General features: G+C 43.5%; 2 protein-coding genes and 2 long non-coding RNA genes across 17 annotated transcripts; 2 read left to right on the top strand and 2 right to left on the bottom strand.

Moving 5' to 3' along the window:
• Positions 1 to 26,103: 26,103 nt before the first annotated feature.
• LOC128326257 (uncharacterized) lies at positions 26,104 to 30,519 on the bottom strand. The gene is made up of 3 exons (XR_008307910.1): positions 30,344 to 30,519; positions 28,912 to 28,971; positions 26,104 to 26,922 (listed from the first exon to the last, which is right to left on the bottom strand). It is a non-coding gene; the product is annotated as an uncharacterized LOC128326257 (long non-coding RNA).
• Positions 30,520 to 77,575: 47,056 nt separating this feature from the next.
• On the top strand, positions 77,576 to 98,710 carry PARP11 (poly(ADP-ribose) polymerase family member 11). Of its 10 annotated transcripts, XM_053252758.1 has the most exons (10): positions 77,576 to 77,681; positions 80,043 to 80,260; positions 81,948 to 82,128; positions 84,956 to 85,081; positions 87,571 to 87,691; positions 89,056 to 89,131; positions 90,082 to 90,154; positions 90,241 to 90,371; positions 92,618 to 92,769; positions 95,546 to 98,710. In XM_053252758.1, exons 2-10 carry the CDS (start codon positions 80,256 to 80,258, stop codon positions 95,857 to 95,859), a joined length of 1,179 nt encoding a protein of 392 aa, XP_053108733.1. In that variant the 5' UTR covers positions 77,576 to 77,681; positions 80,043 to 80,255; the 3' UTR covers positions 95,860 to 98,710. The 10 variants fall into 10 exon arrangements, with proteins under 10 accessions (XP_053108733.1, XP_053108732.1, XP_053108731.1 ...); XM_053252757.1 differs by lacking the exon at positions 80,043 to 80,260 and having other exon boundaries at positions 77,644 to 77,681; XM_053252756.1 differs by lacking the exons at positions 77,576 to 77,681; positions 80,043 to 80,260 and having other exon boundaries at positions 81,902 to 82,128.
• A 17,593-nt stretch (positions 98,711 to 116,303) lies between these two features.
• LOC128325788 (uncharacterized) lies at positions 116,304 to 131,284 on the bottom strand. Its single transcript, XR_008307629.1, has 4 exons — positions 131,137 to 131,284; positions 126,411 to 126,481; positions 121,108 to 121,172; positions 116,304 to 116,586 (listed from the first exon to the last, which is right to left on the bottom strand). It is a non-coding gene; the product is annotated as an uncharacterized LOC128325788 (long non-coding RNA).
• CRACR2A (calcium release activated channel regulator 2A) lies at positions 122,853 to 250,737 on the top strand. Of its 5 annotated transcripts, none has more exons than XM_053251561.1 (19): positions 131,318 to 131,431; positions 132,945 to 133,001; positions 147,348 to 147,593; positions 151,700 to 151,811; positions 153,531 to 153,705; positions 161,974 to 162,120; positions 178,126 to 178,216; positions 188,230 to 188,325; positions 192,935 to 193,122; positions 194,888 to 194,959; positions 195,461 to 195,506; positions 204,794 to 204,882; positions 211,624 to 211,951; positions 221,443 to 221,575; positions 225,627 to 225,708; positions 227,981 to 228,095; positions 238,130 to 238,231; positions 248,581 to 248,657; positions 248,866 to 250,737. In XM_053251561.1, the coding sequence occupies exons 3-19, from the start codon at positions 147,378 to 147,380 to the stop codon at positions 248,954 to 248,956; spliced, it is 2,160 nt and encodes a 719-aa protein (XP_053107536.1). In that variant the 5' UTR covers positions 131,318 to 131,431; positions 132,945 to 133,001; positions 147,348 to 147,377; the 3' UTR covers positions 248,957 to 250,737. The 5 variants fall into 5 exon arrangements, with proteins under 5 accessions (XP_053107539.1, XP_053107537.1, XP_053107535.1 ...); XM_053251563.1 differs by lacking the exon at positions 132,945 to 133,001 and adding an exon at positions 144,458 to 144,532 and having other exon boundaries at positions 131,377 to 131,431; XM_053251564.1 differs by lacking the exons at positions 131,318 to 131,431; positions 132,945 to 133,001 and adding an exon at positions 122,853 to 122,885.
• Positions 250,738 to 252,290: the final 1,553 nt, after the last annotated feature.

Here is a 252,290-nt window from a genome sequence, read left to right as displayed (position 1 = left end):
TCGCAGTAGAAGTCACAAACAGTCCCTTCTCCCATGGAAAGAGTTCCTGCCTCTAGCCCCACGGCTTGGGCAGCAAACCTTTGGATTGCTCGTGAGCAGATCTTGCTTGTAGGCAAAAGACTGCTTGTAGGCAAGAGACTGCCACTTCTCTGTCCAGTAAGCTATTCTTTATAGTTGTATCTTCCTTTGATCTCCCATCATCTTTTCTGGGTCCCAAAAGGTGACAACTTGCTGTTACCTTCTGGATAATGTCTTTTTAATTATTCAGGCAGTCCAGGGAGATCTTAATCCCATCTTCTGTTAGCTGCTATCTTGAGGAGGGGACATTGCCCAAGGCAAATCTGCCTCTCTGAGCTGCAAATGGGCATCTTCTCTTGTCCCCAGATTTGGGCCTGGTCCCAGAAGGTGTTAGTAAAAGGACTAAATCTACAGGTGTTCTCCTAGGGTGGAATTTCTATAGACAGCAACTGAGTAATCCCCTTTGGGCATAGCAGAGCAATCATTGACAAAGATTAACATAGACTTATTGCAACAGGAAAGGGGAGATCAGCCCCTGGCCTCTTCCACAGACATTATCTGATAGTGAGTTACATTTTAGCATATTGATTAGCTCAGGCCTAGCCCTTGTGTTTCTGTGAGCGCCCATTTCACAATACAATGGTGGATTGCCTCCTCCTTCACAGAGCAGTACATGAGGCAGGCAAGAGACCTGGGTGTCAGTTCACCTTGAGTTCAGGCATTTAATTGAACTCTTATAAAATGGAGTTAGACACAGGCCTGAATTCCATATAATTCTGGGTTGGTATCTCTGGGTCTAAAGTTGGGGGGGGCATCCCCAATGGGGGGGCATCTCCAACAACAACAGCTCTCTGAGGTAAGCCTGGGTGAGAGAGAGGTGACTTGTCCAATACCACCCGGTATAAGCTTCATACCTGTGAGGATTTGAACCCCGAGGCCTACCCAACGCAAGGCCACCCTCTCCCTTACACCCCGCTGGCCCATATGAGCTACCAAAGTGGTGATTAGAAGCCACTCACAACAAAAAGGAGCAGAAATTAAAGTTATAGGGGATGCGGGGGGGGGGGGAGATTCTGAGGCATGACATATCATTTGCAGAAAACTATTCCTAGAATGTGGGGATGACCACGGAGCTATTGAAGGAGGTGAACATTTCCCAGAGAGGGAAGAGCAGTCCCGATGGATCACATCCAGGAGGCTGCCTCCTGTTTCCAAGAGTGGCCAGCCAGATGCCTCCAGGAAGCCCACAAGCCAGGCATGGAGGCCACAGCCTTCCTGTGGGGCTTGTCCTCAGCACCTGATATTGAGGGCTATAGCACTGCCTCTCTGAGTGTACGGATTCCATTGAGCTGTCAAAGAGCCATTTATGGACCAATGAATGAGTGTAATCTCTTCTCACAGCTACTTAAAGCAGGGGTACTAGTTGGTCTGAATGAGAGGTTGAGAACAAGAGCAGTTTGTATGTCAACACATCCCACGAAAAAGGCAGAGGTAAGGCATGGAAAGCAATATAGTAACAAAAACTGGCTTGGGTGGATAAATGGGAGAGGGCACATCATGAGCCAAGTTCTTTGAAACCAAATATTACTGCCCACTTCTGTGAGAAGAGGAGAAGGAGGAATGTGGAGGGAAAGGGTCACACAGGCTTTTCTATAGAGTGCTTTGCCAACAGGAGATCATCTCCTACAATGGGCCCTGAGAGGGAAAAGGACAGCTGCTGTCTACTGGGAGGAGGGGTGGGTGGGATCCAAGGGCATTTCCCATCACATTTTGACATATTTCAGCATGGTAGAGATTCAGAGACAGTGTGTCATCTTGGTTAATGCAATGAGAAATTTAAAAGCCCAGCAGGAACTATAGTGAACATTGATAGGGATTGCAAGGGAAATGGGACAATAATGAACTGCTTGTCAGTAATGATTTTGGGCAGAATCCTGCAACGTGCATAGGGAGACCAGGACACTGAACCACCCCTGCGGCTTCTGTATCTATTCCACACTTTTAAGCATCTGGTACCCACTCTTCTTCAAACTACCAGTGCACAAAGTTACCTCCAGCAGATACAAGAGTGGAATCCTACTGAGGGCTGAAGAAAGAGAAGATCCAGATGCTCAAATGTGATGCTCTGTAACCCAAAGAGTCTTGTCCACTGGACAAGAGTCCAGCTGTGGCCCAGCATGCCTGGAGGCACAACAACATACCAGATGCGTGTTGGGGTGGGGGAGAGTTATACTGGTGCTCTGTGAGCTGATCTGCACCCTGCTTTCAGTGCACAGAGAGGCGCCCTTTCCTCCAGGCAGAAGTTTAGTCCTCCACACCAAGCGCGTGCCGGGGGGAGGCACAACATGTCTCACTGGGGACTGGGATGGCCATACCCGGGACTGAGTGCCCAATGTTGAGGTTAGTTGTGGCCAGCCCACAACCTGCTTACAGCCTGCCTGCTGATCTCCTGTCATGCACAGCTGGGCCAGGCTAAGGAACAAGTGGGCCTGCCTGTGGCCAGACCGCAGCCACCTGCCTCCACGGTGCCAGCGGCTAAGGCAGTGGGCCCAGGCTGAGCCTGGCTGGGCTTGGAGCAAGTGAGCCACCTCCCTGTGCCTGCACATTGCAGCTCGTGAGCATTGTGAGCACACGAGCACACAGGATACAGGCTTTTGCAGAGGCAAGACGTACAATATACCTGCCAATATTTTACAGCTAAAAATGGGGATACTGACATAACATTCCACATCTCACACAAAGGATGGATATCTTAGCACCTCTCTTTCTCCATTATATATTGCTGAAGACTCTTCTCTGCTGTATTCATTTGAAATCGACTGTCATGCTCTGGCTTCTGGAGCAACATGTGTTAGTAAACTGAAGCCACTGGCCTAGAAGGCTTTAAGTGTTGGAAGTGAAGGACTATACGCTGTCTCTTGTCTCAGTGACAGTGGAGGACAGACTAGTGAGTCAGAGGGCTAGAGGGTCAAGACACTGGTCATCTCTTCTATACTGCTCTGACACTATCCCTTTGGAATGTAGATTGCTACTCTCAGGGACACTTCCTTCCTTCCTGCCTTGTCACTTCCTCTTCCCTCCTCTTCCCTTCTTTCTACCTTGCAACATACAAGCTCCTCTCCCCTGCACCATGTGTGCAGAGATGCAGAAACCATCTGCATCCAGCTAGCTAGCTAGATTAGAGATCCTAACTCATCACTTTCCTATCTAGAATGGAGTTCTCTAATAAATATAATTTATATTGATTTGAAACTATGAACTGGCTCCAAGTTACTTTACTCTTAGCATACACGCATGCCTAACTAAATTCCACTGTGTTGTGCCTCTGGGCACTCTGCTGTAATGAACAGGGTTTCTCCTACCAGAGAGAATTCCCAACATTAAGGGTGATTAGACAAGTTCATGGAGGACAAGTTTATCAGTGCTGACTAGTCTCTCTTGATAGCATAACAATAGCACTTACATACCGCTCTATAGCCGAAGCTCTCCAAGTGGTTTACAATGATTTTAGCATATTGCCCCCAACATTCTGGGTACTCATTTTACCGAGCTCGGAAGGATGGAAGGCTGAGTCAACCTTGAGCCCCTGGTCAGGATCGAACTTGTAACCTTCTGGTTACAGGGCGGCAGTTTTACCACTGCGCCACCAGGGGCTCTTGGTGGCTATGGGCTTCTTGAATACCAGCTGCTGATGAGCTATGGTGGGGAAATGGTATTGTTGACTATTTCATGGGCCAAAAGTCCCCAGTTTCTAGACATTTATGGTAGTAGCCTATTAGTCATTAGAGTATGTTGCTCTGCAGGGGACCACTGTCCACTTGTTCCCTTCACATTTGTGGGCCACACCGCAAATTGTCACTTGGAGGACAAATGTAGCACAGCAATGTGGTACCTGTACAATCTTTAAAAGATATCATAATATCGCTATCTTCTTCATAGCCCAAGGCCACATTCGGCAGGAGGGTGCAGCAGAGAGTGGTGCTCACATTATCTGCAAGTGGCTGGTTATGAAACCAATCTTAGGACTGACACTACTTTTGTACATCCCAGCAATGACTGCCTTTCCCTGTCATCTCAGGAGAAAGAGACATTTTGCTTACCTGCAAACTCAAATTATTGGAGGTGACTTGGGAGGCAGCTGCCTGAGCCACACAGTTCTATTCTGAGATCTGGGAGGTGAGAAATGTCCAGCTCCCAGGGATGTCCATCCGTCATGTTCTTCATTTTGTTTTTCCCTTTTTTGTCTCCCAGAAATGAAATCTGTCAGATAAGTTTAAGAGTTGAAGGGCTTTGAGGGTTGGTTGAGGAAGCTAGGTAGTCCTTTCCCTTGGTATCCTAGCAATTTGACCTGCTTCTGATCAGGAGGAAGTGCTATCCCAGATGTAATGACTATCTTTCCCTGACATCGCAGAATATGTGGGAGGGAAAGCTGTAAGTGAGCACAATATGCAATATTGTAGGATGTGTTTACAGCTTATAGATTAACAGGTGTATTATATTACAATTTCCATGTTTTTTAGTGCATGGATGAATTTGTAAGCACCTTGATTGAAAATCGTGGGGTTTTTGATCCTAGAATCTCCTTGGGTTAAAAAAAAAAAGGAAATTCACTGAATTATTTGAACCATTGCAGTGGGGCTGCAAGCAAAATTTAACCTTACTGCAGATCCTAATGATTAGTGGATGTACTGTGCTTCAAGATGTTGAAGTCAGTTCATATGTATTCTCAGTAATCTTGACATCAGACCTGCAAGATTGTCAAAGTGCCTAGTATCCCTGTTTTAATTATTTCCTTCCAGCTTTGTCCAGTGGATCAAGAAGTATATGAAGCATACAATGCAGCCCATTCTTTTCATCCTCAAATGGCTCTGGACTAGTGGAGGGTGGGGTGGGCTAAAGCTGAAAGGGTGGCTTTCAGCAACAACTGGAATATAGTCTGCTGTTATTGTAGAATGGAAATCAAGTGAATTTTTAGAAGAAAACACAAAACTAAAGTTGATCTGAACAGGTTATCCTTGTTTTCACCACCAGCAGAGTAAAGATAAAACTGCCTCTATTCAGAGATTTAACTTCTAGAGGTCCAAGCCAGTGAGTCAAAAATGGAAGAACTCTAGTCTAGGGTTTCTTAACCTTGGGCCCTCAGATGTTGTTGGACTACAACTCCCATCATCCTCAGCCATAAGGGCCATGCCTGGGGTGATGGGAGTTGTAGTCCAACAACATCTGTGGGCCCAAACCCTGTTCTAGTCCATGCATGTGCATGTACTAACTGTGCAGCTTTATATTTTAAAAAAGGCAAAATAGCAACAAGGGAGAGAGAGAGAGAGAGAGAGAGAGAGAGAGAGAGAGAGAGAGAGAGATGGGGCAGCATCCAGACTAGGTTAGTCATGATTAAGTGCCATTGAAATTAATGGGACTTAAATTAATAATGACTAACTTGTCTCATTGATTTCAATGGTGCTTCATAATAACTACCTACTCTGGACATCCTCCCTGGTAAAAAGGGAGCGGTGGCTCATTGACAGCAGGACCTGGGAGTGGGAGGACTTCCCCCTCCCACATCTGGAACTATGAGCACGCCCTCTCCTTCTCCCGGGGTCACTGCCAGAAATGGTGGCAGGCCTGGGGGAAACCTTTTAACCCAGGAGGGATCGCCCAGACAATCGCCTGCCGAGGTTAAGCGAACCTTGCCTAAAGAAATGGCTGCAAATGCCTATTGAAATCCATTGCTTCTGGCTGACATCATCCAGAGTAATTTTTTTTGTACATCAAATAGGGAGGGTCAATTCTTGCCAATCCTGTCTTCATTCTGCAGCCCTCTGTTCTTCCTGAAAATATGTCCCAGAGGACCCTACCATCTCAAGGAACATATTTTGGGGAAGTACCAATAGCTGTAACACCTTAAGTGTTTGACTAACAAGCAGAAGGATGCCGGTTCGATACCCCCGCTGGTATCGCGGGCAGCAGCGATATAGGAAGATGCTGAAAGGCATCGTCTCATACTGTGTGGAAGGAGGCAATGGTAAACCCGTCCTATATTCTACCAAAAGAAAGCCACAGGGCTCTGTGGGCGCCAGGAGCCGAAATCGACTTGACGGCAGACTTTACCTTTACAGATAGCTGTAGGGGGTGATGAATCCAGAGGAAAGAATTGTGGTATACAAGGATAAGACAGTGGAGTTAAATGAGGACTGTTAATGGTATAATGAGTCAGATATTATTTACAGAGAGGCAAGTGCAGTCTGCCTTCAGTACTCTTGCTGCTGGCTGTTTCCTCTACTCCAGGGCTGGACTAAAAATAACTAAAGCACCATTCAAATGCTGGCCTGGATCAATGAATGGATTAACCACAAACATCACACTTAGTTTCAGCAAGAAGGCTGGCCTAAATGCCTTCAAATCAGACCCTGTAACGGGAAGTAAGGGCTCAAATCAAATGGATAGCCTAACCCTCACACCTTTTTCCTCCTTTCTACAATGGCCCTTATTTGTGCTCTGCACCAACACACCAATCAGAATGGGGTACTAGTGAAGTGGGAATCATGCCCAATCTTAAATGCTCATAGGGTCAAGTCATACATCCATTGAGAATATGATTGCTACAACATTGGAAGACTTTCTTTTTAGCTGAGGAGACAGTGGTTTGGCAACGTTTGTGAAGTTCTACAGATTTTGAAAATGCTGCTATAATGTTTAGGAGGAAATTTGCAGCAAAACAGTTTGTTTCAGGTGAGCCAAATTAATTGCTCTATGCCCCCGCCCCCATACCACTTGTGAAAAAATAATTAAAAATTCACATTAGAGTTTTGGTTGCTTAAAACTACACAATCATCCCTTAGAATATATGGGGTTATTGCAAAGCTTTGATCTAGCTGGGATCACAGGGAGGTATCAATTTTAGGATCCAGCATCTCCATGTGGATGGTACATACAGCCTCTATAGCAGGGGTTGACAACATGCAGCTCTCCAGATGTTGCTGAACTACAACTCCCATCACCCCCAGCCACTATTTATTACAGCTGAGGATGGTGGGAGTAGCAGTTCAGCAACATTTGGAGAGCTATACATTGCCTACCCCTGCTCTACGGTTTGTACCATTGGGGCAGCTTTCAATAGGGCAACTGAGGTTTCAAATGTTATGGCATCATGTGCACAGCACCCACCACCCCCACCATGGACACACTGGTTCATACAATGAGATCACATCCGGTGTGATCATGAGCTCACTGGCAGCCCCAAAAGTCCATCAGTGGTCCCCTACAGAATATTATGTGGGCATTCTTGGCCCTTATGGTGAAGATAGATGTAACCGAAAAAGAGAATTCACAATGAATTCTCAGTTAGCTTCAAGAGGAGTCTGGCTTCCTCTGGGCTTTGTAGCTAAAATGACCAACATGCATCTCAGGGAATTAAATCCTGACTTAGCCAGCAGTCGGTCCCCTGTCCCCTTGGCTTTAGCTGGGTCAACTTAAATTATAAGTGCCGAATGAAGTTCACGCATATAACTTTTCATTTTTAGTCTACTTTCCAGTAGGCTTATGAGATCACCCAGCATTCTGTATGTGTCTCCGTGTGTGTCCGTCTGTCCATCCGTTTGTCTCCCTCACACATACACACTATCAACTTCTCAACGCCTGGACCAATATGAACCAAATTGGGTACAGTTGTAGGGACACGTAGGGACACCTCAACGGCATAGTTTATGATGATGCCATCCACTCCATCCAATCCAAGATGGTGGACGCATGAACATCTGAGGCGCAAGCAGGCTAATTTATGGACTGTCTAACCAACTTAAACCAAAGTAGGCACAGTTGCAGTGGGTGACACACAGGGACACCTCAATGGCATACATACATACATATATATTTTTATTTATGGTCCATGACCAAAACACAGCACGCAACAGTTGAATACAAATAAAATTGTTAAACAATATAGTGTCATATTAAACAGGAAAATTAATTTGCTCATGTCTTATTTTACAAGCCGCTACACAAAATCTTGCCATTCTCCCAGTAATCTCCACATGACAATCGGTTAAGAAATAAGCCACATAAAAATCATCTGAATAGACTTCAATGGCATAGTTCGTGATGATGTCATCCACACCAATTCAAGATGGCAGATGCATAAACTTTTGAGGAGCAAGTGGGCTAACTTTTGAACTGCTTAACCGATTTGAACCAAATTTGCAGCAGCTGTAGGGACACCTCAATGGCGTAGTTTGTGATGATGTCATCTACCTCAATCCAAAATGGTGGACACATGAACATTTGAGGTGCAAGTGGGCTAACTTGTGAACTGTCTAATTGATTTGAACCAAATTAGGTACAGTTGTAGTGAGTGGCACATAGGGATACCTCAGTGGTGTAGTTTGTAATGATGTCATCCACCCTGATTCAAGATGGTGGAACCATAGACTTTTGAGGCGCAAGTGAGTTAACTTGTGAACTGCTTAACCGATTTGAACCAAATTTGCCACAGCTGAATGGACCATAGGGATGCCCCAGTGGTATAGTTCATGATGATGTCACCTACCCTGCTCCAAGATGGTGGATGCATAAACATTTGAGCCACAAGTGCACTAACTTGAGGACTGTCTAACCGATTTGAACTAAATTCATGCAGTTTGTAATGATGACATCCATCCCAATCCAAGCTGGTGGGCACATGAACATTTGAGGCACAAGAGATCTAACTTGTGAACCTTGATTTGCACCAAATTTAATTCAAATGTAGAGACAGTGAAAGGAAAATAGGCATATTAGTTCTTACTAGAACAACTTGTATTCATTTTAAAAATGGAGACATTTTAAATGTGCAAAACTGTTCTGGGGCCTGGGAGAGGGTTTTGATGAAGTAATTGAGGGTCAACCAATCAGCACTGTACACAGTTGGCTGATTCAAACTTGCTGAACCAAATTTTATCAAAGGTCAGCCTTGGAGAAGAATTGGTATGTTTGGACCGAACACAGTGAAGGTGTTTTCAGATTGCTTCTCTAATCAATTTGAATTACATCTGTTTGGTTCCTTAAAGCAGAATCCATGGCACACCCATCCCCACCCCTTCCATGAGAGACTTTTTTTTTTAAAGCCTGTAATTCTAAAATAAAGAGAGCATCATAGGTTGAAAATAGCTTGGCCCGTGAAGGAGGGAGACAGAATATTTCTTACAGACCTGAAAACACTCTGTGTTTGGGCCTCAATCAGGCTGATTACTTCTAAGAGCTTTCTCCACTCCTCCAGGTCTATGTCTGAATCTGTAGCAACAGTGTTTCATTTATTAGTTTGAGTAAAATGACCCCTTCATTTGCAGAAACCTTGAAAAGTCTTTGCCTGATTACTTTTTTTGCTCTAGGTTAGTTGAAGTAAATGCAATAGGAGCAACTACTGAGCTGAAAAACCACAAGGAAGGCATCTAAAAGTGTCCTTCAATTTCCACAATAAAGTAGCTTTGTAGGAAAGAGTATAAATCACAGAGGTCAGGCTGAATGAACTGAGGCCTTTAGTTTAGCTCATAGGTTTGCCATCCCATTTGTAAGTTTGTTGGTTTGTAAAGTGATGATGCCATAGAACACTGAGGCACTGGAATGCAATTTGGTACACATGTTCAGAACATAATTCTGTGTAGCAGATTTGACCTCTGCACCCATGTTCACAGTGGTTCAGAAAGATCTAAAATATACTACAAGGCCATGAGGCTATTCACACGATGGGAGAAAATTGCGCTAGCGGAGGCTAGCCTGATTTTCTCCCATCGTGAGAACCACTGAGCTCGGCTGCGAGCCCGGTGGTTCTTAAGCGGGTCACCTGCTTAAGTAGCCCTGCCCTTAAGCCGGTTTTGCGGAGCAAGTGCTCCGCAAACCCAGTTTTTCTAATCGTGTGTTGTCGTGCCGCGGAAACTCACGAGTAGACCCACGACTGCGAGGCTCAAAAGCAGCCTCCCGGCTTGGGGGTCTCTCCAGCATGCCCTGCGCACTTGCGCAGGGCATGCTGGAATTTCCAAGGGCCGCACAGCCCCCGATCTCACCAGCCCCTGCCGACTCTGTAACAGAGCCGGCAGTCGTGTGGGCGGCCGGTTCGGCTGCCCTGAGCAGACTGACTTCTCATGTGCTAAGCCCGCTCTCCCCGCTAACCCTCCCGAGGCGGGTCTCCTCGATCGTGAGACCCACCTCAATATCTCCCTTGAAGAGGAAGGTAATGAAATGGAAGTTGCTGAGCATGATCAAAATACAACTGTAAACTTCAGGTTCAGATGACAGCAGCTGAACTTCTCATACACATTCATTTTCAAGGAGCACGGAGGGAAGCCAAGTAAAATTTGAAGCCTCATTTGAGGCTTCTTTAATAGTGCCCCATTCTTCCATCATCCGAGCACCTGCACTGGCACCCTGAGTGTGGAGAATCTGCTGATGCTCCTTGCAAATACACATAGCCTCTGTGATTCTTAAGAATGCCTCAGAACCGTAGGACACTTCTCTCATAATACCCAATGGGAGAAACATCCTACAGTGATCACACACTTTTAAAGAGCCAAAGAGGTTCTGCACGTTTGCAAGGAGCATTGATGGAGCACACACACTCACAGAGCCAGTCCGTGTGCCCCACTGATGAAAGAGCAGCACACTGCACATCATCTAAGTCACTATGTTTTACTAGTAATTGGCTGAGCAAAGTGAGGCCTTTGGTGGTTTAACTTGCCTTGTTGGCACTCTCTGTCACTGTGTGTGTTTGTGACATGACAGCTTCCTTGAATATTGAGACATCAGAATAAAATTTGGTATACAGATTTAGGACACCATTCTGTTCTTCAAGACTAAGTGCCATTTCACCTCTCCATCTATTTTGAAACTGAGGAAGAAAATGTGAAATATATTGCAATACAATAACTACCCTGAAGATTGAAATTGTAGAATTACAGTTATTGCATATATCTGAAAACATAATTAGGAACATAGGAAGCTGCCTTATACTGAGTCAGACCCTTGGTCCATCTAGCTCAGTATTGTCTACACAGACTGGCAGCGGGCCAGCAGCTTCTCCAAACTTAAAGGCAGGAGTCACTCTCAGCCCTATCTGGAAATGCCAGGGAGGGAAGTTGAACCTTCTGCACACATGCATGCAGGTGCTCTTCCCTGCGCAGCCCCATCCCCTAAGAGGAATGTCTAACAGTGCTCACACATGTAGTCTCCCATCCAAATGCAATTCAGGGCAGACCCTGCTTAGCAAAGTGGACAATTCATGCTTTCTACCACAAGGCCATCTCTCTTCTCAGAGACCAGCTCTCCTCCCATGCATTTCAAGTTTGAACCTCAGCTTGATTCTCACCTATTTTAAAGGAGTCCGGAGAGATGTTAAACACTCTGTAATGTGATATCCCCCTTAAGCACTGAAAGACAGCAATGCAAATATGTATATATGCTTACAACATATTATTCTTTTCAAGTCAGAACTTCGGTTCAAGCTCTGAACCCTTTTCAGTGAGGCTGAGAATGCAAAAATCTTGCCTTGTATTGTGCATTTCTGACAGTGAAACATCATCACAAAAATGAATATCCCATTATTAGCTAGCTAGGAAGCAAGTAGGGGTAGATGGGTTGTGTGCTTTGGGATTTACCAAGCAACATATTGACTGCAGCTGTCTAGGTATATTATAATTGTCAAGGCAGGCTGGGCTCAAGTGCTGAATTGGGCAGACAAGAATCAGAGTGAGGAACCAAGTCTAAGGTATTGTGGTAGGGGGTCAGCCAGGCCCCTATTGGTTTCGACTGGATTCTGTTTGCATAGTGGGGGAGCTATGCCCACTCTCCACCACTGTGCACAAAAGATGGAGTGAAGGCTATGTGAAAACTTATCTGCTCCAAACTCAAATTTATGTGAGGCTTCCCTCAACAAAAGAGGGTGGGTGGGTTAGCCTGAACTGGCCTTATGCTCATACAGGCTTCTATTGGAGTGCCCACATTATTGTGCCACTGAGCTAAGAATTTGAATTGGTTGGGAATGGCTTTATATATCTAGAAATCCGTCCATGTGGTGAGAAGTCTCTGAGAGTCTCTTATAGATAAAGTTGTTCTCTTGAGTTGGTGTCGACTCCTGGTGGCCATAGAGCCCTGTGGTTTTCTTTGGTAGAATACAGGAGGGGTTTACCATTGCCATCTCCTGCGCAGTGAGAGAGGATGCCTTTCAGCATCTTCTTATATCGCTGCTGCTCGATATAGGTGTTTCTCATATTCTGGGAAACATACCAGCGGGGATTTGAACCAGCAACCTCTTGCTTGCTAGGCAAGTCATTTCTCCCCTGTGCCATTAGATGGCCTATTATAGATACTAGGTTTTTAAAATAGTGTACAGATACAAACATGGAAAAGGGGACTGTTACTTTTTCATAGCTCCTCCTACCCCTTCCTCATGTCAACCAGAAGCAGAATAAATGATGCAAAATGGTGAAAATAGCAGAATAAATGATGCAATATGAGCAACTTTATTCAAAATCACTTGATTTGCATAATTTATAAATGCCATGGAATCCAACTTCTTTTGGCACAGAATTTGGATTGCCTGGGTGCAGATTTTTTCTTCTTCTTCAAATCATGGAGTAAACATGCTCCTGTTTATGACAAATCATTTTACTGCTTCTTTCTTGAGTGGTTAAATTATGCAACTATGTCCCCCCCCCCCCGCCCTTGCTTTAGCCAACTGAGTCTAAGGAGAAAAGATCACCTTTTGTCGTATTCCTTTGATAGTGACTCTCTATTAGCCCATCTTAATCCAGCCAAATGTATTTATATGAAATAATGGAATGGATTTTGAAAATCCCCCCACAGTTCCCCTCTTTCCCCCCTCTATTATAACTTACCGTCTAGCCAAGTTCATTTCCTTTTCTGTCTGAGTTCAGCTCTGAAATGTATTATCTCACTTATTAAAAGCCAATTGGACTGCGCTTTTCTTTCTTTCCACCCTCTCAGAAGAAGGGGGCGGGCAGGCAGGGGATGCTCATATTAAGTGAACGGGGCACCCCAGTGCTTGGATTCTTTGTGAATGAGCTCATATCCTTTGCCTCTCTCTTTTTCTCTGTATATGAGAAACTCCTTCTGTATCAGGCCACAGGCTATGTGCGCACACACACACACACACACACACACACACACGGTGCTGGCTATGCCTAAGTATCCACTGTGAGTGCAAAACAACAAACTGGAATGGCACATGATCAGCTACTGAAGAGAAATCCCAGTGACCTGGTCAGAAGAAAGGAAGGAACGGAGGAAGTGGTTGATGATGGCATATGCCTCTTTGCATTCCTTTCAAGGAACCGTTGCAAGAATCATGCTATTGTATGTCAACACAGAATTATGATCCACCAGGCAGAGAGATGCCAACATATGAAAACAATAAGAAGAAAATAAACGTGACAGGAAGCCAGTAGAGGAAAAGGTTGAGCCCAGAAACATGGGAGCACTGCATTTGCGTGCATTGGTGCTAAATTCACATACATTTGCACATCACTCAATGAATGTGTGAATGCCCTCCTTCGAAAAACATTGTGATTGAAGGGACATGAGATGGTCTGAATACTTAAACCAGGTCCACACATGTGTAGATAACAATCTATGCTTGCTTATTAGAGATGTGCAAACCAGTTCGACATCGAGCCAGCTCGACGTCAAACTGGCGAGCCCAACAGGGTTCAGGCTGAACTGGCTCAGAGTTTACTGGAATCTTGTAAGGATTCCTTTTTACCAGTAAAGGAGGGGGGGCTTAAATGAAAAGACTTGGGGTTGGAGGAAAGTAAAATTTTACCTCAAATTTGCTGCCAGTGGCGGAAGTGGTGGCCGCAGTGGTCATGGGGTGGTCGGGGTGGCGGTGGGGGCTCCTCCCACCCCTGCCAGAGCAGGCAGGCAGGCCTGTTTTGGGCCCATCTGGGGCCTCTGTGAGTGTGTGGAGGTAAAAAAATGGCCTCCGCCCACACAGAGGCAATTTTTATAATCTCTGTACACATGCAGAGGCCCAAAATGAGCTCGAAATGGGCCTGCTCACTCTAGTAGGGGTGGGGGAATACCACCACCACCACACCAGCCCATCCCCATGACCACTGCAGCTTCCAGCAAATTTGAGGTAAAAATTTACTTTCCTCCTACCCCAACTCTTTTTATTTAACCTCCCTGGTTGCTCTTTCCCCTGTACTGGTAAAGGGAAATCCTTACCAGATTCCCCTTTACCAGTATGGCCCCGAACCCCCACAAACCAGGTGTGAATTCAAGCTGAACCAAGCCCTATTTGGGTGTGCACAAAACCAGACTGGACTTGGTTCGGCTCATGTCCGGTTTGACTCAAACCAAACCAGGTTTTCTGGTTTTGTGTACTTCCCTATTGCTTTTTGTATACAAGGGATGAGTTCCTACATGCATATTCATTACTAACAGATAACATCAAGTGACGACTAGCATGTTGGAATGAGTCAGGCATAGATATATGCAGATATAACACCACAACTAGAACATTCATATTGCTTCACATCAGCTCAAACACAATGCATTTTAAGTGCAATCAGTTCCTGTATTCTGCTTCCAGTTATCAAGGTGTGGTTTACACATGCAGAATAATGAGGTGATGGAATGCATTGTACCATTTCAGAGCTGATCACAGAAGAGCAATGTCTTGGCAGAGCTCAAGAGCCCTACTGTGGAAGCAACCCAGGTGTGGGGGATGGTGTTTTTGAATGTTCCCCTCTATTAAAAAATTCTCTGCAAACAGAAAATAAGCACAAATGTCAAAGGGCTTTGCTTGAACTGTTCTCCTTGATGTGCTAGTGTTTTTTTTTCTTTTTTCTTTTTACATGTCGAACTTCCCTCACTTGTCGTCTGAAGTGGTACGTTGTGTTCTGTCATTCCCATTTCATACTGTCGCATGTGCACACCCAGTCCAAGTGTTCACTATTAAGAGATAGAGTTGTCTTGTGATGTACATGAATACATCACAAGACTTGATGACTGGCAGCTGAACTTTTGAACTCATGTCACTGAAAAACATAGGATCGGGTCTCACGATCAGTGAGACCCAGTTTTTTCGAGTGCACAGGGAGAGCGGGCTAAGCCCTGGGCGGGCAGCCGGAGCCGGCGGGGACTGGGGAGCTCGGGGGCGGTGCGCAGGGCATACTGGGAAGACCCCAGGAGCCGGGAGGCAGCTTTTCACCTTCCCTCCAGGGGTCTACTCACGAGTAGCTGCGGCGCGGAGCCACCCCGCGGCTACTCACAATCAGATAGCCCAGGTTTGCGGAGTGCTCGTTCCGCAAACCCGGGCTAAGGGATGGGGTACTTGAGCGGGTTACCCGCTCTAGAACCACTGGGCTCACAGCCGAGCCCGGTGGTTCTCACGATCAGCAAAAATCGGGCTAGGCTCTCCTAGCCCGATTTTTGCTGATCGTGAGAATAGCCCCATAGGCTATTCACACACTTGTGCAAGACCCGGCTAAGGGAGCCCAGCCCAGTTTTGCACATTTATTTATTATTATTTGATTTGATTTATTCAATAAATGCATCTGAACCACCGGGATTGGGCTGATCCTGGTGGCTCCATGGTGGCAAATCTGCCTAAATAGCCACCCTTCAAAATGAAGTTAAGGGAGTGCTCCTTTGACCTCATTTTTTTTGCTTGTGTGGTAGCTGTGGCTGCCAGACTGCAGGGAGCCTGGGGAGGGGAGGGGTGATCCTCACAATACACCATGCACTCACATGGTGCATCATAGTATTTCTGGGGGCCGGGATGACACATCCTGGCCCCCAGCCCTCCCCGCTGCCTGGGCACGTGGGTAATCGTCTGGGTGCATGGGGAGTGCACCCAGCAAGGCTGCTGTGATTGGTATTATCTCAAACAAAATTAAAGTTCTGTATTTGATGGGGTTCTGTGAGAGAGGCAATGTTTGGAGACGACAGCCTTTTCACTAGTCTTTTATGTAACCAATAAATAAAGATGCTTCCTCAGTAAGTTCAAATGACTAGGAGATTCTTGCTTAAATGAGCATTGGTGGGCTCTGATGGCTGGTGGCTACTAGCTATTGAGACAAACCATTCTTGGAGTTGGGATTTAACCAGAAGAAAAGAAAATGCTAAACACACTTACAGAAAGTCCTCAGATTTATAGTAGAGTTGGTTCTTGACAACTGGTTTAAGTCAAAATGTCTTAACATGGAACCTCTTTTCCCATTGGAAACAATGTTATAAATGGGGATTTGGTTCCCGATCCAAGCAGGGGCGTTGGGAGCTCACTGGTGGCCAGGGGACAAGGTCCTACTGGCGGCTCCCCTGTTCTTGTGGATTGTGCATGTTAGCATGCACGCCCAAACCACTCCTCCTGCATCAGCATCAGATACAGGGAGCGTGGCCAGCAGAAGCATAGCTTGGGGAGAGGGGCCCTTCTCCCCGGAGGCTCCTCAGAGTGCGGGAGATAATGAATAAAATAGGGAGAGGTGGAGCTGGGGGGCCTTCAGGAGTTGGGGGCCTGAGTTCTTTGAACCCATTCGCTCAATTATAGCTACACCCCTGGCAGCCAGTACTGGGACAGGACCACTCAGCCCCGCTGAGGAATCGTCTCCCCAGTCAGTGGTTCTGCATTGCTGGCAGGGAGCTCCTTTCTCTGCCCCACCTGGACCCTCCCCTGATCCTCCTCAGTGTTTCATTGAAACACCTGCTGGGAAGGAGAGGGGCACACCTTGTGTTCCCAGCCAGCAAGCACTTTGTTCGCTAGCTGGCTGTGGGAGGGGTCAAAGGAGTGTCCTGGTGAGGGGAGAGGGTGGCCCCCCTGACCCTGGCAGCTGAGGGATGCTCATCCCGCCCCCCCCCCCCCGCTCCACTGTCCCTATGCCCCTGGATCCAAGGCCGGGTACCCCACCCCCAACTGCTGCCATCAAAGCTGGTGATGTGTCAGACGCAGGTGAGCAGACATGCAGCAGAGAAGATTGTAGTGGAGACTCAGAAGTTGCTCCTCCTTGCTACCCATTCCCTTTTCAGTCCCTTCCTGGCTCTTTCTCACTTTTCTTTGGATGGAAGGGAGGCAACTGCCTCCATCTCCGCCTCCTGGGCAATAGTTAGACAGGGAAGGCAGGAGGGCCAGCAGGAAGTGGCCAGTAGGCTGGGAATGGACCAGGCTGTCTCCCTCTCGCCATCACAACACAACAGCTGGACCTGGAGGAAGAGGAATAGAAGCAGCAGCAATGGCAGCGGGAGGAGCCTCTTGGATGGGCAAGTCAGCCAATTCCCCCACAACCGCAGATGCTACCAGGTCTGCCAGTCGGGATGACAAGGTGAGCCTGAGCTGCTGCCACTGTCATCTCCTCCTACTCTAGTCCACGCGGAGGCTCCCCTTCCGTGGAAAGTGTTGTAAAGTTGGAACCAAGTGGCAAGTTGCAAATTTCTTAACATTCTTCATCTTAACATAGAATGTCTTAAATCAAACACTGCCTGTACACAGTAGTAAATCCCCAATGGGAACTGTGAGACCAACTATTAGAACCACTACTGCTAATGGGAAGAGAGCTGGTCTTGTGGTAGCAAGCATGACTTGTCCCCATAGCTAAGCAGGGTCTGCCCTGGTTGCATCTGAATGGGAGACTTGATGTCTGAGCACTGCAAGATATTCCCCTCAGGGGATGAAGCCCTTCTGGGAAGACCAGAATGTTTCAAGTTCCCTCCCTGGCTTCTCCAAGATAGGGCTGAGAGAGATTTCTGCCTGCAACCTTGGAGAAGCCGCTGCCAGTCTGTGAAGAAAATACTGGGCGAGATGGACTAATGGTCTGACTAAGTATATGGCAGCTTCCTATGTTCCTAATAATTAGTATTTTCATAGCATTTTCAAAGTGCTTCAAATTCATCCATCCATCCATTCATTCATACTATTTCTATACCGCCTGATATAAGCAGTGCACAAAGTCCAGGCGGTGTACATTTATTATCTTATGATCCTTACAAAACTCCTGTAAGACAAAGTGAATATTATCCCATATTGCAACTGGGGAAATGAGGCTGAGGGGGTGTGGCTTACCTAAGGCCACCTGGTGAGTTCATAGCAGATGCAGGATTATTGCTTATACAGTTGATGAAACAACAATAGGCTTGTGATACTGTAAGTCGGTTTTTAACTGATGGAGCCTCAACTCCAGGGGGTCACACCAGTGATACCATCATCCTTTTCTTCTTAAATTTATTTTTCAGGAGAAAGACAGGGAGTGAATGGAGATGGTGAGTAGATGAAAAGGAGGAAGAGCTCACTTACCTTTGACAGTTGTTGCAGCTTTCAATATTCCTTCTTTTGTACAAATACTAAGGCCCAATGATTTTGTCCTCTACATTTGGTCACCCTAGCTCTCAAGGAAAAGGAGGAAGATAGAAAGATATGCTGAAAAACAAAGTGGGTTCCATGCTCTAGGGTGGGACCTGACAAGGTTGAAAACAACTGGTTTGAACCATTTGGGGAGAAATACCCTTTTAATTACCGGTCCACCCCTTTGGCTTGACTGTGATATACAGTGTACAAATAGCTTACAGTGTGTGTCTAAGATTATAAGTAGAACCTCTTTCTCCACACACACACCCTCCCAAATAACTGTAGAGCACCTAATCGTTCTTCCTTGTGACTTGCTGGTTTGTAATCAGTTATTATACTTGTCATTCTTGCTTTGAAATAGCAGCTGGCACAGGAAGTCTCTACTTCACTGGGATGTAGCCAATCAGCAATCCTCAGCTGTCCCTTGTTGGTCTGCTTAATAATGTATGTACAGTATTTTGCTACTTTATGGATTCCTGCACAAGGGGCTTTCTTTGAATCAAAATGTCTTCCTTGCCAATTCAGCTATTATGGTGCATCTGGGTGAAAGCAACTAAGTGAAAAATCCTTAAAATGCCATCCTTTCATGGAGGGAGTGTTTATTTTTGTTTATAGCTGCAGATTGACACCCCCCCACACACGCTTTTTGCAATGTTTTCTGTTGAAATGGTTCCCTTCATAGAAAGGCTGCTGTCAGATCAAGTGTTTAACTGGCAAAATGATATGAAATGTGGGGGACAGGAGGAGCATCTGTCAAGATTCTGTTCCATTTTAGTAAAATAGGGGCACCTTTGAGGCTCCTGCATATAACCAGGGAGAAAAGTCTAATAGGGACATACTAAAATGAATGGCAACAAATGCCTATTGAAATGCACTGGTTCCTTCCAAAGATGCACTGAAATGGAAAAGAATAAATGAATGAATGAAACACAGGAGCCCTATTCACATATATTCAACACATGTACAAACTGTGTACAGTGTACATGAGTACAGATTATGTGTACATTATGTTTAATACATGTACAGACATACATTTCCTATCTGTACCCTGCATCCCCCCCCGGCAAGTCCTGCTTTGCTGCCTCATTGTGGTGGTGGGGTGTGTGTGTTCCTGCGGGGGGGGAGGGGTGAGCAAAGTACGCAGGGAGGTATACTCCCAGTCGAGTCACCCAAAGCGTGAAGGTCATCCCAGTTCCCAGCTAAAGCAAGCAGGCACCTATATAGGGCAGCAGCAATACAGGAAGATGCTGGAGGCAGACCATCACTTCAATGACAACGACAAAGGCATAATTTCATACTGAGCAGGAGAAGGCAATGGTAAAACACTCCTGTATTTTACCAAGAAAACCAAATGGATAGACAAAATAGAATGATTGTCGATGTAGTGCTGGATGATGGGCCCCTCAGGTTGGATGGTACTCAACATGCTACTGAGGAAGAGCTGAGGATCTCTCAGAGTACCTATGGTGTTTATGACATGGTTAGACTAAAGATTTTTGAACGCCTAGCAGCTGATGTTGACGTGCAGGAAAAGAAAATCAGAAGCTACAAAGAAAGAATTACATGGGAACGTGGAACACAAGAAGCATGAATATGGGAAAGCTTGACACAGTGAAAGATGAAATGAATCGACTACAGGTTGACATCTTGGGCATCAGTGAATTAAAATGGTCTGGAATGAGACACTTTCAGTTAGAAAATCATACCATTTACTACTCAGGACATGAAAACCAAAGAAGGAATGGTGTTGCTTTCATAGTCAGGAAAGATATAGCAATAACAGTACTTGGGTACAATGTGGTCAGTGACTAATGTCAATTAGATTTCATGGACAACCCTTTAACATGACAGTTCAAGTCTATGCCCCAACAACTGGTGCAGAAGAAGAGGACGTTGATGAGTTTTATGCTCAAGTTCAGTCTGAAATTATTATTATTATTATTACTATTAATTCATCAGAACGTGCAAGCAAGATGACAGAACGTGCAAGCAAGATGTGATGCTGCTGGTTGGAGACTGGAATGTCAAAGTTGGAAAAGGTAAGGAGGAAAACACAGTTGTCCTATATGGCCTAGGAAACAGAAATGAAGCAGGAGAACAAGTTATTAGTTTCTGCCAAGCCAGTGATCTCTTCATTGCTAATGCATTCTTCTGACATGGACATCACCAGATGGACTACACAGAAACCAAATTGATTACATTATTGGTGCAATGAGGTGGAAGAGCTCAGTTATAACAGCAAAGACATGCCTGGGGGCCAATTGTGGAACCGATCACGAACTGCTCATGTGCAAGTTCCAAGTCAAGCTAAAGCTGAAAAACAAAGTTATCCAGCTCTCACGATGTGATCTTGAGAATGTACCTACCATTTTCAAGGAGAACATCAGGAACCTCTTTGAAGTTCTCAACCTCATTGATAGGAAACCAGAGAAACTGTGGAATCAAATCAAAGAAGTTGTTAAGGACAAATGTGAAAAGAGACTGCCAAAGACCAAGAAACAGAAGAAAGTAAAATGGATGTCAGAACAGATGGTGGGAATTGCCAAGAAGGGGAGAGAAGCCAAAGTAAAAAAGATAGGTCTCAGGAAGAAACTTAATAGGGAATTTCAGAAAACTGTTAGAAGAGATGAGGAGCAATACTACAGTGACATCTGTAAAGACCTTGAGGATGGAAATAGACATGGAAAAACAAAGCAAGTTTTTCAAAAGATCTCTGAACTCAGAGAGAGGTTCCAACCTCGAATTAGTATGTTAAGGGATGCCAAAGGACAGACAGTAACTGATTCTAAGACCAAACAGAGATGGAAGGAGTATACTGAAAATCTGTACAACAGGGGTGTCAACATCCAAGATACTCTAGAAGATATTCCCTATTTGCAAGAACCTCTAGTATGGGAAGATGAAGTTAGAGCAGCACTCTGGTCGTTACCAAGTCGGAAGGCTACAGGAATTGATGGAATAGCTACAGAAATATGGCAAACACTAGAAGGAGAATCAGTCAAGGCTCTAACCAAACTATGCCAGTGAATTTGAAGAACACAGTGGCCAACAGATTGGAAGTTGTACACACCCATACCAAAGAAAGGAGACTTAAAAGATTGCACATACCGTCACATAATATCCTTAATTTTGCATGCCTGCAAAATAATGCTCAGGATCATCCAAAGCAGATTAGAGCCCTACATGGAAAGGGAAATGCCAGATGTTCAACGGCTGAGGAACAAGAGACATCATTGCTGATGCAAGCTGGATAACTGAGAAAGTCAAGGAATACCAGAAAGAATTCAATATGTGCTTTATTGACTACAGAAAAGCCTTCAGTTGCATTGACCATGTCAAGTTGTTGAATATCCTTAGGAAAATGGGAATCCCAGAATATCTCATTGTTCTCATGAGAAACCTATACACAGGACAGGAAGCCACAGTCCAGATGGAATATGGTGAAATAGACTGGTTCCAGATCGGCAAATTGTTCCAGACAAGGCTGTATACTTTCACCTTCTTTATTCAATTTATATGCTGAACATACACTGAGAGAAGCTGGATTGGAAGAAGATGAACGTGGTTTTAAAGTTGGAGGAAGAAACATCAATAACCTGTGCTGTGCGAATGACACCACTCTGATAGCTGAGAATGCAGATGATCTGCAAGCTCTAGTAATGAAGGTCAAGGAGCACAGTGAAAAAATGAGACTACAACTAAAGAAGACTAAACTAATGACAATGGGTACAGCAACCAGCCTCAGATTTGACAATGAAGACATTGAAGTGGTGCCTTTTAGGATCTGTACAGCAGGGATGTCAATATACCTTCTGCCTTTTAGGACTGTTAACAGTAAAGGATCCAGCAGTCACAAATACGCTGCAGACTAGCACTTGGTAAGGTTGCAATGAAGTCCTTGGAAAGGATATGTAGATGCCATTATGTGTCTACAGCTACAAAGATTAAAATTGTTCAGACAGTGGTTTTCCCCATGACTCTTGACGCGAAAGTTGGACTTTGAAGAAACAAGAAAGAAAAAGCATTGACGCTTTTGACAAGGACAGCTAGGAAAACAAACAAATGGATCATAGAACAAATCAATCTAGAATTTTCACTCGAGGCACAAATGACCAGGCTCAAACTATCATACATTGGACACATTATGTGAAGATCCAGCTCCCTTGAGAAGTCCATAATGCTGGGGAAATTTGAAGGAAAGAGAAGACGAGGACGACCAGCAGCAAGGTGGATGGACTCGATTATGACAGCAATGAATGCACCACTGCAAGATCTTAAAGGCCAAGTTGAAGACAGATCATCCTGGAGAGAATCTATCTATGTGGTCGCTAAGCATCGACACCGACTTGACGGCACTTAATCAATCAATCAGTCACCCTGCATTTGAGGGGACTTGTACCTGGGTTCACTTTAAAAATGAACATATGTACAGTCACTCACACACAAAAATGTACACATGTACGGGTATTTGTTATATACAACATAATGTCCAAATAGGACTAGGGTGATTGACTGATCACAAACTGGGAGTTAGGACCATCTTCAAGTGGTGAAACAAATAACAGCCCCAGAATAAAAAGCATAGGTTGATATCCAAACTAACACTTTGTGTTCTGAACATCATCTTGTGCACTCAGCTAGGGAAGGGCAATTTCTGCTGATCTTCCCTTCCCTCTGTAGTGTTTTTGGTTAATCCATTCAATGATCCAGGCCAGCTTTTGAACGGTGCTTTAGTTACTTTTATTACAGTCGTGGAGTAGAGGCAGAGCAAATAAACAGCCAGCAGCAAGAGCAGTGAAGGCAGACTGCACTTGCCTCTCTGTAAATAAATCTGACTCATTAAACCATTAATATTTCTGGTTTAACTCCACTGTGTACACTCCTTGTATACCGCAATTCTTTCCTCTGGATTCAACACCCCCTACAGCTATCTGTACCTCCCCAAAATATGTCCCTTAAGATGGTAGGGTTCTCAGGGGCATATTTTCAGGAAGCACAGAGGACTGCAGAATGAAGGGAGGACTGGTAAAAATTTACACTCGCTATTTGGTGTACAAAAAATCACAGCCAGAAGCAATGGATTTCAATAGGCATTTGCTGCCATTTGTTTTAGTATGTCCCACTGATAACCTATTCTGGTTATATTGTGGTTAACCAGAGCGGTTGGACCAGGATTGCCCTGAAATTCTGCATTCTCACAATCATTATCACTGGATAATTCTTCCCTAGGTAGTCTCTTCCCTGGATGAAAGTGGTTACAGTGCTGGAGGGATTGTTTTCATGAAGCTGATTTGTTGAAATTCCAACTTTGGACACTTAACTCATTTCAGTGGTGAAGTTGCTCTGACACATGCTTCCTACCTCATTCTAGCGAACTTGGTGCTTTAGAACCAGATGTTTCCTTTAGGTCAATGGCAGTCACTGGGGGAAGTAGGAGGGGGTACTAACAGCAAAATGTCTTACAAAGCGTTTGGCTATTAATGAAAGCCTAATCACAGGAGTTTGTTATGCCGAATCTTATCTGAAATGTGTTCCAAAAAGCAAAAGCATTGTGTTCTATGTTTAATATTCATGTTCCAACCCATCCCATCAATATCTTTATTTGCAACGTGGGTTGCATATATTCATACTAGTCAACAATGCATCTGTTTCCTATGGGCACCTCTCCAGTTCTCTAATTGGTAGGACATTCCAAAGGCATCCACTACAGAATCTATTTTTTTCCTGAGGACAGAGCACTGGGAACCACCTATGACCATATTGTGATATTTGTTGTACAAATATAAGGCTGAAGAAGAGAGAAGCAGGCAACCATTCAGCTAGAAAGTGCTCATCTTTAAGTAGTTTTCTCAAGAGCAAACAGCATAGTACCTCCCCAAAAGGCTGCTGGGAAACCCAGATTTGGGTCTTCTTTGACAGCTACATTTCAGTTCCCAAAACTCCTTTCTCTTCAGTCCCTATCCAGTTGATTGTACTATGGCTAGTAGCCACCAGCCATCAATCACTAAGCAAACACCTTCAGCTAGCTCTAGAAATATCAACCACAGGAATATGGTCCTCACTTGACACTACACAATGACATTTCCACTACATATCTATTTTAGCTTTTCATATTTGAGATTTTAATCTGTTTCTGTAGTGGGAGATACATAAAGGCTCTCCAATTTAAGTCCATAAGAACATAAGAAGATCCCTGCTGGATCAGGCCCAAGGCCCATCTAGTCCAGCATCCTGTTTCGCACAGTGGCCCACCAGATGCCGCTGGAAGCCGCAGACAGGAGTTGAGGGCGTGCCCTCTCTCCTGCCATTACTCCCCTGCAACTGGTACTCAGAAGCATCCTGTCTTTGAGGCTGGAGGTGGCCCACAGTCCTCTGACTGGTAGCCAGTCCGAAATACAGTTTCATTAAGAACTATAGCTGCTCTATCAAGGTGCAAAAATACTCATTATGATAATATGATCACAGATCAAGAGATTCTATTCTCACTCCAGAAAGACTTCAGCTCAACTTTATATTTCCCTTTTGGGCAATATCACAGGATATGGCTACATGCTCTCTACTTCTTTGAGCAGCAGGGCGCCCCAGGGGCGCCCCACTGCCAGGTTTCCTTCAGATGAAGGAGCACTGGAGAGAGGATGTATTTGTAATATTTTATTATTTACAGACATACAAACCGAAGATAGTGGAGGCAAACATGCACTCTTCCAAAGCAGAAGACCCCACTTCCAGAGAGCAACTTGGGTAGCACCCTGCCTCAGGGTTGTCCACTAATACCAACTCCCCCTCCCTCCCCGTCTCCCTCTTGCCTGGTTCACACATAATGGGAAACTGGAGGTCCCTTCACCTCTGATTCCCAAACCTGAGCATGCGAACTGGGCAATTGCAGGTTGTTGTTGTTTTTTAAATGGTCTTGTGGTTTCCCTCCCCAAACTGTGTTATGCCATCTTCAGTATGCTCTGTTTCCTTTGCTCTGCCTCCGGTTTTCCTTTGCCAGTGTTACATGCGAACACTGGCACACAGTTTCACTGCTCTAAAACCGGAGTTAAGGGAGGAAGCTCCTCCCTCGCTCCGGCTCCTATTGACTGTGCAGGCTATCCTTCAGGAAAGAATGAAGCACACACAGCCAACTCCCCTGCCTCTCTGCAGTCTCACTGGCTGCAGAAAGCCTCTGGAGCATTATGTCTGGGAAGTGGGTGTAGGTGGGGCCCCAGAACCTTAGGTCCATTGGACCCGTGATTTGGAGTTGCATGTAAGCCACCAATCTCCTCTCTCCCTCCTTCCCTCTTTCTTGCATCCATTCTTACATCTGCCACCTCACCTCAGCTGGAGACATATTGGCTAATGTTCAGTGCAGTGGGATGGGGTGGGAAACTATCCCACTTCCTTTCAAGTGGACTTAAAACCATCTGACTTCCTTCCAACTGATGTAATTGAGCCTGGCTAAATTTGAAATGAAACAATCCCACTTCTCTCTCACTTGGAGCACTAGGATCACGTCCTCCAATCTGATAGCACCTCATTCAAACACACAGAGATCCCCCCACCTATTAGGAAAGCATCTCCTAGCCACTAGCTCCCAGGGATGAAACATCTATAGGCCTTTCTGGGCTATAAAACAAAAATCCCCCTAATAATGGAATGGTAACACCACTTCCTTCCCAAACAGTGTGTGGTTCCTAGATCAGTTCCAAAGGATCTACAACTCTTCCTGGGAAAGAGGATAGGCAATCAGGTTAATGAGAAATCAGAAGCATAGAAAGTGATCATTTCTCAGCTATTCATTTCCTCATCACCAATACAAACTTTCCACTGTAGACAAAAAAATATCTCCATTTGTGATTTCCATTCACTCAATTTTACCTACATTAAAATACAAGGTTTTGACTCCTGGCACCAGTGCTCATTGCCACATGTGAGGATTTCCATAACTTAAGCAGCACCTCCTCACACTGGGAGAAGTTATACAAATATCCAATTCCAAAAGTCCTCCACTCCAAAACCACATTTCCCTTAATGAGCGGTGCTGCTTTTTCTTGTGGGGTTGTGTAGAATTCCATGTCTGTAGCGATTCCTGATGCTTGGCACATTTCCATGAAGACCCAATGGAAGTTCCATTCCTATTGTCCTTCAGCAGCATGCTGAGGAAGGGGTCCTTCATTCTTCCTCTTGCTACTCCTGACTTGCTTCCCTGCCAATATAGTCCATGCCTTGGTCCAAATTGCAAATATAAGTTTAGCCACAAATCTTCATCCAGAGATACATTCTGTCAGAGCAGCAGGGCTGATTCAGTCAAGCCAGCTTCTGGAAATTCCCACTTTGGTCCATTATCCCAGTCACTTATACTGGGCAGGATGTAAAATGGAGGTAGATAGATAGATTTCCTAGTCTGTTTTGTTTTACTCACTTCTGGATTACTCTCACTGCTGAAACCTGTATCTGGGATACTCCAGTTCTAGGGGACTCCTCCTTCTCCTCCTCCCCTCCTTCTACTCCTCCTTTCAGTGATGAGTTATGGTGTAACAAGACCAAAAAGATTTTTTTAAAAACGTTGTATGGGCTTCCAGTAAGCTTTCTTGAGACCTCTGTATTGAGGCAGAAGGAAGGGGTAGAAATGTTCTTAATAAACAAATGACTGAAAAATGTTGGCCACCTCTTTTTTTTTTTTAACCCACAATTCCTCTTAGTACAATGCCACATGATAATTGTTGTAAACAATTGTTGAGAATTGTCTGTTGTAAACTGCCCAGAGACGTAAGTTTTGGGCAGTATAAAAATGTTTTAATAAGTAAATAATAAAAATAAATAATATAGTGCCATTCATTGGGGCACTGCCACAGTAACCCCACCTCTCCTTTCAAGCACATTTTGCCCTTTTCATTGCTGCCTCCTGAAAATTTCTAAAATCCGAAAGAAGGGGGCATTTCAGTTCAATCCTGTTATACATATCTTAGTCTTGTTGTGCATTCCTGTTTTGTAGCTTTAAGATGATAATGGCTGGCATACTGCACAATAGGACAGCAGCCTAGTAACATTGTGTTCGTCAGCTGAATTACACAAGAGTAGATCCATTATTTCCAATGGTATTACTCCTGCATAATACAGTTTAACCAAATTGCACAACCAAATGTTACTAGGCAAGCACTTTTTATTTATTTAGCATATTTGTATACCACCCAAAACCTGCATCTCTGGGCTGTTTACAATAAAACACAGATTAAAAATAAAATTAAAACCATTTTAAACAATGATGAACTGTATTCTATGTATGTCAGCCAATGTTTTTTGTGTACATGTTTAAGATTTTAAATGCCATTATGTTGTCTGGTTTATGTTTTTTAAAAAAAATTTTTACAGTTGCCTTTAATGCTGGGTTGTGTATCATGTTCAAAATGTTGCAAGCATAGCAAATTGGAGTGCATTATTAAGAAATTCCATAAGTACCTTTTGAGGTTTGCCTCCCTTGATTGTTGGCTAGTCATATGGCACAACAGTGCCCTTAGTTGTGAACCATTTCTCTGTAAAAGTGAATATGCTTCAGCTAAGGTAAAAACACTAAGGCTGTGCACAAAGACAAATTTGATTTGGAAGCCACTTTGGACAGTCAGAGGGGGATCAATTTGATTCGTTGCTTAAGCTGAACATTGTGCTTTGATTCAGTTGATGTGAAGTTTGCCCATAAACTATAATGGAGAATCACTGAAATGCCTATAATTTCTTTTTAGAGTGTGAGTCCTTGGGGATAGGGGACCATCTTATTTATGTATTATTTATTTTCCTGTGTAAACCACTTTGAGAACTTTCGTTGAAGAGCAGTATATAAATATTTGTCGTCATTGTCATAGTATTTTACTAAAATGCCTATAATTGAATGTCTTGGCATAATGGGATGAAAATTGCAGGAGTGTTCACTCCTTGTGAGGGAATAGTTGTATTCTATCCAGTAACTTTTATGTTTTGTTATTTAGTAGTTTGAGGTTGCCAGAACCTAAGGGGTATACTCGTGGGTCAAATGGGCCGTAAGCCAGAATTTGGCTTTTAAAAAGCCAAATCTGGCCACTGGGGATCCTGTAGAGAGTGTGGGGGGTAGAGTCAGAAAGGGAAAGGGGAAGGAAAGGAGGAGGAGGAGATGGAGTTTTGTTTCTGAATAAACTCTTTGGTTTTTCATTTGTTTATTTATTTATTTATTTTAGATTACTTTGTGTTCATGAGGGAAGCAGCTATAAAATAGGAATGTCTGCCAAATCACAGAAAAATTGGAGTTTTGTGCGGGGATGCTTGATGCTTGAGATTTCTCCCCATATAAAAAAGATTAACCTCCAGTCCTCTCACTCAAAATTGCCAGATCAGATTTGAATTGTGAAGTAAGCCAATTTGCTTCGATTCATACCCAAACTGAAGCAAATTTATTTGAATTAGCCTGCTTAGATTAAGATCTGATTCAACATCCTAAGCATCACACAGCCCTGGGAAGTGGACATTGTGCTTGACAGAGGGGCTGTTGTTGAAAATGGCAATCACTCATTGAGTGCAACCCTGACCCTTCCCATTATGCAATATTCAGAAACACTTACCTGTATTACAGTGTTAGTATGTGGAACATTTCCTCAGCTCTGTCAGCATCAGGCCATACTCTGAGTGGAAAATGCAGAATATGATGTGATCACAGCAATACGAGTTCTTAAACATTACAGGATGGGGAGGGTAGGGTTGGACAATACCATATTGGCAGCCCAATATTGATTGTATTACCTAGTTCTTCCTGAACTAGTTCCACCTGAACAAACATTGAAAGGGTTGGGTGTGGTCTTCCATGCCTCTGGCACCAGAAAAGCTCACGGCTCTCACGCTGCCCAAAAAACAGAGAGGAGCGCTTCTGCCATCCTAAAATTATTCTGATCAAGAGGAGGCCACTACATACCAGTGACCCACAAACTGTTTGAAGCCAAGCCACTGGCGCAACTCCTCTATGGTGCTCAACTGGGCCCCTTCTCCAACTTAGCCCCATTGGAGCATGTACAGTCCAAATTACTAGTTCTCCAAGTACCACGGTATGTCTTTAATGCTAGCCTACATCTAGAGGCAGGTCTGGTGAAAGTGGAGGCCGGAGTTTTGTTGACCATACTCAACTACTGGTTAAGATTATCCCTCACCCACTGGGTCTAGCCCCCCAACACAACACTTCCAGTCTACCTGGAAAATGACACTTCTGGCAAAAATGTCATCCCTGGGACTCTCCCCTCCCCTCATACTCTCCATGGGCTATGAACAGGTAGAAAAACTCATCAAACAAAGCATAATGGATATAGAGCTCCAAACTGATTTAGGCAAGATCCTGAACTTCCTCATCAATTAAAGACTAAGATACATTGCATCTCCCACTGCATGCAGCCTCATGCAGCTGGAAGACCCCAGACGCAGAATGGCCTTCACCCTAGCCTGCTGTGGTGCCCTCCCTTCAGCTGTGCTTGAAGGCAGATACAGGAAGACCCCCTTCTCAGAATGCCTGTGCCCCGCAATTCTGGGCCAGTTGAAGTAACAGAGCATGCCCTTCTCCATTGCCTATTCTACAGAGACACTCGTATCAACCTCGTCCTTCTGCTGTTAATCAAGTCCCCAGGTCACTCATGTCAATTTTACATCTCTCTCTCTTGTTCTCTAACTCCAACCTTGTTATCACACATAATGTTGCCAAGTTTTGTGTGGCAGCATGTAAAATTTGTAGGAGCCTAACAGGAAGCAAAATCTTAGCAGGCCTGACACAGTGCATGTTTAGTTTTAGCATTTTAAGGCTTTTAAAAATGGTGTTTTTTAGTTTTAGCATTTTATATAGCATTTTATAGTTAAACAGCATTTTATAGTTTTACAGCTTTACAGACTGATTTTAAGATTAAAGATGTCAAATTTTTAAGACTGTAGCCACTTAAAGCTTTTATATAGCCACACCTGTTTTACCCTTTTTACACTAATTTTACCCATTTTAACCGCAGTTTTAAGGTAGCTCACCATTGTCTAACAGTAGCTGTATAACAGTGTAAAGTTTTTAGCCTCTGTACTTAGAGTTCCAGGCATGGCCTGTTTTAATGCCATTTAATGCTGCACTAATGTAATCCACTTTATACTGGTCAAAGACCATAATAAAGATTGATTGATTGATTGATTGATTGATTGATTGAAAATTTTTTAATTAAGGGTACAGCAGTGTGTCTGTTTGCCTCTTGCTCCCTGGGTAGACAATGGCAGAGACCATTTAAACCCATATGCATGCATAGGGACATTGTCCATAATTTCTATTTTTTAAAGAAGACAACAGGCTGTTGATTTTTTCTTTGGCAAGAACAAAGCGCAGGCTTTGCATTTTAGAGAAAGAAAGAAAGAAAGAAAGAAAGAAAGAAAGAAAGAAAGAAAGAAAGAAAGAAAAACTTCTGGCAATGGGGAAACATGCCTAGACATTTTTCATGAATGGGGCAGAGCTGCTTAACTGTGACTGGCCTGTTTCCTTTTCTTCCCTATTCACTTCACTCAAGTCCCACCTTCCTGCATTCGAAAGAATCTGGTTTCTTGGCAGCAAGACAAATATCTGTTTGATGTCAGCCCCCTTTTATTTGCTTAAAAGCATCCTTTTTTCAGGCCACTAAATTGAAAATGACCACCGCATCACAAAACTAGCCAATTTCCACCACTCTTTGCGGTGATGGCCTGCTTTTCACATTGGAGAGATATCATTAATTTTCTAATGAATAATGAGATCAGAGAGCTTGCACACAACTATTATGTGTAGGAAAATGCTTATGCAAATTGGCAGAGCTGCAGTAGCTTCCCAGGGGAACGTTAAAGCTTATCATATCATTAAATCTTATAACAATTCATTTTTAAGTAGTGCAAATGGGAAGAAAAGAACAGGTTCCCCATTTATTTGTCATCATATATTTATAATATGAAAGAGAAAAGGCAGTGGGATTATATACTGGAAAATGCAACAAGAAATTCTTTAGCTATTGCAAAGTTATATAGGGATGTAGAAATCCGTTTCAGCTCACCCTGAAAATTAATTGGGCTTTTCAAGTGTTCCAGGTTGAATGCTTAAAAAACCGCGAGGGACTTTTAAAGCATTTGATACGAACACTCAAAAAGCCCAATTATTTGTTAGTCACCACGACTAACAGCCATCAATACTGCCTCTGTTGCCACCCAAGGCATCCATCCCTGCTGGACCACTGTGGTGGAGTCCATCTTATCTTCATCCCATCCTCAGCCACAATCTCCTCACCCCGATTCGAGGAGGAGGAGGAGGAAGAGGGATAGTGAGGGAAGGAGCAGAGCTGCTGAGAAGAGGTAGCTCCTTCAAGGAATACTGTGCACTCAGTGGTGATGAATCTCAATCTGTGGGCCATATCAGCAGCCACTGGTGTGCTCTTCTCTCCTCCACCTGAAATCCTGGAATTAGGGTTCTTGCCTCAAGTAGTTCCGCCTTACCTGCAAATGTGGCCAGGGTTGCAAACAGTGTGAACCAATTTAAAGCAAACTTTTAATTTGCGGGGGTGGAGTACGGCGGTGGGAGATGAGAAGCAGAACTACGGGTCCATTCCGCGGGTCCACATTACGTGCAAATGCGACTAGGGTTGCAAACCGTGTGAACCAATTTAAAGCAAACTTTTAGAGCTGCTGTCACTCAGCCATTTTTTCAGTGGGTTTTCCTCAAACTTGGCCAGATGAGACCCCCCTCTTGAGCTTGCTTTTTCTGTATGAAATTATATACTGCTAGAACAAATAATGCTCATTTTATAATGAATATAATTTTAGATTGCATAATGATGGGAAAGGCACTCAATAACTACAGAGCCAGCTTTAGAACAGGGAAAACAGAATCTCAGTATGCAGCTAAGAGACTGCTGCCCTTATAGCATTATGAGCTTTAGTGTTCCTACAAGGTACTGGAGCCACCTAATGGTGCAGTGGAGAAGTAACTTGCCTAGGGAGCAAGAGGTTGCTGGTTTGAATCCCCACCGGTATGTTTCCCAGACTATGGGAAACACCTATACAGTGAAGATGCTGAAAGGTATCATCTCATACTGTGCCGCAATGGTAAACCCCTCCTGTATTCTACCAAAGAAAACCACATGGCTCTGTGGTCACCAGGAGCTGACACCGACTCGACGGCACAACTTTACTTTACAATGTGCTGAGCAGAGGTGCACCTAGGTAATTTTGGAGCCTGGACCTAAGGCCTTTGGAAGCTCCCCCTCCCCTGAAAATTAAGCATCATCATGCTCAGCCAGGTGGCCACACCATCCGAGACAGACTAAAGAGGATTTGGGGGCTCCAAGGGGATGTGGAGGCCCTGGACTTCAGCCCCAAAGTCCAGGGGTAAGAGCGCCTCTGGTGCTGAGGAAGAGGATTGAGGATGAAAGTCTAAGAGAAAGTGTGGATACATAGACGCTAAGTTGTAAGCAGGCACAATACATGTGAGTGTAGAATATGTGCCTTAATTTATGATTTCCATGCTTTGTGGTGCATGAATGGAAATGAATTTTCCCAAATGCTCCTCTTAAACTAAAGCGGGGGGAGGGGGTTCAGTACTGTCCATAGTTAGAAGAGAGAATTTTGGCAGGTGTCACTTGTCATGCAGGGGGGAAACATGGCAGTGAAGCATCACCCCAGAGTATCCCGTAGTGACAAACAGAGTCAGATAGAAGGACTTTCAGAAATGAAAGAAATAGCGTTTATTTTGAACAAGGCACAATGCAAAAACCAGACTGGAGTCAAGGCAGTTGCCACAGAGAGAAAGGAGGTAGGGGAGGCCGGGTGCCCACAGCCACAACATGGCTGCAGAAATGAAAGTGGAAAGTCTGGCTGAGAAGGTAGCAGAGAAGGGAGGGAGTGGGAGAGAAGGGAGGAAGAGTATTTTATACCTTTCTTAAAGGCTGCTGACTGAAGAGCAACACCAGAGTTTGGCCGAAAGGTGTGGGTTTTCTGCTGCAAAGGTGGTCACCAACATCAAGGCAGGGGGGCTGCCCAGGTGAGTGCCTCAGTGTGCAATGGCAAAGCAGCTGCCTGCAGTGCACAGCACAGTGCTTGCCAAGAGCTGCTGAAAGGCAGCACTGGGCTGCTTAGCCTGCTACAAGCCCCTGTTTGGAATGGCCCAGCCTCATTGACTCTGCTCAGGGAGCTGGGGATTCCTCTGGCAGTTTCATGCAAAGCATTGAGCGGGCAAGCCCACCTCTCGCTTTACTCTAGGCCACTGATTCAGCTCAGTCCCCCATCTAACTGAGCAAAGAGGCACCTTATAAAAGTGGTTCTTCCCTTTATTGAGCAGGGGGAGAGCAACTGGCCCTATCCATCCCCAGCCCAGCATCCCACTAGTGGCTGTTGCAGGCATCTATCTTATGATCTATGTATATATTTCTCCTGGGTGTGCCAGGGAAAATGCGTCCCGGCAGCCCAGCTGATTGGCTGGGCTGCGGAGGCGCCTGATTGGCTGGCGCACCCAGGAGAAAGGACAAGTGGCAGGCCCATCCTGGCTGCGATGGGTGGTGCGAGGGGCGAGGAGGACCGGGCGAGGAGGCGGCAGTGGTGGCGGGCCCCGATACTGCGGGTGGGGGGGAGAGGTGGCCTGCTGCAAAGACTGGCACTCGGCCCGCTGGCGGCGGCCGCACTCGGCCCCGCTGGAGACGGGGGGGGGGAGAGGTAGCCAGCCCCAAAGAGCGCACAGATGCTCTGTGCGGGGTCGGCTTGTTCTTTTTTAGATTGTGAGCCTTTGGGGGACAGAAATCCATCTTTACTTATTTTTATTTCTCTGTGTAAACTGCTTTGGGAACTTTTGTTGAAAAGTGGTATTTAAATATTCATTCTCGTCCTTGTGCTTCCCTGGTAATTCAGCTTGCCATTTCTGTGATTTTGCCCAGGGGAGAGGAGGACGTAGCTTCTGGCCTCACAGGAGCCTCAGAGAGGAGCAGGGGTTGAGCCAAGCACAGGCACAAGCACTTGGCCAGGCTGAATTCCTGGGTAGTGGAGGGCAGACCTTGCCGGCAACACAATTCCATGCCTGAAAACCACAACAGCACATGGGTCTCAAATCCAGTGGCTGACACGATGCACAAGTTCAGTACAGAGCTCTGTGCATCATGTCAGGGCTGCAGCTGTCGCATAAGGCAGTTCCTGTGCTGCAGAGAATAGGCAGTCATGCAAGCAGCATTGCCAACATTTCTCCCATTTGTGAGAATGGGAGAAATTGTGGCTCCATACAGCTATGCATCCTGTTAGCCAATTACTATAGGTTTTTCGTCCATCCGTTTCCCAGATAAAGCACAGGGACTAGATAAAGGGAGTTGGGGAGTTTGCTGAAGAGAATTTGCGGGGGTGAGGGGTGGGAGCCGAAGGTATTCCTATTCAGATGAGGTGCCAGAACAAAAAGATGCTCGATCTAACTAAATGGCTCTGGAGTGGCTCTGACATGGCAATTTTTAAAAAAAGTCTTTAGGTTATGATGCACAATTCTGGTAACTGCAGTTCAGAAAGAGTATTATAGAATGGAAACAGTATTGAAAATGGAAACCAGCATTATCACCAGACTGGAGAATCTCCCTATGAGTAAACTTCACCATGAGTATGATGAAGTGAACAGTAGTCTATGAAAGCTTTTGTTACAATACATTTCTAGGTTTTCAGACCCACAAGATTGTGTGTTGTTTTTCCTCCTTATGAGGAGAGGCTAAATTGTCTGGTGCTTTTTGGTTTAGAGAATAGATATGGGGAAGGTTTATAAAATTATGCAGAAGGGGGAAAACGGATAGAGAGACATTGTTCATCTCTCATAATACTAGGAGTTATTTATTTATTTGTTTGTTTGTTTGTTTGTTTTATTTTTATACTGCCCTTCCGAAATGGCTCAGGTTAAAAATTCTGGAATTCACTGACGCAAGATGTGGTAATGGTCATCAATCATTTGACTGATTTTTTAAAAGGGTTAGACACATCCATTGGGGATACAGCTATCAATGGCTATTAGACAACCAAAACAAAGACAGCTGAACAGAAATTCCACATTCAGAGTTATTACTCCTCTGAAGACCAGATTTTTCTCTGCCAACTGGGCAAAGAGGCATCTTTCAGATTATCTTATATTTAGCAAGAGAACAGCAACTGTCCCTGTTCAACCCCAGAAGAACATCTCTCTAGTGGCTTCTCTGGGGTCTACCTTCTGTTTATTATTAGACTGTGAGCCCTTTGGGGACAGGGAACCATCTTCTCCTTATTCTATGTAAACTGCTTCTATTTAAACTGCTTCTTTTTCTATCTAAACTGAAAAATTGAGAACTTTTCAACTGAAATGTAGGATAATGATAATAATAATAATAATAGAACAGCCTATATTCTGTGATGCTGTCTATAATAATAACAACAACAATATTGATAATAAAATTCAGCCATCCCAGGTCCTTGGGAAGGACTCAATGTCTATATAAAACAAACCAGTCAATAATACCTGTCTGACTGTGTAAACAAGAAATATATTAATTAATTAATTAATTAATTAATTCTGGGGATAAGCAAATTGTGGTGATGTCTTCATCTCCTGCTTGTGTGCTTCTCAGAGACATCTGGTTGATTCTTGCTAGAAGCAGAATTCTGAACTAGGTGGCCTTTGGCCTGATCCTTCAGGAGCAGTGACATAGTTAGAATGCTGGTGGCTTCTGTCCAAACTGCCACTGGAGGCCTCTAGCACCCCCTGCATCTGACGTCAGAAGCACCTGCTCCATTTTTTTTTAGAGTTTTTAGCCAGTGCTGCACTCCCAGCCTGGCTGGAAACATCTCTCCCTGCCTTTGCAGGCAGGGAGAAGTCATCCTGGCCACGCTGGGAGCACAGCACTTCCCAGATTTTTACTTCCAAATGGGGCACGTGGCCCCATTTGCTGGCTTTGCCACATCCTCATGGCACCATCCATGGCCCTGGGGCATGGCAACCCAGGTTCTTTGAACCTGTTCGCAGCACCATGGATGCTATGCCCCTGTGCAGGGCTCTCTCATGACCTCATGTGTTTTGGAGCTAGTGCTGGTGTTATCACCTTCACTCTTCTTAAACGTCTTCATCACTTTTAGTTTGTTAATATATATTGTTTGTAGCCGTAAGTGAATCCTATGTTGCTTGCAGTAATGGAAGGGTATTCAGGCTAAAGCTACCATCCAGAAATAGGACCCAAACAAATGTTTGCAGGGGCTCAGAATCTGAGGGATGAGTTAGATCTCCCTGTGCTGGATGGGGTTACACTCCCCTGGAAGGAGCAGATACGCAGCTTGGGGGTACTCCTGGATCCAGGCCTCACACTGGTATCTCAAGTGGAGGCCATAGCCAGGAGTGCTTTTTATCAGCTTAGGCTGATTCGACAGCTGCGTCCATTCCTAGAGGAGGATGACCTCAGAACAGTGGTGCACCAGCTGGTAACCTCCGGGCTTGACTACTCTAATGCGCTCTACGTGGGGCTACCTTTGTACGTAGTTCAGAAACTCCATTTAGTTCAAAATGCGGCAGCAAGGCTGGTCTCCGGGGCAACCTGGAGAGACCATTTTATGCCTGCTTTGAAACAGCTGCACTGGCTGCCGATATGTTTCCGAGCAAAATACAAAGTTCTGGTTATTACCTTTAAAGCCCTGAACAGCTTAGGTCCAGGTTACCTTAGAGAGTGCCTTCTTCGGTCTGATCCCCACCGCACACTAAGATCGTCTGAGGAGGTCCGGCTCCAGTTGCCACCAGCTCGTCTGGTGGCGACACAAAGGCGGGCCTTCTCTGTAGCCGCTCCTGGACTGTGGAATGCGCTCCCTGCAGACATCCGTAATTTGAATTCTTTATTGGAATTTAGGAGAGCCCCAAAGACCTACCTGTTTGGCCTGGCCTTCCAGTCCTCTTAAATTGTTTTAAAGGGTCTTTGATGTTTGTGAACCACCCTGAGCTATTTTGTAAGGGCGGTCTAAAAATCAATCAAACAAACAAACAAACAAATAAATAAATGGATTTTCATACATCAACATTATACTAAATGTGTTTAGAAGTCTACCGTGGGCCCTAGCTTTGGTAGCTGGTCTCAATGGTTTCTTGCCTTCTCTGGGACAGTCTAGTTCTAAACCACACTATATGCCTTAGCAAAGAGTCACGAGTTAGCTCTGAGTGTTGTAAAGAGCTAAAATAAGTCACATCGCTAACATTCCATCTAGATAGCATTAAAAAGCAGCTGATATTCACATGAAGGCTAACTCTAATTACTGGGAGATGACAAGGAAGGAACCGGTTTAGCTTTTCTTATGCATGATCACTTAAAAGAATGACATCAGCTTCAGCAGATTTTCAGCAAATGGACCTAAAGCTTGAGGGCATTGTTAATTGAGAAAGAGTGCCTGGACTCTTGAGAACTATTGACAAAGACACATACGAAAATGACATCATGGAATTTATTTTTGCTGTACTTATAATCACCTTTATTTTTCCAAGAAATAACCCAAGGCTGTTCACAACAGTTAAAATAATTACAAGATCCCAAGTTTGCTTGTTTTCAAAAATGTCAGTGGTAACTATATTCTGCCAATTATGGCACAAAAGCTCAGTGAAAAAGGTCCAAACTAGGCTCAGCGATACCTCTATCATCTTTACTTTCACCCGGGCAAGTTTCACCTACAGTTCAGTCGACATTGCTCTCACCAAAAGGGCTTCCAAATCCGAATTCAGAATCCCAAACACCCAGACCTTCCGAGTCCCCTAGTGGTTCTTACCTTGCTACTTTCACTAGAGAGGTCCAGGCCATGCCAATAATTTAACCAAAACCATCTATTGGCGGGAGAGGTTCTTCTGATTGTACCCAAAGATGGATACCTTTCTTTTGGGCAAAACAGGTTTTTAAAAATCAATGATTTCTGAACTATGCTAGATAAATCGGATGTTTTCTTATACTGAGCACAAGAGTATTACCTATTCTGACTGGCAGCAGTTCTCCAATGTCAGGCAGAAGCTTTTTCCTCTCACTCTATTACTCTGACTTGTTTCTTTTCTGGAAGACCCGCAGCTTTATGCAGGTAATGCAAGGGTTAAACCTTAAATGGGTAATCTGATGTAAGAGAACATGCCCCCCCGCCACTTCCTTTCCCTTTGCATCACTCCCTCCATATTGCCATTTCCCAAACTTCTTTTTGAGATGACTCTAGCTGAAGGCATTTGGCAGCCCCCAAAGAAGTGGGTTTTCCAGTGTACAACTATTGGTTCTGAATTTCAGAAGAATCCGTGTGGAAATGCCACACAGTCATGCATCCCGATAACCGCTACTCTTCATGCGGCATTATAACTTTTCCCTAGGCGATTAGACCAGGGGTTCTCAACCTTGCCCCCCCACCCCATGCCACCAGACCACAACTCCCAGCATCCCCAGCCAGAATGGCAGCCAATGATTGAGGCTGGGGGATGACTGGAGCTGCAGTCCAACAACACTGAGAAGCCAAGGCTGTGAAGCCCAGCTCCCCTGCATTAGATAGCAGCTTAGTCACCCGGATCTTAACTTGCTACTGCTAGGGTTGAAGGTGACTGAATCCCGAGTTCCCCAGAGAAGGAGCAGAAGTTACTTTGCTGCTGATTTCTAAATGAGCCAGCCAGGATTCTGACCCTGATTCTGAGTTTCTTGCTCTCTTTCTCTCATTTTAACTGTCTTTCTGAAATACTAGACTATATTCCAAGCAGTGACACAGTTTACTCTGCATATCCTTTAATTATTTTCAGAGTATCTGGGAAAAGTCAAATTCTCCATTTAAACTTGTGTAATAGTGATGCTACAATGCATAGTAGAGAATTAGACAGGCACTTCTGTTTAGTTTTCCAAGTTCACCTCCACATAGTATTTGGTTATTTCATGAGCCCCAGCGTACTGAAATTTGTAGTTTTCCAGCATTTTTTGGTCTGGCTACTGCCACTGCTAAATAGTTTTTGAAATATTAAAAGAGTAACGAGCTTGACTTGTATTTTTGAGCTGATATTATGGTAAAGTTATCTGAAAGATGGGTGTCAGATGTTTAGACAGGGGGCGCAATTTCAGTGCTTGCCCTGGGCGCTATTTTCCCTAGATACACCTCTGCCCACACCCAAGCAGCAGACTTAGAAGCACCCACTATGCAGTGGATTTATACATTTATTCACTCCCTCAATGGAACTTCTGCTACATATTTCAAACGGCCCATTTTGCTGTAGTCGGTAGGAATTGGGAGAATTTGGCACCACACTTCTTATTTCCATGAGTGTTGGTAGGCACTTGGGGTCTGGGACTCTGCAACATGGTGTGTGTGTGTGTGTGTGTGTGTGTGTCTGTCTGTCTGTCTGTCTGTCTGTCTGTGTCTGCCTGGATGCAGATGGAGCAAAATGTTGGTTGAGCTGAGCACACAACAAAGCAGCTATCCACAAAGAAGACTTGGATGTCATTCAGTCAGGACTGGAGGCCATTTTATTTATTTGTTTGTTTGTTTGTTTGTTTGTTTTTACATTTCTATACCGCCTTTCGTTAAAAGAAAACCCCAAGGCGGTTTACAAAAATTAAAACATACAATAAAAGCAGTAAAAACATCAAGCAATAAAAACATCAAGCTAAAAACATATAAACAAGCATAAAAACATGACAACAGATAACAGATAAAAACACAGAGAAGCAGCAGTAAAAACGATCATGTAAAAGCCTGGGTAAAAAGCCAAGTCTTTAAAAGCTTTCTAAAAGCCGTGATGGAGTCTGAGGAATGAATGGCCACCAGGAGAGCATTCCAGAGTCTAGGGGCAGCAGCAGAGAAGGCCCTGTCCCGAGTGCACGAAAGCCGGGCCTCCCTCATTGTCGGCACCTGGAGCAGGGCCCCCTCAGATGTCCTTGTCAAGCGGGCAGCAACCCTTGGGAGCAGGCGGTCCCTCAAATACCCCGGGCCCAAACCGTTAAGGGCTTTAAAGGTCAAAACCAGCACCTTGAATTGGACCCGGAAACGAACCAGCAGCCAGTGCAGCTCTTTCAAAATGGGGGTGATATGTTCCCAACGGGCAGCTCCAGATAACACCCTCGCTGCCGCATTTTGCACTAGCTGCAGTTTCTGGATATTCTTCAAGGGCAGCCCCACGTAGAGCGCGTTACAGTAATCCAGCCACGACGTGACTAAGGCGTGGGTAACCGTGGCCAGATCTGCCTTCTCGAGAAAGGGACGCAGCTGGCGCACCAGCCGAAACCATGCAAAGGCACCCCTGGCCACCGCCTCCACCTGAGCCTCCAAAAGCAGAGCCGGGTCCAGTAGTACCCCCAAGCTGCGTACTTGCTCCTTCAAGGGGAGTGCAACCCCATCCATAACCGTTAAAATCTCCTCATCCCGATTGGCTCTCCTACTGACCAACAGTACCTCCGTCTTATCCGGATTCAATTTCAGTTTGTTAGCCCACATCCACCCCATCACGGCCTCCAGCCCCCGATTCAGGACATCCACTGCCTCCCTAGGATCAGATGACAAGGAGAGATAGAGCTGAGTGTCATCCGCATATTGCTGACAACTCAGTCCAAATCCCCGGATGACCTCTCCCAGCGGCTTCATGTAGATGTTAAACAGCATGGGGGACAAGACCGATCCCTGCGGGACCCCACAGGCCAACGGCCATGGGGCCGAGCAGTAGTCCCCCAGCACCACCTTCTGGACCCTTCTCTCAAGAAAGGACCGGAACCACTGCAACGCAGTGCCTCCGATCCCCATACTCGAGAGGCGGCCCAGAAGGATACCATGGTCGATGGTATCGAACGCCGCCGAGAGGTCCAGCAGAACCAACAGGGACGCACTCCCCCTGTCTAGTTCCCGGCGTAGGTCATCCACTAGAGCAGTGTTTCTCAAACTTTTTGGAGTCAAGGACCGCTAAATTCTTCGTGCAGAGTTTCAAGGACCGCTACATTCTTCATGCGCAGTTTCCCGGACCAGCAGTTAGTAAAGGGGTTTCAAGTCTGTCTATCTATCTCTCTATCAGACTTCTATACTGCCCCAAACATGCATCTCTGGGCAGTTTAGAATGAAAATAATATAAGCATTAAAATAATTAAATTTGGAATCTTTTGCAAACATGGAATATTAGGGGTTCTTAACCTTGGGTCTCTCAGTTAAACTCCCATAACCCCCAACAACAATGGCATTTGGCCATTATGGCTGGGGATTATGGGAGTAGAAGTCCACCAATGTCTGGGTACCCAAGGTTGAGAACCCCTGAATCTAAAAGCCTGGGTGAACAAATTTGTCTCCAGTATGTCTTCAGTATGTGCGGGGTGGGGGTGGAGGTGCTTCTGATTACTCAGTGGAGAGGGTATGTTGGGCCATTAGAAAAATTCAAAAGCTACATGGGGCCAATGAAAACAACATACAAGCAAGCCCCACTGATGCAAGAGGGAAACAGCGTTCCCTCTCAAGGCGCCTTGACCACAACAGGCAGCTGGGTTTCAATCAACCAACCTTTGGCTGCAAATAATGAGCATGCAAGAACCAGCAGCCCTTCAAGTGGCGCCCACTGCCATACTTTTTCCTCCATGCCCCCGCACCGCATACAGTTTGAAGCTGTAAAGATAGGGAATAAGATAGCTGTAGGAAGATCTCAGCAGCACATGGAGGCAAGGCACAAGAAGGGTCCCATGCCTCCGTGATACTCTTCCTCTTCCGTGCCATGTGCAAAATTGAGGAAGTGAGTGCCTTGATTTCAGTTTGGGGGGGGGTTGACTCCCAGTCAGGGACCGGCACTCAAGCCTTCGGGGACCGGCAGCGGTCCAGGGACCGGTGGTTGAGAAACACTGCACTAGAGCAACCAAGGCAATCTCAGTCCCATACCTGGGGCGGAAGCCAGATTGAAAAGGGTCCAGATAATCCGTATCATCCAAGACCCTCTGCAGCTGGGACGCCACCACACGCTCCATCACCTTGCCCAAGAAGGGAAGGTTAGACACAGATCTATAACTGTCCAGGTTGGAGGGATCAAGGGAGGGCTTTTTTAATAGAGGTCTTACCACCGCCTCCTTAAGGCACGATGGCATCCTGCCCTCCCTTAACGAAGCATTAACGATCACCTCCAGCCATCTGCCTGTCCCCTCCCTGGCAGCTTTTATTAGCCATGAAGGGCAAGGGTCAAGAGCGCACGAAGTCGCCCGCACACTGCCCAGGATCTTGTCCACATCCTCAGGCCGCACCAACTGAAAAGAATCCAAAACAACGGGACCAGATGGTACCAGAGGCACGTCTGCCGGAACTGCCAAAACTCTGGAGTCCAGGTCAGCACGGATGCAAGCGACTTTATCTGCAAAGCGACAGGCAAACCGATCACAAAGAGCCGTAGATGACTCCTCCCCCATTGTCCGGGGGGATGTGTGGAGCAATGTTTTCACCACACGAAACAGCTCTGTTTGCCTGCACTGAGCAGACGCAATGGAGGCGAAGAAAAAATGTATCTTCGCCGCTCCCACCGCCACGGCGTATTCCCTAAAATGGGTTCTAGCCCGTGTTCGATCAGATTCGTGACGACTCTTCCTCCAGCGTCGCTCCAGCCGTCGTCCGAGTTGCTTCATCGCCCTAAGCTCCGAGGAAAACCAAGGAGCAGAACGGGCTCCACCAAGCCGGAGAGGGCGCTTGGGGGCAACCGTGTCAACAGCCCGGGCCATCTCTCCATTCCAGAGATCAACCAAGGCCTCAACAGGGTCACCAGCTCTGGACACTGGAAACTCCCCGAGGGCCGTCTGAAATTCAAGCGGATCCATAAGCCTCCGGGGGCAGACCATCTTAATCGGCCCACCACCCCTGCAGAGGGCAGACGGAGCAGTCAAACTAAACCCCACCAGGTGATGATCTGTCTATGACAAGGGAGTGGTCTCAAATTCCCCCACCTCCAGATCATTTATTTCCCGGTCGGCAAAAACCAGATCCAGAGTGTGTCCCGCCACGTGGGTAGGGCCCGATACCAATTGAGACAGGCCCATGGTTGCCATGGAGGGCATGAAATCCTGAGCCGCACCCACTAGGGGGGCCTCAGCGTGGACATTGAAATCCCCCCAAACAATAAGCCTGGGGGAACCCAAGGCCACCTCCGAGACCACTCCCGCCAGCTCAGGTAGGGAGACTGAAGTGCAGCGGGGTGGTCGGTACACCAGCAGAATCCCCAGCCTATCTCGGAGGCCCACCCTCAAGGACAAACACTTGAAATTCTGAGATTGCCTGACCGGGCACCTGGAAACGGGGAGAGTCTCACGAAAGATGACCGCAACGCCTCCTCCCCGACCCTCGAGGCAGGGCTGCTGCACGATCTGGAAACCTGGAGGACAAAGCTGAGAAAGACCGACCCCACCCAGCTCTTCCAACCAGGTCTCCGTCACACATACCAGGTCAGCACGCTCATCCACAATCAGATCGTGGATGAGAGATGTTTTTGCGTTAACTGACCTGGCATTCAGCAGCAGCACCCTAATCCTCGAGGGAGTGTTCTCAGAGCTCCCTGGGGTCAGAGGGTTGGGAGAGGGGCCGGAAAAAGGAACAGGCCTCAATTGCCTAGACCGATTTCCCCTGTAACAGCCTGCCCAGCTCCCACCGCCATACCTCCCTCTGCCCGCTACCCGTGATATTGCCGCCCCCACTCCAGACCCACTTTTTCGCTCTCCCAGACACATCTCCCCAGACTAACCCACCACGGCCACTTGGCTTAATAAAAACCAGAACCAGGCTTATGTAAACTCCTGCTAGCTTCTCGATTAAGGGAAGACGGATCTTCAGGCAGAGGAGAGAGATCTTCTGGGCCCCCAGGCAGCTTGCCCCACGGCTGAGAGCCACAAGGACGAGAGCCCTTGGGCTAGCCTGCCCTATATAATAGCAGAAGCCCCAGCTCAGCAGCAGCCCTGAGATGTAACACACCTGGAGAAGAGGTGGGGCAGAGGCAAAAGACAGTCAGTGCCCCACCCAAGCTGCTCCCCTCTTCCTTCTTCATTTTTGGATTCAGCCAAGACTTGGATTCAATTCTCCATGCAGCAACTTTACTCACTGTGTGATTTTGGATGAGCAACCATTCTCTCAACCTAGCCTGCTTCACAGGGTTGTTCCATAAAATGGAATAGCCCATGCACACTATCTTGAACTTCTTAATGGAAGTCAGTTTGAATTCTGCAAGCTACGGAAATATCAATGTTGGCTGGAAACTATTCATTTGACTTCAACGTCCCCACCCCCACCCCCACCCCATTCCATTTACTGGGAGCACAATAGCAAACCAATTAGCACTTTAATAAGCAATTGCAAGCCTGTCAGATATTTGAGTGGGAGAAAATATAGTAGGGTACAAAAGTCATGCCTTTCAAAAAAGAAATCTGATTCTTGCAGATAAATACCCTAAACATGTGTTATCATTTTTAAGTGACGTTGAAATACTCCCCCAAATATGGAAAGATCCACACAATCCTACTGGTCAGTGGAATGAGTCTATCTAGTAACAACTTTGCTTATTCCTTGGACTTGCATTAATCCAGGTCCTGCACTCTACTTTGAAACACTGTCACTTATCAAAGAAGTCTGTTCTAAAGAAGAGAGGGAACTCTGTAAAGCCTTGCTATCCTAGAATGATACCATTGTATTAGGCTCTGAGCAGTCTCTGGAATATTTTTCAAGAAATAACACACACATGAAATAAAAGGTTGGAGAAGCCATTCATTGATGGAAGGTCTCTTCATGTGCAGTCAGTCATATTAAAATCAGCGTTGAGCAGTTCTAGTAATCAACCTTGCATATTTCAGATATGGCATTCTAACCATGTCACTTCTGGCACCACAATGCCCCCTGCTGGAACAGTGTTTCAGAGAGAAGGTCACAGCCAACGGAAGCCTCAAGGAGCTAGTGACTAGTCATTTGCAAAAGCTCTCTCACCCACCTGCTGTGAGCCAGCCAGAATCTAGAACAATGCAGCATAGCGTTGCAGCCCAAACGGAAGCTTTTTTGTGGCTTTGTGAGTAAATGTCTGCTAGGCACTGAACGGCTTCTGTAATTATTGTCTTTCTCCTTGAGACCAATGGCAATAAGGATGACATGACTTTCTTCTCTTCTAATAGCTCTACATATTTCACCAGGACAGGATGATTCTCTTTATCTAAATAGGCTAGGGGGTTAGTTTCAGACGTGTTTCTTATCATTAGAAGTTCACACGAGTAGGAAGAGCATTGCACACTTCAGATGCTCTATAAATGTAACATATTAATGTGAGAACTTGGCCAATGATGGGAACAAAATGAAGAAGTTTACACCCCTCCAATGTGTGTGTTGTTTTTTTTAACAACCCTATTGCACCAACCGTTAGGCCCATTCACACATTATGTTCAATACTTGTACGACTGTACAGTGTACAGAGGCACAGATCTGTACATGTAACCCCCACGTAGGATGTAGGTTTGGGCTGGTGGGTGTGGTCATGGAGTAGCTAACTCTGCTGTTAGTAGACCCACAGATAATGAGTGTCTGTCTGTCTGTCTTATGCATGAGACAGAAGTTGAACCAGCCTTCATGCCATGCTTAGGTGAGCAGATGTGTATCTACTTATAAGTGCAGCGGAGGATTTATTTTGTTTTGCTGTTATTACGTGTATTATTATTTAATTACAGGACATTTCAATTTAGAGATGTGTACACAACCGGATTGCCCGGTTTGGCTCGAATCTGGAATGGATTCAAGCTACCCTGGGCAGCTTGGGCTCAATTGAGTCCTGCCCAGTTCTGCCATTGAGCTGGCTCGAGGGACTTGATGGATATACTTGTGAAGGGGAATCCGACAAGGATTCCCTTTTGCAAATAAAGGGCTGTGGTGGGGAGGGGGCAAGGGAAACAGTCTCAGGTTGACCTTTACCTTGAAAAATCAATCAGCTGCATGGGAGGGTGGAAAGAGCCGCTGCCCACCGTGGGGATGGTGGCAGCAGGGACTCCTTCCACCCTCCTGCCAGCCTTCCAAATGACAGACCGGGCCGGCTGCAGCCAATTTCAGTCCTCCGAACAGCGGATTGATTTTTCAAGGTAAAGTGCAGCCCAAGACCTTTTCTCTCTCCCCCTGCCCACAGCCCTTTACTTGTAAAGGGGAATCTCTGCCAGATTCTTCTTTACAAGTATACTGTCAAGCCGGGTCATGAAGTGGGGTCTTGGCTCAACTCGCCCTCGGACCGCCCACACGGCTCAGCTCGAGTGCAAACCGGCTCGATTTCAAGCCGGTTCACACATCCCTATAGTAGTTCCTGAGTTTGTCTTGTGGACCTTCTTGGAAAGCTGCAAGCAAAGTGCTTGGAAAAACAGAAGAGCTGGATCAAGTCTGCTGATTGAGAAGGCAGGAGCTGAAGTTGGACAGATCCTTTTTTCTCCTTCCAGAGCTGTTTGGATCAATTAAAAATTGGACTTTTTAAAGACAAGGATGTGTGCGTGTGTGGGAAAAATGTGTGAGACCCCTGCTAACTGGGCAAAGAGGCACCTTTTAAATGTGGTGATTCTCTTTATTTAGCAGGGGGAGAGTAACTGGCCCTATCCACCCCCAGCACAGTATTTTCAATGACTGTTGCTGGTCTCTGTCTTATGTTTCTTTTTAGATTGTGAGCCCTTTGGGGACAGGGAGCTGTCTTATTTATTTATTATTTCTCTGTGTAAACCACTTTGGAAACTTTTGTTGAAAAGCAGTATATAAATATTTGTGGTTGTCGTTGTTATGTTAAATTAAATGTTTCTGTTATTGCATATTGCATCAATATATTTCTATAACTTGTTTTAATGCTCTTGCAACTTCAGTAGCTGTTTGGGCCCTTCAGAACTGTGTTAGTCATTCACATGTTATGTTGAAAGCAGGTAGAGAAGTACGCTTCCTATCTGTATGATGCATTTGAAGAGTCTGCATCCAGGTTCACTTTAAAAATCAGCACAGGTACAGACATACACACAAGCGCATGTACAAGTGTACAGATATCTGTACACTCATACAACAGAATGACTGAATTTGGCTTTTATTTCATTGGTATGCTAGGAAGGTGGGTCAATTGCCTTTGACCCAAAGGCAATTGACCCAATATGGTGAGGGCATATCTATGCCATAGACTTCATAGGAACATAGGAAACTGCCATATACTGAGTCAGACCATTGGTCTATCGAGCTCAGTATTGTCTTCACAGACTGGCAGCGGCTTCTCCAAGGTTGCAGGCAGGAATCTCTCTCAGCCTATCTTGGAGAAGCCAGGGAGGGAACTTGGAACCTTCTGCTCTTCCCAGAGCAGCTTCATCTCCTGAGGGGAATATCTTGCAATGCTCACACATCAAGTCTCCCATTCATATGCAACCAGGGAAGACCCTGCTTAGCTAAGGGGACAAGTCATGCTTGCTACCACAAGACCAGCTCTCCTCTCAGTTGGTTTCTGGTTTGATAACCACTCCTCTCCTCAGCAACCTTGCCAGGCTGCAGTTCACACAATCCTTTGTGGTAAGTCATAACAGTTAAAGACAGAACCAATATATGTTTGTAATGTCAATATGCCCTTTATATATTGCTTCTTTATGAACAAAATAATTCAATTTACTTCTTTTAGTCTCAGGGCAGATGCACAATGTCTAGAACAATGGACCTCTTCCCTCTAATAATGGAAGCTTCCATCAATAATATGTGTGTTAAAGAACAGATACAATTCTGTGCCAAACTAATCCAAATTCTGCACCAAGAAAATCTGACTTCCATAACTTGTATATATTATAAAAATTGAACACTATTTTTCACATTTGTCACAATTCTTTCTGCATGTTGTCTTATTTTGCCTTATATATTCTTCTTCTGGTAGTCGTGAGGAGGAGCATGGTCATTCTCCAGAATACTGAATCCCTGCCTGTGCGCTATGAGAACTTTCATTTGAGATTTTGGCTTGTTTCAAGTCGATCTTTGCTATCATGAAGGCTAGAAACTGGTGTTTCTTAGTTTTTTAAAAAGTTGAGATTCTCAAGAAACTACATTCTGTGCCACAAACAGCCCTGGGGGACATGAAGAAATCAGGATACTCTATAAGAACACAGATTAGTATACATATCAAAATAGTAGACATAGAGGCTGTTCTCATGCGCAGCCTAACCCAGGCTAGGGAAGCCCACTCTGGGTTAGGCTGTGCGTGAGAACTGCCGGGATCGGATTTGATCCTGGTGGCACAGCACCGCCTAGCTCCACTTTGTAGCCTGGCTGTTAGCCAAGGTTAAGGAAGTGAGTGCTACCTTAACCCAGGCTACGGGATCGTGTGTTCGCTGGGGCCATGTTTAGTCCCAGTGGACACAGAGACAGGTGCCTAGAGCACTTGTCTCCTGGGGGAATCCCCCAATGCGTCGTGCGTTGCATGTGGTGCATTGTGGGATCTCTGGAAGCTGGGATAATCCTGGTCTCAAGCTCTGTGCTGCAGGCACACAGTGCAGATAGTCTGGGAGCACGTTCTGAGCTCCCAGCAACATGGAATCAATCGTCTGGGGGGAGGCTGAGTTTAGCAAGCCTCCCCCCCACCCCCACCTCCCTGGTTGTGTTAAAGACTTCTAAGAGACTGCCAGAATATACTACTAATAATGGACTACTAGACTGCCAAACAGAATGAGGCCTTTGATATAACTAACTCATTCTGTATTCTATTTGCTTGTGACATGATACTTCTTTTGAACATTTTGATAATGGAATGAAATTTGGTACAGACATTCAGGGCACAACTCCACATTTCAAACCTAGATCCCTTGCTTGTTTTCAAAGAGGGATGAAAAATATAAAATTCAGTCTATGTTTATCTTTCCCATGAATATGAGGCATCACTGTGAAAGTTGGTGCACAATTCAGGACAATTTCTGCATTGAAAGTATTAATCCCATAACTGTTTTTATGAGGTCAGGAAACATCTTAAAAAGAATACAATGATGTCATTCACACAAGCAAAACCTGTCTTCTACCCAGGTTTGGGAGCTGTGTGTGCCCCAAACTTTTGGTTGTGTGGAAGCAAGGTGAGAGGAGAACCTGGGTAGAAGTGACTGTGTGGAAGCAAGGTAGGAGAAAAAGTTACCCAGGTTTTCCTCCAACTTTGCTTCCACAGATTCACTTCCACACAAACATCAATCAGACATCATGTTTCAAGTGAACATATATTCAGGTGCTTCATGCTGAATCAGATCATTAGTTTATTAGGACAGCATTGTTTACACAGTACCTCTCCAAGGTTTCATACAGGGGTCATTCCTAGTCCTACCTTGAATGGACAAGGATTAAATGGTGACTTTTGGCATGGGAAGAAGGTATTCTACTTCTGAGCTCTTCCCAAACCACTTACAATAGAAAAGAGAGAACAAACACTGCCAAGAGCAAAAACATTGCTGGAGAGAAAAGGTGGGGGGTGGTGGAGTGGGGAGGCAGGTAGAGGCTTAACGTTTCATCAACAATGGAGAGTCCAGCTTCTGCTGCTGCTGCTTGCTGCTGCTGCTGCTGGAACCATGCTCCAGATTGCCTCACACACCATGTAAACAGCCAGCAGTGGTGGCATGCAGTGGTGGCATACACCCCAGCAGCAGAGGCCAATGGTGGTGGTGGGGATGGAATGCCTGGGATGGTGAGGTGGGGTGGGACGGAGTCAGCAAGGAGCAGGACTAAGGAGGGGAATTAAAGCATCGAGGTGGTGGCCGCAGAAATGAGGTGGGATGGCAGCAGCAGGCAAGTGAGGCAACATGCATGATGGGGGACAGGGTGGAGTGTCTGCATTCACTGCTCTGTGGCAAGCTCACCACCTGAGGTCATCTGGCCTCGTGGGGAAGCCACCCTTGGCCCCAGCATTCTGCACCACAGGGAGGATCTCTCCACAAAGGTGGCGTTTGTCTCTTCAGGCAAACACCATTGTTGTGGAGAGCGGAGGCAGGGTTTCAGAGCATATCAGTGTGGGAGCAGGGTTTCCAAGTGCATTCCAAGTGCAATTTCCGAGTACAGCGTCCCCTTTCATCATCCCTGAACAGGGTTAAAGAACTCAAAATGCTCCATGCTGTCTTCCATTCTTCCAGCGACAATTTTCTGTTTTGGGATGACTCTAGATTCTCACTGTAGCCTATTTTAAGTAGGGCTGGAATCACTTTCCTCTGGAATTCTGGTGCTTTTGAGAGTTCGAACAGGTTTAGAAACCCCTGTCATTTTCCTGGGTAGACTTACAGAAGTTTTTTTTAATTTGATTTTGTGCCGGGGTGGGTGGGGCTTATCAAAGGTGACAATGGGAGTGGTGGTGTTTTCTTTCTTTCTGTTAACAATGAAAAACAGAACTTTCTTCCCTTTGTGAGAAGCAACTGCACTGAAGCAGTACTTGTCTCCTGTCCACTGTCATTTTTCCTTTTTAGAATGCACTGGGAATAATGCAACATCACTGTTAAATAAAATAAAAAGCCCTACTGCCCTCACCTTTGGTAAGTATCCCCCCCTCCAGCCCATCATCAAATTTGAAACAACTTTCATGGTCCTCCCACAAACGTATCGAATCTTTCTCCCACATTTTCACCTTCCATCAAAGGCATTGAAAATGGGGACAGCAGTTTGATCCCCCCCCCTTAAGTGTACAAATTAATAACCTAAATATGTGCAAGCAGACAGGTAGGTAAATACCATTTTTGGTGCATTGGCAGCCTTTGCAAACTAATTTGCAAGGCTCGTTGCAATGTCGGTGGTACTTGTGCTTCCCCTTGCGTTTAAATAGAACTAGTCTATTTATATGCCAATGTAAAAGTTTCCTCTCTTCAGCTGGGAATATGCAACCCAGTCCAAACTTTGAGAAAAGTACTTGTTTTATTTTTGGATGAGCGTACTAACCGTGAATGAGAGGGAGTTTTTCCCAGCTGAGAAGATTCTGTAAATGTTTTTAGACATTTGGAATTAGATCAAATGTCAAATCCAAAGCTGTACAAAACATGATGGTTTTGAAAGACCAAAAATACAGTAACATGGAGACAACTTAGCTAGAGACCTAATTAAACAGGTCTGTGTTAGGGCACTCAATGGAAGTTGTGCATCAATGGTTTTCAAATGGTATTCCTTGCATTCCCTGGAAGCGTAGAGATTCTTCAGTGAGAGCAGCAGCAATGGCAGACAAGCTTCCCCAAAAGACAGCTTTCTCAACTGTACTGATCTTTCCTTGCACAGCTGAAGAGAGAGTGCAGTATGTTTTAGGTACGCTCTCAGTACATATGAGACCCAACAGGCCTGGCCACAGCTGCCCTCTGTGAACTGAGTGTGCCCTCTAAAACATGGCCTGAAATCCTTTGCCACGCTGAGAGCTTCTGTGTCAGACAAGTTGATCTGAAAATCATTCCTCCAAGGTTGAACGTTTGAAAGTCACTCCTCTAAAAGCATAATGTTCTATAGTCGGTGTGAAGAAACGTTGGCTCAGTTCATTAGCCGGACAAAAACTTTACTAGTCAGATAAGTCCTCAAGCTATGGTGGTACACTTATTATTGGGAAGAAGTGGGGTGCTGCCTCCAGCTCTGAACCCCCCTTTCTTTCCCCAGAAGAAGCACCCATCAACAGGACATAAAAACAGATGCCTGGGCTGCCGGGGTGCAGACCGCAGTGCCACCTACTCCACTCACCAACCACGCCGCCAGGATGTGACCCACTGTGCCACTGAACTGCAGCCTCACTCCGGTGTGGCACATGGGCATGTGGCCACTCAAAGGGGAGCTCCTGAGAGAGCTCCTCGTGGTCGCTCTCAATGCAGAGCACCGCCTTGCTTGGCTGGCCACACTGCGCTATTCAGCAGAGAGCAAGGCAAGGAAGGCAGGGAGGGCTGACCATCCATCAGGGTTGCGGATTGAAAGGCCCAGGCTCAGCTCCCGCTGTAGGCACTCCAGGAGGGCTGGGTTTCACTCACCAATTGGCACCATTTTTCACTCATCTCAGATGAGTACATGAATGGATTTCTGCAGCCCTGTCTATAGAGCTTCAGAACCTGAGAACTAGCTTGATAGATCATCAAGCTATATAGTTCAACAGTGGCCAACCAAGACTGTCATAAAAAGGTTAAAGAGGGAATAATCTGCTGGAGGTGTGGTGGTGGTGGAGGTAATTTATTTTGCATTGGAGCTGACCTAAGATCATGCTATTTTGGCCACAGGTTTTAGATCACATTTCAGAAATGACAGGATATGCCTTCTGACTATTTATCATTTGTCATGACCCAGGCCTCCAAAATGGCCACTGCCACTGCAGAGAGGCCTGTAATGGGTGGGAAATGGCCTGAAATGGGCAAAAATGACTGGGGGGGGGGCGGCAGGGGGAGAGGGACATCGGGAGACACCCCCCCCCGGAGCCCAACAATGGCATTGTCTGTCACCCCCACACACACACCGCAAGCCAGGCATGAACTGGTTCGGACTAGAGCTGGACTGGGCCCGACTCTAGTGTGCACAGAAACTGACTGGACCCAGTTTGGTTCAAGTCCGGTTCTACTCAAACTGAACTAGGCTTTCTGGTTTTGTGCACACTCCTAGAAGATGTATGTGAAGTTCACTGCTTATATATAGTGTTCTTGAACACTAAAGTTCAAGATATTGTGAGATCATATGTGTCAAGATTGTTAAGGTGTTGGTTTTACATATTCAGCTGCAACCACCAAGCACTGAGAAACCAAGAGTTACATTCATATCATCTTGGTTGCCCTCTTCTGCACCATTTCCAGTTCTACAATGTCCTTTTGATGTGGTGACCAGAATTGTATGCAGTACTCCAGGTGTGACCGCACCATAGTTTTGTATAAGGGCATTATAATATTAGCAGTTTTATTTTCAACCCCCTTCCTAGTGATCCCTAGCATCAAACTGGTTTTTTTAACAGCTGCCGCACATTGAGTCGACAAATTCAATGAGCTGTCCACCATGACCCCAAGATCCCAATCCTGGTCAGTCACCAACAGCTCAGATCCCATCAAGGTATACTTGAAGTTGGGGATTTTCATCCCAATGTGCATAACTTTACACTTGCTAGCATCGAATCACATTTGCCATTTTGTCGCCCACTCCCCCAGTTTGAAGAGATCCTTTTGGAGCTCCTCAAAATCTGTTTTGGATTTCACTACCCGAAAGAGTTTGATATCATCTGCAAATTCGGCCACCTCGCTGCTTACCCCTACTTCTAGATCATTTATGAATAAATTAAAAAGCACCAGTCCCAGAACAGATCCCTGGGAAAACTCTCCATTTATACCTACCCTCTGTTTCCTGTCCTTTAACCAGTTAGCAATCCACACATGTACTTGTCCCCTTATCCTATGACTGCTAAGTTTCCTCAGGAGTCTTTGATGAGGAACTTTGTTGAAAGCTTTTTGGAAGTCCAGCTATACTTTGTCAGCTGGATCACCTTTATCCACACACTTGTTGACACTCTCAAAGAACTTAATGAGGTTTTGAAAGTCATTTGCCTGAATGGAAGTATTTTGCTGCTGTTGAGTGGCTAATCTAGAAAATGCCCTACCCAGCTTTTCCTCCTACCTTGATTCCATGCAATCACTTCTCCCTCCTCTTACCTATTTGTTTGTTCCCACATAACTGTATATTGGGATCATGCACAGCTCTCAAATGTGGGTAGGACACTTGTCCTACCTGTCCTACCCAGTTTTCGGTGAATGACCTCATTATTTCTGAAGAAAGATTAATGATTATGCATTTGCTATCTCAAATAAATAAATGATACATTCCCCTCTTGTTCATTCCTGATATTTAATATTCAGAGACATACAACTGCTGAAGATCTACCTAATAATTGCTGATAGACTGCTCCTCCATAAGGAACTTACAGATTCATTCTCTAAATGATGTTCTATGTGCGTAATTAACCTTCTGTTAGTACTAACACTCACATTTCCCTGTTGTACCATATGCTAAAGAAATTCAGCAGTTGCTGCCAGCTTTATCAACTCTGAGAGTCACAGAAGGAGATTTGTTAGCATAAATAAGGGTTTTTACACAGGTATGAATGTAAAACTTGATTTCTCAACACTTGGTGGTTTGTAGCTGAATATGCGAACAGATTTCACTGAAAAGCAATGAGTCCTATGCTGAACCAGCGCACTGTATAACTATATGCAATGCAACAATATAATCCATTGATCTTCCACTGGAAGACTAGGGCTCACAAGTGGGTTGTGTACTATGGTTGCTATAAAGGAGTGTGTGTGTGTGTGTGTGTGTGTGTGTGTGTGTGTGTGTGTGTGTGTTAGAACCTGCTTGTTAAATGTTTTCCTTTCCCAGGGCATGTAGTTGACACGAAGATAAAGGGGCAGCGTGAAAAACAAACGTACATTTTTTCCCTTCCTGAGAGTTGTGTATTGTAAAACAGACTTCAGGAATTGAGATTCTTCATGAAAACTCTTGGTTATCTTAGCAGCTGCTCTACCAACTGCATTCTTGCAGCCAGTATCTCTGTGCTGGAGTTCCTCCTTGGAAAGGGGGAGGGGGGGAAAAATCATGCAAGCTACAGGTTTATACAGGGCACACCAATTTTTTCTGTGATAAGCACAACTTTTTTAAAGTCGTTGGAGTCCTATGTGTGCAATAGACTAGCATACATCCACGGGCGGCTCTTTCTTGAGGCAAGGTGAGGCAATTGCCTCAGGTGGCAGTTTTACTGGGGCATCAGCAGGGTAGCAAGATGCCTCCTGCCATCGCTACTGGAACAGATCTTGCAAACTGTGCAAGGAGCACCCCTCCTCACAATGCTTGCAAAGCTTGCAAGAAACTCAAGGAAAGAAGAGGCTGCTCCCTGCCTCCCTGCCCCTGAACTACTTTCAAAGCTTGCAAGGGTTAATTGTGAAAAGGGGCTGGCCCTCATCAGCCCCCTTTCAGCCCCCTGTGTCCCACCCAACAACCGTATCCAGCTCTTTCATGTGGTTGGAGGAAAAGACCATCTACCCAGCAAGAGCCTCATACACAATTACTTTGCCGGCCTCCTTGCTTTTCTCTCACACGTGATCGCAAAATGGGAGAGTGCACAGCTCCCAACCTGGGTTGGCTGCTTGTCCTACCCAGTTAATGAGCACATGAACTAGCCTAATGTCCCTGTCTCTGGTGGCACTGGATTGGCTTTGTAGGGGTGGGGAGGGTGCAACCAAAGACTAATCTTTCTTCCCAGTTCCTCCCCCACCTCAGCAAAACGCACTAGTAAATAATCCCCCCATGCATTTATTTCATTAAATTGTTTGTAGAACATTTCTTTCAAAATGACACAGTTTGTGAGACAAGACCTGATTTATTTTATTTTATTTGTCTCCTCTTCTCCATCTCCATAGTATTTCATTCCACTCTAGAAACACTTCAAATAATGTTGTTTCTGTGCTATAGAAAAGCCTGACTCTTCCTTTTACCAGTCCTTGGAGTACTAGAGTGCCCTCTTCCCTGAGCTTGAGAACTTGACCTCTGATGATCTTTTTGACAGTCACAGAGAGACAGAGAACTCTTCTCATTCTTCCTTGCTCACTGTAAGCATTTTTCCCGGATGCCCTGTCCGCACTGATTTTCAGAAGCAAGATGCTAGATAAATACATGACAGTCATACTAATGTTTGTATTTATAGAATTATAGAGTTTTAGGGTGGGAATGAACCTTGAGGTCTTCTAATCTAACCCCTGATCAGGGCAGAGAGCTCTCCATTTCTCTACATGATTTTCTTGAAATATCCCATGTTTCCTTCTCATGGGATTGTTTGTTATTGTCCCTTCAGTATCTTCCTTTTCAGAATATACCATTTCTCTTGGACTCTGTTCTTCTTTAGAATATCTAGCCATGGGATCCTACCAAAGTTTTCCCCCAGAACTCATTAAAATCAGTTTTCCTGAAATCCAGGGTACACATCAAACTTCTTTGAGTTTCCCCTCCCCTTGATAACATGCATTCCAAGATGATGTGATCACTTTCCCCCAGAGCTCCCCCTTTCACTCCCTCAACTGATTTCCCCCTGTTGGTATGGACTAAGTCCACGATAACCAACCTTCTGGTTCCTTCTTTCCTTTTCTGAGAAATGAAGTTGCCAGCAAGGCACCTCAAGAATTTACTAGCGCTTCCACTCTTAGCAGAGTTAGACTGTCAGTTGATGTTGGAATAGTTGAGTTTCTTCCCACCAGGTTTCTGCTATACTGTATCTATCAGATCACATTTGCTTTCCCATATTAGAAAGAACCTGGAATCCTGTCTGTTTCCTATACTTTTGTATTCATGTATACACAAGAGGAAACTTTTAGGGGTGTGCACAAACCAAAAAATGCAGTTTGGTTTGAATATAAATCTATTTGAACTGAACCACGTTGCTCCTAACTGATGCAGTTGAACCAACCAGCCACTCTGGTCTGTTTGATTGAACCACTTCAGGAGGTTCGGGCAGCCATTACTTGTAAAGAGGATTCTGGTGAGGATTCCCCTTTACAATTACAGGGGGTGGGGCCCTTCAAAGGCTAAGAGGCGGCCTGGCGGGTGCGGTGAAAGAGGGGGAATTGTGCCCTGAATGTCTACCAAATTTCATTCCATTATCAAAATGTTCAAAAGAAGTATCATGTTGTATGCAAATAGAATACAGAATGAGTTAGTTAACGGCTTCATTCTGTTGGGCAGTGTAGTAGTCTATTACTCCAATATTGGTAGTATATGTTGGCAGTCTCTTAGAGGTCATTCATACAACCGAGTGGGTGAGGCAAGGGGTGGGCAGGGAGGAAGGCTTGTTAAACTCACCTCCCCCACCCCAGATGACCCCCAGACTATCTGCACTGCTTGCCTCAAGGCCAGCTCGAGGCCGGCTTGTCCCATCCTCTGGAGATCCCACAATGCACCACATGATACGCATGATGCATTGGGGAATTCCCCCAGGAGATGGGTACTCTAGGCACCCATCTCTGAGTCCACTGGGGCTAAATATCGCCTCAGCAAACAAATCATCTCACAGCCCAGGTTAAGGTAGCTCTCACTCCCTTAACCTCAGCTAACAGCCAGGCTACAAAGTGGAACTAGGCAGTGCTGCTCCACCAGGATCGAACCTGATCCCAGCAGTTCTCATGCACAGCCTAACCCAGGCTGGGCTTCCCTAGCTTGGGTTAGGCTGCGCATGAGAACGGCCTCTATGTCTACTATCTTGATGTGTATACTAATCTGTGTTTTTATACGGTACCTTGATTATTTTTACTTCACTTGCTCCATGTCTCCCAGGGCTGTGTGTGGCACAGAATGTAGTTTCTTGAGAATCTCAGCTTTTTCAAAAACAAAGAAATCCCCGTTTCTAGCCTTCACGATAGCAAAGATCTACTTGAAACAAGCCAAAATCTCAAAATGAAAGTTCTCATAGTGCACAGGCAGGGATTCAGTATCCTGGAGAACGACATGCTCCTCCTCCTGACTATCAGAAGAAGAATATATTAGGTAAAGTAATATAACACGCAGAAAGAACTGTGACAAGTGTGAACAAGTTGTTCTAGTAAGAACTAATCAGCCTATTTTCCTTTCACTGTCTTTACAACCGGAGTAACTAAATTTGGTTCAAATCCTCCATCTTGGATTGGGGTAGATGACATTATCACAAGCTATGCCATTGAGGTGTCCCTATGTGTCCCAACAGCTGGAGCAAATTTGGTTCAAATCGGTTAAGCGTTTCACAAGTTAGCCCACTTGCGCTTCCAAAGTTTATCCACCATCTTGTTTATCTACCAAAGTTTATCCACCATCTTGAATCAGGGTGGATGACATCATCACAGACTACGCCATTGAGGTGTCCCTGTGTGTTACTCACTGCAACTGTATCCAATATAGTTCAAATGGGTGAGACAGTCCACAAATTTTCCCTTGTGCGCCTCAGATGTTCACGTGGCCACCATCTTGAATTGGAGTGGTCCATCATCATGCACCATGCCATTTGTGCATCCCTATGTGTCCCTACAGCTGTAGCAAATTTGGTTCAAACTGGTTAAGCGGTTCACAAGTTAGCACTTGCACCTCAAAAATTTACGCATCTGCCAACTTGGATTGGGGTGGATGACATCATCACAAACTATGCTGTTGAGGTGTCTCTATGTGTCCCCACAACTGTATCCAATTTGGTTCATATTGGTCTTGGCATTGAGAAGTTGATAGGTGGGAACGCATGGACACACACACAGAATGCTGGGTGCTCTCATAAGCCTATTGGAAAGTAGGCTAAAAATAGTGCTCAATTTTTATGAGGACTTTCCTTTCTACTCACCTTGCACATTTGTCAATACACAGATATCACAAACATAATTTAGAGGGGAATTGTCATGGGAATAGTCTGCCCTGAAGTTTCCTACCACCCAGGGATACAGAGAACTCAGAGCACAAAAACAATATGTAGTTCTCAGAGTGTTGCAGCAACTCCTATTTCCTTGTCAGTTTACTTAGAGAGCCCATCCCATCACTTCAAACAGTAAACTGTTTAAGAACTTGGATTGGGAGTGTTTATTGAAACGCCATATGTTTTTGAGCATTGCATCAAAGATAGGTCCAGACTTAAACACTGGAGACAGTGAGGGTATATTCAACTTTTTACTTGATAGTCACCAACTTTCCATGTTCCTCATATGTTCCTCAAACAACCCAGGAGATATTCCTTACTACTGAAGAGGCAAGTTGTGTTTTCTGCTTTCTTGTTTCCTGATGCATCATATAGTGAAGCTTGTATTTCCTATGGTGAATATTCTGAAATCATCGGCTTCTTTCTAAACTGGAACCTACTTGCTTCGTGGTTTGTCACTTACTATGGAACTGGGTTTCTCAGAACTTCGACAAAATAAGCCTCCTAAGGCAGGACAATATTGATGAATGTTCTTAGTGGATGCAGGGGTGGGAAGGGGCAGAAAGTAGATTAAAGAAAATGGAGCATGTCTTTCTAGGAAGATTAATTCCATCATTCCTCTGGAGGATTAAAAAGATGGAAATAAAACAATAATTTGCAATGGGGTCAATCTGCCGCTTCTCACCATACATTCCTACCTAGGTTATATCTTCACTACAAATTTCACTGGGTTTGTATTGATGCATAATTGTCATGGCTTTCCCTAAAGAATTTTGGAAACAGAAGTAGGGTGAATGTCATGAGAATTCTTGGACAGCAATTCTGAGCCTTTCCAAAGGCTTGGTTTGTTGTACAGCTAATATGCCCTTACACATCCCAATCTAGTTTGTGGGAAGCAAACTCTACTGATTTCATTGAGACTGAGTCATTTGTTACCTTCAACCCCCAACAAGCTCTTGAATCTGCATGCAATGATTTCTAATTGGAGCTAAAATCACATTCTTTCTATCTATCTATCTATCTATCTATCTATCTATCTATCTATCTATCTATCACCCAGAATTTACAGAACAAAACTTTTTTTTCTTCATTTGTCAGAATTCCAGAAATGTTGCCCTGCAATATGCTAAAATGTCGAAGTATTTTCTTCCTTTTCGGCTGGATTATCCCTTTGAAACTGTGAACAAACCCTGCCTGACAACACAAAGGAATTTTCCCATGGATCAACTAAAGCTGACTCACATGAAAGGCTCGCCCATCGTGGTCATGCCCTCTGAGCAAATGCCACAGGCATGAGGAGCCCTGCTTTCACTCAAACAGCAATGCTGGAATTCCAGCAACCCAGCCTAAAAAGCCAACTGCTATTGGAGGAGGTGGAGCTGCTTACCTATGACCTAGCCAATCTGCTCCTCTATTTACTCATGTTGCTAACTTCCCAAAAGCAGTGGGGTTTTTTTCTTCAGAGCTGTCACCTCACATCAGGACAAGTTTCCTGTTCAGGCCCAGGAACACAAATGCCGCTCACTATTTGTCCAAGCAGGTAAAGCATACAAAACATAGTCACCCTCAACCATCAGAGGGGAAAAGAAAATAACCTGATCATTTCAAAAAATTAAAACATTTCCCCAGAGGAAAGTACACACCTATCTGAGAAGAATATTTCCTTTCCTGCCATTGTCTGATGGCAGATTATGAACCCATGTGCCCACTGACTCATCTTGTACTTTTGGGGTGCTTCTTCTTTTTGTTATCTGAGAATAGCATCCTTGCTTACAGAACTGTTAACAGGGTTGTGTGTTTTCCATGTGAAAACAAATACAATTCTGAGGATATTCAGATTTGCTGTGAAGAAAAACCAAATTCGGCAACCTGTACAAGTTGTTATTCTAAACAGTGGCTGACATGATATGGAAAATTACACAAAGTAATCCCATTGAAATCACACACGTGTCCTTTCAATTTCAATGGGAGAAGTCTGAGTAATTTTCTTCATCCTGTAGACCACCAAACATTGCAGAGTAAATTATGCAAAATAAGATAAGATATTGCATAATTTATTCTGCAATTTTTACTATTTAGAATAATTGTATTCTGCTTTTGTTAGCCCTGGGGATGTGCAAAGATCAATGGATGGCACTTGAGTTCCTTCCCTGACCACTGCAAATCTTATTCTGTCATTCCACAATACTCTGAGATTCCACTGGGCATTGCACACTGTGCTCTTCAACCAGGCCAGTAGCATAGGGAGGCCAGTGGCAGCCGCGGTTCAGCCCACCACCAGCAGTCTGCCTAGCCACACCCCCTGCATCTGACATCAGATGTCAGCGTCTGACTTCAGATGCAGGGGGCGTGGCTGGAGCATGAGGCGTGGCCCCTGAGTGTGGCAGCTCGATTCTTTGAACCCGTTCTAAGAACCTGGTGGCTCTGCCCCTGAACCAGGCATATATTTGCAGCTATCAGGACCAGGAGTTTGCTTTTTTAAATTGTGAAAGCTAAGGCAAATTTTGTTTCCCATTCAGCATTTTCTCTGTTCTCTCTTTTCTCTGAATTACAGTAGACAGACAGCCTTGACCCAGACAGGCAGTCTTGCTATTAGGAACTGTGAGAACAAAGTTGCAGAAGTGATTTCTTCTTCAGGCGCCATTTTTAGAAGTGATTATTTTTAATTAAGGTGTTATGACAACAAAACAAGCTGTGATATATAATTCAGAATATGAAATAAGCTCCTTACAATTTCTTACAATATAAATCTACTTACTTTAGTAACTCTTCTTTTGTATGCATTACTGATGTTATAAAAGTATATATAAAAATATAAAAATAGAAAATAAAAACAGGCTGCAATCTTGTACCATCAAAGATTTCTTAAATCCTATTGAAATCAGTGAGATTTATGCAGCCTAACTTCCCAGTACAGGATCCTGACTGTCGACAAAGTTTGTGAGGAGGAGTTACTGCCAATAGAAATATGACACTTACTTTAAAAACAAACAAAAACATCAGCCGTAATCATGCCTTGTAATACCAGTTGTAATACCCTGATCCAGTGACACATGCATACAGCAAGTGCACAGAAGTGCTATTTCTGATTATCTGGGATCCAGAGGAGCAAGAACCGGGATCTACCATCCGCATTTCCTCACCCTAAACAGCTGATAGCATTACTGCGAATTATCTATTTGTGGTTGCAAAAGCACAGCTTTGGCTGCTGCTGGGCCAAGCAGGAGCCCATATGCATGTACAGCTCCTCACCCAGCTGGTAATACCTGACAAAATAAAAGTAAAAGCCTAGGCATTTCCCCCAATATTTTTCCAATGATGGAAAAATATTAGACTGTGGTCTTTCTGGTCCATGACTAGAAGGAAAATCAATGCAGGAAGCTTGAAGCCTGCTCTGACCATCTTGTGGTCACATTACAATCACATCCAGGTATCATTACTGGCATTACTGGTTTCTTGGGTTGAGGCAGTGGCCAGGAGTGCTTTTTACCATCTTTGGCTGATATGTCAGCTACGTCCATTTCTGGAGTTAAATGACCTTAAAACAGTGGTACATTTGCGGGTAACCTCCAGGCTTGACTATTGTAATACACTCTACTTGGGGCTGCCTTTGTACGTTGTCCAGAAACTACAATTGGTACAGAATACGGCAGCCAGATTGGTCTCTGGGACAACCCTAAGGGACCATATAACACTGATTTGTAATGAACCACACTGGTTGTCCATATGTTTCTGGGCAAAATGCAAAGTGCTGGTCATTACCTATAAAATCCTTAATGGCTTGGGTCCAGGGTATTTAAGAGAGCTTTGTTATGAACCCTGCCACCTACTACAATTTTCTGGAAAGGTCCGGTTATGGTTGCTGCTGACTCGTTTGGTGGCAACTCGGGACAGGGCTTTCTCTGTAACTGACCCAGGGCTTTGAAATATGCTCCCTGTTGAAAGAAGAGCATCTCCTCCTCTGTTTGTTTTCCGGAGGACCTCAAGGCGCACCTGTTCTCACAGGCTTTTAACTGGAATTAATTTTAATAATTTGTTTTAATAACTTGTTTTATGAGATTGTTTTTATTGGGTCTTGTGGAGAGCTAATCTGTTTTTACTTTTTATCTTGTTTTGAATTCTGTTCACCGCCTAGAGATGTACATATCAGGCAGTATAAAATCATGATAAATAAATAAATAAATTATAGAAATAGTCTGCACAATCCTTGGAATTTTAAGAGCTTTTCCAATTAAAAATGAAACACAGCCTGGAGATTTCTATATCAGGTGGTATAGAAATACAATGAATGAATGAATGAATGAATGAATGAATGAATGAATGAAGTCCCTTGGTGTGTGATACCTAATCTTTCTTCCATCCAGTGATGGCAGCATAGTGGCACATCCCTGTGTAAGGCTAGGAAAGTACCCTTGCTGCAAGGTAAAGGCAGATGTAAAAGAAAAGAATTCACAGCATGCCCTTCAGCAATGGGGTGAGCCTAGCTTTGCAAGTGAAATAAAATATGTGCATACAAGCACATCCAATAGTGGCCCAGCTATCTTTCTTGACCCTCCCTCCAAACTTCAGGTTAACCATCTACCTCTTAATTGTGTGTTTTTTAAAAATTCTGTACAAATGTTTGTTCACTGCTTTAATAATTTTTAAAAAGGGAAGCTTTAAATAAATGCAAAGCTGATCTAGGATTGCAAGGGATGTTTCTTGTTAACATAGTGGGCCAATCAGTGCTGTTCAGAGCCGGCAGACTTACAGAACTCTTTTGTACAGAGTTCAGCTGGAGGAAGAGGAACAGCTATATTTGAACTGAATGCATGAGAGCACATCCAGATTGCTCCCATCTATCTATTTATGTTACATCTGTCATCTGTCTTGGTATGCATGATGCGTATGCTCAGGTTTGCTCTGTTTATTGATGTTATTTATTATTATTATTTATTTATTTAACATATTTTTATACCGCCCAAAACTTACGTCTCTGGGCAGTTTACAACAGAATAAAAACAAAAATAAAAGGTTAGTTAAAAACAAAAAACCAAAACAAAACAAAATTTAAAACACAACAATTTAAAAACAATTTTTAAAACGATATTCTAAAAACATTAAAATAATTAAAACAATATCAGTTAAAAGCCTGGTTGAACAGATGTGTCTTTAAAGACTTTTTTAAAATTGTTAGAGATGGGGAGGCTCTTATTTGTCTAGGGAGCGCATTCCAAAGCCTCGGGGCAGCAACAGAGAAGGCCCGTCCCTGAGTAGCCACCAGACGAGCTGGTGGCAAAAGCAGACGGCCCTCTCCTGATGATCTCAATGGGCGGTGGGGTTCATAACGAAGAAGACATTCTCTTAAATACCCAGGGCCTAAGCTGTTTAGGGCTTTATAGGTTATGACCAGCACCTTGTATTTTGCCCAGAAACATATCGGCAGCCAGTGTAACTCCTTCAATACGGGAGTAATATGGTCTCTCCGAGATGACCCAGAGATGAGCCTGGCTGCTGCATTCTGGACCAACTGTAGTTTCCGGACTACGTACAAGGGCAGCCCCACATAAAGCACATTGCAGTAATCCAGTCTGGAGGTTACCAGCAGATGTACCACTGTTTTGAGGTTGTCTATCTCAAGAAACGGGTGCAGCTGGTGAATCAGCTGAAGCTGATAGAAGGCACTTCTGGCCACTGCCTCAACCTGGGACACCAGAGAGAGACTTGGATCCAGAAGCACCCCTAGACTGCGTACCTGTTCCTTCCAGGGAAGTGTGACCCCATCCAGAACAGGCAGATCAAAATCGTCTCTCGAGTTTCGACCCTGCACAATGAGTACCTCCGTCTTATCTGGATTCAGTCTCAGTTTGTTATCCCTTATCCAGCCCATTACCGCCTCCAGACAGGCATTTAGGGAGGTTATGCCCTCTCCCGATAATGCCAACATGGAGAAATAGAGTTGGGTGTCATCAGCATACTGATAGCACCCTGCACCAAATCTCCTGATGATCTCTCCCAGCGGTTTCATGTAGATGTTAAACAACATTGGAGACAATACGGAGCCCTGAGGGACACCATACAAAAGTTCAGATTTTGAAGAACAACAGTCTCCAAGGGACACCATCTGGAACCTGCCTGAGAGGTAGGAGTGGAACCACTGCAGAGCAGTGCCTCCCACCCCTAACCCCCTCAGATGCTCCAGAAGGATACTATGGTCGATAGTATCGAAAGCCGCCGAGAGGTCCAAAAGGACCATCAGAGTCACACTTCCTCTGTCCATTCCCAGTTGGAGATCATCCATCAGGCCGACCAAGGCAGTCTCCACCCCATAGCCAGTCCGGAAGCCAGTTTGAAATGGGTCTAGATAATCCGTTTCCTCCAAGACTGTCTGGAGCTGGGAGGCCACCACCCTCTCAATTACCTTGCCCAGCCACGGAAGGTTGGAGACAGGCCTGTAGTTACTCAGCTCTGAGGAATCCAAAGTAGGCTTCTTCAGAAGTGGCCTAATAATTGCCTCCTTAAGACTAGGAGGCATCCTACCTTCCCTCAGAGAAGCATTTATAATCTCTACCAGGCCTTCTACAACAACCCGCCTGCCAGATAATATAAGCCATGTCGGGCAAGGCTTCTTGAAATCCTATAGGATCCAATAACCTTCTCGGGCGGACCATCCTAATAAGTCCCTCGCCTCTGCAAAGGTGGGGTGTGACTGTGAGTCCAACCTTAATCAGATGGTGGTCCATCCATGACAATGGGGAAATCACAGGATTCCCCACTCACAGAATACCACCCTGATCAGAGTGAAAGACCAAATCAAGCATGTGACCTGCAATGTGCATCGGTTCCGAGACCACTTGAGATAGGCCCATAATCGTCATGGCGGCTATGAACTCCTGAGCCGCCCCGGACAATTTGGTCCCGAAATGAACATTTCCCCCAGCACCACAAGCCTAGGAGACCCCAACAGCAAACCTGAGACCAAGTCCGTCAGCTCAGTTAGGGACTCCGTTGAGCAGTGGGGCGATCGATACACCAACAGAAGTCCCAGTCTATCCCTGGTCCCCAAACTTAAGTACACACATTCAATATGGTCAGACACTCTAACAGGGATCCTGGTAAGGGAGATATTATTCTTATAGACCACAGCCACTCCACCTCCCCGCCCGCGGTCCCACACCTGCTCCTCAACAGAGTACCCTGGAGGGAGAAGCTGGGACCACACTGGGCCCTCAGCTTCCCCCAACCAGGTCTCTGTAATACATACCAGGTCGGCACCTTCATCCAGAATCAGTCTCAGAAATCAGTCTCAGAAATCATGGATGGTTTCTGATTTGTTCCGGACCGACCTGGTATTACAGAGGAGCAAGGTAAGGTTCCAAGGGTGGTCGGCGCTGCTCCCCAACTGGAAGGGGAAACAGCTATTAGATTTCTATGTCCCCTTCCCCTGTAACGTTCCCCTATGTCCCCTTCCCCTGTAATGTAGTTGCTCAGGAGAGATTAGGGATGTGCAAACAGGTTTGACCCTGAACCAGTTCGATGTTGAACTGGTTTGGTTCAAAAGATCAGAGTAGAACTGACCCATCCCCCCGTTCATTCTGACCTTGGACCGAACTCCCCCCCCCACCCCCAGTTCAGGGGGTTCACAATTTTTTTAAAGTGAAGTTTTTTTTAAACTTTCTCCCCTTCGGAGGAGTTCCTTGGAGTGGGGTGGGGGTCAACGGAGGTTCCCCCTTCCCCCGCCAGCCTCTGTAATCACCCCCTCCGGCCCTCTTGGCCGGTTTTTCGGCCCATTCGGGCCTCTGTAATTTGGTGCGGTGGCTGCCACGCATGCGCAACTGGCCTCTGCAAGGCCTGGCATGGCCCATGTAAGAATGAAACAAAAAGGAAACAACAAAGCAAAAGTGGTAGACAATTGCTACGGGCGTTGATCTCGGCCAGTATTAGATAGATAGAAGATAGATAGATAGATAGATAGATAGATAGATAGATAGATAGATAGATAGACAGACAGACAGACAGACACACACACATGATTGCTGTAGCCAAGGAGTCCTCAGCCTCAGAAATTAAAATTAAATGCATAGGAAATGTTTGGCAGAGGCAGGGCATGCATGGGCGGAGTGAGTTGTGTCAGTTGTCACTACTGATGTTGTAAATAGTTTCTGGTAGTTCCCATAACAGTCCTGCAACCTTACTCTCTGCTAGGGATGTGCACTGAACCAGTTTGGAGGTCCTTTATGGGCCTCTGAATGGGTTTGAAAGACCAGTGGTTTGGCCAGTTCGAAGGTGGAGGGGATCTCTTTAAGGATGGGGGAGGGTGCTCTTACCCCTCCCGTCACATTTTCCCCACTGGATCTGCCTTTTAAAATAGTTTGGTGGGGCGGTGGCATACCTCCTTGCTGCCCTGGTGCCTCCTCAGACCGGAAATGACCAGAAGTTGCCACTGCGTGTGCGCACTTCCCAGGTTTGGGAGCTGTGCATGCTCCCAATTTTTAGTTGTGTGCGCACAAACAGCTAGGTAGGAGCTAGCTTGATTCCACACACACTTCTCCCTCCTCCTACAGAGTTGTTTGCTCTCACACAACTGAATATTGGGAGCACTCACAGCTCCCAATCCTGGGTAGGACATAGTTATTGATTGTGTGAATGACCTCTACATGCTACAACAAGGGTGCTTATGATGTGTGTGTGTGTGGGTGGGGGTGGTGTGTGTGATCCTACAGCACAGCCCCAGGGGGTTCTGATCTGAGCAGGAACCACAGCATAAGTCTGCAGGGCATGCACACTACTACTTTTACTACTATTACCTTTGCTACTACTATGCTCCTGTCTCAGATTACCTCACCATAGCTGCTATTTCCCCTGGAGCGGGGGGAAGTGTCTCTTGGTGGGACTGAACTTCACAGTAAACAGTACTGAGATAGATAGGCAAGTGGTCTGACTCAGTATAATGCAGTTTCACAGATCCATACGGAGCAGTCATTATACCTGATTGTTAAGAAACATTCTCAACAATACATCAAGATGCTTTCAGCCTACTTTCCTTAAGGAAAGTAAACTTATGAGATCACCTGGCATTTAGAAAGCCCTTTCTCACAATCGGTCAGAAAGGACTCGAGGGAGCGAGGGGAGGAAGCCTAGAACAGCTTAGCTCCCCCACAGACGATCCCTGGTCCAGGTCTGGCCACGGAGATCATGTGCCCAGATGTGCAGCTACCTCCTCTAGCAGAGCCGAGGGTCGGGGGCTGAGATGTGTTGCCTCACCTCTCAGAACTCCCATAATGCATTGTGGAGGTGTGCTCACATTATGGAGGTTTCCCTGGAAATGGGCAAGAGACCTGGCTGCAAGCAGCCATAGCTGACAGATGATCTAAAAAATGGGGCTAAAGGAGCACTCACTCCCTTAACCCCATTTAAGAGGCGGGCCTGTTTGGCCCCCTGCAAACTTTGCAATGCCTGGACCAATATGAACCAAATTTGGTAGTTGTAGGGACACATAGGGACACCTCAACGGCATAGTTTGTGATGGCAATTCAAGATGGCGGATGTGTAAATGTTTGAGACGCAAGTGAATCTTGTGAACCACTTAACTGATTTGAACCAAATTTGCTACAGCTGTAGGGACACATGGGGATGCCTCAGTGACATAGTTTGTGATGATGTCATCCACCCCAGTTCAAGATGGTGGATGAGTGAACATTTGAGGTGCAGATTGGCTAACATGTGGACCATCTAACCAATCTGAACCAAATTTTGTACAGTTGTAGTGAGTGACATGTAGGGACACCTCAACTGTGTAGTTTGTGATGATGCCATCCACCCTAATTCAAGATGGCAGATGTGTGAATGCTTAAGGATGAAGTAGGCTAACTTGTGAGAATGGTAATTATCAATTAAGATTACAGTGAAAGGAAAGTAGGCAGATTAATTCTTACCAGAACCTTTCTCCCCCATTTCCTATTATTTTGATGTTACAATATTCATTGGCTAGCGCTGTGTGTGGTGTGATACCTGCTAGGCTGCAGCAAGAATTAATTTAATAATTAATAATAATCATGCATGTGAGCTCAAAGTACCTACAACTCACATATTGTTGTTACTATTAAACATAATTTTTCAAGTAAAGTTCTTCAAAAGAAGTGTACTACGAACTTTAGTTTAGGGAAAACCTTTTAAAAGGTGCCTCAGTTCTTAGCAGTTTGGGAAATACTGAACTACAATATTCACTGTATTTTTAACTTCTATTTTCCATCCATTCACACTAGGGCTGTGCAGGGACCGAGGGGTTGGTGATTTGGTTGGAATCTGAACCGAACTGAAAGCGAACCACAGGTCTGCGAGCTGGTTTGGTCAAATTGGCCAGCGTTCTGGTCTGTTGAGTTGAACTGGTTCTACCTAGTTTGATCTGGTTCAAGGGCTATGCTTGTAAAGGAGAATCTGGTGAGGATTCCCCTTTACAAGCAAAGGGGTGGGGGAATCCTTTCAAAGTCTTCTAAGGGTGGCCGGGGGTGGTGGTCAGAGAGAGGTCACTGTACTCGCTTTGGTGGCGGTGGCTCCTCTAAACCCTGCCAGCACCCCCCCAGCAGCATGGACCGGTGGTGGCCCAGTTCTGGCCTCCGCGGATGCACAGAGGCTGGAACCAGGCTGTCACAAGAATGCGCTGCTGTGTGGGAGGGCTTGTGGGGTTTAGAGGAGCCCCAGCTGCCCTTAGAAGACTTTTAAAGGATTCCCCCATGCCTTTGCTTTCCCTTTACATGCATAACCCTCATATTAGGCCAAACCAGGTCAAACCAGTCCGTATCAGACTGGGCCCAGTCCGGTTCAAACTCTGACTGGCCGCATTTCTTAAGGTCAGTCTGAATTTGAACCAGTCGAACTGGACCGGTTTGACTTGAATACAGTCCAATTCAAACCCGTTTTGCACACCCCTAATTCACACCTAAAAGCAGTGCATGAATGACATACAGGTGCTTTTATTTTTTTAAAAACAGCCTAAGAGAGGATCATGAAAATATCATTTTTCATGAAAATAATTCTTACGTCGGGTCAGACTGCACTGGGGGGGAAATTAGTGTTGAAATACAAACAAGTAAATATCTGTACGTAGTCCATATTTTATAAATATTTTTAAGCTTCTCTCTGAAGTCTCAGAAAAATGGCTTTATCTGAAGGTCAGAGTCAAAATCCTCATGGAACAGAATTTGAGCAGAGCCCTGCTAGACCAGACCAAAAGAATGAAGTACAGCATCCTGCTTCCCTCAGTGGCTAACCAGATGCCTTTGGGAAGTGGAGAGCCTAAAAGGGTTCTGCAGGGAGAGCAGGCTAGACCCGCTCTCCCCGCAGACGAGCAGGGAGCCCTCCCTGGGTAGCTGGATCAGCTGCTCACACGGTTACTGGCTCTCTCATGGAGCCAGTTGGGGCGGTGGGGTTTGAGGGCCCCCTGGCCCCCAGAAGTCCCAGCATGCCCCGCCTGAGTGTGTGGGGAATTCTGGGGAGTCCCCCAACACCAGGAGGCTTTTGTAGCCTCCTGGTTGGGGGGTACTTGTGAGTCACTGCGGTGCAGAGCCATGCTGCAATGACACATGAGCAGGGAAATGGTGTTAATGGAGCGCACGTGCACCTGATAAAGTGGACAACTATAGGGTCGGGGCATTTAAGCAGGCCTGCTGCCGGGAGCTGCATGACTCCTGTTGCGGCACACGACCAGCCAAAACCAGGCTGGGCTCCCTTAGCCCAATTTCAGCTGGTCATGAGAATAGCCTCAATGACTGCAAAAATTACCTTGTTTATAAGAATTACCTTGGCAGTGGTAACTGCCCACAATTATGTTGGCCAGGAACTGGTGGCTGGCAGAACTGTAATCACCACAGTGTCATGTGAAGCCACCAATAGTTTCTAGGGCATCGTACATCTATATACTAAAGACTCAGATGCCCTGGGAAATAGTACATTGCCTAGGATCCTTGGTATCTGGGACAGTGCCATTGCTGGGCCTTGGTTTTACTCTGAGTTGAAGATGAACCCTTGGTGGCATGACCTTTACCTCATAAATTCAGCTGAACATTATGATCTGCATAAGTGCATACTACAAGCCCAGTATCTACAAACTTTGGCAACATCACTAATTTTATTTCCAACAGTGTCTCTGGCAGGAAGAGAATTGAGTTAGGAACGTTTCCCTGCTGTGCTAGCTTTATAGTTTCAGGGGATATGTTTGCATGTGGAGCATTCAAAGATGGTGCCCTATAGACCCACCTGTAGCCTGAAGTGGTATAGTCCATTGTTCCACCTCAGGGTTGTACCGGCTCATTGGACTGCATGTGTAGATCTTGCCTGCCTCTGCTCTAGAGAGCAATCTTCCTCTCCTTGATTTCCTTTTGCTCCATAAGACAAATCTACTATTAGTAGACAAATCAACTAATTTGTTTTCATCGATCCAATTATTTACAGATGTGTAAATAATTTTTCTTCTTTGAGAAAGTGAAATGATGATGCACCGCACCATCACTAAGGGCCGCAGTGTTTAGTCAATTAAACAATTAGATTAACTGATTTAAATATTTTAATTGAGCTGAGAAGTGTTTCCAAATAATTAGGCAACAGATCAAAAACAGTATTTTAAATACAAAAATGCATTAAATGTGGCAGGCACCATCTTATAAGAGGCAGTCCTTATTCTCTCACATACATGAGGAAACGCTTCTTATAAGATGGTGCTTACATCTAAAAGTAAAGATTTTCTTCTGCAGAATATTGTTTTATTCAAATGTACATTTAATTGATCAACCGATTAACTGACAGAGTCAGGTTCAGATAAAAATCTGTGTAGGGTTCTGCAGTGCATCTGTAGGGGCGATTCTGATGAACACCTCTCACAGGCTATTAGAGGTCATGCCGAGATTGCGTCAGTGCATCCTTCAGTGGCATCAAGGCAGGCACATTCTTTTCACAGACCCAACATGGTCAGGGTTCAACTGAACTGGCCCTAAGACTCTTTTCAGTAGGCGGGCGATACCCTTCCTTGTACCTCTTTAGCTGGAGAGAATAGACGTTCCCCCTCTAGACTGTCTGAGTCTAAATAACTCAGATACTCTGAGGAGTTCTCTCTAGGATGTTGCCATCATCAAGAGATGGACGTGTGAGTCAGCCAAATATGCCTTCAACTGAGCTGGATCCAAGTCACGTTAGCCTGTTATTCGTGTTAGTGATCAAAGGACAACCAACTCTATTTTGCAAAATGTTTTTGAGGGCTTTGTAACCTTGCTTCTTTCTGTGTCTTGCCAAAGAAGATACATTGCAGGCAAACCCTCCAGCCTGTTTGTCTTACTTCCGAGGAGCTGGACTGTTCCTTTGCTTGACCCAGGGTATCCCACTATCCCAAATTTGAGATTTGTTTTTGAGAAGGGTAGGCGTCTTTTCCTCCCATGAAAGATGTTGGAGATTTGGAATTTTCTTTGACCCTCACCCAATCGAATTACAAATATATAGAATGCATTTCACTGGATCCAGAGAACTGTTAGTCTCAGCAAGTTCCTATTATTCATTAGCCAAATGGCAGCCTGACTTGGCCTTTCTGCCTCTGACCTTGGCAATCAAGCACAGATGAAAGTAAGCCGCTTATTTTGGAGGCAGACTTGAAAGCACAATAACTATCTCTTATCAAAGGTTGGGACAGCAGTCGCAGCACAGAATAGAGCGACAAGGACATGGTGGAAGAGAATGACTAACAGCTACATCCTGTCCCACATAGGTACAGTGCTGACATGTGCCATTGACAAACAGTTAACAAAGAGCAAGCAGCTGATGGGGAACTGCACAAGTGGCTCCTAAGAAGAAGGCAGGGGGATCGTGACTCGGTACAGTCACTGTGTACTGTACAAGCTCTGCCCAGGTTAAACAGCAGCTGTGCTGGGTGGATTAGTAATTAATTAATTAAGTAAGTAAGTAAGTAATTATTACATTTCTATACCACCCCATCCAAGGGCTCTGGGCGGTGCACAAGAAGTAAAATACAAGAACAAACACAATTTAAAACAAACAGGTTACAACAATATAAAAAGAAACTTAATACAGTTCAGAGCCATTTAAAATCAATTAAAAATACCTAAAAGCAATTCAAAAACCTTGGAAGGCCAGGCCCAACAAGTAAGTCTTTAAGGTTCTCTTGAAAGCCAACAACGAGCCCAAAAGATTGCACTAGGAATATTCAGACATGCCTGTCATTGGAGAAATGTGAGAACACAAGAATGGCCTTGCTGAATCAGACCAAGCTCTGGTCCAGCATTCTCTTTCAAGTAGTGGTCAGCTAGATGCTTCTGGAAACTCACAAGCAGGGTATGGAGGTCGCTATCTTCCACTGTTAGTTGTCATAGGTATTGACAGGTACGCTCCCTCTGATCCTGGAAGTTCTGTTTTTCTATCATGGTGGCACCTTCAAGTCTGAAACATTGATTGTAGCATAAGCTTCTATAGTCGTCCACTTTATCAGGTGCACGTCAAACTGTTATTCTCAGTTGGCAGAGATATAGATAGACACAGAGAGAAAAAGATGCATAAATGCCAACAGTGGGGCCTTGCATTTCATGGCCATTTGGCTCCCCTATTTGCATTTGTTTGTTTTCTTTATACCCATGTATATACCTGCCAAATGAGGATAATATTTTATGAAGTGGTGGCTTGTAATATACAAAAGCTCATGTTACAATACATTTGTTAAGAGTCTTGTTGCACCTTAAAGACAATGTTTTTGCGGCCACAGACACCTGCAACAGGGAGCCTACCACTTGCTTACCTTCAGCCTGAGGCCCAATTCATCTCTTCCTCTTCTGGTGAGCTTTTAAAAGGCAAAGGGGCATTCATTCTTTCTCAGAAAATGATCTTATTGGGGAAACTAGTGTTCTCAGCAACTCATGCCTCAGGGTTCACATTCTCCAAGGCCAATTCTTTCGACTTCTGCAGAGATTTAGAATAGGAAGAGGCTTTCCCCCTTACATGCTCAAGTGGAGAAAAACATTTATTGTCTTGATCTGCATAAGTCAATAAAACACCATGGACAAGTATATAGAAATATAATCAAATAAAAATCATGTTGTAGCATCATAAAATATGCAGAACAAATAACAACAAATATTCAGCATTTGTGTTTATTTTATTATTTATTTTTATTAATCAGTCAATCACCTATATGTTCGTGTGAAGTTGTCTGAGTATCTCTGCAAAGGAAGCAACCCTGTTCATGATGTTCAGGCCTGCCCCCAGCCCCAACACACACTATCAGCAACAACTACTGGAAAGATGCTGTGCTGTGCTGAACAGAGGCAATTGCTCTCCCCCTGTTAAATGTAAGACCTCCATCATTTCACAAGGTGGCTTTTTGCCCAGTTAATATTAAAAACATTAGCCACCTTTCCAAAGATCAAGGTGACATACATATATACAAACCTAACTCCGGAAGATTTGGGCTCATCCCTTTGCACGGCTCTTTGCTGCCCATGTCTGCCATTTAACAGCATTAAGGCCATATGCAGCCCGCAGCTTCTGCCATTTAATGTTGGTGGGATTTTTGGTTGGTTGGAGTCAGGACTTTTTTAAAGACAGGAAGGATGTTTCCGTATATTTCTCAGGGATCCATCCCATCCGTAGGGAACCCCTGCAGCCCTGACATTTTCCCCATTTTAGTGTCCACAAGCAGAACCAAAACTTTACAAATATTGTGAGTTGTTCTGTTGGATCTTAGGTAATTTAATTAATTTCCTTGTTAAACGTGTATGGCCCATTTTGCAAATCTTGCTTTGCAGAAAGGCACCTTTACTAAAGAACAAACTGGTGCCCACTCTGCTTTATTTGGACACCATTGCCCTCTAATGGCTGTAACCAATATTGACCCTCAAGACACACCTGTTTTCTCAGGCTTTTAAGTGAAAATAGTTGCTTAATTGCTTTTATCCTATGAGATTGTTTTAACTTTTTATTCTACGAAATTGTTTTAATTTTTCTTAGTGAATTATATATTTTGTGTGTGTTTTAAATTGTGTACACCAGCTAGAGATGCACATATCAGGCACAGGTGCGGAGCCAGCCGAGCGGTGGCCTTGGTCTAGCCCCGCCTGGCGGCCCCTCTGAAGGCATCCCATGCGTGTGATGTCACACGCATGGGATGTAGCTCCCGCCCGGGCTACCGGGAGCCTCGAGAAAGCGCTTGCCTATCCTTTTCAGGCAGTCTTTGCTGCCTGAACGTATCTATTCCCCTTTCTCTCCCTCCAGCATGACGCACAAAGTGGGCATGGCCTCTCTGGAGGGAGAGAAAGGGGAATAGATGCTTTCAGGCAGCAAACATTGCCTGAAAAGGATAGGCAAAAACGCTCGCTTGGGGTCTTCTGGAGCCCGAGCCACGCCCCCCCCCCCGGGACTTCGGCAGCTCCTACCATTGCTGGCCCAGGTTCTTTGAACCCGTTTGCACAATGGTGGCTCCGCTCCTGATCAGGTGGTATATAAATATGATAGATAGATAGATAGATAGATAGATAGATAGATAGATAGATAGATAGAGTTTAAGACATGTTCTAATTACAAAAAACAGTGGTTTTTTAATGGTCTCAGAGCCCTTCCAAATGATAAAATAACCTGGATGTTATTCTGTTCCGCTCTGATCCAGCATCAGTAGAGCTATATCCTAGCCCCATGTAAATGACAGGAGATAGCTTTGCTGTGAAGAAAAAGCAAATTAACCTTGCTAAGTAGGCAAGAAGTGCCTTTTAAAAATGATAGCTCTCTTGTACTTAGTAGAGGGAAAGAAACTGTCCCTATTCAGTCCAGCACAGTATTGTCTAGAGGCTGTTGCTGCAGCTGTGTGTGTGTGTGTGTGTGTGTGTGTGTGTGTGTGATATTGAGAGTGAGATTCCTTTTGGGACAGGGAACCATTTTCTCATACCTTTGTGCTATGAAAACCACTTTGAGTTTACGTTCAAGTCTTGCCTCTGCCAATCAACTCACAAGCTGGCATTTAGACAAGCTACTCTTTTTCAGCTTCTTCTGACCTCCCACCTGTAATGCAGTAGACAATAATACTGGCTTACCTTGTAGGATTGATATGTGATTTACTTAGGGCCCGACCAGATATGGTGTGGTATGAGAGTTCTGTGATTATCATCTCCCATAGGTTTGGTTTTGCTAATGAGCAGCCCCATGGGCTCTTTGAAGATTGGGGACATGGTGCTTTGGGAGAGTGTGTTTAACCCTGTCCTCCCAATACCCTTTCCCTGATGTAAATCAGCCCCAACCCCAAAGCTGCTATCCATGGGGGTGGGGGAAAGGAACTGTATATCTCTCACACAGCTTTTTAGGGGGATTGCCGTTTACATGGAGAAAGGGCATGGAAGCTCCATGTCCCAGATCTTCAAAGCAGCCCCATGAGGCTCCTCTAAGGGTGAGTCATTTTTACACTCTAAAAAGCAGACTTTTAAAGCTGCAAAGTAAAGCATGCCTCCAGTTTTAATTTTTTTGGGGGGAGAAGGGTGCCACAGATTGAGGTATCAGAGGGGGAAGCCTTTTTGCACTCTGACAGAGAAGTTAGCTTATATTGCTTGCATGTAGTGACTGCAATCAGTCCTGAGAAGTGTGTACCAAAAACATGTCCAACTCCTCCCACAAAGCCTGTATTCTACTCAAACAGACCAACAACAACAAATATTTATATACTGCTTTTCAACAAAAGTTTCCAAAGCGATTTACATAGAGAAATAATAAATAAATAAAATGGATCCCTGTCCCCAAAAGGCTCACAATCTAAAAAGAAACGTAAGATAGACACTAGCAACAGTCACTGGAGGTACTGTGCTGTGTGAATAGGGCCAGTTACTAAATAAATAAATGTATTTATCCCCCTGCTAAATAAAGAGAATCACCACGTTAAAAAGGTACCCCTTTGCCCAGTTAGCAGGTGACTGATGAAGAAGACCATTTTCTTTGTCTGGGGCTGTGTGTGTGTGTGTGTGTGTGTGTGTGTGTGAGAGAGAGAGAGAGGGAGAGAGAGAGTTTGTGTGTGTGTGTGTGTCGGGGAGAGATTTCCCTTTAATCTGTCTCAGCAATAGACTGCTTCTCACTTTCCTTTCTGTCACATGAGCATCCTGCAGAAGTGAATCAGAGCCTGAAGCTGAAAGAGAGAAAATTGTGGGTGGGGGAATCAAGGACTCTCTTTTCTAGAGGGCACCAGGGGATGGGGGACATTTTGCAGGGCACAGAAGGGGCAAAGTGCATTTCTGAGAGTGGGAGGGATGAACTTTGTCCCACATATTCGATTTCTGAAAGAAAAACAAGTGCACTTCACAGCAGTGCTCCCATCCAAAATACCAATGGAAGTGAGCCCAGGGGGAACTGGCTCTTTATATATCTAGAGATAGAAATGCTGTCTGTGATCAAGAAAATCACTCAGGCTACCACAGGGCCCCAGCAATGGGGGTGGTGCATTAGGGGCACTTGCACTCTCCTGCCTTCTTCTTTGGTTAGTACTGCCATACTTTCAACTAGAAAAATGAGGACATCCTTCTCTAGCCTCTGGAGTGCTGGGAACCCAGACCCATCCATTGTTTTAAGCACAAAGGCACCCTGCTCCCCCCTGCCCCTCCCACCTGTCCAGTAGACCTGGCTTCTGAAGCTAATGAGGTCAGGTCTACCCAGGGCTCCTGCGTTCAGCAGGTAGACGTGGCGGTCCCCCCGCCCCCGATGCTGGGAAAGCCCTGGCCACTGGTGCAAAGGCAGCAGGTCTACCTGCCAGCTTCCTTTCTTGGACTGGTAGGCCTGGCCACCAGTGTTCCTCAGGGAGTCCCAGATGATGACTACAACTCCCATAATCCCCAAGCAAAAGCCATTGCAGCTGGGGATTCTGGGAGTTGTAGTCAACAACATTTGGGAATCCATTAGAGGGCACACTGCTGGCCATGTCTTGAAGGGGGCCAGGTCTGTCAGGCAGCTCGCACACGGAGGTGGACAAATAACAGACCCAAAGGCATTCCTCTTTTTCATGAAAACGAGGACATGTCTAAGGTACATGAGGACATGGTACCCCTATTTCTGGTGCTAACTATGCTCTTTTCTCTCAGGATGGTGGCAAAGAGCATGAGCTGGGATGTCCCTGGTTCAAATCCGACCTTCACTCTAAGCTCACTAGGTGAGCTTCTCCACCCTCTAAGGGAATCTCAGGCTAGGCAAACCCAGAGGAAGCCAGAGACTCAGAGTGACCAGAGACTCAGAGTGAGACCATGAAATATAAGGAACAGTGGTAGGATAAATGCCAACTGAAGAGGTGGGTTCTAGCTGATGAAAGTTTATATCACTCACAATAAACCCCGTTAGTTATTGTGGAGGCATAAGTCTGTTGCTTTTATTGCAACACAGCTACCCCTCTGAAATTGGCAAAGATGAAATGTAAACCTAAGATAGTTTACCCAAAAAGGACAGCAATACATCCGAGCATTCTTGAAGCATCACTACAGTAGAATATAGATTTTAATATCTCTTGTTTACACAGTCAGACAGGTGTTATTGACTGGTTTGTTTTATCCAGACATCGAGTCCTTCCCAAGGACCTGGGATGGCTGAATTTTATTGTCAATTGTTATAGATATTGTCGCAGAATATAGGCTGTTCCCAGTAAAGCTGCTTTTTGTAATTGGCTGATGGTGATTTCTGTGGCCCCTATGGTGTTGAGGTGCTCTTCAAGGTCTTTTGGGACTGCACCCAGGGTGCCAATTACCACTGGGATTATTTTGGTCTTTTTCTGCCACAGCCTTTCAATTTCAATTTGTAGATCTTTGTATTTTGTGATTTTTTTCTATTTCTTTTTCTTCTATTCTGCTATCCCCTGGTATTGCTATGTCGATTATTTTAACTTGTTGTTCTTTCTTCTCGACTACAGTTATATCTGGTGTATTGTGTGGCAGATGTTTGTCTGTTTGTAGTCGGAAGTCCCATAATATTTTTACATCTTCATTTTCTTCAACCTTTTCAATTTTATGGTCCCACCAATTTTTGGCTACAGGTAGCTTGTATTTTTTGCAGATGTTCCAGTGTATCATCCCTGCTACCTTGTCATGCCTTTGTTTGTAGGCAGTCTGTGCGATCTTTTTACAACAGCTGATTAGGTGGTCCACTGTTTCATCTGCTTCTTTACAAAGGCGGCACTTGCTGTTTGTTGTGGATTTTTAGACTTTTGCTCTTATTGCATTTGTTCTTAGTGCCTGTTCTTGCGCAGCCAGTATTAAACCTTCTGTTTCTTTCTTCAAGTTACCATTCTTAAGCCATTGCCAGGTCTTGGTGATGTCTGATTTTCCACTTATATTGTGCAAATATTGACCATGCAGGGGCTTCTTTTTCCATTTTTCTGCTCGGTTCTTGACTTGTTCTTTCTTGTAGGCCTGCTTTCTTTCATTGGTGTTGAATAGTTTCGCGTTCTTGACCATTTGAAGTGCATCTTCTTCACTGTCCTTGATATATTCTTCAAGGCCTCTTTTCTCCTCCTCTACTGTTTGATGGACTTGCAGCATTCCTCTTCCACCTGAGCTGCGAGGGAGGTATAGCCTATCGACATCACTGCGGGGGTGCAGAGCATGATTGATGGTCATGATTTTCCTGGTCTTACGATCCAGCGTCTCTAGCTCTGCCTGGGTCCAGTCTATTATTCCTGCAGTGTATCTGATAACAGGTATAGCCCAGGTGTTTATGGCTTGTATGGTGTTCCCGCCATTGAGTTTGGACTTGAGGATTTTTCTAACTCTCCTGATGTATTCACTTCCAATTTTTCTTTTAACTTCAGTGTGTGCAATGTTATCAGCCTGGAGAATGCCCAAGTATTTGTAATGTTCTTTCTCTTCCAGGTTCTTGATCTTGCTTCCATTGGGCAGTTCTGTTCCTTCTGTTTTTCTTATTTTTCCTCTGTTCATTATTAATGCAGCACACTTGTCTAGTCCAAACTCCATTGCTATATCGCTACTGAATATACGGACAGTGTTTAGCAGTGATTCAATTTCTGACTGGGACTTTCCATACAACTTCAGATTGTCCATGTACAGCAGATGGTTGATTTTACTGGATGTTTTAGATGTTTGGTATCCAAGGCCTGTTTTGTTTAGTATTTGTGAAAGTGGGGTCATGGCGATTACAAACAACAGAGGGGATAGTGAGTCCCCTTGGAAAATGCCTCTTCTAATGCTAACCTGGCCAAGTGTCTCACCATTGATTGTTAACTGTGTACTCCACATGCTCATTGCTTTTTTAATAAATATCTGAATGTTTTTGCTGACACCAGTTGTTTCTAAACATTTTAGTATCCATGTGTGAGGCAATGAATCAAAGGCTTTCTTGTTGTCAATCCATGCAATACTGAGATTTGTTTTTCTTCTCTTGCAGTTTTCTAAAATCATTTTGTCAATCAGCAGCTGGTCTTTTGTGCCTCTGGTGTTCGGGCAATTTCCTTTCTGTTCAACTGGAAGCTGTTCGTTAGTTAATAAGTGTTGCATCACTTCATCTGCTATTATTCCAGTTAATAATTTGAACATGGTTGGCAGGCAGGTGATCGGTCTATAATTACTTGGAACTGCACCTTTTGCTGGCTCTTTCATTATGAGGTAAGTTTTCCCAGTTGTTAGCCATTGTTCAACATCACCGCCTTGCAAAATGTGATTGAACTGTTTTGATAGTTGTTTATGAAGGCTTGTTAGGTGTTTAAGCCAAAAGCCATGCAGTTCATTGTCGCCTGGAGCAGTCCAATTTTTAATTTTCTTTGCTCTTTCACTTATTAATTCTGGTGTTATTATTAGATCTTGCATTTGTTGGTTACATTTTTTGGTTTGTTGATTACATTTTTTGACCTCTTTCATCCAGCCTGCTTTTTTATTATAATCTATTGGATTGTCCCATAATTTCCCCCAGAATTGCACTGTTTCTTCTTTATTTGGTGTTTCTACGTTTCTTGCAGTTTCTCCTTCTATACTTTGGTAGAAACGTCTCTGATTCGACTGGAATTGGAGATTCTGCCTGTGTTGTGTAATTCTGGCTTCATATCTGCTAATCTTCTTTGACACTGCTGTTATTTGCTGTTTTATTATTTCCAGGACTTCTCTAATTTTCCTTGAATCTAGGTGGTATTTTTGGATCAGATACTGTTTGGTGTTATTATTATTATTATTATTATTATTACTACTACATTTATATCCCGCTCTTCCTCCAAGGAGCCCAGAGCGGTGTACTACATACTTGAGTTTCTCCTCACAACAACCCTGTGAAGTAGGTTAGGCTGAGAGAAAAGTGACTGGCCCAGAGTCACCCAGCAAGTATCATGGCTGAATGGGGATTTGAACTCAGGTCTCCCTGGTCCTAGTCTAGCACTCTAACCACTACACCACACTGGCTCTTGACATTTTAAAATGTCAAGGAGTTTTTTGAAATTCTTTGAAGTCAGCAGAAAAGTGAATATGATCAAGTTAAAATTTCTTTAACCAGAGCATTCAAAAACCGAGCCCCCCCCCGAGTCTTTCCATACTTACTTGGTTAAAATTCCTGCCTTACGCATATACATATGCACACCTGGGTTATCTTCATGAATGTGTGGCAAAGCAGCGATTGAATTAACCCTCCATCTAACCCCTTGTTCTGTTAGAGACATGGCAGGTTGGGAGCAAAGCTGTTTGTTATTAAAAGGGTTTCTTGTTAGAAAACTGTATTTGGTTTGTGCCCTGAATCTTTCTTGTAAGCCAGGCCAACCTTACAGTATTTGGCAATGAAGGAAAATGATTTAGTTTTACTTTTACCCAGCTCCACTGGTCTAGTTCATTGTGTAGGAAAAGCCCAGCTGAGTGCTGACTTTGGGTTAAAGAGAGTTCTGAGGAGACAATTTATCTGGATATACTTCATCTGTAACCTGGATGTATTTTGTATGAAGGGGTTTTTTGGGGTTTTTTTGGTCCTTTGCTGAAATGATCCAGAACAGCCCCAGAAAGAAGCAGAGAATAACCTACTGCAGAATTTTTCATAGTATTTAACTACCCTAGTTGTTATAAAAAGGGTGACTGTAATGCCCTAAATGTTCCTAAGTAAATAAAAACATTGGGCTACACTGCAGGGCTGTGGTAAGGGACATCCCTCCCACGCCCAACTTACAATATGGAAATAATTACTATGGACTGTATTTGTTTACTTAAACATGTTTAGACTCTAATGTATCCATCTATCCAACCACATTTTTCAAACAAGGTTAATACATAGTTAATACATGGATGTACAACTTCTTTCTTTCTTTCTCGCTTTTTTGCGGAGGGAGAGGACAGGAAGACACTGCTACATCATCAACATCACTCTCAAGTCCTGGATTTCTCCATTATTTCGTATGGGCAGCTGTCACCTGCACACCGCAGGCAAGGAAAAAGTGGCGCCAAAAGGAGCCAGAAAGCCCCATCTTCAAGCAGTGTCGTTGTCTTCTAGTAGTTTGAAGTCTATGGTACGTACGTACGTCAAGAGAGCGGAGCTTCTAGCTCTGCGGCCTCGACAGGTCTAAGGTGGTGGGCGGGGCCTGAGCGTGCGGGCGGGGCGACCAACGGCCCCCTCCCCTCCCCGGAGGGGCGGCTGGCGGAAGAGACAGGATGTGGGGAGCGGCTCTTTCGGGAGCCTCGGCCGCTGAAGATGCGGTGAGGGGGCGGAAAGAAGGTGTAAGGGAAGTGGGGCTCTCTCTTGCGGCTGTGGGTGGAGCCTCGCCAGGGGAGGGGGCAGCTGTAATTGGCTGTGTCCGGTCACCCCCCCCCCCCCCGTCAAGCACTGGATCTAGCAGCCTGGTACCGGGAGAGGCTCGAACTGGGGCGGCCCCAATGTCTGGCCCGGAAGACTTTTTCATCCCCACCAAGTCAGATCGGGGGTGGGGTGGGGATGGGCGTTCGTTCGGTTTTGGTTAAAAAAACAATGTCTCCATCCCTGCTTTTGGACTGAAACTGAAACTGCTCTGTAAGCGATGTGAAGGCAGTAAACTCTGGGTCTGATTCATCATTCTGTCCTTGCATGGATTTCCCGAAACAGGAGAAAGGAAACGCTACTTTTTGAGGGAAAGGCACTCTGCATGTACTCAGAGACACTTCAGTTCTTCCATGTGTTGAAACTGCTCTCTGTCAGATGGTCCCATGCCCACTTAGATGGAAACACACCATCTTTAAATTGGTTTATTTGCAAAGCAATTTTCTATCCCCACCCTATCAGCAGGAAAATACTGCACAGACTCACAATCCACCCCATTCTTATACTTTTATTTTAAAAATGCTTCCATTTCCCCCAGGGGCGTAGCAAGGTTGGAGTGGGCTCAGTGACAAGATTTTAAAATGGGCTCCGCCTCACTGAAGCTCAGGTCATCCCAAATTATTTTTTAAAAGGTTTTGTAAATTGTGGATGATGCGTCATTGAATGGTGCTAGAGAAAGACATGCTGTTCTGGTAGCTCCAGGTCTTAACACTCACATCAATTTTGGAGAATGAATACCACGGAAGGAAGCCCAGGCAGATGCGTGGCTGGGGGAGTCAATCATGTGACTTGCCTCTGGGCCCCCCCAATGCAGTGGGCCCCCAGACAACTGTCTCCCCTTGCCCTATTATAGTTACGCCCCTGATTTCCCCTTGTCTTGTCATATAGCCAACAGTGCATGTTCAGAGCTCTGTTTTCCTGTACTGAAAGGGACAGAAATCCTCAGAACCAACTGGGCAGACGTAGACCTTAGACTGAGGGGTCTCAGTGTATGAGTGAGATGGTGGTCTCTGTCTAGAAGAAGGGTTTTGATTTATGAGGCATTGGGTTACATTTTGGGGTACACCAGGCCTGTTCAAAAAGATGAGCTCCACTATGATCTGTAATGAGGCTAGACTGCTGGTGCTTAGTATCAAAAAGGTTGCAGAGAAGCTTTTAAATTGACCTCCGAGGAAAAGCTGATTGAAGCTTGGAAGCATCCCATTCCGGACAACTCATCCCTACAAGATGATCATGTAAATGTTATCGGTCATATAAATGGGGATAAGCTATAACTTAGCAGTGTCTGTACAGATGGATATGATGGTTGTTAGTGAAAAGTGAACATTCCTAGAATATCTTTGAGAAGGTTATATGCTAATAGTAGAAGCCAAGATGGAGCTATGGTACTAAAGGAAAACTCAGATATAGTAGATGTATTAGGTAGTGGAATGGAGAAGGTCGATAGGCTATAGAAATCTTCCTATAAAAAGGAAGGCCATATTGGGATTATGTTGCTCTGTGTGTGTCAGAGAGGGCATAAGAGTGCAATAACCTACAAAATTTAAGAGCAATAAATTCTTCCAGTTTATTGGAAGAGTTGATTCCTTCTATAATTCTTCTGATGTTGATGAACACCAGATCTGAAATAGTAGTTTAGAACTGAAGACATATTATTGTTCCCCACTCCCCACAATCACAACTCTCTGAGGGTGGTCTTGAGAAATCAGGGAGGCATTCAGAGGAAGAAGTGTTGTAATAACACTTCTTCCTTTGAATGCCTCCCTGATTTCATCATTGAAATCAGTGTTAGCAGTCCCAACTAACACAGTTTTCATCATTGAAATCAGTGTTAGCAGTCCAACTAACAATATGAAGTTGTTGACTAACAACACAAGTTAAAGTGTTATTACAACACTTCAAGTTGTGTTGTTAGTTAACAACTTCATATTGTTAGTTGGACTGCTAACACTGATTTCAATGATGTCTTGTCATGACTAGCTTTCAATTAAAACAACCCATTAAGGAGAAGGAGCAGGAATTTAACATGGAATGGCCATTTTTGGAGACACGTTCTTTCGAATGTGTAGTTCTTCCATAAGAGCTGAGACTATAACTGTGGAGTTTGGTGCAATTTTGATATGGTGGCCACTGTTCCCTCTAAGGCATGCACATGTGCGCTCACTCGCAAGTTTTTGGATGTCTGCTCAGTTCATTTTAGATCCCACTCAGGTTGAACCAGGAAGGCCCCATTCTGAATGCATGTGTGCAGACACTGCCTTGATACTGCCACCCAGAAAAAAACTTATTCCACACAGAGAAGAAAAAAATTGGAGGCACCACTGATGGTGGCACAATGTCACTTGTTTTCAATGGCATATCAGGGGTTTGCTTGAAGTCTTGAGGCATTTATATCTGCCTTTTAAAGTCTGATGCAGGTCATGAAGCCTGTATAATAGCATTGTCTTTGAAACATTGTAAATATTTCATTTTTAACATTTCAAGCTACTGAATGTTTTTTATAATTAGAATTTCACTCATATAATTGTTCTGATTTATTTCAGGAAATGTTTCATGGAGCAGATGAATTCTCTCAAAATGTGTCAAATCACCTGGAAGAAATGGATACATCTGATAACCAGTGGGGATGGTTTTACTTGGCTGAATGTGGCAAGTGGCATATGTTTGAGGTAGCCATTTAGCTGTATAGACATCCCATCCTGTTCAATATTCCATTATCTCATTCTTGTAATCTGTGATAATTAGCATTCCCATATAACAAAAGATGGGCTTTTTCTTTTTAATTGCATAACATTTTTGTTAAATGTTGTAATTTTTATTCAGTGTAATAGCACAGGTTTTAATACAATTCTGGTTGTACTTAGTCAAGTTAGTCATGATCAAGTGCTGTTGGGATTAATGGGATATAAGTTAGTCACATCTAACTTGTCTCACTGTTTTGAATGGTGCTTTGCCATCACTAACTTCCTTTGGATACAAGCCAATATACATTAAGTAGAAAAAAACCCAATAATAAATTTCTGAAAAGCAATGGCAAGCATAAATCTCAGTGCCATGTTTTGTTTCACAAAATTGATTAATGTTTGCCAACTTTTAGGAAACAACTTATGTAATTTCTGCATCCCAGGGCTGCTGCAGAGTCAGAAGGCAGCCCCGATGCTGTTAAGAATGGGTGGTTGTGCTAGCAGTGCTTCAGCAATTCCCCCCATTGGGGGAAACTGTGGAACTGCTGCTAGTGCAACCCTGGGGTTCTGTTAGCATCATGCTAGCTGTTATTTCATTTAATTTAGATAGTTTTGCTATTTGCCATAGGTTTTTTATCCATTCTTTAAAAGTACTGTGCCAGTTCTTTCAAATAACGAATTTTGTAGCTGTAAATGTATATTGGTGAAGAAAGGACAGTGTTGGGGGAGGGGTGGTGGTAGATGGTTTTGTTTTGTTTTTAATTTTTTGATTCTGAACATTTTCCAGAGCTCTGAATTGATTTGTATCTTATTTTGCACATTAGATTTATATTTTGTAAAAGAAAACTTACAAGGTGCTCTATGTTAATATTACCTGCAATAACTCAAAACTTGTTTTCCAATAGCCAAGAGTAGTTGGACCAAAATATTTGGCTGGGGATTTTTTTTTTAACGCATTTAATCCTCACCTAAACAAAAAGTGTACTTTGCTAATCTGGTGTTGGTGCTGAATGTACCCCAAATAAGCAACAGAAACAATAACATGGATAAGTTGCCTTGAGCATAACACCAGCTGCAAAGGAAAAAAACCCAAGCCCTTCATTACGTTTCTTCCTTTGGCAGTTAGAGATGAAACAGCAAAAATGAAGGGGTCAATAATGATGGATTTTTTGCACATACAAAATGAAAATAAAAATTTGTGTTAATTTCAATTTTACATTTATGCAATTATGGTAAAAATGACTCCCAACACAGACTATACACTGTAATTGACCAAAAATCTTTTACCTGGGGAAAGGGGGCATGAAACACCAGGAAACAATTGACCTTATTATGGCTGCGGAATACTTGGAGTATGGAGTAGTAGGGTATTGAAATCAAGGGTTTAATCATGTTCTCTATTCCTCTCAGTCAATTTGGTTGCACCACTCAGGAAGGGCTAGTATGGTTTAAATGTTATGTTCCAACAAATTCAAAGCTGTACTCAGAAATTGTTATTGGAATGCTTGTAAATAATTTGAGACTAGATAATTCAATAGCATACACTTCTCTCACCCTGTTTACATTTTAAGGAAAAAAATTGAAGACATTGAAAAATTTTAACATACTGATCCTAGCACACCCAAATATACATGATTCCTAGAGGTTGTCACTTGAAAAAAGTTGATTTCAGCTTTGAAACTGTGCACTTTGACTGTATTGTATGCTACTAATTAATTCTATAAACTAATACATTTTTAGAAATGGAAACATTTCCAGAACATTTTCTATAGTGGAAAATGTTCTGCCCTTCATGACTGAGAAAGGATTATGGTATCTCATAAACTTGCTCCTTTTCAAAGATCTTGTGTAGAACCAAGCAGCGAAACCAGGAGGTTTATCAAGTTTCTAGTGGGCCACCTTAAATGGGTGGTGGGCTGCATTCAGCTTGGCCAGCCACAGTGGATTGTGAAGGTACATAGTGGTTCCAGAGAAATATCTGAAACAGCATAAACTGAGTCTGGAAACTTAAATTGCAGCCTTTGAGCATGGCCTTCAGAAGTAAGGGGTAGGTCTTCAGGGTCCTTTGCAGCACCCCTCTCCCCCACTGGCTCTTGTTTTCATGTGGTTCAATATATACTAATTTCCCCTTTTCGTTTATGTGCCTTGGCCTGCCTTTGTATTTTCTCCTTTCCATATCAGTTGAACACACATACACTCAGAGGTTGCTTTATATGGTAGTACATATGATAGTGGTGTGTCAGCTAAGAAACAAAAACTCATCTCTGCCATTATGAACTCACTTGGTATGAACTCAGCGGCAGCCCCACATCTGCGATATGGAGATAACGTTACTGGCCTGCCTTACCTAGTTGTACAGAGTATTGAAATAGGGAGTGTGAAGTGTTATGAATGCTTTAGAGTACTGTTGAAATGCTAAGTGTTATTGTTATTAGGTCCTTGGCATGCTAATATGCTTTCTGCTTGTTTTGAAGACTGATTCTAACACTCAGTGTTCGATTAGCAGTGAAGACATTGAAAGGAGCTTCAAAATGAATCCACAGGGCTCAATTTCTTTCACAACTGCAAAATTTAACTACGTGTTAGATTTTTCAGGTGAGTAATTTTCTGTGTCCATGTTTACAGGTATGGGTGGTGGGCCCATATCTATAATAGATTTCACTTTTATGTAGGAGGTCTATACAGGGCAAGCCAGTTGTAAGATATTGGCAACAACCATCTCTTGCAGACTAGCATAAACCTTTTAGGAAAGTCACCTTTATGCTACAAATACTCACTCCATATTTATAGAGATCGTTAACAAGCTTCAGATTTCTCCTTTAGATGCAATACACTATTTTTATTCTGCTTTCCTTTAACTGAGAAATGTGTGCCACATGAGAGGGGGACATGCAAATATCTGCTTCCCACCCCCAAAGTCAAGTAAGGAGGGCTGCAGGGTTCTGATGAAAAAGGGTCTGAGGATATAAGCCTGGAGAGAGAACCTGGAGAGAATTGGAAAGGTGTAATTACAGTAGGAGTTAGGGGCTTATATACGGGAATATTTGGTAGGGAATTTATTCTCCTCAATAGTCAAAGATGTGGTCTGAAAACACATGGTGCACAGGGATGTTCACGAACAGTTTGTGCACCCCCTGGGGAGGTGCGGGGGCTGCCTTTAAAGAACAGGTAAGGCACTCCTTACCTGTTTGCCCCCTCCCTGCCGCTTTTCCCCTGCCAGTGCTTGAGTTTGAAAGAGATGCGCAGGACTGCAGCATTCCTTTCTGCAGTCCTGATCAGCGTCTGAACACACATGGTTGGGTGCACACCGATGCTGATTGGGGCTGCAGGAAGGAACACTGCAGCCCTGCGCATCTCTTTCAAACTCGGCCGCTGGCAGGGATGGGGCGGACAGGTAAGGAGCATCTTACCTGTTCTTTAAAGGCCCTCCGCCACCAATCGAACTGGTTCAAACACTGGCATTCAAATAGGTTTGGCACTCCAGGAAGAGAGTACTGGATCTGTTAGTGCACATCCCTAATGGTGCAGTGGCCATGTTGAAATTAATCAAGTTTGGGTCTGGTCAGTGCTTGGGTGGGATAACACATGGGAAAGCTATGTATGCTGCCTAGTTCCTGGAAGAAATATGTAAAAGTAAATACATTTATGTATGCAAGAAATGGACATGTTAGGAATGGGGGAACAAAAGATTGCAAATCGGTGATGAGAGTAAGTAGTAACAAAATTAGATGAAAGTTTTTTTTTAAATGTGAGCTTCCCGAAGCCTCTTGATAAGACATTCAAACAGATCAGTACAACTTACCTTAGATGAATTGGGTTTGGTTGTGCACGGATAGAATACTTTTGTGTACTAGTAACTAAAATAAATTGTCTATGGAAAAAACTCTGAAAAACTGTATTCTTGACTTAGTAGTGCTTGCTCATTTTCTAAACCTTGCTAACTTTGGTTTTGTATGCAGAGATGAAACAAACTAATTTAACCACTAGAAAACAGCGTCCCATAAAGCGAGCTTCATTTTCTATCAGTGCCTTCAGGTAGGAATTGCTTGAGTTTCCTTGTGATTCACTGGAATTTTCTGTACATTTATTACTGTAGAGCTTTTTGTGCTGCTGATGATCCTTCCCACCCCCCGCCCAGCCCCACAGCAAGCTAAACTAAATGTGATTTTAAATCACATCATTGGCCCTGGAATGCTTGCTTTCTGTTTCTGTAAATAGTATGTGCAGGGGAGTGGGGGCTGTCCAGATCAGGATAATGGTGACAGGTGTAGGGGTAAAGCCAGCTTATCCCTTGCTGCAGTCCTGATACGGAAGTGATTAAAGCTGCATCTAGTTTAATACAAAAGATAATCTGGTGAACCTATATTTCCAATTTAGTGTGAGAAAGTCATGTACCAGATGTAATTGGCAAGCACTCTGGAAGTAGTACTGTTGATATGGCACCAGCCCTTTAAACATAGCTCTTCAGTTATATAATAAAGTTGTTTTAAAATATTTATAGAGTGAAAACAAGTATAAAGAACCCTTACATTCATTAGCCTCAATAGGAATGTCCCCTTACCTAAGCTCTCTTCAGATGTTTGTGAGCATTGCTGTGCTCATGATAACAGCTCCCAAAGTGGAGAGGAAGTCCCACCCAGGAGCTGAAACTCGCTCCCTCGAGCAGAGCTCTCACTGTTACATTGTTGTTTCTGTGAAGGAGGAAGTACTGTAATCTTGATGGCCGGCACTTCCATGAGCAGCATGAAGATATTGGCCATCACAGTTATGGTGCTTCCCCCTTCACACAAACTGCAGCATAACTGTGAGTGCCTGTTTTGAGGGGGTGAGTGACAGTTCCTGGGCAGGACGTTTTCCTTGCTTTGGAATTTCTGCCCGCAGTGGCACTCACAAACATTTGAAAGAGGGCTCTAGTCTTTCTTTTATCTGGGTGGGAGTGGATGCGGAAATAGATTGTGTGCTTACTTCTTCTCTTGTGTTTAAAGTTATATCTGTGAAAATCAGTCTATCCCCATGCCTTCACACTGGGAGAACGTAAATTCAGAAGAACCATACCAGGTAAAACTTTAGTACAATCTTTTGAATACATTGGAAGCAAAGGACTAACAGATCTCAGTGAAGCTCTACCAACATCTCTCTTTCAGCTTATTCCTTTGCAGAAGCAAACCAATGAATATAATGAAGTCGCTAGCTATTTTGGAAAAACGATGGAGATCAGTCGAATAAAAAGAATTCAGAGAATTCAGAACCTAGACTTGTGGGAATTTTTTTGCAGGTGAGACTGTTTCCGAAGCTGTTTTTGTGCTAAATTCTTTAAATGGAATCTTCCTTTTAAAGGCATATTATGCCACTGTTTACATGTACTATAGCTGATTTTCAAGTTTAAATTATCTGTTCAGTGTCTCTGCTCATTCTTAATCAAACCCACCTTTGTCTGCCACGCAGTACTACCTTTTGCTTTCTCAACCTTTTGGGGGGTGGGGGCGGCAAATAGTCCACTGGGGCTGTAACTATACATGACCATGTCACTGTCAACCCATGCTTCCTCCAAAGCTCCTGCCTGGCCACCTGGAAACATTCACAAGCAACTGGGCAAGTGCTTGTTTATAAGCCTGTACCTGTGTTGCTTGCCAACACTTTTGTTGTTGTTGTTACACTGTATTTGGCCTTAAAAGTAAGCTTTTTCACAAGTGATTTGCCATAATTTTCCAATTATAATTCATCCTTATTTATTGTACCCAGGGCTAGTTTTTAAAAGAAAATTGAGGGAAATCATTGTTTCCATTTGCTATACATACCACGAAACTTGGACTTGCTGCCACTGACATTGTCCATTGCCTGGACAAAGAGAGCTACTGCTAGTTAATACAAATTCTATAATTTGCCTTGTCAGGAAGCAGGAAGCAGTTTTCTTGCTGGCAGAGTTTGGAACTGCTTGGTCTTATGTTCTGCAGTACAGATTGCAGTCTACAGTTAATGCAGATGTGGCCACAAAAGACAGGGAGGTGGGCAGCTCACTAATCGGAATGATTGTCCAATAATTCAGAGCCTGATTTGAGCATATTGGTTTGGGAGGAAGAGGTGGGAAGGCATAAGGGGATTGTTCCAATGAAAAGCAAGTTGTTCCAATGAGGCTATGGGGCAAAGAAAGAAGTGTCTCTTGGAAGCAAGTATTACGTATTAAAATGCCCCTCCCTTTCCTAAAATGTATGTCTCCATGTGTTATGGGGAGAGGAAGCATTTTATAATTGGAAAATTACAATAATTTGCTTCCTTGATATATTTGGATGTTTGCAACTAGCAGATCTATTAAGCAGAGATCTGCGCTATTTGTATAATGATTTCTCTGACTAGGATCCCACAGATATACATTGAGGTGGGCCATTTGTTAACCTGTAAGGGTCACACTGAAACAATTTTGCAGATATGTACAAAATATTAACTAGTAGTAGATTGATTATGGCCATTATGTGCTGAACTATAGGTTTGGCTTCTACATTTCTGGGCTTGGGGTTTCCATTCTATTGAAGTATAAAGGCAAATTGAGACATGCAGCAAGTGCTTGAATGGACGGTACACTTCAGATTGCAGAGGAATGGGATATTAATTTTGAAATATTCTGCTGTGTTAAAACAAACAAATTTCCTGTAAGTAGGAAATTAATATATCCCAGCCTAACCCTTTCCCTCCATTTAAATATGTGATCTCCCACCTGCAATTTGAAGTGGCGCTGCTACCTTAGGATTCTACCATCTCATTTCCACCTTGGAGCTAATACTGACATTACATTTACCTCAGGATTTCTGGTGGTTTCACATCATGGCATATCTTGTGCATGTGTGCTGTGTCTCCTTCCCACCTTGGGAATCCACATCATGGATTTCTTGATTATCTGGAGTGTTCAGGTTCTCACATGACATTATGATCACATGGGACACTTTTCAGATGGATGCCCTTAGTCCATCTGAGCAGTTTCTGCAGCTGAAGAGTTCTTGATTTTGCAGAGACAACCTAGGCATTCGCCAGAGCAGTGTGTGCAAGAACACCATTTTGGAAAAGGGCAGAGACTAAGGAAATGCATCATAGGATATCTTAAAAGAGAAAGAGGGGAACGTATCATGATGGTGTATTGTTAAGAATGAAGTAAACACATGACAACTATTTGCCTCAATTATCATGTCTGCTCATATATCAACATCTGCATTAGCTCTCATTGTACTATTGGCAAGATGGCAACAGTCACAGGTGTTATAGGTTTGGTGGGCTTATACTTGAGCAGGGGTGCTCAAACCTGGGTCTCCAGATGTTGGACTACAAGTCCCATCCATTGTAGGTGCAGATAATGGAAGTTTCAGTCCCAACAACATCTGGAGATCCAAGTTTGAGAACCTCTGTAGTAGAGGGTAAGGAAATGTACTTTCTGAGAGGCTCTTTAGGATGATGACTCTCTGACTTTTTTTTCTGTGTGGTTATTCGGCTGCTTCATTGTCATTGAAATTATTTGTACTGTATTTTTGACAGGAAAAAGGCTCAGTTAAAGAAGAAAAGAGGTGTTTCCTTCATTAATGAACACATGTTGTTTCATGGTACCAGCAGTGAATTTGTAGAAGCCATCTGCATTCATAACTTTGACTGGAGAATCAATGGCATGCATGCTGCCGCCTATGGAAAAGGTAAGGGGCTGAATAAGTTTATATGGCTTATATATGGATTGTATCTTGATGTTATTAACCAAGTGAACATTTTGTACTTTGAAGTCACTCCTGTTTTCACACTTAAAAACATAGGAACATAGGAAGCTGCGATATACTGAGTCAGTCCATTGGTCCATCTAGCTCAGTATTGTCTACCCAGACTGGCAACGGCTTCTCCAAAGTTGCAGGCAGGAATCTCTCTCAGCCCTATCTTGGAGAAGCCAGGGAGGGAACCTGAAACCTTCTGCTCTTTCCAGAGCAGCTCCATCCCCCGAGGGGAATATCTTACAGTACTCACACTTCTGGTCTCCCATTCATATGCAATAAGGGCAGGCCCTGCTTAGCTAAGGGGACAAGTCATTCTTGCTACCACAAGACCAGCTAAAGGGATTGTTAACATTGTCCTTGTGGGTTTCCTTGTCACTTCCTTTACTTTTCTCTTGCCAGCTGTCAGGAGCAAGCTGACAGGACCCTGTCCTAGAGCCGTAAACCATAGTGAGTTCTAGAAATGAGGCCTAAGGCAGATTACAAATTGGAATCCCCAAGCACCTTTCCTGGTTCATGATGAATGATGTTCTAGGAATTCCAGGCAAATCAAGTAAAGATGGGAACTCCAGTCAGTCTGGTGGACATAGTTCTGGCTCTTCAGACCAAGGGAAACAGATGAGGAGGTGGGTCAAACAGGCAGGGTTTCAGAGAGCAAGCAGGGATAGACACACACCCCTTACACTGTCTGTTTGGACTCTCTGATGCCAAGCCAGGAAGCTTGCTATATAGTCCCAGCAGTTAACAAGGCTACCACTGATTGACCAGCACTAGGTAGGGATGTGCACGAACTGGTTTGGAGGCCCTTTTACGGGCCTCCAAACCGGTACAAATGTCTGGGGGTTTGGCCAGTTTGAAAGTTGGGGGTATCTTTAAGGATGGGGGAGGGTGCCTTGCTGCCATATTACTGCTGGCGCTGTCTTTTAAAACGATCCGGCGGGGCGGCAGTGTACCTCCTTGCCGCCTCAGTGCCTCCTCGGGCCAGAAGTGTGTGCACATGTTGTGTGCGCGTGCATGTTGTGCGCACACACACACCAGGCTGGCCAGTTCCTGTCCCTAGGAGGCACCAGGGCGGCAAGGAAGTACACTGCCGCCCCACCGGACCATTTTAAAAGACAGCACCGGCGGGGGAAACGCAGCGGGAGGGGTAAGAACACCATCCCCTGTCCTTAAAGATACCCCCCTCCCACCTTTGTACCGGCAGGTGCCAGTTCCGTGCACACCACTACGTACCAGGTAGGAATGTGATGCTAGAACAAGCAGGACTGGAAATGGCCAGCTCAGAATTTGATTGTGACACTTAACGTGGAATTGGAACAAATTCCCCTCTGTGACAAATTTGTGGAAAATAGATTTGTCGGTAGCTTGCATCCTATGATAGCTGAATGCAGCCTCCATATTTGTAAACTTTATACCTTTGATTACTAAGTGCTTGGGGCAAGCAACAAGGGATGGCTGTCTCCACTGTGCTTTCCTTGTGAGGGTCTCATTGGCCCCTGCTGGAGACCAGTGCTGGACTAGATGGACCCTTGATTTGATTCAACGTAGGCAGTTCTTAAGCAGTTAAAACAAAATGAAGAGAGCAGATGTTGCTGACCTAAGTGGCAGAAGACTGTGGATTCGTGAATCTTTAGTAAAACACAGAAGCCCCTTTTTAAACCATGTGTGCATTGGGAGTGGAGGCTGGAATCCCCTGATGGCTCTCAATAACACTATAGCATCCTGGAGGACAGTGAGAAGCTTGCCTTTTCTTGGCAACAGCTGACAGTTCACCCTAAAGTCCATCCCACAGTTTGAAAACCTGTGTGTTAGCAGATGGCTGCATTCATTCCATGGAGATTCCTCTAGTGATTTGCCTCCAGCTACTGCTTAGAGGGAAGTTTTTAGCTGCTCAGAGGATAAATGCAGCAGTTAACGTCTTGGTAGAGCAACTGAGACAATCTGATGCAGGACTTCAGTCAGTCTTTACACAGAAACTCCCGTGCAGTCATGTGACTTCCCTATTCACTTAAAACCGAGGACCTCTCCAGGAGTTCACCTGCATTGAGGAGAGAGCCTTTCTTACATATTGGGAATCCTGTGCACATCAGAGCACACATCTATATGCACACTTTCATGCATCCCTTTCAACCATATAATAAATTGTACTGCCATTTCCACCTATTTAATATTTGCCCCAGCTGTGGTGTGAATTAGGCATAGTGTTGCCTGTTTTGTGTATGGCTTGAATGTATGACAACGGAATGCAGTCACGTAACTCCTTTCTCTTGTCCACATACAATTAAGATTGCCTCTAGAGCTCAGCAGAGGAGCAAATTGCACAAAAACGCTGGTGATTCTTGGAAGCCACTGGGCATTAGCATTTCTCTGCTTGGAGCTAGATATGATGAAGGAATCAAAATGGCAACCTAGTATTGAGTTTCCTCTCCTCTCCCTTGGACTACATGTTAATGGAAACGTGTGACACAATGTCATTGTAAATTTTCCTGCACAGGCCTCTATGACAGTCACTGATGTGGGTGGGGAAACACATGACATAATGCTGTTCTATCGTGCATTAATACACAGGAGAGGTGTTGATTTCCATTAATTGTGGGAGAGAAGGTACTTTTTGCAGCAGCCCATGTTCTTCATCATGTCTTGTTTCACCCTTAGTAGATAGGATGAATGCATTTCTTGACTGTGCTCAAACATCTCTCTCTTTTTATAGGGACATATTTTGCTAGGGATGCCTCGTACTCCAGCCGCTTCTGCAGGGATGACTTGAAACATGGCAGCACATTTCAGATTCATGGCGTCAATCTGCAACTTCATGTGTTCAGGAAGCATAAAGTGATGTTTCTTGCTCGTGTATTGACTGGAGACTATATTAATGGGGACTCGAAATACATGAGGCCACCTTCGAAAGACGGGAGCTTCGTAAATTTGTATGACAGCTGTGTGGACAACACTTGGAATCCAAAGATTTTTGTCATCTTTGATGCTAACCAGATCTATCCAGAATATTTAATAGAGTTCAGCTGAGACTTGTGGGTGGCTGAGCCGAGTTGTGTGTTGAAATATTTTCTCTTTTACAGAAGGACCATTGGCTTTTTTTTTAATGGGTAAACATATCTGTTGAGGTCAGCTGTAGCATAATTGAGGTATCCAGCAGAGTCTGGCAACTGCAATAGGATTATAACCTCTCGCCCTAATATATCACTTGTGAGTGATAAGAACATCAACACTTATTAGCAGCTATGGTTAGCAACAGGGTAAATATTTAACCTTTGAACTATCTACCGACCTGCATGACGGATAACCCATAGTTCTTGTTTTTCTATACCCTGATGAAATTGTACCTTTTATGGAAGAACAGATACTATGATAATATCAGGAGAAATGCAAATAAATATAAGTAACTTTGAGTCTCAGGCTTGAACTAGATGCTATGGCAGATGTGCCACTGAAAACAGCAGCCTTGTGTCTTCCTCTCCTCTCCAATAATATCTAAGGAGACTCCGTTTTGAATATAATGTCATGTTTGCAGGTTTCCCACCCCCTATGTAGCAGCCAATGAAGCGAAGTAAGGGCAGGAAAACTTCAAGTGTATGTTTATCCTTAGGCATTAATGGGGAGAGTGAAGGAAACATGCAGCTGGGTCTGTAGTAGCATCTAGTTCCAGTCTCACTGAAGGGAGTGGGATTCAGTGACACTGTTAACTGCTAATGGATACGAATATGTGACCACAAAGGCAGGTTAGTGTGAACAGGGCTGTACATCCAGTGAGTTTGCAGACATCTCTGATTGTGGCTGGACTTTCCCCTCCTCATATTTATCCACAGTCATATGGAGGAAATAGGTCATGTGAACTACCCTTGTCGTACTGAATCCAGTGAGATTAGGCGCATACTACTTTTCCTTTGTTTGTACCCATACAGTATAAACAGAGATCTTTTATGCACACAAACAGAATTCTGCGATTCTATGCAGGGGCTTCCTTGTCCTCTTCTGTGTGTCAAAGAATGCTCAACATGCATGTAGATTTACCCGTCATGTACATGGAACATTCCTTGATGTATAAAAGACAGGGCATTAGAACCACGTGCATTAGAACTTTGTGCATTGGAACCACATGGGGGAACCAAAGCTGCTGAACTGGGGCCAGTTTTCTTCTAGTGGAAAGAGAATTAGATCAATTCTGGAATGTGTTGGAACATCTTGTCCATCAGCTTGTTCTGATTTCCATAGTAATTTTTAGTTAGAATTTAAATGAAGTGGGAAAAGCAAAACAGTATTTGAATCTGTGTATTCAAATGTCACCATACAACATGGCAAATATCAAAATGCACATCTTGTTAATGAATTTTGGAGTGTGGTCCCACTTTGTTGCAAAATGCAAATTATTACAGTAGCTATCACGTGCTTTGTAAAGTGTGTGGCCATTTGGAGAGCACAATACTTCAATTTAGCTGGTTTCAAAGTAGGGAAATAATTGGAATTAGTTTGCTGTAATTTGGATGTCAGAATGCTAGCTGAATGTGATCACCTATGTTAAGTGTGGCTGTCAGTCGGTAACTCATTTCCCTGGCTAAAAAGAGATCTATAAATGGAATGAGAAGGAGGTTGAGTGTGTGGGGCTGATTTCTTTCTAGGGGAGAAGTTCCATTTCTGGAACTTTCCATTTCTGGCTGTGTGTTTTTAGCCTGGGCTTGTCTGGGTTTGTTTCTGGCTATGAGGTTTCAATTTCTGTTTTGCCTAGAGAGAGTGTGTGTGTGTGCAGCTAGCTGCAGGTGAGTCACAGCTTGTGGGAGAGGCCACATTCCTGTTGAGCCTCTTTGTCTTGGTTTGAAACCAGTTCTTTCAAGAAAAGGAGCAGGCCAGAAGAACCTTGCAACCCAGAGCTTTGTGAACAGGAGTTGCTCACAGTTAGCAAAGTAGTTATGCTTTGGAGTTTAGTAGGAGATTGTGCAGGGGAGCTTGGAAGCATTCCCTCTTGATCCCAAAGGAGTCCAGTAGCCCAGTGCAAAAAGAAGGTTAAATCCTACACTTTTTAATTTCTTCAGAGAGAGAGAGAGAGAGAGAGAGAGTTTAAAACTGTTTAATTAGCTGACAGTTTCAGCTAAAATTATCTGACTGATGGGCAGAAATCGTCATGAGTGTGTGCTCAGCACAAGGAGCTCTTGGCTTTCAAATAACAAGTTTGTTCCCTCAAAGCCAAGGTAGCTGGCCTAGAGAAGCTGAGAGAGGCAGAGAGATATGTGGACAAGACCTTCAGGGATGTGATTAGATATAGGCATCCAACTCCCAGGCTGACAGCAACTCTGTTGTCACAGAAAATGAGGGTCTCTAAACTGAGGTTCTCAGAAATTGAGGGTGAAGAACTGAGTTGAATAGAGGAGACAAGAGATGATATTCTAAAAAGTGTTGGAAAATTCACCATTGCCAGACGGCATCCACCCAAGAGTTCTTTAAAAAATACAGATGTGGAATTGCTGGTCTCCTAGCAAAAATATCTAACTTGTTCCTACAAATTCGGCTCTGTACCAGAGGCCTGGAAAGTAGCCAATGTAATGCCAATTTTCAAAAAGGGATTTGAGGGAATCCAGGAAATTACAGGCCATTTAGCTTAATGTCTGTGCCGGGTAAACTGTTGGAATGCATACTTAAGAATAAAATGGTTAAACATATAGAAGAATGGGCCTTGCTGAAGGAGAACCAGCATGGCTTCTGCAAAGGTAAGTCTTGACTCACTAACCTCTTGGAAGTTCTTTGAGAATGTCAGCAGGTATGTGGGTAAAGCTGATCCAGTTGACATAGTATACTTGGTCTTTCAAAATGCTTTTGACAAAGTTATCCTTTGAACTCTTGAATAAACTTGTGATGGGCTACTCCAGTGATGGGGTAAGGGGACAGGTTCATTTGTGGATTGGTAACTGGTTGGAGGACAGGAAACAGGGTAGGAATAAATGGAAGGCTTCACAATGGAGGAAATAAAAAGTGGGTCTCCCAGGGATCTACACTGGTACCAATGATTTTTCATTTATTTATAAATGATCTTGAAATTGGGTAAGCACCGAAGTGGCCAGATTTGCAGATGACACCAAACTCTATTTAGGGTAGTGAAATAGGAAACAGATTGTAAGGCACTCCAAAAGGATCTCTCAAAACTGGGTGAGTGGGCAACAGTTTAGTGTAGGTAAATATAAAGTGGTGCACCCTGGGGAAACAAACCCCAACTTCAAATATATACACTGATAGAGACTGAGCTGTCAGTGACTGACCAGGAAAGAGATCTTGAAGTTGTGGACAGCTTGTTGAAAGTGTCGACTTGCTTGATATTAGTAAGGGGGTTGAAAATAAAAACTGCTAATATTATAATGCCTTTATACAAATATATGGTGTGCCGTATTTGGAGTACTATGTACAGCTCTGGTCAAAATATATTTAAAAGGACATTATAGAACTGGAAAAGGTGCAGAAGAGGACAGCCAAGATGATCAGGGGCCTAGAGCACCTTCCTTATTGAGGCAGTGCTTTATCTTGGGCTTTTTAGTTTAGAATAGAACCCAACAACTGAGAGAAGACACAGAGATAAAATTATGCATGGTTGGTGAAAATGGTTAGGGAAGAGTTCTCACTTTCTCACAACACTAGAATCAATGGTAATCGCATGAAATTGAGTGCCAGGAAATTTAGGACTTACTAAAGGAAATACTTTTTCACACAACACAAGTGCATAATTAATCTATGTAATTCTTTGTCTTGGGATGTGGTGATGACCACCAGCTTGGATGACTTTAAAAGGGGCGTAGCAAGGTTGGAGTGGGCCCAGAGACAAGATTTAAAAATGGGCCCCTCGCTGATATATACACACAAATACATTTCAAAATATAAAGTGCACTCATACTCACATCCCCATTATGTAAATGGTGAATATCTAGTTCACATTGAATCTAGTTCACAGGGGCAGATCCAGCAGGAAATTACAGGGGGTGCAACAAGAATTCCCCCCATATAAATATTGGGGCTTGGATTTTCTTTCTCTTGCAAATGTACTATGCCAGGGGGTGTCAAACTGAAATTTGGTGGTGGGCCAGATTAGATTCTGATGCACCTCTGGTGAGCCACACATAGCCTTGCACCCACCTCACACCACTGATCTTCCTCCTCTCTGCTCTTTCTTTCATTCCTCCCCCCCCCCTTAAATTAGTTGAAGTCACTACTTTTTACACTAAAATATACCCAGGGAAAGATTGGTTTTTGGAGGGAGACCACCAGCCCACCAGCCAGCTTCCTTGGCTCTAAGATGCCAGGTTAACCAATAGGGCTGGGAGAAAAGTTAACCTTTTTTTTACTGTCTGCTACTGCTGATCTCCAAGAGACTCAATATTAATTCATAGGGGGTGCAACACGGATGGGTGGGGAGTCATGTGATGTGCCTCTGAGGGGCCCCTTGAGGCAGTGGGGCCCTGAGACAACTGTCTCCCCTTGCCTAATGGTAGTTACGCCCCTGGGTCTATCAATGGCTACTAGTCTTGATAGCTATAGGCCACCTCCAATCTCAGGGGCAGGATACTTCTGAATACCTGTTGCAGGGGAGCAACAGGAGAGAGGGTGGGCTTCATCTCTTGCCTCTGGGCTTTGTAGAAGCATCTGGTGGGCCACTGTGGGAAATGAGGCTGAACTAGATAAGGCCTTGTGCCTGATCCAGCAGGGCTAGTCTTATGTATATCCCAACACAATTTTAGGTGATTCCAGGCAATTTGAACAAATTTTAATCAAGTTGTGGAAACCTGACAGTTTCATTAACAATGGATTGTAAACTGCCCTGAGATTTTATATAGGATGGTATATAAATGTAATAAATAAATAAGGAAATAATATTTTTTATTTCAAAATGGAAAGTGTGTAATTCAGGCCTGATTGCTATGTGGTGCTACTTTATTATTTCAATTGATCATTTGTGAAAGGGTTAGATTGTATGACAGAATATAGTTCTGGGCCGTGACCACTGTCCGGAAAATAGAGTAACTCTTGAGGACACACCTCTTGACCAAACTTTATTTTATGGCCACAGCCAACCATATAGGTCTGTAAGAGATTTAATCTTATTTGTAATGTGTACAAACAGAAGACAATAGGTTAGAGGTCGCGAAGGAGAACTAACTACAAGCTGAAACATTCCAGGATAATGTCTGCTGAGATAAAGCTAGCTGTTTTCAGTACTTTTGATACAACACTGCATGAAGGAAGGAAGGAAATTTTGATTTGAAAACTCAAGATGCAGAGAGGTGTTTTCCCCCCACAACCCTTCAAAGCAGTTGACCATTCTGTTATACAAGTTCATCCTATGTTCAGTGAAATCACCGTGTATGTATCTGTTGGATGCTGCAACCCTAAATGCAACTTAGAACTATTAATCTCTACAATCATTTGCTATAGTTTTAGCGAATTGTAGTAAGTTTTTTTTCCAAGCAAATGAAAACCCATGACAGTCCAGATCAAAATGCTTTATATCGTTTCATGATTATTTTTGTACATGAGTTATTTCTCTTTTCAAAGAAGAAAATTAGCATGTAGGTCTCTATTATTTTATTTTTTATTTCATTTATATACTGCCCATTCAAAAATGACTTAGGATGGTTTACAATTTTAAAAAACAATTTTAAAATATTAGCATCAAATAAAACCATTTAAAATTTTTTAAAAAAATCATTGAATATTAAAACTACTTAAATATTATTAGAAACCAAGCTGAAAAGGTGGGTCTTTATGGCTCTCTTGAAGGCCTCCAGGGATTTTATACACATGGTGAGTGCATTCCACAATCTAGGGGCGATCCCAAATTGCCATCAGATGAATGGTGGCACCCAAAGACAGACCTCTTCTGATGATCTTAATGAACAATGGGTATCCTGCAGAAAAAGGCACTCTCTTGGGTAACCCAGTCCTATGCCATTCAGGGCTTTAAAGGCAATAAGCAGCACTTCATATTTTGCCCAGAAACATACCAACAGCCAGTGCAACTCTTTAAGAACAAGCATGCTATGGGGCCAATCAACATCATAGCAATAGCAATAGCAATAGCACTTACATTTATATACCACTCTATAGCCGAAGCTCTCTAAGCGGTTTACAATGATTTAGCATATTGCCCCCAACATTCTGGGTACTCATTTTACCGACCTTGGAAGGATGGAAGGCTGAATCAACCTTGAGCCCCTGGTCAGGATTGAACTTGTAACCTTCTGGTTACAGGGCGGCAGTTTTACCACTGCGCCACCAGGGGTTGGAGGACACCAAGCCACAGTTAAATGTACCCAAGGTTGATGTTGCTAAATGTCTGAACGCAGGATTTCTTTCCAAACACATATCTGCAAGTGCCTTGAAACCTCAATTTGAACCTTTGGCTTCAAGTCAGTTAGGTTGCAGAAACTGTGGGCCCTACTGCATAATTAGAATTCAGCGCCTACTGTAACCTGGAGTTTGTGCTGAAGCAGCTCCCACAACCACAGAGAGGAATGCATAGAGCAGCTCCTAAATGTATCATCTCTATGCAGCCTGCATCTCTCATTGGATGTTCCTTGGAGCAAACACTCCACCTTCTGCCTATCAACTCATCACCTCACGCCTCCTTTCTCCGCCTGGCAACAGGCATGCTGTGTTCCTAGATATTCCCCATTTAAAAGAGCCAGAAATGGGGGAGATCTTAAGAACTGTGCCTCCTCTTGCTTCCTTGCCACTGTATATTAAAAAAAACAACCTTGTAGGATTACCTCATAGAGGTATTCCCACAATAATTAACACACTTGTCTACATATTAGGTATGTGTTGAATGAAATCTGCTCCCATGCAAAGCAGCACTACTGCTCTTTCCCATGGGGCACCTAAGAGCTATGAACCCCCACCCACCCCAAATAAAATAATCTAAAAACATCATACTGGAGACATAACACAAAAGGTCAAAGGCAAATACCCCAATCAGAGCAATCAAGGCTGTCATGTGTTTGCACCAAGGGGTGGTTGGGCAGGGTACAGACATGGTTTCTAGTTTCATAGTGGGTGGGTGGGGGGCATTTTCAGCCTTTGAGTGGAGCTATGTGATGGTTGGGAGGAAAGGGTTAATTTGTCTTTTCCCTGCTGAAGATGGCTGCTGGATGATGAAAAAATATGTTAATAAGAGTATGATATACATGTGGCCCCCTCAGATTGTAGCCAATGGTTCCTGGCTGAGAGACACACTGACACCACACTCATAGTCTGGCAATGCAAGCAGCACTCCTGGAATTGAGCCTGGGAGAACTAGGAAGAGGGAGGGACCTCTCTAGCTAGTGGGCAGATGTAACTGAACCATAGTTACATGACTGGTCATGATGCAATTCCCAGCGTCAGCGGTTAACCTCAGGTACTCCTACCCCTGGTTTGGCCTTAGGTCCAAACTGGGCCATGGTCTTTCTGGGCTACCCTGAAGACCAAACTGGCTGCTGCATTTTGGACTAACTGAAGTTTTCAGACTACACACAAAGGCAGCCTTCCATAGAGTGCATTCCAGTAGTCCAGCCTGGAGGTTACCAACTGATGCACCACTGTTTTGAGGTCATTCTCTTCAAGGAATGGGCTCCATTTATAAAGAGCTCAAAGCACAACCTTGCTAAGGAAAATGTATGTGGCTGCACATGCAGCACAATAATGTGCAGCTGAGGCTCTGTTCATCATACATGTGTGTTCATTAATATATGATTAGCATATGTAAATGAGCCACAGGTAGAACCTTTCATATTTATTTATTTATTTTTACATTTGTATCCCACTTTCTCTCCAAAGGGCCCAGAGCAGTGTACATGGTTATTTTTATCCTTACAATCCTGTGAAGTAGGTTAGGCTGAGAGTTAAGTGACTGGCCCAGAGTCACCCAGCTAGTATCATGGCTGAATGGGGATTTGAACTCGGGTCTCCCCGGTCCTAGTCCAACACTCTAACCACTACACTGGCTCATGGCCAAATGACTGCACACTGGCCTAATCCTTTTAATGGAACCACACACTCAGGTGTGAGCCATTACAGACGCGCCTCTCCCATCCAGTTACATCCTGTCCAGTTAGATCATCTCAGATGGCCCTTCTGTTGGTCTCTGATTTCCGAGATGTCCGGGGCTTTGGGACCCATGAAAGGGCCTTTTCGGTTGCTGCCCCACTCCTTTGGAACTCTCTCACCCAACAGATCCGGCTATCCCCTTCTTTACCGATCTTCAAATCGCTATTGAAGACGTTTCTTTTTCACCAGGCTTTTGCCCTGTAGTTCATTTTTCTGTTCTTTGGGAGCTACTTTAGTATTTAAAATAATTTCAAATTATTAATGTAATGTAATTTTTAATGTTGCCTGTTTGTTTGTTGTTGTGCATCGCACGGAGTCTTCGGAGTGGGCGGTATATTAAATGTCTCTAATAAATTACTGTATTTACTTGAATCCAATATTAGTTTCCCTCCACATTTTTTGATGTTAGAAATGGGGGGGGGGCTTAAATTCAGAGTGCTGCTCCTTTTGGGTAAATACAGGTATAAACTGTATTTAACCTTTTTTTTTAAGGGGGTCAAATTCAGGGTTATCTTCTAATTGGGTAAATAAGGTAATGTGAATCTAGTAATATCCACCATGCTTTCAAAAACTGTCTAAGATAGTGGCCATCCCCACAACCTGTGTCTGAAAATTCACTTAAATCTCAGTCTCCTATTATAACCCTTTCCTCAGCTTTCTGTTTCTCAGTCCATTGCCTACTCGACCCTCCTTCGGTCAGCTACTACTTAAGCCCCTTCTCCCACACCAAGCCATCGAGTTTTCCTGCCACTTCATATGCCTTTACACCAGGGCCTGCACAACTCAAATGACCTGGCGGGCTGAAACCAACCATGACTTGGTTCATGGGGGCAGAGGTCAATTCCTAGGGTGCTGATTATTAGAGTAACACTTAATATCAATCAATCAATCAATCAACCGAATTAAAGTGAAATGAATTAAAAATGAATTTAATCAATATTTAACTTTTGATGTTCTGGCAGGCCAAGATTGATTAAATTAATATGAAATAAGTTGAATTAAAATTCATTCTACTAATATGAATATTATACAATCTGTACAAAATACATAATAAAATGCATTGTTCTTCCTTTCCACCTTTGCCAAATCATCACATATAACATGGGACACTTTTAAGGGGGGGGGGAATGAGAAGCTCTTCTCATAATTTTGGAAAAGAAGGGAGAAGGGGAAAGAAAGATGGAAAGGATGTAGCAGGAGGCTTGGCTTGAGAGAGAGAGAGAGAGAGAGAGAGAGAGAGAGAGAGAGAGAGAGAGAGAGAATGGAGCAGTCTTAGAGAGAGAGGGAGGGAGGGAGGGGGATGGAGAGAGAGAGAATGGAGCAGTCAGAGAGAGAGAGAGAGAGAGAGAGAGAATGGAGCAGTCTTAGAGAGAGAGAGAGAGAGAGAATGGAGCAGTCTTGGAGAGAGAGAGAATGGAGCAGTCTTGGAGAGAGAGAGAATGCAGCAGTCTTGGAGAGAGAGAGAGAGAGAGAGAGAGAGAGAGAAAGAGAGAGAGAGGAGCAGTCTTGGGGAGAGAGAGAGAATGGAGCAGTCTTGGGGGGGGAGAGAGAGAGAGAGAGAGGAGCAGTCTTGGAGAGAGAGAGAGAGAGAGAGAGAGAGAGAGAATGCCTCAGTCTTGGAGAGAGAGAGAGAGAGAGAATGGAGCAGTCTTGGCGAGAGAGAGAGAGAATGGAGCAGTCTTGGGGAGAGAGAGAGAGAGAGAGAGAGAGAGAGGAGCAGTCTTGGGGAGAGAGAGAATGGAGCAGTATTGGAGAGAGAAAGAGAGAGAGAGAGAGAGGGAGGAGCAGTCTTGGTGAGAGAGAGAGAGAGAGAGAATGGAGCAGTCTTGTGTGTGTGTGTGAGAGAGAATGGAGAAGTCTTGGTGGGTGAGAGAGAGAAAGAGAATGGAGCAGTCTTGGTGAGTGAGAGAGAGAAAGAATGGAGCAGTTTTGACGAAAGAAAGAGAGAGAGAGAATGGAGCAGTTGTGTGTGTGAGTGAGAGAGAGAATGGAGCAGTCTTGGTGGGTGAGAGAGAGAAAGAGAATGGAGTAGTCGTGTGTGCATGTGTGTGTGTGTGTGTGTGTGTGTGAGAGAGAGAGAGAGAGAGAGAGAGAGAGAGAGAGAGAGAGAGAGAGAGAGAGAGAGAGAGAGAATGGAGCAGTTTTGACGAAAGAAAGAGAGAGAGAGAATGGAGCAGTTGTGTGTGTGAGTGAGAGAGAGAATGGAGCAGTCTTGGTGGGTGAGAGAGAGAAAGAGAATGGAGTAGTCATGTGTGCATGTGTGTGTGTGTGTGTGTGAGAGAGAGAGAGAGAGAGAGAGAGAGAGAGAGAGAGAGAGAGAATGGAGCAGTCTTGGTGAGTGAGAGAGAGAGAGATAGAGAATGGAGCAGTTGAGAGAGAGAGAGAGAGAGAGAGAGAATGAGAATGGAGCAGTCTTGGTGGGTGAGAGAGAGAGAGAGAGAATGAATGGAGCAATCTTGGTGTGAGAGAGTCCGTTCCCCGTTGTTCCGGAGGTCCCCGTTCTCCTCCCGCCACTAACAGCTTTCCCTCCCCATCCCTCGGCAACACTTTCTCTCCCCACTGGGCTCCCTCTGTCCCTGCCATTTTTGCCTGCCCACGCCACTGGACTCCTTCATTGGGCCACTGTCCACTGCTGCCTCCTACCTCATCGCCACCCCCCCCCAATTCCAGTCACCACGCAGCTGAGGAGATGCCCCTGGGGCTATTTCCCCTTTCTCTCCCTGCTGCTTAACCTCCCCCCCCCCAATTCCAGCCACCGTGTGACTGAGGAGATGGCTGTGGGGGTGCAGGTGTCCTTCCCTACCCTCACCCACGGCGGCGGCGGAGGCACACGGTGACAGAATTCAGAGCGACACTCGGGCCTGCTATTTGGCCCGGCATCGCTTTCCAACTGCGAGGCATGCCTGCGCAGTTAAGAGACTTAACTGCGTAGGCGTGCCTCGCAGTTGGGAAGCAACGCCGGGCCAAATGGCAGGCCCGAGTGTCACTCTGATTTCTGCCACTGTGCGCCGCTGCTGCCGTGGGGGAGGGTAAGGAAGAACACTTGCACTCCCGCAGCCATCTCCTCGGCCGCACAGCGGCCGGAATTTGGGGGGGGGTTTAAGCAGCAGGGGGAGGAAGGGGAAATAGCCCCGGGGGCCAGGAAAAAAGGCCTCACAGGCTGCATGCGGCCCGCAGGCTGTATGTTGTGCAGGCCTGCTTTACACCAACAGCACACACCCATTCCATTTGTAGGCTTCGTGTTATATTTATTATGCCCAGAGACATAAGTTTTGGGTGGTATAAAAATATGTTAAAATAAATAAATAAATAAATATTTGACAGCAGCTGAACAGCGTATCATTACGGTTGCCATATTCTGGCTCTCTAAATCTGGGCACTCTATTTTGCATATTATGTAAATTGGTTTGCAAATTATTTGCAAATTATTCAAATTAGCGGGTGCACTTTCCAGTTGACTTATATTTGCTCTGCCAACAATAATTGGGGAAGATATCTTTGCCTGACCATTTTCCTTGACATATTAACAGCAGCAATGGGGGTGGGGGGGAAGCACAACCTTTTAGTTAAGGCTACAGTTCTGTACACAATTACTTGAAAGAAGATCTGATTGAAACCAACAGTCCTTACTTCTAAGTAGGCATGCATAGAATGTAAAGCCAAAGTCCCTAAACATTACAATACACAGTCTGGTAGGCTGGCAGTGATTTACATAAAAAGCAAGCTATCCTCTCAACTGCCTGATAAAGATCCCCTGATGATAAAAAAACAAAGGCAATATTCCTCAGGGGATTACTGTACTTGTGAGACTCTCCCAGCTAGCCTCCTGCCTTAATCCAAGTCCAACGGTTCAGCCAAATAACTCACTTCTACAAGGGCTAGAGTTTAGCTTTTTAAATTAAAAATAAAATGAAAGCTGGAATCTGATCTGGAATCTAGCAATCTGGGTGACATGCTTAAAATCTCGGTAAAAGGTAAATTGTGCCATTGAGTTGGTTTTGACTCCTGGCGACCACAGAGCCCAGTGATTTTTCTTTGGTAGAATAGAGGAAGGGTTTACCATTGCTGCCTCTTGCGCAGTATGAGAGGATGCCTTTCAGCATCTTCCTATATCTCTGCTGCCTGATATAGGTGTTTCCCATAGTTTGGGAATACCCCGTTGGTATGTTTCCCATAGTCTGGGAAACATACCAATGGAGATCCAAACCGGCAACCTCTGGCTTGATAATCAAATCATTTCCCCACTGCACCATTAGTACTACCCATAAAATCTGGGGAGATGGCAACAGTAGTGATTGATTTTGATTGATTAAGTGCCGTCAAGTCGGTGTCGATGCTTAGCAACCACATAGATAGATTCTCTCCAGCATGATCTGCCTTCAACTTGGCCTTTAAGGTCTCTCAGTGGTGCATTCATTGCTGTCGTAATCGAGTCCATCCACCTTGCTGCTGGTCGTCCTCGTCTTCTCTTTCCTTCAACTTTTCCCAGCATTATGGACTTCTCAGGGGATCTGGGTTTTCGCATAATGTGTCTGAGGTATGATAGTTTAAGCTTGGTCATTTGTGCCTCCATGGAAATTCTGGATTAATTTGTTCTGTGATCCATTTGTTTGTTTTTCTGGCTGTCCATGGTATCCTCAAAATCACCAAAGTACAAAAGCGTCAAAACTCTTTCTTTCTTGCTTCTTCATAGTCCAGCTTTTGCATCCATTGAATGTCACGGGGAAAACCAGTGCTGAATGATTCTAATCTTTGTAGGTGTAGACACGTCACAGCATCTAAATATGCTTTCCAAGGCCTTCATTGCAACCCTACCAAGTGCTAGTCTGCAGTGTATTTTTGACTGCTGGATCCTTTACTGTTGATGGTTGATCCTCAAAGGCAAAAGTTACCCACAACTTCAGTGTCTTCATTACCAATTCTGAGGCTGATAGCTGTACCCGTTGTCATTGGTTTAGTCTTCTTTACATTTAGTCGTAGTTCCATTTTTTTCACTCCTTGACTTTCATTGCTAGAGCTTGCAGATCATCAACATTCTCAGCTATCAGAGTGGTTCATCAGCGTTGTGCAGGTTATTGATTTTTCTTTCTCCAACTTTAAAACCATGCTCATCTTCTTCTAATCGAGCTTCTTTCAGTGTATGTTCAGCATAAAAATTGAATAAAGAAGGAGAAAATATACAGCCTTGTCTTACTCCCATGCCGATCTGGAACCATATTCTGTCTGGACTGTGGCTTCCTGTCCTGTGTATAGGTTTCTCATGAGAACAATGAGATGTTCTGGGATGCCATTTTCCTAAGGGTATTCCACAACTTGACATGGTTGATGCAATCGAAGGCTTTTCTGAAGTCAATAAAGCACATATTGACTTCTTTCTGGTATGCGTTGGCTTTCTCAATTATCCAGCATGCATTGGCCTTGATGTCTCTTGTTCCTTGGTTTCTTCTGAAACCAGCTTGAACATCCGGCATTTCCCTTTCCATGAGCAATGCTAGTATCACTATTATGTGTATGACTTTTTCTCAGCAGTTAAAATATTTATCAACATAACATGCCCGCACAGCAACAGCCAAGTCCTGCAGAGACTCACAAGTGACCAATAACATCTGAGTTGTAGCTTATGATGACTGTAAGTGTTACAAACTGTAGAGTGAACAGAACACAAAAATTAGCCACAGGTGCATTTTCATGGTAAAATGACCAGTGCCAGTAGCAAATTTCTGGGGATTATATCCTAAGTGCTCATAGCACTAATGGAAGAAGTTTCACTCACACGAGGGGGAGTGGAAATTCTTTGGGGGGGGGCTGCAATAGGAAAAGGGGAATTGCCCTCCCTCTTGTGCAAGTGAAACGTCTGTTTGTGCTATGAGTGCTTAGGATGCAACTCAATGCATTTTAAGAGACTTTGAGGCTATTATCATGATGGGGGAAAACCGGCCTAAGGGAGCCCAGCCTGCCTATGAGCCCAGTGGTTCCATGGTGGCTAGCTCGCTTAAAACCCGTTCCCCGTAAATGAGGTTAACGGAGCAAGCACTCCATTAACTCTGTTTCCTTGATTGTATGTCAGCCATGGCTGACACACTCAGAGTGGGGGGGGGGAGGGGAGGGCGGACCACAGGAAGGCACCACACACTCACATGGTACCTTCCTGGTGTGCTGGGGGGGGGTGCATGGCAGCACTCCCATTCTCCTGTTCTCCCAACCCCCGATCCCCCGAGGGAGCTGTGGCTGGGCGCGGGAGTGGCTGCCCATCAAGGAGCCACTGCTCATGTGCGAGGAGAGTGGGCCCGCTCTCCCCGCATAACCCCATGAAGCTCCACACACTGATCATGTGTAGAGCCTCTTTCTTTCCACAGCCCCAAAACTGATTTTGGTAACAAGTGCAACGGAACAAGAGACAATAAAACTTAATGTTTCTAGGGCCCTATTGAAACACACATTTGCTTTTTTGCAATTTTTACACTATTGTTGACAAAGAAAAACAATATTTTATTTCAGTCAAGATGGCTTTTCCATATACAACAGAAACAAATTGATACCATCCTAAACAGTCATATAAAGGTTACATCATACAAAGGCATTTGGCAACCCACTGAACCATTAAAAAAAAGACAGCCATGCTGTAGAGCTGTCAAGGTTTACTTAGAACATTTTATTCTGAAATAGTTCTATTCCATTTTCTAGCCAAGACTGGTTCCCAAAGCAGTTTACAATTAAAATCTATACAACAGACAATATAATTAAGGTTGCTGTGTGTAGGGGGTGGGAGTCTCTTATGGACTCTGTCAATTGATGATACAGTCCAGGTCCTGGCTCTTGGTTCCAGTGGGAGGGGGCATAAAGAGCTTCAGATGGACTTGGGGACTGGTTTGAGGGTAAAGATGCGCCAAAGCAACCCTTTTATTGATTTTCTGTCTTCTGACTGATTCTGTTGATCTACCATTAGATGGCACTCTCTCACTGGCAAAGTTTGTTGGCACAAAGTATTACAAAGTGGGATCGTATTTTGAGATGGTGCATCTCTCTAAACTTCTTTTAAAAATCCCATCCGTGGAACATAACAATATTTCATACAAATATTTAAAATGATGAACTCACTGAGATTTTTACCTTTTAAAAATTTTCAAACAAAATTGCAACTTTGTTGATATTCATGATGAAGTTATTTATGATGATGATATTCATGATAGCTGTTATTACTAGGGATGTACATGAAACTAATTTTGCATTTTGTTTCAAGCTCGAAACAAAACTCAGATGGCCGAAACATTTCACCGAAACAGCAGTTGAACCAGTTGTTTCAATGGAACAAAACTCAAAATCTTTCCAGTGTTTCGGCCTTAGGGAACAATGGAGAAACTCAAAATAGTCGACTGTTCCCCATGGATAGCTCCCAGGGGCACCAAAGTGGGTTGTGTGGTAGGGTATGATGGGTGATACCTACCCTATGGATTCTATGAGGGTTTGGGAGAAGTTAAAATTTGTTTAAAATTGCCCGCTTGCCCATTTCGTTAGTTAGTTGGGAGGATAGATAGCACCCTAGCATTGCAACAATAGTCACAGCAGCACCCTTAACAGTAAACCATTTTGACCGAGTACACCTTGCAATGCAGATTGCAGAGCAGACCAGAGCAGAGAGTGAAGCAAAGGTTAGTCTGAAAGTCAGAAAAGGAGTTCATCACAACAATCACCGAAATCTCTCTCACTTACACACACAGTTGCCACTGTCCATTGCTCGCCACACTATCTCACAAACAAAGCAAACCACAACTCAAGGCAGGCAGGCACCCAAGTTCTGCCTTTGTCAATCTGAGATCCAGCAAAACCAGATAGTTATAGCAGCAAAAGCACAGCATATTATATTTGGTGCCGAATACCACAAAATCAGACCTTCCTTCCTCGTCTGCTCCTGACGTATCCTCTTCAAGAGAGGCACACTGTAAGAACTCTCTCTGCCTCCCAGTCCCTTTGAATACTTTTTGAGGCTACCTTCCCCTAGCCAATGGGGGCACAGTTGCCCATTACAACACTTGATTTTTATTATAACAGGCCAACCAAAAAGCAAGGAGATTGCAAGCCAGTGTAAGAAAACCAATCAGCAAGGGGAAAATAGGCATTCAAAACTGCGCTTGGAACATCACAACATTCTGAATTGAAATTGGGTTTTGTTCTGAGCTTCGAACAGGCCCTTTATTTAAAAAGTGTTTTCTTTTGAGCTCGAAACACTCAAAATGGCGTGTTTCGGGTCAAAGCATTTCAACATCAAAATGTTTTGCAAATCCTGTTTTTGTTTTACCAGTTACCTCAATGAAATATACATGGTTGTGGGTTGTGCTGATAATTTGATTGGATTTTTTTTAGATATCTTAATAAATACCTTGGCTTGCATACTTTGCAAATATCCATGCACATGAGAGGCATGGATGCTGCTTCTAAAGGCAAGGTTGCTTTGTGTCTATTAAGCATTGAAAAAAATGCAGTTCCAACACTTTTCTCATCATTCCCAATGAGAGCTGCATCGGAACTGCATTTTTGCAGTGCTTAGGAGGCACGCAGCAGCAGCAGCAGCCCTGCCTTCAGAAGCAATGCAGTTGTGCTTTACAGTGGCTCAGAAGCAGCTCCTATGTCTCTCATATGCACGGATAGCTGCACAGTATGTAAGCTGTTGTTTTAGGCGTTACTTTAGTGTCCATTGATTTCATCAAGTTACAAAAATGTTTGGGGCACCTCAGACAGCAATGCTCAGCTTAATCTGTCTGCCTTCTCCAAGCCAATATTCTATCACAGATGTAATATGTTTACAGATTGGCTTAGTTCTCAGTTTGGTTCTCCTTTGAGTTCTCTGGGGCTAACTAAACAGGCTGCCATCTGGGACTCAGTTGATGTGGGACACAACCTGCTTTTTACTACAGACTCTGTGATCATCAGGATTAGTCCTTGCCCCAGTTGTATTTCTCAGTGCATGTCTTCTGTACAGGTGAAGAGGTGTCATTCATTTATATGAGGAAAAGTGATACAGTGGTGCTTCAGAACAGTCTTAGTTATGGAAAAACTGCCCATCATTCCTGACACTGGGTTTCCTGGTCCCCACCACCAAAAACCTCAAAGGAGAGAGCTACGGGGAGAGGCAATATGTGTCTGACATTCTTCCCCATGCTAAAAAAACCCAGACCAACCAGGACCCAGGACCAGCTGAGAAGAAGGAAGAAAGGAGGTAATAAAGAGCATTGCCACTTTTCCTGCCTAGGACACAGCTGCTGGTTTGGAACAGGGGAAACATTTTTTTCTCTTCAGGGTCCCTGGCTGGTAGACCAGTCCTTCAAGGTGGACTGACCTGCTAAGTTTGGAGTGGAAGGCTGGTCTACCCACTGATCCCAATTGGTAGACCAAAAAGCATCTATCTATCTATCTATCTATCTATCTATCTATCTATCTATCTATCTATCTATCTATCTATCTAACATGTTTGTATACTGCCCCAAATGCAAGTCTCTGGGGCTGTTTTGAGGCCCATTTTTCCCAGTTGAATCACTCAAATCGATTTGAGTGATTTGAGGTTGATTAGTCGGTTTTTGATGAATCCATTTGAATATTTGCAATCTGATTCAAGCTCAAATTGAATCCCAAAAATTTATTCATGCACATTCCTACAGAATAGTAGGCCCTGTCTCCTGTTGAAACAAGATGGATTGTGAGTGTTGTACCTCCTTTGTGATGCTCTTGAGCTGCTCTTGTCCTCTGACCTGGATACTATTGTCTGGTATGCTCCAACATGCCAGCAGTCCTATGTTATGCTTTCAAGTGAGTCAGCACCTGGCCATAACTGTGAAAACTCCTCTGTGGACAGAGAGCCCAGTGCAAAGCTAAAGTCTCATCACGGCCCCTTTGGTTGCCCTCCCCTAACATCTGTGTGATACCATCTCTTCTGTTCTTTCAAGTCCTTTCTCAAACCCCATCTTTTCTGTGAATCCTTTGGCATTACCCTTTAGTCCTCATCCATTATTAAAACTAAACCCATATATGTACAACTTCATTTGCTTACATCATCGTTACCCTTGCCTCCACCTTTGCTGTTTAAAAGTAGATTATAAACTCCTCTTTTTTGTTAATGAAACTCTGCAAGCAGCATGCATATTAATGATGTTATAATATATTAAGTTGAGGTCATTAGTTATGGAATGAAACTTTTTTAATGCCGATCCATTGAGTGATCTCAGAGCCCTAAAGCTGGAAACAAAGACTACGAGTGCTGCTTATGTGGTAAAAATAAAACAAAAATGGCCAAATTGCATATTTGTTTATTCAGTTCAATTTAATTTCTTCCCTTGTATGTTTCCTATTCTGAATGTTCAGTGTAGCCAAATGCATCCAGATATCAAAATGAAGTGGATTAAGATATATTAATACTGTGTGTAACCTTATGCTAAAAATACTTAGCTTTTTCCAGCCAGCTGAAGCATTGAGCTGTATTTATATCTGCCTCTCAAACTAGATAAGATCTACCGCTTTCTTATGCGAGTTTTTTAAAATGGAAAAAGTAAAACCACATTTGTTAAAGGTTATGTTAAGCTGTTATACAGAGAAAAGGAATTTACTGAGGTGGTTCTCACAACCTCATGCCGCTGCTGGGGAGGTCTGCAGGGAAGGCAGGTGTTTACCTGCCTACCCCAGCTGATGATCGGAGGCGTCTTTGCCTTCCCCAAGCCAAGTGCCCACATGAGCATGTGGTGAAGTGATGCATGATGGGAGTGGGAGGGCTTCCTCTTTCTGCATCCCAGAGTGCCCTGTGTCACAAACTGCTGCCCTGCTGCTTTCATTAGAGCAGCCACCACACGCGGCACAGCTACACTTTCCCCCTGGCTCGCTGCCAGAAATCTTTTGGAAGTCTTTTTACCCAGGGACAATCATTCACGCAATCGCCTACGAAGGTAAAACGAACCACAGTTCATTTTACCTCGATAAAATGCTGGGTAAAAAAAGTTGTGGTACCCTCTTCTGGAGCAGCTGGGAGCACTTTGCTCCCAGCGCTCCAGATGACATGAGCTGCCTGGGGTAACGCATTAGCTAGTATAATTTCCTCATTAGCTAGTATAATTTCTAGTATAGAAATCAGCTCACCTAATTTTATTGCAAGTCAAGAAATGTACAGAAGAAACGTGGGTGTAATTACTGCAAATGGAGGGTTGCCTATTGGAGCCAGCAAAGTAAAAGTTCTCTTGCACCACAGACATCGCACTGAAATGTGACTGTGGTTGCTTCATCTACACTGGAAATCTGATTCTTTTTCCTGTGTCACTCAGGCGTGTTTTGCTAAATCATCTTCTCAGTGACTATTAAAAAAACAAAAACAAAAAAAAAAAACCCTCGAAGGCATGAACTGTATCTAGAAGATAGATAAATTCTTGTTACTAAGATCACACCAAATTGCATTACGTAATATATATTTCTCCGCAAAAAAAGGAGATATAATTATAATTATAATTAAGTTACCCATAATTCTTCCAACAGTAGGTGTAACCCAACAAAAGTTAGATTCTCTAGGTCATGCATAAAGATACTTTTTCTAGAACCTTATAAGCTGTCACTTCTTAGTGGGCTTTGCTGTCTGGGTCTTCATTCTCCCTCAGCTTTAGCCACCTTCAGCTACCTTCAAACCCATTGGAGATTTAAATATTAAGTAAATTGTACTCTGGTGATACAGAAAAGGCACACTAAGCTCTTATAGACAACTTGTGAACTGAAATGTGGAGTGCTGGTACAATCCAACCAACTTGTTCCAGTGCTTGTAGAACTGGAAGCGGAGGTGGCACAGATGATCAGAAAGTGAGGTAGGAAGGGGTTTGTTCTCCTCCTACCTTACTTTTAACCTGGGTAGCAGATCTGGGCTACCTAGGGATGGAGCTTCTGTCTCGGGAGGGCTCCCACTACTGCAGACGACCAGAGCTACCTGGGTAGAAGATGATTAACTCAGGTAGCTCTGGTGAGAACAACCTTAACGTGTAGCATTTGCAGTGATGCTTGCAGAAGGACCTTTTGCTGTTGCAGTGCTCAACATAGGAAGTTGCCATATATATTGAGTCAGACGATAGGTCCATCTAGCTCAGTATTGTCTACACAGACTGGCAGCGGTTTCTCCAGGGATACAGGCAGGAATCTCTCAGCCCTATCTTGGAGATGCCAAGGAGGAAACTTGGAACCTTCTGCTCTTCCCATAGCGGTTCCGTCCCGAGGGGAATATCTTACAGTGCTCACAGATCAAGTCTCCCATTCATATGCAACCAGGGTAGACCCTGCTTAGCCAGGGGGACAAGTCATGCTTGCTACCACAAAACCAGCTCTCCTCAAAGTTATACTACCATTAGTGGAAGAGGAACTACCAAAATTGCTTATAGTAGTAATAAACATCTTGGTTTATTAACACATACAAAAAACCATAGACATGTAGTCAAGGAAATAACCTGGCTTGCTCCCATTGATATCATAAAGATATGTAGTATCAGAAAGTAGAAGTCCTCTTTAAAAAGCAGAAGTCCTCTTTGCCTCGCTGGCAACATGGAATCCAGGGAGCATAGCTTCTTCTAACTCAAACTGAAGATCTTGAACACAAGACTTGGTTGTATATTTTGCAGACCTTGATTGCAAAGATTGATGCAGTGGCATAATCTGTTTTGGAATCTAGGGCAGGAACGAAACTAAGGTCAACCAATGGCAGCAACATGCACTTTTGACATTTAAACATGAAGTAACATTCATAATTTATAATTTATTTTGTGAACTGCCTAGAGCAGTGGTTCCCAAACTGGGAGCCTCCAGATGTTGCTGAACTACAACTCCCATCAGCCCCAGCTACATTTTATGGGTGGGAGCTGTAGTTCAGCAAAATATGGAGGCTCCCAGTTCGGGAATCACTGGCCTAGAGCCTCTGGAGTCAGATAGGATATAAAATAAATAAATAAATAAATAAGAATAATTTAACCTTTTACATTCCTAACTCTCTGTAATGCATCCTTCTGATCGTAAGTGCAAATAGTCCTTGGGGAATGCCAGTTTCCCAAGGATTACTGACATTGCAATAGTCTTGGGAAAATTGCATTTGCCAGGGGGCTACTTTTTCTATGCCAGGTGCTGGAGGTGGAAAGAGGAGATATCTCCCTTCTTTCCAGCCACACAACAGAGGGAAGCACCAGCAGACAGTTAAGTGAGGAGGGACGGAAGTGGAAGAGGTTGGAAGATTATTGGTGGATGGCAGGGTATGGGGCCTGGGAGGGGTAGAGATTGGTTTGGAAATAAATCAAGCTATTTCCTAGCAGAGGTGTGTGGTGGTGGTGGTGGGGGGGGGGAGTTCGGCTTATTCTAAGTGAGTCTGATTCAAACCAAGAGGAGTTTGCCCACCCATCATTACAAAATTCCCCTTCTATTCCTGCCCTCCATGACACTGTCTGAAAAATAAAATGGCACCAAAGGACACATACGTTGGCTCCCCCTGTAACAGACAAACAGCTCAACAGGGTAAAATTATTTTTGATGTCACTACTTCATATTATAGGCGAAGGATTGCTTGAGTGTTCTACAACATGGAATGATGCTCTGTATATAGAAAACTAGATGTCACTGTTCCAGACTAGCCTATGTGTAGGATTTTTTTTTTAATGGTAAAATTTTCAGTCTTGCAATCCTGAGCCTGTGGGTTTATGTGATATAGTCAAGGAATAGTTTTACAGTGTGATAAGTCATTAGTCTGGAGCAATAGTTTTCAAACTTTTTACCTTCAAGGCACCCTTTCCATATGGACTTGTCTGTTGATGAACCCCTATGCCCTGCAGGGGATTCTTGGACATATAACTGGCCCTATCCACCCCCAGCACAGTACCTCCAGTGACTGTTGCTGGTGTCTATCTTATGTTTTTTCCCCCAATTGTGAGCCCTTTGGAATAGGGATTCATCTTATTTATTTATTATTTCTCTGTGTATACCACCCTGAGCCATTTTTGGAAGGGCGGTATAGAAATTGAATTAATAATAATAATAATAATAATAATAATAATAAATATAATAAATATTCCACAGTTCATTTAAGTTCACACAAGGCACAGGTGAGGCCTGCAGCATCTCTCCATCATTGTATGCGAACTAATGTTTGGAGTGTACTCCAAATTCCCTGCAGCTGCACAGTTAATGAGGGAAGCTCAGTAGCAAAGTGAAAACAGTCTTTCGGGGAAGTGTGTCCTCCCTTAATTGATTTTCTCATTGAAGAACTCCTGATAAGCTTCTAAGAAACTCCAGAGTTCTCTAGAATAACACTGGAATAACATAGGTCTCTAAAGCATCTTAGCAATGAAGTCCTTTTCAAATCAATAGGATTTACAGCGGAACCCTAAGTATGTTGACAAAGTTGGAAGTTAGTCCCACAAATTTAGTGGGACTTTCCCCCTCATAAATGTGCATAGGATTGCTGTCTTAATTATTTAACTATGCACTTTAGTCTTATTAATTCCAATGCAATTTAGTTGCAGATTCCACCATTACTTTGATATCCACATGGTTCAGAACCATGCCCTCCATTGTAATAGTAACAACATCTCTTATACAATGTGATTCGGAGGATGCTCCAAATTGGGAGATGCAAAGGAGACTTATTCTTGTTTGTTTATAATTAAAGAAACCAGAGCAAGTCTCCAGCATGGCAGTAAGATAGCAATGTTTATTGTGAGGGATTATGCAATCCAAAACATGACCTTTTCATTGCATTCCCTTGGCCTGCTGGTGCTGTCTTTTAATAAGCAATTTAAAGTACATCAGCCTGGTATGAAAATAGCAAGAAGAAAATAGGAAAACTGCTCTCCTGTAGAACTATAGTCTGTCAGTAGTTCTCAAGATTAATATCCTGTCACAGATTCTGAATAACCTGAGAAATGTTATTCCTAAACTTAATGTGCCAGAATTAGTCCTCTTGTAACGAGGAGAGCTGGTCTTGTGGTAGCAAGCATGACTTGTCCCCCTGGCTAAGCAGGTCTGCCCTGGTAATGGGAAACCACATGTGAGCACTGTAAGATATTCCCCTCAGGGGATGGAGCCACTCTGGGAAGAGCAGGTTTCAAGTTCCCTCTCTGCCTTCTCCAAGATAGGGCTGAGAGAGATTCCTGCCTGCAACCTTGGAGAAGCCACTGCCGGTCTGTGTAGACAATACTGAGCTATATAGACCAATGGTCTGACTCAGTATATGGCAGTAGACTGTCCTAACGACAGTCTGTAGTTCTATGGGATTTTAGGCTAGGAGATCTTCACAGTAATTTCTAGCTCACTTTCATGTTCCACACAGTCTTGCCCAAGATGTTTCTTCCACTTCAGAAGCAGAATATCTAATTTTGCTGGTCAATGACCAAACAGGACTGTGGCATACAGCCAATGAAGTGTAGATAACAGTTTATAAACTGGCATCTCCATACAATTCCTGCTGGCTCTGCGCCCTTTGGCAGTCCCACAGGTGGCTGTGTGGAGACCACCATCCTACGAACCTTGTTGCCTTTAATTACAGTTCTGTTAGAGCTTGTTGTGGTTTTGCCCATTATGTCTTCTATATCCTTGCACTTTGCTCTTTTTTCTGCTCCCTATATCTATTTGCTACCTGTCCCCTTTAACGGCTCCAAATGAACTACTAAGTCTCTGTCTCTGTCTCTGTCTCTGTCTCTCTCCAAGACAAGCATTGAACTGTACTTGGGGATGAAAGCAGGTGATGGGCTGTCCATTCAAAGTTCTGTGTCCCTTGTGCAATTCTCAGGTTATAGCAGAAGGATCTGCTCTATAGGAAGATATGTATACATAAAATAGGTGGTGGTTTTTTAAATCATAGAGAGCGGTGCCAATGGAAGTTTAACTATAAGGGCCAAACTAGGTGGGATGTTGGAGATCTGTCTTTTTATGCTTATTTTAAAAACAGCTGGCAGGGTGAAGAGACTGAATTGGGACTGCAGTGCTGGGGAGGGAGCTTAATTCTCTCTCCTCCCATGCTATTTTCTCAATGTAAATTACACACACCCAAAAGTCGTGTTAGAGAAAATCTATAGCCATTGGCTTTTTCTTAATGGGGCAAATGGTACGTGGAGGCAGAGCCATTTGCATCAGAAAAATGACATGGGAATGGAGCTCCCAGCGCCACTGTCCCAATCCAATCCTCCTCATGAAGCTGCTTTTCAAAGACACATTAGGCTGGACACCGACATTATGATCATGTCAAATGTCTTTAAGTCTTGCCAGAGCTTTGCATCTTTTGTCTGTGGATATTTTTGGACAAGATTAAGCCACTTGGAACTTGCACGGAAGGAACTAGAACACAGGACTATAAAAGCTCTGGTCTTCCTGAAGGGCAGATCACAGGGTGCGGGGACATGTTCTAAATGAGGCCCTACTCGGAACAGAGTAGGCCATTTTCACAGTACTTGCTTTGTTGGACTTCTGTAGATGTGTTTGTGGGCAAATAAAAGACTGACGTTTATAATGTTGAGTGATTTACAGTGGCCAAATCCATTCTGGCCATGCTGTGTGATAAGGGCCAAGAGGCAGTTTTTCTTTAGAGTATAAGGGACACGGTGCACTTTATGTGGCAGGCAGACTGGGCACATAACTGAGGGCCAAATTAGACACAGTGGGGCAGCATGTGTCTTTTAAGCATGTCTGTCTCATTCACCCATGAAGTGGAGGTGTGGAGGACCTATTCTTCATATGAAAAGGAGCATGTAGAAAAGGCCTGCTCAACTTAGGCCCCCCAGATATTTTTGAGCTACAACTCCCATAATCCCCAGTTACAGTGGCCAATAGCCAGGGATTGTGGGAACTGTAGGCCAACATCTGCAGGAGAGCCAAAGTTGAGCAGCCCTGAAGGGAGTAAACCTGCCCCCGCCTTGTTACATTGCTGTACTCTGTTACTTTTGTTAATTGTTCTTTTTCTTCTTCCCCACCTTGACACACTTCTGCTTCCAGAGCATAGCTTGGAGAAAGCTGCTTACAGCTGTCCAGCCCAGCACAATGATGTAAGGCAAGGGAGTAGGTAGCTTTTGCGCCACTTGGGGAGGGGAGGTAGCTAACATTGAACAAGGATGGGGTGGGAGACAAATGTCCCTGGGTCCCCAAGAAAAGTGCCCCCCGCCGCCTGGACAACAGCTCTCTCTACAATCTCCCTCTCTCAACTGCCCAACTTACCAGCTCATCTTGACTTCAAAAAAAGATGAGCCCTCTCAGGAGATATGCATGTCCATAGTAGGTATCTGTTCAAAATAAATATACAGGAGAACCCCGTTATTTTCAGGGGTTCCGTTCGGGGGGGGGGGCTTGGATAGCGACTCTGCAAAAAATGGGGCATTAGGTTTATGAGAATCAGGGGGCTAGGTTCCCGGACTTTTCAAAATGGCCACAAATCAACCAAAAATCATGGCTTTTGTCCCCGTTCCCACCCAAATCACCCCCCAAAAGTGCCCTACCATGCTGCCCAGGGGGAAGAAAATCAGCCAAAAATTGGTCAAAAATTGTCATTTTTGCCCCATTTCTTCAACTAAATGAGACATAAAATGGCTCCCAAACACAAAATGGCAGCTGGAAATGACCTCTGAGGTCATTTCCGGCCCACTCTGACCCATGGGTTTAACCTGTCCTCCCATCCCCCCCCCCGTATGGTCAGGTGCTAATTACCCAGCTGCGGATAGGCAAAAGTGCTAGTGTTGGACCCGCAATTAACAATGTTCTCCTGTACTTCTGAACCAGAGGAACGCTCATAAGCAAGTGTGTGGTGTGTGTGTGTGAACATAAGAACAGCCCTGCTGGATCAGGCTCACGGCCCATCTAGTCCAGCATCCTGTTTAACACAGTGGCCCACCAGATGCCTCTGGGGAGCCCACAGGCAAGAGGTGAGGCATGCCCTTTTTCCTGCTGTTGCTCCCCTGCAAATGGCATTGAGAGGCATCATGTGGGGAGTGTGTGATATTTTCACAGAAAGGGCATGCAGAGAATGTTTTTTTTTTAACCATGCCCTTATACTTCTGCAACAAAGACATGGGGTGTGTGGGGGGGGGAGAAGAAAAAGCGGGGGTGAGGGCTCCATCTTTACTTTTGTCCCAGGGCCCACTCCAACCTTGCTACACCCCCCTGGCTCCACTCTTCTGCACACTTCATGGAAAACGTATTCCTCCCCCTCCCCAAGCCACACACATACTGTACACTCCCACTTTGAGTTTGAATGGGGAAGACATATGGGCACTTGCACAATGAATTTCTCCCTAAAATGTCCTGGTTTTTTGATGAGTACACCTGAATTATACATGTATTTCCAAACACATATGTTTGCCTGGCTCAGGCACTGCATTTAGGTGACTTATACCAAATTGAAAAGGGGGGGTGGGGGAGCTGAGGAGTATGCCTAAAACAACATAATGTATGAAGTAACCCTTTGACTGTGCATCCTGTCGAAAGCTGTCATGGCCTAACCATTCTTTCTTCACAAAATAGCAGCATATAAAATGAAACTACTCTGTGACAAAACCACATACGTGCATTGACAAAACCTAATGGGAGGAGGAAGAAGAGGTAGAAGAACGGGTTAGACTTGCTCCCGTCCCGCCCACAGCCTCCTCTGTACCTGTCCAAGCCACATGTTGGCTCAGCAATGTTTGGGAAGTGCTCCGTCCTCCTCTGGTCCACCCTTTCTTCCTCTTCAGTGCCTGTGTGTGCACACAGCTAGCCTGACAGAACCTGCTTAACACTTGCAGCCAGACACCGCTGTGTGTGCTTCTGCAGGAGAAGTATCTGCAGACACGTGCTTTCTCTCCCAGGGAAACGAGAGGGGTAAGTTGGGGCAGGGGTGGGTGGGGAGAGTACAAGCAGCTGGGCAAAATCAGACAGGCAGGGTAACAGATATTCAGAGGCGAAAGCTCTCTGAAGGAACAAACTGCCAAGTAGCCATTGAACATTTTTGTTAGAAGGCTGAGGTATGACTGTCTGTTTCCACTTCCTCTGAGTGTTGAAATGTAGCTGCTTAACCTCTTTCCGGTATAGAACAGTTAGTGAGAGGCACTTTTTTTTTTAAAAAAAGGGGTGAACTAAGCAAGTTTTAAAAGGATATTATTTCAGCCCAGCCCAGTAACAATGGCAACTCAATTGATACAGCATCTAATCCCAGGCAAGGGGTGCCTAACAGAAGGTGGCAAAAATATTGGGGGAGGTTGTTACTCACAGCTCAGTTTAAAGACCATCTAGCAGGGGTTCTCAGACTTCAACTCCCATCATCCCCAGCCACAGCCATTGTGGCTGGGGATGATGGGAGTTGTAGCCCAGCAACACCAGGGGACCCAAGTTTGAGAACCCTTGCTAGATAGAAGAAGCTCAATTGCAAAATGGCAATGTGTGTTAACTGCATTTGTTGGGGTTACTGATCTTTTTTCTTAATTATTATAAACATGTTCTGACTCTTGGCCACTCAAATACATTAATACACTGATTTGTGTCTTTGATATGTGTAGCTAGAACACATTATTGATTGATTGATTGATTGATTGATTAGGTGCCATCAAGTCGGTGTAAACTCTTAGCGGCCACATAGATAGGTTCTCTCCAGGATAATCTGTCTTCAACTTGGCCTTTAAGGTCTCTCAGTCAGTGGTGCATTCATTGTTGTCGTAATTGAGTCTATCCACCTTGCTGCTGGTCGTCCTCTTCTTCTTTTCCCTTCAACTTTTGTTTGTTTCCCTGGCTGTCCATGGTATCTTCAAAAGTCTTCTCCAGCACCAAAGGCCCACTTAATTGTCTATTAACTATAGGTATTCAAGCTGCAATCCTATGCACACCTCTTCTGAGTAAATATGCATAGGAGCCACAAAATCTTATGACGCCTTAAAGATTTATAGTAGCATAAGCCGATATGCTCCAGCTGTCTCTGTCTGCCAGCAGGAGCAATGCTAGAATATCCAGTTATTATAGGAGAGTGAGGATTTTGCTACACCTTAAATATTTACTGTGGTAATGCAATTAATGTTTTCAGTTTATTTACCTGATTAATGAAGCTTGCTTGACATCTTCATGGGTCAGGTACTGTTGTTTTGGATTAGGCCAAATGTTGCACACCACTTTCCAGCCTCAGAGACAAGATGCTTCTAAATACCAGTTGCAGGGGAGAGGGCACCACTTTATTCTTGCCCGTGGGCTTCCCAGACGCATCTGGTGGGCCACTGTGTGAAACAGGATGCTGGACTAGATAGGCCTTGGGCCTGATCCAGCAGGGCTGTTCTTATGTTCAGGCTAGTTTTCTCTTTCTGTACAAGACCATATTGCAGGAAAGGTTAGGGTGGGAAGAGAGGTCAGTAACAGGCCAGCTGAAATCTTCAGGGGAAGGTGTGGTGTTTTTAGTCAATCCATTCCTTGATCCAGTCCAGCTTTTGAATGGGGCTTTAATTACTGGTATACAAGTCCTGGAGCTAACAAAAAGCCAGCAGGAAGAGCACTGCAAAGCAGTCTACACTTGTCCCTCTGTTCATATTTTCTGTTTCATTAAACTATTAATATTCCTGATTCCACACCAATGCCTTGTCCTTGCATACCACAACTCTTTCCCTTGGATTCTACAGGGAGTATACCTTCCTCAGCACATATGGTCTCACCCATCCCAGTTCTTGGCTAATGAGTTGGCCTGGCTCCTGAGATGCTAAAGTCTCCTACCTACTTGGCTGGCTGCAACAGTTTGTGCTGCTTGTTTTGTTATGTGGTAGAGGACTGAGTGAATGAGGCATCTTTACATAACAGAAGCTTTAAAAATAATTAATCCAAGCTATAGGACCATAATATACGGTTATTGTCTGACACTTTGTTGTGCATTTCTAGTCTGGTGGGTGGGGGAATGAAAAGGGGGGCGGGAAAGCTCTGGGATGAAGCACTTGCTACCGCTTGAAGTCACTGTTCCTATTTGGTTCTCTGTCTCTTGATTTCTCCCAGTTTTGCATCTTGGATTGATTTTGGAGTACAGTAATAACTTCCCTCTACAGTAATAACTTCCCTGGCTATCTAAATGATAACTGTTCTATGGAATTGATTGACTGATTGATTAAGTGCCATCAAGTCGGTGTCGACTCTTAGCGACCACATAGATAGATTCTCTCCAGGGTGATCTGTCTTCAACTTGGCCTTTAAGGCCTCTCAGTGGTGCATTCATTGCTGTCGTAATCGAGTCCATCCACCTTGCTGCTGGGCGTCCTCTTTTTCTCTTCCCTTCAACTGTTCCCAGCATTATGGACTTCTCAGGGGATCTGGGTTTTCGCATAATGTGTCCGAAGTATGATAGTTTGAGCCTGGTCATTTGTGCCTTAAGTGAAAATTCTGGATTGATTTGTTCTATAATCCATTTGTTTGTTTTTCTGGCTGTCCATGGGATCCTCAAAAGTCTTCTCCAGCACCAAAGCAGTAGTGTAGGGAGGCTGGCTGTGGCCCATGTGCAGCTGCCGCCATGGCCCCCTAGCCCTGTGTCTGATGTCAGATTCAGGGGCCTGGCTAGCCACACCCCCACATCTGATATCAGAAGTGGGGGATGTGGTCTCCCTCCCAAATGGGGCTGCATGGCAGCATGTTGGGCAGCATGGGCTGGAGTAACTCTCCCTGTCTTAAAGGCAGGGAGAGCCATTCCGGCCGAGCTGCCAATGCATCGTGGGCCGATCTCTCTCCTAAATGGGGCCATGTGACCCTGTTTGGGAGGGAGATCGATCAGCCCCGCTGCCTTGGCAGTGAAACCAGGAGCGGCTCTCCCTGCCTTCAAGGCAGGAAGAGTCACTCTGACCATGCTGCCAACGCAGCGTGCGCTGATTTCGGCTCCAAACGGGGCTGCACAGCCCTGTTTGAGACTGAAATCACGCTCCCCCGAATCTGACATCAGACGCAGGGGAATGTGTGGGGCCACACTCACGGCCCCTGATTGGTGGCAGCCCAGGTTCTTTGAACCCGTTCGCCCTATGGTGGCCCAGTCCCTGCACCAAAGTCCAAAAGCGTCAATACATTTTCTATTTTGCTTCTTCAAAGTCCAGCTTTTGCATCCATAGAGTGACACGGGGAAAACCACTGTCCAAATGATTCTAATCTTTGTATGTATTGACACGTCACAGCACTAAATATCCTTTCCATGGCCTTCATTGCAACCTTACCAAGTGCTAGTCTGCGGCATATTTTTTGACTGCTGGGTCCTTTACTGTTATCCTAAAAGGCAGAAGCTATCCACCTCTTCAGTGTCTTCCTTATCAATTCTGAGGCTGGTTGCTGTACCCATTGTCATTAGTTTGGTCACAATTCACTGTCTCTTGTTTTCTCCCAGTTTTATGTCTTTGGTTAATTTTGGAGATGGGTTTTAATACCACATTTTAGGGGGTGCACATCTACAATACTAACTTCCCTGGCTATCTAAATGATAAATGCTATTTGGAATTAGTTGTAGCTATTCTATAGCAAGTACAACCAGATCTGTTGTGAAATCACTTTACCTGTTTCAGAAGCCAGGGTAGGCCAAGCCACTGTAGAGTAAATAAAAAGCAGTAGGTGGAGACAAGCCAGGCTTGATGTTGAGTGTGATCAAGGGGAAAGAGAAGCAAATAGTTTTAGAACACAGGAAGCTGCCATATACTGTTAGACCATTAGAGGTCGATCTAGCTCAGTATTGTCTATACAGACTGACAGAAGCTTCTCCAAGGTTGCAGGCAGGAGTCTCTCTCAGCCCTATTTGGAGATGCTAGGGAGGGAACTTGAAACCTCCTGCATGCTAGTATGCAGATGCTATTCTCAGAGCAAACATATCCTAAGGGGAATGTCTTACAGTGCTCACACAGTAGTCTCCCATTCAAATGCCAACCAGAGCAGACACTGCTTAGCAAAGGGGACAATTCATGCTTGATACCACAAGATCAGCTCTCCTCCTACACACTTTTGGGAGGTATGAGTTCTGACAGGAAAATGGCAGAGGAAGGGTTACCTCCCAATTCAGACCGGTACTCCAACTGCTGCTTTTTATATAGAGAGAGAGAATGTTGCTAGCTTAAACACATCTCGCAATGATGTGATTAGCATAACATGTAGTTATAAATGGTCTAAATTATTAGCTAAAGTGGGACAATTCCTTCCTGTAAATAAGCTAGCCATTCCGAAGGACTGCAGTGCTGAGACCAAATGGTCAAATTTGATAATTTGAGCCAGCGTGGTGTAGTGGTTAGAGTGCTGGACTAGGACCGGGGAGACCTGAGTTCAAATCCCCATTCAGCCATGAAACTAGCTGGGTGACTCTGGGCCAGTCACTTCTTTCTCAGCCTAACCTACTTCACAGGGTTGTTGTGAGGAGAAACTTAAGTATGTAGTACACCGCTCTAGGCTCCTTGGAAGAAGAGCGGGCTATCTGGCTGCTAGCTGAAATAGATTATGCCCATGTTAGTCTTTGGTCCATGAGACTTCATTGCTTTTGCTGCAGTCTACTAGCATGCCTTTGGAATACATAAGACAGAGTTGCCCCAAGGAACATAGTGGTTGGGTTGCCACGTTTGTAGCTGGTTCCTGTAACTATGTCTTTAATGAAAACAAATCAACAGACTTCAGTAGGTGATAATGCTTATCTCTGTGCTGTGAAAAAGTTTACCTATTGATTTCTGCAAAACAAGCTACTGAGGCTGCAGGGCAAGAGGCTGCAGGGTGATGTCAGGGATTGGCTAAGTCAGGTGCCATTCTGAGGGCCCATGACAGACTCCCAAGGGCCCATGTAGAAAAGCCAGGAGAAGACACCACTGCCACATAACATGCTGCTGCCTTCTCCCACCTGCCTCCCCATCCATAAATGGGAAAATCCCTGCCTCTGGGAAAGGCTGGATTTATCCGCAAGTAATTTATTCCAGTTTAATTGTAAAATTCCATGGGAGATATAAGGACATGTCCAGATGGCATTAAAGGATCTCATGCAAACTCACAGTGCCATCTGCTGACAATTCATGGAAAATCTGTCTGTCATTCTTGAAAACAGATGGGGTTTTCACAAATTGCCAGCAGGTGATGCTGTGAATTTGCATGGCATCCGCTAACATTCTTTGGACACTTTCTCATCTCCCTTATATTCTTATATCTCCCATTCTTTGGAATCATTCTTATATTTCCCACTGAAGCAACAAAGGGACAGGTGCATTGCCATGTTAAAGATGAATGGGGTGGCCAGTACCCACAAAGTGCTCTGTACTGCTTTCACCCAGGTAAGCCTTCCCCAAACTACATAGGAAGCTGCCATATACTGAGTCAGACCATAGGTCCATCTCGCTCAGTATTGTCTACACAGACTGGCAGTGGCTTCTCCAAGGTTGCAGGCAGGAATCTCTCTCAGCCCTATCTTGGAGAAGCCAGGGAAGGAACTTTGAGCCTAGATGCTCTTCCCAGAGTGGCTCCATCCCCTAAGGGGAATATCTTATAGAGCTCACACTTCTAGTCTCCCTTTTGTATGCAACCAGGGCGGATCCTGCTTAGCTTAAGGGGACAAGTCATGCTTGCTACCACAAGACCAGCTCTCTTCCCTAGATAGGGAGCAGGGAACTAGTAGTAGTCTGGAGCACTTTGGAGAAGCTAAAAAAAAAAAAAAAGCAGGGGGAGGGTTTTCTTTCCCCATCACAGCATAACTCGAACTATTGGTTATTGGAGCCAGCGTGGTGTAGTAGTTAGAGTGCTGGACTAAGACTGGGGAGACCTGAGTTCAAATCCCCATTCAGCCATGAGACTAGCTGGGTGACTCTGGGACAGTCACCTCTCTCTCAGCCTAACCTACTTCACAGGGTTGTTGTGAGGAGAAACTCAAGTATGTAGTTTCTCTGGGCTCCTTGGAGGAAGAGCGGGATATAAATGTAATAATAATAATAATAATAATAATAATAAATATGGGGGCTTACGTGGGTGACAGGGAATCAACAATGGCCCAGGGTACTTTGTGGCAGCTGCCATTTTTTGGAAACAACAATGCAGTGCACCCAATCTGTCGCTGTGTGACCCAAACTTCTGTGGAGGCTTACGTAAATGCAGCCACCATGAAGCTGATTGGACTGCCCTCAGGGTGCTGGGGTCCCAGCACTCCATCGAGGGGCCCAGCACAGGGCTTTGCCCTAGGCCCTGTACAACCTGTTCTTCACCCAGCCCAGAGCACACTCTCAAATCCGTGTTGGGCCACAGAGGTGCCGAGCAGTCCTATATGAACTGCCTGCCTGTCCTACAGCATCCTCCAGAATCCTCTGTGCTACGCAGGAATTCCATGGCAGATGTGTGAGGATTCCTCAGCAGGCTATGTAACTCCGAAGGCTGAAGGGGAAAAAATATATAGCATACTCAGTTTAAAAGAAGCTTAATAGCACGTTGCAGTGCTCAAAAAACTTGGTGTGCATTACCTCAGCATTCTTTCCTGAGTGTTCCTCAGAAATTGTAAGCACTTTGTAAGTAAAATGTGAAAACCTACTGGATCGGAATGGCAACACCCATGTTTCAGAGAGCAGAGGTGGAGTTGAGGCTATGAGACAATAGTACCTCACCTAAGGCCCACTATTTATTTCATGGAAGAAGTGTAACTTGAGAGAGAGACTTCCTGGTTCACAGCTCAGTCTCTTATCATTCTGCTACACAAAAGAGTAACTGTTTACTTGTGGGGAGAGACTGTCATATAGCTGACTGTCATTTTTGGCACTTCAGGGCTGCAATCCTAGATGCAGCTACCTAAAGAGTATTAAGCCTCATTGAACACAGTGGGACTTATTGACTTTTGCTGCACATAGTAGGGTGACCAGATGCTAAGAAGGATTATCTGAAATCTTTTGCTTTGCTAATGGTACAAGTCAGGGATGTCTCTTGTCCCCTTTAATGGCATTTTGTAATGAGCCTCTGGCAATTGTCATCCATCCAAAAGAAAAAGAAAGAGTTAAGATTGTGTCCAGAATATATAAATGTTTTGTGTGCAAATTAGATGTTCTAAACTTAACTGAGACTCAGAAGTCAATGGGACTTGGCTACCTCTATGAAATTAATGTATTATGTCTAGTTGAATGAGGGTCAAGTAATTGAGAACAGTTTTGTGCAATAATGGCATTTTTGAATGATAAGCTTCAAATTAATGCATGAACTTATGCAATATTTCCCCCTTTAAAATTAAGCTTAAAATCTAATTTAAAAACCAAGACTTAACAAATTCACATTGTTTGATTTTCCAACCTCTAACAATTGAGCTTTCTATCTTTAAAGAATGTGGTTAATCTTCTGAGTTTACTCAGAAATATATGGTTAACTTTGTCAACAGAACAATGTCCCACAATTTGTTTAACTATTTAACTATTTTAATGTGTTTAACTATTTGCTCATAGCATAACTAGATGCCTGTAATAGTTGTGTAGAAGGGGAAATTGCAGGGGCACTTTTCTCACCCTTGCATAATAAACAGTACCTCCTGGAATCTCCCCTTCTCCCCAACTATTAAATGTGGAAGCGCTTCGTCCAGCATTGCATTTGATCACCCTGCTTATAGTCACTTTCTGTTTTCTCCAATAATTTTAGTAGATAAATCTAGCTACTACAGTAATAAGAGAGAGAGAGAGATTTTTAAACTGGGTCCCCAGGACCTCTGGGATTCTTTGGAAGTTTCTTAAGGATTCTTCAATGTAGTAATGGCAGACAAGCTTCTCTCAAGACAGTTCAGCCACCTCTACTGATCTTCCCTAGCAGTGCTTGGCTGCAGGAGAGTGAGAAGCATTTTAGAGTGCATTTTCAGTTTGGACCTGATGACATCCAGCTTGCATCCCACATTAAATGAGAGTGCATCCAGAATGAGCACCACAATCCTTGGCAGTGCTCAGGAACTGGGCCTTCTTGAAGGGAGAGAGAATGAGGAGCAGTTGCCCTAGGCGCCATGCTGTGGGTGGGGGTGGGGCACTGCCAAACAGTGACAGAGAATCTTCTTGTTCTGGCTGGGCTGAACTGATATCGATTAAACAGAGCGGGGGCTCCACAAACTGTTCTTACGCAGGGGCCCTGCAAAAGCCCTGCCAGGAATTAGGGGTGTGCACAAAACTGGCTGGCTTGGTTTGGTTCGTGTCTGATTTGGACTGGGCCGATTTGGTCTGGCATCCCCTCAACCCCCCCCCCCCCGGTTCATCGGTCCAGGGGGAGGTTTGTGATTTTAAATAATTATTTTTTATTTTTTATTTTTGTACTTACTCCCTCTGGGGGGCTTCTCCAAGGCTGGGGGGGTCCTCTGGAGGTTCCCCCTCCCCCTGCCAACCTCCGTTATGTTGTGAATCACCCTGTTTAGGCGGTCTTCAGCCCATTCCAGGCCTAACCCTTGTCGCGGTGGCCATTTTGGAGGCCACAGTGCATGTCATTGTGACGGGGGTGAGGGCCGGAACAGGCCAAAGACTGCCCAAACAGGGTGATTTACAACATAACGGAGGATGGCGGGGGGGGAGGAACCTCCAGAGACCCCCCCATGGCCTTAAAGAAGCCCCTCCAGGGGGTAAGTACAATTTTTTTAAAAAAAGGTCACGACCCCCCTCCGAAATGACCATTGTACCGAACAGATACAATGCTGAATCTGTTCGACATCGAGCCTGTTTGCACATCCCTACCAGGAATTTCTTGACTAACAGATGCTGAAAGTTTTCCTGAGGGAAAGCAGACTGAGAACAGTCATGTAAAACACTGTTGCTTTTACAAACCCTTTTGTGTCTTTGATTAAGGACATCTGAAATCAGGGTTCTTATCATCCCATCATCAGCCATACAGACACATCCATGGTCTAAGCTTTGACCTGATGCAACCTTTTGAAGAAAGAACTATGTTCCTTACGGAAATTTAGCAAACAATGTAGAAGCGTGTATTGATTTCTTAGGTCTGACATTTAGCAGCACATTCCTATTGAGCACCTTCCAAAATAAAGCTCTTAGGGGCATCGTTTAATACACTTGAGCAATGAGTACAATGCAACTTGAGCTCTATTGCTAGCATCATATTATAGTCCTTTAGACAGTGCAAAGAAGGGCACTTATTTATTTCCATCTCTTAAAGGCATCAGTGCCATAGCAACAAGGAGGACCACTGTCGCATTACAGAATCTTTCACCCGAGGGCTGACTGTTCAAATGTGGGATCAGCGATGCCTGATTGTATCAGTACCATGTCTGAAGGGTCAGGCAGGGTGTTTGTGTTTGTTGTGCTGACGTAATACTGTGGTTCAAAGTTTAACAAAGCACAGGTAGCTGGATTCCTGTTGCCTGGTTAAAGTAGACACAGGACACGGAAACATTAACATTCTTCGCTCTGTATAAATTATGCCCATTGAGAAAAATTGCATAATTTATCTTATTTTGCACAATTCATTTCTAAATGGTTACTATTTTGCATAACATCTGCTAGTGATGCAGATGGGCCAGGAGCATCACAGAAACTCGTAGAACTCTTATTTGGTCCTCCTGCTTGCTTTTTATATTTCTGCAGGCATGGCTCACAGTGCAGGGGATGGATATGTATTCCAAGCATATATAGCCATGAAGGCTAGAAACTTACCTTTTTGAAAAAATGGAAGTGTTGATTCTTGGAAGGCCAAATCCTGTTCCAGCTACATTCTCTGAACTTTCTGACCTTATGCAGAATCACAGCACACAGGCAGTCCTGCTATATAAAGCTCCACAGTAATTATTATGGAATTTTCAACTTGTAACAACTAGGCCCCACTTTGTGGGGTGGAGGGTATATGTGGCAACTGCCCCAGTCCTCACACATGGAGGTGGCCACATCGACACTGACAACAACACAATGTTTTGGTATTTGAAATATTCAGCTCCCTTTCCTTTCAGAGCAGTAACCCTGGCCAGTTAAAACGTAAATGAGTAATTTCAGTACTTAAGGCTTGCCCCGTGCTGTTTTAATTGGGCAGGATAATAAGAATCTGCTAGTATTCTCCTGTTGTTTGAGCTGCACATTGAATTTGCAAATAGCCCATTAACTTCTTTCCTTCTACTTTCCCCACAGCCACAGGCAGACCAATATCTTAGTGCATAGCCTAGGTGCCTCTTACCCAGTTAACAGGTAAAACATCAGATTAAATAAGCAGCAATCTACCCAAACCGCAAGATTCTTAAGATTAATCTGATGGTGATTAATCTTAAGAATCTTGGGGGTTGAAGCAGCCCTGTGCAAGCGGTCCTGCTTTTCTCTGTTTTTGTCTTTAATACATGATAAATATTTGAATATGGCTTTCATAACAATTTTAGTGCACTATTTAATGCACTGAAAGTTGACCTCGGTCCCCACACAGCAGGTCATGGTTGGTTCCCGCCCACTCGGACATTTGAGTTGTGCACCCCTGCCTAAGAACAAGAGCTTCAGCACAAGTGACCGAAAGCATAAACAAGACGCATGATTAAGTGCCATCAAGTTGGTGTTGACTCTTAGCGACCACATAGATAGAGTCTCTCCAGGATGATCTGTCTTCAACTTGGCCTTTAAGGTCTCTAAGTGGTGCATGCATTGCTGTCGTAATCAAGTCCATCCACCTTGCTGCTGGTCATCCTCTTCTCCTCTTTCCTTCAACTTTCCCCAGCATTATGGACTTCTCAAGGGAGCTGGGTCTTCTCATAATGTGTCCAAAGTATGATAGTTGATAACTATCAAACTAGTATGATAAGCAAGATAGAAACAGCTAAATTTTTATAACTGTTTATATATTTATAACAAAAGCCAAGTGATCACCAGCTGGGCAGAATGTGAACAATACTGTGGACTCTGAGCCTTCCTGGAAAGGTCATGCCCAAGCATGAATACGACCAGCTTAAAAGCAGTCTCTTGTGCCTGCTGAAGGGAGAAGCCAACAGCAGTCCAATCCTTAGGTTGGGTGGAGACTAACCCTATACAATTACCACTGAATAAGACTTGATATAGTTAAAACGTGTCTGGCAACAACACATGAGTGATCAGATGCTGGCAAAATCCAGACGTGATGCTTCATCTTTCAATTAAAGCACAATACTGGGAACATTCATCCACACTTCTCCCATTCCATCGGCTATTTTGAAATGAATTACTGGACTTTCCAGTTTAACATGGAGAGTATCTCAATGATCATTTTGTATTAGTTTTATTGATATTTATAGTTATATTTTTATTGATCCAGTTTTATTATTTCTTGCATAGTTGGACAGTGTTTTCAAACCATACAGTTTTATTACTATGGTATCAAAATATTCATTTATAATATTTGGATTCTTTTTTGATGCTCATGAAGTAGGACCTCAGATGTTGATCAGAGTGCACAGGAGGGAGCATATAGAAGGCAGTGTCCAGGCCATGGGCCATTTAGAGATTTAAAGATACATGCCAGCACCTTGAACAATATGCGAGTTATATGCTTTCCTTGGCCAACCCTAGTCAACATTCTGACAGTAGCATTTTGGACCAGTTGAAGTTTCCAGCCATTTTTCAAGTTTGACATTAAACATGATAAAACAGCCCCGTCTGGAAGTTAGCAAAGCATCTTTCTTTTTCCAACTGACAAAAGGATGGCATTGGCACAGGGAGCAGTGAGAAGGCATGAGGAGAGGTGTCTTCAGCCCCTGGCTCTCTCAGAGTCTTAAAAAGAATCTGATAATGTCTTTGGACATCTAACAGCTACTTCACACTTGAGATGGCAATTCTGTTTCCAGTGGTTACGCTAATCTTACACTGATGTTCCCAACAGTAAACACATAGGCCAGGTTCATACATAATGCCAAACCAGAGTTAAATGGGGCAGAGGTTGGAACTGCAGTATGTTCAAACATGAGAAACCATGGTTTCAGGCCGAAAGCAAACTCTAGTTTGCCTCCCCAAACTCCAATTTAAACCTCCAGTTTGCACACAGGTGGTCGCCAAGGTGTTACATCCAACTCCAGATGCTGGCCTAACTGCAGTGCTGTGCCGATTTCCAAGCTGCAACAATAGAGGAAGCAGCACAGGCCCTCCAGAGGATGTGGCCACTCCATGTCTTTGGTGCTTTTCGCTGGTTGCCTCTCGGAGAACTAGCCCTGCCCCTCCTGTCGGCTATGGAGTTGCCAGGCATCAGGGATGCTGTGATACCCCATTGCAGTCTTGTCAACCTCAATCCCCTGCTCTGCTTCCCCCCAGCTAGCAAGCAGGAGGAGATGAGCTGACGGGACGGGCACTAAGTTCTTTGCTCCCCAATAAGGAAGCGACAGTGCTGTATGCACACAAGCACAAACACTCCAGGTAGCAACATAAGCAGGGCACCGCGACACAGCACCAGGAGGGGAACATAGGGCAGGGGGGTTACCCAGGGCCAGCTCCAAAAGGCAGCATCAGGCAAGGATTCTTGAGCAGCCAAGTTCTTTTTTTAACAGAAAGATCGTGCAAGAGTGGCTCTTCCCCTTCTCCATGGGGGCTATCAGTCCCTAGGCTTACTCATGATGAAAGCCATCTAGGAGGAAAAAGAAGAGGGTGCTCTGAAGTACTCCCGTGGACCGCTCTCTCATGAGAGTAGCAGACCTTGGGGACTTGACATGGAGCCTGGATGCTCTATGCAGGAAAGCCATGGGGATGGGTACTTGGGCAACTGCTGTCACAGTCTTGGCGACTGTCTCCAAGTTGCTGTGTGCCCTGCCAGGCTGTGTGCCTACATCAAGATGGCCATCCTTGCCTACAGCCCTAAATAGTGACCCTGCTATCCTGAGGCCACTGGCAGCCAGATCTCCTCTCTCTTGCTAATTCCTGAGCTGGGAGATCTGCGTACAGTGCAGCATTGCACTGTGCTGGACCCGGGGATTTTGAATGGGTGTAAAGGAACATCAAGAAGCCTTATGTTCCCACCATCCACACACGTGTACACACTCTGACACATGGGATACACACTGTCTCATGGGATAGCCAGTATGAGCAGGGCATCATCTCTCGGTATGGAGAAAGTGGTTTGCGGGGGACACTCCTGTCCAGGTTTCAGAGGCTGCCACAAACAGGGATTGTGAAGCTGCCAAGTCCTATTTTTTTCCACATAAATTTGGGAAAGGGGATCCTGGGAGGGATGTTCACTCCATAGGCTTACTCATGAGCAGGGCTGGGCAGTAGGATCAGCATTGCTCCAGTAAAAGGAGTAATTCCTCCTATGTGATGAGGATGGATGCTGACCCAGGGTGGACTGCGCTTACTCAAGAGAGTGCCAAGCTATGGGGACAACCCCACACAACTCATAAGGGCCCGTCTGCCCATGTGGACATATGCACCCTTGCTCATACCCCTGAAGGGCATCTGGAAACTGGGACTCCCCTCTCCTGCAAATCCACATGCCCACAGATCTGCATATGGTGCTATGATGGATCGAACTGGGGATTTTGAATGGGCTTAAAGGTCTGTCTCTGAACCCGGTGTCTCCCCCATCAGTGCAGCTACTTTGTGTGTGTGGGGGTGTTCTCATGGCCGGGTGTAAAGGGTGGACCCATGGATACTTGATCATCAATGTTTTATTTTTCACACTGAAAGGTTGGGGAAGTGGCCCCCAGCCCTTTCCCTTTGGGGGTTTGTGCACTCTAGGCTTATTCATGAGCAGGGCTGGTCACTGGGGTTAGTAGTGCTCCAATATGTGGGAAGTGCACAACTGCCAAGAAGATAGGACCACCTGACCAGGGCCACACTGCTCAATAATGAGAGTAAAAGGACATGGGGACACCCCCTTTCAGCTCATGAGAAGACCCATCAGAGGGGAGGAGAGAGAATTGCCAAGCAATTCTCTTGATTGTTTGGCATCATGATGCCTGATGGCAAAACATCCCCTACTCTCATTATTATTATTGTTGTTGTTGTTATTATTGATTTGATTTCTATACCACCCTTCCAAAAATGGCTCAGGGTGGTTTACACAGAAAAAAATAATCATTAATCATTAATCATTCCCTCACAGGAGTGACAGGCCACTGGGGCTCTATATTGAGCATAGTTGCTATGAGGAGGGAAGCCATGGGAAGGGGTACCCCATAGACAGCCCATGTGGACATGTGTACCCTTGTCCCAAAATGGAGACCCTGCTGTCCCAGGGTCACTTAAAATGCCCCCCACCAATTCCACACGGCGGCAGATTTGCATATGATGCAATGGAGCACCGGGACCTTGAATTCTGAATGGATGTAAAGGTCCGTCCCAATGTCTCCCCACTTCCTCCACTCACGTGACCAGGACATGGCACATGGAGCATATAAATGTCCTATAGGTGCGTGAAAATCTCCACAGGGAATGAGAGCGGGGAGGCTTAGGGCAATATGTTCTATATTTTACCATGGAGAGTTGGGGGCCCCACCCAAGCGGGACCCCCTTGGGTGTGTGGGTGAGTGGGTGGGCTGGTTCAACTTGAAAGCTTGCAGTCCCTGGGCAGGGCAGTGCCCTTTCAAGGCCATAGCCTTCCCTAGAAGACTTACCCTCTCATGAGAGGGCAAACCCACTTGGCAGCAAGCAGGATTTTGGCTGGGTCTGCATGGACTGCTTTGCCGGGGTTACCCCTCATAACATCTTCCTTGGTTATAGTGGGACAGACCCCCCACCCAGCATCCTTTGCCCTCCCTCATCTACATATCCCCTCCTAGGACATCCCCATGTTCCCTCCTCTCCCTTCCCTTAGTAACGGCGGAATACCAATGCTCCCCCCCGTAGCCCCTCCCCTGGAATTCATGCCTGTGTGGCAATATAAAGTTGCGGGTCTCCTTGGGGAGTGGTGGTGCCATTGCTTGCAGAATAAGCGCTGCCATGGCATGGCATGGCATGGCATGGCATGGCAAGGCATTGCAGGGCATTTAAATGGATTTAAATGAGCTTTCCATGCCAAGGTTGGGCAGAGCACTCCAAAAATGCACAGTCTCACTCGGCACACCCCCTTTGAGATTGTGGCCAATCACCACTGCCCTGCTGATGTAGTAAAGGGGCTCTCCTCTCCTGGAATTGGAGTTTGGTTGGCCATGGTTTGATGGACATCTGCAGCATGATTCGGAGTTTCAAACGGAAACGGTGGGTTTGCTTACCTCTAGTTTGGCGTTATGTATGAACCGGGCCAAAGTGTGTGACAAGAATGTGTGAGTTCCTAAACATGCAGTGGATACGTGTCAGGAAGCCACAGCCAATAATGACTCTCCTGTGCCCCTAAATGTTTGGAGATACTCATGCCAGTTCACAACTCACATGATTGCTGTACTAGCTCTCACCAACATAGAGATTCAGTGAATTTGAATTTCAGTGAGTTGACAGAAACATCAGTGAGTTGTCAGAACCCACCCTAAGCAATTATTTGCTGTTGCAGCAAGTTTAGGGACCAGGCTCCTAAAGTTTATTCTATTGCCTTGCGTGACTTACATATCTGTATTGACAGTTTTGCATAAACAGGATTAGACATGAATTGGGTCACAGAAAAAAGCAAATATAATTAAAAGGGAGGACCTTCTATTTTCTTAGGCCTGACAGATGGCCCAACCAGTGGAAGGAAATGGATGAAAAATGTTGTCGGATGTTTTTGCATTTTTACGCTATGGTTATCTTTCCTGAAATCTTTGGTGAAGATAGGACTTTAACCCCCTGTATTGAAAGAAAAATAAGAGCAGCAAAAAAACCCAAATGAAATGAATTTTCATTTCATCCTGAATAATTCCCCCCCGCAAACCCATTACATTACATGTGATTTTGTTACGTGCAGACAAGAAATGATCTGCTTTATGAAGCTGCTTAATAAGATAGCGCCAAATAGCCAATTGACCCTATATCTGGGTCTCCCTCGCAGTGTCTTGTGAGTGTGGTGTGTGTGTGTTTGCTTTATTCTTACTCATGCAATTTTTTGTCATTGTTATCATTTATCATTTTAATAGTTATGAACAGCTCAGTAAGATGAAAAGTGAATCCACACATTTTATTTATTTATTTATTTATTTATTTATTTATTTATTTTACATTTATATCCCACTCTTCCTCCAAGGAGTTCAGAGTAGTGTACATGGTTATTTTCATCCTCACAACAACCTTGTGAGATAGGTTAGGTTGAGACATACATGACTGGCCCAGAGTTGCCCAGTGAGTTTCATGGTTGAATAGGGATTCAAACTTGGGTCTTCTCGGTCCTAGACGAACACTCTAACCACTATTCCTCTCTCAGGTTTCACAAACATTAAGAGTTTGTGAAACCTGTATCTTCTAGTTCTTGTTATTATTGTTGTTATTTTCTATAGAAACTATTATAGTAGTTTCTATATTGTTTCATTTAATTAATCTCTAAGGACTTATTGACATGTCCGTGTACTCTGTGTATTTTATTGTGATTCGAATATTTTAGTGTTTTACTTTTGGAAGCCATCTTGCAAGAACATGGTTCTAAAAGGCAGAGTGTAAATGCATTTTTAAATAATAAATAAATAAATAAATAGGACATTCATACAACCGAAAACTGGGTAGGACAAGTGTCCTACCCAGGTTTGGGAGCTCTGTGTGCTAGGGATGTGCACAAACCAGTTTGGAGGCCCTTTTGTGGACCTCCAAATTGGTTTGAAAATCTAGCAGTTTGAAGTGGGGGATAGCTTTAAGGACCGGGGAGGGTGCTCTTACCACTACCCCCTGCCATGTTTCCTCTGCCAGGGCTGTGCTTTAAAATGGTCCCACGGTGCGGCAGCATAACTCCTTGCCGCCCCAGTGCATGGCAGACCAGAAGTACCCGGAAGTGCCTGGTGTGCATGCATGCGGGCAATGTGCACATGCACACCAGGCATTTCTGGCCACTTCTGGTCCTCCACGCACTGGGGCAGCAAAGAGGTATGCTGCTGCCCGCAGGACCATTTTAAAGTGCAACACTGGCAGGGGAAATGTGGTGGGGGAAAAGCACCCTCCCCGGTCCTTAAAGGTATCACCCCCACCTTCAGACCAGCAGTTGCCAGTTCCATGCACATCCCTAGTGTGTGCTCCCAATTTTCAGTTGTGTGGGAGAAAACTAGGTAAGAGGAGGGAGAAGTGATTGTGTTCTACAGCACTGTCCTACCCAGCATTTGACCAAGGTAGGAAGAAAAGCTGTCCTACCCAGCTTTTCTTCCTACCTTGAATCCACACAATCTCTTCTCCCTTTCCTACCTAGTTGTTTGCTCCCACACAACCAAAACTTGGGAGCGCGCACAGCTCCCAAACCTTGGTAGGCTACCCAGTTTTCGGTGTGTGAACAGCCTTATAATAATATCATTAATAGCAATACATTACTTCATTTATTTACACTTGATTTCTATATGTTGCTTTATTTCTTTGCATTTCACAAACTACTTTTGTGAGTTCCATTTATTTCACCATTAGGAGGTGCAACCAGTTCTGTTGCACCCAACAGAAACAAAAAGGGAGAGGGAATCTTTTTTTTTTTTAGGCCCAATGCATTTCAGAAAGATCTTGTTCTGGTAGCAGCAGTAGAGTGGCAATGTTCCATTTTACAATATTTTTGAACAAGCTCTGAAAGTGCCTTTGAAAAAGGAATATTAAAAAATGTGTTAGGCCTATTAAAGGTACCTGTGAAGCAGCTGAGGATTTCCTCTCCCCCACCTTTTTGTTTGTTTGTTTGTTTGTTTATTCAGTGTACTGCCACTGTAAACTATGTATATATTTTGATTACTCAGCACTTCATGTGCAAGCACATCTGGCTTCCACATTCATATACATCAGGCTTTCCCAACTGAGGCCCTCCAGATCTTGCCGAACTACAATTCCCATCACCCCCAACTACAGCTTATTGTGGCAGGGATGATGGGAATTGTAGTTCAGCAACATCTGGAGGGCTGCAGGTTGGGGAAGCCTGATATACATTATTTGATGCCTCTGTACTGGATGATTATATACAGTACTTGATCATTGGCAGTTGAATGTGTGAACTAACCCCACTGAAAAACATTGCCTCTGAGGTGGTGAAAGTTCTGTCTGTTGTATTACGTGCACAGTTATCCATTCATATATGCAATGTATCACTTAATACAGCAGTCATCAGGTGATTCATATAGATGTGAACTGCAGATGCATCAGTGTGCACTACCCCTTTGCAGATCACCATCACAATGTGCATGCTAGACTAGCTAGTTAATTTTCCTGCATGAACTGGAAGTGAGCTATTTTAGGTGTGGTGGTTACCCAGTCTTTTGCTGGTCTGAACAGGAACTAAACTGGAACTAGTTCTGTCACAGCTGAACCCACCCCTGAACAGAACTAGAAAATGCAATTCCCTAGTTTTAAGGACATACTTAAAAGAGGAACTGGACTTGGCTTGACAGAGACTGGGAACGTGTCTCAGATACAAGCAGCAAAACCAAGGCCCAAGTGGATGAAGAGGACAGGAGCAAAGCCAGCTTTGAATGAAGTTATATGGAATGGAAAGATCAAGACATGCAGAATAAGGGGAGGAGAGAGTAGAGATGGACAAATGGTCTGATTCAGTATAAGAGCTTCATGAGTTCATTAGATTGCCAAGAGCTGAAATGTGGAGAAAGGTAAAGAGCTGGGAGTCTGACACTGCATAAACTCCAATGGTCCCTGTTTACCAGGAGTTCAGGGCAGGGTTTTCTAAAACCCATCCTGGATTAAATGCTTTCCCATTCTGCCTTTTGGGCAGACTTTGGAGATATATTTTAAATTGTGTTAGCCTGCTCATGAGCACTACATTGCTTGAGATTTCAGCCCCATTCCTAGGGTCTCTAGAGGTCAAATTTCTGAGTGAGAAGTACATGTGTCTTCCCTGCAGTGCATAGATGGCCAGCTGACTGCCTGTGGGCCACAGTTGGCCTCACCCTTATTTTTCCAGCCCTGCCACACCTCCCCATCTCACACGGGAAGGCACAGAGATGCTTCTTACCTGACTAATGCTCCTCTCATTTCCCCAGAAGTGTGGCTACACCATAAGAAGTGACACCACACATCACACTCAAAATCCAGCACAGAAAGGAGTGGCTGGGGATAGGAAATAGTGAGTCACTGTCTCTTACATTGCAAGCCCCCAGGGACGTGGCTAAGTACTTAAAAGATCTGGGCCCTGGACGCACAGTCCCCCTTTTGATAATTAAACTCAATCATATCCCCAAGAACAACCGCATCTTTTAAAAAGGTATCTAATGTAATAATAAGCACTTACTAGCTGACCCTGCACAGAGCATCTGTGTGGACATGCACTGAACCTGTGGCATCCCCCGCCCACAACTCTCTCACTCGCCCTCGCCACCCACACAACTCTCTTGCTGTACCCCACAACACTCTGGGCCCCCTGCAACTCTCTTGCTCACTCTCGCCTCCACGACTCTCTCGCTCGCTCTCCCCCCACAACGCTCTCTCTCTCGCGTTCTCCTCCCCCTGCAACTCTCTCGCTCGTGCTCTCCACCTCCCGCAACTGTCTCACTCACTCGCGCTCTCCCCCCGCGGGTGGCTTGTGCTCTCCCCCCGTGGCTGGCTCATGCTCTCCCCCCACGGCTGGCTCACTCACGCTCTCCCCCCGCGGCTTGCTCACTCATGCTCTCCTCTCACGGCTTTCCGGACTATGCACAAAGGCAGCTCCACATAGAGCGCATTGCAGTAATCCAGTCTGGAGGTTACCAACATATGTACCACTGTTTTGAGGTCGTTCATCACAAGAAATGGATGCAGCTGGTGTATCAGCCGAAGCTGATAAAAAGCCCCTCTGGCCACCACCTCAATCTGAGAAACCAGGGAGAGGTGTGGATCCAGAAGTACTCCCAGACTGCGAACATGTTCATTTTGGGGAAGTGTGACCCCATCTAGAACAATCAGATCATAATAGTCTCTGGAGTTCTGACCCCACACAATAAGTACCTCCGTCTTATCTGGGTTCAGTCTCAGCTTATTCTCCCTCATCCAGCCCATTATTGCTTCCAGACAGGCATTTAGGGAGGTTATGCCATCTCCTGATGATGTTGACATGGAGAAATAGATCTGGATGTCATCAGCATACTGATAGCACCCTGCACCAAATCTCCTAATGATCACTCCCAGCGGTTTCATGTAGATGTTAAAGACGTTAATTTAGAAAAAGAACCAAGAGCCAGTGCCATCTACTGGCAAGCAGTGAAAATGCAAAAGCAACATTCAAGCAAGACACAGAGAGAGAGAGAGAGCGAGTGCAAGAGATGGTATGTTTGGTGAGAGAATGGGGGGCTGGCAAGAATGTGGGGTTGGCAAAGAAGGGGGTAATGCCATATCTGCCTCAAATGAGGTGCCTCCTCTGGTGTTGCTTGGAGGGTGGGAGAGAGAGTGAGAGAGTGCGCTCCATCTCTTAGGTCACTTTGGGAACTGTCATTGTAGAATGTTAGGGGAGTATGTGACTAATTAAGTTCATAAAATATATAACGGAATACTTATCTCTCTGGCCTGACACTTGCTATTAGCACCACAAACTAAAAAGCTCCTTTGCAAACTCTCTTCACCTCCAAGATTCACCCACGCCTGTCACCAGCTGCCCTTCCACTGAGATCTGGAATGATGGGTTGAAGGGCGCCCCCTCACAGCTCCACTCCTTTGAAGGATTGATATGACAGTGCCCAGATAAGAGTGATGTGAGTGACTGAATGAGGCCGTGAGGGGGCGTTTGTCTGACCAGTCAGTTTGTACCTCTGCATTATTTCCAATACAATGAGGAGATGACCTGAGAGCTGTTTGTAATAAATTCAGTTGGACATCACAGAATTAACACAGACACCCAAGAATAACTTCTGATAGAGTGTGCTCTTTCTTTTGTAACTAGTCCATAATGTTCTAATACAGCCTTGCTATGTGTAGAGAAATCTGCTCCAGAGCCTGATGGCTAGTGGTGGGGATGGCTTCATCTTGTGAATCCTGTGGAGTTCAAATGTGCGTCAGGGTTCTGAAATAAAGAATGATAGTGCTCTATATAGCTTTGGTCTTCTGGAATATTGGGGAGGGAAGCATGGGAGAAATGAACAGAGATAAGGCTGTTGCAGAAAGTGCTGCATTTCTTTTGTTGATTCAGGAACCATTTCCCCATTCAATTAAGATTTGCAAGTGGTTTTCATTTGCAAACAAGGTCACTAGAACTCTATACTGACAAATGACTTTTGATATCAGGATATGAAACTACAGAACTGACCTGAAATAAGTTTACAATCTTGTCAATCATATAGAAGCTAGTGTATCTAACTTGCATATATACATTCCCATTCCTTTCTGTTTTCCAATGAAAAGAAATGTTCATGTCTACAGGCAGAAAAAGATCTTGACAAATGTGCTTCGAGGAAAGCAACAATATTGCAGTACAAGTCAGGAATGCAGCCCTCAATCTTGTAGGCTATTAATGGACAATCTTTTCCTTAATCTAATTGAATTACACACCCAGTGACATGCTTCAGTGGATGACTGGCGCACTTCTCCTTGGAGCGAGATCTTTGGAGGATTAGGCCTTTAATTAGGAATCAAAGTCTTGAGTTTGTGTGGGCTAGAAATTTAAGTACATGTAAACAACAAGGTATGTTTTCCATCTTTCTGCCCTCAAGGAACCCTTTCTATATGGACTTGTCTGACAAGGGATCCTGTGTGTCTGCTACAACTGCCCTGGGGCATCTTTTAGGGTATGTGCTCAACGTAAGAGAGAACTGGTCAGGCCTATGGGCCTCATTATTGCCCTGCATTAATACAAATACGATGAATATTTATATACCACTTTGCAACAAAAGTTCCCAAAGCGGTTTACATAGATATAAAAAATAAACAAACACATAAATAAATAAAATGGCTCCCTGTCTCCAAAGGGCTCACAATCTAAAAAACATTCTAAAAAACATTGGAGTACTGTCCGATGCTCTCTATCAGACAGCTCCATGGCTGAAACAAGGATGATTAGCTACATTTTAAAATCATATACAGGTGGCCTTGATTCAGTTAACTCAACAACACATAGCAAACTGTCATTTTGATCTCTTGTATTATTATAATGTTTGTATAGGTACATTGGCCTCTGTATGAATTAAGATAAATAGCACCAGATGTGAAGTGGCTAGGGAATTAATGCACCCACTAATTTAATTTTCTGTTGGTTTTGCAAAGCCAGGTGACTTTCGCCTGCTGCAAAGCAATTATTTACGAAAGATGGGGTTGAGTTTGCACACACAATTTTGGTTTAAAGGGCAGAAACATTCAGCTAGTAAGGAAGAATGTTTTCCTACTTGCTATGCTGAAAGGTAAATATGTATATATTATTAAAAAGGTGGTGCAAATATTCTGTCCCACTCTCCCAGCATTCTGTTGCTTTAGAGCTGTTGCTTTAACTTTGGCCCTCCTGCAGATGTTGGCCTACAACTCCCATAATCCCTGGTTATTGGCCACTGTGGCCACGTAGGGGTATGCACAAAAGTGGTATGCCTGGTTCAGTTCAAGTCTGAACCGGACTCAAATCAGACTGGGCATGTTCAGTTTTGTGCACACCCAAACACCCCCGAACAACTCCTGGCCACGCAGAAGCCCATTGTGCGTGTGTGGTGGTGGCCTCCAAAATGGCCACCACAACTACACAGAGGCCTGAAATGAGGCAAAAACCGCCCAAACCAGGCTGTAATGGCACTGGGAGAGGCCAGCGGGGGAGGGTGAACATCTGGAGACCCCTGCAGCCGCAGCTGTGGCAGCACCCCCGGAGTCAGTAAATTTCAGTTTTTAAAAAATTATATATATATTTAAGGTAGAACTGCTGAACTGGCTGGGGGTGTTCGGCTTGAGATCATGCTGAAAAGGGGCAGGTTTGGGTCAAGGCCAGCTTGATGTTAAACCCTCAAACTGGGCATGTTCAACGTCGAGCTGGTTTGAATTGGAACTTGTTTGCACACCCCTGTGGCTGGGGACTATGGGAGCTGTAGTCCAAAAACAGCTGGAGGGCCAAAGTTGAGTAGCCCTACCTTAGAGAGACCAAGGAGTAGAATCCAAGATGGAACTATGCAGATAAGAGCAGGTTTGACATTTGATAGGGATTTCCTAGGCCAAGGAGCCACCACAGTAATGGTGCTCGAGTACATCCTTTACTTTCTGCAGTATAAGTGAAGGCTTTGTCTTCACTTTATTTATTTATATCTATGTAAACTACTTTGGGAACCCTTGTTGGAAAGCAGTATATAAATATTTGTCGTATTGGTATTTGTTTTATCCCTGCTTTCCCTCTCATCTCACGATAGCCCTTTAAGTCCTTTAAATTGGCATCTCCTCCATGGTGCAGCTGTCTGCTGAGGTTTTCTCCTCTGTGCTTTCCCACTGCTGAGTTTGGTGAGCAAAAAGTGTGGATGCTCTGCACCAAAGTTGCTTCCCCTCCAGCTCATCCCTGCACTTCTCTCACAGCCCCACCCCTTTTACAAGGACCAGAGTTGTGAGTGGTGTCGATGCTGCTGCCTTTTGCCTCCAGACACTGCCGTTCCCCCATCACATTTGGCCCAGCCCCTGCTAACTGAGCAAAGAGGCACCTCTTTAAAGTGCTGGTTCTCTTTATTTATCAGGGGGAGAGTAACTGGCCCTATCCACCCCCTGCACAGCATCCCTCCAGTGGCTGTTGCAGGAATCTATCTTATGATTCTTTTTTAGATTGTGGCATTTTGGAGACAGGGAGCCATTTCATTTCATTTCATTTCATTTATTTCTATGCAAACCACTTCGGGAACTTTTTGTTGAAAAGCAGTATATAAATATTCATCATATTTGTATTCGTTTACATATTGTTGGACTGGCTGGTGCAAAGGAGTGTGTGTGTGTGTGTGTGTGCGCGCGTGTGCAAGTCGATGCTCTGTTATGTTAGGTTATCCAGCGTAGTGTAGTGGTTAGAGTGCTGGACTAGGACCGGGGCAGACCTGAGTTTAAATCCCCATTCAGCCATGAGACTTGCTGGGTGACTCTGGGCCAGTCACTTCTCTCTCAGCCTAACCTACTTCACAGGGTTGTTGTGAGGAGAAACCTAAGTATGTAGTACACCGCTCTGGGCTCCTTGGAGGAAGAGTGGGATATAAAATGTAATAATAATAATAAAATATTGTTTTATTTGGTATGTAAGCTTCTTTCAACACTTCATTGATGCAGCAGGATTTGAATATAATACATAGAATAAATATTGTTTTCTCACCTTTGGGGCACCACTTTCTCTTACCTTGTTGCGATGTCCTGCATGAAAGAGTGGTTTTATTTTTGAGATTCTTTCTAGCTATAATTTCTCCTTCCCACCTCCCCTTTCCCATTAATTGCCCTGCTTGCTGCACGAATCATCCACTCTATTAGAGGAAGAGATCATGGTAGCCATTTTAAAAAAAATCTACCTTCTTCAGTGCTTCATTGGCTAATTAAAGAGGTGGTTGCTAAGAGATGATGGAGAGCATCATTGAGAGGGGCTCTTATGTGCGCTTTTCTTTTGATATTCAGGTTTTGGGCCAGAATTTGAAACTAAATGGGATGGCAGCTTTCCAAAGTGCTTCTGTGATCAGAGCTGTGAAGATGGACAAACGGAAAAGGGGCTTTGCTCCACCTGGACCACAAGGAGGTTCAGAAAGGAGTAAGGCAGCAGACAAAGACGAGGAAGCACAATTGGACCTGTTGGCAAAAGCACATGAGTTCTTTCAGATCTGCGATGTAGAAGGCAAAGGGTACATCGCTCGCCACGATATGCAGGTAAAATGGCATTTATGGTGCTCACTGTGGTTGTCTATAAAGAGTACTGCATCCTTAAAAAGATTAATTGAGAAAATTAACATTCTTGAAATGTTTTAAAAATCCACGGCTCTGTGATATGCAGGAATGTGCAAAATCTCCCTGGGAAATTTTTCCGGTCATATGGGAACAGAACTCTTTTGCTTTTCTTAAAATCCCAGATTTTGAGCCTTGAAATTTGCCCCAAAAGTTCACTTTGAGGTGAAAATGCATGATTGGCACCCCTAGTCCCCACTCTTATCCAATTTGCCCACTGCATAGAAAGTTTTCTCTGTCCTAGTCTAAACTCCCAGTGTCAACAGAACATCCAGTGCTAATGAGATACAGAGGATGACACAAATGTCACAGTTTGTCTTAACAACCTGCATTAATATTTTTCTCTGGCTATCGCATAGGGATGTGCAGATTACTCCCCTAATAAATGCTGAGAGTCTTATCAGACCTCTCTTTTGCTTCTCTTCACATTTCACAGATGTTGAAATGCTTCCAAATTTGTCTGGAAATTTGCTATAGGTGAAATTTGGTGGCAACTTTAATAACTAACTAATTAATGTAACATAATCTCTAATAGCACAGTTGAGTGCATTTTTACTCAGAAATAAGTGCCACTATGTTCAATGCAAGTTCTCCAGGGTGTTTAGGATTCTAGTTTAATACAATGAATGTTCAGTGCAACATGTGGGTGCATGGAGTCTATGTTATGTGAGATAATAGGATATTGCTCCTCCTATGGCATGGATACTTTCCCTTACACTTTGCATGCTTTTTGGTGAGTGACTTTTAAAGCAATCTAACTCTTCTTTAAAGGTGTTTTACATCTTAGAAATCTAAATAAATGCACAGTCATTCACTTCTGTTTACCTGGCTGATCAAATGACTCCATATCAAAAATAATCTTATGTCTATTTCTACCTCTTTGGTAAACCAGGCTGTTGTGCAAATTTTTTGTGTTAAGGGGAGGATCACTTATGTAGTCAATAGCAAACCAATGCTCCTTTCAGAGAAATAAATAGTTCGTCCTGTGGTCAGGAACTGCGTCAAACTGGCTAGATTAATCCCAACATACACTTGAACCAGTAATCTGTTTTGCATCTTCCTCACAATATTCAGATTATGCATATAAAGTTATGCCTAGTGTACTAGTCCATTTATTCTACTATAAGAGCTACAAACTTGCTCTCCCCTCCATTTATTAAATGTGGATTGGCTATTGGTGAATGAGCCAGATCAGACATTTGATCTGCCAATGAACTCCTGTGCATGGCTTCAAAAGCTAGTGTGTAACAACAACATTAAGCACTTGTATCATGCTTTCAAGTGTTCAAGGCACTAGGGATGTACCCGAATAGTTTCAGTGTGTCATTACAGAGGTGCCAAAATGATTCGAGCGGCTGCAGCCGAATCATTTCAGTGGGGGGTGAGCGTTAGTTTTAAAAGGAGGCACACAGGTTTCATCTGCTCCTCTGCTGGCCCACTGTGTATTGCATGCCCAGATGGGCACCGGTTGCCCAGGGTGTCTGCAGTGCTGACGGTTCTAAGGAGCCATGTGGTGTGGCTGTGGTGCTGCTCCCAGCAGCCTGTGCACTGTGTCGGCACACACATGGCCGCCGCAGAGGAGCAGGTAAGACCTGCATGCCTCCTTTTAAAGCTACCACGCTCTGCCTCTCGCCTCCCGGCAGCTTCACAAAACACTTTGTGCACATCCCTACAAAGCACTTCACACATACCTTCATGTAATACTTACAGTCACCTTGTAAGGCAAGTATTATTATCCCCATTTTGCAGCTGAGGCTGAAAGAGAGTAGCTTCCCTAAGGCCACCTAGTGAGATTTGTATTAGTGAGTAGAGATCAGATTTGAACTGCAGAGTTCCTGATTTGTAGCTCAGTTGCTTAGTCACTATGCTACTGATGTCACATGTGAGCTGGGCATCTGGATGTATTAATATACATCTAATGTGCCCAGTACTTTTGACCCCTTTTGAAAAATGGCAAGATTATAGGAATCTGCCCAATTATGCATTAATTTTTATGACCAGCTTGCAAGTCATGTGAGATGCCACAGGATGAAGAGAATTCTTCCCAGCACCTTTGCTCTAGCCAGTCCAACTAGATGAAAATGTGCATGGGTCAAATGCGATGGGGAAATGGCAGTGTCTGGCAGCAAGAAGCAATGGCATCAACAGCACACACAGCTCTGGCTCTTGTAAAAGGGATGGAGCTGTGAAGGAAATGTGGGGTGAGCTGGAGGGGAAGCACCTTGGTGCAGATGGTCAGTGCTTTGTGCTTACTAAGCCCAGCCGACAGGAAGCACGAGGACCACGGCAGACAGCTATACACTGGGGGAAATACCAATTTAAAGGACTAACCTCTAGAGACAGCATGTCATGCCTGACAGATCCTTTTTTCCTATTTCAGTGATGTGGGGGTGGACATATTTACCTGTTAACTTGAGTCTCGAGGGTCCCTGGGGTATAATTACTGGGCTAGGGTTGTGCTGAGGATATAATACAATGCTAGTGTTGGGAATCTGTAACTAGGGGTGTGAATGGAACCGGCAGCGGTGATTCAGTTCAAATACAAATCAAATTTGAACCAAACCACTCGGTTCACGAACTGGCTTGTTAGAACTGGTGGCAGTTCGGTTTGTGCTGTTGAATTGGGTCAACCCAGTTCGACCCCGTTCAAGTGCTTTACTTGTAAAGGGCAATCTGGTAAGGATTCCCCTTTGCAAGCAAAGTGGGGTGGGGATTCCCTACCTAAAAATGTTTGGGGGGTGGGTGAGAGGGCACCTTACCCGCTGTGGCTGGTAATGATTTAGAATACTGGAGAACAGGACAGCCATCTAGGAACATAGGAAACTGCCATATACTGAGTCAGACCATTGGTCTATCTAGCTCAGTATTGTCTTCACAGACTGGCAGCGGCTTCTCCAAGGTTGCAGGCAGGAATCTCTCTCGGCCCTATCTTGGAGAAGCCAGGGAGGGAACTTGAAACCTTCTGCTCTTCCCTGAGGGGAATATCTTGCAGTGCTCACACTTCTAGTCTCCCATTCAGATGCAACCAGGGCAGACCCTGCTTAGCTATGGGGACAAGTCATGCTTGCTGCCATAAGACCAGCTCTCCTCTCCTAAATAATGTAGAAAGAATGTCTGAAGAATGTAGATTGCCTGCTTTTATTTTTTTACACTCTTGATCTAAAACTGTTTCTTCTAGATATACACAGTTGCCATAATAAAAAGACGTTTGAACACAATTATGTGTTGGATTCTTCATCCATAAATAAAACGGTCTTGTTTTGAGAGCTACCCTCTTCTTCCTTGGGCTTCATGTTACAGATAGGGGTGTGCAGAACTGGTTTGAATCAGAATCGGGCCACCAGCTGACCTGCAGTGCAGGGAGGGGAGTGCTGGTGGGGCCAAGAGGGGCCACCGCTGCAGAGCTGCCCCGGCCACTGCTGGGGAGCCGCTACAGCCACAGTGGGTAAGGTGCCCTCTCACCTGCCGCCCCCCCCTTTTAGGTAGGGAATCCCACCCTTTTCTTATAAAGGGGAATTCTTACCAGATTGCTCTTTATAAACAAAGCACTTGAACCGGGCCCAACCGGTTTGATGCAAACTGGGCCCACTTTGGTTCAAACCCCAACCAGCCCCCTGTTTTTGAGGGCTGGGCTGGTTTGAGCTTGAACTTGTCAAACTGGGTCGTCGAACCCGGTTTGATTCGCATGGGTTCACCCCTGTCTGTAACATGCAGCCCAAAGTATAAAGCTAAGAAGAGGGTAGCTCCCCAAACGAGTGCACTACAAATATTATAGTTAGAGGGGGAAGAGACAGATTTATTTATGGATGAATAATCCAACGCATGTTGTGCCCAGATGTCTTTTTATTATGGCAACTGTGTTTATCTAGAAGAAATGGTTTTAGATCAAGAGTGTAAAAAAGAAAAGAAAAGGAGGCAATCTACATTCTTCAGATGGCTGCCTTGCTCTCCAGTTTCCTAAATCATTATTATATTTCACTGTTCATCCATACAGAACATTTGTATAATTGAGGAATGATTTGCCATTTCAGAGACTTCATGGTGAATTACCCCTTAGCCCAGAAGAGCTGGAGAAAGTATTTGATACTCTGGATGCAGATGGCAATGGTTCACTTACTCCAGAAGAGTTCACAACAGGATTCAGTGAGTTCTGAAAATCAACTGGTGCTCCAGAAGCCTTTCTACTAGCTGTGGTGGTCCCTATCCCATGGGCCAATTCACACATGCATGTATATTCCTCGACTTTTTACCATTTGATCACTCAACCCAACAAAACAACACCAAGATAATAAATTTAATTTGTTGGTCACCCCATAACTAATTGCTCTCTGGGTGACTCACAAAGTAAAATAATAAAATAACAATTGAATAAAACATACAATTGAAACAGACAATAACAATAAATAATTTTATTTGAACACGTAATAACCAAATGTTTCAACTGGCAGTTGAACAGCATTATGTTTGAATGAGAATGGGTGATGTGGAATTGATTTCTGTGATGGCTATTTCACAATGGGCCAGTCTGAACTAGTCTACTGGCCCCGCCCACCCCATCAAGGTCCGGATCTTTTCCCCACTTCACCATTCCACTTTGCATAACCATATGGGGGTTGTTAGTACAGACTTTCTCTCACCATGCTATTTAAATATGTGTATTTAAAACTGCTTGTGAGGTTCAAATGGCCTGTCCCACCTGTACCCCCCGCAATATGTATGTGAAGTGGAAAGGCACACCAGGAGGGGGAGCAGGATATGTATGCTCACACTTTCATCATGTGATGGGTGGGGCCAGCTGATATCACTCAAATAGACCCCAAACCATTGTTTGATGTTGCAGTCACCCAGTGAAGAAGTGTGTCTATCAGCCCTCATCTTCTGATCTGGTTCTGCAACAAAACGGGTAAAGAAAGTCATTATATCATAGATGACAAATCCCAGAAGGGTTGCCATTATTTTATTGTCTTGTGGCACCTTAAAGGCTAATAGATTTAATATGGTATAAGCTTTTGTAGACAATAGTCCACATCATCAGATGCATGAATTATTCCTTTGCAATGCTTCTAGGACTCTTTCTGCATGAAAAAAGAGGCTTATAAGGAAGTAAAAACAACAAAAATAGCAAACAGAAGCAATGGATAACAAAATCTTATACACTTAAAACAGAGAAGGGGAAATTTAAACAAAACCAGCATTGTAGCAACAGAAAACTATCACAAGACCTATTAAAAGCGACTAAAAGCCTCAGAGAACAGAAAGGCCTTATCTAAGTGATAAAAATGTTATTACTTCTCATATCTGTTGGGGAAGGCTGTTTTACAGATGGGATGCCACCACCGAAAAGGCTTTCTCCCAACCAGCTTGGATGGCTTTAAAAGGCACTTAGACAAGTTCATGAAAGACAAGTCTATCAATGGCTACTACTTTTGATGGCTATAGGATACCTCCAGGTTCTAATATGTATGTTTCAAAATTCTTTTTCCATTTATCTTCAGAGATATCCAAGTAATTTTCCATTCCTTTTATTAGATTAATACTAGGTATTACAGAGTCTCTTTCTCCCATTATAACAACTTTTATACACACACACACACACACACACACACACACACACACTCCGCCAGTAAAGAATCTAGTTTTATGAATTGTGCAGCTCATTTTCCAGGCTGTTGCAAATAGATATTTTTGTCCCAATTCTGGGCTTCCTGGAGGCATCTGTCTAGCCACTATGAGAAACAGGATACTGGACTAGATGGACCTTTGGTCTGATCCAGCAGGGCCTTCCTTATATTTAATTCCATGCAATTTTCTTAAGTGACAAATATTTTATTAGGTGGGGGGCAAACTGTTTTTAATTCACAGGCCAGTTTTTGTTTGGGCGGAAGTTATCAGTTCCCAAGATACAAGAGTGTGAAACCATAAATGTATATCAGTCCAAATGGAAAGGAAGCAACATGGAAGCCAATGAGGATGAGGAGGAAGACGATCAGTTCTCAAATTTTATGGAGAGGCTTGGAGCTAACAAGATCTTAGAAGAGTAAGTAGTACAGCCTTTTATTGGCTTTGGCTGATACACCAACTGCAACCTTACTTGGACAGAGATAGCTTGGCCACAGTTACTCATGCTCTGGTAACCTCTCGTTTACATTCCTGCAATGCACGTGGGGCTACCTTTGAAAATGGTCTTGAAATTGCAACTGGTACAAAATAGGGGCAGTGTAATATTACCACCCCTATTTTTGATCATATTACTCCAGTTCTTGGAGCACTGGCTCCCAGTCCATTTCTGGACCCAATTCAAAGTGCTGATTTTAACATTTAAAGCCCTTGGGACTGGGTTACCTGAGAGAGTGCCTTGCCCCATATGTCCTGACTTGGACCTTAAGATCTTTTTCAGAGGCTCTGCTCTGAGTGCTCTTGCCAACGATGTGAGGTGGGTGGCTACTAGAGAGAGGGCCTTTTTGGAGGGTGCACCCTGTTTATGGAATAACTTCCCCAGTGAGGTTTGCCTGGCTTTATCACTTTGTTCTTTTAGACACCAGGTAAAGACCTTTTTGTTCACTCAGGCCTTTTAAATTTTGATTTTTAAATTTGACTTTTAAAACTGACTTTTAAAAAAAGTGTTTAAATTGTTTTGTATTGTATTTTGTTTTTTTTCCTGGTGTGTGGTGATTTCAGGTGATTTTACTTGATGTTTTAATGCTGTGTTGTGAGCCACCCAGAGAACAATTTGTTATGGGGCAGCTAACAAGTAAAGTTTAATTAATTAATTAATTAATTAATTAATTAATTGTTATGATTACCACTACTAGCAAAATACAAAGACATGCAGGAGAATCACATGGTGGAGCTTTTGCTAGGCTGTGCCATTTCAGTCAACAGGTGTGATATCATATTTGAATGTTCCATGTTCCACCATAGATATGTTGAACAAATATGCCCATTTGGGAAATGCTAAAGGATTTTTTTTTAAAATTACCCCAGATCATAAAAGGCCATAATTTAGGCTTGCCACTTTGCAATCCAGACAACAGGCACAGGCCTTTAAATCTCCCAGTGTGGTTGGAGACAAGGCAGTGTGGTTCCTCTTATCTGCTGAATTCCATTCTTGGTCCTTTATTTGTTAGTCGCCCCATAACAAATTGTTTGCCTCGTTCTCTCAGCTTCTGTTCTGTTCAGCACACCTGGAACAGCTTGCTGTTCTATAGTAGGAGGGGGAATAGTAGGAGAGGAGTAGCAGCTGTTTGACACCTGCTGCAACATCAGCTTTAAAAGTAGCAACCCTATCATAAATGCTTTGTACAAAGATGACACTATATAGATGATGTTGGTGATAATAATAAATGGAACTCCTAACATCTTTTTCTTAAAAGCAGTTGCGAGGAGAGACTGATTTGGATTGTGACTGTATTGCTGGGGAAAGGTGGTTTAACTTTTGTGTCTCCTTGGACTTTTACATGCAGCAGGCTTTACCGCGAGTTTTCTAGAGGGCTTTACTGTGAACTCGAAGTTGTCTGAAATAACTGACATAAATAGTGTATTTTTTTTAAACCCTGGATATAAATCGGGCTATACTCTAACGTGCTGTAAAAAAAACCCAACTTGTATGTGAACTGCTCCCTGATAACTCACAGGGACTTCAGGGTAAATCTGGCTGATATGTGAATGCACCCCCCTCCATTCTGGAGGAGATATGAGTTAAAAGGCTTTAAAAGCCCCATGTGAAGAACTTCCTTGTGCCATTTCCCTGACTTGAATTCTCCCCAACTTTGATAATTAATCACGGAGGGGGGGAAAGACTGGTATCCATATTGTATATATCATTTTCTCTCTCTGCACCTAAAAATGGCTTCATTGAGGAAAATGAACAAACAAGAAAAACAATTTTACATTTTACATTTATATCCTGTTCTTCTTCCAAGGAGCCCAGAGTACTACATACTTGAGTTTCTCTTTCACAACAACCTGGTGAAGTAGGTTAGGCTGAGAGAGAAGCGACTGGCCCAGAGTCACCCAGCTAGTTTTATGGCTGAATGGGGATTTGAACTCGGGTCTTCCCAGTCCTAGTCCAGCACTCTGACTGCTACACCATGCTGGCTCTTTGCACCTCTCTCTCTTATAAAACACATGGCAAAAAATGGTTATTAAAATGTAGAAACTCTACGTTTTGTATGTACTGACCTGGACTCTCTCAAAAGGAATCCATTCCTTATCCTTGTCCGAGGTACCACCAAATACAAAGGGTATCCTTGTGGTAGACTCTCACACCTAGTTTCTTAAACATTGCTTTACTCTAAGATCACTTCCCCCTCTTTCCAAATCAGGCATATGTAGAGGTCTTTCACAGGACTTTGCTGGGGAGGGAGGGTGTGCTGCGGGGAAGGCAGAAGCTCGCCTGCCTTTCCCAGCAGACGGCTGGCTGCCATCCTCCCCTCTGCCGCGCCCACATGAGCAGAGGCACAGTGAAGGGTAACGCTGGGAGTAGGAGGACTTCCCCCTCCTGCATCCCAGGGTGCCTTGGTGCACGAGTGCAGCAGCTGCTCTCATTAGAGCAGCTGCCACACTCGGTGGGGCCACTCTTCTCTCTGCTCCCCGGCTCGCTGCTGGAAATGGTGACAGGCTGAGAGGAAGCCGTTTAACCTGGCTGCATTCACCCAAATGATTGCTGGCCGAGATTAAGCGAACCACAGGTTGACTTAACCTCGGCTAAATGCCAGGTTAAAAAGTGGGGCTTGGTGTGGGGGCAGCACTGGGAGTGACCTTGCTCCTGGCACTTCATATGTGCTGCCTAACCCAGGCTGGGCTGCCCTAGCCTGGGTGAGGCTGCATGTGTGGATACCTTTGTAGATGTGCTTTAGCTTACCTGCTGTGGACTGGGCTGGTTTACCTGAAAGTACCTCATCACTGATCTATGTGTAATGGCTACACAACTGACTCAGGGTTTTAATACCTGCACAAACTGGATTAAATCACGGTCAAATTCCATTAAATTGGTACTGCAAGGGGCCAGTTTTATGATGTGTGAAAGTACCTCAGGATTAACAGTATACAGCCATGAATATGGCGGATCTGTTTAACATGCAGCCCCAGGCCTATGTGCAGTCAATGTTACCCAGGCCTTATTTTAGGAACTTTAAAATGTAGCATTTTTCTCCTGTTCTATGCACAGACTGAAAGGAATGAGAGTCTGTCAGTCTGAATTTGAAAAAATTGGACTGGGTCCAAAACTGGCATTAATGGAGCATGCTTCTTATGGAACCAATTTTGATAGCATGAATTATAAATTGTTTCTGTGCTATCTCACTGTAATGGTCTTCAGCTGCAGCTTCTGTAGAAATGGGCCCTGTCAAACACTTCCCTTGGCTGTCCCTCCAGTTGTTTCTCTGGGACTAGCTAAGGATTTTCATAAAGTTTTAAACGATGCAAGCCTTCTAGTATGGGTCTAATAACTTAGATTGGGAACTAAGGGACTTAAAAACATTGGAATTAGAGCCTAAAGTGCAATTAACAATTATACAATCTGAGATAATAAGGGCAATAAAGAAAGAGCCAAACTTTACAAGTTTCTAAGATGATCATGGGTAGGATATGTGATCGGCAGTGGAATATTCATAGAGGCACCTTCTAAAGTAGTGATTTACTTCTATTCTGCAGGGGAAGAACAACTGTCCCCATTCAACCCCAGCACGGTGTCCCTACAGTTGCTGTTCCGGTGTTGTCTTTGTGTTTCAAATTTGGTGTTTGAGCCCTTTGAGTACAGAGCACTCGGGATGTGCACAGGTCGGGTCAGCGCCTCCTCTGGAAAGCATCAAACTGGCTTGGGTGTTCAAATTGCTTTGGTGGGGCAGAGAGCAGTTCCCTTTAAAAGCAGGTAAACAGATCCTTCCTTCCTCATCCGCCACCCCATTACTTTTCTGGCGGTGGTGCCCACTGCCCAAAATGCCATGCATCGTGGCAGTGCTGTTCCCTGCAGCCTCTGCATGGTGTCAGCAGGCATGTGAGGAGGCTGCAGCTGCAGCCGCGCACAGCCTTTTGTTGGGAATTCTCTCTGGCAGGAGAAACCCTTTTTCATTAAAGCAGAGTGCACAGAGGCACAACACAGCGGAATTTAGTTAGGCATGTGTGTATGCTGAGAGTAAAGTAACTTGGAGCCAGTTCATAGTTTCAAATCAATATAAATGGTATTTATTAGAGAACTCCATTCTGGATAGGAAAGTGAGGAGTTAGGATCTCTAATCTATCTATCTAGCTGGATGCAGATGGATTCTGCATCTCGGCACCCATGGTGCAGGGGAGAGGAGCTTGCATGTTGCAAGGTAGAAGGAAGGGAAGAGGAAGGAAGGAGGAAGTGCAAAGCAGGAAGGAAGGAAGTGTCCCCGAGAGTAGAAATCTACATTCCAAAGGGATAGTGTCAGAGCAGTAGAGAAGGGATGACCAGTGTCTTGACCCTAGCCCTCTGACTCACTAGTCTATCCTCCTATGTCATTGAGACAAGAGACAGCGCAAAGTCCTTCACTTCCAACACCCTGCAGCCTCTGCACGGTGTCAGCAGGCACGTGAGGAGGCTGCAGCTGCAGCTGCACACAGCCTTTTGGACAGTGGGTGCCACCACTGGAAAAGCGGCGGGGCTCAAGATGAGCAATTAAGGAGCTGCTTACCTGTTTGTTAAGGGAACTGCTCCCCACCCTGATGGCAGTGGAGTGTCAGGGCGATGGATGAGTAGGTAAGGAGCTGCTTGCCTGCTTTTTAAGGGAACTGCTCCTCACCCCACTGGCGGCTCTACGAGCACTTTTTGTCCAGCTTTTCCTTCAAGGATGGAGTACATGGTCTTTCTTATCATTTTATCTGCCCAACAAACTTGTCTAGTAGGTCAGTCAGAGAGAGAATGGTGAATCCAAGGTCTCCCCATGAGCTTCATGGTAGAGTGAGAGTCGAACCCAGCTCTCCTCTGTCTAACTCCAACACTTAACATGCTGTGCTGGATAAACCAGAAATTCCTTGCAGCTAGTTAATATATTCTAGGATCAAAAACCCTTTGGTTTAAGAGAAGTAAAGTGCATGTAACTTATGGTAAGTTCCAATTACAAATGGTAAGTTATGGCACCCTAACCTTTGCCTCATGTAAACATTAAATGCATTCCACATATTGTGTTCCTGTTCAAGTTAGTTCCCGTAATAATATCATTTATAATGAGTGTTTAGATATTGAAAGGACTACAGATTATCATTAAGAATATTTATATACTGCTTTTCAAGAGCAATTTGCAGAGCAAAAGGAATGAGAAAATAGTTGCCTATCCCCAAAGGGCTTGCAATGTTAAAAAATCACATGGAGGACACAGCAAACAGCCACTGAGAGGAACATTATGCTGGGTTGAATAGGAACATTTGCTCTCCTGCTAAAAACAAGAGAGATATCACTTTAAAATGTGCCTCTGTGCCCAGTTAGCAGGAGTTTATATAAGAAATAAAAGTATCTATTTATAAGATACTATTATAAAAATATATTCTTGCAGTAACCTTCACATCAATCCTGTGAGATCGACCATTTTAAATCTGCATTTTAAAGTATTTTCATAATTTTTCAAATTGTTTAAGTGTACTAGGCATATGGAGTAGTGGGGGTGTGCATGGAACCAGTTTCTATGGTTCAGTCCGAATTCAGGTCGAATTTGAACTGGACCACGGATCCATGACCCAGTTCAGTCAAACCGACTGGGCAGTCTATTCCATATGGCCGAAATGTGTCGAACTGGTTTGGTGGTTTGATGGCCTAGTAAAGGGGAATCTGGTGAGGAAGCAAAGGGGAAGTCTTCACAAAAGGCTTCTAAAGAGGGGAGGGGCAGGTGAGACATACCTAAAAGTAGATGATAAGGCCCTCTCCTTACCGCCCCGGTCCACTGTGGAGTGGCGGTGCTCTCTCCTTTCAGCAGCTTACGTGTGGCTCTATGGCTCCACAGCTCCAGCAATGGCCTGGCCTCCACGCATGCACGGAGGCCAGGTCATTGCTGGAGCCATGTATGGGCTGATGAAGGGAGGGAGCATCACTGCTCTGCATTGGGCCAGGGACAGTGAGAACCTTATCATCTACTTTTAGGTGCATCTCGCTGCCCCACTGCCCTTTAGAAGCCGTTTGTGAAGGCTTCCTCTTTGCTTGTAAAGGGGAATCCGGTGAGGATTCCCCTTTACAAGCCTGCCGAATCACCAAAGCAGGATGTCATGAACTGGGCTCAGTTCAGTCCGATTGTGGACTGGTGGCCTTCTTGAAGGCTGGTTCAGTTCACAATCAGACCAGTTGAACTGACCTATTTTGTGGCAAACTGGTTCAGCCCAAAACGGTCTGTGCATACCCCTACAGAGATGTCCATTTTTGTTATCCTCATATTTCTGCACCGGAGAAGGGATAACTAAGGAAGATAGAGATGGACATATCAAGTGGTATAAAAATATGATAGATAGATAGATAGATAGATAGATAGATAGATAGATAGATAGATAAGGAAGTGACTTTTAGGATATCCTTGGAGTGTAGTCTACTGTTGTTATCATGACTGCAAAATTAAGTTAAGACAGCAGTGATCTCAAAACATATGAAGACACATCACTCAAAGAAGTGAACCAAGCCTGAGATTAAGACTGCTCATAATACAGAATCATAGAATTTTAGACTTTAAATATGTGGTTTTAATGGTTTAAATGAGTTTTATGTTAATATTTTAAATAGTTTTTTCTCTGACTGTGCACCACCCAGAGCTATTTGTGGGTGGAAGGTATATAAATGAAATAAATAAAAATAAAAATATAGAGAGATCATACACGCAGATAAATCACCTTAAATGGCACAGTGGAAAAATGCTTGACTAAGCAGCAGTCGGTTGCCAGTTCGAATCCCTGCTGGTAGTATATCAGACAGCAGCGATAAAGGAAGATGCTGAAAGGCATTATCTCATACTGTGCAGGAGGAGGCAATGGTAAACCTCTCCTGTATTCTACCAAAAGAAAACCACAGGGCTCTGTGGGCGCCAGAAGTCGAAATCGACTTGACAGCACACTTTACCTTTAAGGAAGCATGTGTGCATTTTACAGAAAGAAAACAGAGGTTTTTTTTCCAGTCACAGTTACATGAACATGTCCGCGCATGCACACACACACACAACAGCAGCAGCATTGCACATATAAAGGAACAGCACTATACAACTACACACTCCAGTATATCTCACTGACTCACTCACAAAAACAGCAGCACCTCATAAACACACACACACAGGTACAATAGCTCCTCTTCTCTCACCAACTGTCTTTCACAGCTACCGCCTGCTCACTGTGGCAATGGCCATTTTTCTTTTGGGAAGCCAGCTGCCTCTAGGAAGTATAAATATGACAATGAGCATGAGCTGAATTACCTGCCACTAGTTTAATGAGTGATCATTAGCCTTGCATTTTTGACGAAATCTAAAAAAGCAAAAACAGAAACTGAAGATATGTTTTATGTGAGCCCCGCTGCATTTCAGTGCAGCGCAGTCCTGCATTTCAATGTAGAAGTTTTGAACTGATATCACAGCCATTCTTCATCACAGTTTATGAAATTTGGCCAGATTATAGCACTCATGATATAGATTCTCCAGTCAGTCCAAATTTCTTACTCACAAGACAAATTACCTTGATTTTATAATTAATATAACTCCACCAGACATTATAATGGTGGGACACTAAAAAAGCCCCACACCTTTATACATTTGTTTATATTGAATAACGGATCCATCCAACCATGTACAAAAGCACTTACATCTATCTATCTATCCATCTATCTATCTATCCTGTATACCACCCCAAACTTGTGTTACTGGGAGGCTTACTACCCAGAGACTTGCGTTTTGGGCGGTATTCAAGCGACTTGCATTTTGGGTGGGATGTTTACATCAAATCAATCAATCAATCAATCAATCAATCAATCAATGAATAATGAAATGAAATGAAATGAAAACCTTAAAACAGTTTAAAACACAGTAAAATTAAAAAGCTTGGGTGAAAAGAGAAGTCTTTAGGGATTTTTAAAAAGTTCTCAGAGACAGGGAGACTCTTATCTCAACAGGGAGCGCATTCCAGCCTCGAGGCAGCAACAGAGAAGGCCCGTCCCTGTGTGGCCACCATATAACAGACCTCATGTCTCCATTTGTGATATGCTTCTTGCTTTGGCAAGACATACGGCTGCCATAACATTTGCTACAGTTTTGCTACGATTGCAGCTTGAAAACCTTAGCACGTAACAAGTATATTCTTTTCTTTTCTTCTTTTTCCCCCTCAGTGAGAGTGATGTAAAGAAACTCTGGTCGCAGCTGAGGAAAGACGAGCCTCATTTACTTTCCAATTTTGAAGAGTTCCTGGCAAGAGTTTTCTCTCAGCTCCAAGAAGCCGATAATGAGAAGAATGAATTGGAGTGTGCCCTGAGAAAGTTAGTGCTTATTTTATAGGCACCTTCCTACTAGCAGCTTTTCAGATGAATCATATGCTCTTTGCTTTCACTTAAAAGCATAAAGGTTCTGTTAGTCAAGTAGTTTTCATGGAAACCAGATTGACAACGGGTTCAGTTAATGGGTATTTTAAGGTAAAAATTAACAATTTAAGAATTGGAATCCTCTTATGCAGAAGTAAGTCCCATTCTGTTCCCATTATGCTTACTAGATTTATCACATTTATATTTATTTCTTTATGAAGTCACTAGTAATTTTAAGCCCGTTAAAATAACGGGCGCTAGTACCTGTTGTTGTTGTTCCCTTTATTCCTTTCCTCTCTCGTTCGCCCTCCTTTCCTTTTATTTTGTTTTTTTTCCTGTCTTTCCTTTGTCTTCCTTTTCTCTCTCTCTTCCTCTGTTTCCTTGTCTTCCTTTCTTCTCTCCCCCTCTCCCTCTCTTCCTTTCTTTCTTCCACCTCTTCTAACTCCCATCTTTCTGTTTTCTTCGTCTTTTCCTCTTTTCTTTCTTTAATGGGCTTGTTCTTTGGGGCTGGCTGCTCCTCCCTCCCTCCCTCCCCCCCTTTTTTTTGGGTCCTTCTCCCTCATTTTTTCTCCTTTATTTTCTTCTTCCTTCCTTCCTTCCTTCCTTCTCTCTTTCCTACTTTCCTTCCCTCCCTCCTTGTTTCTATTGTCCTTTTCCTTCCCTCCTCTCTCTTTTCTCTCCTTCCTTCTTTCCTTCTTTTTATCTTTCTATTGTCCTATCTCCCTCCCTCACTCCTTCCCCTATCTCTCTCTCTCTCTTTCTCTCTTTCTCTATCTTTCTTTCTCTGCCGCTGGCTCCGCTGCCCTCCCGCCCACCCTCCCTCCCAAGTTCCGAGTCCTTCGTCCGGGCCAAATTGGCCCACGCCGCCGCCACCGCTGCCCGCCCGCCCTCCCTCCCAACTGCCGAGCCCTCCTTACCCCGGCCATGTCCGTCGGGTTAAAAACTCCTTAATTTCCGAGAGAGAGAGGAGCTCGCAAGCAGAGCTCCTCTCTTTGCAAAGACTCTGCCCGTACTGGCGGTTTGGGCATAAAGGACGCCCTTTACACCCAAACCGCCAGTACGGGCAGAGCCGTTGCAAAGAGAGGAGCTCTGCTTGCGAGCTCCTCTCTCTCTTGGAAATTAAGGAGTTTTTAACCCAACGGACATGGCCGGGGTAAGGAGGGCTCGGCAGTTGGGAGGGAGGGAGGGAGGGCGGGCGGCCAACGGCAGTGCTTGGGGTGAAATGGCCGCCCGTGGGTTCCGTGCAAGGAGGACTGGGGATTGGCCCGAAATGGCTGCGGGTGGGGCCGGGACAGTGATGGGAGGCGGGCGGGCAGACAGCGATGAGGACCGGGGATAAGTGTGAAATGGTCGTTGGTGGGGCCGGAACGGTGGTGGAGGGCGGGCGGGCGATGGCAGGAGGTCGAGTGTTTGGTGGCTTTGGGACACTGGCGTTGGCGGTCCTGTCTCCCTTGGGCTGTTCTGGGCCTGCGCTTCGCGCAGGCCCAGAACAGCCCAGAGAGACAGGGACGCAGATCCCCAACGTTCCAAGGCCACGGCCACTCACTTAGCCTTTTATTATATAGGATAACCAAGATTGGTATCTGACTTTTTAAAAAAACCTCTTCATTGGTTGTACTCCAGTATTAGAAACATTACTTGTTAGAGCAATAGCAGAGAACAGACAGAATGAAAATAACATAAACTACCATCTTCTCGAAGACTCTAGAGGCCAGCCCCCCACCTCTCCAGCTTTATAGGTCATCAGTGAGCCAACTCATTTGGAAACCACTCCTCCCTTTAGCAAATGCAGTGGACTCAATGGTAGCCTTCACCTCTGCTCACTTGTGATTAAGGCCACTGTAAGGATGCATGTATGTGCACCTGTGCTTCCTCCAGAATCCCCTTGTGCTTTTGCTCCTGTTCTGAGATGTGTGCTGTCACTGCACATGACCCATTGGAGAAGCTGATCCTTGCGGCTTAATCTGGAAACATAGTTTTAGGTCAGTGGTGTAGCTACTTATTGAGATTGTTCACACATACAGCAAAGACTGGGCTTAGGCAGCCAAGCTCAATCTTTGCTGTCCGTGTGAACCACTGGGAGCAGCGCGGCTCCTGGCAGTGGCATGGTGGGAAAGCCTATAGAGAGTCCCAGCTGCTAGCTAGGGTTAAGGGTACGAGCACACTCTTGCCCCTGGCTAACTAATCATGGGTCGGTGCCACATGGCTCACCCAGCCTACATCAGGAGGCTCCTCATAATGCACCATGCACTCACGTGGTACATTATGGGAGTTCTGGGGGCCTCCTGGCCCCCAAACCTCTGTGCTTCCGGGAGCGGCCTGCAGTCATCTGAGTGGGCGATCCGCCACCCAGCAATGGCAGAGAGATCATCTTTGGGGAGGTAAGCATTTTGAGGCTTCCTCCTCTTGCCCCCTTTGAGCCCTTTCTCCTGAACATGAGAAAGGGGTCTTTCCTTGTTTGTAGTTCTAGGTGACTAGAACATTTGTAGGTGATGAGAACATTTATTTACTGGCTTTTAATGGCTAGTGCCAGTAGCTACTGGACTCTCGGCTTGCTTTGATGAGGGCTTCTTCTTACCCACAAGGCCTTCTTTAGAAGGACTCCTTCTGGAAAAATGTTAGAGTAAGCAAACTCCTTTCTTGCCACATGACTTAGGTTTTCCTTTAGGAAAGTTCTTCCAGGAATTGTCTTTGTTCTCGTTCTCCTGAATGGAAGTTGAGTAGCTCCCACACGTCTCCTTAAGTGGTGCAGCGGGGAAATGCTTGACTAACAAACAGAAGGTTGCCGGTTCAAATCCCCACTCTATATCAGGCAGCAGCGATATAGGAAGATGCTGAAAGGGATCCTCTCATACTGAAGGCAATGGTAAACCCCTCCTGGCTCTGTCGGCGCCTGGAGTCAACATCGGCTTGATGGCACACTTTACCTTTTAGCTCCCACACAGCTGAAAGAATGCTTAAATAACATGACCACGCGGGCGCAGACTGATCACATGAGACTTTCCAAAGGAATCAGCAGTGTGTGTGTGTGTGTGTGTGTGTGTGTGTGAGGTGCATGGGAAAGATCCAAACAATCAGACCCTGCCAACTTGTTTGCCTCAGTTAAATTCTCTTCCAGCTGTGCAGGACTGCTTAAAGAAATCTATTTATTTTTTACATTATATATCCCGCTCTTCCTCCAAGGAGCCCAAAGCGGTGTACTACATTCTTAAATTTATCCTCACAACAACTCTGTGAAGTAGGTTAGGCTGTGAGAGAAGTGACTGGCCCAGAGTCACCCAGCTAGTATCATGGCTGAATGGGATTTGAACTCGAGTCTCCCTGGTCCTAGTCCAGCACTTTAACCACTACACCACGCTGGCTCTCTATGCAACTACCCCATGACTGGGAGAAAATCTAAAGGGCATTTCATGTTTACTTCAGAGGAAAGCAAGAATATCTACGGTTCATACACATAAATAAAGCATAAAGAGTACCAGAAGAGAGTTAGTGGGGCCTATGGATGATCTCACTTAACCTTCCTATGCCATCTGTGCTGGCATAAAAATCATGTGGACCTGACCTACATGCTGAATCATTCTAAATGTTAAATATGGTCCCAAATGAATGAATGGCTATGGGCTCTTTTACTACCTCATGCTATATCAGAGTTTTGGCTCCACAATGGCCATGGAGGGCTGATATTCCCCATTTTGCATGTCCTTATTTGTGGCATTTAAATTGCCCTCTTTATATGCTCTAACTCTGCATTAATAGAGGCTTTTGTCACTGAATATTAATCTAAAAATGTTCTTGTTGTATAGAATATGTTTTAGCCAATGAAACCATATCTTTTGTTGTTCTCCTATGACTTATTTATACTTTGCCCCCAGTTTAAAGTGGAATACATTTGTCCCACTTTTACAAAGTACCTATATATTATATTGGCACAGCTATGCCAGTATCATTAAGATGGAGAATAGTTTCAACATTCCACAATTATAAGTTCTGAATATTTTATTGCTTATAAAATCAAAACCATTTGTCCAGTCGGCCTGGTCATCAGCACCCATTCACTAGGTGACAGGAGACACCTCCTCTGCAAATTTGGTGAAGATCCATTGAAAAATGGTCTAGATTGAGCAGTTTTAAAGTTTTTCTCTTTTGAACAGGGGTTTGAAAAGTTGGCGACGTTCTTTCAGACTGAGGAAGTGGTATTTAAATGATTTTGTAGTCAATTTGCATGCATAAGAACATAAAAACAGCCTTGCTGGATCAGGCCCAAGGCTCATCTCGTCCAGCATCCTGTTTCACACAGTGGCCCACCAGATGCCGCTGGAAGCCACAGACAGGAGTTGAGGGCATGCCCTCCCTCCTGCTGTTACTCCCCTGCAACTGGTTTCAAATAGCCTTTAGACTATATGCCAGAAAAGTGCCTTTTGTATATCCCTCTGAGACCCAATCGATGGTTATTTCACACCTGATCCTCAAAGTTGAGTTTTAAGAGGCTGAAAAATGCATCTTTGTTGCTAAAAGAGTCTGTGCAGTAGGAAGTTTGAAGCTGCGGTGCCCATTGCATTGCCCACAACCAGTATGGCAGCCAGCTCTTTCCCTGTCTGAGCCTTGGGAGCACAGTCCTTCAGTTTTCTTCCCTGCCTTCTTCTTTTCTTCTAACACTGAAGCTATACATATTAATAATGCTCCTTTGCCTTAGGAAAAGCAGTTGCTCCATGGTTGTTAGTTCTTCAAAACCATGTGTGTTTTGTCCTGACTGCCAGCCCAAACCAGCAGGGCTCTGTGCAGCTAGGTGTAAGCGGGAAGAGAGGGGAAGGAGACATGCACCATTTAGCTAGGCTGCGAAGGACTCCTCTAGGCTGCAGTGTGTGTGTGTGTGTGTGTGTGTGTGGCTGCAGTGTGTGGGGGGATGGCTGAAGTGTGTTTGTGTGTGGGGATGACTGTGTTACCATCAGATGGCTGTGTGACAGTGTGTGTGATTGACGGCTCTCCAAAACTATGTGTGTTTCATCTTGACCTCCAGCCCAAACCAGCATGCTATTCTGTGTAGCCACATGTAAGTGGGAGGTGGGGGAAGGAGACACAGTCTGTTTAGCTAGACTGCAAAGGGCTCCTCTGGGCTCTTCTAGGCTGCTCTGTGTGTATGTGTTTGTGAATGGCTGCAGTGCCTTTGTGTGTGTGAATGGCGGCGGTGTGTTTGTTTGTCTGCAGTGTGGGTGTGGCTGCAGTGTGTCCGTGTGTGTGTGTTTGGCTGTTAAATAAGCTGTTAACCAACAGATGGCTGTGTGACAGTGTGTGTGGCTGTGTGTTGTGAACGGCTGCTGTGTGTGTGTGTTGTGTGTGTGTGTGTGAATGGTTACGGTGTGTATGTGAATGTGTGTGTGTGGCTGTGTGTGTGTATAGCAGCTGTGTGTGTGTGTGTGTGTGTGTGTGTGTGTGTGTGTGAAGGAATTACTGCAGTGTGTATGAGTGTGTGTGGCTGCAGTGTGTATAGGGGATGGCTGGGGTGTGTTTGTGTGTGTGGATTGCTGTGTGACCATCGGGTGGCTGTGTGACAGTGTGTGTAACTGTCAGTTCTCCAAAACCACATGTGTTTCATCTTGACCTCCAGGCAAAACTGGCATGTTGTTCTGTGCAGCCGGGTGTAAGTGGGAGGTGGGGGAAGGAGACACAGTCTGTTTAGCTAGGCTGCAAAAGGCTCCTCAGAGCTCTTCTAGGCTGCAGTGTGTGTGTGTGTGTGTGTGTGTGTGAATGGCTGTGTGGTGTGAATGGCTGCAGTGTTTGTATGCAGTGTGTGTTTGTGTCTGCAGTGTGTGTGTATGGTGTGTATGGCTGCAGTTTGTGTGTGTGTGAATTGTTGCGGGGTGTGTGTGTGAATGGCTGCAGGGTGTGTGTGAATGGCTGTGGTGTATATGTGTGTGAATGGCTGCAGTGTGTGTATGCGGTGTGTGTGTGTATGACTATAGTGTATGTGTGTGGCTGCAGTGTGTGTTTGTGTCTGTCTGCAGTGTGTGTATGGTATGTATGGCTGCAATGTGTGCGTGTGTATGTGTGTGAATGGCTCCTTGGGAAAGACCACACTTTGCCTTGGTCTTTCAGTTGGACTTTGGGCTGGGGAGGGATGCATTCAGGCAAACATGTAACAGCTGCAGTTTCCCTACTCACTTCCTAGAGATGCCCCTGAAGAATGTCTGCCTAATGCATCTCTGATCAAGGCAAATTGTGGGTACATGGAGCCTCATTTCCAAAGCTATCATCATATATCAGACTGTACAAAGTCTTTACAGCTTATATGGCACAGAAGTTAAGATGGACACTTTAACTTGCAATTTCCATTCTTTTTGGAGCATGAGTGAAAATGTAAAGCAACTTAAACTCTCCTCTTAAACCTAAGGTTTTTGGATTACTGAAGTGTGAATGTCAACCAAGTTCTCACAGTGTGTACTCTGTCTCTGTGAGTTTTACTGTCTCTTTGGGGTATCATTTTTAAACAAATAAGCTTGAATGAAGTTAGCACTTGCACAAAGTCTCCACAGAATGAGGCGTAAATGCCAGGGGTTGGGTGTTAGGATTGTGCGTTTTGTATTTTTTCTGTTTCGATTTGTACCAAATCCAAATCAACCCCATTTTGTATTTTGTCCAAAATTAAGCCTTCCGAATCACCCCAGTTTTGTTTTGTATCCGAATTAATCTGAATCTGAATTAATTCAGATTAAAAAATGGGTCATGTGGTCAAAAGAGTGGTTGGGGGTTATAGTGCCCAATGAGTGGAAGCTACCACAAAAATTTCAAAGGAATTGGGCAAACTGCTGATTTTTGGTTAATTTTTGAAGTTTGCGCGTCTTTCAGATTTTCTCCATAGGGTATGATGTTGGTTTCAGGAAAAGTATAGCTTCACACGGGGTGGGGGGAAAGGGTGGCCCAGAGTGGAGTGTGGTTGGTGGTAGTGCCTAGTTGGTGCAAGGAAGCTACCACATTTTTTTCAGAGGAATTTGGCAAAGGCTTGTTTTTTAAAGAATTAATGAAGTTACGCGTCTTTCAGATTTTCCTTGTAGGGTATAATGGAGGTTTCTGCAGTCCCATAACTCCACTTGAGGGGCACTGGGGTGGCCCAGAGCAAGTGGTGGTGTAGTGCACATAGGGTGCCACCCACCCACCCATATGGGTTGCCAACCCATGAAGTACAGGGTTTTCTAGAGGTGTTCTGAGAGTAGATTCTCTGGTAGCATATGAGAGTGGATTCATGGTTTTTCATTAAAAATCTCATTTGCTACCAGAGAATCTAAACTCAACACCTCAGAAACAACAAAGCCCAGTACCCCAATGGGTTAGCAATCCAGGGGGTTGGTTGGCACCCTCTGTGCACTACACCACCACTCGCTTCGGGCCATCCCAGTGGCCCCCCCCACGTGGAGTTATGGGGCTGCTGAAACCTCCATTATTCCCTATGGGGGGAAATCTTAAAGATGCGTAAACCTCAAAAATTCCTAAGAAATCACCCCTTTGCCCTATTTGTAATCTGGGTGCACCACTCTTGGGGCACTGCCACCCAACCCACTGTTTTGCCCCTGAAGCCCCACATAAACAAGTTGAAAGAGTGAAGAGAATGACCAGTGAGCCAGCGTGGTGTAGTGGTTAGAGTGCTGGACTAGGACCGGGGAGACCCGAGTTCAAATCCCCATTCAGCCATGATACTAGCTGGGTGACTCTGGGCCATTCACTTCTCTCAGCCTAACCTACTTCATAGGGTTTTTGTGAGGAGAAACCTAAGTATGTAGTACACCGTTCTGGGCTCCTTGGAGGAAGAGCGGGATATAAAATGTAAAAAAATAAAATAAAACTGCCTTGGTACTATGGAACAGCTTCAAATGTTCATCTAACTGAACTGGAGTGAGCCGTAGCCCAAACAAATCAGCCTACTGTTCAGAATTGTTGAGATTTATCATCACTGCATTTAAGAAAGTACAAAACCATAGATCATGGTTACAAGAAAGAAAGAAGCAACTAAGATTCCTGGGGACGTCAACTGATTGACAGGTGTGTTCCCCACCCCCCTCCTTTTGTCTCCTGTAGTCCCATGTGGATGACCTGTCCCTGCAATGGCAAAAGTTGTGAACCACTGGCTTAGATGTCATGTCCCACCAAATTACATTGTGGTCTAAATTATATTAGACTGCTCAACTTGGGCATCAAAACTTAGGCACCACTATAACTCATAAAAATCAGAAGAAAAACAAAATAGCTCTTCAAAAGAGCCCTGAACAAGTCAAGAGATTCTTTCTAAACCTCTGGAAAGAAAAACCTGTGTAATTTCAGAACTTTCCTAACCAGCTTCTCGAAAAGCTTCTCCACACAATTTATACCATGGCTTTTAGCAAGAGCTTTGGAATTGTATTGAGCTCCCAAAGATATTTGGGTATTTCTGTCTCAAAATGCTGTCTTCCAAATCCCTTTGCAATGTCAGTTTGCATTTCAATCACACTGAATACAACATTTAACTAAACTATTCATGCTCAACAGTTTTTGCATATCTTATCTTCTGCTAATCACTCAGTGCCTCAGCTGGAGTGGAGAGTCAGAGAAGTCACTTTCATTTGCAATGCTTTTCCGAAGAACAAAGCATTCTGTCCGAAACACGGTCATTTCGATTTGGAAACAAAAATCTCTGTTTTTTAATTCTTGATTTTGTTTTGGTTACAAAACCTCCGAAATTGCCATTTTCGGGCACAAATTGCCATTTTTGGGCACAAAACGTTTTGTACCCGAATCGAAATGCACAAGCCTATTGGGTGTACACATGTGCGTAAGATGGCATCTTGAGATTCATCGGTGAGATCCAAACCTTGAATAATGTTTGTACTTTTCTTCACCAATACCTAGAAATTGAGGTCATTCACACAATCACAGAATGTGTTCTACCCAGGTTTGGGAGCTGTGTGTGCTCCCAATTTTTAGTTGCATGAAAGCAAGATAAGATGAAAACCTGGGCTGAAGAGTTTGTGTGGAAGCAAGGTAGGAGGAAAAGCTACCCAGGTTTATCTCCTACCTTGCTTCCACACAATCACTTCTACTCAGTTTTTCGTCTTACCTTGCTTCCACACAACTGAAAATTGGGAACACACACAGCTTTCAAACCTGAGTAGAACACAGTTTTTGATTGTGTGAATGACCTCATTCTTTTTCATTACTGTCACTTTGTTCAGTGTTTTATTGACATGTGCATGCAGCCTTTCATATTATTGCATTACACCAAAAAAATCTTGATGTCATCATGTATATGATATATGATTACATTGTTCGCTTTTTTCAGTGTATTATCCATGTGCATGATGGTCATGTGGGCAGGGAGGGACACACATGAACTGAAGCTGCTGAAAGCTGCATCGAACTCCAAATGCACAGTGTTCTGTATAAAACTGGAGAAAAAACTCAGAACAATACTGAATTTAAAATGCATTGGTTCTACTTCAGAAACAAGGCCAGTTAATTTGGAACTCCAAATTCCACAGAGACTTATGGACGAGGAAAATGTACTAAGCATTCCTAATCTCTGTTGTATGTGGATGTTGTCTGTATGAGGATATTTCTTGATAACACTTAACAGACTGGCCAAACGGAAGGCAATGCCTTTTCCATACTCCATTGACAGGCATTTCTGGTGGACGATGACCACATTCACACGTAACGGGGGACCGGAATCACAGAGACCTGTGGTTTCTTTACCAATACGTCCAAATGCATGCAACTCCAGTCCCATCTGTTGCGCGACTTGAGGTTGTGCGCAGGAGACTCCAGTTTGAACCCTTGGTTTATAGTGAGTTTCACTGCTAAAAACGAAGGGTTCACAGAGCTACGATTCCATCTGAATGCTGCACTGGAGGATTCATTTGGCCAGAGTGGATTTGAGGGAGGAAGCTCCTCCTTCTCTCCCTCCCCAATTGGCTGTCCTTCAAGCAAGAAGGAAGCTCACACAGCCAGTTCCTCCTCCTCTATGCAGTCTCGCTGACTGCAAAGTGGATGCTCTCCCTGTCGTCCAAATGCGGATGGGAGAGCGGGTGGGGTGGGGAGTGGAACTGTGAGTTCATTGGTTCATTCACACAGTTTGCATGATGCGCAAATGCAGCCTCAATCTCCCATTATATAAGCTGGCTGTGTGTTACATATATATAAATTTAAAATATTTTGAAAGCAGGAGAGCCAAGTGAGAGCTGGTCTATATATTCAATATATCATGGGGGATGCCACCAAACATTCTATTCCCATGGCAGGGCCTCCCTCTCTCCTCCATAATGGTTAGTAGCATCCTCTCTAATAAAAGCCTTGGTGTCCGTCCGTGGATGGACACCAAGGTGTGCGTTCATGCCTCCCTGGGCTGTTCTGGTCATGCACGAAGCGCATGCCCAGAACAGAGCAAGGGAGACACGACCGCCAGCACCTGGCGGCCATCTTGGGCGGCCAGAAGCGGCCGCCCTGAAGAAGCCGGAAAAGCGGCGGAGCAGGGAGACCGGGGGGACGGAGCGGAGGCCGGTGGCGGCACGTAGGCCTATGGTGAAGGGCCCAGCCGCAGAGGCTGGCTGCGGCCCGGCTGGAGACGGCCCGGCCAGAGACTGAGTCGTGGGGGGGCGGGGACAGAGGTGGTGGCAGGCCCGGCCCGGCCGCGGAGGCCACAGGCGGTGGCGGCTGGCCCAGAAAGGCAAGGCCGCCGGTGGCGGGGGGCCCTTGCCCGGCTGGGGAGACTGGCCGCGGCATGGAGGCTGGAGGCGGCGGGAGGGGGATTGGCAGTGGCAGAGGCCTGGCGGCCGCAACCAACACCACCAACCTACCACCCTCCCTCCCAACTGCTGAGTCCACCTTACCCTGGCCCGTGTCAGTTGGGCGAAGATAGTCCTTAATTTCAGAGGCAGAGAGGAGCTTGCAAATAGAACTCCTCTCTGTGCAAAGGCTCTGCCGGAACGGCCTCCGCTCTGCCCCCGGTCCCGGCCTCAGAAAGGTTAAAACAAAACAAAACAAAAAAGGTGTGAGACAAAGCTAGCGCCCGTTATCATAACAGGCTTAAAAATACTAGTATTCCATATTTCCTTATCATTGGTTGCTTATCATTGCCAATCCTTATCATTGGTTGCTGCTGATGGGAGTAGGGAAACTCACAATGTGATTATGCCACATTATTTGCTGAGCACTCCTAAACATTATGGGGAAAACTCCATGGTAATTTAGTTTTTAGTGGCATCCTGATGGTACATGTCATGTGTAGTGAAGCTGTTGCGAGTTACCAGATTGCAGCCGAGATAATCCTCCTGTGTCTTTAGCAGTCTCACATCCATTAAATTATTTACCTTGATCAGTTTCTTCCTTAGCCACATTGCCTGCACCTCCTTGTATGGGCTGAATGAGTCCTGATTGCACCTCCCCACAGGTAATGAAAGAGACGCAGGGGTGGGGGATGAAGCCTCTTTCATGGCTGCTTGGCAAAAAAGAGAGAGAGGGAGAGAGGAGGATTTTCCAGTTTGTATTATTCAGGTGCGGAGCCAACCGAGCGGTGGCCTGGGTCTAGCCCCGCCCGGCGGCCCCTCTGATGATGCTCCGTACACGTGATGTCATGTGCACGGGGTGTGCCTGTGTCACAAGAGAATCCCCTCCCTGCCCACGAGTGAGCACTTGCCCATCCTTCAGGTAGTGTTTGCTGCCTGGAAGCATCTATTCCTCTTTCTCACCCTCCAGAGAGGGAGAGAAAGGGAGAATAGATGCTTTCAGGAAGCAAATGCTGCCTGAAATGACATGGGAGTGCTCGCTCAGGGTCTTCAGAGCTCAAGGTCACGCACAAAGGGGGCGTGGCCTCGAGCTCCGAAGAGCCCAAGCGAGCGCTGAAAGCATTTATTCTCCTTGAGAGAAAGAGGAATAGATGCATTCAGGGAGCAAATGTTGCCTGAAAAGGATGGGCAAGAGCTGGCTCGGGGCTCTTAGTAGCCCGGGCATGGGCGAGGGGTGTTTGTTCGGGGCTCTTCTGGAGCCTGAGCCATGCCCCCCTGGGGGCTTCAGTGGCCCCTACCATTGTTGGCCTGGGTTCTTTGGACCCATTTGCACAACGGTGGCTATGCCCCTGGTATTATAGCAACTCTAGTTGCATTGCACTCTAACACAAATTTAATGATAAAAAGAACATGAGTCTGACTCTGAACATAAATGCTCCCAAGCATTATAGGACACACACACCACCAATTAAAGATAAAAACTAGTCATAGGAACATAGGAAGCTACCTTATACCAAGTCAGACCATTGGTCCATCTAGCTTAGTAGTCCTTTTGCTTAGCTTTCTTGTTCCAAAATTACTCTTATTACATATGCCTTCTAAAGGAGCTTAAAATGACCTGAACTTTTCTTCCATCGCTAATTTGTGTGTTGTTAAAAAAGCCATGGTTTTCTTGATTTTATTTATAATTATTTGTTATTTCTAAGAAAAAGTATTAATTGACATATTATTTCTTGTTTACACAGTCAGACAGGTGTTATTGACTGGTTTGTTTTATCCAGACATAGAGTCCTTCCCAAGGACCTGGGATGGCTGAATTTTATTGTCAATTGTTATAGATATCGCCGCAGAATATAGGCTGTTCCCAGTAAAGCTGCTTTTTGTAATTGGCTGATGGTGATTTCTGTGGCCCCTATGGTGTTGAAGTGCTCTTCAAGGTCTTTTGGAACTGCACCCAGGGCGCCAATTACCACTGGGATTATTTTGGTCTTCTTCTGCCACAGCCTTTCAATTTCAATTTGTAGATCTTTGTATTTGGTGATTTTTTCTATTTCTTTTTCTTCTATTCTGCTATCCCCTGGTATTGCTATGTCGATTATTTTAACTTGTTTTTTTCCCCTCGACTACAGTTATATCTGGTGTATTGTGTGGCAGATGTTTGTCTGTTTGTAGTCAGAAGTCCCATAATATTTTTACATCTTCATTTTCTTCAACTTTTTCAATTTTATGGTCCCACCAATGTTTGGCTACAGGTAGCTTGTATTTTTTGCAGATGTTCCAGTGTATCATCCCTGCTACTTTGTCATGCCTTTGTTTGTAGTCAGTCTGTGCGATCTTTTTACAACAGCTGATTAGGTGGTCCACGGTTTCATCTGCTTCTTTACAAAGGCGGCACTTGCTGTTTGTGGTGGATTTTTAGACTTTTGCTCTTATTGCATTTGTTCTTAGTGCCTGTTCTTGTGCAGCCAGTATTAAACCCTCTGTTTCTTTCTTCAAGTTGCCATTCTTAAGCCATTGCCAGGTCTTGGTGATGTTTGATTTTCCACTTATATTGTGCAAATATTGACCATGCAGGGACTTATTTTTCCATTTTTCTGCTCGTTTCTTGACTTGTTCTTTCTTGTAGGCCTGCTTTCTTTCATTGGTGTTGAATAGTTTCGCATTATTGACCATTTGAAGTGCATCTTCTTCACTGTCCTTGATATATTCTTCAAGGCCTCTTTTCTCCTCCTCTACTGTTTGATGGACTTGCAGCATTCCTCTTCCACCTGAGCTGCGAGGGAGGTATAGCCTATCGACATCACTACGGGGGTGCAGAGCATGATTGATGGTGATGATTTTCCTGGTCTTACGATCTAGCGTCTCTAGCTCTGCTTAGGTCCAGTCTATTATTCCTGCAGTGTATCTGATAACAGGTATAGCCCAGGTGTTTATGGCTTGTATGGTGTTCACGCCATTGAGTTTGGACTTGAGGATTTTTCTAACTCTCCTGATGTAGTCAGTTCCAATTTTTCTTTTAACTTCAGTGTGTGCAATTTTATCAGCCTGGAGAATGACCAAGTATTTGTAAGGTTCTTTCTCTTTCAGGTTCTTGATCTTGCTTCCATTGGGCAGTTCTGTTCCTTCTGTTTTTGTTATTTTCCCTCTGTTCATTATTAATGCAGCACACTTGTCTAGTCCAAACTCCATTGCTATATCGCTACTGAATATACGGACAGTGTTTAGCAGTGATTCGATTTCTGACTGGGACTTTCCATACTACTACTACTACTACTACTACTACTACTACTACTACTATTATTATTATTACATTATTATCATTATTAATACATTATTATTATTATTATTATTATTATTATTATTAATTTGAATAGCACCTTCATTGCACTCGTACTTTTACAGAGGAGTAATATGAGGAGGACCCTGGCCCAAGGAGCTTAAAATGTAATATTTCAACTGCATGGGAGTCAAAGACAAGAAAGGGAACAGAGGGAGGGAGGAAAGAGAGGGGCAATGGTAATAGAGGGAAGATATGCACGATAACTGGTCTTGTGGGTAGCAAGCATGATTTGTCTCCTTTGCTAACTATGATAAGCCCTGGTTTGCATTTGAATGGGAGACTACAGGTGAGCACTGGAAGATATTCCCCTTATGGTATGGGGCCACTCTGGGAAGAGCATCTGAGGTTCCAAGTTCCCTCCCTTGCATCTCCAAGATAGGGCTGAAAGAGACTCCTTCCTGTAACCTTGGAGTTACAGGACCTTGGAGTTGCAGATTGTATAGATAATACAGAGCTAGATGGACCAATGGCCTTACTTGGTATATGGCAGCTTCCTATGTTTCTGTGTAAATGCTGCTGCTCATAGTTTGGCTTAGTTTCAGCAAAACAATTAAATCCAGTAAAGCAGTTAAATGTCAGCCGATGCATTTAACAAAATACTTCAAAAAATGAGATATAAGACATAATTGTGTAGCCTCATTTGCAGTCAACAGTTTGTGCTCTTGCAGGCACAAGACATGAAATTCAGTGCTCCCTTTCTATTCTGGCTCAATCAAAGCACAGAACACCCAGTTAATGCAATATTCAAGTTGTTTCTTTGAGCCCACAAAAGCAAGGAAATTCAGTTATGGTTCTCATGGCAACCTCCCCATGCACAGGGTTGTGTGCGTATACACTGCTAAGAGTCTTATGTTGTATGGTTAACCTAACCCTGGTCAGTCTGACATGCTGTTGAACAAATCAGCACCACAGACAAGGACTTTGCATCATATGTTTCATCTTAGAACTGACTGCTATTATGTGGTTTTACAAACTTTCATCCATCCAGAAAAGCCCTGAATTGCTATAAAGAATATAGTTTAGTACAGACAGTTGTCTGTACACCAACATCATAGGGTATTTGTGGACAAGAAACAAATGGGGCTAGCTAGTCCAACTATACAGCCGTACAAAGTACAAAGATGATCTTTTCTCTAGGCTTTTGTATAAAGAAGTTTCTTTCATGGGCACTGCTGGCTTACAGATTCGTGTCCTCATCCAGCTAAGGGCCATATCTGCAGAGAAGCAAGCTTTCACACAGATATCCCTATCTGGATGGCGATTTGCATGCACAAACAGGTGCTGTGCACAGGATTCCCCAGTCTAATTCAACATGCAGGTTGTGTGCATGCATTTCACCAACAAGCTCTTTGTTCAGAGGAACAGGTCTAGATTTAGTTCTTCCCTTTCTCCACCAAGCATCTAATGGCAGAGTTCTGAATTTTTAAAAAGGGGTATGTACAGTTGCAGCTGCTCTGCATGTGCTCTGTTGGACTGGAAACTTGGCAGGCTTAAAAGCAAAAAGATTAATACTCAAAATATTTTTTAAAAGTGTCAGATCAAGCTCCCCAAATGCATATTTTTGTGTTCTCCCTTCCTCAGGCTTTAGGCCTAAGGAAGCCATTAGCAATACATTATAAATAATTGTAACATATTTTGCACATTTTAAAATGCCAACCCTGCAATCTTATTATCATTATTGCAATTGCTGCTATTGTCCCATGAGATACAAGTTTGAATTGTATGTTTAATAATAACCTTCCTTCTCAGACATTGTTTCCTCTCTCACATCTACTCTAAAAGGCAGGAATATGGATCTGGCTCCTCGTATTTGGGTCTTTGTCTTTCTTTATGCTGCATCAAGTATTCCATTTGATGTACTTTTCTTTTTCTGACTAGGAAAATCGCTGCCTATGATGAAGAAATCCAGCACCTCTATGAGGAAATGGAACAGCAGATCAAAAACGAGAAAGAAAAATTCCTCTTGAAGGTGAGTATTTCATTTGTATAGATAATGGGAATGCAATTGCAACTATTATCACAGATTTCTTCAGAGTTTCTCCTGTGCACAACAATACTACTACTAACACTTGCACCACTTTAGAATGTGAATTGAGGATCAAAGCAAGGACATTAACTATAACATCTTCCAGTCCACACACTCTGCAGTTTTGGCTGGTGCTGGTAGGTGAATACAGAACATCATTATGATAAGAAGTGAATTTGGGCTATTTTTAGTGTGGTCCTTAAGCAAGCACTCAGTCTAATCCTCATAAGAACTGATCTACCTTACAGGGTTATTGGAAGCATTACTGAGATAATACGTTACATGTGCTACATAAATGCTAAGTACTGCCATTATTTTTTGTTTGAGAGCCAGCATAGCGTAGTGGTTAGAGTGTTGGACTAGGACCGGGAAGACCCAAGTTCGAATCCCCATTCAATCATGAAACGCACTGGGTGACTCTGGGCCAGCCATGTATCTCTCAGCCTAACCTACCTAACAGGGATGTTGTGAGGATAAAAATAAGCATGTATACCATTCTGAGCTCCTTGGAGGAAGAGCGGGATATAAATGTAAATAAAATAAATAAATAAAAATAACAGATTGTACTGCATTCAGGTGTTGGGAGGCAGCTAGTGAAGAAAACTGATGTTTTCATGACTCCTATAACAATCCTGTCCTAGGGAATCTGATGTAATGCAGCAGCTAGAAAACCCTGAAAAAAATCCTGCAGTCATACAAATGTGGAATAGAAATGTTTCAGAAATAATCCTATGTAGATGGTGTTCTTGATAGGAGTAATAAAAGTAATGATGTGACACCTCAGTTGAAACAGGAACAGCTTCTTTATTGTTTTAACTCTGCTTGAGCAGCAGAAGGTCTCCAGAATAAAAGAGCACGCACACACACACCGCTTGCTTAACACTCCTACTCCTTATAAGGCCTTTGGCCCCTCCACTTTGTAGGATCACATTTCATTACATGTTCCTTCTTTTGTGTTTCAAACTACCCAACCCAATAAGCAAGAAAAAACAATGAAAACAAAAATCGCTATTAAACAGTTCCTAACTAGAGGTGATGAGTTAGAATCTGTTAGAATGAGGTGCTGTTAGAATCACCTCTAACAGCACCTGGAGAGTATTCTGCCCCTCGGTTGGGTGCTGTTTCTAGCTATGCACTGCTCAGTCTCTGTAACGTCCAGGCTTCGAGGTCACTTAACCACTAGAGGTTTTCCACTCCCCAAGTGACGATGAGGAACAAGCTTCAGCAGGTGGTGGTTGGATTTAGCCATTATGTGAGAATGCCGCTTCAGTCTGTTAGTTGGTCCAATGGCACTCCCGGTTCACCCGATGACATTGCTTCACATGTCTCAACTTCCTCTATAAGTTGGACTAATTCAGGATCAGCAATTTTGAGTGGCTTGCCTTGCTTGTACTCAGCGAGATATTATAACACATCATTCTGAAGAGATGTTTCTGGCATCAGATTGGCCAGGTCCAGCTCTTAGCAGTAAGCAGATGATGCACCGCATCGGGGCACAGTCTGCAGGAGGGCATTGAGCCAATGAGTCGGGGCATCGCTTCCCAACTGCGAGGCGCACCTGTGCAGTGAAGTCTTTTAAATGCGCAGGCACGCCTCGCAGTTGGGAAGCAATGCCGGGCCAAGCAGCATGCCATGACATTGCTCTGATATCTTCTGCCACCGGGGCCATCCCCTCAGCCGTGCGGCGGCTCGAATTGGCGGGAGGCGGCGAGAAGAAAATGGCCCCAGACGCAGTGATGATGGAAGAGGGAGGAGGAGAAGGAAGCGGCCGGCGGCAGACAGCAGTACTATTTATCAAAAATGGTGTTTTTGCAAGTTTGGATGTCAGGAAAAGAAAAATCCTCTGCATATGTGCTCAGGACTAAGTCAGGTCATGTGTATTCGCACATTCAGTGGGGTTTATTCGTACATTCAGTGGGGCTCACTCCCAGGTAAGTAAGCACACAATTATGACCACTCTCATTTAAATTAGTGGCCTTCAATACTTTGAGACTGAAACAAAATTTAGGGTGCAATCCTATGCTCAATTTATGCCAGCTCAAACCTGGATTTAGTGCAAGTCCCCTGGGCTAGTGTTGTGTTGTTGCAGCACAATACACTTCCACCTGAGTGCTCTCTTCCTGCAAGACAGCTGTCTTGAGACACGCCCCACCCCCAATCCAAAAGTTAACGATTTCTGATTATCAATGTGGTTATAAATTAAAACCAAGAAGACGTCAATCCAGTGTGAGCCAGCTATGAAAAAGACAAATTCCATGCTAGGAATAATTAGGAAAGGAATAAAAAATAAAACTGCTAATATAATCATGCCATTATACAAATCTGTGGTGTTGCCATATTTAAAATACTGTGTACAATTCTGACTGGCATGTATCTAAAAGGGAGAGGTGCAGAAGAGGGCAACCAAAATGATCAGAGGGCTGGAACACCTTCCTTATGAGGAAAAGCTACAGCTTTTGGTAACTATGGGGAACATGACTAACTGGTTTATATAATTATGCATGATGTGCAGAAAGTGGATACAGAGATGTTTTTCTCCCTCTGTCATGACATCAGAAGCAGAGGTCAACCAATAAAACAGATTTATTTATTTATTTATTTATTCATTCGATTTCTTTCTTTCTTTCAAAAAATATCTTTTTATTATTTTCAACAAGATAACAGAAATGGGAAAGAGACATAGGGAAAAAAGAAAGATAAAAGTAACTTTACCATTAGCAGTTCTTAGACATCTCATAATTACATACATCAATCAGGAGTTCAGCAGCCCTCTGTTCTCCACCTTCCAAATGCCCCCCCAAACCACACCCACAAAACCACCCTTGCCAAGAACTGTAAAAAGAACAAACAAACAAAACAAAACACTGAAATACCACTTTAGTTAGCCATGTATTCTAGAAAGAAAAACCACATCTTGGATGAAGGTGTTAACCCCGGGCTAAATTGTAAATTATGAAAGACTCCCTATTAGAAATAAATGTTTCATCTGAAGTATTCCATAAGTAAGCAGTAACCTTAGCCATAGAGGCATATTCCCATAATTTTAATAACCACTCATCTACCGTCGAGATTATTTGTTGTCTCCATTTAGCAGCATGTAAGATCCTGGCTGAAGTAATAATATACAAAGACAGCTCCAAATACTTAGTAGGAATATATGATTTAGTCATGTTTAACCAAAAAAACAAAAACAAAAACCAACCTCTGGAGAGTAAGGGAAATTTATGTTTAATTTTTTTGTGCATCTAACAGTGAATGTTTTTCGAGAATTGTTGCGCTTTGCTACATGTCCACTACATGTCCACCAATGTCACCGCATGGCTCTTACACGTCCAACAATCTCCAGAGTAATTACTATCCATCTTTGCAATCATCATGGGAGTAATATACCATCTAAAATACATTTTGTACCAATTTCCCCTTAAAATGCTATTTGCTGTAAATTTAATGTTCACCTTCCATTGGTATTCCCATTGTTGCATGTCAATTGTTCTGTTTAAATTTTGCATCCACTTGATCATACAGTCTTTTACCTGTTCTGTTTCTGAATCATATTTCTTGCTTTAGAATGGTCCAATGAGCCCTCATGGTTTCAGTATCTACAAATTAGTACTATAGTGCAGAAAGAAATACAGACAAGGTGGCAAACTTAGAGACCTAGCAGTCTCTAAGTTTGCCACCTTGTCTGTATTTCTTTCTGCACTATAGTATTAATTTGTAGATATTGAAACCATGAGGGCTCATTGGACCATTCTAAAGCAAGAGTCTGGATGGATTTCATTTTCGTTTTTCCTGTAGTTAAACTTTGCAGATTGTATGCCTTCTCTCTTCAGTGGCCAAAATTTCTATAGTTTTCTTCTCCATGAAAAAAAAATATGTTTATGATAGATGCCAACCAAAGGTGATAGCTCCAGACTTATCCTGTTCTTATATTTGTCCCAAACATGTAATAAACTACTTCTAATTGTATGGGATTTTATGTCATGATCTTTCCTTTTTATATTAGTCCATAAATACTCATGTAACCCTTCTGGAAGGTCAAACTCTTCCATAGCCATCATTAAACCATATGGTTTTCTGATCCAGTCCAAAATCCATGTCAAGCAACTGGTGTGATGGTATAATTTCAAATTAGGAACAGCCAATCCTCCCCAGTCTTTTACATCTTGCATGACCCTGAACTTAATTCTTGGTTTTTTATTGGCCCAGATAAAAGAATTTATATCCTCTGCCATGTGTTCAATGTCTTATCCTCAATTTTAATAAGAAACATTGGAAATAAAAAACTCATCTTTGGTAAAATATTCATTTTGACTGATGCTATCCTTCCCAGCCAAGAAAGATTTAATTTCTTCCACCTGGTTAGATCTGCCATAATAAGGCTCCCCGATGGTAGATTATTCTTGAACAGTTCTTTGTTATTCACTGTTAAATTAATCCCCAAATATTTAATTAGTTTTTCTGTCAGTTGAAATCCAGTCTTATTTTTCAAATAGAATAGTAAGATAGATCCATGTAAGGATCTGTGTTTTGTTTTTATTAATCTTACATCTTGAAACCATGCTATAATGATTTATATGCTCCATTACTGAGTCCAGAGAGTGCTTTGGTTGAGTAATTGCAAGAACTACATCATCTGCATACAATTTTATTTTATGTTCTTGATCCACCATTCTAATTCCAGAAACCTTTTGTTCCTGCCATGTCTTCATTGCCAATGGTTCAAGAGCTAGGATAAACAACAATGGTGAAAGGGGACACCCTTGTCTAGTGCCCTTTGTAATCCATTTACTATTATCTTTGCTGATTGTTCCTGATAAATGCTTTGAATCCATGAAAGGAAATTAGGACCATGGTTCATTTCTTCTAATAGTTTGAACAAGAAGGACCAGTCAAGATTGCAAAAAGCTTTCTCTGTGCCCAATAAAATCACTGCTGCTTTACTCTTATTCTTTGAAATATCATCTATTGCATTCAATATATATCTCAGATTGTCTTTCATGTATCTCTTTAGTACGTATCCTGTCTGAAACAGATGTATTATATCAATTAAAAACCATTTTAGCCTTCCTGCCAAAATTGCTGCAAAAAGTTTGTAATCCACATTCAGCTGAGAAATTGGTCTGTATGATTCTGTTCTAGTTGGATCCTTCCCTTCCTTATGAATAAGAGAAATGAATGCTTCTTGCCAAGAAGAAGGCAGTGTGTGACAATGCAATATTTCATTCATCACTTGGGTCAATGGGCTGATTAATATTTCTTGAAAAGATTTCTAATAAACTGCTGAAAATCCATCCGGTCCTGGTGCATTGGGTATTACCTCTTTTGTTTCTTCCTCTGAAATTGGTTTATTCATCAGCACTTTCTGTCAATTGGTGAACTCTGATTTGTAAATCCTCTAAATACTGTGAAACCTTTTCAAGATCCAGCGTTCCTTTCTGTATAATCTGGTATAGTATTCCGTAAATTGGTCTATCATTTTATCAGTATTTGAGACAAATTCCTCCACATTCCATACTGAAGTGATGGTTCTCTTCTCCTGTTCTTTTCTCAATTGGTATGCCAATAATTTGTCAGGCTTTCTCAAAATATTTTTGGATTGCAAAAGTTATGTTCCTCAATGTCTCTTTTGTCTCTGTGAGATCCATTTGTTTAGGGAGCTCCTTTATGCTTTGCCATATATTGGGGATTCACCTTATGAGCCATTTCTAATCTGTTCAACTCATTCAGCAAGGACTCCTTCTGTTGCTGCTGAACTTTCTTCCGCCTCAAAGCCATTGAAATGAGCAATGCTCTCATGAAGGATTTACTGGATTTCCATACTGAGAATAATGAAACATCAGGTGTCATATATCTCTGGAAGAAGCTCTTTAGTTTGTATTGACATTTAAGCTTAACCTCTTCCTGCAGTAACAGAAGATTATTCAGTCTCCATCTTGGACCTGTAGGTTCCCTATTAAACCTAATGATCAATGGATTATGGTCTGCATACGTTAATGGTGCAACCTCCACTTTGATCAGTCTCGATAATGCAGATTTTGAAGTCATACATATCAATCCTCAAACATGATGTCATTGGGGAAAAAAGGTATAGCCCTTCTCCAAGGGATGTTTATATTGCTATACATCTTCTAAAGACAGGAGTGTCATATAGTCAAGCACATTTCTTGGCAATTTGCCAGAACTCTTCTTGTGTTTTATCAAGAACTGGCGAGAAGACTGCATTCCAATCCCCCATCACTAAAAGTTCTCCTTCAGCTATCTCAAGCAGTGACTTAAAAAATTGCTCATAAAATCCAGTTTTATTGTCATTTGGGGCATAAATCATGAATGAAGCAATCATAATATTTTGTTTTTGTTGAGTTTGGAACTTCAGTATAATACATCTGCCAGCTTTATCTTGAGTCTGTTCCTTCAAGATCCATGACAAATTCTTGGTATAAATTGCCACACCATTTCCCCCCCTTATTCCCAGTGGCTACATACTTTTGGCCAATAAATTTACAGTCCAGTAAATTGGCATTACTTGTCTTAATGTGAGTTTCTTGAAGGCAAATGATGTCTGCCTTCTCTTTTTTTCAGTTTCAAAAAGATTTTTTTCTTTTTAAACTGGCTATTCAAGCCATTAACATTTAAATTAAATATTTTTAATTCACCCATCATTCTAAGTAATTAATATTATCTTGACCTGATCAATTATTTGTCTTTCTTTCTAAAAAGCCGATGCTTGATCCCATTTCAAGTGTTCAGATTGGTCCCCCTCTGGGATTTTAACTGGCACAGTCAAAGTATTTTTCACATTCAGAAAAACCAGTAGACACTTTGCATCTTGAGTCGTGTATATCTATGCCTTCCCTTGATCCATAAAACCTTCCAGTCAAAAAAGTACTTCCCACCTATATTTAATCCCTCGTTCCTGTAGAACGACAGTCAAAATTTTTAATTCTCGATATTGTTTTAAAATATTGGCAGAATTTCAATCTGTTTGCCTTCAAGTTTCAGCAGGTAGTCTCTTTGCATGTGAAAGATTGCTTCTTTGATCCTTTTATTTGCAAATTTTATCATTATCTCTCTTGGAAAATTCTTTTCTTGAGCGTATCTAGAATTCACCCTATAGATCTCTTGGATATCAAGGGAGTCTTCTGGACCAAGATCCAAAAATTGCAAAAGGAGAGCTTCAATCTCCTTTTCCAAATTCTTCTTTCCCACTTCTTCACCCACAACAAGGAGTTTCAAATTACAGGAACAAAACTGAAATTCTAAAATCTGAACTTGATTATCAAGTCTTTTACATTCAAATTCTCACACGGTCTTCTCGATTATCAATTCCTGCTGGGTCTCTGCCATCATATCTAAATGCTGATTGTGATTGACTATTTTCTTTTCTACCACATCAAATCTGGATTTTACTTCTGACTGAAAGGAGTATAGTTTCTCCTCAATTCACTGAGTAGTCGTCTCAATCTTCTCAGTTGCACTATGTAATTCTGTGGCAAAGATTTATTGTAATTGGGAAAGGGAAATCATATCCTGATGAACTTGTAAGCCTTCTTGTTGATTTTGACCTTCGACACCTTCAGTCATCTCCTTTCCCTGTCTTTTTCTTACCTATTTTCCTGGTATATGAAATAGGTACACTTCTGCTCAAATCTTTTATCAGTAAAAGAGAAAATACCCAAAAAAACTCAATGGTAAAAGCTAATTTCACTGGAAATTTACAGAAACAATATTAAAAAAAAAAAGACCCCTAAATTATATTAAATTGCCACTATTCCAATATCAGTAACAGCCAAGTTAATCAAATGCTAATACTAGGAAAGTATAAAAAGAAGAAATATTTATACAGGAATTCTACATTAAATTCCCTAATTTAATATTTTTTCCTAATTTCCCAAATTTAAAACACCAGGTTTCGCAGAAGCTTTGATGCAGTTGGATAAGAATTCTCAGAGTTCTCAGAAATTTCCAGCCACTCATTACAAAAATACTCCAGCCATGTATATACAAAAACCGCATTAAAAAACCAAAAACCAAGCAAAAAAGTTCCGGATGTGAAAAATTGACACTACACCATTCAGTCAGGCTAAGTAAAGAAGAAGATTCCTACACCTTCTAGCAAAACTGTTTATTAAAATAGCTCCAGTGGTTAACAAGCTCAAACGTTCAAAGCCAAAAACTTCATTTAGTAATTTATAATCCACCGCAACCTTCAACTCAACAAGTCAATGTCAAGCTCTGTCAAGCTTTTCTAGGTGCATTCCACTTTTATAATCCATAGATTTGCCTGTTTGTAATCCACTCATCAAATCTCCAAGTTTAAAAAAATCTGGGTATAATCACTCCACAATGTGCAGCAAACATGAGGGAAAAGGAAAAAATAAAGGAAAAAATAAATTATGCCCACCAAGACTTGATTTATTGCAAGTTAATTAGTTGAACGTTCTCTTTCCCAGAGTTGCAACCAAGTATGCAATTTAGCCAGTCAGTAAAACCGTAAATCACGTAAATAGCCTCTCAAGAGTAACTTGCAACAGACTCTGGTAGTCTAAAGTCTTTGTTTAGTTCAATTTGACAATCTATGTTTAGTTCATTCAGGGAATGTTCAAAAACAAAACTTTCATAGACAGGACGTTTGTTTCCTTTTTTAAAAGAAAGTAAAAATTAAAATGGGGTGAGTCCAAAATGAAAAGAAAAAGAAAAGGGTTTGAACCTTTAACTCTTAAACTTAAACTTATATCTATCTAACCTTAAACTCTATGTTCTAGTTAAGTCCCGACTGATGAAAAAAAGGAGGAATTGATGACATGAGTTACAAGTGAAGTTAAATAGCAATCTAAGTTTAAAGAGTTCTTAACTTACAGTGGCAGCCTCTGTAAACACTTCCACAGCTCAAGATCGCCGATGGTAGCTTGGAGCATATGCCTCCTCCGGGTTCACTCTGAGGGTTACCGGAATCTTCAAAGAGATCCCAAGTACCTCAAAGCAGCTCCCGGCAATTAAGTATCTCAGCACTCTTCTTCTGTGACCTAGACTTGCTGTCTTAAGGTCAAAAATAAAGCCATGGGAGGAAAAGCAGCAGAAGCTACTTTACTTTCAAGGTGCCATTTGCATTCTCCTCATTCGATTTCTATACCGCCCTTCCAAAAATGGCTCAGGGCGGTTTACACAGAGAAAAAAATAAATAAACTGGCAGGAGATTTAGGATGGGCAAAAGGAAGCACTTCTTTGCACAACACATGACTGATCTATGGAATTTCCTGCTGCAGGATGTAGCAGTGGCCACTAGCTTGGAAGGCTTTATCCATGGCTACTATTCTTGATGGATCTATGCTGTCTTCAGGTTCAGAGTTAATATGTCACCTAATGGTGCAGCGGGGAAATGGCTTGACTACCAAGCCAGAGGTTGCCGGTTTCAATCCCCGCTGGTATGTTTCCCAGACTATGGAAAACATCTATATTGGGCAGCAGCAATATAGATGCTGAAAGGCATCATCTCATAATGTGTGGGAGGAGGCAATGGTAAACCGCTCCTGTATTCTACTAAAGAAAACCACAGGGCTCTGTGGTCGCCAGGAGTCGACACCAATTCAATGGCACACTTTACCTTTAAATACCAGTTGCCTGGGAACAACAGTGGGTGAGGAATATGCCTTCATCTTCTGCTTGTGGGGATCCCAGAGACATCTGGTTGGCCACTGTGGGAAATATGATGCTCAACTGAATAGGCCTTAGCCTAATCTAGCAGGGCTCTTCTGACAAGTTACCTTGCTTAGTTGAATTCACATATGTACTAGTGCACTTTTGTGGGGCATTTTGTCTTCATCTGAAAAAGAATATTGCTTCATTCTCATTCTTGTCTTCTGTTCTGATAACCTGACTAGGCTTCTTAATATATCCTTTTGCTCTTCATTCATATATCCTCTTGCTCTTCATGGTTATCTCTTCTTATTTTGCAGGACACTGAGAGGTTTCAATCCCGAAGTCAGGAACTGGAGAATAAACTTACATCAAAAGAGCAGGAACTGGAACAACTTGCTCAAAAACAGAAAAGTGTACGTGAGCACCATGATGTGGAGACAGCAGTGATTTCTTGAAAACTTGACATTGAACGGGAGGTGTCACTTCATTTGTATTAGGGCATGGTCTGGTGTTATGTCATTTTAGCATCCTTTTAAAGGAACTTTTGAGGCCTTTGCTCAGCAGCTCTTCAATCCCAAATCAAAAAGATGTACCTGATGGCAGATATCCTGGAAGGAACTTAATTCATTTGAGAAAACCACATTTGTTTCATTACTCATTCATTATGGTTAAATGGCCCTGCAGGGGACCTTTATACTATAGAGGTCCCTTATGGGGGTGTGGGGCTTTTGTTGCCCATTCAGCAGGCATTTTCCTGGATGTTTACATTCCACATAGACTCTAATTGTTAATGGGACTGTACTGGAGTGCTGGCTAACACTCAAACCGGGCTTTTGGGCTAATGTGGGGAATCAGTGTAACTAAAGGGAACAGTTCATTACAGAATAAATTTGTGCAAATTGTTGGTCTAGAAAATGAGGAGACAGAAATGTGGTACAATCAGATTTATTTAGGGATTATAGGAAAATAAAAAGTACAGGTAAATAAGAAGATTGATGAGGCAAGGTGAAGAGACAATAAAATCTTAACTAACAGTATTAACTAATTTTTGACATAGACACATTTAAGCTTAAGGTCCAAAGCTTAAGGCTTTGCTTGAGAAAGGACCAAGATGTAGGCTTAAAGAGGAAAGAGAAGGGAGCAAGGAGATTTAAAGGCATAGGAAGTTAATATTATCGATCCCAATCTGGTGGCATGTTGGATACACTTGAAGGTTGGGGTGCATAGATAGACTTCTTCACAGGGAAAAGGCAGCAGAAAAGCAAGAAGAAGAAAGAGTGAAGAACAGAGTGCTACAATCAGCAGGGCAAAGATCCATGTGGAGTCTGATTCCAATTCTGGTCCCAATTCTGATCCTGAGGACATGTGGCTAGGCCAGGGGTTTTTATTCTCAGAAACATATCCTGAATCAAGCACGCTGTCTGCAGGAGCTGAAACCTGCTGTAACAAACAAGTTCATGTTTGCATGCAGCAATCAAGTGGGTGTGATCTCCAAGGAACAAAAGCTGGAATGGCTGGTGGTGAGGTGTGTTTTTGCTACTGTATGGGTGAACTCAAAAGCCTTATCAGAGACCAGGGCATCTCTTCCTGAGAGAGAGAGGTTTCTTTTTCTATTAAGGATCCTGCCTTTGGGTCTGGGCCAGCTTATTAATGTGGTGATAGGAGGCTGGGGGTGTGCCATGCTAATCTGAGTGGTTGAGAAAGCGATTAGCAAAGCTAATCCCGTTGAGAATGGGGCTAGCTATCTCACTTGTGAAAGTCTCTTTGACCCAAGTCTGCTTGCCAGCTTCCTCTCTTTTCTGCAAGAGAGGCAATGGGGGTCTCCCTGCAGTCATTTGCTAACCTGACCTTGGGCAGTGCTGCCCCATGTTTGCTTGTGACAAGCAACCAAACTGCATATTTGCCAGATGTGGGCATGATCCCAAGTTCATGATCCTGTGAGCTAAAGTAGCTAAGATGGAGGTTGCAAGCCTGCAACTCCAGATCACATAGAAGGGTGCTGTCTGCAGCCCCAAGACAAGCTGTTTCTGTAGCATATGGTGCAGCAGCTTCACTCCATTAGAGCTTATGGGAAGAGGAAAACAAATGAATGAGTAACAAAACAAATGTGCCTTTCTGAAATGAATAACTAAATGAAGTTCGTAATAACAAAAACGAATGGAATGATTAAATGGAAAAACCCGTCCACACCCCTAATTAGTGGTGGTCTCTTCTAGGGGTGTGCAATTCGGATTTTTGGGTGATTCGGCTCGGACCCGAGCCGAATCACCCCCGTTCTGTTTTGTGCCCGAATCTGGGTCACCTGAATCACCCTTGATTCGGTTCGGATTCGGATTTAATCCGAATCCGAATCTGAATCGATTCGTGGGGGTAAAAAGGGGCCCAGGGGCAAAATTTTGGGGTGGGGTGGTAGTGCCCAATGGGTAGAGTCTACCACCCCAATTTCAGGGGGATTGGGCAAAGTCCTGATTTTTTGTGAATTTTTAAAGTTTTAGTGACTTTGGGGCAGTTCGGGGGCATAGGATGGGATTTGGGCAAAAGGAGTGGGGTGGGGTGGTAGTGCCTAATGGGTGCAGGCTACCACCCCAATTTCAGGAGGATTGGGCAAAGGGCTGATTTTTGGTAAATTTCTGAAAATTTCATGTCTTTGGGGCAGATTGGGGCATATTGGGGCAGAAAGTGGGGCCTGGGGCAGAATAGTGGGGTGGGGTGGTAGTGCCTAATGGGTGCAGGCTACCACCCCAATTTCAGGGGGTTTGGACAAAGGGCTGATTTTTTGAGAATTTTTGAAGTTTTGGTGACTTTGGGGCAGTTTGGGGGCAGAAAGTGGATCTGCCCCAAAAGAATGGGGTGGGGTGGTAGTGCCTAATGGGTGGAGGCTACCACACCAATTTCAGGGGGATTGGGCAGAGGGCTAATTTTTTGAGAATTTTTGAAGTTTGGGTGTCTTTGGGGCAGATTGGGGGCAGAAAGTGGATCTGCCCCAAAGGAGGTGTGAATTCTCATTCTATCATAGCAAATGAGATTTTTTTCAATTAAACAACTCTCATGACCCCACTTTCACTTTTTCACACTTTCCTTTACTATGAATAATATGAGGAAGTAATCAATTTAGCACACTTCATCTTATGAAGACAAACCTCATAAAAATAAATTCACCAAAATTCACCCCCTGCCCAATCACTCTTAAATTGGGGATGGGTGGTAGCCTCCACCCATTAGACACTATCTAGCAGCCCACCCCACTCCTTTGGGGCAGATCCACTTTCTGCCCCCAATCTGCCCCCAAGACACCCAAACTTCAAAAATTCTAAAAAAATCAGCCCTCTGCCCAATCCCCCTGAAATTGGTGTGGCAGCCTCCACCCATTAGGCTCTACCACCCCACCCCACTCTTTTGGGGCAGATCCACTTTCTGCCCCCAAACTGCCCCAAAGTCACCAAAACTTCAAAAATTCTAAAAAAATCAGCCCTTTGTCCAAACCCCCTGAAATTGGGGTGGTAGCCTGCACCCATTAGGCACTACCACCCCACCCCACTATTCTGCCCCAGGCCCCACTTTCTGCCCCAATATGCCCCAATCTGCCCCAAAGACATGAAATTTTCAGAAATTTACCAAAAATCAGCCCTTTGCCCAATCCCCCTGAAATTGGGGTGGTAGCCTGCACCCATTAGGTACTACCACCCCACCCCACTCCTTTTGCCCAAATCCCATCCTATGCCCCCAAACTGCCCCAAAGTCACTAAAACTTAAAAAAATCGCCAAAAATCAACCACGAACCGAATCACCCGAATCTTTTGTGCCCGAAATTCGGGTGATTCGGCTCGTGCCCAAAAAAATTCGGGGGACATCGGGGGTGATTCGGTTCGGCCCCGAATCACCCGAAATTGTTCATTTCGGGCACAGATCGTTCTGTGCCCGAAATTTTTTGCACATCCCTAGTCTCTTCTAAGGCTCTGAAACCTCAGCAGCTTCTCAAGAATGCTATCCTGATGAAGTTTTGCCATATCTTTAGAATCCAATTCCCCTTTTATTCTTGCTGTTAGGATGCTAACATTTTCATTCTTTAATTTTAATTGCCATAGAAAGGTATATTTAGTGAGATAATGAACTCCACTTGGAACACCTGCCATTTAAGGACCTGAGTGGTATTCGTTGCTTGCATAAATTACACTGTTTGCTCTCCTGATGAGTACTCCACTGTTGTTTTTCAGTTTATTCTCTGAAGTTTAATTCTCACTGCTATCCTCTTCTGCAGATGTAAGATTTTAAGGCCAGCCTCTTTTCCAAATACCAGACTTTTATATCGGCTTCACTCAAAAAGTTTTGTCACTTGTTAACTTGATTTTCATCGGTTCCAGAGCAAATGAAATTAGATAATCTCTTTCTAATGTTTTCTGTAGTTAATTTCTTTTCTACTTCTGTCCCACAATGAAATAGGTGCTGCCAATTACATTATTCCTCCCAATGAAGTATGGGAGCTTTATTTAATTTCAGCACCCTGACTAGATTATACAAGAACCTTATAAGTAAGACACTTTGATGCCCCCCCTCATATTGAATTAATTAGGCATAACTCCTATAACTAGAGCTGCAGCAGATAACCTCTAATTTTAATATTCGCTTCCAAAGTAGCACATTTGACACCACCAAATAAAATACCAAAAAAGTATTCATTGCTCTGAATGTCTGTATTATTTAGATTCTGGACAAACACTCTTTGGTCTCCTGGTCAGGATGGCTGCCCCTTCAGAACCGTTATCTTTCCTCGCTCTTCCATTCTCAGTTTCATTTTACCCACAATGCTGCTTATTCTGATTGGCTGTGCCACTCATGTGAGTAAACCATTGTCCAACAGCAGTTGCAGATACTTCAGGAGTCTCAGTTTGAAATCCTCCCCGCCAAGCACCAAAAAGGGACCACAATGGAAGTATACCAACTATCACTGTATTTTGGAGCTGGGTTTAAATTTAGCAAATCAGTTCAGTGACTTTTAAAATGTTTGTATCCTTCCCCATGCAGTTGGAGGGACAGTATAAAGAGCTGCACAATGACAAGAATGAGACCAAAGTAGAAAATAGCAAACTGAAGCACACAAATCAAGAGCTGCAGAACGAATTGGAGAGAACATCCCAGGAGCTAATAATTGCCCAGCAGCAGTTGCAACTGCTTCAGGATGAGGCCAAAAATCTACAAGAAGAAAAGGAAATGTGAGTGACCTCTATACTAGAACCAGGAAATTACCAGAGGGTTTTGTGTGCCCCCCCCCTGCCCTTCAGAGCCTTCAATATTTTGTGAAACTACTGTTTTCCTACAAAACCCAATTTTTGGCTCAAAACTAAACTTTTTATTGGGAAAGTTGAACTTTCTAGATGCTATAGACTGGCTGACAAATAGACAATCATTTTTTCAAAGTATTTTCAGAGGCATTGTTTCCTATTTTGTGTACATCTGACCCATCTCATTATGGTTTCTGTTTACAGACAGAAACCTTTTGTAGAAATTGAAAAACATGCAAAATCTGTTTTCACCTTTAATAAGAGAGAGGATAGTAGGTCAAAATAAATAACTACATACTACAGGTAGAAATAGCCCTGTTTGTACCTACCATCAAATCTATATTGTCTGTTTCTAGCCTAAGAGTTTTATAGAGGGCTGAGTCATAAATACCCCATCTTTGGATTTGTCTATGTGGCTCATCCAGGAAGAAGATGAAACAGGAGTTAGTAGAAGCAGGGGTGCACTTAGGTAATTGGGGCACCTGCTGCAAGGCCTCCCAAAACCTGCTATTGGTGGCCTTCTGCAGCCACCCTGCGCCCGCCATGCCGTACCTCCATTTTTTTTTTTCATAATCTGTCGCCATGTGCATGGCCGAGAGGTGGTGACCAGGGGGTGAGCCAAGCAGGCCTCACCTCCCCTACCGGTGGCAGTGGCTGGAGTAGCTACTGGGCCTGTCTGTTTGGCCCAGCAGCTCTTGATAACTGTAAGGTGCTTCAGCGCACCTGCACAGTTGAAATAGATTGTCACAAGCCTGTGACCTCATGGGCTTGTGATGATCTATTTCAACTGCACAGGTGCACTGGAGCACCTCGCAGTTATCAAGAGCTGCTGGGCCAAACAGACGGGCCCAGCGGTCGCTCTGACTGTGAATGTCTGTGAATATCCTTACAGCGAAAGGGGGCTGAGAAGAAAATGCCTGCCTGTGCTCCAAGCACTACATTAGATTAAAACATTGGGTTTGAAATACTGATTGCTAATTAGTTTCTGAGCTCAATTCAAAGTGCTGGTTTTTACCTTTTAAAAGTCTTAAATCACTTGACCCTGAAGGACCGCCTCATCCCATATGAGCCTGCTCACTCCATATGGTCAGGTCCTCTTGCATGATGGACAATTGGTGAACATGCATATGAGGGCCTTTTTGATAGCAGGGTCCAGGCTCTGGAACTCTCTGTCCTGCCAGATCCATCTCTCCTCAGCTGCTTCTAGTCATTTTGATCAAAATGGCTATGAACTTGCATGAATAGTTTTTGGGATGTTCTCTTATTTTATTTCTTTTCCAGCTCACACATCTGTCCCTCTCCCTCCCTCTCTCTCTGAAGTTTTTATTTTATGTTATTTTAAACTCGACTTTTTCTATTGGGTGTTACTGTTTTTAACAAACTTTCTGTAATAGTCTTGGAAGTAGTTGTAAAGACAAGACATATATATGTCTTGAAGATCTATTGCAATTTCACATTTGAATATACCTTTTAATGGAGGGAATTGGTTGCATTTTGAATTTAGGAGATGGCCATTTCATCATGCATTGCAAACACCTGTACGTGAAGCTCTTTGAACACACAAAGTGCTATATAAGTGGCAAGTGTTACAAGAGCCGTAGTAGACAGTGTAGAGTACAGTAGCATTTCTCTAAGCCATAGGATGTGTTGGATTTTATTATTTATAGTTTCTGTTATTGTTCTCTTTCTTCCCCAGTGAGGTTTACACAGTGACAGAAAGTTTACAGAGAGAGAAATCAGGACTGCTTAAGCAACTGGATTTCTTAAGGTAAGAATTCAGGGTTAGTATCGAGGAGAGATTTGAAGGAAAAGAGAAAGTCAGCAGCATGGGCTGGCAATCCAGAAGAATTGGGGGAGAACTGGATACTGCTGTGCTCCTGATGACATCATTGGTTGTGACAAGTTCCAAATTTGGCTCAGAATCAACCAAGCCAATTTCTTAGAAAATAACAATTTCCCAAGCCTGACTGGGGAATTCCAAGCCTGACTGGGGTTTTGCCCCTCTCTCTTTACACAACTGCACATGTAGTGGATTCAAGATACATCTGTCCCACTCAGATATATTATTCCCTGAGGCCTGGGTGGAGGGGACTAAAAAATTATAGTGTGCAAGTGTGTGCACTAAGAACAGTTTAAAAAGGCATCCTGTAAATCACCCAAAATGCCAAACAGGGACAAACCTGGGGCAATGATTTACCAGTGATATTCCAATATCTCAATTCTCCCCAGTAGGTATTTAATGTTCCCTTTTGTAATCTCCCATTTACAGAGAAAGGAACAAGTATCTGAGAGATGAACGTGACATGTGTTTACAGGTAAACAAGTTCTACTAATTAGCAGATAAATGTACTTTAGCACAAAAGATTTTTCTGGGTTTCATATACACTTGTAAGATACTTGTAAATTAAGTTCAGTAGCAATGTGCCTCCAACTTTGATTTGCCAGCAGTGTATATCCCAGATTTGGAAAACTGAGGTTGCCATTGGATCTACTGTCAAGCTGGCAAACTGGGCACAGAACAAAACAAAATACAAAACCCTATCCTCATGTCATATTTGATTTTCTGAACCTGGTGATCCTCTTTTTTTGTAGCTGTTTTTTTGTTGTTGTTTTAAGCTATGGACTCAGATTTTTTGGAAGGGTTTATTGTGCCTGTGGCCAGAAACCAACCACCTGTCTTCTGACTCAATACTATTGTTCCTCCCTTCCTCCCCACCACAATTTTAGTGCCAAAGTGTGTTCAACTGTGTGCGTTTATAATCTAATCCCTCATTTTCCACTAGGGATGTGCAAAATGTTTTGATGTAGAAATGGGCCATTTCAAGTGTTTTGAGTTTATTTTTCCCTTGCTGATTGGTTTTCTGGCACTGGTGTCTGATTGGCATGCAATCTCCTTGCTTCTGGGTTGGCTTGTTATCATACAAATCAAGTGTCATGGGAAACTGTGCCCCCATTGGCTGGGGAGAGGGAGGGAGGAGGGGGAACACAAAAGGAGGGAGTTTCAAATTGTATTAAAAGGGATAGGGATTGGGAGGTAGAGAGAGCCCTTATAGTGTGCCTCTCTTGAAGAGGATATATCAGGAGGAGAGGAGGAAGGAATCAAGGAAGGTTTGATTTTGTGGTTTTCTCAGCAATAAGTATAATATGCTGTGCTGTTGCTGCTGTAACTATCTGGTTTTGCTGGATCTCAGATTGACAAAATCAGAACTTGGGTGCCTGCCTTCCTTGAGTTGTGGGTTGTTGTTGTTTTAAATAATATTTTTATTATTTTATCCATAATATAAACAGAAAAAACATAAGAAAAATAGATAACCCAAGAAGTGATCAAACCATACAATTACAATGATTCTCATTACAATCTGTATACTTCCACCTGAGTTCTTTGCACCATCACCTCCCTCTCCCCTTCTCCAATCTGAAAGAGAAATGGCTGCATATTTAAAAACATGAACAGTAAGGTCAATAATTAGTGTACCTGATATCTACACAAAGCGTCCAGCATTAGATTTCTCCACAAAAAGAAACCAAATCTCGGGTGAGGAACCAAACTCTGTGATATATTATATTGAATAAATGGTTCCCATGTCTGAGGGGGAAAAAACAATCTTCAGATTTGTTCTTAATATATGCAGTAATTTTGACCATTGATGCATAACCTCAGAGTTTAAGATACCAATAGTCTACAGACGGAATCAGATTTGTTTTCCAGCAAGAAGCATAGAGGATTCTTGCTGCCGTTATCATATATAAAGGAAGTTCAGTGTATCTTGCAGAAATATATGTTTTAGTGATATTTAACATAAAAATCTCCGGAGGGAAAGGAAAATCTATATGCAAGATTTGCTTCATCTTCAAATGTATTGTTTTCCAAAAATTTTGAGCTTTTTTACATGTCCACCACATATGATAAAAAGTACCTTTTTGGAGGTACTTTTTTCCAACCATCTCCAGAGTATTTATTGTTCATCTTTGAAATCTCTACTGGGGTAATATACCAGCGTAGGTACATTTAATACCAGTTTCCTCTCAAGGTGCTATTCACTGTAGATTTTATGTTCACCTTCCATTGAAATTCCCACTGTTGCATCTCTTTTGTTCTCTTAAAATTCTGCATCTGGACTTGTAATACAAGGCTGAAAACCCTCCCAGGCCTGGCGACTTATTCAAATTTAGTCTTTGTATTGCCTCTCTAGTTTACTCCTCTATGATCGGTTTATATAATCTCTCTCTTTGTTGCTCTGTAAACTCTTTAATTTGTGAATTATCCAAATATTGCTTAATCTTGTCCTTATTTGGCGATTTAGTTTTATTTAATCGAGAGTAGTACTCCCCAAATTGTTCTGTCATCTCATCGGTTGTCGAAACAAGTTCCTTGCCATTCCATATTGAAGTAATAGTATTCTTCTCTTGCTCGTTTCTCAGTTGATATGCCAGTAACTTGTCTGCTTTATTACCTTTCTCAGAATATTTCTGTTTAGTGAAGTTCATTTTTTTGAAAGTCTCTTTGGCATCCATTAAATCTACTTGTTTCCGCAATTCTCTCATATTTTGTAAAACCTCTTCTTTAGGGTTTTGTTTATGTCTCAATTCCAGTTACTGTAATTTGTTTATTATGTTTCTTTCTGCATCTGCAAAGCTTTATTTCTGATTGAAGCCAATGAGATCACGAGTCCTCTCATATAGGCTTTACTCGCTCCCAAACTGAAAATAATGAAAAATCTTGTTATTTATTATTTATTTATTTAACATATTTTTATACCTCCCAAAACTTATGTCTCTGTCATATTAATTTGAAAAAAGTTTTCTAATTCAGGTTGGTACTTCTGTTTAATTTCTTCTTGTAGTATTAAACTGTTATTTAATCTCCATCTTCTTGGTAAAGAATTCCCTTTTTTCAACTTCACAATTATCGGATTATGATCTGCATATGTCAGTGGTGCCACTTCTACATCTGTAAGTGCAGGTAAAGCTGACTTAGAAATCCAGCACATATCGATTCTCGAGTACGTCTTATGGGGAGCAGGAAAAAAAGTATAACCTTTTTTACATTGATATTTATATCTCCATGCATCAACCAATGATAATAGTGATATATACTCTTCTACATTTTTAGGCACTTTCCCAGTGTTCTTATATTTCCCCGATTTATCTTGAGTTGTACACATGACCGTGTTCATATCTCCAAAAAATCAGAATATCTCCCTCTGCAACTTCCAATAAGGATTGAAATTTCCCCCCAAAAAACTTTGTCTTATTGCCATTTGGGGCATAGATCGATGGAATTGTCATTTTATTGGTCGAAGTTTGAAGTTTGAAATCTACCTTCCATATCCTGGATCTGTTTTTCTAAAGACCACATCCAATTTTTAATATATATCACAACTCCATTTTTCTTCCCCCCTGTCCAAGTTGGACATTTGTCTAAGTCGAGACATTCCAACAAATTTATATTGTCATTTTTAATGAGTCTCTTGAAGATATATAATATCCACACCTTCTTCTTTTTTAATTAAAAAAAGTCTTTTTCCTTTTGAACGGACTTGTTTAACCCATTTATGTTTGTTGAAAATTCTTTCAGTTGTTCCATCTTCCCATTTAATTATTAATAGGCCGCAGCTTCATCCATCTTGGGCTCTTCATCTTTCTCTCTCTCTGCTGTTTCTTCTGCCACCTTTACAGACTCCTCCATTGCATCATCTTCAACTATATAAGCAAAGGCCTTCCCCCATCTAAAAAAACTGCCAAACAGAACGGTACCACCCATCTGTATTTAATCTTCTTCTCTTGCAAGATGATCATTAAAAATTTCATTTCATGATGCTTGGCTAAAATCTCTGATGAAACATCCAGTAGGATCTGTATTTCATTATTGTCAGTCATTAGCAGACTCTGTCTTTGAGCCTGTAAAATCTCTTTTTTGATTTGCATATCAGTAAACCTAATGAATATATCTTGAGGTATTTTCTTGACCTGGGCAAATGCCAAATTAATTCTGTAAATCTCTGCAATTCCAGGAATCTCTCCTTCAACCCCTCCAAGAAATTCAGCCAATTATTTCACCATTTCCTCTCAAGTTGTCTCAACCAATATTTCCCCCCACTCCACGGAATTTTAAATTGGTTCTCCTACTTTTAAAAATAAAATATTCCACTTCCCCCTTCAATTTTTCAATCTCATCAGATTGTATATCTTGATCCGATAGTAACATTCCCTGTTGTTTTGATAGATTGTTAATTTCTTGATCATAATTATCCATTCTTTTAGTCACTTCTGAAAATTGGCTGTTCATATCTGTTTTAAGTGAATCCATCTTCTCTGTCAGATTTTTTTCCATTTGCTGAATATTTTTATTCAACTTTTAAAATTCCATCATTAGTGGTTTGCTGAAGTCCTCCACTTCATCTCCACTATCACCCGCGTCTGCCTTCCCTTTTCGAATCTGTGATTTCTTACTCATCCTCCCAAAAAAGTCACACTTATATTTTTTTCATCCAACAATATTAATTAATGCAGCTAATAGCAAAATCCTGGATAACTAAATTACAAGCCCCCCCAAATAATTTTATGCAGTTGAGTAAGAATTGTTCTATATTTTCATCTTCTATACTGTATCTTTTACTTGCTTCCCTTATTCATTCTCACACCAAATACACGTTTATATTTTTCCTCTCATGGTATTAACTAATTTTTGGAAGGGTGGTATAGAAATTGAATAAATTATTATTATTGATGATGATGATGATGATAATAATACAGCCAATAATAAAATCCCAAGCAATATAAAAGACCAAATGATAACAAGAACCCAACAAATAATTCTATTCAGCTGAATAAGAGCTATTTTGTATTTTCCCCTCTAATTAATGCTTGGAGGAAGAGGCAATATTTCCTTTTCACTGACCTCAATTGATATAATTAACCATATAAACAGACAAATAAATCAATCAAAACCAACTTTTGAGAGAAAGAGCAAATTACACTTCCATTCAGTAAAACTGGAGAGTTCTCTGACAATCCACAAGGTCTTTTCAAATCTTCTTAAAGTCTTCTTCTACCTCTTCTTCTTCAGTTATTCCATTATATAGTTAGTTGGCCCAACAATTCGTCATTCACTTAGTTAAAACTTTATAATCCACGCAAGGGCCTTGATAGTTTATAATCCTTAACATATATCCCCATTAATTTATTCATCCCATTTCATGTTTAATTGTAATCCTAGTATGAATATTCCAGATATAATCCTGAAGCTCCCCCTGTGGTTAGAAGCAGTCAACCAATTCTCAGCTCCACCTGATCCTTTTCCAAGACAGGAAGCTCTCTAACGCATTTCTTAGTTTGGCATATATCCAAGCTTTTTCTGTAAAATTCCACTCCAAATTGGTTTTCAGCCAAAAAGGGTAAAAAATACCAACAAAAAACTAGCCCCTCCTTCTTTCTTCTCTCTCTCCAATTCTAGCCTTTTCCCCTTGAGTTTTTAACTATTAGCTGTTAATTTTCTCCCAATTCGTTCAAGGACCACTAATAAAATAGAGGAAGAAAAAAAAACAAAACACTCCACACAGTTGAAACGTATAGTCTCCCTCTCTCCATCTTGGCATGTTCCTAGTTTTTTGAGTAATTTTCCACACCGGCCATCCAGGGAGAGGGACCCCCCCCCCAATCCATCCCCTTCTTTCCAAAGAAGACTTCTCAGATGATTTCTATTACTTCTCAAAGTTTTCTCAGTTTTTCTTTCCCCCCTCTCTTAATTCCACAATCTTTCTCAATTTTTATCTGTCTGTCCTGTTTATCTGTTTATCTGTTAATGAAAAGGAGAAAATGAAAGTACTCCACTTACAATCACTGCTGTCTTATAAAGTCGAAGTAGAAGAAGAAGGGGTGGGGGAGGACCTGTCCTTGAGAATCTTGTAATTTAAAGGATCTCAGTAAAGAGTTCAAAATAAACACAAAAGCAAAAAACAGAAAGGAAAGGTTTGGTATTCGGCCAAACCGAATTCAGCTGATTAAATTTGCTGTCTAATCACGAGAGCGTTATAGCTTATTACAAGGTCCAGAGGATGCAGACTGCTGTGGAGAAAGGAGTATAACTCTCTCCAAAGCAGAGGCGTATCTAGGGAAAATAGTGCCTAGGGCAAGCACTGAAATTGCGCCCCCTGTCCAAACATCTGACACCCATCTTTCAGATAACTTTACCTTAATGTCAGCTGAAAAATACAAGTCAAGCTAGTTAATCTTTTAATATTTCAAAAACTATTTAGCAGTGGATGTAGCCAGACCAAGAAAATGCTGGAAAACTACAAATTTCAGTATTCTGGGGCTCATGAAATACCCAAATATTATGCTGAGGTGTACTTGGAAAAACTAAATAGAAGTGCCTGTCTAATTCTCTGCTATGCATTGTAGCATCACGATTACATATGTTTTAAAAATAAATGGAGAATTTGATTTTTCCCAGATACTCTGAAAATAATTAAACGATATGCAGAGTAAACTGTGTCACTGCTTGGAATATATTCTAGTATTTCGGAAAGACAGTTAAAACGAGAGAAAGAGCAAGAAACTCCCAGTGGGCCTTAATACTAAGGATTTCACATTGATTCAAAGACAAACTCACCATTAATAACCATATTATTAAGACATCACATTTAACTCACTTATCACAAGAAGCAAAGTAAGAGCACATGGATACAATCTTAGCTCATAAACTTCAGCTCAGTATTCACAAGCCCTGATTCTCTGTACATAGTGCCAACATGAATATGTGTACAGTGACACACACACACACACACACACACACACACACACACACACACACACATATATATATATATATATATATAACCTGTAGCCCCTTCAGGGGACTTCCTAAAGGCTGTGGGGGGTCTGCAAAGTTTCCCCCTCCTCCCACTGGCCTCTAGAGCCTCACAGGCACCATTTGAGCATGTGCAGTGGTCATTGTTTAAAATAAATTTTAAAAAAATAAATGGCCGCTGAAAACAAAATGGCCACTTTGCATGCTCAAATGGCCTCTGCGAGGTGTGGCATGCCCTAGGGCCTCACAGAGGCCATTTAAGCATGCCCAGTGGCCATTTTGTTTTTGGTGGCTATTTTTTTTTTTTAAAATTAATTTTAAGAAATTGCGCCCCCCTTCAAGTGGTGCCTGGGGCACGTGCCCTGCCTGCCCCACCCTAGATATGCCCCTGCTCCAAAGCTTAATCTGCTACCCCCGCTATTTCTTGGTCCCCTGACTAACTCAGGTTATCTTTATTTTCTTCATGATTAGCAGCGAAGCAGCTGTAAGCTCCTCATTGGTTTGCCATGACACCGGAACTCACCAGTTTGTTTTGTTTGTGGAATAGTGTTGTAGCAAGAAATGCAAAGGGGCAGCTCTCTCTCTCTCTCTGTCTGATATTTCTTGGTAATTACTGTGATGAGTTCCATGTCTGGCCTTGAGATTAACTTGTGCTTCAGTCACTGCTCTGGTCTGCCCTGCAATTTGCATTGCAAAGTATACTTGGTCAAAATGTGGCTGCAGTTGCTCTCATTGAGCTTATGGCTTTGCTTGCTGCTAAGAGTGCTGCTGTGGTAGCTGTTGCAATGCTTGGAAGCAACTATTCATAATTGTATGAGAGAGAGAGCAACTTATGTCAACGAAGTTACTGCAGCACAGGGACCGTGACTGACAGTGGATTCTAGGTCATGGATTCATTTTTGGCCATTTTTGGACTGTGTTTGAAATGTGTGTTCTGTGTTGGGAGGGACAGATTCCATTTTACGCTGTGCTTCTGCAGTATTTTTCAAGGCGGGGTTGCAAAATGCAATGCAAATTGCAATGCAAAACCTGTGTGCAGTGCACTCTGGGAGTGCAGCTTATTCTGGCTATAGGGAACAATGGGGAAACTCAAAACACCCGATTGTTCCCCATGGGTAACTCCTAGGGACACCAGAGTGAGTTGTGTAGTAGGACATGATGGGCGCTATGTACCACACAATCCTCAAAATAAATGGGCAAGCGGGCAATTTTAAACAAACTTTTTCGCCAAACCGCCATAGGATCCTATGGGGTTTGGGGAAAGGTATTGGTCAAACATCGCCTGCTTGCCCATTTCTTTTGTGGGTTGGGTGGTACATAGCGCCCATCATGCCCTACCACACAACTCACTTTGGTATCCCTAGGAGCTACCCATGGGGAACAATGGGGTGTTTTGAATTTCCCCATTGTTTCCTATGGTTGAAACACTCAAAATAATTTGTGTTTTGTTGTTTAATCAAAACAACCGGATTGACTGCTGTTTCAATGAAATGTTTTCGCCATCTGTGTTTCATTTAAAGCTCTTGCACATCCCTGCTTTCCACTCAGAGTTTACGAAGATACCATAGAGCTTTTATGGCTGGCTGCCCCCACCCCCAATCTACCCCTCTTTTAGACTAGTTAGACTAGAGCATGAACCAAGGGGAGGGGAAACTTCTTTGCAGATCTAGACAGCCAGTGCTACAGACCACAGTTCTTGAGAAGTTCTCTTGTGCAAGTGCCATTGAAATGAATGGCAGGTTCACAAGAGTACAACAATGTTCTTGCACAACTCCTATTATTCTCTTGCAATATTTAAATGATGATGAATATTTATGATGATGATGAATATTTATATTCTTATTTTCAACAAAAGTCCCAAAGTGGTTTACATAGATATAAATAAATAAATAAAATGGCTCCATATCCCCAAAAGTCTCGCACTTTAAAAAAGAAACATAAGTTAGACACCAGCAACAGTCATTGAAGGGATGCTGTGCTGGGGATGGATAGGGCCAGTTGCTCTCTCCCTGCTAAATAACATTCTCTTAAATACCCAGGTCCTAAGTTTAGGGCTTTATGTGTTTTGCCCAGAAACTTATTGGCAGCCAGTGTAGCTCTCTCAATATGGAGTGATATCATCTCTCCGAGATGACCCAGAGACCAATGTGGCTGCTGAATTCTGGACCAACTGTAGTTTCTGGACTGTGTACAAAGGCAGCCCCACATAGAGCACATTGCAGTAGTCAAGTCTGGAGATTACCAGCAGATGCACCACCGTTCTGAGATCGTTCTCTTCAAGGAATGAATGCAGCTGGCATATCAGCCGGAGCTGGTAGAAAGCACCCCTGGCTACCACCTCATCCTGGGAAACTAGGGAGAGGTGTGGGTCCAGAAGCACCCCCCAGACTGCGTACCTGATTCCTCCAGGGAAGTGTGACTCCATCCAGTACGGGCAGATGAAAATCGTCTTACGAGTTCTGATCCCACAAATAAGTAGTTCTGTCTTATCTGGATTCAGTCTCAGTTTGTTACCCCTCATCTAGCCCATCACCAATTCCAGGCAGGCATTTAGGGAATTTATGCCCTCAAATGCTCCAGATGGATACTATGGTCGTTAGTGCTGAAAGCTGCAGAAAGATCCATGAGGACCAACAGAGTCATACTTCCTCTGTCAATTCCCAATTGGAGATCATCCATCAGGCCAACCAGTTATTTGGACAGTATATTATTTGGAAATGTTGGCATTGAATCTACCATTTTGTTAACTATAGTGATTAGTTTGAGATTTTTAAATATATATTCCTACAGAAATATAAAAATGCTTCAAAAGCCAGCTGGAAACAAAGGTCGGGCTCAATCATTGGCAAATATGTGGAGGGAAAAGGTTCATTGAAGAGGTAAGAATTCAGTTTTTCCATTGTGCATATTATTTGCTCTTCTTTCAAATGATTACAGGGAATAACTGAATTATCCCACCCCCCCAGCCTATCAGAATAGTCTACATTTTTATTTGCAATGATATTCTCTTCAACTGTGACTCAAATGGTTTTGTCAGCATTTCTCTTGGAGTCAAAAGGCATCCTACCAAGAGGCAAGGGAAGGTGATCTTTTCAGGTGGTGGATTTTGGGTATTGTTAAGAGCAGTGGAATGGAGACAGACAGATGTTGACTAAGGGTGTGCACAAAATTATTTTTGGTGGTTTGATTCAAATTTGAATCGACTTGCCAGTCTACGAACTGGTTCAGTTGAACTGGCTGGTGGTCCAGTCTGTTCAGTCAAACCATGTTGAACTGGTTTGACCCAGTTCAAGGGGCTATGCTTGTAAAGGGGAATCCAGTGAGGTTTTAAAAGAAACCTTTACAAGGTTTCTAAAGGCTGCTGGTGTGGTGGTGGCAAGAGGGGACCTTACGGGCGTCACCGGCGGCGGCTCCACTAAACTCCCAGCACTGAGGCCCATGTGGCAGCAGCGTGGTTCAGGCCTCCACAGATGAGCGGAGGCCATTTGTGTGACCTCTGTGCATCCACAGAGGCTGGAAGCATGCTACTGTCACACGGCTGCACTGCTGGGGGGAGGACAGTATAAAAGATTAAAACAGTATGAAGATAGAAGGTCAGCAGGGGAAGGGGCACTTCCCAGTGTATTGCACAGAGTGCCACGTGTATGACTATTTGCCCCATGGGCAGAAGTCATGGGTGTGTGCTCGGTGCAAGGAGCTCCTGGCTCTCAGGGAACAAATCCATTCCCTCGAGACCAAGGTGGCGGATCTGGAGAAGCTCAGAGAGACAGAGAGGCATGTGGATGAGACCTTCAGGGATGTGATAGAGCCATCCCACTGCAGGGCTGGTAGCTCCTCTGCTGTCAGGGAGAATGAAGGTCTTGGGCAAGGAGGACATCGGTCTGAGGAAGAGGGAAATGCTCCTTTAGAAGGGACCCCTTCCGTGGATGATGAGCCCATAACTTCTCGCACAGGAGATATTCCTCTGGGGGGGGTGGCCTCCTTGGAGTAGGTGATTCAATCATTAGAGGGATAGAGAGATGGGTTTGTGACCCGCATGTTGACCGCACGGTGACTTGCCTGCCTGGTGCGAAGGTTGCGGACATCACACAGTGTTTAGACAGGCTCCTAGGCAGTGCTGGGGAGGAGACAGCTGTCGTGGTGCACATCGGCACCAACGATGTGGGGAAATGCAGTTGGGAGGTCCTGGAAGCCAAATTTAGGCTGATAGGTAGCATATTGAAGTCCAGGACCCTCAAGGTAGCATTCTCAGAAATGCTACCTGTTCCACGTGCAAGTACAGTGAGACAGGCAGAGCTGAGGGGTTTCAATGCATGGATGAGACGGTGGTGCCGGGAGGAGGGGTTTAGATTTGTTAGGCACTGGGACACATTTTGGGGCAAGCGAGGCCTGTACAAAAGGGACGGGCTGCACTTGAACCAAGATGGAACCAGACTGCTGGCGCTTAAAATCAAAAAGGTTGCAGAGCAGCTTTTAAAATGACACCTGGGGAACAGCCGATGGGAGCTGGGCAGTATCCATTTTGGCAAAAGCCATCCTTTAAAGTGTGAAGGTACAAAGAATTAAGATAAAACAAGGGGACAGAGCAGAACCGCATAAAGAGCAGACGGGAGCCTGTGCCAGCAGGCCAAAGAGTCAAAAGAATAGCATACATCAGGGGAGAGATTCAGCATATAGGTGCTTATATGCCAATGCCAGAAGCCTACGAGCCAAGATGGTGAGCTGGAGTGCTTGGTTGCTAACGCAGAAATAGATATAGTGGGCATAACAGAAACATGGTGGAACAGTGAGAACCGGTGGGACACTGTTATCCCTGGGTATAAACTCTATAGAAAGGACAGGGAGGGGCACCTTGGAGGAAGGGTAGCACTGTATGTTAAAGAAGGGATATAATCTAACAAGCTAGAAAACCTAGTTGGACTGGAGTCCTCCACAGAAACCCTGTGGGTGACTATACAAGGCCAGAAAGCCCTGCCGGATCAGGCCCAAGGCCCATATAGTCCAGCATCCTGTTTCGCACAGTGGCCCACCAGATGCTACTGGAAGCCTACAGGCAGAAGTTGAAGGCATGCCCTCTCTCCTGCTGTTTCTCTCCTGCAACTGGTACTCAGAGGCATCCTGCCTTTGAGGCTGGAGGTGGCCTATAGCCCTCAGACTAGTAGCCGTTGATAGACCTCTCCTCCATGAAGTTATCCAAACCCCTCTTAAAGCCATCCAGGTTGTTGGCTGTCACTACATCTTGGGACAGAGAATTCCACAAGTTGCTTAGGTGTTGTGTGAAAAATTACTTCCATTTGCTGGTCCTAAATTTCCAGGCAATCGATTTCATGGGATGACCCCTGGTTTTAGTGTTATTTGAGAGGGAGAAGAATTTCACTCTATCCACTTTCTCCACTCCATGCATGATTTTATAAACCTCTATCATGTCTCCCTGCAGTTGTCTTTTTAAAAACTGAATAGCCCCAGGTGTTGTAGCCTTGCCTCATAAGAAAGGTGCTCTAGGCCCCTGATCATCTTGGTTGCCCTCTTCTGCACCTTTTCCAGTTCAACAATGTCCTTTTTTAGATGTGGTGACCAGAATTGTACACGATACTCCAGGTGTGGCCACACCATAGTTTTGTATAAGGGCATGATAATATTAGCTGTTATATTTTCAATCCCCTTCCTAATGATCCCTAGCATGGAACTGGCTTTTTTCACAGCTTCCGCACATTGAAACTGTGACATTTTGATCAAGCTGTCTACCACAACCCCCTCTCTTGATCAGTCACCAACAGCTCAGATCCCATCAGCGTATACTTGAAGTTGGGGTTTTTCGTCCCAATGTGCATCACTTTACACTTGCCAACGCTGAAGCGTGTTTGCCACTTTGTCACCCACTCAGCCTAGTTTGGAGAGATCCTTTTGGAGCACCTCACAATCCGTTTTGGATTACACTACCCGAAAGAGTTTGGTATCATCTACAAATCTGGCCACCTCACTGCTTACCCCAACTTCTAGATCATTTATGAATAAATTAAAAAGCACCGGTCTCGGTACAGATCCCTGCGGGACCCCACTTCTTACTTCCCTACACTGTGAAAACTCTCCATTTATACCTACCCTCTGTTTCCTGTCCTTCAACCAGTTAGCAATCCACATATGTGCTTGTTCCCTTATCCCATGACTGCTTTCTCAGGAGTCTTTGATGAGGATCTTTGTCAAAAGCTTTTTGGAAGTCCAGGTATACGATGTCAACTGGGTCACCCTTATCCACACACTGGTTGACACTCTCAAAGAACACCAAAAGGTTTGTGAGGCAAGATTTACCTTTGTAGAAGCCATGCTGGTTCTCTCCCAACAGGGCCTGTTCTTTTATGTGCTTTACAATTTTATCCTTGAGGATGCTTTTCATCAATTTGCCTGGAACAGATGTTAAGCTAACTGGCCTGTAATTTCCCAGATCGCCCCTGGATCCCTTTTTGAAAATAGGTGTTACATTGGCTACTTTCCAGTCCTCTGGTACAGAGCCTGATTGCAGGGATAAGTTGTTGTCCCTTATTTTAGCAAGAAGGCCTGCAATTTGACATTTGAGGACTCTTGGATGGATGCTGTCCAGCCCTGGCAATTTGCTAGTTTTCAGTTTTTCCAGACAGTTTAGAACATCATCTCTTGTCATTGTTATCTGACTCAATTTTTTAGCCTCCATCCCTGAAAAGCCTGTTTCAAGAACAGGTATATGCTCAGTATCCTCTGCTGTGAAGACAGACGCAAAGAACTCATTAAGCTTCTCTGCAACCTCCATATCTTCAATAATCCCTTTCACTCCCTCATTATCCAAAGGTCCAACTGCCTCCCTGGCAGGTTTCTTGCATCTGATGTATTTAAAGAAGCTTTTGTTATTCCTATTGATGCTTTTAGCTAAATTTTCCTCAGACTCTCTTTTCGCCTCCCTTATTGTCACCTTGCATTTCTTTTGCCAGAGTTTGTGTTCCTTTCTGTTCTCCTCATTTGGGCAGGCCTTCCAGTTTTGGAAGGAAGTCTTCTTCCCTTTTATGGCTTCCTTGACATTACCTGTTAGCCATGCTGGCATCCTCCTGGACTTAGTGGTACCTTTCCTCCTTTTGGGTATATAATCTAACTGGGCTTCTAGTATTGTGGTTTTGAGTAAACTACATGCACTCTGGAGCAAAGTGACTCTCCTGATTTTCTCTTTCAGCTTTGTCATTTTGGAGAAATGAAATCTCTTCTGAAATTCAGAGTGTTTGTGTTAGACTTCTTTGGTGATTCTCTCCCCACATGAATTTGATCACACTATGGTCACTGTTCCCTAAAGGAACAGTGATGTCAATGACATCACGCACCAGGTCCTGGGTGCCACTCAGGATTAAGTCCAAGGTCGCCTTCTCTCTGGTTGGTTGCAAGACCAACTGTTCGAGGGAATGGTCATTCAACGTATCTAGATATTTGACCCCTTTGTCATTATTGGACTGTGAATTTACCCAGTCAATTACCCAGTGTGGGTAATTGAAGTCACCCATTATTACTGCCCTGCCTCTCTTTGAAGCCTCTCTGATTTCTTCCTGCAATTCCCAGTCACTGTCAGCGTTTTGATCCAGAGGGCGATAGCACGTCCCCAGTAGCACATTTCCTTTCAGGGCTTGTATTGCCACCCACAGGGTTTCTGTGGAGGACTCTGGTCCACCTAGGTCAGGCCTGCTCAACTTAGACCCCCCCGCTGTTTTTGAACTACAACACCCACAATCCCCACCCACAGTGGCCAATAGCCAGGGATTATGGGAGCTGTGGGCCAACATCTGCAGGAGGGCCGAAGCTGAGCAGCCCTGATCTAGGTTTTCTAGCTTGTTAGATTCTATCCCTTCAGCTGCCATCTCACTCCCCCCCCGCCGCCAATGCCTCAGAATGATGCTACATCCAGGGACCAGCAATCACTGTTGCTGCCACACTACAAAGTATAAAGGTAAAGTTGTGCTGTAAGCCCCTCAGGATTCCAAGTTTTGAACAAAACAAATGGTGTGTTCTATTAGTTTCATTTGGACCTCCATTTGTGACTGTAGACATTGGTCACATCCTGACCAATGCTGCAGACACCTCTGCAGTGTTTAGCGATCCAGAGTTCCACAGAGTAATTGCTCACACGCAGGGGGTACAATTTTCACTGATATCTCCTTTTCATGGAAGCGCTCTTTATCACCCATAAATCTGTTCTTCAGGGACACATTTATGGATGTTAGAGTGTGTCTGGCAAAAGTAGAGATTGTCGGAAATTGTGCCCCTTGTGTACAAACAACCACACAGACGAACCCTGGATTACTAAATGCTGAGGAAGTGCTTTTCACACAGCACTTCCACATCGTTAGTCAGAATGTTAGCTATTTATTTCATAATGAATAACAAATTCCACGGAGGAAAGTATATCATCCAGAGCAACAGCAGTAGCAGCAGATGGAGAGAACTACAGGTAAAACTCGGAAAATTAGAATATCGTGCAAAAGTCCATTAATTTCAGTAATGCAAATTAAAAGGTGAAACTGATATATGAGACAGATGCATTACATGCAAAGCGAGATAAGTCAAGCCTTAATTTGTTATAATTGTGATGATCATGGCGTACAGCTCATGAAAACCCCAAATCCACAATCTCAGAAAATTAGAATATTACATGGAACCAAGAAGACAAGGATTGAAGAATAGAACAATATCGGACCTCTGAAAAGTATACAGTGTACTGTGCTTGATTGGCCAGCAAACTCGCCTGTCCTGACCCCATAGAGAATCTATCGGGTACTGCCAAGAGAAGGATGAGAGACATGAGACCAAACAATGCAGAATTGCTGAAGGCCGCTAATGAAGCATCCTGGTCTTCCATAACACCTCATCAGTGCCACAGGCTGATAGCATCCATGCCACGCCGCATTGAGGCAATAATTGCTGCAAAAGGGGCCCAAACCAAGTACTGAATACATATGCATGCTTATACTTTTCAGAGGTCCGATATTGTTCTATTCTTCAATCCTTGTCTTCTTGGTTCCATGTAATATTCTAATTTTCTGAGATTGTGGATTTGGGGTTTTCATGAGCTGTACGCCATGATCATCACAATTATAACAAATTAAGGCTTGACTTATCTCGCTTTGCATGTAATGCGTCTGTCTCATATATCAGTTTCACCTTTTAATTTGCATTACTGAAATTAATGGACTTTTGTACGATATTCTAATTTTCTGAGTTTCACCTGTATGTGGAAAGAAAATAATAACAAAATCATCAAATGAGCCTGATTTGGTTCACTTTTTTTCATTTGTTTTAGAATGATTGCACACCCCTAGTGGCAATTTGGTTTATGTTTATTGAAATCAGAGGAGATCAAAATTTATATAGAAGCTTCTGAAATGCCTCTCCATTATAATTTGTAAATCTTGATGTTGAGTATTCTCCACATAGTTTCCAGATGCTTGACTATTTGCCAAATTTCACTGAACATTTGTTTTCATGTTCAAATGTGAACCCAAATTTTAAATTCAATAATTTACATTCAAAATTGACACAGAATTCTACCATGATATTGAAACCTGAAGTGCCTTATATATGGTGATGTTTTTTTCCTTACATTTTCCTAGTCAGTCTTCAGAAGATGATGATATATTTAATTCTTCAAGGAGAAGAAATTCCGTGGGTTTGAATGGGTGTCCTTCAATAGATTCTGACCCTGCTGCTGGTGCAGACCTGATGCAAAGAAAACGCCTCCAAAGGATAATATCGATTGAAGAAGATCATCTGCCCCAACTTCTTGACAAGTCAGGAGACAGACAGCTGCCCAAATGGTCTGAAGAAGATGAAAATATTTTGCCAGAAATGAAAATTGATGGAACCCAAACAGTATCATCTCCTGAACAAACACCTTCCTCTCCCAGAGGACAGCCAGTAGGGAAAGAAACAGTGAGAAATGTAAGCATAACTTCCCCCATTTTTTTTAATCCTGGAGGTGAGGTTTTGCAGTACTTCTGAGTATATTATTCTCTGAAATTGTATATTTATCAGAAATGTACTCCGTACTTTCCTATTAATCAAAATTGGAGGGGTTTTTTTGTTAAGAAATATCTTGGAAAGAAGGAGCATATTAGCCTACTTAACAAGTGTTAGCACTTGCAGGGGTGCAGAGCCCCCTGCCCCTAAGCATTTGATGAATTATCTCTCATTTTATTGACCTTCCCCATGAAACCTAAAAACCCATATCTCTCCCCACAAAAGTGTCTTCCCCCAAAAAAATTCAAGTGAAATCTTGCTTCTCAAGCTTTCCTTCAGTCTGCACCCAAGACTTGTTTGCTACAAAATATCACTCCCTAGTAATTACATGCGGTGTCTCACTAATTTATTTAGAAATATGTGATTCTTGAACTGGCTATCATTTGCACCACCACATATTGGATCACTGGGAGTGCTTTGTAGACTTAAATGGGGTTTTAGTAGCTTAAATGTACATAGTTTTGCAGCAGTTGGAATAATCAGAGACAAGGATGTTGCCATCTTGAGTTGTGTTGATTACAATGTGAGGGTAAATGAACTCCAAAATGCTGGAGCCCTATGGGAATCAGTATTTGGTTACTGTTGGGTGCAAATGAAGGAACTTTTGCCCCTAATCTTACAGTTAGATTTTGTAAGATTCTGCCCACTGTGACTTTAAAATGGAAAAGTACAGGGTGAAAGTAATCCAGTCTCTGAAGCCTCCTGTCCTATCTGACTTTTATGTATACTGGTGGAATGAAGCCCCTCCCTCACTTCCTTTCCAATGAGCAGAGGAACATACACAGCTAGAGATGTAGAATTTCCAAAAATATTAAAGTCATGGGGAAGAAAATGGAAAAAATCTGCAATACTTATTTTTCTTGTCAGAGCTTAATTTACTTTACTACTTAAAGAGCATAAAATATATCAAGTACAACTTAGCACTTAAAATGGCACTGATATACTTAAGAAATTTAAAGTATAAATGTCTTAGTTTTATTCAAGCAATAATTACAAACGTATCCTGTATTAGAGATAGAGCAGCAAGGTGCTGCACCTCACGATACCTAAGCATAGCTTAGTTTTTGCCTTTGGGGAACATAGGAGGCCTGTTTCCCCCTTGCTGATTGGTTTTCTGGCACTGGCTTGAGATCCTATGGGAGTTTTGGGGAAAGATTAAAATTTTTGTTAAATATTTCCTGCTTGCCCATTTCATTTGTGCGTTGGGTGATAAGCAGCACCCATCATGACCTCCCACCCAACTCACTTTGGTGTCCCTAGGAGCTACCCATGGGGAACAATGGAATGTTTCAGTTTTCCCTATTGTTTCCTTTGGTTGTAACACTTGAAACGTTTTGGGGTTTGAGCCATCGATACAACCAGGTCGACTGCTGTTTCGACAAAATGTTTCATCCATCTGCATTTTGTTTCAAGCTCAAAACAAAACACAAAATCCTTTTTGTGCCCATCCCTAGAAGTAAGATTTAGATAGAGAATCTTGCAGTAATCTCAAAAAATAGCAAGATATCTCAAAATTAGAGTGTGCTATTTGCAAGAGACTATTTCAATCTGTTTTTCACTTTAAGAGCAAGTAAACCCTCATCTGAAAACGATTGAATGAACTTGCTTCTTAAATGGCAGCAAAGTGTTCTGGCACTTGATAAGCTGACTGGAACTCTTTGAGCATGCTGTTCTGCAATAAAGATTTGAATCAACAATTTGGCTTAAGCCAATCTTGCATGGCAATTTTAGCTCATCCCTCAAATAAACTGAAAGCTGAAAATTATTATTCTGTACATTTTTGTGCATCCCATTAAAACTTGGGGAGAAGACCCCTATCTTTGTGATAGAACACACACTTTGAATGCCGAAGGTCCCACAGAATCTTCAGTATCTGCATTTAAAGGTAATGTTGGTCAGTAGGAGAGCTAATCGGGTTGAGGAGATTCTACTGGTTCTGGATGGGGTTGCACTCCCCTTGAAAGAGCAAGTGCACAGCTTGGGGGTGTTGCTGGGTGCACAGCTTGGGGGTGTTGCTGGGTGTTGCTCTGCTTTTGGAAGCTCAAGTGGAGGCGGTGGCTAGGGGTGCCTTTGCATGGCTTTGGCTAGTGCACCAGATGTGTCCCTTTCTTGAAAAGGCAGATCTGGCCACAATTACCCAGGTCTTAGTCACGTCACAGCTGGATTACTGTAACACACTCTACATGGGGCTGCCTTGAAGAATATTCAAAAACTGTAGCTAGTGCAAAATGCGGCAGCTGGGATTTTATCTGGAGTTGCCTGCTGAGATCACCCATTTTGAAAGAAATTGGCCCTGCCTGAAATTGGCCCTAGCGGCAAATTCGTTTCCGGGTCTAATTCAAGGTGCTCGTTTTGACCTTTAAAGCCCTTAACGGTTTGGGCCCTGGATACCTGAGGGACTGCCTGCTCTCAAAGGTTGCTGCCTGCTTGACAAAGTCATGGGGGGGGGCCTCTGCTCTGGGTGCTGACAGTGAGGGAGACTCGGCTGTTGTGCACACAGCCTTCTCAGTTGTTGCCCACAGACTGTGGATTGCTCTCCTGGTATCTATCTGCTCCTTGGTCTCCATCACAGTTTTTAGAAAGCATGTGAAATCTTGGCTTTTTTACCCAGGCTTTTATATTATTGTTTCTATTGCTGCTGTTTTGTATCTTTTATGGTTGTATTGTGCTTGTTTTTAATCAGGTCTGTATTTTTATACTCTAGCTAATATTTTAATTAGGTAATTTTTGTAGTCTTGTTTTAAGTTTTGTGTGAACCACCTTGAGATTGTTTTAATTAAAGGCAGTATAGTAATTTAACAATAAATAAAAGAAATAAAGGATCTCAGGTAGAAGAGCTGGGAAAGACCTCTGCCTGAAACCCTACAGAGCCATTGCCCATCAAACTAGACAGTCTAGGATTGGAGGGAACAATGACTTTCTGCTTCTTTTAACATAGTGACTCTTACTTAGGACCCCCTCCCCTGTGCTGTGAATTTGGTTTGTATGTGACTGCACATGAGTTACAAAGGGATGTTGCCTGAGCTTTGGGTGGCTGCCATCTTGAACCAATATAGCAGATTTGAGGTGGGAGTGGGATGACCCATTGGGGTCCTCTAGGAACCCCTCCCAGATGCTCTCAATTTGGTTGTAGCAGACTGTAAAAATTATTACACACGCACGGAGAAACACACAGACACGATGCTCTCGTAAGCCTTTGGGAAGTAAGCTTAAAATGCCCAAGAGCGTACATGTGTGTGCACATGGAGTAGGATATTGGGTGGAGAACCTTCTGTGGGATCAATGAGGAGGAGAAAGGAGAGCTTCCCTCCCTTCCCCAGCAGCTCTCATAGTTTCCCTTAGCAACTGGGAGCAGCAGCAGTTAGGCCCATGTTCTGAAAGAGTGAGACCTAGAACTCTGTGGTGAGGATGGGCAAGCTATTGTAGGACTGAAGGGAAAAGAAAGCAAGCTAAATAAAAATAGCAGCCTGATGAGGACTGAGCATGCTCAGTGTAGACTTGAAGAGTCACATACTGTTCAACTTCTCAGCTGGGGACAAAATGCAGAATGGGGTGGGTGGAGAAGCAGGAATAGGGAATCGATCTGAGGGAATAGGTCTGCTAGAGCCTTTGAACACTAAACCGCCCAGAGACTTAAGTTTGGGGTGGTATAAAAATATGTTAAATAAATAAACAGTCGGCAAATGAACACAATCAGTGTATGGGAATTTAGAAAATTATCAAGTTAATGAAACAAAAACTTGTGTTGGGCTTTTGTATTGAGAAAACTGATTTTATCCATAGAAAATTGTGACAATAAGCTACTGTGGACAAAATCCCCCACTGTTTTATCTTGCAATCCACACATAGTAATAATAAACATCTCTGTAAAAACTACCTCATTTCATTTCTGAAAGGGAAAAAACCCCTAAAAAGTAATATTGACCTCTGGCTTAATGGGCTTCTATTGGTAGAACTAATGTTATTAAAATGACCATATTACCTAAATTTAACCTCCTTTCCCATCATGTTCCAATGCTCATGGCACAGCATGTCACCCTTTCACAGTAGTGACTCTGAGTCAGAGGCTGAGGAGAGAGAACCAGCACCAGAAGTGTACCTTGACACTAGACCTGAATCTGAGGATGCAGAACCAGCCCTTGCCCCAGCCCTGGATTTCGACATCAAAGCAGAATCTGAGAGAGCCCCAGAGCTGGAGTCCCCTGAGGAAACTTTCTCAGGGCCTGAGCTCTTTAGGGCAGCACCTTTGAAAACAAGCTTGGCAGGAACAATTCGGACACTTTAAGGCTGTTGGGAATTCTCTCTGGTAAGAGATACCCTTCTATTACAGCAGAGTGCACAGAGGCACAGCACAGCAGAGTCTGCCTAGGCATGCGTGTATGCTGAGAGTAAAATAAACTTGGAGCCAGTTCATAGTTTCAAATCAATATGAGGAGTCTTTATTGGTGAACTCCATTCTAGATAGTAGAGTGGAGAGATAGGATCTCTAATCTAGTTACATAGCTAGCTGGATGCAGAGGGATGTTTTCTGCATCTCTGCACACATAGAGCAAGGAGAGAGGAGTGTGGGTGTTGCAAGGGAGAATAAAGAGAAAGAGGAAGTGGCAGGAAGGAAGGAAGTCCCTTAGAGTAGCAATCTACATTTCAAAGGGATAGTGTCAGAGCAGTAGAGAAGGGATGACCAATGTTTTGATCTCTCTAGCCCTCTGACTCACTAATCTGTCCCCCTCTGTCATTGAGACATGAGACAGTGCAGAGTCCTTCACTTCCAACAAAGGCTTCCACTCCAGGCAGGGAGTGGTACTTTCACCAAAGCAGTAACATCTAGGTTAATTTCAAAATTCCATTTTAGACACAGATGGTGGCAAATAAGGGAAGTGTGGACCTGCCATGACCCAGCCTATCACAGCTTCAGCCTCTCCCACACAATCACACCCCTGATATCTGCATGCCAGTTCCAACAACAAGCTTGGCAGGAGTTAGATAGAGTGGATAAGGTTTTCACTTCAAGGCTTCCACTCTCCAGGAAGAGAGGTAGAACTCAAGAGGGAAGTTTGAGCTTAGAAGTACATAAGGGCTCAATCTGTCTCTGGCTTGTGTTGAGTTAACATGTTCTCTTGGACCTATCCAAGGTCCTGCAGACCTGCCTCTGCCTTGTGGGCAACCAAGGCAGGATGCTAATCTTTCTTCCTGCAAAGTCCATGAAAGAATGGCAAACAGATAACAGGCTTTATCTAGAGGAAAGGATAAACCTAGAGTTAATGAGATTACTGTTGGCGCATGTTGGGAACACAGTGGCCTAGGTATTCAAGTCACAACATAATTACCATGCCAATAGAGTAACATGGCTCTTGGAACTGGTTTTTAAAAGATAATGAATGTACGTATTCCTAGAAAGAACAATATAACAAAATCCTTTCAAAGGACCTCTTCTGGATTGGTAAATAAAAAAGAATATTGTATTACCCAAATGGTAATTTTATAATCACAACCTTACTGGCATATTGGAATAAGCACAGGAACAAACCAGCTCCTCCTATATATCCCATTGTTTCAGCAATAAATGATGGGATTTTAACCTAGATTATCATCTAAGTAAGTTTTAAAGCATGACAAAGCAATGGGATAGAGAAATAATGCAGACCTGATCATTAGTGATGTAATAAAATCTTATGATCAGCAATCAAAATCAAATTAATATAAAACTTTCTTTTTACCAATATTTATAAATTTATTCTTTTCCGATAAGGATGAAACATAAACATAAAAATTTTAAAGCAATGATGGCATTTGATAAACTATGCAACGATCACAAATGGAATACTCGTTAAAATATACTGGCTGACATCCAGACTAACATGGCATTGCTACAAACATGTTGCACTAGTTAGTTCCTCAAAGGAAGGAGGTTATTTTTCAACTAGTGCTGCACCAGTGCAACAGAGTGTGCCTGTGTGATCTGTGTCGGGCCTCCTAATGTGAAACCTCTTCCTCAATCCTTATATGTTGCAGGGAAATATGCAAAGCTGTCTGCTATACTTGTGCAAGCACTGCACTTGCACAGCATTGAGCAGCTTGGAGGATCTGCTCAGCTACGTGACTTTCTTGCGCAGGTGCATTTTTTGTTCTTTGCACTAGTGCAGCGTCAGTCTGGATGTCTTCCACTGTTCTATGCATGAACTGGAAAATGCAAAAACAACAATGAAGTATATTTCAAAATAGAACAAAGAACTTCAAAATGAAACTCCAAAGGCAGTATAGATGTATTTGTTTAATAATGGCTCTTTATGTGTTTTGACTTGGATCTAGAGTAGCATGAGTGGACGTCTGCTCATGGAGCAGTGTTTTCTTGCCCCTTCTTTTCTAATGCAGCCCCCTGCACTTTCCCAGAAACTTCTCCTGAGGATCGGGGAAACTTCTGGAAGGGTTGGGATAGGGCATAGGTAGCTGTAAAGGGGAGTCTTGCTCATGCAGACCTGCAAAGTGCCCCTACCCAGTTTTTGATGCATGAAGAGCATTACAGATCAAGGCCAAGCCCTTGAATAGAACTCCAAAGGAGCCCGTGTGCTGTTCTGGAGGAATTTGAAGGAAACAAAGTATCTGAGGGGGGAAAACACCATCTTTTTCTCAAATAGAATTGCAAAATACACAAATCGATTTGTCAAAACAGCAGCCATTGCCTGTTGTTTTGATGAATGACATCAAATTGATTCAAGTGATTTGACCCTAGGGAACAATGGGGACCTCAGATCACCCCATTATTGCTCATGGGTAGGTTCTAGAGACACCAAAGTGGGTTGGGTGGTAGGGCATGATGGGTGCTCCTACCACCCAAACCACAAAATAAATGGGCAAGTGGGTGATTTTTATTTTTTTAACCTCCTCCCAAAAAACCATAGGATCCTATGGGGTTTTGGGGGGGCGGGTTATTTCCCCATCACCCACTTGCCTATTTCTTTTCTGGGTTGGGTGGTTGTTAGCACCCATCATACCTTACCACCCAACCCACTTTAGTGTCCCCAGGAGCTACCCATGGGGAACTTTTGCAACCCAGCCTTGAAAATCACTGCAGAACAGAAGCGCACACAGCCCTTCCCAGAGACACCTTTACCCCTTGCCTTTGGGGTCGAACTCCAGGGCCTCCACAGCCCCAAATCCTCTTTAGTCTATCACAGGTGGTGTGGTCACCCAGCTGAGTACAATGATGCTTAATTTGCAGGGGAGTGGGGACCTCCAAAGGCCTTTAGGTCCTTGCTCCAAAATTACCTAGGTGCACCTCTGGTCTTTCCCCAAACAGAACACCACATTTTGCCAAACACAATCCAGAAATGGCCCAAAAAAGAATCACTGACCCAGAATCCACTGCTAGTTACAGTGCCTGTGCTGCAGTAACATCACTGGCACAAGTTGCTCTCTCTCACACAATTACGACTCCTTACTTCAGCATTACGACAGCTGCCACAGCAGCACCCTTAGCAGCCAGCTAGCATAGCCATAAACTCAGCCACATTTTGACTGAGTGCAGATTGCAGAGCAGTGAGAGTAGCACAAGTCAGTCCCAAAGCTAGACATGGAGCTCATCATAGCAATCACCAAAAAATAGTATACACAGACACACAAAGCTGAGCTGCCACTGTCCATTTCTCACCACAACACCATCTCACAAACAGACACAACCGCAACTCAAGAAAGGGAGGCAGGCAGGCACCCAAGTTCTGCCTTGCCAATCTGCTATCCAGCAAAACCAGATAGTTAACAGCAAGCAATAGCACAGCAAGCATATTATACTTAGTGCTGTAGAAAAACCACAAAATCAAACCTTCCATCTATCTTTCTTGACTACCACATCGAGAATGCTGGGTTTCCGGTGTCTTCATCTGGAAAATGACAGATGTTGCTTTTGGATGCACTCTTGGGCTGAGCAGACACTGGGACTCAACAGCTTGGGGGAAGGCAAGTGGGCACCAGTCAGGCACCCACCCACCCAAACAATCAAAACAAACAACCCCATCCCCCCAAATGGAAACACAGAGAGAGCCTGGCAAGCTGGGCACCAGACAGAACACACCAGATTACCAAAAAAATAAAAATAAAATAAAATGAATACACCAGGCACATAGAGAGCAGTAGCAGCAAAGCTGCAGCTTGAGGCTACAAAAGAAGAAAATAAGCACAGCACCTCAATTATTAAAGCCACTGGGGGCTAAAAGCAAGAAGAATATAAATGCATAGAAGAAAAATAAAATTTCAAAGCAGCACAAAGTTAAAGCCACTGGGGCTGGTACAATTTTAAAAACATTAGGAAAATAAAATAAAAGCAACTGCAAATTAAAAGGAGGTGAAAAAATGAAGACAGATAAGCCCAACGGGCACTCTCTGACTCTCTCTTCTCCACTCATTGGTGCAGGCTGTCCGGCTAGCCAAAGGGCCCAGACCACCAGCAGCAGCAGCCTTTGCTCTCACTGCTGCTGCAGCAGTCTGTCCAGGGGCGTAGCTATAATTGAACGAAAGGGTTCAAAGAACACGGGCCCCCAGCTTATGAGGGCCCTCCAGCTCATCTCTCCCTATTTTCTGGGCCCCTCTCCCCTAGCTACGCCCCTGAGTCTGTCTCTGATTCTTTTCTCCTGAGGCAGATAGGGCTCTCTGCCTCCAAGCAGCCCCTTAAACACATTTTGAAAATCCCCCCTTTGGCCTTCCTTGCTACATGCTCCCTCTCCCCAGTCGATGGGGGCACAATTGCCCAACACTTGCTTTAAATGATAACAAGCCAGACCAAAAAGCAAGGAGATCTCAGGCCAATTGGAAGCCAGTGCCAGAAAACCAGTCGGCAAGGGGGAAAAAAGAAAACAGGACTCAAAATGGCCCTTGAATTACTCAATTTGAGCTTGAATCCGGGTTGATTTGATTCAAACTCAAATCAGGCTCTTTATTCTAGGGGTGATACAATTCAAGTTCAAATCACTCGAATCAGCCCTATTCAAGCTCAAATCAATTCGACAAATCGATTTGCACATCTATATTTATAACACAGTTCTTCAATAGAAGGCTTAACGTTTGGCACCTTCTCAGGCTTCTTATGAAGTGAGAAGTCAACATTCATTTGTATACTATCTGCCGCACATAGCCACTTTAGGGGCAAATAGCCAGTAAGAGGGAACATATTAAATCCTCTGCACTCAATGTACCATGGTTCCAATTTGCATTGTGGGGAGGGGAAGGTCCTTATAACAGCTTTTTTTTAAAAAAAGAGACAACTCTGGTTTTAAGGCTTAATGACAGGCTTAATGCCTCATGTAGTTTACCTTAATAACCTGATGAAGGCTGCCCAGCTCAAACAGCAAAGATCCTGTTCAACAAATGAATCAAAGGTCTTGTACAACTGACAGAAAAACCAGTTTTGTGCTTGTTTGAAGGAGGAACGGGTGTACTCTGCCCCAGACCGTTTATTCAAGATTATTATTGTGGGCAATTCAGACGTGGGAAAGACTTCCTTTTTAAGGCGATTCTGTGAAGACCGGTTTCCTCCATGTGCTGTTGCTACTGTTGGTAAGTAAGTTAAAGAAGGAAGCAGGGGCGTAGCAAGGTTGGAGTGGGCCCAGAGACAAGATTTTAAAATGCCCGCTGCACTGAAGCTCAGCTCATGAAGTAAAGAAATCTTAAATGAGGCTGAATAGTGGTAACAAAAAGCAAAGACATCTATATCTCTATATCTCATGTTTGATCTAAGATTGTAAATAAACAACTAACTAACTATCTCTATATCTCTATCTATGACACCTATGTGCCACAATAGAACATCATCCTAAATTATTATTTTTAAGGTTTTGTAAATTGTGGACGATGCAAGTCATTTAATGGTACTAGAGAAAAACATGCTGTTCTGGTAGCTCCAGTTCTTAACACTCACATCAGTTTCGGAGGATGAATACAATTGAAGGAAGCCCGGGTTGGGGGAGTCAGTCATGTGACTTGCCTCTGGGAAGTCAAGGCAATGGCCCCCCCAAGGCAGTGGGCCCCCAGACAACTGTCTCCCCTTGCCCAATTGTAGTTACGCACCTGAAAGGAAGGAAGCACATATAAGCCATATACACAACACCCATTGACTCCTGCCATTCATCCCTGTGCATCTGTTACTATTGATGTCCAAAATTTGATGATAATCAACAATCCCAGGGAAATGTGAACATCTGAAAACTAAGACACATTGGTGAATGCTGAGTGTCACCTACATTTAATTGCCAGCATTCACTTATGTGTATCTCAAATGTGAGAAAATAATATATCTGTTTCTGTACACTCATGAAATTCATTTGGAATTCTTATCATTCATATGTGAATGTCAACAGTTACAGAATTTTAGACATCTCTATAACATGGCATTTGCGACAGAGGGCTGCCCACCTTCATGACTTCACCTCCTCTCTACTTTGTAATGGCTGTATGTCTTTGTGCCATTTTCCCAGCCACTGGTTTAAATTGGTGCAATCAGTAGATTAATTAATTAAAGCTTTGTAGTGTATGTGGGGGGTCTAATTATACTTGACGAGGGGCAGTTTTGTACTTGTTAGGCTGCAAGTAAAGGATGTATTACTATAACTACCTTTAAGGTGGAGAAAATGTTAAAGACGACATATCTTTCTAATGATGAGTGGTAGCTTTTGTTCATTACATTGGTAATTTATGTTAGGGGTAGTTCACCTTTATGGAGGTCCCTATACAAATGCTCCAGAAGTCATAGAATAATAAGATTTTCAAGTTGGAAGGGGCCTTTGAGAGCATTTAGCCCAATCTCCTGCTTCGTGCAAGAAATGGCTACAGGGTCTATAAGGGCCACTTTCATGCTCAAGATCAGGCAACTCCTTGGACAAAGGCACCATTTGTGAGAACACACCTCCATGTGGGGTTCAACATGCAGTTGCCATTTTTTCATGTGATTACACCAGCCCTTTGGGGGAATTAGCAGGGCTGGTTTTAAATCCAGTCTAGTAGGAGGAACTTTCAGTAGCTGTTAGTCATGCCTTAAAGAACTGCTGTTGCTAACCTCAAATATATGTCTGATCCCAAGCCAATGCTGTGCGGGTGGCTACACAGGGACAGTGAAATCACACCAATCTGCTTATGGCAGGGAGTGAGTCATTGCTAGTTTCCTCACAGGACTCTGAATCAGGCAACTGGATCAGGGAATATACACACTGACATTGCTATTATGCTCATGCGGACCATGACTAGGTTGGGGTGTTTTTGTCCTATTTGCAGCCGGCATGCTGCGCATTGGGATATTGCCCCAGCATTTTAATTCCAGACAAATAAGCAGTAGTTTAGTGGTTAATTTTTAAAAAGGAACTGAAAATGTTACTATCAGCCAAAGGGTCATTAAAGGAGGAGATAAAAATCTCATCCATAAATATCTGAAGGGTACAAATACCAAAGGTTGCTGAGAATTTAATGAAGCATGAAGCATATTTCTGTGATTAAAATAATTCATTAACAACTATACATTTTTAATGTTCTTTCATTACAAATACTGGATGGTACATAATTAGGGGCTGAAGTTTCTGCCACTTGTCATTGTTAATTCAGAATTTTATTACTTCTTTGGCCAGCTAGTAAACAGAAGCATGAGGATTCCAGGGAATGTAGAGAGCAGGATTTGGAATGGCTTCAGCAGGCCTTTTCTTAGAACTCTCTGCTGGTAAGCCCACTGTCCTGAGTTTGCCACTGCCGTCCCAAATACACCCAGGCAATTTGAGTGAGGCCCTTCAAAGCTTCTTCTTTGGAGCATCTGGCAGTTCATTTTTGTGCAAGGCTTCACTTGCGGTTCTATTTACTCTAGCTGCCCCGAGCAGTATTGTACTGGAGGGTCAGGATATAAATATTTTAAATAAAACATGTCCGCTTTTCTTGAGAGTAACTTGTGCATTAGGGGCCTGAGGAAGAATGAGCTGCTTAAGGAATGTGCAAAATGGACACTATGTAATCACTATTTTAATCGCACAATAATAAATTATAGCTGGGAATGATGGGAGTTGTAGTTCACTAACATCCGGAGGAACTCTGATTGGGAACCACTGGCATAGTTTGTATAGCGGTGACTTGCTGGGGAGAGGAAGGTTATCACAGAAGTCTATAAGGAGCCTGCTCTGCTCATGCACCTAATTAAAGATTGTGTCAATGAACTTTATGCAAGATATTGCAAACTAACTTGTCTACCACCCATGAGAACTCTAATTTCAACATTCTTCACTGAGTGACTATTTGTACAGAGAGTAGGAAAACTAGTGAACAGGTAACCTTATGAACGATTAAAAGTGATTATTAACAGGGCTGCAAGTTATAGGCTGCACTCCTAAACCCGATAAATTAAATGGGGCCTGGTTTCAAGTAAATAGGAGAGAGGGGCAGCATATCTCTTTAATTAGCAGAATAATCAACTAAATGTTTAATTGATCAACCAACTGATTACTTGGTTAAAAAGAAGATGATTAATCAACTAGAAATTTATTTGTTTATTGATTTATTGATTGATTGTTAAATTTACATACCGCCTTTCATTAAAAACAATCCCAAGGCGGTTTTCAAAAGTTAAAAAACATACAATACATACATACATACATTCCCTCAAGAGATGCAAATGAAGGACTGAAATCCCAAATTGGTAATTGCACAGTAATGCCAGATCATCATTGGTCAAAAAGGTGTCATAAAAAGGTCCAATCAGAAGTCTGAGTTAAAAGCCCAATCCACAAAAGACCTAAGAAATTAAATAGGCAGCCCTTCTATTTAATTTAGAACTCTGATTAATCCAAGGGAGAGTGTGAGAGAACCTGAAACAAGTATTTCTGGCTCAGATTTATTTGCTATTTGCAAATGTATATCCCCCCCCCCCCACCTCCCCACTGCCCACAGTCCCCATTATGGAGATGCTGCTGAGTTCAGGAAAAACAAATATTTACTCCAGAAAGTTGAAACAAGATTTTATTGCCTCAGAAGTAAATATTTTACATATTTCTAAAAGCATCCCTCTTAATCAGAGTTAAAAAGCAAAATGTGATGCTAATCAAAATCCAAAATTCTGAAATTTTGCTAGGTTTACTTTGGTGCAGTCTTTTAAAAAAATAAAATACAGACTACAGCCCAGCATGCAGACCTCTTTAATCATGTACTTCTTATACTGGGTAGAATCCCCATCACCCCCCACTCCCGGCCAATTTCATTTAATAATTTGTCTTCATGTGAACAATGAAAGGACTGAAGATTGGAAAGGAGGAAATGGGACGAACTATAGTTTTGTGAAAGAGGATGCATAAGGGGTGCCTGCATAGCTTGTGATCCACCAATTCAAATACTGTACATCAGCCAAACATGTGCCCTACCAGAAGCTCCACAAACCTTGCTCGAGTCTGCAAAAATGGTATGGAGTGTAGTCGGGCACCTGGTAGGCATAATAGATGGCCATTTGTCTGCGTTGAACCTGATGAGTCATGAGTTTTGCAGGCCTGCAAATATTCGAATATTTTGTATGTTCTTAGTCAGGCTTCCATAAACTAAACTGAGTACTCAAAGAGGAAAATCAACTTGGGCTGTGTTTCCTTTACAGGTGTGGATTACAGTGTGAAAACAGTGACTGTGGATAACAGTCAGGTAGCGCTGCAGCTCTGGGACACTGCTGGGCAAGAAAGGTGAGATGATGCTCTCATATCTTACTATAATACATCTAAAAGGAAGCATCTGTATAGCCAGTCTTGGTTCCTTGAAGCCAAGAGTCCAGAATCGGATCCCGCCAGAGTTCATTCAGAATCAGATCCCCACTTCAGGCTTTTCACAAGTGTTACATGCCAAGATGTAAGTGGTAGTCGACACATCAGAGCTGGGGGAGCAGAGGCATTGCAGGAACAACAACTTAAGGCACAAACATCACAGCCTGCCTTGGACATAGGTAGGCTATGAGTTTAAGATGGGTTGTGCTATGCAGTCAGCCAGTAAACTGTGGGACATACAGGGGTAGTGCCAAGGGTCAGCCAAGTAGATTATGGACTGAGGATCCAGGGCCATCAAAAGACTTCCACCCAGCCCTAAGGTCCTGCCGAGTGTCCAACTTGGTTGAGAATCTGGGCAGCAGTAGCAATCCAAAGCATCATCTGGAGCATTTTGCAGTGAACATGTTGGACATTGCCTTCTTTAAACTAAAGTGTCATATAACCATCCCATCACTGTGTTATTGTGATGCAACAATGGGAAAGGTGCAGTGTATATCACTGTTAAAGATGGTGGTGGGTAATGTGGCCACTGGAGAACATTCCACATTGCTGCTGCCCTGACATCCAAGTAAGCCTCCTCCTAATCCTTGTGGAGTTTATGTGGATGGCTGGGCACCAGCAGTAGGGATGTGCAAACCGGCACGAGTTTGAGCTGGTCCAACGTCAAACTTCACTGGCTCGAGGGCTTGTCCTCGGATCGTCATCAAGTTGAACCAGAGCCGATTTGCCGAAACTGCCCCCCTCGGCCAGTTTTGGGGGGGTCTAACAAAACCTTTTTAAAAAAAACTTCACCACCTCCGAGGGGTGCTGCCATGGCCAGGTGTCCAGTGAGTCCCCCTCCCCCCAGTCCCCAATCAGCCCAGTTCAGGCTGTTTTAGTCCCTGTGTGGCCCATTCTGGGCCTCTTCATGCTGGCGATGGCCTTTTTGGAGACCACCACACATGCACACTGGCCATCTGCATGGCCTGACCCAACCACACAGATGGCTAGTACACATGCACAGTGGCCTCCAGAATGGCTGCTGACAGCATGACAAGGCCAAGAATGGGCCTCGCAGGGCTGATTGGAGACTGTGGGGGCAGCAGGGGGAAGGGGAATCACTAGAGATCCCCCATGGTGACAGCTGTGCCCCCTGGAGGCAGTGAGTTATTAAAACAATTTTTTTTTTTTGCTTAGAGCCCTTGGACTGGCTCAAATTCGAGCTGAACCATGTGGTATGTTTGGGGAGGGGGAACCGAACATGCCCAGTTCCATTCAGTCTCATTCAGACTCAAACCAAACTTGGCATACTGCTTTCATGCACACCCCTATCCAGTAGCAGTCCAGAGTATTTGCAGTGGCCAGGATGGCAGTCATGAAGCACTATATAAGAACAGCCCTGCTGGATCAGGCTCAAGGCCCATCTGATCCAGCATCCTCTTTTGCATAGTGGTCCACCAGATGCCCCCGGGATGCCCACAGGCAAGAGTGGGGGGCAAGCTCTCTCTCCTGCTGTTGCCTCCCTGCAACTGGTATTTAGGGGCATCCTGCCTCTGAGGCTGGAGGTGACCTATAGCCCTCAGACTAGTAGCCAGTGATCGACCTGTCCTCCATGAATTTATCTAAACCCCTCGTGAAGCGATCCTGGTTGGTGACTCACCACATCTTGTGGCAGAGAATTCCAGAGGTTAATTGTGTGGGAAAAGTACTTCTTTTTGTCAGTCCTAAACTTCTTGGCAATCAGATTAATGGGATGACCCCTGGTTCTAGTGTTATGTGAGAGGAAGAAAAAATTATCTCTATCAACTTTCTCCACACCATGCATGGTTTTGTAGACCTCTATCATGTCTCCTCTCAGTCATCTTTTTTCTAAACTAAGAAGCACCAGGTGATGTATCTTTGCCTCATAAGGAAAGTGCTCTAGGCACTTTGTCTGGGGAGCAACGAGTAAGAACTAAACAAAGAACAATGTGGGAGTGGAGGAAGGTCACAAAATTCACATCCAGTTCTATGAACCTCTTGGTGGATTGTGCCTGAAGTCATCAAATGACCTTCGTACCATGCTGTGCTTCTGGCCACATGCTGGGTTGTTTTGGCATACTCTGAATGATCAAATCCTCATTTTTATAGTAGGTTATGTTCCTCTGTTGTCTTATCTACTATATTGTTTTGGTTCTGCTGTGTTGAGATCTATAAGGAGAACACTTCTTTGCAGGTACCGCAGCATCACCAAGCACTTCTTCAGGAAGGCCGATGGTGTAGTCGTGATGTATGACATAACAGCAAGAGACACGTTCATAGCTGTGAAGCACTGGTTAGTGAGCATTGAGGTAAGACTGATTAGGTTAAATACAGTGCAGCCTGGAGAAAATCAGGAGATGAATGTAGAAAAAGCAGGCTACCTTTATCGTTGTGTGTGTTTGTATTGTGTGCTAGATAAAGCTCCTGTTTGCACAACTGTCAGTCAGGCCCTTTTATTGAAATTGAATTTAAACTAATGAGGCTCATGTAAAATTCCATATGTGGAGTTATTGTGTTTTTTGGTGGGGTGTGTGGGTGGGTTTCCAGCCATTTCCCTTCTTCTTACACTTACCCTGACCCTGTGTCTTCCAATCTCCCTTGTATCACTTAGAACCCCACCGAAAGTAAAGTGTGCTGTTGAGTTGGTGTCGATTCCTGGTGCCCACAGAGCCCTGTGGTTGTCTTTGGTAGAATACAGGAGGGGTTTACCATTGCCGCCTCCTGTGCAGTATGAGATGATGCCTTTCAGCATCTTCCTATATTGCTGCTGCCCAATATAGGTGTTTTCCATAGTCTGGGAAACATACCAGCGAGGATTTGAACTGGCAACTTCTGGCTTGCTTATCGAGTCATTTCCCCGCTGCGCCATTAGGTGGCTAGTACCCCACCTACACACTCAGTATTCAACTCCACAAGTTAGTTAATTGATTAATTCATCATATTTATCACTGGACCCTCCGGAATATTAGCAATGATTTAATACTTTTAAAATGTTTTATAAAAGAAAGGAAAAGAAAACCAATGTAAAAGGCAAGTGAGAAAAGTAGCACAACCCAAGAAACAAGATTCCTATTAAATTATGCCTATGTCAATAGAGGACTTAATTTAAAACTAAGCAATTGGTTTTACCAAAAACGAAGCAATGGGATTTTTTTTTTTTAATGAACTTGCCCAGGGAACCCATTCTATAACAATAATGTCACTGCAAAGGATACTCTACTTAGGCACCACTGGATTTGCCTCTCAGAGAGAAGGTACTCAGAGCAAGGCCTCCCAGAAAATCTCCAAGGTAGGGAGGCCTTGCTCTGACATCTCCTCCAATACGAGCATCCACTATCTTTCAGAGGTGTTGGGGAGGCCTTTCTCTGACCCCCATTTCTTACAGATTTAAAGGTAGCAACAAGCACTTTGAATTGGGCTTGGAATACACCAGCAGCCTGTCTAGGGGAGCTTGGATTAGTCTAATATGCTTTTCTGTGGCCAGTTCCTATTAAGAGGTGGGCAGAAGAATTATTTGCAGTGTGAAGCTTCTGGATGATATTCAAGGGTAACCCCATGTAAAGAATGTTGAGGGGAAGCTTTCAAATTCTCACACAGCAGAGTATGCTCTGGTGGTAAAGAAATTTAATCCAAGAGAGTAGGGTTGTGCGTTTTGTTTTGTTTTCTGTTTTGTTTTTGGCCTGAATCCAAAACACCTCCATTTTGTTCTTTGTTCAAAATCAACCAATCCGAAACACCTCAATTTTGTTCTTTGTTTGAAATTGCAAATCCGAAATGTTTTGTATTTTAAAAAATGGCCCTGGGAAAAACTAGTGGGGGTGGGTAGTGCCCAATGGGTGGAAGCTACCACCCAAATTTCAGAGGAATTGGGCAAAGGGCTGATTTTTGGTGAATTTTTGAAGTTTAAGATTTTTCCATTAGGGAATAATAGAGGTTTCAGCAAAAGTATAAGTTCACGTTGGGGTGGGATAAGAGGTGGCCCAGAGCAGAGTAGGATGGGTGGTAGTGCCCAGTGGGGGCAAGAAAACTTCCACAATTTTTTCAAAGGAATTGGGCAAAGGGCTGATTTTTGGTGATTTTTTGAAGTTCATGTGTCTTTAAGGTTTTTCCCCATAAGGAATAATGGAGGTTTCAGTAGCCCCATAACTCCAGCTTGGGGGTACTGGGATGGCCTGGAGCGAGTGGTGGTGTAGTGTCAGTCAGTCAGTCATGTTTATTTACGGTCATAGACCAAAATTTACATACATAATAATACACGTAATATAGTAATAATATATACATAATATAATCAGGAACATGGACTCATCCTAATCAGCAATTTCCCGTTAGCATAATCTGATTTACCATCTGTTGTCTAGCCTTCTTAGCTGCCTCACAGAACTTAGCAACTTTAAATGTTACTTCCTCCTTCTGATCTGAGAGCAGATAGTTGACGTAAAATGCATCTGTATGCCCTGGGAAATCAGTCAGTAAGGAGGAAATATAACAAGTTCGTAAGTCCCTATAAAAAAGACAGCGGAGTAAGATATGAAAGATAGACTCCTGTTCTCCAGAGCCACAAGGACATAGTCTCTGTTCTTTTGGGATCCCTCTAAATTTACCTTCTAATTCAGCTGAAGGTAGCACATTAAATCTGGCCAATGTAAACATCCTGCGATATTTAGTGATAGTAATCTTACCCAGGTAATTCGCAGGTTTAGTATTATACATTTGTAAACCTAGGAAAACTTCTTTAGAAATTAAAGATCGATCAGTCTGCATTTCCATATCATAGATCCGCTGCTTTAATATCAGTCTCGCGTGACAAAAACCCATTTCTAATAGACCATCCAGGCTAAAGCCATATAAACTTATTTGGCGAGATATTGACTGCTTCCAGCTAGAATTAAATTTATCGATAAAAATTAAGTGAGCAAGGCCTGTAGAAAAGAAAGACAATCTCAACCAGAAGCTGAGAATGGAAAACCACATCCGGGCTTCCATCTTAGGCATGCCAGTTTCCATCCTCAATATTACATTGGGAACACATCTAGGGATCTGTAGAATAGATCTCAGAAATTTTGTCTGAACTATCTCTAGTGGAGTGCAGTTAGTATACGGGCCCAACTGTGACCCATAAAGCAACTGAGAGCAGGCTTTAGCTGTAAATAACTTAAGGGCAGCTGGTACAAATTGAGCCCCATCTTGGTGGAAATATGATTGAATGGCCAATGCCGATTTACGTGCATTTTGGGTAACGTATTGCAGATGTGCTTGGCGTTTCGTAGAGGCCTGGAAAACAACCCCTAGATATTTAAAGATCTTAACCTGTTCTAGTTTATGTCCAGCCAAAGACCATTTCAAGGTCTTTGGATGTTTAGCAAAGGCCATAATTTTGGTCTTGCTATAATTGATTTCCAGAGCGTATTCATGGCAAAAATTAGCCAGAGAGCAAAGCGCTCTACGGAGGCCAACAGGAGTCCGAGATAAAATTACTGCATCATCTGCATAAAGCAAAATATTAACCTGTCTATTGGCCAATTTAGGTGGATGGAAAGATGGATTAGTAATAATATCCACAATGGGGTTAATATAATAATTGAAAAGAGCTGGGGCAAGTATACAGCCTTGCCTCACTCCTCGAAAGGTAGGAATTTCTTTAGTGAGGATTCCAGCTGAGCTACATCGAACCTTCAGACATGAGTTCTTGTGGAGTTTATATATTAAAAGTAGCAGACGTCGATCAATAGAGGAGTTAAACAGTCTTTCCCATAATTTATCTCTGGATATGGAGTCGAATGCTGATTTAAAATCCACAAAGGCAGCAAAAAGAGTGGAACGGGGTAGATTAGAATATTTCTCCGCTAGATGTTGTAAGACTAAAGCATGCTCAATAGTAGAATGATTGGCCCTAAAGCCTGCCTGCTCATCAGCCAGCACCTGCTCTTTGTCCATCCAGTCCTGGAATTTGTTAAGTAGGTGAAATGCATACATTTTGCCAATAACATTAAGAAGGCTAATAGGGTGATAATTAGATGGTAAATGTCTTTGGCCTCTCTTGTATATAGGAATTACAATTGCCAATCCCCATTCACTAGGGGGCGAGGTTGTCTGATCAATTGCTGTAAACAGAGAGGCTAATACCGGCAGCCACCAATCCATATTATTCTTGATGGCCTCTACCGGCAAATTATCTGAGCCAGGGGCCTTACCAGTTTTAAACTGATTCACTATTGAAGCAATCTCTGTACATGTTACTGGGGTCCACTCAGGTAATAGGTTAGGGTCCAGTTCCTGTTCTATTTGTAAAAATGTTGTAGTTGCTCCCTCTCTAGCATATAGAGCACGGAAATATTCAGTCCATTCTCCAACAGGTATATAAAAAGATGGCGGGGAAGGTCTGAATTTAGAAGAGAATGATACCAAAGACCAAAACAAAGACACGTTTTTAGCCTGTGCGGCACAGATAAGACGCTGCCAATCTAGCCTTTTGGCCTCCCTTTTTTTTTTGCAAGTAAAATTTTATAAAATATTTTTTTAACAATCAGATCTTGAGAAGTGACCTGATTAGAGTTAGATCGATAAAGATTGTAAGAGTTAATAAGATCCGTTTTTGCTGCACGGCATTCGTAATCAAACCACGGCTGGGAAAAACCAGCACGGGGCTTAGAATTTTTAGAATTGTTAGCAGTTAAAATTGGGTAAAAAGAGCATACTAGATTATTATAATTTTCTATTAAAATATGACTATCTGTAGCATCTGTCATCTTAGCACGGTATTGCATGCAAGCCTCAGTCTTTAAGTGGTTAGTAACACGTTCATTTAACTGAGAGGTCCATTTAAGTCGTCTGGGCTGGATTGCATTAAATAACCCTAAATCACCAGGAGGTTCCATAATATCTTGATCAATAGTTTTCAAATGGAGTGTAACCGGAAGATGGTCACTTTCTAAGTAGTCATCTATTTTAAATCTCACTACATAGGGAGTTAAAGCTCGAGATATTGCTATGTAGTCAATCAATGAGGGTCTGGTGCCTGACCAGTGGGAAAATTCTGCTGGGTAATCATCCTCAGTAGCACCATTAAGGATGAGCATGCCCAGCAGATCAAAAGTCAGCTTAAGTTTAAGTCCCTGGAAGTTGCAACCTAAATCCTTGGACAGACGTTGAAGTAGCGGGGCATTTATTACAGTTTCAGGTGGACACTGATTATATTTATCAAAGAGTTTCAAATCAGTAGTTCCTATCCTGGCATTGAAATCCCCAGCAATGATTACAAAAGACCCAGGAGAAGCATCTTGACATTGCTTAATATAAGTCTTCATTTTAGACCAAGTACTCTTAATCCTCTCTAACTGGTATAAAGGAGGAATATACACATTTATTATTAATAAGCCAACTGTCTTAAATTTAAGTACGACTGCCATAGCAAGTTGATCTAGAGGAGGGAGTCTTGAAATTTCTGCTTTAATGGATGTTTTAATATAGATAGCTAAACCTCCTTTTGGTCTACCTTTCTTAGCATTCTCCTTAACTGCCATCAAGGAAAAGGAAGTATAATTTTCCAAAGGCAGTTCTTGAGTTGCCCAAGTTTCCTGCAGCATTAAAATATGGAAACGATTAATATAAGAAAGAAAGTTTCCCAGACCCAACTTTGCTCGTAGTCCAGCAGTATTCCAAGACAGTAAACTCAGGCCTTCGTTAGATGTTTCAAGTCAATTGGCCTGAGCTAACGTTAAAAGGGTGCTAGGTTGAACCCCAGTTGCCATTTCAGGTGCATTAAGTCCTCCATTGACCAGAAGCGAAGGGGGTCCCATCTCATTATGGAGCAAAAGAGAATGAAATGGGCTAATCTGAACATTATTTTCTACCTCTGCAATCTCTTCTGCCAATGACTTGGTAGGAACTACATCACAATGAGCAATTAATGTCTCAAATAGAGGTTTTGAGTCTACTTCGAAAGCCATTGGAGTTCCTTCCTCCAGCCCAGCAGCATCCTTTTGTTTGTGCGTTTCTAGCAAAGATGAATGTGCCGGCAAGTCAGCAGCTGAATCATCAATCCAAGAGACCCATGGGAGTGAGGTGTTTGACAAGTGTAGGCTAATACAGTGAGGAGGCTTCTGGTCCACGTTCTCATCCAGCTGTAAATCTAACATGCATGTACTGCTGTATTGGCCCGGAGCAAGATCTTTCTTTGTTAGGTCTGCATCCATATTTCTCTCGTTCTCAGTGCTGAGGTTATCAGCTTTGTCAGCTGCTTGAGGTTTTATTTTGGAAGGAGCTGTCAAATCTACCCTTGAAGAGGGGAACTGTGTACAGTCATTAGTATTCATTGGACTTGGTCGGGTCCTTTTGGTGTCTATCATACGTCTATCATGCCTGGAGCGAGTGGTGGTGTAGTGCACATAGGGTGCCAACCACCCCCATACCCACAAGCACGTGGGGTACAGGGTTTGGTTGTTTCTGAGGTGTTCTCAATGTAGATTCTCTGGTAGCACATGAGAGAGGATTCATGGTTTTTCATTGAAAATCTCATATGCTACCAGAGAATCTACACTCAGAACACTTCAGAAACAACAAAACCCAGTACTGCATGGGTTAACAACCCATGGAGGTGGTTGGCACTCTCTGTACAGTACACCACCATTCACTCTGGGCCACCCCAGTGCAGTTATGGGGCTGCTGAAATCTCCACTGTTCCCTATGGGATAAAACCTTAAAGATGCATAAACTCCAGAAATTAATTTAAAATCAGGCCTATGGCTAACTCCTTTGCAATCTGGGTGGTGGGCAGGCACCCCTTGGAGTGCTACTGCCCAACCCACTGCTCTGGCACCCTTTCTGCCCCAAATCTGCTCCAAAGACACACAAATTTCAACAACCCCTCACTCCCACGCCCCACTGCTGCAATCCCCGACCCCATGTCCCACTGCTGCAGCAAACTATGGCTAAGAGCAGCACCCTCCTCCACCAAGCAAGCAATTCTCATACACAGACATATTTTTCAACACATCAACAACAATAGCAGAGCTTTACAAAGAACCGGTTTCCAAAGCAAGATCACACAGATGCAGCAGAACAACAAATTATCCTAGGCAGGCAGGCATTTGAATTGCATTATGTATAGAGTATATACACAAACATTGTAACTAAATAGGGAGCAGTGTGCTGGGCTCAGGCTGGCAGCAAGGCAAGCATGGCATCATGGAAACTTTAGTTTAGACATGCAATGCAAAATTAGTTCTTTCTCTCTGTGTCTTGAATCAGGCAGCCAGAAAGGCAGAAGCAAGCGAGTAACTTGTTGATGAATTCAAACAAACTCCCCCCACCTCAAGCAACCAGCCTAGACAGAGTGGAAATAGGGCATTGTTTGTTAGAGCTGGCAATGGTTAATCAGAGTTTCTTAGCACATAATTGCATCACAATAGAACACATTCCCAAGAAATGAGTTTCCTCAGGGATGCTGTGCCTGCTTTTTGCATATCTTATCTTCTGCTAATCCAGGGGCGGAGAACCTTGGCCCTCCACCTGTTTTTGAACTACCACTCCCATCACCCCCAGCCACAATTAGTAGTTCAAAAACAGCTGGAGGGCCAAGGTTCCCCACCCCTGTGCTAATCTCTTCTTGACAGACACTCACTGCCTCCCTAGTTGCTGCAGTCAGGAGACCAAAGGTCTGAAGAACAAAACAAAACTTCGGCTCTGAAATAGGGTCATTTCAATTTGTATACAAAACATCCAAAAATGTCATTTCCGGACACAAAATGTTTTGTTGCCAAATCAAAATGCACAAGCCTACAAGAGATTATCTGAAGAGATTAGGTTGAGTTTAAAAAAACAAATAAAGATTTATTAAGAAACTAAAATATCACTAAGAGACATAGACCAACATACACAAACCAGCATTGGCCTCCAACAACTGAACCATTCTAACTGACTCTGATCAAGACAGATCTATTATTCAGGGTTTCTTAACCTTTGGCCCCCAGATGTTTTTGGACTACAACTCCCATCATCCTCAGCCATAAAGGCCATATCTGGGGATGATGGGAGTTGTAGTCCAACAACATCTGGGGCCCCAAGGTTGAAACCCTGTATCATAATGCCTCTAGTGGCCAGAAGATGTTACTGCGGTGCTGAGAGCAATGCTTTAGAATTCTCACTTCCAACAAATAATATTGCAGTGATCGATCTTGTAGGCTCTCAGAAGTTTGAAGCTAGCTCCTTGACTGGGAGGGGTGACTGGGAGGGGTGGAGGTATGTCAATATCACATTGCCCATCTTTCCACAACTGCCCCAAAGCTAGTTCTGGGGTTTAAATGAGGCAATGCATCTCTGGTGTCTGTCCCTTCTGAATCAGTTAAATCATGTTTGAATCAAACACCTGAATCAGTTGTCTGTTTCTTTGGCACACTCTGAACATGACAGGAGAGTGACAAACAAGCAGAATGCTGAGAACTGGCTACTAAACAAGGAGAGACCAGGGTCATTCTAAAGATGAATGGGATTCTGCTTTTTGGCTCCCTTTTCAACTCTTTTTCATCTTGCTTGCTTGTTTGCTTCCTTAATGGGGAAAAACATTTTCATTATGTTCTGCTCTGTTTTCCATCTCAGTCTGTGTCTTATTAAAGGTCACTTAGATGGGGGCTGCCTCATCATCCCTGACATTACTGCCACTGATATTTCTAAGAGACTATTGTGGAACTTCTGGATCTTTAGCTTGAGGCTTTATTTTTAATAGCTTTCAACTGAAAGTCAAAGGCTGCAATCCTGCACATATTTTGGCTGCTTAAATCCTAGTCACTTCAGTGGGAATTAAGCAGTTCTGTGTGCAGGATAGATTATCTACAGTAAATACCATGCTACTGTGGGATTACATTCTTCAAAACAAAAATGGAATGGAAGGATTAGGAAGCTTTCCTATTTCTTGACCTTCCTCTCCATCACAAAACAACCAAGCAGTCTCCCTTTTAGAAGTGTCTGTGTCTCCTAAATATCATTGTACATTCAAAATACATCACATTATGATGCAAGAGATGCAAAAACAGAGTTACCGTATTTATCCGAATAGAAGATACCTCGGAATCTAAGGCCATCCCTTTAAGAAATAGAGGTTAAAAACAGGTTATATCTGTATTTTCCTGAAAAGAAGAAGAATTAAGACGACCCCCTGATTTCTAACATCAAAGAACCTGGAAAAAACCCTAGTCTTGGATTCAGGTAAATACAGTAATACTTGATAAACACCTAATTGGCCTCTAGGTATATTTATATCCCACCCAAAACTTGCATCTATGAGTGGCTCGCAATAAAATACAAATTACAGCAAAATAAAAAGGTTAAAACCACAATTTAAAATTTAAAACAATGTTAAAAACTATCAAAACAGTATCTAATTAGAAGCCTGGGTGAACAAATGTGTCTTGACAGACTTCTAAAAAGTTGTCAGAGATGAGGAGGCTCTTATTTTGGCAGAGAGCGCATTCCAGAGCCCCAGGGCAGCAATGGAGAAGGCCCATCCCTTAGCAGCCACCAGATGAGCCGGAGGCAACTGCAGATGAACCTCCCCTGATCTGAACGGGTGGCGGTGGGGTTCATAGTGAAGATGATGTTCTCTTACATACCCAGGGCCTAAGCTCCTTAGGGCTTCATAGGTTATAACCAGCACCTTGTATTTTGCCAGGAAAAATAAACTGCTGCATTTGATAGGCAACATTTTGGTGGGGATAAAACTTCCCCCTCCATCTCTAAGTCCGGGTGGCTTTCCACTCACTGACAAGCTGTGTGTGTATGTCCATGTGTGCTGTGAGCACGAAAATGTACTGTAACCCCCAGAGGTATCTGCAATAGATAGAACCCATTCCTGCACATACATAGTACTATAATAAAAACTACCTTCCTTCAAAATAACCTTTGAAGCAATGTTTTGGGTTTCTATTTTTTTTTTTTACTCCCGTTTACAGTTTATTTTTATAGCAATAATCAGAATACCTCATAATTGTATCCATACTGAAAGACATAATGTCCACTTTCAGATCTAATTAGAGAAGTATAGCTAGATTCTAAAAGGCTCTATTGAAACAGTATATGCCATTCTATATTTATCACTGAAGATCTGAACAAATAATTTTCAAAGTGGTTTTCAAAGAATAGTATGTATGATAACTTTCATAATCTGAATAATACCAATCTTTTATTTCTTTTCCTTAATCTAAAGATTGATCTATTTTGTAATAAAATGACTTATTGCCTGCTGGTGCACTGTTGAGCGTATTCATTTTCATGTCTGCTAACTACCAGGTCTTCTTAATATTTTCTTGAAGAAAAAATGCTCCATTTTTAACTGCTGTTCATTGTTTCCTAGGAGGCAACAGGGGAGAACATTCCTGTCCTTTTGCTTGGTAATAAAACTGATATTGAGAAAGAACGTGAAGTCCCCAAAGGATTAGGAGAGCATCTCGCCAAGGTACAGTATGAAGAGCCCAATGAGCACATTGTTATCAGACAATCAACAATAGATTTTAAATCAAAAAGTGAAATCCATCCTGTGCTCATTTAGTTATGCTTGGGAATTACTTGCTCAATAATTTAGTCAATGAGTGTTGCCCTTGTATAATCTGGAGTACTGATGCTCTCTGAGATACAACCACAGCCAACTATGTGTATCTCATTAAGCTAATGTATTTGATACTGCCTCACTATTAGGGAGAGAGGACTCTCCTTCACAGTGTGCTGGACAAGTATAAAATGCCAAGAGAGAGATGTCTTTCTCCATCTCTTTTGGAATGATGCAGAAGGGAGCAGCCTCTTTTCCATCAGTTGCCACTATAGGTAGATGAAAGTCCATAGGGTAGTTGCCCAGTTGCCTTGCTTTGCCACATCTTGCTTTGCCACATCTCCAGAGAGTATGCGGTAGATCCATATTCTCATACTATGTGTGACAGGTGCAGCTGCTGCTATATTATTATTATTATTGTTTACACAGTCAGACAGGTGTTATTGACTGGTTTGTTTTATCCAGACATAGAGTCCTTTCCCAAGGACCTTCCCAAGGAACTGGGATGGCTGAATTTTATTATCAATGTTGTTGCTGTTATTATTATAGATATCGTCGCAGAATATAGGCTGTTCCCAGTAAAGTTGCTTTTTGTAATTGGCTGATGGTGATTTCTGTGGCCCCTGTGGTGTTGAGGTGCTCCTCAAGGTCTTTTGGAATTGCACCTAGGGCACCAGTTACTACTGGGATTATTTTGGTCTTCTTCTGCCACAGCCTTTCAATTTCAATTTGTAGATCTTTGTATTTTGTTGTTATTTCTTTTTCTTCTATTCTGCTATCCCCTGGTATTGCTAGGTCGATTATTTTAACTTGTTTTTCTTTCTTCTTGACTACAGTTATATCTGGTGCAATGTGTGGCAGATGTTTGTCTGTTTGTAGTCTGAAGTCCCATAATATTTTTACATCTTCATTTTCTACAACCTTTTCAATTTTATGGTCTCACCAATTTTTGGCTACAGGTAGCTTGTATTTTTTGCAGATGTTCCAGTGTATCATCCCTGCTTCCTTGTCATGCCTTTGTTTGTAGTCAGTCCATGCAATCTTTTTATAACAGCTGATTAGGTGGTCCACTGTTTCATCTGCTTCTTTACAAAGGCGGCACTTGCTGTTTGTTGTTGATTTTTTGACTTTTGCTCTTATTGCATTTGTTTTTAGTGCCTGTTCTTGTGCAGCCAGTATTAAACCCTCTATCATCTATTATTATTATTATTATTATTATTATTATTATTATTATTATTATTATTCTGCTTTTCTTTTCAACAAAAAGTTCTCAAGATGATTTACATAGCAAAAGGAATAAGAAAATTGTTCCCTGTCCCCAAAGGGCTCACAGTCTAGAAGGAGACCACAGTACCAGCCACTGGGAGCAATGGTATGCTGGAGTGAATAGGGACAGTTGTTTCCCTCCTGCTAAATATAAGAGAGCCTCCTAATGACGCAGTGGGGAAATGACTTGACTAGCAAGCCAGAGGCTGCCAGTTTGAATCCCTGCTAGTATGTTTTCCAGACTATGGGAAACACCTATAATGGGCAGCAGCGATCTAGGAAGATGCTGAAAGGCATCATCTCACACTGCGCTGGAGATGGCAATGGTAAACCCCTCCTGTATTCTACCAAAGAAACCCACAGGGCTCTGTAGGCACCAGGAGTCAACACCCACTCAATGGCACACTTTAAATATAAGAGAGCCAACACTTGAAAATGCACTTGTGAAGTTAGCAGGAGTTTATTTAAAGTTGGCTTTGTTAACAGGTTTTATATAAATGTGTTGGGTAGCAGCTGCCCTCCCTTTGCAGGCAAAGCTGTATGCTGCCAAATTAACCAATATACTGCAGCTTTTAACAAAACTGGGGGATGCTTCTGCTCCTCCCAAGAAAGGGGATGTGGCTCCCCCCTCCTCTCTGGGAGCAAAACAAGGCAAGCCAGTCCCCCTCTTCATGCAGCGGCTTCTGCTAGATAGCAGTCTGCTTTCTTCTCCAGAATTCCAAAAGAGATGTGATGTTCCTTCATTAAAAGAGATAACATGCACATTCAGCTAAAACATGTTGACAGGTCTCCTTACAGACTTGAAAATAACAATATTTCAGAAGCAACTCTGCAGTTCATGAATCTGAAAGCCAATGCACATTACTTACTCAGACAGTATAACTCCATGCATGTGCAGATGACTAGCATGAAGTCATGCTTTGACTAGCAGAATGACTAGCAGAAGTTGTGCTTTGCATAAGAGCCTGAGTGGATACGGCTCATAGGCAAGCTGCTCAGCAGGTCAGTTCTCAAGCAGGTGGTATCAGGAGAGCTGGGCAAGTGAGTGACAAAAGATGGGATAGCCAGATGTTGAGGAGTTGGCATGAGAGATGTGCTCGGCACATCTGAACAGCATTCACCGTTCAAAAGATCTACTAGATCCTCAGTGTTTACTTTGAAGTCATGCAACTTAGACCAAGATTTTTATGGGAATTATAAATATGCAATTGCATTATTGAAATCATATTTTGTTCTGACCAGTTCTTGTATTGGTGGACAGAATATTTGATATATAAGCAGTTGAACATTCAATCACCTTCTAGTGTGATCAGGAAACATAACCCTGGATGGAGCTATGCAGAAGAAGAGGTGGGGCTATTCAGAGAGAGGCAGGCTTGATTCACAGTGGCTTGGCAGTTAGCCCACACCCCAATGTGTGCACCCTTTACCTCCCCTCACTACATAAGGGAATGGTTGCCAGTTATATGAATTGCATTTGGGGACACAGTTTTGGTAAAGACCAAAATAGCCTTCCATGCCATTGCCTATTATGGGATGGACTGACTTCTCTTCGATAAGGATAGAGAGAGAGAGTAGGCCTGTGCAAGTTGAAAACAAGGGATTTCTGAATTTGGAAATTACCACCACCAGGAGGCAGCCGAAAGTGGGACAAGTGCCCTGGGTACTCCGGTGGTGGTGGTGCCCTTTAAGTGTGCACCCAGTACTGGTGTGGGGGTGGCTGGGCAGCACAGCAATCTTTGGGATCAGTGCGGGAGCAGGAAATGATGCCAGGCAGCATAGGATTCTGGGTCTGCTAGTTCAGCTCAGAGCTTCTCAAACAACCAGACCTAGAAGCCTGTGGGTCCTCCCAGCAAGCACGTGGGCTTCCTACACTGCCCAATATAACCACTGATCCCTAAGATTACTGTGCTGCCCAGCCATCCCCTATGCCACTGCCACCAGAGTACCCAGGGCACTTGCCCCACATTCGGCCGCCTCCTGGGTGCTTTCCAGATTGTGAGCCTTACACCGCAAAAAGCAGTGTAAACTGCAATGTTGTGTGGTGCCATATTCAAACCACATTAGAGATCTGTTGCAAGGAGGCAAGCCCTACAACGGGCAAATACAGCTCTTTTCCCCCCCAACACAGATGCAACATTATAGGGCTGTGACGCAGCAATAAAATCTGAAAGAAGGCATTGGAAATATGAATGGCACCTTCCTTACAATGCAGAGGCTGCTATGTCAAAACATAGGCAATACAGAAGCACACTTAAGGGACCCGTTGCAACATTGTGATAGTGTGCAATCTGGAAAATGCCCTGGTGGTGGTGAGTAGGGATTTCCCATGTCAGAAATCCCTTGTTTCCAACTTGCTCAGTCCACTTGCTTCCCAAGCTTCCTAATGACTGGCATTCTGCTAGAAATGATTAAAAAAACCTCTTTGTTTATTATATATAATATCAATAATTTCTATTCCATCTTTCCATGCTGAGTGTACTCAAGGCAGTTCACAATAAAACCCTAATAAAACGTCATAAATGCAAATAAGTAGTACAGATCATCCAGAAATAATAAAAAGTAGCAGCCAGAATCACCATATCAAAGACCAGTTCTGCGTATTCAAAGCACTTCAGACCTCCTCTCAGGAATCTTGAGCACAGCCCTGTAAGGAAGGCTAGTGTTGTTGTCCCCATGCTGTTGATGGAGAGGCTGGGACTGAAGAGTATGGCTTGCCTAGTGAGTTCAGGGCAGGTGACATCTGAAATGGTTACTTTCTGTTTTGGAGCTCATCGCTCCCAAGGCGTCTTTCACACAGGGCTTTTAGCTTGCATCTCCTCCAGAATGGAGGGTGTACGCTCACATATTGGCCTGATTGACTCTGAAGTCCCTATGAGCTATCAGGGAGCACTTCACACACAATTTGGGGTTTTTTTTTACACATTAAGAGTGTAGCCCGATTTATATCCAGGATTCAAAAATCCTTTTTTTTTTTTTTTTGCTTTGGTTTGGGGGGGCAACTTTGAACACAATAAAACCTGCTGTGTGAAAACCCTCCTGGTAATGCACAAGTAATCACTGGCTTGGCTGAGGGCACCTTGTTACCTCAAGGCCTGTGGATTCCAAGAGCCTTAAAGCTGAGTTGCCAGGCTACTTGTGGCAGATGCTAGAAGGTATGTGCCCAAGGAGCTAATGGATGGGTCTGACTATTCATTATTTTAGTGCACAGATCTCCCCAAAGCCTCCCCACAGTCACATAAAGAAGCATTCCTGTGACTATAAGAGCCACAGTTTAATGGATAATAGAAGATAATAATTTTTAGGTTTGTTGGGTTTTTTTTTTTAGCAAAACCCCCTAACCAGAACTGGGGTTAGAAACGATTGGTGCAAGTTACTGATCTCCCCTGGACCAAATGGTATTTCGGGGGGCGGGGGGACATGCGCACACACACAATAATTGTTTCCATTGAAATCTGCAAGAAAACTCTTGTTGATTCCAGCAGGAGCAATATCAACCGCTTCCTTTCACTCAACAAGTTTCAATTGCTTTTATTTATTTTTAATATGCTGGTATATTTTCTGACCCCAGGGGGTTTCATGCTAAGAATTATTCCTGGTGATTGTTGCAGAAAGTCCATTAAAAAAAACACACACCCTAAAAGTCAAGCCAGATCTCAAGGTAATGGAGAGAGTGGGTGTTGTCTGTATCACAGAGCACTTTTCATAACTGCAACAAGGAAAGCTGAGAATGAATCATGTTGAGAAACAGAACGATTGTAGCCTGCAGCCTACAAGGTCCTTAATTGTAACATGGCATACAAAGAAATATATGGTTGTGCCCCCTCCCCCATCAAAGTTAAAGTAAAATAGCGACAGAAGATGAAAACACGGTAACATTCAAATGAATGAATACTCGTTACAGTATGTTTGTGAAATAGGAAATATTAGCTCTTAAAATGTCATTGGCTAGAAATAGCAAAGGCATAATTAAATGATTGTAGTTTGCTTGCTGAGCTTATAATAGTGATTTAGTCTAATGGAATATTAATTATTGCTAAATTGCAGTGTGATTCCTATAAAGCCAAATATGACATTCCTTATTAACTGATTGGGCTGTTTCTGTTTCATGAGCAATTGGTGGAATAAATTAAATGTAACATTATTCCCTCTAATGCCAAACTTACAAGATCCTTTGCCTGCTAGCTTAAAAGTAAAATGGGGCCACCCAAAATAAGATAGTGGCTTCTCCACTATCTGGGGATACCCCAGGGTTAGCAGAAATGTTTTGCTTTTTTATTAAAAGGAAAATAAATGGGTTTAAAAAAAAAATTGAGTATTTTCCAACCAGGAACTGTTCTCATTGATTTCCAGTACTGTTGGATGTTGACAGCAGCTGAGCCATGAAATGCTGAAAAATAGGGAGAAAATTCCTGCTTGAGCCTTTAGCAGCTTATAATAAATGCAGGAAAGATTAGGGTCAAGGGGATGCACACTGCAAGGTTGAAATACTTACCTTACGGTGTTATGTGTGATTTTAGGGGGGATGACAAGTAAATCACTTTTCCTTCTTCACTCCCCAGAGGCCACCCCCTCCTCCCGACATAGAAGCTTGCCTCACACCTGAACTCTGTTGTTCAACATGGCAGAGGGGAAAAAGATTTGAGGAGGGTGGTAAAGAAAAGAATGCCCCCCCGAAACCTCCCCTCCCCTCTGCAAGTCCCAAAGAGAGCACCTTGTTCTAGGCTGGCAGGAGCTCTGAAAAGGAACTCTCTTGTTATGAGCTTGGAAATATAGTGCAAACATTTTGCTGTGGGTGCCAACTTGCTTCTTCTAATGCCAAACTGGGTAGTTCTGGGCCTGTCTGTTTTCTGGGGATCAGGGAAATCCAAAATCAAGGCAGCTATTTCTGCATACTTGGAGGATGGATCAAGTGGTATCCAAAAATAGATTAGTCTTTTCAGGCTCACTAACTGGAGCTCAGTCACATTTCTGCATGAAACTTTATTTAAAAAGCTAACTTGTGAGATCCTAGAATCCTAAGGCAGTATTCAAAATTGGAAAGAAATCTCAGGATCTGTAGCTTCAGGATGACCTTTCTACCCACACCTGTTTTAGGAAGTCAAAAGAGCACACACCAGGGAAAGCCTGTCAGCTTCTCATCACTTAGAAGGACCAGTGACTAGAAGTGTGAATTCTTAAGGGAGAATTATAAGAGAAGGTCCCAGCAGAGCTGAAGACACCTCAGGCATAATGTCAAATAATCAATTCCAGAGGGGACTGTTGTAGAGGGAAGCTATGACAAAGCTTTTTGGGTCAATTGGAAATTTAAAGACTTACTATTAAACACACAATTAGTACCCACCCCAAACTCGGAACAACATTTCAACACTGAAACACTGAAATGATAAATGAGAGCCACAAAGCAAAACCAAACCAAAACAGTACATGTACTGAAAAGAAATCTCATCTGATAGCCAGTATCCAATATTTTGTTTCAGAGAAGTGCATTGCCTTCAACAAAGATGGTAAAAATCCAATTTTGTTTCCCTTTTCTTTGCACAAAAAAATCCCCACTCATTAAGCTTTTGATTAGCTTAACTATGCATGTGGGCCACATTCTCACGATGAGACAGTGGCATTTGGTACAGGGGTGTGGGTGGAAAACAAGCTGCAGGTGCAACTTGTTTGCACTGCTCTTGCCTGGTCCCGGCTGCCTCTTTGTTTCCCACCTCTCTCCATTGCTGAGTTAACCCCAGGCATTCTGACTGGTACTCACTGGGTTGGGAATATGCATTTCCCAACTTGGTGAATCCCAACCAGTGCGCCTAAAGTTGAGGATGGAGGACAGCAAATGAACTGCACCTGTGGCTTATTTTTCAACCACCCCTGCCCCACCTATGTACTGGCCACCACTGCAATGAGGACACTAAGAGACCAGCAGCCTCTGCATCATGGGCACTTACACATGGACCATAGTAGGGGTTCTTAATCTTGGGTCCTCAGATGTTGTTTGACTACAACTCTCATCCTCTCCAGCCACAGTGTTCTTCAGCCACTGTGGTTTGGATAAATGGATATCCAGTCCTAGCATGTATACCATTCCTAGCTTTCTGGCTATTCAGATAGGTGATAAGAATGACTACAGTCTGAGTGCAGGTTCTCTGTGCTGGAATGAAGTTACTCAGTAGAGGCAAAACTGAAAGTACTAAGGATGTACACGAATTGATTTTTGTGATTTGATTTGAGTTTGAATTGTATCAGCCTCATTTGATTCAAGCTCAAATCTGCTCCCTTCGAATTTGGGTTGATTCAAATTCGCTTTGATTCTATTTGAATTTGAATTAATTCAGCCTAATCTTTAAGGGCTAGGGGGCACCAAAACAGGTAGAGTGGCAGGGCCCTATGGGTGCCAACTGCCATCCAACCCCCAAAGGAATTGGGCAAAGGGGTGAATTTTTACAAATTTTTATGTGTTGTAGATTCTCGGTTGTGAAATAACTTCTTCATAGGGATTCCTAATGGAGAAGTCATTTCACAACCAAGAATCCACACATAAAAATTCCTTTAAAAATCACCCCTGGCAGTGATGGCAGAAGCTCTCGTGTGTGTGTGTGTGTGTTTGTTTGTTACTGGGGACAAAAAGGAGGCTCGAATCGCCAAATCGATTTGAGCTTAAATAGAGGGTGATTTGATTTTACCTCGAATCTGGTAAGCATCCTCAAGGGTGATTTGATTCAAGGTTGAATCATCTGAATCACCCAGACTTGAGTTGAATCAATTCGGCCACGAATCGATTCACTCATCCCTAGAAAGTTCCTTTCTTTCCCAGCCACATGTTTCTTGCACTTTCTATTACACACTACTGTGCTAAACCAGGAATACTGGTTTGCTGCCATATGTTGCATACTGAGGCGGTATTTTTCATACTTCCTTCCACCAGGAGAGTTAACCATTTTCATGTCAACTAAGGGGTAAATAATTTTTCTGCATGCTGCAAATTGTCAACTTGTCTACATAGTGCAAGGAATTTGAAGGATAAGGACATGTTCTAGGGCATACAGTCACTGAACTACTATCTCCTTTTATATGAAATGAGAGCATATTCTAGAACACCCAATGCTTTCCTGCAGCTGTACATGACAGAAAATAATCGGTTATGGTCTTTCCAATGAGTTTGTCCACCATTACTGATCTTCTCATTGAGGAACCTCTGATAAGCTTTCAAGGAACCTCATGCTTCCCCAGGACAAAGTTTGAAAATGACTGCCCTAAAGCACAGGCACTCACATTTATATCTGCATGTACATACAGAGAAGCTTATGTAGGTCCCATCCAGCATTTACCAGGCTGAGATCTGGATAAGATTTAGAACCAAAAACAGTGAGGGATACATATGGTTCCTAGTCTGAGGAAAATGCATCATACATAATATCTGAGAAAATAAAAATGTCAACAGCCAAAAGTAGGTGTCTGTGTAAGCAGGGAATTTCATGATTTTCAGGACTGCATGGTCTTCAGAGGGTGGATTCAGAAAGGTTTATAAACTCCAGTTAGTTAGAAGAAAGGTGTATTTTCTTAGCTTGCCAGGAGACAAAGGTAATTGAAAGAACTTATTCCAATTTTAATTTGAAAAACTCTACTGTGATTTGATGCAACAAAGTGCTGAGTATCTCTAGAAGAGATAAAGATACCTAGCACCTTGCTGGCAGGCTAGTTTTTAGAGTGTTTGATTGCAGAAAAGTAAATGGACAGTTATGCATCCAGAACATTGTGTCGAGCCAAGTGCTAGTTTCATTTGGCTCAACACACAATGCAAAAATGCAAGCTTCTTCCATTTTGAACCAGAAAATGTCATACCTTTGTTTAATATATGAGATTTATTCTGCATTATTTATTTATTACTTCAAAAAGGGACTTTCAAGGCAGCTTACAATAAAAAGGTTAAAATTCACATTAAAAATTCAAATTCATCAAAACAAGTGCTAAGATGACTTTAATGTTAATGAAGTATAACAGCAGCAGAAATTCAAAGAAAGAGCTCTGCCCAAGTCTTAGTGGAGCAAGTACATCTTGATGAGCTCCGGAAAGCTGCCAAGGGCTGAACTTAGAAGTGGGTCCCTTGGATGAGTGACTTTCTGGTGGTACCACAAGAAAGAGAGTGTCTTCTTCACTACAAGCGCCACTGCCCATTGAGGTCATCTGAGGAAGTCCGTCTCCACTTACCGCCAACTCGTTTGGTGACTACACAGAGACGGGCTTTCTCGGTCGCTGCCCCGAGATTGTGGAATGCGCTCCCTGCTGAGATAAGATCCTCCCCATCTCTGGCAACTTTCAAAAAACACTTGAAAACCCATCTTTTCACCCAAGCTTTCTCAGCTTCCTACATGTTTAGGTTTTAATTTCTAGTTTATTTTTTGTATATGTTTTAAACTTATTTTATGTTGTTGTTAACCACCCAGAGATGAGAGTTTGGGGTGGTGTACAAATTTAATAAATAAATAAATAAGAGAAACAGCAAGCAGAAGGAGAACATGCTTAACTCTTTCCATATACACCAGTACTCCCCTGGACCTCCCTCCACCCAGTCCATTTCTTCACCCATTGGACTAACTTCTAGTCTTCCACTCAGGCTGAGGGAAAAGGCTAGAACCAGCTGAATGACATTTGGGCAGAATTGGCGGGTGAGGGAAGGGTCAACATCAGCTCCAGGCAGATTCTCCCAGTTGCCTCCCCCACTTCTGTCTCATGGCATCTCGTTCCACCCTAAGGATGGAGTAGATAGAGCCAAGCCTCCACAGATGACCATATAGGCTCGTATAATAGAATGAGGCCCCCAGGATATACCTGCATACATTCCAACCTTTTTATCAGATTAACCTAAAAAGATGAATTTCTCTTTCTCGGGTCCTGGACTGTGTTGGCACTGGCTCCCTCCACTCTTTCTGCAATTTTTTCCAGAGGCACTTGGTGCAAAACTAATAGAAATGATCTTTCCCCCCCATCTGTTCTAGGATTACAATTTAATCTTCTATGAATGCAGTGCCTTGTCCAGTCACAACACCAATGAGTCTTTACTTCACTTGGCTAGGTAAGAAAGACCTTTTGCTTCTGTTACACTATGAACTACAGCTTGCCAGCTATTATCTACAGAGAACATGGACAGATGCTTCCCAGAGGCATCGAGCTGACACTTATGGGAAAGAGAATGCGGAACTTGATGGACCCTTGATCTGATCTGATCTGTTTCTGTAAGCCCGTTCTTATATTTTCTTATGCTTTTTTTTTTTTTTTGGTAGGCTCTTAAAAGAACAAGAAGACAAAGTGAAGGAAAGGACCGTTCAGCTGCATCATGACTCTAAGAAAAAGGCTTGTTGTTCCAGGCAGTAGGGGGCATGCATGCTCATAAAGACTTTTAGGCTGCAGTTCTAAACTTACTCAGGAGTAAGCCCCATTGGATACAATGGGACTTACTTGTGAGTAGATATGCATAGGCTCACACTGTTTATCATTTTCCCTTTACCTACAATATCTCACCTGCCTCACACTACAGTATATTGGATGATGTTTACAGGCATTAGGCATATACTGGGTTCCACGTAATGTTAGCAAACACACTATCTCCATTACTCTTCTTGCTCTCTCCTTGCAAAACTGAAAAGCTTTTGAGTGGCGATAGGGATGCTTACCACCTGCATTGGTATAATTCCTCTAAAGTCCATGGGAACTACAACAGTGCTGCCATCGGCTTTACATCCGTGCTGCAGAGTGGAATTAGACATGGTCATGTGGCTGCAATGGTTCTGTTAGCGCGGCCCAAAATCACATTAGCCTTTTTTGCTGTTGCATCACATTGCTGACTCTTGCTTAGCTTGTGCTCACCTGCAGACCTGAGATGCTTTTCACATGTACTACTACTACTGCCAAGTCAGGTATTCCCCTTCCCCTCCCTGTTTTGCCTTTTCCCTGTTTTGAATAACTTAGTGAATAACAGCACTTGGTCCCAGTCAAGCTAGTGGAGTAGGCCATGCTGTTTTCCCTCTCCCTCTAGCAGCACCTGGGAGAGACAGGAGAAGGAGACCCAGGGCTGCTGTTTTTGGCGCCAACCACACATTGGTTATAATATCTTGTTCCAGCCTTAGATCATTCTTGAATGATCCTTGGCTGACATACTGTGCAACATTACATGTGCCATGCAATATGACAGTTGTGCAGTTGCACAAGCGCCATGTTGCACAATTAGCAAGAATTGCAAGAACACATTTGCACAATTCTTACATTTAGTGCAACAGTACTCTTTCACAGCTGCTCAAATGTTATGTGCAAAGCACATGTAATGTTGTACAGAATATCAGCTTTTATCTTTGCAAGACACGCCACTGGCTTTAAGGTTACCCATTAAATCAGTTACAGTTTGAAGAATTCGGTCTGTAGTTTTGACACTTCTGCTCTTGCTTCAGTACTTTCTTCTTCATTAAAAAAAGCCATTCACATTACCTATATTTTAAGAGCAATCCTAGGAAGCACAAAATAAATGCTAAGTTTAACAGATCTGAATGCAGGAAAACTGAAAGAAATGCAAAGGCCAGATTCCCATGAAAAGAATTCCTCCACAACAGTGTTTGCAGATGGAGGGAAATCCTCCTCAATATAGGGGGGAGTTGTCAGAAAGTGAAAAAGAGGGGACTTTCTTTTATGAAGAGATTAATTTTGCAGAAAACAACAGGAAACCGCTTGGTTTGGGTAGTTTTGTGGTTCTGTGATTCTGCTGTTTCTGGAAGCGGGGGGAGTAGTCGAGGTTGCTTCAGGCAGCTGTCCTGCTTCGCCAGGCATTGCAGCTGGTAAAGTTTGCAAGCCAAACACATTGGTACCTCTGTTTTCAAATGTATATTTTGAATGAGGAGATGGAATTTCTTCTCAAAACTCATTTTGTTAGAACAATAGACAGACTCTCCACTCTGTTATTAAAATTATTGTTTATACAGTATATGTTTATTTATTGTAAAATGGAGATGTTTTTAAAAAGTATAACTGGATGAATATATTTGAAATCATTTCAATAGGAGAAGGGGAAAGCAAGAGGTTTAGATTTTTTATGACAAGGACCACGCAAGAACACTAGTTCTGTATGTAGCGTATTTTATTTTTAAAATAAATTGTCCAAAAGTTAAGAGTGTGCTGCTGGACTATTTTGTTTGTTTATTTTATTTGCATCCTACTTTTTGGGCTATATTAGACTCACAAGGCAGCGAACTATATAAAAGCAACCATTAAAGACAATAATACATAGAAGACAAAAAAATGTCAACTTTTGCATTTTACACCTGAGGCATCTAAGAGGAAGTCCTTTTGGTCTCAAAAGATTTACCACAACCTAAAGAGGGTAAGAAAACATAGCCTAGGTCCAGGGAATAGTTGCAGGACAAGTAACAGAAATCTTTGTCTTGGGTTGGCTTAGGAAGCTTCTCTAGAGACGAGTTAGGCAAAATCTGGGGCTGCATGGCCTCTCCCCTGCCCCCGACTGATAACTCCACAAAAAGGGTCCTTTTTCCTGGTACGATCAGCCAATAAGTCACCCGGAAATGGAGATTTAGTTCAAAGCTTTATTTACTCTGCAGAGTAAAATACAACCCTGGGGAATAGCTTCACAGCAGGGCAGCAGCCTAAAGCATGGCTGCCCTGGACATTTATACAATGATTGATACATTTCACGCATGGTCATCATTAACACATTTCAAGCATGGTCATCATTAACAACAAGCTAGCTGGGTAGTCCGGTAGTACAGTACCATATTAGTCCAATAGGATTACAACACTGCCATTGTTAAGGTTTGTCCACGCAGCCTCTAGTAGGCAGTTTCATTATCAGCATCGTTCCCTCTCCTGACCACTTAACCAGAACAAGGAAGGCACAGAGAATAAATAATATGTTGCAAGTTCCCAAGGCTAGCAAGGCAGAGAGGATGGGAACCAAAGCAAACTAAGCAAATTCTTTCTAAATGACATACAGACAGGAACACAAAATGGAGGAGACTCTTGCTCTTTTCAGCAACAATCAGAATGGAGTAACTATGGCTAAGTGTGGCTGCATGGCCTCTTCCCCGTCCCCGACAATGGCTTGGCAGTGTCACTGGATTTGTCTGCACCTTCCTAGAGCCTCAAAAATAAATCTGGAGGAGTGCTTGCATTGGTGCCCATGACGGGCTAAAAATAGACTGGAATTAAAAGCTACTGAGCAGTTTCAGAGAGTCTCACTTTTCATTTTGAGCTGCAGATGAATTTTGAGGGGAAAGCTATTCATCTTGTATTGCTTACAAGCCGATAAATTTGTTCCGAACCAGATAATTATGAATTTTGCCAGCATCTCTAGTTAAAATGGTGAATATGTGCAGCTTAAACTGCAATAGGCCACATGGAAGTGATGCAACAGGATTGTCTACAGTACATCAGGCAGTTAATCGCTTTAGGAGCACAATTTGCAGCAACTTTTCTGGCAGCCCAAGCTGAGTGTTTATTTCATTCTTGTTGCATGATAATACACCAGCACATGTTTATTAGCAATAGAGCATACCAAATATTCTTCAGTTTTTATTTCCAGGCCAAAAATAGCAATGAAGGGGGTGAGATATATATTCACCTTAAAACACTTGGATTGTGTAACTATCCTGTGTCCTTGTTTCTCTAGCTGTTGCTGCTTCAGCATAATCGACCCCCCCCCCAAATT

Source organism: Hemicordylus capensis, chromosome 5, assembly GCF_027244095.1.
Source record: "Hemicordylus capensis ecotype Gifberg chromosome 5, rHemCap1.1.pri, whole genome shotgun sequence".
Lineage (NCBI taxonomy): Eukaryota > Metazoa > Chordata > Lepidosauria > Squamata > Cordylidae > Hemicordylus > Hemicordylus capensis.
Note: the sequence above shows the minus strand (reverse complement) of the source record. Positions and strands in the feature narration are given on the sequence as shown.

Excerpts from the sequence above, each read along its gene's own strand:
- PARP11 (XM_053252756.1), top strand. The coding sequence starts at position 81,904 with ATGGATGTACAACTTCTTTCTTTCTTTCTCGCTTTTTTGCGGAGGGAG. Across the intron at positions 82,129-84,955 it reads CTAGTAGTTTGAAGTCTATG|GAAATGTTTCATGGAGCAGA; the intron begins GTACGTACGTAC and ends GATTTATTTCAG. Across the intron at positions 87,692-89,055 it reads CTACGTGTTAGATTTTTCAG|AGATGAAACAAACTAATTTA; the intron begins GTGAGTAATTTT and ends TTTTGTATGCAG.
- CRACR2A (XM_053251560.1), top strand. The coding sequence starts at position 131,405 with ATGGCCTTAAAGAAGCCCCTCCAGGGG. Across the intron at positions 153,706-161,973 it reads GCTAACAAGATCTTAGAAGA|TGAGAGTGATGTAAAGAAAC; the intron begins GTAAGTAGTACA and ends TTTCCCCCTCAG. Across the intron at positions 178,217-188,229 it reads AAGAAAAATTCCTCTTGAAG|GACACTGAGAGGTTTCAATC; the intron begins GTGAGTATTTCA and ends CTTATTTTGCAG.